Here is a 248,452-nt window from a genome sequence, read left to right as displayed (position 1 = left end):
TTCTTTTGAAAAACCAAACCCACTGTTTTTTTTAAATTTGATAAAATGGTCAATAGCAATCTAAAACAAAATATATGATAAAATACACAAATGTGTATGAAAAATATACTGACAGCACAAATGAGGCAAACATTTATTATGGATTGATTATAGATATGTCTATACATAGTTTTTCCCAACAGTTTCCAAATTAGAGCTGCAGCATTAAGTGATTAATAAACTGATTGGTTTGAGATATTTTTTAATAATAATGTTAAAATTAATGACTTCAGCCTCTAAAATGTAAACTATGTCAGTTATTTTTTTAGATTTCTTTCGTGTTTTTTTTAAAATTTGTCCTGCATTTGTGTTTTATTTGATTTTATGTGTAAAGCACTTCATAACGTTGATTTTGATAAGTGCTATCAAGAATAAATCTTAAATTTATACATTTTATAAATTAATTAATTATAAGAAATCATTAGTTGTAGCCCTCGGCCAAATACACACAGATCTGTGTGTCCACGTGTGCAGGTGCATGCTGGGTCATCTCTCAAAATGAGCTGGCCACGTCTCCCTTTTTTCTTTATGAATATACCAGTCTTTACCTGATAGGATCAAACAAGAAATATTGTCATCCAAACACTGATAGATCATCCATCTCCATCTTAGATATCCTAAACATCATCCATCCATCAACCCTGTCATAGTACCAGCACAAAGAGTAACACAACCCATTTCAGCAGAAATCAATACATCTCAAAACAATCATTAAAATCCCCTTTTCATATTTCATTCTCTTTGTCAATTTAGCATACATAAGTGCTCTGTCCATAGACTATAGCCTCCAGACCTGCTACACCAGGTACAATATGCTGGATATAATCCACATAGCTCAAAGCTTTGGACATCAGTTCATATGATTGTAAAGCAAAATGTCTGCAGGTAATGACATTTTTTATTTATTTATTTTAGCATAAACACATCTTGGACTAGACACCATTCTTCAGCAATTCATCCACTTTGCATACATTGTCTAGACACTCCCTCTTGGGACTGACTAAATGGTTGTTGCTGCTGGTTGCATTTTAGTTTATAGAATACCTGATGGAGATGTGCGTAATAGGAAGTGAACACCCACGGGCACAGAGCACCTATTTAGACTGTGTAACCTGTCTCTTCTTCCTGTGCTGGCCTTCTTATCCTGGCATTCCTCCCACAAGAGTTTTTCTACAAAGCAGATGTGATGTGAAGAGACAATCTGGGCAATCTTATCCTGTGCCGCTGTCAGTGATAAAAAACTTGCTGGCTTTTTTATCTTCTCCTTCCAGCTTAAGGCCAGACGAATAGACACGCTGAGACTTCTGTCCAACCGTGAACTGACAAACATTACACTGTAAAATCTGACAAGTCAGTCTTACTTTAAGTAATCTTGGAAAACTGATTGTCTTGAAAAAGGAAAGTAAATATAACTACAAATCTTAATTTATGTTTACTTTACTGCTAATTTTTAAGTTGACATAAAATTTCGCTGTATTTACTTTATTTTGTGAAGTTGTTGCAACTTAAAAATGACAAGTGGAATTAACTTTTTTTTAGATTGTTAGCAACCAAGTTAGTCTGACTCAACTTGATCATCACAGAGAGAATTTTGCCAATGATGAAGTTAGGAGACCTGTGACTTCTGTTTTCTTAACATGTTAGAAAATACAAACATGACTGACTAGTTTACAACCAGCAGAATACAGATACAGTATACTTGTTTTACTGGTTGCTAAAACTTAAAAAGATTGTCATTTTTAAGTTGCAACAACTTCACAATATTAAGTAATTAAAACTAAATTTTAAGTAAACATATAAAGTAAACATAAATTAAGACTAATAGTTATATTTATTTACCTCTTTCAAGACAATCAGTTTGCTAGATTAAAAAAAAAGTAAAATCAACGTCTCAGATTTTTTGGCTGTTCTGTTTTAAAAATCCCCAATGAAAAGCAAAATAGCAGGGAATTAAAATAAAGCATTTAATCACTACACTTCCTGTGAATTGGTTTGCAGAATACAATCTGGAGATTTAGAAAACTTGATTAAAAAGCAAGAAGAGGATGCATCACAAAAACTGGAAAAAAAATCTCACCTACAGATCACCCTTCTGCTTTAAAAATATAATTTACCATCAATGGTTACTTATCAGTGACGGAAAGGACATATCTACAATTCCTTAATGGACACATGCCTCCCCCACGCCCCTCAAAGACACATGCAAATCTACACACGACATACAGTAGATGAATCTCTATTCAGTAAGTGGTGAGCGTGAGTGTGGGAAGGATGGAGAGCAAGTGGTGTGTGGGCGTGTGGAAGAGTTACGTCATGCATGATGTGTGAGCTGCATGAATCGCTATGGTCTCTCTTTGGAAAGCGCCAGATTTGGCTTCATCGCAGACTCTCACACACACACAAACACACACACACACACACACACACACACACCACACACACACGAAACATTCATCAGCACAATCTCCATCTGGGGATATAGGCTGTAGCTTTGCAGTGGGCTTGTACACGGTCCGGAAATCCTTTCAGTAATCTTAGAATACTTATATCAACCTCATCCTCTCAATCTGGTACCTGGAAATGTTTTTTTGGTGGACATATTACATGATGATCCTTTTTTGTGATGTACAAATAAAGAACAAATGTCAATGCAGGATGAATTCCCTTACAGTAGATGCCACTATTTATTATCTGATGGAAGATATAACTTAACGTTTTCTCTAACTCGAAGGACAAGAAGAATGTGCTGCCTGTTATTTTAAAACACATGGCAGCAAACAAACAGCTGTCCAAAAATCTGAGTTTGTCATTAATGTATTTGGTGTTGTTAAACTGCTTTCATCCTGCTCCACAAGTGAGTCGTGTTTGTCAGTCAACAATATTATGTAAGACTGAAAGACAGCAGGCAATCACCAGATGCGGCACCATCATGTTCTTCTCTTTTGATCTCCCCCCCCCCGCTTGTCAGTTTAAATGCAATAACTACAATCTCCTCTGTCACCATCCTTTTTTTTTTTCTCCCACGCACACTCTGATAACACCAGGACAGACTTAAATCCCGCGCTCACACAGCTGAAGCATCATCGACTTTAACAGCATCGCTCGTTTGTAGAGGCAGACCCCAACATAAATTGTATGATCTCGCGTGTACTGAGGGGTGAAAAGAATTCAGCCTGCCCGTGGGGAGCGATTTGAAAAGCTTGAATATTAAAATATGTTTCACCTGCGGGTCCCTTTTGTCTGGCTTTACCACGTATGAGTAAATTCACACGAGGGATTGAGATTAAATTCCCATCAAAGGCCTTTTAAATATCTTTTTTTTTTCAAGTCTTTTCCAAGCTGATTCCCCGTGGAAACACAGAATTTCCTGCAGGAATTTTCAGAGATGATTAGCATCAGTCACTCTGCTTCCTTCCCTGTGGTGTGATTTAGTTGTCCAAAAAGAGACACAAAGCCTACATTCATTTACCAGAAGCTTGTAGTTTTTATATATATATATATACACACATATATATTTAACCCTTTAAGTAATCCCATTTCTTCGGTTAAGGTACACAGTCACATATCTAGCATCCACATGTAGACATGTAGGTCTAGCAGTCGATATAAAAAAATGAATATTGATGATGAGAGGCATTACGAAAGAATTCAAACATGTTCATTGACATGCCTATAAGGGATACTTCGCCTGTTTTCAACCAGCTTTGTTTTATAACAATGTGTGTAGTATGTGTAAATAACTGACTCTGTGGCTGCTTCTCCAACAACAGATTCGACTTCTGCATTTTCGTGAGCCCGCCACTTTCGACACAAAGAATAGAATAGAAGCAGAGCAAGAGAGATACCTGCTTCTCTCTGTCTCTCTCTCTCTCAAAAGCAGACCAAACTAAGGTCAAAATGTGAAAGTAGGCACTGTTGATCACATATACACAGATTCTGTTGCTGTATTGCCTGTTTCTTGCAGAAATTGTATTCAGAAACATATTTTAGTGCATTTTTTGCCATGATTTGTACGCAGGAAGTCATGCCATACCGTTTCCTGTACTATAAAAACAGAGACTGAAAAAGATAAAAATCAAACTGTGAGCAATATGACTCAAATATGGCTAAAATGTTTTTAATCTGTGTCGAACACAGCCCACCAGAAACTGCACTGGGCTCTGAAGCTATGTAACAACCAAACAGTGTAATTACACCATCACATTATGATAAATGAGGAATGCCTTTACAACGCTACTCACAGACTGCAGCTGTGGTCGTCCCTGAGGTGAGAAACAGACCAGTGGTTCACCAGAATATACTCGTTTGATTTCCACAGTGCACTTAGTGTGTACAAGCTAACATTACGCAGTGACAGAAGGTATGTTAGTGACTGCAGCACACACATAGCATAAAGCTTATCTTCGAAGGTCATTTTCTTTAAACAGTTTGAATCAATTTTTTCTACTTTTTTGGCCATGTCTTTTTAAGTTGCTGATTGCCCACTCCCAGTGTTTTTGAGAGAAATCGATTTGCACAGCTTTCAAAGGGTCAAACATTGTATGCTTCCAGTTTACATTTAAATGAAGCACAAACTCCAGTAGCCTGTTTACTGCACAGCTGAAACTGAAAGCTGATCTCCATGAGAAGAAACCTATCCTGTTTAAGGTTCAGGTGTCTAAATCCTCAGGAGAGAGGTGGGCTACATCCCACAGGTCACCGGTCCATCACAGGTCCCATGCAGACAGAGATATATAGATTAGATTTACACCTACAGGCCTTTTAGTGGCTGAGTTTTTACTGCACCTAACCTGGAAGTCTTGACTGTGGGAGGAAACCCACACGGGTTTGAATCCAGGACCTGCTTGCTAAGCACACACCATCAAAAGCCACCTGGGGCTAGCTCAGAGTCCATTAATGCTAACTATTAATGTACTTATTCACTGAATTCCATTTTCCAAACATTAATACAGGCACGAGGGCATGTCCCAACTGACAGTTGACCAGGTGCCTCTGTGCTTTTCCTCTCTGCAGCATTGCCTTTCTGCTCACTCAGGCGTACACCATTAGAAAGACATCACATTTAGAGAGCATTTGTATTCTTCTCTGCACGGTCAAGCCAGTTCCCACACACTCGTCTTTCTCTCTCTCTCCCTCTCTTTCTCTGTGTGGCTCTCCTATACACAAACACACTCAAACAAACAGAGCTCTGAAGCAGTACTTATCTCTCTCTCATTTTAATTAAGCCGACACACTGGAGCATAATGCTGCCTAGCCGGTTCCAACTCCCTCAGCCGTAATTCTCATGCATGAGACTGCAACTTCCACAACAACCACACACTCACTTACAGATGCCTTTTTTAAAAAAAAAAAAAAAAAACAAGTATTTTGGTAAAGAAATGAGTTTGCAAAAAAAACCCTGTAAAAAGCACACACCTCTGACGTTGACCCTTGAGGAAGGCAAAGCAGTTTTTCCCCGGCATGGTTTTCTTTGGAGCGGAGCCGGAGCGGTGTGGAGCAGTTACCTGCATGGAGGTAAATTACTGTCCTCTGTAGGTCTCTAGGTCTCTGTGCCTGTGTGTTTTGCAGGGTCACCATGTAATCTATACAGTAACCTGATCACACGCACTTTGCCAGTGTCATTAAATTTACATATCTGCCCCGAGGAGGGGAAAATATGCACTCACGATACTACGCTCTAGATGGAACCAAAAGACTGGTGGAATGCACCAAAACGACAAAAAGAAAATTAAAGTTGACAAAAGCTGATAAACTGAGTGCGGCATGTAAAACTAGATATAATTTGTCTCTCTATAAGCTAGCATTTTGTTTGTATCAAATTAATTGTCCAATATATGAAGGAAAAAAAATTGGCTTCATAATAGGGCCGTCGGTGTTAACGCATTAATTGCAATGCGATTAAGGTCTGTAATTAACGCATTAATCTTTTTTAAAATCATGTTAATCCCCGGCCGACATTTCGGTCTTTAAGAGGCTGCAGCGGGCTGATTTCTAAAGCTAGAGTAACGATTCGCACATCATATGAAACTAGAAGAAATAAGGAATCCAGTGAATTACAGAGTGTCAGATCCTTTGTGCTCTTGTATGAAATGTTCATTTACCTTGTATTTGGTATTTCCTACAAGACAATCCCAAGATTGTGTGTGTGTGTTTCTGCATACAGCTTTTAAAGTAAGGCTCTCCTCTCTCTTAACTCCCCCTAACCTTAACCATTAGGGTTCCTCATTAGGGCTTTTCATGGACAAAATTTTAAAACTTTTGCATGACTTTTCAAGGACCCAAAATTATTATTTTTTTCTTTCCCTACTTTCCCAGCATTTTTTTTTTTTTTTAAATAACATAAACTCTTTTCAAACATAAGAGTCTGGACATGGCGAGAAAAAAAAAGGCACGTATGTGATTATCCAAAGAACAACTCCGGTAACAATTTCATTACACACAACAAAATTCTAAAACTTTGTTGGTTTTTACTACGACTGTCAGCATTAAAGTGTTAATTCCTATGAGATTAATTTTTTTATTGCATTAATCACCAGCCAACATTGCCATCTTTAAGAGGCTTAAGTGGGGTGAGTTTTGGTGATACTGGTATCATATGAATAGTGCCACCAACCACGTCATGCTAACTTCTCAGTAAGGGGTCGGAATAATACTCTGTTATGTTAGGCTAAATTTTGGCGATGGAAAAACGGCATGGTTATTTCCTAGGGGTCCCTTGACCTCTGACCTCAAGATATCTGAATAAAAATGGGTTTTATGGATACCAATGAGACTCCCCTTTATAGCAATTCCCACTTTATACTAGTCCAATGCAGTTTTTTTGCTGCCATTTGACTCCTAATCAATTGCTTTCCCTTGTCAACAAGGACTTCAAAACTATTTTGTCATGCAAAATAACGGAATAGAAAACGTGAATGTGATTAAAAAATTTATTAATCACAATTAACTATAGATATTCTGCAATTAATCACACCTTAAAGAAATGACTGTTTGACAGCCCTACTTTATAATAATTATATATATCGTAATAATATAATTCATAGTAGTAAAGTGCTTCAAAGGTCTCTTTGTCTCCCAAACACCTGATTATTCACAGACGTATTCAAGCCAGGACTGTCACACATTATAAACGTTCCAACAATGTAATTGACTGACTGATATCTTGATTGTGTTCGAATGCTCATGATACGCAGGTAGGGTTACCACGCCTTGGCAGTCTGCTGTGTGTCACGAGGGAGCACGGCTTGTGCTCTGCCTCCTCCCTCCCTCCCTCCGCATCATGCCAGAACGCTGCACAAGTCTCTAAAGCCACCCAGTCTTTTTTTCCTGACGAGTGACCACTGCCATCCGCCATACTAAAAATACTCTTAAAGGAACAGCGTCCACAAGGCATCACTACACCCTTTCTGTCGCCACTTCCCCTATTCTTATCTCGCTTTTCCCACCAGCCCCTCCCTCGGCTGCCATGTCATGGGAGAATTCTCAGGATAACACAGTTCACGCCCCCAAATCCTACAAATCAGTGAGCAGGAAATCACTGCTGATCAGATTCAGACTGGCAAAGGAGAGAGGGGTGGGAGAGAATGAAAATGTGAGTGGAAAAGACCAGGCAGGATAAAAATACATCTGATAATGGAAATGAGGACGCTAAATTGATAAATACCATAAAGATAAGAAGAAAAAGTCACTGGCAGATGTGAGGACAGCTATGGAGAGGATGCTCTAAATAGAAAAAGGAAGGAAGATGTGACAGAGCTGCAGATGCTTCATTGCTAATGTAAGCCTTTATTGGAAGTGGCAAATGACTTGAGTAAGAAGTCTTTCTCGCATCAGACATATCTTGTAGCCATTAGTAATCTCTAATCTTACAAGGCGATGGAAAGTGCACACATCTGCATTGTGCTCTCAGATATGATCTTGCATTATAATGGCAAGGCAGACAAGCCTCTGAAATACAGATTTTAACAATGTGACAGTAAATTCACCACTGAAAAGACAAAACTGTAACGCTTGTCGGCTTGTAGCCTGAGATATATTGCATTTTAGTGAACAGTGATGTTTGCCGTTCGGCAGATGGACTTCAGAATATTTGTAGAGGTGCTGTGTTAAGGTCTAGACAGCAGGCTGTATATAATTGAAGAGGTGTAAAAGAAGATGGGGTTTTAGACTACCTGAGGACTCAGGCCTCCAGTGTACAGTGTCAGATCCAAACCTTGCTCAGTTAACAGGCAGGTACCACAGTGCATATTTCACTTTCGAAGAAATCCGAAATGACTCAATAGCATTGTTACTAAGAGTTTACAGGGGTGCGCTTTTTAAATATTCAAATTTGCATTTCTGTCTCATCATAGATATGATTCATGAACAAATGTTTTACCTCTCAAGTCCTTTAAAAGCCCCTTTTCCACTGAACCAAAAATCACTAACAACTCAGGTCGTTCTCACTCCTTTGCTTTCACGATGTGGGCCACCAGAAAATACTGTCTGTCTTGCCAAAGCAGCGCTTGAACATCGTTCCTCATCAGTCTGCACCGAGTTTGAAAAAGAGGAAAAGTCAGAAATACTAAAAAAGAAGTAACCACTGTCACTTTTTCACTGGCCTCCATGCTGTTTTCTGTAGTTTGCTAGCTAGTTTTCTGGCCCATCCATGATGTCAAACCAGACAGATTAGTTAACAAAACATGCATACATGAAGGCATCTACTATAGTTGATACACTTGAGTACCACAGTATTATGTTTTGTGCTGCTGTATTGATTATTAAAAGCACTATAGTTTTTTTTTTTTTTTTATTAATAGATTTGTGGGACTGGTTGATTTTGTGTTGTTTTTAGTTTTGTTATCTATCTTCAGCCATTTGACTCTTCCACTTCAATATGACAACATATTGCTATTCACTAGCAGAAACACAAAGAAAACACAGAGTCATAAAGGGAACCCAGCTAGCACTGACAGCTTTCCTGAAGTTCAACTTTAAAGAAAATTCACAATATATCACCTTGCTTACAGTATCGCAATATATTGCAATATACCAAATCATAACCCCTGTAATGTATCGTATCACCAGACTCTTGCCAATACTAAGTCCTAATTTAACAACTACTGACTTGTAGTATTTCAGGTTGGTTTTCATTCATAGCACAACAGAGTGAAAAACAGCTCACAGAGGCTTGTTACTTGCTTGTTTAGTCCACCCAAATGAACACCGTGTTGAATTGTTTTGTTGTCAGAGATGCATTAACCTCTCTATGCTAAACTATGCTAATGCAGTTATAAGTGCACATCTATTTGAAAAGTCCGCACTGCAGTGCCAAAAAGAAAATAAAAAAACAATCACGCCTCTAAAAAGGGTTGTAATGCACAGACTAAAACATTCAGAAATGCTGGCCTGATCCTCTAAAGTGTACAAATAATGCAAACGTTGAATAAGAATCAATGAACAAGTGCACTTGTAATTGCTCAGTTCTAGGCATCCTTGCATTTGACTTGCTCTTAGTATTCCTCTCTTGCTACTTGAAAGCTACTGTTGAAAAAGTGAAGATGACCTTGCATGTGTGCGTGAGCGTGTGTCCCAATGATTTCTAATATGGAGACCATGGAGAATAAGAGGCATCACTTTCTGGTGTGCTTTTCATCAGCAGTTATGCAGTGTACTCTAATATCACCTTCACTGGCACCTGCTTGGCGTAAGACTATGGAACAGCAGCGAAACCGCACCACCCGATGTGGGTTCACATATGTGCGCTTGTGTGTGTGTGTGTGTGTGTGTGTGCAATTGAGTATGCACACTGTACTCAACCTGCCCAGGGAGAGGATCCATTCTCTCATCAAATATTCACCAGCAACCACAGGCTCCCAGATGCCTGCTGCTGTAATGCACACACATTGCTCTGTTATTGGTTCCTGATGTACTCACTAGAAAAAAGTGCCCCATAAAATGTTTCAGCAGTCCATTTTGAAGATCATTTTTCAAGTTTATGCGGCTAAGCTTCAAATGTAACTGCCACACACCTACACCTGGATGCAGCAAATCTCCTACTTGAATGCAAGCTGGCTGCTTCGCTAGATTGTGAGTAAAAAGTCCCACTCAAATACATGTGCTCACGCGCTTCAGGAGTAGCTTGCGGCTGTTTGTATAACACCTCACCCTAATGCAGTGCCATGTTTGTCTAATGGTATTGCTTAACATGTTATGAAAGCCAAATATGTATAGAGTTTGATACACAAAACTATAAAAATAAATACATGTTTGCATATACTCCTCTGCCTATACTGTTGTATTTATTTGCAGTGCTGGTATGTATTCAGCACTGTGACATGATCTACTTGCTTTTAATTCATGCATTTATAAATGATAGTGCCTTTGAAAGGGGAAAAAAATGTATGTGACTGGAAACTGATATGACTCAAATGTGGACCTATGAATTATAAATGTCTAGGACCTCATAACCAAAACTGGAGACTTGTGCTGCAGTGCAATGATGGAACAGATACACAGGTAACCTCCTTGGAGCTTTACAGTGAAAAGCAGATATCTGAATAACATTAATAATGTTGCATAATCTTGTACATAGGTGTGGATTTCAGAGGAGGATGCTGGGAAAACAATATTTAGAATAAGGGCTGTCAGCGTTAATTGAAATGCGATCCATACATAACATGCTTTTTTTTGTTGTTGTTTTTTTTCGCGTTTATCACCGTCTGACGTTTCTGTCTTAAGAGGCTGTAGCGGGCTGAGTTTAAAAGCTACAGCGATGACCTGAGGAATCCAGGTTTTGGTGATGGAGAAACTGCACGGTCATTTCACAGGGGTCCTTTGACCTCTGACCTCAAGATATCCGAATAGAAATGGGTTCTATGGGTACCCATGAGTCTCCCCTTTACAGATACTTTCTAATAGTCCCATGCAGTTTTTTTCTGTCATTTGATTCCTAATCAAGACAGTCTGGTAAGAACTGCTTTATCTTGTCAATATGGACTTCATACCTTTTTAGTAATACAGAATAATTGAAAATGTGATTAAAATGCAATTTATCACAATTAACTATTGGAGTTCTGCAATAAGACATTTATACCATAATTTGATGCAGAAAAGGCACCAATCAGTGCATAAAAATTCACCAAAATGCAGGAAATTCAGTGTTTGATGCTCCAATTTAGCTTCTTCTCTTTTATGTCTGTCCCCTCAATGTTAAAGAGGAACCTACTCCCTATTTAAGATTGGTCAAAATATTCCCTCAAAGAAAGGACCACAGTATTATAACACTGACAGAACACAGAAAGCATCCTTTACATGTACAGATACTGAGCCATAATTCATAATTCACTTCTGATATGGAAAAGCAGGCAGCCCCACTGAAAGTCTGTTTATTGTCAATGTCAAAGCATTTTGTAATAGGCTACAGATAAAGATACACAGTATAGTACTTCTGTAATAGTAATATTCTTTTGGGGGAATTAATTTCATAGCTGACTTGTTTCACGTAATCGTGAAATGCTGTCAGCTCAGACTGGAGCTGCAAATACAACTGCTTTAGTTGAGGGACAGTGCGAGAAACTAATTCAAGCAAATCTCCAACACACGCTAATACATACAACTATAACCAATTTGCAGGGATATTACATACAAATATGGATATTTTTATGGATTGTTGAGGCAAACTTGCAAAATGACAATCTTTTTATGAGTCTATGTCTGTGGCAATAGTAAGGTAAAGCTGAGAGTTAATCAGTGATGTACTACATTTGAGACTAATCTCATTTAATCACGTACAAAGTAGAAGTGAACTACACGTGGCTTTGCAGAATGTTTCTGAAAATGTCAGAAGAGGTGAACAATCTGCTTAACACCTTTAATTAGATCACTCATATAAATCCTTACTTTTTCTGCTGAAGCAACATCTGTTGGTACCTTACAGCCTTCTCTAAATGCAGCTTGGAGTTAGGAGGGTCTGACGGATTCAGCATCGGGTAAAATATTCTCTTCTCCCGTCTCCTTGCTTCATTTGGGGGACAGCTACACATTTCATCTTCATCAAAATATCACAGTTGCTTTCCTATGACTAAGCTATCTGTCATTTAGAAAGAATGATTCAGGGATTATATCAGCAAAAAGTGATGAGTTTCTGTCGTGCGGCAGACTTATGCCATTCTTACTTTAAAATCGATTTGGATTTTCTGGGTTTTATTTCATAAAGAATGACCTTTTTGAGGAGAGACGGATACACTATATAAGCTAAACATCTTTCTCATGGTTAGTAATGTTTATTGACTTTGAAAAAATAGACAGACAAAGAGAAAGGGATCAGTTTAGGCATATTGATTATAGAGCAGCTCAGTCAACTCCCAACTCACTCCAGTGAAAGGTTGCCTGCAATATAATGTATGCTCACTTAATCACATACACGGCCTTGAATATTCAATACATGCATTTCTTCAGCCATGCAAATCTTTAGGGACCTCCAGCATAGAGAAATTCCCAGCTACTACACTGTATGCATGAGTGTACCGCTTCCAGCAATCACATTTCACATCTCTGTATTTAAAGTCGAGCCTTTGTAATTGATCCTCGAGTAAAACCACAGTATCCTGCTGTATGCACACAGTGGTATTTGTGTTTAATGCTATACTTTATGATTTCTGCAGAGTCAATATGGTTGTGTTGATTGACTGTTTATTGTTTAACAGCCTCGGCCAGCTGTTGGGGCTGCCACAGTGCAGAGGTCAGAGTGATGTAATGAGAAAGATGCAGGGGATAAAGAGATGGATTAGAGGAGAAAGCAGCCCCCACAGGGACACAGATGTAGTGATTACACCCAGATTAATGACACAGCACTCACTGCGTCACTCACATGCACACACATCCGTGGCATGTGTCGTAATTTCACTGAACATAATGTACTCCAGAGCGTGCAGACATGCGCCCAAACAAAGTTGCACAGATGGGTTTGTATTTCCGACATTCTGCTGGAAATGCAATCCAAAAATAAAAAAAACACATGACAAAGACTTGTTGTTATTTTTTAGCTGTGCCAAATAGCATTACTAATTTATACCTGTCAGACAAGTTTCAGCGTGTTCTGGGTCGTCAGTTTTTCTCACTTGCATCAGGTCCCAGCTCTCTTGGCAGCCTTAAAGTTCAGATAGCCAGATCAGGCAGCAATATAACTCAAAGACTTTTTTGGTCTCATGGGAGGCAAAACCCCAAGGTGTGGAGAGCACAGAGCTCCACATCACACACCTCCTTTCTTTTCTCTTTTCTTTTTCCTCTCCTATTCCTTCTCACCGCTTCGCTCGCTTCACACTTTCTCTCTCACTGATTCACTCTCCCTTCTCTGCTTTCCCTTGGCTATCAGCAGTAGGAAAAAGCCAGATGATCTCTGCCTCCCATCTTTCTTACTCCTTCGGCCGGCCTCTCTGGGGTATGTGAGTTGTGGGAAACATCACAGGTTTATGGGTGGTATAGGCATCTTTTATACAAACTCTCTCTGCGCTTCATGGAAAGACACACCTCAGCCTAGTGAATCATGTTGAATAAATGGATTCAGTTTTTATTAAGCTGTGTGTTGCTTTTGGAGGCAATATGTGGGGGGAAAAAAAAGATCATGGACACAGATTTTTAAATACAACATTAAATTCTGCAGGGATCAGTCCGACCTCTCCCGGCGCTGGTTATTTAACTGCTGAGGGGGAATACTGTTCCCCCAGACAGCTGTGTCAGCGAGATAACACACAGTACATGTTGACACGCTGCTTGTGTGTACAGTGTGTTCATGTCTATATTATTTCAGATTCAGTTTATGTATTTTGTGCCGTCATCATATCTAGTGGTGACAAATATACACCTAACTTCAAAACTGAAGTATCTTTTGTCCTAACCTGATATGCAGGGCAAGTTACTGCCTGCAAATCTACTGATAGTGGTTCGTCTTTGCTTATCGATGTGGAGAGGATTGTATCTGGTGTTTAACCTTCACTTTTTGCACCAATGTGCCGAGAACATCTAGAGATAAAAACGAAGGCTTGCTCTGTCTGGACACATAAACAAATACTAAACTAGAATTACCGCCACACAGCTGTTTGCCTCCGTGCATCAGTCAAGTCTCACTTACAGTTCACATTGGTGTCTGTTAAAACATGGATGCTTCACACACATCTAACCCCCCACCAGCGGCACAGGAGATCCATACAATCAGCACAGTTTCAAGGTGGGCACCCAAAGTTTTTTGAGTTATGGCTAAAAAATGTTTTATGAGGTCACTGTGACCTTGACCTTCAACCACGAGATTATAATCAGTTCATTCTTGTGTCCAAGTGGATGTTTGTGCCAAATTTAAGGAAACTCCTTCAAGGCCATCTTCAGATGAAAAATGAAAATGAGATGTACGACAGCTCACAGTGACCTTGACCTTTGCACACAATATTATAATCAGCTCAATGTTGAGTCCAAGTGAATGTTTATGCAAAATTTGAAGAAATTCCCTTGAGGCATTCATGAGATATTGCATTCACATCGGCTGGACAACCAGAAAACATAATGTCATCGGTCTTGCCTATCGCCAGCACGGAGGCATAAAAAAATTATAATAAAATGGCCATAAATCAGAGCAAATCCAAAAGGGTATTTTTTGGAAGTATCAAAAGTGCTGCAGTGCGGCACGATGCTGTATTTAGAACCTAAATGAACACTGAAGAACTAAGTCCAGAATATAAACAATTTATTTCTGAAAGCCTTTAATCTGAAGCTCATAGGTCAGGATCAAAGAGAGTTTATCAAGTGAATGCTATGAAAGTGAGAGATGTTTTTTTGTGGTGTGTGCATAAGATGTGTATATGAGGTTAGCCTTGCATACTACTGATAACACTAAATCAAAGAAAGGAGAAAGACGGAGACATCTATCTGTTCACATCTGCTGGGCTTTCATTCTCTAACAGACATTAAGGCTTGTAAATGCAAAAACAGCTGCAAAAACATACAAGACACTGCACACACTGACAGCATGTGGAGTGATACTGGCTACAGAGGCTCATTTACTGTTTGTCCTCCAATCTTCATTTCCCTCTGCCTCATAACCTCTCCTTCCCTCTCTGACATTTTCACTTGTAATAAAGTGTTCTGGTGCATTGGCTTCTGATAGAAAACAGCTCTACATGGGGACAACAAAGATGTAGAGAAGAAACGGAGAGGGATGCCAGCCGAGGAGGAAAAGGATAACTGTCATCTTCACACACTGATAGACACATACAGCAGCCTGATTATTGTACTGCCCTTTGACCTTTTGATCCCTCTGTAGATCAATGAATGGATTTATGCTGCAGCATTTCATTCCATTAAATTAGCCCCTTTAACCTTGAAATTTATGACGAAACTATGTGCAGCTCCAGTTTTAAGACCTATTTTTGCATTTGTTCCCACTGGCGTCTATCTGTGGGGTCAGAAGCTCCATCCAGCAGGCAAATGCCAGCTCCAGTCCCCAAAGAAAAAAAAGGCACTTTTAAGTTTAACTAAGGAGACCAGCAATCTCATACATTAGAGTCTGATCTATAAGTGGCTACGGGGAAGGGAGCATTGGCTAGAGGGTGCCCAGGGGCCACAGTAACAGTGTTCAAACTTGACAGCGAGAGAGCAGAGAGCTTTGATGAGGAGGGGAGCTGAACTGGTTCAGAGCCTGTTGCTATGGTAGCCATGTGGAATAAATCAGCAGCATGAATTCCATTCTCAAATGCCTTCAGCACCCCACCGACTCAGGTACTGTAGACCCAGGCAGAATTTGAATGAGTATGGTGTCCTAGTGTGCAGCTCACTGTGAGAAAAAAATGTCAGAACCAGTCCTTGCTGTTAATACTAGATTTTGAATTTCCCCATCTTAAATATCTTGTTTACAGCACTTGCAAGATCAAATAAAAATGTAACATTACATAATTATGAAATTGCGTGTTTTAATTCAGAGGTACAGTGAGTAAGATGCAAAAATATAAAATAACTAGGGCGGTCAGGCAACTGTGTTTTTTAATTGCGATTAATTGCATAATTTCAGTATTAATCGCTTGTTTTTAATTCCATTATTTGCATTAAAATTCAAATTTTCAAGTCCATATTGACAAGGTGTAGCAATTCTTACCAGGTTGTTTATTAGGAACTACATGACAGCAAAAAACTGCCTGAGACTAGCATAGAGTGGGCTTGTCTGTAAAGAGTAGACTCGTGGGTACCCATAGAACCCGTTTTCATTTAGATATCTCGAGGTCAGAGGTCAAGGGAAATGGCCATGCTGTTTTTCCATTGCCAAATTATTGGAAATTATTGTTATGCTCTTACTGAGAAGCTAGCACGGCATGGTTGGTACCACTGATTTCCTTAGTTCTTCTAGTTTCATATGATACTATTATCATCACAAATCAGCCAGCTGACACCTCTTAAAGATGGTAATTATGGCTGGTGATTAATAAATGATGATGATTAAAAAATATTAAATATAGTAAGATAATAATAATATATACACTTTTTTTATTGTAAAAAAATCTTAAGATGGGCATCTTCCCCCATCATCCCCTACTTTTTACTAAACAATGAAAAACTTGTGTTAGTCCTTTTTTCTTAATAGCCCATTTGATGCAAAAAGCTGCTGGCCCCCTGGTATATTTCACATTATCTAATCTGGCCCAAATTCAAAAAGCTCGCTTTAAGCAGTGTTGCGTATAACGCTTTACAAACCCTGCTGAAAAATAAACAGCTTGATCATCTTAAAATGGTTAAGCTGGTTGACCAGCTGTTTGAAAAGCTTAATGTATGTTTTTGCACAACTTTTGATGGTTTAGCTGGTCATTCCAGCTTGTGATGGTCACTCTAGCTGGTTTATCCATGGAAGTTCCTGTAAAACTGAAACCAAATCAATGCAACTGAGTATGGAGAAATAACAATGTCATGAGGGGGAAGCATGAAAAGCTAAGGCCATAAATCAGTTAAGTCTTCTCACATGTGTTATGCTTATAAGCATAACACATGTGTTATGTTGTCATGTCAACATGTCTGTTGTCACACATTTCCTGCTCACTTGCTTGGACAGTTGCACCACCTGACATTTTAAGATTGTGAGAAGCCAAAACATAAAATAATATAATTATTTGAATTAACTAAAAAATGTATGAAAATAAATAGGTTTTATAGAATGAAGTGACAGATGTCCTGAATAAATTATTATTATCATTATTTTTTTTGAAGACTCGGACACAAAAATATGCATGTCATGTCATTGACTCTTATAGATATGTGTGACCCAGATGGATAGATTGGGCAAACCATTAAAGGCCAGAAAGAACTGGGTCAGAACCATCTACGACCATCTTCAACCAACTTAAACCAGCTAAAACCAACTAAAACCAACTAAAACCAGCTATCAGCATAAGCTTTTTCCAGCAGGCAAGAAAGGCCTTATCTCATTACTTTGTGAAGCAGTATTGTAAAGTGCTACTGTTCTGAAGTTTGTTATCACATTACAGTTTCTAATCACAAAACATCGTCGTTATTTCCACATTATTCCGCAATTATCTGCAGAAAAAACAAACAAACATGCTGCCAACAACAACAACAACAACAACAATGGCGTCTAGTGAAGAGTCTCTTCAGCCTGGACAGTCTGAGCAGAAACCGGGGTGAAACCAGTTTATCTGAGTCTCCTCCTCATGAGCTTTAACGCTGCTTCAGTCATAAACATCTCAAATAAGCTGAAGGAGTCCGCTACAGAGCTAAACTTAGCTAGCTGCTTAGATTTCATATACACATACAAATGTTAACACGTCTGTCAGCACGCTACACGTCGTCAGCTCGGTTAGATTCACATTTCAATCCTTCAATTCACTTACTGAAACCATAAACATCAAAATATTATTCATTTACCATGATACACCGAACAATAGACACAAAAAAGCGGTGAATCCCTACCTCTGAGGCCGTCATAAAGTCCAAACGTGTGTCCATCTCTTCATTATATTTTCCCTCAGTCCTTAAGGGTCCACGGATCACATTAGCAAAACATTTTTTAATTAAAAAAGTAATCCAAGTTGTGGACATTGTTGTAACAGGAAGTGTTGTGGTGTTTAGCAAGTGCCGTAAACCGACCGCCATAACGCTCTCTTTCGACCGCGCGCTCTCTCTCGCGTGCTCTCTCGCGCGCTCTCGCCTATACAGGCAGGGCCGGCTCTACCCAATTGGTGCCCTAGGCGCCCTAACCTTAACGACACATCACGTGCTCACACCTAATTTAGGAACATGTCACTGTTTATTTATTTGTAATGTTAATATATATTTTTTTCTAGACAGAAAACACTAAGTGAGGGCGCCAGTGGGCATAGACAATTATTATTTTATTATTATTTTCCCTCGAGGCCAAGGGGGACTGGTGGCGTGGCGGCGCCCCTCCAGCAGATAGCGCCCTAGGCAACCGCCTATATCGCCTATGCCAAGAGCCGGCCCTGTATAAAAGTGATATTCAGACTTGTTTAAATACACAATTTATAAATGGCCTATATGCCATTTTGTAACACATGACTGCGTCTCAGGCAATGATGCAAAAATGCAAGTGTTTTAACAGGTTGTGTAACAAATTACTTACAATAGGGATTAATTAAATGAAGTAATGCATTTTTTTTTAAGTATTGTGTAATTCATTATCTGCTCATACTTTTTGAGTAACTACACCAACACTGCCTTTGACCCTTTGAAACTTGAGCAAATTTGTAAGATTTAATTCAAAAACATGGAGAAGGCAACAAGCCATTTAACAAGACAAAAAATATATTTGAATAATTAACATTTTTTTAAAAAAGCAAACAAATGTAAAAAAAAAAGTTCCAAAAAAATTACCTGAAACTAAACAGAAAAGTCTTTATAGACTTGCCTACTTATGATAGTCCCATGCAATTCTTGCTGTCATTGATTCCTTATCAAGACAATCTGATAAGAATTGCTTTACTTTGCCAAAACGAACTTCATAACTCTTGTAATGCAAAATAATGGAACTGAACATGTGATTAAAAAATGTGAGTAATCGAGATTAACTATTGAAATTCTGCGATTATTCAGGATTTTATTTGTTTAATTTGTCTGACAGCCCTAGTATTTATTTATACATTATATTGTTTCTGTAACATAATTTTGAATGTATAATTGTTATAATTAAAAACTGAGACATTTTCTATTTATATTACCCTCTTTTTTAAAACAACTTTTTTTGGGGTATTTCCCTTTTACTAATTTCTTGCAATTTGTGAGACATTTCTTATTAAGTTGGTCATCGCCTTTTTCCCATGCTTTCAAAAGAAATCGTACCAATTTGCTCAAGTGTCAAAGGCTCAAATGCTTGTGAAAGACATCTGAATGCAGAGCAAGAAAAGTGATGTCGATCCAGGTTTCTAAGGGTTAATTGACTACTGCACATCTCTCTCTCTCTCTACCTCTTTCTTTCCGCTTCATTGACTGCAGACTCTGAATATGACTGTGTGTGTGTGTGTGTGTGTGTGTGGACTCAGTATACTTTGTCATTATTGATGGCTAAACCACAGAGGTGACACCAAGGGAAGGATGGTCCATCTTTTTTTAATGGCAGGTATTTATAAGGTTTATAGCAGACACATCATTTTCAATCTACGTCAAACTCTTAGTTGAGGAATATTCAAGGAGAGCAATGAGTGACGATATAAGGCCTTGACAGAGACCCCGTTATAAATACGGGGAAATACAGCTAGGTCGAAACTTTAAAGTGACAAAATTAACAGATAAATAAGGCACAACATGAAAAAAGAGGTGATCCTCCACACTCTATTGCACTACAATGCATTTCACTGTAACATCAGATTGTTTGATGTTTTTTTGTCATTTTAGGATTAACTGAATATTCATGAGGCTGATTCATCAGTTTTGCTAATGGCATGCTTGGATGGTCACCCTAACATTTATTTGTCCTTTTTTTCCTTCTGAGGGAAATGTGGTGTTCTACATCGCTGTTTTGTGGTGGTAATTATGAATCCCATCTGCAACATCGTTACAGATGAACAAATGTGGGGGGAAATGAAGGGGTGATAGAGGGAGAAGAAGAGAGAGAGAGAGAGAGAGAGGAGGGAGCAGCCTGCAGAGAGGGATGACTTTTCGGATACACAATTAGTTACCAGATGTGCACACAAAGACCACCCTGAATGTTAGATAAATACAATATACAACACACACAATACTGTTGATACATTTGATCACAACCGGTGTAAATGTAGACACTTACAACAACAATAACATCAACTGATAGGACCACTTTTTAGCTACTGTAACAGTTTCAACAAGTGCTTAAATAGGAATTATTTTCATTGAGGGCATAATTATAACCAAAACATGCCTCAAATATCCATAATAGTGGCATTGCAACATCATACTGTATGCATCTTGACCATAATAACCACACACACCACAGCCATGACCACATTATAATCAAATAATCATAAAGCTCAAGGCATTTTTCACTGTACAAAAACAACAACACTACATATTTTCCAGTTTATGACATCTAAAAACTACTACAGAACTCAAAGTAAAGAAATAAGTTATCGTAGTACAAAAAAAAGATTAGAAGGCCATTACCTTTTACGTAGTTTTCTCTCATAATAGATACAGTCTAAGTTTGTCATATGGGGTTACTGAATGAGAGGTGGGGCGGAGGTGCAGCCGTCTCTGTGTGCGTTTGGGTTGACAGCTGGGTTGGGCTGGGTCAGTCCACAGGAGCTGATATATTATGTTCTGTCTCTTCAGATCAGAGGCAACGCCTCTAAATCAGTCGCCCCTCTCCTCCAAGGGGCCTCCGCTCTGACACTGACGTTGAAAGTATTTACCCAGGGTCTGCACCACATAATCAGTTTACACAACACACACAAAAAAAGGCAAAATGTTGCTTTTTAAAATAAACGTCACAGTCAAACTACTGAGTGATAAATGTAGCTACAACAGCTCAACAGCCTGCTGCTGTTGTTCTTCTGGTAATGCTCGCGTTAAAAGCAAAGTGAAAACCTTTTACATGGTGCAAACACTGAGTGAGTCCGACCTTTAGACTATGTGAGTGTGTGTGTGTGTGTGTGTGTGTGTATGTGTGTGTAGTCAGTCTCAGTTCTCCTCAGGTGTCCAAGGTGTGCCTGGGCGCTCGGTGGGAGTTCTCCTCCCCTCTCCCCTTCCCTCTCTTCTCGCCACCCATAGGAACATACTTCCTTTTGGTCTTTTTACGTTTTTTATCAGAGCACCACACTCTCTCACAGTACTCCTCTACTCTCTGGGCATCCCCGTAGCCAATCAGCTGGAGAAACTCCTTGTACCACAGCCTGGAGTGGGGGCCTGGGACTGAGGAAGGCAGCAGAGCCCTGGGGCTGACACTGGGGCCTGGTGGGGGGCCGATGGAGGAGTGGCACTGAGGAGCAGCTTTCTCTCCGTTCCCATCATTAGCCCTGTGGATGGCTGACTCCACCCTCTCCCCTCTGAGCACGTGTAGTGAGATACGTAATAATGTGTGCACGTATCCGTGTTCCACAGTCTGGCACACGTACACGCCAGCATCAGAGCTTCTCACTCGGAGAAACAGCAGCCCGTGTGAGGTTATAACAACTCGCTCATCGCCTCGAACCTGTAAGGAGGAGAAAAAAAATCTTTTCTCAAGTCGTTGATGTAGCCATTTTTCAAGTCTAGCAATACAGACATTTGCAGCATCACTGCTGCTCCATTTGTTCTTCTCCTGAGAGGAATTTTAATTAAAGAAACCTGCAGAACTAAAGGATAAATTAAGGAATGGTGGAACTTCAATAGTGAACTCAATAGAGTGACTTCTGTACTTAAGGTTTTGTGAGATATATATAACCATGCCACATTTCTGTTTAATGTTTAAAACTGCATGTTTAAATATAATGTTTTTATCAAAATGTTCAAGATATAAACATTTTAATCTATTGCAATTTATTCAAATGAATTTCCCAGGGTTCTGAGATATATGGTGCCAGCCTGTTATCATTTATTTACTCATTTATTTGTTTTTTGTTTTTTTTTACACTTACATTGATATTGATTTTTTAGGTGGCTTAAATATGTTGTAAAATGGTCTTAAAACAACACTGACAATTATAAAGTTTGCCATGATATATTCTTTCATTTTATTTTTCCTCCAACAAAATGTATTATTGTGACAGTCCGACTGAAACGTCTGTTTAAATTATGTCGATTTTACTGACAGAGATTTTCCTAATGTGTGTTGGTGCTTTTTTATTTATTTTTTTATTGTGTATTCACTCAAATTTCAACTGTTTTTATCAGCACAGTTGGTCAATTGGAGCGCCTCAGTTTCACTGTAGTGCCTGCTGCACGCGACAATCAATCCGCCTTCAATCATGTGATCTAAATTGTGTTTTTGGACGTGATGTACACAGTTGGAACAGGTGGGAAATCATTTAAATTACCTGACTCTTATACATCATCTCCACTGCGCTTCTTTTTTAGTGTATTGTCTATAATCTACTTTTCATATCTCTGTTTGTAGTGTAATCTATGTTTAGTCTCTTTACGTGTGTGTTTTTGTCATGTATAGGTCAAACATCCACCTCACCTCGTGTTTCTCTCCATCTTTCTGCAGGAACCAAAGGACCTTGGCCTGAAGTGACCGAGGGACGCACTCCAGTAAAGTGCTGTTGCTCTCCACACCGTACACCAGCCTCTCCTCAGCTCTGTGCCACTGCTCATCTGCACGCAAACACGCAGACATCACACAAGACAGTGAGGCCAGAGAGACTGCGATGAACTGACGTGACCTTTCATTATCTGACAAACACAGAGCGGATTGTTCTTCCCCAATCTGTCGCCTCTGTGGAAGCATTAACCTCTTACCTCCAACTGCGACGAAACATGAAGAGTTCATATTTTGTCATGTTCAGTCTAGTGCTTCTAAAGAACTGCATCATTTCCTTGCTTGTATACACTATTTGTGTGACAATTTTTTTGACGCACACACGCACGCACGCACACACACACACACACACACACACACACACACACACACACACACACAGAGTCACTTATACACTAACCATCAATTTGCAGCCCATTGCACAGCTGGACGGCGTTGCCATGGCGAACATCCTGCCGCCTGAATCGTCTGCTGATATGGGAGCGAGGGAAGTACAGAGAGAAAGTAAATTAGTACATGATGAAGACGGGTGAAAGCAAAGAGGCAGAAATCAAAGATGGAGAAATAGAGAGAAAAGATAAAAAGAGAGGAGGGGTGATCCAGTGCATACTGAGAGGCATTACACAGCACCTGGCTGTCAGACTCTGTGATAATGACTTGGCAAAGCAGCCTCAGAGCTTTGTGTCATTCAGAGCGAGATGCCATGATGGAACAGAGCTACTGGTAAAGGTGTGAACAGCTGGTATCTCACTGACACGTCTGCGGGGACAAAAGATGGGAGCTGTCTCTGAGTGTTTGTTGTTACCTTTTGGTGTAGACTCCAGCGGGGTAGTATCTGGAGCAGGTCAGACCATCCCAGGCGCAGTAAGGGTCTCTGGCCAGGCAGCAATCAGCACATTCTGAGCCATAGAGGTCACACTGATGCAGCCTGACCTGGGCCACACCCACCTCTGACCCCACATACAGCTGTTGCTGTGGACCCGACAGTATGAAGCATTAGCATGAAGACAGTTTCGTTGGAATCAAATTTTATATATGCACTTATCAGCCAAAACATTAATAAATTCATCTTGTTTAAAAACGTTAGTGTACCATGCTGCACTGCAATTTGTCACTGATTAACGTTCCCACACATCATGGCAGTCTTGGTGAGGAAACTGGTTTGTCGTCTCTATACAAACGTAGAATGGGGCTCTGATACGCTTTTTTTTAATAAGGCCATTTTACATGAACTGCCTCCTTATTTATGTGCTCTACTGCCTCCTGAAACTGTCAGAAACCTTCGGTCATGTAGACAACTTCATTATATCGTTCCTCGAGCCCGCACTGTCTTTAGTGAAAGTGCTTTAAAAGCCTTTGCTCCGTCATCTCGCTGTCAGCTGCAGTCACCTTAAACTAGCCTCTGTAATAAGCCTGAGCGATTTTAAAATCAGGATTAAGGACTCTTTGAAAACTGAATGCACATGTCAATGCTGCTAATTGGCTGTTTGTTTGAAGTTTGCTGCTTGCGTGTGAAGTTTTATGCTGCTTGTTTTAACTTTTGCTGTTGTGCTTTCGGTCTGTTTGTTCTGTTATGTGAAATTCTTCATGCCTTCTTGGCCAGGATTTTAAATGTCGATGGGATTGTTAAAATAAATAATTAGTTAAAATAAAAATACAAACCAACTTTTGGCTGTGAAACCCTCGGTCTGGGCATTCATGTGGATGTCACCTTACACGCTCCACCCTCCCAAACGCTGTTACAGACCAAGCAGCCCCCCTTAAGGTAATGACACTCCCTGATGTGCCCCCAGCAGGATAATGTGCTACACCACACTGTAAAAACTGCTCGGGAATGGCCCGAGGAACATGGCCTGGCCTCCAAATTCTCACAAAATCCCAATCCCATTAAGCTTCTATGGGATGTGCTGGTAACTTACCTCATGACATACAGGACTCAGAGGATCCACTGCCAACGCCCTGGAGCCAGACACCACAGGACACCCCTAAGGGTTCTCTGTTCATGCCAACTCCAAGAGGTCAGAGCCAAGTCTGATTAAGGAGCCCCCACTGCATACCTCTGGGATACAGGCATATCCCACATATGCATGATCAGTTTGGGATCTGGTGAATTTGGAGGGCAGGTCGGTGCCTTGAGGCCCTCTGGCCATTTCCAAGAAGTTTTTGAGGTGTGGTTTGGTGCATAAGGGTAGTGTACTTAGACTGAAACATTGTTTAGGTGGGTTGTGAATGTCAGTTGGCATCCACATGAATGCCAGACCCAAAGTTTCCCTGCAGAACATTGAACTGAAATAAAATGTTCAATGTAATTCACTTCACCTGCCAGTGGTTTCATTGTTTTGGCTGATCAGTGTATATGCTGTCTGTCTTTACATCATCCAACTGAGTTAGTTTGCCACAAGAGAGAAACATATGAATTATGTCAATGCAAAGTAATGAAATGTGTTGCAATGTTAACATCTTGTGGCTAAACAACAGAACTGCATGAACGAGCAACAGTATGGAGATTCAGATGATCCTCTTACCCTTTTAGGAGATATTATGATTTCTCTTATTGGTGCAGGAACCTGCAAACAGGAAACATTTGACTCTCATTCAAAAATTCAGCTGAATCAGTGGTTCATTATATCATAAGAATTAAGTAACAAGCGCTGACTTTAAGTTCTTTGTCACTGGAGGCGTCCCGTCATGCTTCTATCCTCCCCAAATCATTTCTTAATTAAAATGGCAGCAGCCATGGCTTGGAGACTAGTTTTCAGACGTAACTGATATAAGCTAAAATGATATATTCAAATCAGTCTGAAGATCTCTCCCAGCAAGCGGGCTGCACAATCACACTTGTACCCCTCTGATGATGGAAAGTGAGCAAATCAGCAATCAGTGTTTTCAAACTGTCTCCTCTTAACTGCTGCAGTAATGGGCTGTGATGTGTATGCAGTAAAATGCAGAAAGCTTGGTTACTAAAGTCTACTTTGCTTTCACATTTTGCAGCTAAAAATAGAGTACCTTGAATACTTGAAGCTCCTCCAGCAGCACCTCCTCCATAGTGTCTGTGTCTTTGTTGTAGATGGTGATAACTTTCAACACCACTGAGTCGTCTAATAAAAGAAGACAGGCAACGGCATAACATTCCTCTTCACAATTGCAGTAGTGAATGCAGTATTCAGATCCTTTAGTGAAGTGAAAGTCCTAATACCACATGGAAATACTAATTTCAAAATAAAAGCCATGCATTGAAAATGTTACTTAAGTAAAAGTAAGTATAATCAAGAAAATAAAGCTTAAGTATTAAAAGTACCCAATGAAGAAAAAAAAACAACAAACAAAACAAGCCAAAACCTTATAATCAGAAAAAATGAATACATTAATCAAAAAACTACTAAATAATGTATTTAAAAAAATCCAATGTAAAACTCAAAAAAAAAAAAAAATAGAAAACACCCCAAAACCAAATAGAGAAAAAAACAAAGCAAAAAATTAAAATGATTTAAAAAATATAGAATTAAATAAAAAATAAATATATAATAAATATAAAATTATCAAAAAAAATCCCTAGGAAATTATTTAAAAAAAAAGAATAAAAAACTAAAATGTTTATCAAGAAATTTGGAAATCAATTAATTAATTAAAATGTCACTTTTGATGGCAAAACATTTTGGTTTGCTCCCAAATGTTCACAGTACCTCCTGCTTGTCCTTGATTTAGCCAATCAAGCATGTGGTATTCAAGATTAAGCATAAAAGGTATTCATTTTTCACAGTGTGAGTACCAGTGCCGATGTAGAGAACATGGTAGTGTCCATCCTGGGCTTGGACTCTGTCCACAGCGATCTGGGTCAGCTTTCTTCTGCCTGGCTCAGTCTGCAGCAGGACAGGTCTGCGGTGCTGGGGAAGGACTGGACGATACATCACAGGATGAGAACGCACAAACCGCAAAACCTCGTCAGGAAACTCCTTTGAGCTGGAGAAGCCGCCGCCGTTCACTTTACTGGCACACTGTCAAAGAGATGGTAGGACAGAAATAGAGGGAGTCAATGAAGAAGCAGGGACAGAGGAGAGACATTAAATGCATTGACCCTTCTCACAGTGTAAGAAAAAAAAAGCTGACATGTTTTTGTGTGGCTCAGGCTGTCCCCGTATGACCTGCTGAGGTAGCTACAACAGTGCTGACATTCACCAGAGCTGTCCTACATGCTCTCAACACTGTCCCTCCCAGAGGACAGCTGTCATGGACACAGACTAACAGAGAGTGCTGTGAATGCATAATGTTGGTGCATCAGGGGATTAAAACCCATAAACATAACTTTATGCAAACTTTAAAGACTCACAGATCCAGGTCGAGGGTAGGGGACTCTGTCCTCGTAAGGTGTCCAGTGATGCTCGGGTCTTTCTCGGTAGGCAAACGGACCGTTAAAGGCTGCTCTGATATCGTCCATGTGATAGACACACACTGCGTAGCCTTTGAACACCGCACTGCAAAGGCAGGTTTTATTTGTGATTTGATGGATGGTTAAGCTGTGACCGAATCATCACACGCTGATGTCGACCTCCACTCACCTCGTTGTGCTAAACAGGCCAAAGATTTCTGGGTTTTTTCCATCCTTGTTCTTGAGCACGAACACGTCCTCTGAAACACAATATTCAGAAATTAGCTGTTGTTTGTTAGCCACACTAGGCTGATATTTTTTGTGTTTGTGACATGATAAAGACATAAAGCCCAGACATATGTAAGCATTTTAGTTCTCCTGGTTCCCTCGTCTCAAAGTCAATGTTTTTTTTTAATGGATTTTTGTTTAGATACCTGAAATAAGGTCAGTGTTTAAGAGACTTTCATGTTTTGCTCTAAAACATAAAATACGTCAGTAAACACCCCACTCATGGATTTTGAAGCTGTGCTAACCAGTGGCTAAATAAGACTACAGAGGGTCATCAGGCTGGACCAGGCTTTACGTCCTCATTGTGGTGGTGACGGTCATGTGACCATCGTGTAGTTTGTTTATAGCCTAGTGTTAGCTTTTTACTTCTGTCGTTTGCATTTATGCTTCAAAAAATCCTTAAAGTTGTTTCATTTGTGAAACTTAAAACAAAAACTTATGGGGTTTTTTTAATGCAATAATCCAAAAAAAAACATTGCTCTATTGTCTGGGGAATCATAATGATGTTAACTTCCTGGCTGGCCTGCAAAAAGACATTATCCTTGCCCTTCACCATACCTGCTAAGCATCAGCATGTTAGCACTGTCGTGGTGAGCATGTTAACATGCTGACATTAGCATTTAGCTCAGAGCACTGCAGGGCTGCAGTGTTACAGAGCTGCATATGGTTGAGACAGTTTGTTGAAGACAGTCTTTGGGAAGTTTGTAAAAAGTCTCAGGTTACTATTCGCTAGTTGCGAAAAAGATTGAAATCTTTCTAATTTGCTTAGCAGACAGAAAAATGTTTTTCATGTTTTTTTATCCAGGTGCGTCCAAGAGTTTTTGTGGATTTTGAAAATACCTTCAGGAGAGCAGTAAGCCTTGTTAAATGAGTTTCTGGGATTTTCAAAGATCACTGCTTCTTTATTTTTCCATAAATTGAATGCTTAGCTCTGTGACTGGAATGTAATGGTGGGTGCGTCTGTAAATCCAATCTGATGCTCCACACTACAATGAGGAAGCTCTTGTTCAAAGAACCGCAGCGTTCTTGTTTCTACATGAATTAACGAACCGTTTAGTTAATCACACATTCACTCTGTTCGGTGCTCTGCTGCTCCGTCTCCCCAGAGGGAGCGCCCAGAGTGCACTCTGCCACTCCCAGAGTGCCGTGCTCTGGATAACTGAACGGTACATTACAAACAGTGCTCCGAATGTACGCACAGTCCAGTGTGTGCCAGAGGGAGCTGCGGCACTCAGAGTGAGGGTTTCTGAATGCACCTGGCACTTCACGAGAAGCGATCACTGCGGCTTCGGTATCTCTACACTTGCGCTGCTTAAATGTTGAAATGCGTTGTTTTAACATGATTCTAAATTTGGTCACCACAACTGCAGATACAATTTAACAAAAACCCTTCATACCATACTGAGGTTTCAAATCTCAGTGTATAGATAGATGTGTACATCACTGTGAAGCTTAGAGACCTCAAAGTTTAACAACAAATAAATAAGATGGCAAGCAAACAGTCTCCATGTATCCCCACCGAGTTCATCAAAGTGTGTATCGATGCCGTTGGGTCCAGCCACAGAGCAGATGAGACGAGTTTTCAGGAAGGAGCTCCACCTATTCACCAGCATCCTCTGCCCTCCTTGGTCATTCTGAGGGATGAAGGCGGATATAGAATGTGAGTGCAGTACTTTGCTTTCGGCTGGAGAAAAGCCAGAAATCTTTCTACGGCATTTGCATTCTCACCGCACAGACTCGCCCCACACGAGTATACACAGCCTTGTTCACTCCCTCGGCATCCATTTCTCGCTCAGTGAAGAAGAAGTAAACTTTATCATCGTCCCTGTCATCGTTGTCAGGAATAACTGTTGACCCGACAAATTTGGGTTCTGTGGGAAGAGGAGTTTGTCACAAAAGGCTTGGAAAGTAAAAACAATGAGGTACTGGAGGAAGTCGTTTTGCAACCAGTATGGCCGCTATTAGCTGTTCATTTTAAATTCATGCTGATGTGGCGGTAGACATGTTTTTTGTTTTAACTTATCATTATGAAGTAAATGTTGATTGCACAATGAAATGGCTAGTGACAGGCTGTAAGCCTCAAGTTCACTGCAACTCTGTGTGTGAAAATGAAAGCTTGTTTTATAGCAAAAATGATGTTTGTCAACCGTCAACAAAAACAGGTAGAGGATAGCACTTTTTTACCACCCGTTATCTATCAGTAGCCATCCCCAGTTACCAATGTATCAATGAAAGTTCTCTGCAGTTACTATCCCTAATAAGAGACAGTAAAACATGGATGCTTCACACACAGAAGATCTAAACAATCAGCACAGTTTCAAGGTGGCTGTTGAAGATTCTTGAGTTATGGTTTTTGTGCATGAAATTTGTTAGCGCACACACACTATATGTCACTGCACTCTGGTATTTTGCTGTAATGTTCACGAACCGTTGAGTTGCTGCCTGTCGTCTCTTTCGGTGCGTGTGTAGGTCTGGTTGTTAAGTCGACAGAAAGCACCATCATTCTCCCAGTAGTCAGTGTACAGGCCGATATACAGCTCTCCTCCTAACACACACACACACACACACACACACACACACACAAAAAAAAAACAATCCTCAGTTATCTGAATGTATATTTTTAAATGTGAAACCCCCTGTCCTGTGAAATAAAGACGTGAAAAAAGACCACAAGATGGCAGAATCGACTGGTTAGAGGTCAATAAAGAGGAAGTTCATGGTATAAATGTAAGCACACATCGAGGTCTCACTAAGGTGCCGTACGCTCAGCTGATGGTGACGCGATGAGCGTGACAGAGTGAGTAGTGTCTTACTGGAGAGCGTAGACGTGCAGGGACTGTTGGGGTCGTAAGGACAGCGTCCTCTGCCACTCATGATGCTGTCTTCCTCAAGAGCAAACATTCTGTCCTAAGAACAACACACACACACAGATTAGGGAAAGACAGTTCATTGATAGTTTATTGATAGCGTGATATGAAATATTGTACCTGATGCAAGAAACTATATATAAAAACTAATTTTTGTTCACAACCAAGATTTATTCTCATTTCGTTCATATCCACTGATTTTAAGGATCTGACAATGTTTTCTTATTTTTACTACTCTCTTGGGTAAGAGAGCATTTTATGACTGGTTGAGAGCACTCTGACCAAGATAAGAGAAAAACAGCTGGTTTTCAAAGGCCACAAATTGCTGCCCAGCACAAGGGAAAAATAAGTTTTACATTTGAATAACATTTTAATCAAATTTAGATAATGTTTCAGAGTGATTTTAATGATTGGATTATTAAATTTCCACTTACTTGATGCACTGACCCCAATTACTGCAATTTCAGTTACTGTGCTTCCCTCTGCTGGCCAGTGCTGGAATGGAACTAAGTACATTTACACAAGTAATGTACAAGTACAAATCTGAGGAACTTTTACATCAGTTGAGTATTTTTATCTCATGCCATTTTCCACTTCTCCTCCACTACACTACAGACGAAAATATTTCACTTTTTACTCCACTGCTATTATTAGATAACTACTTTACAAATTAAGATTTTTGCACACAAAACAAAAATATGTAAATATACATGTACAGCTAAAACAATTAGTCAATACATAAGAAAATCATTTGCAACTATTTTTACGATCATTTAAGTCATTTTCCCAGCTTCCTCTATATACTGTATATATGAGGAAAAGCTGCTTTTCCTTTTAAGTACTCCTACTACTTTGATTTATGATATATATTTAAACCTTTTTGCATGCATACTTTTACTTTTAATGCTTCAATACATTTCCGTGAAATTATATTTATGTCTAAATTCATTTAACTATACATCAGTTTCACTTTTGCTGAAGTTCTTCTTTTTCTACAACCTTTTTTGGTGTCATTTCTCTTCTTTGCACACGGCACAAAACCTGCCCTTACATCGTTTTTACAGGGCGGAACTTATGCTAATAGCTGACTTATGATCGAGTGGGATTCATCATTGTGCATGCCCTGTAAGAGCAGATTTGAATGGTTAAGAACATTTGATGTGTCTGGAGTTGACCTCCCTTTTAAATTTTTCTGCCAGAAAATTAAGAAAAAATATAAAAGAAATTTAAAAGAATGTGAAGATTATTTATCAGAAATCTTTTTGTGCAAATATTTGTTTGAGAGCACCAGTCAATCATATAATACTGTGGCAATATCGATATTGAGGTATTTGATTGAAAATATTGTGATATTTGATTTTCTACGTATCGCCCGGCACTAACAGGCATAGTTACTCATACACAAAGATGCATGAATATGAATACTGCAAGCACACGCTGAAAATCTGTACCCTTGTGAAGGCTGTAACAGCATCCAAACAAACCCCAGCAGGAGGCGGTGCGTGGAGAGAAAGATAGAGGTGAATTAGAGAGAGGAGGCATCAGAAAGTGATGGATGGGACTGAGGACGAAAGATAGATGAGATGAGGAGTGATGGATGACCGAACGAAGGATTTCTGTCTGCATGCGTCAAACAAACAATGTTCTGCTCTTATATCACGGTGAGTTCACCACTTCTGCTCTTCTGATCTTACTGCTCTGCACAGCAGGTGGCAGAAACACACATGCACACGCACACACGCACACACACACACACACCAGTAGACCTGAACTCCCTACAGCCCCACAGCTCATATCTTGTGGGACACCACCGTGTTTATGGCTGTCACTGGCAGATCAGAGAGGATGTCATATATTGATTTATGAGTAGCCACGAAACCCTACTGTGCTGTGACCACCGCCTGACGTATAACTGTAAAAGAAGTCCGTTTCTGGGTTAAACTCATCCATCATATCATAACAGAATGGAAAATAGTTAGGACGATACAATATTACTCTATATGCAGTACTCTAAAAATGTTTTTTTTTAATGTCAGGGCCAGTGCTGCCTTATTATTTGATTTGTTACTCAGTGGCTGGCTTGATGAATGGCAATAGTGTTTTCTATCACAGTTTATCGCCATATAAATATTATTCAATTCAGGCTTTATGGTAATCTAGATGTAATCTCATACACCAAGTACGAAATTTATGAGGAAACCTCATAGAGAGATTAGGTTGCTTATATGGACCCAGTTTTGCTCAGTCTACAAGCATTCCAATGATATGAGTGATGGTGGTTCCTGTGTGGATGGTGTGACTGGCCTGCTCAGCCTACTGGACCAGCGCTGGAATGCAGGGCGGAAACCTTCTCCCCTCCTCGCTCTCTAAATACACACCAGGCGCACACACTGCTCCGTGTTTGACTTCTGGGAGATATGTGTCATACTGTAGACAAACACACTCGCACAGATGGATGCAGGCCATTTTGCATGGACAGCAGCATGCAGGCGAGCCCCTCCTGTGCAGCCGACACACACACATCTGAACTGACCCCCTGAGCGACAGGACATTTGTCTTCCCTAACCATGCTCGTACAGAGAGCAGCACGTGGCCTGTTGTCCGTTTACCTGGACGGTGGTGGTGTCAGCTTTTTTCCATATAAATGAAAATCTTGTGTAAAAGTTTTCTGCCTCTGAGGAAAACAAAAAAAAAACTCCACCCTCTCACTGTCTTTTCCAACTCCACCTCACATCACTCCTTGTTGCTAGGAGGGTAAACTCAATACAGTAGTAAGAGTTCAATAACTCCTGGTTAAAACATCAAAACTGTGTGAAGGAGGTTTTAGCTACTTCAACTAAACACAAAAGAGTATAGAGGCACAATGGGAAATTTGGCTGACTGTATAATGAAGAAATTAGCAACATTTTCATGGCATTAATCATCTGTTTTGCTGCCCTTTTTAGCCCTTTGAAACAAATTGGCTTTTTTTTTTTTTTTCAAAAAAATGGAAAGAAGGCAATGAGCAACTTGACAAGATTAGAAAAAAAGTATAAAATTGCAAGAAAATTACATTACCTAAAACTAAATGAAAGGAAATGAAAGAAAAATAAAAGAACAAAAACAGGAAATAACCTGAAAAACTGCTCAAATAAAATCAATATATATATTTAAATAATGATATTAAATATTTTTCCTGTAACCTTTATTATATAATTATAATAATTATAAAGGTATTTTTATATATTTTTCCCTAGTTATTCTGGTGATTTTCTCTATCTAACTTCTTTACCTGTTAAAAAAAAATTCAAACCAGTTTTTTCATGTTTCAGAGGTTTAAATGTTTGTTAAAGGCATCCAAACACGTCTTTGGGACTCACCTGGCCTGTGTGGCCGACTCTGACCAGGACACAGAGGGGGCTAAAGGCTCCTGTTCCACACACCAGCAGATGGGTCTGGTTGTACTGTTGCAGGACCTTGATGTAGTTAGCACACTCCGCCTGTTGGATGAGACGCAGAAATGAAGCAGTGGTGCAGAGGAGGTTGGGAGGTTGAGGGGTCATGAGGGCGGATTGAGGCCACGCAGGACAAAATGGTGTACTGGAAAAATGCCAGATCTTTTACTGCCTCATCAATAACATCAATACCTCGGGTTAGACAAAGGTTAATGAGCACAGTGAGATATGTAAATCAATTCATACATGCTGACAGTATCTATCTCTATAATATCTACCTACATAATATATCAGTCCTGTTGTACATATAAATGCCAAGTTAATGCACATGATAAACTGGGCATTTGTGCTTTTCACCTGATCATCAATCTCAGGCATACCGACAACGACCAGAAGAGAATTTATTTGCATGCAGTCACGTAGAGGGTGTCTCATACCTTTTCCCTCCCCTTCATCAGACACTCCTCTATCTGAGATTCTGTACTGGCCCACTGGATCTGCAGGAAAACACAGTTCCACTCATATTTACAATATGGTTGTTTCACCCTAAATAAACACAAAATGAACTTGTTGAATATAGCGCATATTTAATAGGGGATGCATGATAATACTGGCCAACATCAGTAGCAGCAGATATTGGCTTTAAAATGAAATATTCAAATTGGCCAACATGCTGATTTCTGCCAATATCACAAACCAATACTTTTATATTTTTAATTGACAAAGTTGAATGTGTGCAAAACATCAACCTTAAGTCGAAGTATTTTTTAATTTAGTTTAGTTTAATTCCACTACAGAAGAGATTTGATGATCGCAAAAGTAAGGTGGGGGAAAAAAGTGGATATATTAATAATAGTTATCAGCCAAATAAGTTATTATACTGTATATCAGCATATCAAAAAAATCCTATATCATACATCCCTAAAATTTTAACTTAACTTTCAGAAAATCAGAAAAAGAAAATATGACTTTATGTCCTTGAATACTGAATATTTGACTCATTGAGATAAACAGTAGGGGGTGCTAATTATCCAGTCAGTTTTCACTGTAGAAGAAGAGGGTGCAACAAGATGATGTAATTTAAAAAGTCCCAGTCGAACATCAAACAAATCCAAAATTATTGGCGTTTCTATTCAGGTTTTTAATGCGCAAATCAAAAATGTGCATTAAGGAGGAGAGGGAAACACGCAGATTGTGAAGTATTTTGTACATAAATAGGTGTTAAATTAAAATTTTGACCATTATAATTATAACAACCATTATCTTCAATCCATAACAGGCTCACAGGGTTATTGTGCCACCTTTTCGGTGCCTAATTATAAAACATACTAGTTTCTACTGAGCAAAGACCGTTAAGGCTGCACACACGCACACTCAGTTTGGCTAACCTATTACCCTATAGATGTTAGAGTTCAATACGTCTCACTTACTAACAGGCGTGTGTGTGTGTGTGTGTGTGTGTGTGTGTGTGTGTGTGCGCGCGAAAACAGGCGCACCTCTCTGTGGTGTGTGTTAACCCGGTCCAGGCTAAGGGAGAACAGAGTATTCTTGGCCCCAACGTAAAGCCTCTCATGGCCCTCATCCAGCAGCATGGTCTGGGGCTGAAGAGACGATCCATGTCCCTGAAACACCCAGGTCCTGTTCAGCTGCCAAAGCTCTGCACACAACACACACAAAAAGAGATTAAAAACATAAAAATCTAGCAACGCAAAAGTACACTGTAGAATCTGACGAGTTGATCTTACTGAAAAAAAGTCTGAGAAATCAATTGCCTTGACAAAGGAAACTAAATAAAACTAGTATTCTAACTAATTTACATTTTGTTGCAACTTGAAAATGACAAGTGAAATGACCTAATTCTTTCTAAGTTTAAGAAACTTCAGTAAACCAAGTTAGTCTGACTGAACTTGATCATCACAAAGAAGATTTAGCCAGTGATGAAGTTAGCAGATCTGTTTTCTTAAAATGTTTAAGAACATTTTTAAGAACATACAAATATGATTAACTACTTTGCAACCAGCAGAATACAGATATACAGCACAGTATACTTGGTTTACTTAAGTTACAAAAACTCAGACAGATTGATTTAATTCAACTTGTCATTTTTAAGTTGCTAAAACTTCACAAAATAAAGTAAACGTAACAGTTAGATATAAAGTGAACACAAGTTGGGATTTATAGGTCTTTTTGGGCAAATTACACAAAGCACACTTTTCCTCTGACGCGTCGATTTTCAGCCAAAGCACTCTGATAAATGTTTCATATTTTGATTTCTGCTTGCACTCTCTGAACCCCACACAATTCGGGATTGGACAGATATCGTAAATGACATTTATGTTATGGAAAAGATTACTTTCTCTCTTCACGTGTGTGTAAGTGTGTTCATTGGATTTTGGATCGAGTGAGTGAAATATGTAAGACCTTTATGGCCAGGGTCTGTAGGTATTTGATAAATGACCTTATTATGTTGCTCTATTCTGACGGCTATTCTATTTTCTTTTCTCAAATATCCACCTGAAAAGTTTTACAGAATTTTTACATGCACACTTTGTCTAAATGGTTCTCAAATTTTGGAAAAATCTGAGCAATAGGGGAATATATATATTTTTTTTTTAAAAGTAAAATCAACTTGGCAGATTTTACAGTGAAGTCTGCAACTTCGGCAGGGAGAGCTCTCTGGAGTTTTCATTTCATTTCAAACCTGAATCCTCCTCTTGCTCCTTGCCTCTACTAACCAGCAAGATCAAATTTGACCAAACCCCATCCTCAGGGGATTTCTAACTGATCCAGTATCCTGCGTCTGAGTCCCAACTGCTCCCATGGCCGAGGGCACATTGCAACATGTGTTTCTGATTCATAGCTTCCCCTAAGAGAATGTCAAAGAGCAAAAGCAGGGTTATCTTTCCATCTCATCTCTCCATCTCATGTGGCACCTATGCCTCCTTTCACTCAGTTTAGCCACGCTTCTTTTTGTCACTGACTCACAGAACTACAAAGCATCTTTTTTTTTATCATCAGCAAAAGTTCACACCGCTCACAGGCATCAGAAGGTAGCAATAAATTGCTTCAAGGACTTCTGAGAGGAGTTCTGAGAGGACATTTTGGCAATCCTAAAGGCGCTTTGCAGAAGCAGCGGTGGAAGAATGAATCTCGGGAAAGATGTTGTGATTATTTGGAGGGACATTTGATGTTCTCTGGTCTCTTCTACCGGAGGAAGCAGTTTTATCAGACAGGAAACGGAACCTCTTTATCAGCCATTAGTTTGAGATCAGCTGCCACTCCCAGTCAGTCTCGCTTTAGGTGATTTGAAATCCTACTTTAAAAAGGAAGCAGTGGACCATCACAGATACGTCATTACATATAAACACGAAGACATCGGAATAATCACAGACCGTGCAGACGCAGATAGTTTGCATGCACACATGTGACACACCCAGTTCTAGCAGCATGTACCTGATTGGACCTGACAGGCTGCTCCTCTGTACCTGCTCGCTGTGAGCTTCTGGAGAGTTTGGGGCTGAAGGGTTTCAACAAAGTACTGAAGCCCCAGAGGTGTGCATGTCCTCTGGGTTGCATTGGCCTTTGATTAACACATGGTCGGGTTGGTGTCCTTGCAAAAGATGAAATGGGGATCTGGTGTGTGTTTGCACAGCTTTTGAAACGTTAGACAGATTTAAACTGACAAGCCAGATTTATTGCTTCACACAGTCTGTATTCTCTCCATTTGTTTTACTTTCATACACAAAGTAGGCCCTCCACGCACTAATCTTCAGAAAACTCTCTTTAAAGGAACAGTGGATTTAAGATTTAAGGGGATTTAGTGGCATCTACTGGTGAGGATTACAGATTGCAACCAGCTGAAACTTCTCCTGGTTATAATTCCTTCAGTGTTTATTGTTCAGGAGTTTTTTTTTACCAGGAGTTGGATTATCTGCAGAGGTCTGTTTCTCTCCAAAACAAACAAACCAGGTGATTAGGACAGAGGGATGTTGTATACTACGAAATCCTGAATACACTGAATAAAGCACTTTACGTTAAGAAATCTAAGTTCTTCTGACATTATTGTTGCAGAGGGACTTACAACTATGATGGCTGATGCCAAAAATGCAAAAGACCCCATCTAGAGTCAGTGTTTGGTTTGTCCCTTCTGGGCCACTGTAGAAACATGGCAATGCAACATGTCCATATCTCTGGACGAGGATATGCTCCTCATAAAGATATAAACGTATCATTCTAAATTAACGCAAACACAATGACTCTAATTTTAGTGTATTACATGATAAAGAAAACATGCTTGTTATACAGTATTATATTCAAATGCTGCCAATATATACTCCTGAAATGTACACAATGGACCTTTAAATGAAAAGAGGGGAAGAAAAGGCGACCACCCATTATTCACGCATAACTGTAATACTATGCCAACCTTTCAACCACCACAAATTATGCTGAGATGTCTCTGCATGCTTGGGGTTCGGGGGGTAATTGTTTGATTTGTTTTCCTAGCAGCTGTGTATTTTCAGTGATACTTGATCTCCAAGATAGAAGGAGAAAGAGTGTTTATCCCATTTTTGAACATTACTCATAGCAACAGCACTCCGTAGAAGGTTTTATTTGTTTAACATGGGATTAGGTATCCACAGAGGAGTGGGTGACTGTGTATATTTTGTTGCTATTAAGATTTCTATGATGGAGACAAGCGAGTGTTTGTTTGAGTAGCATTAGATCTCGGGTGGTTAGGTGGCAGAGACTGAAGGGATGTGGCAGTGGTGTTCTGCCAGGGCGCATACATGCTTCCTGTAATTATCTAATCCACACACACTTGGAGCTCGCTCTTTCTCTAAAACACGCATGCACGCACACGTACGCACACGTGTGCACACACACACACACACAGCCTCTATCTCCTCACAGTCCCCTCTGAGTTAAGCCGTACTTGGATCAAGGACAGTCCTCCCACATTCCACTCTAACTTTTCTGCAAGTGTTAGGCCGCGCTCTCAAACAATCAGCTCCTTCTTTATGTGAAGGCAAAGCTGCTACCACTTATTTAGATGACAGACACAGACGGCTATTTAAAGTGATGGAGTAAACAGTCCATAAGCCAAAAGCTTTTTTTCCGTCTAGTTTTCACTTGTCTTTGTTAATAATCACCAGTGGCAACTGATTTATATGGACACGCAGACAGATGCTGACATGCACGAGCTGTCTCGCTGTCTCTCACACAAATAAACACACACACACACACACACACACACACACACACACACACACACACATACATTTCATTCTAGAATTTTGTTTACATGTGCAGAATTGTAAATTACAGATGTATAGTGTTCAACTCCAAACTGGAATATTTCCATGTCTCATAAAAGGAGGAAGTCTAACAAAGACCAGTGTGAAATTTCAAACTGAAAGAAAGAAAGAAAGAAAGAAAGTGAGGAAGAGAGAAACATAGAAAGGAAGGACGGACAGACGGACAGACGGAAGGGAGAAGGAATGAAAGAAGGAAGGAGGAAAGACAGAAAGAAAGCTGAGCAAATGGATGAACCGATGGATGGACGGAGGAAATGAAAGACAGAAAGACAGAAAGAACAAAAGAAAGAAAGAAAGAAAAAAGAAAAAACTAAGTTCGAAAGAAACAATGATAGGAAGGAAGGAAGAAAGAAAGAAAAAGAAAGTGAGGAAGGAGGGATGGACAGAAGGGAGAAGGGAGGAAAGGAAGGAAAGAAGGAAGGAGGAAAGAAAGAGGAAGAAAGGAAGGAGGGTGGATGGATGGATGGATGGATGGACGGACAGAGAAAATGAAAGAAAGAAAGAAACAGAGAAAAAGTTTAGTTCGAAAGAAATAAAGATAGGAAGGAAGAAAGGAATAAATAAAGGAAGGAAGGAGGGAAAAACATCCACCCCCATCAGTGTACAAATACAAGTGATAAGAAACTATAATCATACTCACAATAAAGAAGAGGCTGATTAATCAGCTTAATTACACGTGATTACAGAGTTACTATGAAGCACAGTTGGTAGATGTGATTACACGCTGACACACGGAGTGACACTTCAGAGCCCACAATGCTGTTTAAAAGCTTTCTGCTCTGTCATTACGTGCACCAGTTACAGACGCTCGCAGCCACTGCTCAGACTGAGGAGGGGAAGAGGGGGATTTCCGCAATTCCCTTTTCCTCTCTCGCTCTCTTTTCCAAGTTTTTCTCGCCATCTGCAGCCAGTGAGGGCTCCTTAGCTGTCAGCTGAGGAGCTGTGAGGAGGAGGTGGAGGAGGAGGGGGTTCTCCATTTGCAACCAAGCCAGGGAGACACATGGCCCTGGTGTGATCCCACTTCAAATGGAAAACACAGGGAAAAAGAAAGGACTCCCTCAAGACAGACACTTTCATCGGCTGTCTGAGGAGTGCTGAGAGATGCCCGAGAAGATTTGCTGAGGTGAAATGAAAATAAACTTTGTGATCTCCTCTTTATGGAAACACTGTTTTGCTGCACCAGGGGACAACAATGTGTGTGTGTGTGTGTGTGTGTGTGTGTGTGTGTGTGTGTGTGTGTGTGTGTGTGTGTGTGTGTGTGTGTGTGTGTGTGTGTGTGTGAGCAGTAGCAACCTACTTCTGATTCTCTTAACAGCAGGAGCTTAATATTCATGTTTCGTCAAAGATAAATACACACGGGAGTTCACATAAAACATTCCTCAGGAAACTTAAAAACGCAAATTAAATTTGAAGTCATAATTTAATCTGTTGCCAATACTAGGCACACATTTCATGTCAGAAATAAAACTTGGGCAGTCTCGTATTTCCAGTTAAAAAAGTCTATGTAGGTTTGCTTATTGAGTTATGGGACTCGTGCTGGAACAGAAACAGAGAGAATGAGAGGAGTGGGCTGGAGTTAAAGGGGACAGGCATAAGGAGAGAGTCTGTTCTCCTCGTGCCGTCCGGGCCTGAGACTGCGGAGCCCCTGGGGGTGGGGTCAGGAGCTGGAAAGCTGGGGTGTTATGCCATTATCGGTATACAGCCTTGTGTTCCCATATACCTCCTGTGTGTGTGTGTGAGGGGGTGATGTCACAGGGCAAAATGAAAGCCACATGGAGTGTGTGAGCCGGACGCGAACGAGAGAGAGAGAGAGCAACGTATGTTTGTCTGCAATAAGACTGAGTGTAAGCCTGACTGATGTCATAAATCAGCGGCACACATTGACAACTGGCAGTTCATGTTGTTATTGGCCCGAACAGATGTATATACTTCTATAATTAAACCATGCAGGTATTCACATACAGTACCTGTGTCACAAGTGAGCTAAATTTGACTGACATTTAATCAAACTATACTGCCTCAACTGTTCATACATATATGACCGTGGAGCCCAAATGGATGTGTTATTGATGTGGGTTACTGTGTGTCAATGTATATGTGTAATACTGCAACTATGTCAAAAGCCCGATGAAGTGCAGCATCTAATGCCTTGTTTCTGCAGCGTTTCGTTTTGTATGTGTATTACTGAATAGTATACAGACTCGCCCCTAGTCTTCAATGCCAGGTAATGCATCTCTTTACTGATGGATAAATACAAAAAAGTTGATACAGAGTGTTTTTTCGTAAGGCTGCCCCTTGAATGTTGAAGGCTAAAATTAGTTGACTGAGATTGCTTCAAGTTGAATTTTTTTCCATGCAGTGTACTTTTGGGGACATTTTGGTACGATTTTGCAACAGAGCGAGTGCTCTTGACTTAGGCGCTACTCTGCAGCTGCAGATGTGCAGGCAGCGGCGCAGAGGGAGAAAGAGGCCGCACTGTAAGGTGAATAAGTGGTGAATTTACAGCTCACAGCAAGTTAGTACGATAGTGTCAGGCTTTTATTTGATATCTAGTGTCGGCAAAAAATCGGCATTTGGGATCCATCGTTTGCGCAGTTTGTTGTTAGCTATATAAAGTGATGCCACTGTCACACTGTAAAGTGGCAGTCCTTCAATCTTTAAAACATTCTATGAAAAACAAAATGAATCCTCAAATACGCATATTGAACAGCCAAATCCCATTCGACTGGCAATTCTAAGTAAGGTGCAGCCCGAAGATTGGCTCAGCATTTGTTAATCAGTTTATTCCCCTTTTAATGTCATCAGCCTCTACATTTAACCAAAAACTTGCCATATTTTAGATCAACACTTTATGTTTCTTCTCTGTCTCCCACAGGTTGGCAGAGCAAAATAACAAGCTTTGCTTTTAAGTGCCAGCCTATAATAAGCAATATCAACATGGCATTTCTTGAAGCGCTCACCTCAGTAATCATCCATCATCCTCTTCTTTTCCCCCTCTCTTATATCATTTTAAAATACTCTCTGAAGACTAAAACAATCTTTGTGCCTTTGCAGCTTTTCCCATGTCACAAACTTAACTCATCTCGTGTCCCTGATCCCTTCACCGGGAAAAGGTCAGAAAGGATATTAGAGTTTCACCAGCTGCTTTCCCCTCCGGACAGCTCATTAATGAACTGCAGAGCACACACATAACACAATGGGAGAGAAAAGGACGCTGAGATGTACACAGACAAAATGAGAAAGCGATAGAGGGGGAGAGGCGAGTGTGCAGGGGAGGGCTCAGAGCTCAGAAAACATCCTTTTTTCCCTCTGCTGACCTAAAAGGTGTGATTTATCTAATCACTATAACCTCCATTTTCCAGTGTTAGATGTTAGGTCTGTAACTGCCCTATGGCCATGATCCAGTGTGGTAAATGTTAATTGTAGGGTGTGCATGGAGGCGGAAGAGAGTTAATGGGACTCCTCACTCTGCACATTAGTTTTACATACAGAACATAAAAATAAAAATCCCCCATTCACTTTATCTCGAGCAAACACAACTTTAGGCCATACTGGTATTTCCCATCTCCCCCTCAGAAGACAGACACCTACAGCCACATCATTTCAAGGCTGTAAAATATAGAGGGAGCGTTTTCTTGTCTGGAGAGGAAGGTTTAAAATTACAGCTCAAAGGGGGGTTTCATACATACAGTAATTGCTACCTGAGTAATCCCTTTGTTCACACACGCACGTACCTCAGCTCCTTCTGTTTAAATCTCACAATTTAATTGTAAGTGCTGCAGAAAATAAATGGGTTTAGCATTTGTTGACCAACGTATTTGCACAAGCTGCATGCGCTCTCCTTTATTCTCATTCATTAAGTTTTAGAGGAGTATAAACACATGCATGTATGAGTGAATCCAGCTGCTTTGGCCAACTTTTGTTTAAATTTTCTATGAAGTAAATGCTGGGTTGAAATAGGGAAAGCACATGCGTTTATTTACATAAGCGAACATATACAGTATGATGTTAACCCTGTCAGAACAGCTTAGCATCACTGGATAACTTTATTCACCTTCACAGGCCCGTGGAGGAAAAATATTTATATTTTACTGAACGCTTATGACTTTAAAGTAAACACATGTTTGGCAGACATGCTGAAGGTAGGCCTGCTCAGTTTAATTGTTGTGAAATGTTCCAGTTTTATTTTGTGTGTTTCTTGCCCTCATGAACACTTTAACTTAACTCAGACGTGTTTTTAGGAGAGACAAGCTTGACTGCAATAATAACTTGTCAATGTTATTTTTCAGGACTGTCCGAATGTGACAATTTTGGGACTTTCTGAAGATTTTTTTTTCTGCAATTGCAGCAAGAGTTCATAGACTCCCTCAGTTATGAAGTGTTTAGTTTGAACACACCAAGCAGACGGTCAGCTGTGGGTCAACGTTTGGTCGTCGGAAAGCGTCTGTCGTTCCAGTCGCTGTGTTGTATCCAGCAACATTATACCTCCTCGACCTTTATCGGCCCTTGACACCTTTTTTAGCATATTCAGCATGCTGACAAAAGGGTACAGAAATATAACTACAGCAAACTAGTTTGTTAGCACTGTTTAATCTAATGCATACTGCACATTTAAAAATGTAGCACTGTGTGGGGTGTCCAGTGGTTCAACTGGTCCCGGCACCCCATGTACAAACGCTGTGTCCTTGATGCAGAGGTCACAGGTTTGATTCCAGCCTTGGCCCTTTGCTGCATGTCATCCCCTCTCTCTTCCCCTTTCAAAACTTGTCTGTCCTGTCCATTAAAGGCCAAAAAAGCCCCAAAAAATAATCAAAAAAATCCCGTTGGGATCTTATGCCGAAATCATTGCAAAAGCAGTGGGATTTGACGATTTCAGAGTGAGAACAGGCATTTAATCTTAATCCAGATTAAATTGTTTTATTTATCCTAAACACTGCTGAATTGAAACCACATGACTGAATCAGCAGGAACTGAACGTCCAGCACAAACCTCACCTTCGAACGTAAAAGCAATGTGAGCCAACAAATCAAAGTATGCAGAAGTGAAGAGTTTTTGGAAGTGACTTTGATCTAAATAGGTCATCACTATCATGAAAAAACTGCTGCATCACACTCTCTGCAGCTCAGTCCAGGCATGATGACAGTGTTGTAGAGGCAGCAAAATAAGTCAAAGCCTGGCCTCCTACCTGCCGCCTGTCGAAATTCTGACACATACTAGCTGCGCAACTGCTTCATTAGCAGAATTGATGGTTGTCCTAAAAGAAGTCCTGGAGATCTGAAGCTGCTGCCAAGAGCCTTGGACAGTGTACATCCAAATCTCATGGATTTGCATCCAAATGCACAAAATAAAGTGCAAAACAAACTTTCTGGTCTATAGTGAGCGCATCTCCCTGCGGGGCAAATCTATGTGTAATATGCCAGGATTTGGAGAGTCTGATTGGCCAAAGACCTCGCAATTGAGGTCTTTAGGTTGTGTTTAAGGACTTTGGTAGCTGTGCAGTCTAAGATTAGGGTGAAATCTCCCTTAACACAGCATAGAGTGTGTGAATGTAACTCAATACTGCATGTGATTTAGATAACAACCATTTGGAATTGCAGTTAATTCGGGGTGTAAGCAAATGAAAGGATGACCGGGATGAAAGTGAATTGAATGCATTTGGTAAAGATCTTCACTGGTCCAGAAGTCAAGACAAGAAGAAGGGAAACAGATGAAAGAGAGGGTGAATAATATAACCACACCATGTGTGAGGTGTGTCTAACATCAAAGCCTGCGGAGATCCATACCCGATGGTGGTAAGGTCGTCCTCAAAACACATGATAATGTGCCCGAAGGAATTCATTCCCAGAAACCAGGAGAAAGTTGATCCCATATTCTACTGAGATTTCTATTGATCCAACACTTGTTATCTGCCCCCGTGACCAGCAGCGGGATAAAAATATTTCTGTGCCACATTTTCTTCTCATTATCAATCTTTATGTCAAAAAGGAGAATCTGGTTTTTGATACCAGATGTTGCCGTTATATTTTCTTAGTCCTAAAGGCAAACAGTTCATGCCACATCCCTCTCCATCTCCCTGAACCCAATCCAAGTCATTGACGTGTGAGGAATTCACACTATTCTGCCTGTGTGTTTCTGTGTGTGTACATGCATGTGAGTTTGTGTGATTGTAAGTGTGTGTGCAAAAATCACTGGGAGAGCCCATGAGGCATATATTAGGGCTTAGATGTTTTTCATTCCATAATGAAAGGATCCAAGTGCAGCCCTTCATGGCGCTGTGTGCTAGCCAGAACACGTATCAAAGGAGAGAGGCAGAGGTGGGATGTCAATCACTGCAGCAGCGTTTCCCTCAGGCGGTTAATGAATTGGGTGATATTCATCAGCTACGAAGTCACGATCATGTCACATTTTGACATGATATTTCTGACTAAGAACATCAGCACCGAGCTGCTCACTTTTATTTATGTATAAGCTTTGCATCACTGTTGCCAGTCAGACTTGGTTCTTGTCTTTTTCTCAGATTATCTTTCAAATTAAGTCTAATTCTACTTCAGTTTCCTTTACTTCTCAATACTTTACTTTATCTATTTATCTTGTCTCAATGCTGACAAATTGTACAGAGAAAATCAGAATATGCAGTTCATATAATACACCAAACCCTCCTCGCAGAAGTAACTGACAAACCAGACTTGTCAACTCTCATAACGGACTAACAGCTCCATACTTATGTATGAGTTATTGACCATCCAAATTCCACACCTATATTCAACCATGACTAACAGGCTCATGTGGAATCATCACCTTCTGTTGGTGTAGAGATCAAACAAGCTGTGAGAAAGAGCCCGTGTTTATTCTGGAGTTTTATCTACAAAGATAAAACCCCCATTATTGTCAAAGAGATACACAACCATCGGTCCGCATACCAGTGCATGCCACATCCATGTCACACACTCCCACGCACACGTAAACAGACGCACACACACACAAGCATGTTTCTCTCTACGCAGCCTCATCCATTCCCATGGCCAAAAAAACACCTCCATGGCTCTGCCGCTGTGGCATGAGAGAAAGCCACATTGTGGATTCTCAGCCCGCATGGCTGAGGAATCAAAACAAACTACACGGAGGCTCCTCGATCCCCAACAGTGAGTAAAAAAAAAAAAACACACTTCACAAAGTCAGAGCACAAGTCAGATCCAACCCTGACTGTTTCTCTCAGGCTAAAACATAAATCTTCAATGACCATCTCATTACATGGTAATGATAACCTGCGGCTTCTTTTACTCACTCACAGAGGATGCTGCCTCTCCTGACTTTTTTATTTATACGACATCTTCTACATTTACGGTTGTGCTTTTGAATATTTTCTATTTATATTTTAAATATATCCTGAAGACAAAGATGCCATAAATATTCCATGTTAACAGCTTATTCTTTGAATTGCATTTACTCTTATTGGTGTGGGTTGTTATTGTTATTTTTGTTTTGTAATTGTTTCTGTGTCTATTTCTCATTATCGTCTGTCTTCATTCTAATATGTTTATGCCTAAATCTCTTGTTTAATTCTACTTTAAATTTTGTCTGGCCCAAGTTCGGCTTATTGTTCTGCTCCTATAGTTATGTTGCCTCTGCAGGAAAACCCTTCTTGTTTCTGCTTTGCCTTGTTTGTCAAAGCACTTTGTAAACTCTGTTTTAAAAGGTGCCAAAAAAATAAAGTTATTTATTATAAGTATAAACTTGTTAAATAAGGGCAGATAGGCAAAACATTTTTTTAACATTTACTGAGCTAATTTTAGTTATGCCAACAATAATTATGCAATGAAAACTGCTATAATGTGAGAGCAGAGACGTATTAAAGAGTGAAACATTCTGCTCAGTTACACCTGTCTTATTCTCAACCTGCACTAAAGGCGCTGAACAGAGAATGAGAGTTTCAGTTGAGGCAGCAACAGACTGCATCACCTAAACACTGTCTTTCCTGTTATATCTGTGCAACACAGGAGAGCATTTGAATTTGTTGCCAAAGTAGACTTAATGTAATAAAAGAAACACACACTGAGTGTTTCTTACCTTTGTGTGAGAGCCGAATTCTTGGGTAGATGCTGTGGGCTGTGTGAGCCGTGCCCAGCAGAACGAGATACAGCAGCATCAGTGTCAGATACACAGTCCTTATGAGCTCTGCCATCCTCAATGAGACGCTCACTCCACGTTCATCTACTCGGAAATCCTGCAAGTCCGCTCAACATGGGCAGCAAAGTCCATGAAAAGAAAGTCTTTGCCCTCCAAGTTCCTGCAAACAATGTTAAATAAGAGATCCAACAGAAGTCCACTTAGAGGTAACAGTCCATTTTCTGATGATCACCCCAATGTGGATCGACTAGATGTATCTCTGCAGCCTCTATACAGTCTCTGCTTTCCCTATAGCAGTGCGATGAAAGCTGCATCCACCCACTACCTCGGAGGACAGGATAGTGCTCTGGCTATTATCCTTGTTTAGTCTTAGTAACCAGGGAGAAGAGAAGTCCAGTTGCTACATTCACGCCGCAGTGCCCACTGCTCTCTGTCCATATGTCAGTCCGTCTGTTTGTTTGTCTGTCTGTACGCCCAGTTTAGATCCAGTCTTTCTGATCTGATGACAGAAAAAAAAAATAAAAAAATAAGTGAATCCCACAAAGGTGTTGGAGCTGATTTGCAAAACCTCAATGCATTTGTGTGTCCCAGCAGGCAGGCAGGCAGGCGGGAGCTGCTGTACTGTATCCTCAGGCTGCGTTCCTCCTCTTGGGTCCACTGGAGCCAGTCATTCTCTGGACGGGAGCCCAGGAAAAGGCAGAGTGGGAGAGGGGAGGAGTGGGGAGCCTCGTGCCTGGCGTGCGGTCTCTCTGCACTGGGAAAGAAAGTGAAGCTCCACTCTAACTCTGCTCACGCTCGAATGGTCAGGGAGGATCCAACGCTCAGCTCCAAACCTCAGCGTAAGATGGCTTCGACCACAGCTACCGATCTGGGCAGAGGCCACCTGCCACGGTGTGGTCTGACTGAGGAAAATCCTCTGTGTGTGTGTGTGTAATGAGGGGAGAGTGTATCAGCTTGAAGGGCTGGAAATTGCCTGCTCCTTCTTCTAGATTGTCTTGGGATCTCTCTCTCTTTCTCTCTCTCTCTCAGGCAGCTGGATTAAGTGTGCCGTGTCTCCCCGGCTCTCCTCTAAGAAATACTGCCTCTCATGTCACTCTACAGACCACCCCTTGCTTCTCGTCTCCCCTTGCCCTCCTCCTTCACCACCTTCTTTTTGCCCCTACTTCCACTGCATTAACAAGGACCCGAGCCAAGGTTTTCAGCCTCTCTACTCTTTCATTTTTCAATTATTGCTCCCTTTTGTGTTTGTTTCCACGTGGATAGTCATTATCACTGTTACCATGGATTTTCATGTGCAAGGTTTCTTTCATGCCCTACCTATTAAATCTCTCCCTCTGTTTATCCATCCACCCATCTCTCACACTTTTGTAGAACCTAGTTATTACTTTGTCCTCCCATAATGTAGCTTGGCTTTTCACTTTCTCTCTGCTACTGTATTCTGTCTAAATGAATTACCTCCGTTTGTGTACCTGCCTGAGTAAAATATTAATGTTGAAACTCATTGAAATGCAGCCTTATGTTTTGTCCTTGTGGTTTTTTGTTTTCTCTCAAGGTCCACAGCTTTCTGAATCTGATTAGCAGCCACACAAACTCAAAAAGAAGGGAAAAAAAATCATGTACATGATGTGACTCGAGTCATTATTGAATTTGCACATATCCCACAGGAAAGTCCCACAGGCTTCCTGTTACTGGAGCAGAGCTGTGTCTGTCTCCCGTAAAGCCCCTCTGCAATGCATCTGTTTCTCTCTGTCTCTGTCTCATGGCTGTGTGGTGACACTAACATGAAGTCATGCTGCCTGACATGGAGGCATTCCCCCAGTTTGTGCATGGTTCATTTTGTGGTGTTTTTTATTTTCCAAAACAGGGATTTAATGAGAACACTTCCCAGTGGTAATCCTCACTTATAATTTGGATCTGCATTCATTAAGTTAACCCTTTGAAATCTACAGGGCAAAACTTTTCGTGTTTTGCTTTCAGATGCCTTTCGCAAGTATTTAAACCTTCGAACAATGAGCAAATTGGTGCCATTTCTTTCAAAAACATGGGGGAAAAGGCAATGAGCAACTTGGTAAGAAATGTTCCACTAATTCCAAGAAATTGGTAGATTTTGTAAATTATTTTTAAAAAGCTTGGAAAGAATGTCTATGACAAAAAGGAAAAAATAAATAATAAAAATACTACATTTTAATGATCACAAGGTTATTTTCTTGTTTTTTTTTAATGTTCTCTTTCTTTTTATTTATTTTATAAATATTTTATTCTTAGTATCATTATTATTATTATTTTATAAAAACAAATTTTCAAGAAATGTTGTGTACTTCACTTTTTTTTTTGCTAAACTTTGGGCCATTTCTTCTTTTGTTGCTCACTGCCTTCCTCCAATGTTTTTTGATAGAAATCAAACCAATTTGCTCACGTTTTAAAGGGTTAAATTAAAACTGCACCGAACTCACGCACAGACAAAGCAGGCATTTTTCTGAATAAACAGGCTGAATAGCTGAACAGGGTGACAGAGAAAGTGGAAGCTCGATATATGCACAGTGTGAATGCAAGTGTGAATACCCATCAACAAATGGCATGCTTATATATTAAGACACATGCAGTAATACAGAATTTGACATGATTCCATTAGGCTGCAGCAGCTGCAACCCCACCCCCTTTGCACCACCCTGAGATCTGATGACTCCAACTCCCACGTTGCACCTGTTCCCTGCCAGAACAGAAGGACTTTGTGTTTGAGGAGGTCTCGTAACGTACACTATCTCTGTTATTCCATTGCCTGGTGCAATTATAGACTCTCATCTGTTGTTGAGAGTGAGACAACTGTTCAATGTTAGCTTCCCACAGAGATGACACTATCTGACCCAATGTGACACACAATTTCATCAAGTTGAACCTAAGAGCATATTTTAGACTCGCATCCTGATGAAAGGTGCGCCGGAAGATCTTCATTTCCGATCTCCTAAGCCGCTATCGCAGATTGATAGCCATTTAAGGAGGCTAATGCACACAGGCTAGCGGGCACAGCATCCACTTATTCACATCGGCCCCTCGGTGACTGAATGGGTCTCTCCTGCCTTCGCCCAGTCTAATAGCAGTAATCAGTCAGAAATCTGCCTGAGACCAGAAACAGCAACAGCTCAATCCCCCAATTCCCAAACCTTTATAACTGTCCCTGCTTCCCTTCGCTGTTCTTGATTTGTGTTGCACTTTCAGCCCTTGATGTTTCCATTAGTATGACTCCAACTGTGCTAGTAGCGTCTACCAAGCGCCCTGACATGCAGCACTCCCACACAGCAGCCAAACACCCACTTTCTTTCCACCTCCATTGAAATTCTGTCCTCTTACGTGCGTCCCTGGGATTCCAACAATACCTAGAATATTTATTCAGCGTGTACTGCACTGCAGAGGTTTGCTCTACACTATCTGAGTCCTGTGCATGCGTCAGATCTCAATGATTTCATGGTCGGACCTGCAGTCTGTCACATCACTGAGTGCCACCTTCCTTTAGCTGCTGTTTTAGGAAGCAGCCATGTGTGAAAAGACTGCTTGATTGAGTGCTGATGTCTGGCGTTTGTTTGAATAGGCCATGTACAAACGTCTGGCGGCCTTCCTTTCATGCTCTCTGAACACAGAAAATATTTTCATTCATGTTAATGCTGTGTCAATATCCGCCCCTGTTCAACAGAAGCCCTCCTCACCTCCTGTGTTGACCCGCAGAGACAGACACTCCTCCTGCCCCCCAACATACACACTGTTAATGCCCATGCAAGTGTCTAACAGCTATGCACACTGAACTGCACAGCTGCAGTGTGAGACTAAAAGGAAATAGAGAGATTAAAAGCAAGATATACTTAACTGTGTGATTATGTGTGCATGAATTTATGCATGAAACTGTATGTATGTTGGTGCATGTCTACCATTGACCGCCTGCTGGGCTCAGCTCGCTAAAGAGAGGTCAGGCTCCTTGTCTCCCGCGGCAACAGAAGCTGCGCTCTGAGGATCCTGTGTTTCAGAGCCACTGGATACTCCGGCCGTTTACACAGGTGGCTATCATATGGCCGGTGAGGCTTGTCCCCGCGGCACACGCTGACTACGGACACATCAGTCAGAATTTGACAGCAGGTAGCAGCCTTTCCTTGCTGTACATCAGCGATCACAGTACAGGAAAAGTGGTTCCTATTCCTTAAGGGGACTCTTTTTTATCAGTATACTGACAACCCCTGACTAAGTGATGCATTTTATGGATATATTACCTTCAGTGCATAACAATAACTGTGCAGAACAGCTGATAAACTGTGTAATAAGCCCAAATAGTGAATGCAATAACTGCAGGAAGTTTGTGAAAAATGAGCTGAAAATGAGATACTGAACCCCAAATTGGAGTGTGAGTGTGTGTGAATGGTTACTGAGCACTTTGTACAGTAGTCTTGGCCACCAGTGTGTGTGAATGTGACATGTTGTGTGAAAGCGCTTTGAGTGGTCAAAAGACTAGAAAAGTGCTATAAAGGTGCAGTCAATTTATCTTATCTTGTGAGTTTCAAGTTAATAACTTAAATAATTATCTAAACTGTGAAATAGGGCTGTCAAAGAGTTTGGGTTTTTTTTAATCGCAGAATTTCAATAGTTAATTGCAATTACAAGCATTTTTTATTGGCAAGTTTTCAATTTTAATTTTTTCATTAATAACGCTTTTGAAATCCAGTGTAGTATACCAGTATCATAACTGCAGCAATAAAACTCAGCCCTGTACAGCCTCGTAAAGACAGCAATGTTGGCCGCTGATGGCCGCAGTGGACTATGACATAGTGGTGAGTGGCCCGGCAGCAAAACCTCACACACAAATGTTCGTCCTGTTTGCGCGATGGTTTAGAGATTCTTTCAGGGAGCTCGAGTTGCATTGTGTATGATACCACGCAGCGAGAAGGAGTCACTGTTAGCCACAAATGAACGAACCGGGAGAGGAAGCGGAGAAGAAGTGTGGGCCGACTCTGACTGAGAAGCCAGGTGTGTTATGGTTGGCTTGGCTGCGTCTGCTGAGTGCGAACATCATGGTATAAAACCCACTGTGCACACCTTCACGCATATGAAATCATACATAACCACTTTTAACATATGTTTGTAGAGAAGTGGAAAGAGGTCTGCATATATTCCGTTACACTCCATTATTTCCTAACATGACTCCCACTGAGCGCTGCTAATCCTCAGGTGAGACGCTAAGTAGGTGCATGCTTCGCATGAGCCGCCGTGGCACCAAAGCGTGGTGAATGCATTTTCTCTTTGCCAAATAAAACGCCAGAAAACTCAAAGGATCATCCAAGCTCAGGTGGTTACAAACCGCTATCAAAGACGCTATGTGGCCACCATTTTGGCTTCCTTCGCTTCCTGTGATTCAGCGCTCAGGGCATATTTCTTAGTTATAGTGTAAGTAATGGGAAACACAGGCCAGGCCAGTGCTCTGCAGTCACAGATGGTGAAGAGGAGGAATGGGTTACGCCTCTGGAGTGATATGTGGAAGTGACCATCTGGCCTCATGTGTATTCTCATCTATCATCATGGTAACCGTCACATAGGCTACAGGTGTTTTTCGTGGGTGTGTGCTTGTGAATGTGCATTGTGTGCCCTCAGGTGAATTTTGTCATGTTTTTGCACATGTGCAAAAGATGAAAAAAAAAGCTCACAGACATGTGAAAGCAGCCATTTATCCTCCTGTGCATTGTTATCCGTCATGCTTGACATCATGACATGAGTGGATTTATGTTTAAAAGTTAAAAATTGAAAAACCAGACTTGACAAGCTTTTTTTTTTTGATGCTGTCCATCAAAATCTCTCTTAGGTCTGATCACAGTTAGCAGACAAAATGGAGATAAATATAATAATAATGGTGATGAGTACAGACTAAACATCTGTCTTAATGTGTACTTTTGGCTGTTTCTTTAAGCCCACTGGTTTGTGATTTATTCCCACACAGAAATGTCCAACACTTTTCATTCAGAGCAAAACAGAATGGAAAAACAGCGGAGTTTGGATCACCGTGGGGAAAACAGTGTTGAACATTGAATCAATTCAGAGTTGGAAAACCTCACCGCATAAAATCAACCAAACTGGAAAAACAACTTTTTGACTGCGGGTATAAATGTGCAAGTTGCCTGTCGCTGTGTGTGAGTGCATGACATCCGTGTGTGTGATACGCTTATATGTGTTTATGCGTACCCCTCGGTGTTTTGAAATATGAATAAGGACACATTAATTGAATCAGAGCGCTCCCATCCTGCTTCGCGGCAGGACCACCGTGCGCTGCTGCAGCAGGGGGAAACGCTGTGGCACTTTGTCCCTGCCTCAATTTTACGACAGTTTGCTTTGAAGTGGCTCAGAAGCAGTAAGAGTTCCTTAAAATCATGTATGGATTGATTGCCTGTGACCAATAAGGGCAGATCTTGTTTTTAAACCATGACATTAATTGCTAGACCAATCTGAGAAATAAGCATTCAACAGAATGAAAAAAAGAAACTCCCTGTCTGCTGTAAAAAAAAAAAACAAAATTAGTTTAATTGGGACCAAATGCTTGAAAAAGTAGTACATACAGTACCCACATCCGAGTGTGAGTCACACTTTTGGGTGTATTTGTTGATCTGTATGTGTGTAAATTATGGGCTTGCGTCTGTTGTTTCCTGCATTTTGCCCTCCTACAAATGTTTGACATGCTTCACATCAACACCTTGTCCTTGTCTGAACTCCCTGATTATCAAGATCACAGAGGTGACATGATCTTAAATACTGAGTTTTACTGTGCTCCAGTTGCACCCAATGCTTACACACGGACATGCCGCGTGTCTTTGTCATTGTCAAGCATGAGTAAGAATGTGAGTGGGACGATGAGAACTGGGTGGAGGGTATCTGGGCTAATGTTTGTTACAGATGTGCAGCTCTGTCTGGCAGAACTATCAGTTAACCTGTTAACCTACACTACATCACTCTGACTGCTCCAAATGGCACTATCAGTGACTTTTGTCAAAAGCTCCTGTTAATCCATCTGCGGATGTCACAAAGTTTACATGTCTCTCGAACTGTGATTAATATCCTTTAGCAGTTGTTTAGATCACAATGAGAGATACTCCAGAGAAATGCATGCAAGCAGATTCAGGCCGACTGTACGTGTAGATTTGTAGATGCACACATACAGAAGAATGAGGCGGGCAGTATCAACCTTGGAAAAACAAAGATAGCCTTTGCATTTTCTCCAGCTGAGCCAAATACACTATACTTTTAAGTTTGACATTTGGGTAAGCTTTCATGTCTGTACAATAAAGATGGAGGTTCAGACAGTATATTGTTAATTCAGCTTAGAACGAAGACTGGAAACAGGCTGAGAAAGCTAGCCTGGCTCCAACCAAATTCAAGAGTCCACTTTTTGAGATCCCTAATATCTCGACAAAACATTAACTGTAAAAAGGACACATCCGGAAGCTAGTTTTATATTTACTGTACAAAAACAAGAGTGGTATCAATCACTCAGCCCACTCTCACCAGCCACATAAGTTGACTGAGCAAGAACCTCATTATGACTTATATCAAGTTTACTGTATGGCAGTGCTGTCTAGTGGCCATGGTAATTATTACAGGAGGAGGAAGTGATGTGACGAAGCATAAAAATCGACAAAGTCTGCAAATTTCCAAAGAAGCCCCACAGGGAGGACATGAAGGGTAGTGACTTGGTCAAACAAACACAGAACTTTCACCCAGGACACCGGCGTTCATGTTCTGAAACCAGCGTAAACTTCTTTTGATAAGAAAAAAGCCTAATATGCTGGTATTAGTAGAAAGCTATGCTGGTGACGTATGCGACATGTCACATGTAATGTAAGTCACATGACAGAGGTCACATTATGTTAGTGAAGTTAGTACCTACTGAATGTCAAACCCTGATCAAAATCGTTTCATGACGTTATGGACATATTTAAAACTGAGACCAACAGAACAGTAATATCAGTAAAAATCAACCTATTCTGTTGGTTAGTTTTGAGAGACCATTGCAATTTTTTCATGTAACTCTCTTCAAAAAAGGCATTAAAGAGTATATCGCACAATGTCATACTATTCCTTTTACTTCAACATGTTTCTCTCTACAACTAAAACTACCCCTGAAGTTCCAAACTAATGAATTCTTCCAAATAAAACAAATGTCCCGTAAGTTATAAACCCGTTTATAAGTTACAGTTTCAGACTGAAGACGGTGTGTCACCAATCAAAGCGATGCCAGTAAGGCTGGTATCCGACTGTCTGACTGTTTCGTGCTCCTTTAACCTCCAACGCCTTTTGTTTGTCACTTCATGTGTCCGTAATTACTGGACGAACAATTCCACAAAAAACAAGGCAAGATCCGCTTTGACTGTGTGAGAGGAGCTCGTGGTAAACACCGGGGTTTCCAAGTCAATAAAATCTTCACTTTATGTCAACTGACAAACACTTTTCCTGGAACAAAACACACTTGTTTTGGGTCAAGTATTTTGAGCCACCAGTGCATACTCATCAACAGTCTCAAACAGGCAGCGTGAGCTGTGAAGACTAGATTATGCGGTGGCTGAGAAATTTTCTTCCCCCGACCACTAATTGGATAATGGGGCTATAGTGCAAAACAGATGTGCTATTTTCATGTGTTTACCACATGAAAAGGTTACCTAATGCTTACATTTAGACAAAAACACCTTGAAGGTAACACCTGCTATCAAAGATCCTGTTTAACAGCAATTTCGCTGTAAAAATGTTGTGCACATACTGACAGTCGAGACTGAGGAAATATAGCTTTGTAAACCATTTGAGACGTTCACAGCAGCTGCTTTTTAACTACCTGTCAAATCTGTGTGAGATGGAATGTCTAATTTACTTTTTTCACTGTACTTTGTGCCTTGAGCATCTCTTGTTTGTCTTGTTTCTGTTTTGTGATTGACGTGTCTTGGCTACTGTAACAAGGCAGGGTCCCACTGGGTGCAATTAAGTACTCTGTCAATCTATTAACCTGTCAATAACATTATGTACAAGCCCTCCTGGTCCTGTGATGCAAACTGCAGAGAGAAAACAGTTATGTTCAAAGAGCTGGCAGGATAATTTATTTTCAATGTAAAACAAGAAAAGGCACTAACTCTTTGTAACTTTGCTATAGAAAATCAGCAACAGCTAAACTGGGCAAGCATAAGGACCTTTCGCATAAAATGTACCAAATTGGTTGATGAAAAGGAAGTGTAACTTGATCACTAAGTAGACCTGCATACTCCTGTATGCTGTTTTTCCTTTTCCATCTTGAAAAATAATTGACAGGAAATAAATTGCAAATGTGCATTTCATATTCTAAGTGCATTTGTGCTGCTTTGTAAGCACATAAACTTTTGTGTGCAGTAGATTCAGAAATGCAAATATATGCTGACAAATATTTGTTTTGCTGCCAAAGGATTTAATTACATCTAGACTGAGACAGAAACACTATAGCAGTGATTAAAGGGTAAGGAGGGTTTTTTTGTGCACACTCTGTCCTGCATATGGCTGCAAAGGCTAATCTATGCTGACAAAGATGAATTTCGGTGCTGAATGTTTAAGTTTCCATGTTTCTAATTTATCAAAAAATACATCAACACATTTTTCACATGCAGCGAGGGAGGGAGCACAGATGGAGATGGGGGATTTATTTGTGTATACTTGCAAAGTCTTGCAAAGTTTTGGCAATTTTAAAAATTTTGTTAAGTTTAAGGAAAGTCTCACTCTTGGTTATATTAACATACATAACTCAAAACAGACCTTTAGCATTTTATTAGGCTCGGTTGCTTTCAAAATGTGGAGTCATGATTCTTTATCCTCCTAATATTCTGAAAGCCGGGCTGAGCCCGAGTGACACAGAGCTAAGCCTTCCTCTGGGTGATGTGTTCCAGGAGCTGCAGCCAAACCTCGCTTAAGCGGACCTCAATCAGTTACAGATTAGACATGTGGAGGGGAGCAGCCAGGCAACAGTCAGATGCACGGCAGGCTACCTAGACACATTTCTCTGCTCTTTGGTGTCAGGACCCTTGACCCATCTCAGGGTCAGCTAAGGTCAGGTCAGAGGCCTCAGTCATCCACTGTCTTATCATGTCTCATCAGCTCCTTTCTGCAGCTTTTAGGCTTTTTGGAGTTTTTTTTTTTTTTACATTGCTCACTCTCGTGCCTTTAAGAAAACATTTTACTAAAAACATAGTGCTATGTGTTTTTTGGCATTTTCTTTAAAGGTCTGGTAGGATTTGTTCAAAAAAAAAATCACAAAAGCACACACATCCAGACGACAAAAAGACTAGGTGCTGGACAAGTGATGATACAAGAGAGGAAGAAACAAAAACCTGTCTGATGCAGAGCGTGCAGCTTGAAACGTCATCTCAGTGGTAATTATATTAAATATTTATGGGAGCATCATCTAGTGTGCTGACTTAGTTTTTTCCTCTCCAGTATGATTTGTTGGCATCTACTGGTGAGGTTAAGAAGAACAGAAAACTTCTCCCAGGTGCCAAATGCATGGGATGATACGAAAGTTTCACGTCACGATTTTTCTGGTCTTATAATTGCAATTTAATTTAATTAATTTAATTTTTTTAATCAGCGTTGGAAATTAGAACCAGCCGCCAGCCAAATGCTGTTAAAATGTGCAAGTGGCTGCTAGATTTATTTGACTTATATACCAATCCATTGAGTGGCTGGTAGATTTTAGTCCATAAGCCACAGTGGCAGGTGGAAAAAATAATTTCCAACCCTGGTCAGCGTGCTGTGCAAGCCCCAAGGAAGTGCGCCAGGCTGTGATGCAAATTTTACAAAAAGTCCAAAAGTGGAATGCATGCTCTATGGGCCAGTAGGTCCGGATATTTTACACAATTCGAAACTCGGAAAGAAAGAGCTTTTTCTGCTTCATGTGCCAATGAACAGCTCTCATAGGAATGAACGGGGCCCCGAACACTCTTGACTTCCCTGCTACTCTTTGGAGCTGCGGACTTGCAGACACAGAGGAGGAGACAGGAAAGACCTTTGGCTTAAAAGAAGTACATTTGCTGCTCACGCCAACTTAACACAAGTTGGTCTGGCTTTTGTTTGATATCTAGTGTCGGCAAAAAATGGGTTGCGCATGTACGCCCCATCGTTAGCACAGTTAGTTTGTTAACTGACGTCTATAACCCTGTCACACTGAACATCCTGTAGAGTCCATTAAACTTCTAAAACAAAAGGATTTATTGAACATTTGTATTTACCAGACGAATCTGATTTGACTGACATAATTACCTGAGAGCCAGTGTCTTAATTGTCCCTTATGGGCTACTGTAAAATAACATGGTGAAATCTGGACTCATTTTATGCGAAAGGAGGAGAACCTGCTCCGTATGTCGATACAAAGGACTCTTTCTAAAACACCAAGAGTCTTAGTTTCAGTTGATTTTAAACTAATGAAAACATAGTAATTATATTACATTCAATTCCTGCCAATATATCCCCCTTAATCCTACACACTGGACCTTTAATATAAACTCACACACGCATTGTCCACCGTCTACGCGACTATTATGTGGGATATAAACACCGGGACTCACATTCCCGCCAATGCTAATATTGGACTGTCTAGACAATTACATTACACAGTGCTGTACACATGAACTGATTTACTGGGCTTGTACATCACTGCCACTGGATAAACAATTCAAGAAGCTTACAAACAGACTTAGAATGATTGACCATTTATGGTGAAGTTTACTCCAGTGTAATTGCATGTTTATTCGTGCGCTCCATCGGCCAAGTGGGAGCCACTAAAGGTGAAAGAGGAAAGACTTCCCTCCTCTTTTGTTTACTCTGTCTGAAGATGTTCCAAAACTGCCTCGAGTCATCAAACGTCTGGTGGGATGAACAACTGACAAATCATTTGATTAAAAAAACAAGTTTTATTCTTGTGAACTGTCAAAATTGCGATAGAAACACTTACAGATGACAGCCCACAAATTACAGAGTAATTTTGTACTCAAGGGAAACCAATAAATTACTCATCATATTTTCAGTCATATGGCGTTTGACGTGGAAATAGTTTTTTTATCTCATCACGTCTGACTTTGCTGCTGCAATTCATAAAAAGTTTGCTTGTGTGTTTGTGTGTGCGCTCAGCTTGTGTGTCCTTTTCATGAATTCTAAAGACAAATCCCTGCATATTTCCCGAAGATGTAGCAGGATCGAGGACAAAAGTAATTTTGTTTTTTGAACTTGGTATAAAAAAATGACCACTTAAAACTACCTTCTACCTTCTTCTTCTGTTATAGGTTTATTAAGATAGTAAGTTACTGTTTGTAAATCTGCTCGCCAGCGAATATAACAACACGTTCTTACTCTCAACCCAGCCAATACCACAGCTTAGTCTGTGGCCCTACACGTCCAAATATGACGTGCTACTTACCCCTCTTGCATCAGATTTTAGTTTTAAGGGACAGCGTGTCAGTTTCCGCTTGTTACATGCATTGTCTCTTTTCAAAATAAACTTCAGTTTTTGCAGGAAATGTACAGTTTCTGTGCATTTAATGCATACAGTCCTTTGTAGAGTGAACTAAGAATGCATAGTTATAAACTTTTGTTTTTAGGTTTACTTCTTTAGGTTTAGGCAACAAAAGTATGTGTCACATGACATACATCACTAGCATAGTACTCTACACATACCAGCACACTACGTCATTATTAAAAATAACATCTCACATGGCAGACGAGCAGTGGTTTCCTGAGTGAAAGTCTGGAGTTTGTTTGACCAATCTACCTCCACTCCCACTCACCCTATGCAGACTTTCTTGCTCTTTCTACTACAGTAGTTTCCCCGAGAGTCAAAAATGCTGCCACCCGAAGTGTCCCATACTGTCCCTAAAGCTGCCTCTGTACATCCGTGTCTGACGCTGAGGGACGCTGACAAGGCCCAATATTCGACAAGTTGGGAGTTAGATAGGGTTGAATGTAACTGAAAAAAAATCCCAGATTTTGACACATCAGGAGCCTCACTATATTTGCGTTTTAGTCTTTCAGCACTAGGTCTCCTGCTGGCACCTTGTCTCCAACTTTTATTGAGTGCTGTGTGAGTACACGCCCATGAATAACCCAAATATGGGAAATAAGAATAAAATACGAAAATACAGACAGAGGGCACAGTCTCTGTCGAAAAATACATTGCCACACACTTCTAGTGGTTCCTAAATGAAGATTAAGAGATTATTTCTGTCTATACATGACAGTTTGTTTTTAGGAAAATTCTGCATAGTAAATCTTTAATGTGAAATATCTGCATACAAGAAAAAAGGTCCTTATGTATTTGTGTTTTGTTATATAAGTTACTGTATGAAACATTGGCATGCATATATATAGATATAGATATAGATATAGATAGATAAATTCAATTCATGTTTGTTCCATAAGCATAAGTAGACTATTAGTAACTGACAGCCATAAAAAAACATCAGAGCAGGTCTTTTCCACAAAGGAAATGAGCTAAAGGTCTTGTCATATCTCCAGTCTAAACCTCTTGTGCCATGCAGTCACTCACAGCAGAGAGGCACTCGAGGTTCCTGCCAACTGTACAGCACACCACCAGCACTGACGCTGCCAAGCTGCCACGGATAAATACTCTGTCCTCTGTGTTACCCCAGGCGAGGGATGTGCCCCTGCATGCAAACAGGCTAACACGCTACCAAGGTCTGATGGAGAGCAGCTCTCACAGAAACAAAAAAAAAAAACTGATCATGCTTCAAAGTGTTATCCTTCGATGATCTACTAACCCCCCACCCACCCGCCAATCTGTAAAATTAAGTTTTCCAGAAAATAACTTTATAACCCCCCCCCACCCAATCACATACACACACTTCCACCACCAGTACTGCCTCAGTGATGCAGACAGAGACACCGCCAGAAATCTACACGCCTCTGATAAGTGACAGCTGGAGGGAAAATAATAGATCATTACCTCACTCTGAGAGCGCTGTAATATACCACACTCTGCTTTAAGGTGGCAGTACAGAGGTATGACATACGAATGTTATTTCTCGCCTTGTTAATGGGCTACATGCTGTCAGGGGTCATTCTTTAGTCAAGCAAATGTCAGACATGCTGTCGCTAAGAGAGTCGTGTTCGGCTGCACTGGGTCTCTGAGGGAGATGCAGCTCTCTCTGCAGCTCTCTCTGCAGCTCGCAGCTGTGTGGCGTGTCCTCCTTCAGGAAAATAGTTAAAATGTTGGGAGTTTCCATGTCTGTTGCTTGCATTAGGATCCAAACAAATATGTGGATGAACATGCTAAAACTTGGGGCCGAATCTTCTGCTTTTTGGAATTTTCCATCAATCTTGCAGATCAACCAGCGTGCTGTCTCTCAAGGTGCTTCAGAACAGACCAGCTGGAACGCACCGGTGATATGTGCATGTGTGAACATGTCTCCAGCAGAACCCTACTGGGCCTAGTGAAGCATCAGCCCGCCGTATTGTCACTAGTGTAAAATAAATGACTCCATCTCTGCTCCATTTCACTTTTTCCAAGCCTCATGATGGAAGGGAATACACCGATGCCTCTTCCCCACAGCGGCAGTTAAAGGATGCAGCAGCAGTAAAAGATGATGAGTGTCTGAGGGAAAGAGTCGAATGCATTGTGTGCATCTGCATGCAAACATGCGTTCTTGTATATTCCCGCAGCTGCCTGCCAGATGACTCCTAATCGACACCTTTCTCTTGAAGAGAGATCTTGGGAAAGATGAGTTTTCTCATGGAACAGACAAGGTGAGTAACCACACTCAGGTTTCAGTGAAACTCCCTCCAGTCACTGCATCTCGAGCAGGTCTGTCAAACAGTTCATTGTTTTAATTGTGATTAGCCACAGCTTTTTTATCACCCGTTTTCAATTCCATTATTTTGCATTACTAAACAGTTTTGAAGTCCATATTGACAAGGTGAAGCAATTCTTACCAGATTGTCTTGATTAGGAATCAAATGACAGCAAAACACTGCATGGGACTAACATAAAGCGGGCGTGTCTTCAAAGGGGGACTGATGGGTACCACAGAACCCCATTTTCATTCAGATACCTTGAGGTCAGAGGTCAAGGGACCCCTGTGAAATGGCCATGCTGAAAAACTAGCACTGGATTCCTCTGGTCTTCTTGTTTTAGATGACACCAATATCATCCCTCTAGCTTTAAATTTCAGTCCAATACAACCTCTTTAATATGGAAAATTTGGCAGGCGATTAAAAAAAACATTACACATTATGCACAGACCTTAATCGCATCGCGATTAACATGTTAATGGCGACAGCCCTTATTTCTACATTACATGCAATCTTGTCAGATTTTCTTTCAGATACCCACAGAGTGTAGCTCCACAAAAGCTAATCAGAGTTCTTCAAGCTGAACTGAATACACCTAAATGAGATTAAACAGTAAGAACTAAAAGTATAAGGTGTGTACATGTTTGTGATAAATGTGACTCTGACCAAAACTTCTGATTAAAATATATATATATATTACTCTACACAAATAAGCCACCCTAAAAAGTAATGGAGCAGTTTCAGTGCAATAAAAACAGCAGCAAAGTTGTGAACTTCTCCCTTGTTTCTGTATTCTTGCTCTCCCGCTCTGTCACTCGCGTCAGTTTTTCCAGTGAGTGTGGTGGTCTTTTGTGTGAGTGTCAAGGCGGTGCTTCTCACTCACCCATGGCCTTGGCTCGGAGACAACGGGGGGAGCTGCTATTTTCCATCACACAGGGCGGGATGCCGGAGCTGAACCGTATCGAAAGAGGTCCCTTCAGCCACCGGAGGGCAGTCATGCTCCGTGTTACAGGTATGACTGCAATGCCACAGAAAAATCCTGTCACAGTCTGTAGGGCTAAATGTTACAGCCAAACTCTAATATAACATGATGATAATCCTTAAATGTTACTGTAGCATAAGGTACAGTGCACACACACCGGTGTCTGCCCTGTGATATCAAACTTTGACCTGGCCTGACATCACAATCATTATGTGTAACAGGGTGTTTTAAGGATGCATTACTGTCAAACATTATGCCAAACTATGCCTATGTTTTATATTTATTATGTCTCAAATTACTGACAGATACATGCTGGTAGTGTATCTGTTATTTTTATTATATAACACATTATTGTAAATCTGCATTTATTCAGTTATTTTAACTGTGAGCACAATTATTAATAAACTCAATTCATTTAGCAATGTAAGGCCATGGTCAAGGGCAGGGCCACAAAGATTTTATTTGTGTGGGTGACTTAAGCTACCTCATGGACACATTTCAGACTGAAAACCCGTTAATCGGGGGCAGCTTGTCCAACTGGAGCCAAAAGCTTTGTTCTCAGTTCATAAAAAGCTGAGTTTTTGGGTCAGTGGTTAGGGTTAGGCAAGCAGTTTTTAGGGTTAGGTTAAGTCTCCAGGAAATTAATGTAGCTTAAGTCTATGTCATTTCCTCTAAAATAACCTAATGTGTGTGTGTGTGTGTGTGTGTGTGTGTGTGTGTGTGTGTGTGTGCGTGTGTGCGCACACGCGTGTTTGAGTGTGTGCTCTCTGAGCCGATGCTACCATCACTAGAACCTCTCAATAATGTTCCCTGTGAAGCGTCTGAGGAAGTTAGGACGGAAACTCATGAGCTCCCACAGCAGCAGCTGAATTGACTCCAGAGGTCAAGGTCAAGGCCCAGGTGAGACATATGCTCAGTGACCTATGACCTCAGATCAAAGGTGACCAAATGTGTCAACAGAAGCTGTATTGTGATAAAGCACGTCTGCTGTGTTTTTTCACTGCAGCTTCGGGACCACCATATCGATACCAAGCTCCTATAGCAGGCATGTCCAAAGCCTGGCCCGGGGGCCAACTGTGGCCCTTGAAACAATTTTAAACAGCCCTCGGGTGACTTAAGTATACTTTTGTAGCCATCACACAATATTGGTTCATCAAGCACTATTAATTTGTATTATTTTCCTCACAATAGCAGGACTTTCATACAGTTTGTAGACATGCATTAAGAAGGAACTTTGCAGGCTGAACTGGTGTGTTTTTATAAACAGGCAGTAAACAAGAAAATGAAGCTGTTATCTACCAGCAGACAGTTCCTGCTAGGTGTAGCAGACATAGCCACAGCAAAGAGGCATACAGTTGACAATGAAGCAGTTTAAAGTTCAATACTTTTGACTGAACAATTAAAAAGTTGCATTTGTGTTCTTTGAATAGGATCTGTTTTATTGACTGATGCAAACATTTTTTTTTCCTTTATTTTACCAGGTGAGTCAATTGAGAACCTATTCTCATTTACAATGACGACCTGGCCGAAGGGGAAGCATAAAGCAAAGAAAAACAAACAAGACACATTCATACAAATCAATACAAAAACAAAGAATACAATAAGGGTCATAAAGATAAAATAGACTAAAAGCGTGTACAACAGTCAGCAACTGTTGCCTTCACCAAACTCAGAAATCAGCTGGCCCCGGGTATACTTCACATGATTCAATCTGGTCCCCATTCAAAGAAGTTTGGACACTCCTGTCCTAAAGCAATTAATAAGATGATGTTTACATGTAGACCAACCCAGAAGCTAATGTCGGCCAATTCCCTGTCAAAAAGCCTATGGGATTTTTCCATTGAATTTTGGATTATTGCAGAAAGTACACTCTATGGTGAACATACGTTTATAATACTGACATGCTGAGTTCAGCAAGATAATCTTTACCAATGAACCCCACTTTCAGGATTTTTGAAGCCTTATTGTAAAAAGCTATTGCCAGGCTAAAATGGACTACACAAAGGTCGTGACTTGTGCCTACCAGGCTGTAAAGTCCTATTTGGCGATGCGCCGTGTGATGACGTTCTGTAGTTTCATTTAATCACTTGTTAGCAACTCTCTTTTATGAAACTTAAAAACTTCAAAGAGTGTGAGTGCTGTATTTAATGAAAGTCTCTTACGCTTGTGTTAACCACAGACCTTTTTTTAGGCTTCTAACAATAACAAAAAACATTCAAAAATCCCACAGACTTTGAGATGAGGGAACCGGAAGTGCTGAAATGCTGATGGATTCTCGATTATCAAGCAAGTTCTCATTAGCAATGACACAGGATTCACATACTGTACAAAAGTGGCTACAAAATAAGTAGTAATGAAATGTAACTAATGGTATAAGAACCAGTAGCCGATGTTCAGTATCGGAATGCGAACATATCCTCAGGCCACAGCGACCGACTATGTTTTTATCGTACGTTTAGTTAGCAACAATAAAACACACAGGTCAATTGAATATGAAGCCAAAAATAAATGTACACCGACTCACCAATCTGTAGATGTATGCTACTTTTAGATATCACCCATCCGTCGATCTTTCCCGGTGAAAACATCATTTCGCCGTTGCAAAACTTAAGTTAGCGGAACAGTAGCACAACTACGCACAATACAGCCAATCTTTTCCGTCGGACTACTCCTTGTAAAATCACTTTTCTGTCCGTTTTGTTGATGTAGGTCGGTTAAGGTTGCGGTCGTCTTCCGTATCGCCATAATTTCGTTTTTGCTTTGAAAATCCAATTTAGCAAAATCGCCCGATTCTCAGATGTCCTCGGCGGCTGCCATGATAGCATCGACACACGTTAGCTACTCTGACGTAATGACGTTCAAATCCAACTGCGCACCTTTTCAGTGAGGAATCTCGATTATACGTATAATACGTGACAAGATATTTCTGGCATATTTACGAAAAACGGCAGAGAAGAGTTTTGTTTTTTGATTTTGATGCTGCAGTATTCGTAAAATCTATTGTTGGATTAATCAATACATCCATGCGATTAATGCACAACTGAAAGATAGAAATCACAAGAACTAACTGTAACATTACAAATATAATTTTATTGATGAAATATTATTTGGTTTGTATGTGATTTAAAATCTTAAGACATTCTACTATGATATTTTTATGATATATTTTTCGACATACGATGTCATGATGTTTTGGGGGGGTTCTCTTTAAAAAAAACCATTTTATTCAACATACTATACTATGATATTTTCGTGACTTTTTGTTACATACTATACCAGGTTTTATGATTGTTTTCGACATACTATATTATTATGTTTGTATGATTTTTGTGTTGACATGGTATAGTATGGTGTTTTAATCACTTTTTTGTGAAACTAAACTATGTTTTTATTGATTTTTCAGCTTTCTTCTGATTTTTTAAAAAACTAATCGTTGTTTTATATTGTCTAAGTCTGCAGTTTCAACTGATTTCTGTTGTATTTTATGTATCGTTTTTAATCATCAGTTCCTACCCTTTTTATAGTCTATGGTTTTTGCCATCTATCACAAATGTTTTATATTATTTTATGTTCAGCTGTCGCATTTTATGCATACATTTTGCTATATAAATGAAAGTATTATTATTATCATCATCATCATCATTATTATTACATGGGAGACAGGATAGGCAAATAACTAAATAACTTTTTTCCATGTCAGGGATATATACTGTATGTGCTTTTCTATAATAACCGCCAGAGGGCAGTAGTTAAACACATTTCCTCTTCTGTCGAGGGACCTATTGAAATGAAGTTAAACCCAAGAGAACAGATATTTAATTGCAAGATGTTGGTTTTCTGATTCTTCTTCAGTTGTAGACACCGGAGGCTAAAGTTGTGATATGTCTTATGTCTTTAACCACCAGCTCTTTTCAGTATGCAAATACAACAGTTGGGTTTCAGTGAGAGACTGTAGGGGACCTCATGTATTATTCACATCAGATCACACATCAAGCTCTTAATAATAACTTACAGTAATTCCTCTTCTGCCTGAGGCGTGCCATCACACACAGCTTCACTTTTCAATACACATTATTACACAAGAGGCTGCTGAGTGATAGTCTTTCTTAAGCACTTAGATTTTTAATATATTATCAGTTATGCTAATGAATTCAGCCATTCGATCATTAATTAGCCCGTTCTTCGATGTCAGTGTACTTTATTTGTCCTGATGTAGCATAATTAAATAAATGTCAATATTAAGGATAAGTTTTTCTCATTAATATGGAAATCTATGCAGCAAGGTGCTCCTCAATCTAATCCGATCATCTCCGCTACATGAAATTTTCTTTCCACTCACCACATACCATGATAGCAGCAGGACACAGCACATTAAAAATAGATTTAATGAAACCAACACTTCATGAAGAGACATTTATTAGATCAGTAGAATACATCACCACCATCATCATGCCAAAAAGCAGCAGCAGCAACAGCACTTCATCTCCTCATGTTCACTGTATGTCTGAGACAGTGAGGCACCCTCTATTTTATCTCTGTAATGATGATGTTATCATATGCCCATCTCTACTGAAAGTTCCACAACTCTGGTGTCCCGTTAGCCTTAAATCGCTTTCTCAAGGGCGGCTCCAGCTGTTTCTCATCTTCCTCCATCATGGCTTCCAAAAAGCAGATGAGGTTCGCAAACACTCACTAGACACAAGGTCGTCTGACATACTGATGTTGCAATGCTCAACCGGCATTGTTCAATGTTGTTGTTCACTGTTGTTAACGGGTCTGCGGACGTGAAAATCCACAGTGAGATCTTGTTTATAACTTTTTTTTTCATGAATACCTACCTCAGGAATGATCAATTATACAGCTTAGAGTCCTAACAGAAATAGTATGTACATCTTTGAAATAGTTAATATCGTGTACTGCATAAGCAAACAACAGAATAACGGTGACAACACCAGACTAGTATATCATTGCTATAGCAAAACGGGAACACTACAATAGTATTCACATGCACTAGTACACAGTGTCATACTTTTCAAACATAGACCATAGTATTTATATTTACATAATGTTCACAGCTACATTCCAGGTTTGTGTTTGTGCATTGTATAATAAAGGATTGTTATAATCAGAAAATGTTACATGCAGTGAAATGAAGTTGTTACACTGCGCTGCCTGTGAAGAATATGAATATGAGGCAATTAATGTGGGATAAAAATACAGTATAGATACTGGGTTATTGCTCAGTGCATTTGATATGCAGGTAATGCATGTGATATTGACCAATATTGATAAACAACTTCCAGTCTTACTACAGTATTTGTGATAATACAGTTATTTTAAAGGAATGCTTCGCCCACATATTGACCAGTTAATTGTATATTGATTAGTCTTGCTATGCTACCCTGAATTTGTGAAGAAAAAGTCCTCCCTTTAAACTCAGGAACATCTTCATTTAATGACTGACTGGGGACCAAGTTTAACAAAGGTAAACTCTCATAAAACATGAATTTTCACCCAATAAAAACAGTATTGGAGTCTGGCTTTGAAGAGAGCATAGATAAGTTACACTTTCAGTGTTTGGGAAGTACTGAGCATTCACCTGGATAAATGAGACTTTAATTTTACTGCATGAACTATGTGAGAGTTGGTAAACAGATGTTTTGATCGAGTTTTGCCTATTAGATTTTGTAGTTTAAACATGGTCCCCAATTAATCAATAATTAAAACGATCACCGTTTTCCTTGGAGGCGTGCAGGGAAAGTTTCCCTCACAAATTCAGGTAACACCGCCTGACTTATTGAAACACCAATGATCATTTTGTGAGTGGCATATTCCTTTAAGAGATTGGTCCTGTAAATCAGATTTATCAAACCGAGGAGAGGAAAAGAAAAAAAGCCTGCACATGGAAACATTTTCACAATGTACATAACTGTATATCAATAAATACACATATAGTGGAAACAAAGTGAATACAAATCAAATGAACATGGAAGAACTCAGTATGACATTCGGTGCACTGAGATGATGCAGTTGGCAGACATCCCCATGAAGTGACAGTCAAATTAACGACTGTTGACACTGGAAGGAATCTGATGACAAAAAAAAAATAAAGATGAACAAAACAGAATAATAAAACCTGACTTTGTTTGGGAAGCTTATCTAGGGCGTAGACACACAGACTCGTACAAAATCTCCCTGTTTACAACTGCTTTCCAAAGACTTTTTCTTAAATAAATGTCTATCTGGGGGAAACAACATAAAGCAACAAGACAACTGCAAGCCATTCCCTTTAGTATGAGGAGACGTCATAGAATACAGTATTTACACATCTTAGCTACATAGTTGTGTTTGTTGACAAATGGTGCTCCCGGTTTCTTGCAGCGCTTGGGCATTTTTCTTTCTCGTGTTGATTGATTTAACCATCTATAATGCCAAAAATGACCAAATATCCCATTTGTGCTTTTCACGAGCTTCACTTATTTTGTGCTTGTAATTCCACTGCAAGCCCATTTACTGTTTTAATACAATCCCACCTCCTCTTCTGTCATATTTGTGAAGTAAAAAAAGAAATGGTCAGGTTTTTTTTTTCTTTTTAGGTATCTACTTAGTTTCACACTGATAAAGACACCTAACTAGCATGCCATGAGACAATGCCGTTGACATCTGGACGTGGAGTCAGTCATGTCTGTCGGGCGGGTACATGTATCCAGTTCTTGTGCTGGTTGACACTGTCCCTCTGCAGTGTTCAGGCCACAGAGGCCAGCTGAGATAATATGCTCAAATGGTCTGGTGTGATACAACATCCCTGCAGTCCTCTATGCTGTGTAAACATGGCTGCCCACGCACAGAACACACCAGCCGGCAGATCAGGATAGCTTTTCCAGTTTAACTTTTCTACCCAGTCTTCAGGGGAAGATGTCTGTATCTCGGTATGAAGGAGAAAAGTGGTTAATCGAGGTTACAGAATGAGGGTGTGGTTTCAGGTTTAAAAGTCAGGTATTGTGGGTCAGACACTGCGGGGAGCCCTCTCCAGTTCATGGGTCCTGCGGTTGCGTCCCTTCTGCCTCTCCTGCAGGTGTTTCCACTTCACTGCCAGCCCCTGAGCGTGCACGTGGGTGCGAGGGCTCACAACCTTCTGCTGCTGCTGCTGCTGCTGCTGGTGCAAGTGTGCTTGCTGTACCAGGTGAGCTTTCTGCTTCCTGTGCTTTCGCTCTCTTTTCCAAACCTGCTCGCAGAACTCGTCCACACTGTTCAGAGTCGGGTGATTGACCAAAGACAGGAAGTCTCTGTACCACAGCTTTTGATTGGGAGTTTCTTGAGGCGGGGAAGGATCCTGGGCGGGGACGCTGGCTGTGGCCTCTTCGTCGCGATGTAGCAGATCCTCCAGGCGCTCGGTGTCAATGACCTCCAGGGTCACCTTCAGGAGCGTCTGCATGAAGCCGTGCTCCACCGCCTGGCACAGATATATCCCAGAATCCTTCTTGTTCAGTGTGCGGATCAGCAGGCCCTGGTCTGTGCGGATGAAACGTTCCTCTGATTTGATCTACAGAACAAGAAAATTGAAAGCAATAGAGAAAGAGCGAAGGAAATGGAGTTAAAGATGAAAAAGATGAGATTCAACATCTCAAATTTTAATCAGCAATGCCTCATATGGCTGTTTGGATTACACAACATTTATTTCATTTCAATCAGCTGTGGCATCAGATATTAACCCGTTCAAAACACAATTAAGTTCCAAGGACACAAAAATACAGCAATGATGGATTTCTGCACTCAGAAATTATAAGCAAAAAGAGATTTTGATTAAGATACTTTATTATGTGTTTTTTTTTCTGTCCATTCCAATGGATGAAGAATCTTAACGCAGAAATTGCCTTTTAATAAGAATGACAATAAATGGTCTTGACAGACTTTTTAAAAAAAAAAGACATTTATTTTTCATGGATAACTTATTCATATCTATGAACAACGTGATGTTTAAAACACATCACATACATATTTTTTTTTTTTATCATTTTTGCAATCATGACTTAAAATATCCTCAACTTCTGAAATTTGTCCTTAAAATAGTACATAGATAAGTCCACTGGAATGGACGGGGGATCTGAATGGGTTAATAAAATACCATACTGTCTGTTTTCCATAATAATCTTACGTGTGAAATGCCATCTATCATTACTTATCTGCTCTGCAGACAGACCGTATCCGAGTCTTTTTCAACAAAAAAACATGATGCTTGCTGAGGTGGCGCTAACCTCTTGTTTGCGGTCATCAGTGGCGCGCTGATACTGCCAATACGTCAGAGCCCTCTGGGACTTGGGACTGCACTCAAGGAAAGTGCTGCTGTTCTCCACACCGTACACAGTTTTGTCCAGGAGAGTCGTCTGCCCACTGAGTTCATCTAAATTTCAAAAACAAAACAAATAAACAGAAACAGAACATTAGTAAAGGATGTAGGTTTCATTCTGCATTCTGGTGAATTTTTATGCAACAATTTGTGCCTTTTCTGCATCAGTTTATGGTGCAAATGTCTTAACTTTGCTCAAAATAAAAGTCCTCTGCTATTTTTCTTGTTTTTATTGGGAGGGGAAAATGCATGCTCTAAATGTTGAAAGGAGCGTGTCCCTGTGGCAAAGGCCACATTTGATAATGTTTTACACAGCTTTTGGGATTATTAGTGATTTTCTGTACAAAACTAACTTCTTTTCTGCTTTTCTCTAAATGAAAAAAAAAAAAAACAACTTTGCTCTACTGCCTGACATAGGGGGTTGGGTTTAGTTTTTTTCAATGCCTGTGTTTTACATTATTTTGTCACTTCATCCTGTCTCTTTTCTTATCACACTCAATCATGTGCAGAATAGACAGCTCCCACCACAGAGGCAGTCTAAAATCTGGGCTTTATTCAGTGAAGTGGGTGCAATGCTATTCAGTCAAAGAGGTTTTACTCTCTAAAGTCTTCTGATTGATCTCCTAAAACCTGTTGTAAATGTAACAACTCAGACTCCAGTGTAGCTACACTATATTGTTATTCCCTCCTCATTTTCTCAAAACATTTTTCTTTTATCCTTTTTTATAGAGTGCTGGGGCTGTTTAAAATGTATAACAAAAAAGTGTTGCTGCTTTCTGAGTGGGTAGCAACAGGTAACAGTATTTTTTATGTGTCTGAATTCCTCCTCAATGCTTTCGATAACTCTTTTTTTCTTTGTTTCTCTCAGCTGAATGAAAGAAATGTATAATCACAGTGTTTGACACCAGTATGAGTCCTGCTTTTGGACTAAGACCACTAACAGGGCAGTAGTGGAGGGCTTGGCGACAGAGAGGAGGCTTGGAGGAATCCTGACCATGTTAATTATAAGCTTCACATGGGCCGACTCTAATCTTCACACCACCAGAGACACATAAAAAAACACACATTTTCTACTGTTTTGATCACTTCAGGAAAGGCCAGCAGCAGCTTTGGTAACCATTTTTATGTTCAAAGACGAAATAAATCCTTAAAACAAAGGCTCTTCTTAATAAATCATTTGGAAGTTATTCGTCAGAGTAACAATGTCTCTGCTAAAACCAACATAGAAATGTTTTATGCCTTGATTAGACCATATTTAAATACATTTTCTTTTCACTGATGTACCGTGATGTTGCAGATCTGAGCACTGTGTGAGTGGGTCTCCGTTCCTGATATCTTGCCTCCTTGTTCTCCTGCAGAAACACAAATATAAACACCTTCATGAGTCAGCAGACACACTGGCTTCTTTGTGTGTGAGAGCATGTGTGTGAACATGCAGTTTGTGTGTGTAGGTGTGTGTTTGATTGAGGAGCGATAGTGGAGGCCAACACAATTAAATAAACTAACAGCAGGCGGCCCACAGCGTCGCAGAAAACCTTTAATTATAGGGTGTGTGTGACAGAGGAATTCAACCCTAATCAATCATTTCAGTCGCTCTGAGTCGCAGATGCAAAAGAGACGGAGCTTCTAGCAAAGTGAGACATAACCCCAAGGATATTTTCTGTAAACAATAACTGTGGACGCTATGGAGACGCCAAACTGGTATCTTGGCCTCCTCTGATTCCCATTGTTCTCGCCCAGTGTTGTTGTGTTTGTAATTGGAGGTAAGAGCTCACTCTGGCTATCTTATGTTTGAATGTAAGACTCTGGAGTCCAACTAACAGCGAGAACAGGATACTGTGCGCAGCTAGCATTCAAATCAATAAGCCCCATGGAGCTGTGAGTGGGAGGCTGCACACAGAGCACACACACAAGCACACATGAACACACACAGATCAGTCCACTACTACAACCGCACCACCACCGAACCTCTAACACCTGCCTCACCCCTGGTTCACCCAGACAGCCTCCAGACATCACTGACACTGGGTCTCATTTACAGTAAACACATGAGGCAGGTTATATTTCGAGCTCTCTGCTAGAAACACGACCCCTCTACCTTTAGGGGGTTTTGGCAAGTATACAAAGCCCGCACTATAAGAGTGCCCCAGCTCCAGCCCTCAATCGCGGTTGGACTGCACATGTCCTCAATCACGGCGTGAAAAGCCTTCTATATGATCTGGTTTTACCTCTTTAAGATACAATCGATATGTTCTTAAACAAGTGTGATTCAAACATGTGTTGTACATTTGGCCTGTTTAAATCTAAAGCAGGTTGCTCTCATGCAAAACACAAATTTCTGATAATGTTCTTTTCATGTGAAACCCACGTGTCGATTTATCCAAAGTATGCATCAATTCCAATAGACCAAATTACAGTGACATCGCGCTAACACTTCCAGGTAGACAACTGGCAACTGATTTGAATTGTAGAGATATGTGAAATCATTTTCAGCTGTAAGTGTAACATTTAAAGATATATTGTTAAAGACGGTGGTCCGACCTATCTGCTGTTTTTTTTTTTACTTTATAATACTTTATAATATTCAAAAATGCAGCGTAAACTTAAACTGATATTGACTTTTTTAGGTAGGCCTATTATTTGGTGACTAATAATTAACCAATCAGAGCAGTATTTTCTGTACATGATGTCAGGGTGTTTTATGTGGAAGTTATTGTAAACCAACATTGTGATTCAGTCTATATCAAGCCAGATATGTTACACCTGGAACACACTGCATGCGTGAGCAGCGAGTGAGCATCGCGTGAGCAGCTGCTGCTCAGATGCGTCTCAGCTGCTTCTCAGGCACAGCACATCAAGAGAAACGGTGGTTCGGCAAGTTTTCTAGGTGACGTGCGTGGTTGTCATAAAAAACAGAGAGTGAAAATTGTGTTTTGATAATTATATCAACTCCATACCATCTTTTACTACAGTTTCAATGTATTTATCTGTAACTGAGAAGAAGAAATACAAATATATGTTTTATTCAAACGTTCCTGTTTCCTTTTCAAACTAAAAGCCCTATGACAATGTCTCTCTCTCTCTCTCTCTCCCATCAGTTGTTGACACAAGGCATTGTATTGTAAAATATTTGCAGGACCTTGTTGGTGACAATGCTGGAGCTTGCACAACTTCATGAATGAGTGGAATATGTGCTTATAATTATAGAACTAAAGTTTTCATAGCAGCAGGCAGCCCTGCAGAAGCGTCGCAGCAACAACGCACTGCTCTCATGCACTGCTCACGCATGCAGTGTATTACAGGCATTAAAGCATTTGCTGTTGTGCCGGGTTGTAAGACCACATTGCATTTGAGGGAAACTTCAAAAATAGCTGAACGGTGTTTTGAAACGCTGCTACGTCACTGTGCGCAAGGTGTCAAACAGCTTGTAAAACACAATGGCAGAGTGGTGACATGACATGAGTACGGAAGTATGCGTTCTGTACCTCTTAGCCATGGGAAAATATCTGGAGCACTCGGTGCCATCCCATGCACAGTAAGGGTCCCTTGCCAGGCAGCACTCAGCACAGGCCTTCCCGTAAACTTCACACCGATGCAAAGGCATCTGGGACACCCCAATGTCTGAGCCAAGGTACAGTTGTTGCTGTGAAGGTAAAAGAGAGAGACTTCATTTCCGATATCACATATTGGCTTGCCTGTTCTTTCTGTGAGGCGGGATCAGCATTTATTTTTTATTTATTTGGAAAGCTCTTTTACAAAAGCTCTCCTCCTACCTGTCAACCATGCTATCATGGACTCACTTACACAATGCTGGACCTCTTTAAAATGTGGAATTTTCTTTAATTTAATGCATTTTATAAACCACTATTTTAGCTTTATTTTTATTAACATTATCTCAATGGGTTTTATGCATTATGCATTCTTTGCATTCTATTTTTATCCTTATTTTTATCCTTCTTTTACTAATATTATCAAGTGGGTTTCATCCATGTGAAGATGCACTCTACATATTCTATTGTGATCTTGTGTTATTGGTTTTATGATGTCTTTCTGTCTTTTCATATGAAGCACTTGGTTCATGCAATTTCTTTGTTGCAAAGCACATTGGGCTGCATTTCTTGTATAAAAGGTGCTATACAAAAAAGTTTAATATCATTATTATTATAATGATTTTTATCATCACTTTTGGCAGACACTGTACTCTTTTTCAGACATGGCTCACCCTGCAGATGCCAAAAACATCACAGAGATAAGAAGATCAGCCTGATAACAAAGACAATTCTAAAGTTTAATTTGTGATCTAATTGATTGTGACAGTCATTGTTTTTAGGCTTGTTTGTTTATTTGATTTTTTATTGTATAAGCCTTGTCTTCATCCTCATTGCTATATATTTTTAGTTAAATGTTAAATGTACCTCAGGTCCACTAATAATGAGGGTTTATCCTCAATGTGTTTTCCGGGGCTTTAAACAAAAGAAGAAAAGATGAAATGATGATTTTAAGTCTTTGAAGCTACCATTTAGGTTTTATGTCTGGATGAGATGTGTGCTTTGAGTAATACACTTATGTTTGTCTCAGCTTGTGTGTGTCAGTGAAGCGAAACTGAGTCAGGAATGTGGATGGACCGTTTTACTACAGGTGCTCAGCACCCTCCTACCTGTCAATTAGCTGTCTCTTTTCGTCTCTCCCTGCCATTTAAGTTGATGAGCTAACTGCTGCCTGAAAGCCAACAATTGAGATCTTTGTGCGATAAAAGTGTTTCATCTCAAACTGTTTAAACAAGCACGTCTTTGTTCTGTATTTCAGCCAAGCAGCAAGGTGTGTCACCTGTGAGGTTAAGCTCTCACTCTCTAAGAGACAGGTTTTTCAGCCACATGCTAAAAAAGTGCTCACTCGTAACATTTTTCATTATGCATCATATCTCCACAGGTTTGTCCCCAATGCAAACCACGAGGCTGATCTCTCGCCTTCACTGCACTCATTTACCGAGGTAATATTCTCTTTCAGAGTTATCTTGATATAAGCTTGAGATCTCCTCGTTGGCTACAGTCCTCTGTTTTGCTATGCGCGTTGCTATAGTTTCATTTTACATGCAATAATATCTATTATAAATACCTGTTTTGTTGAAAGTTCCATTGCTGTAATGGCTGTTGGCTCCTGTAAGAAATAACAATGACAATAGAACAAAATGATCAGACAAACTCCCTTTTTTCTCTACACTTCCTACAGCTGTATTATGCTCATTTTCGGGATCATATTTGAAACCTGAGCAAATTGGTCGATTTAATTTAAAAAAAAGAATTACTAAAAAAATCTTAAAATTAGTAAAAAGGTTTTAAGAAAATTACCTGAAAATAAGCACAAAAAAGAGTACAAAAGTGCTGAAAGAAGAGAAAATGTATTTATTTAATTTTATTCTTCTACAACATAACTGAAATACAAAAATGCTATACTTATAAATATCATTTTCTGAACATTTTCCAATTTTTCAAATAATTCTCTTATATCCTCCACTATTTTTGAAAAATAATTTGTAGGCAATTTTCCTGTCACCTTTTGCTAATTTCTCTCATTTTTTTTGGGACACTTCTTCATCAAACCAGTTTACTCCGGTTTAAAAGGGTCAAAAAGCTTGTGAAAGGCGTCTGAACGCAGCACAAGAAAACCGATGTTGATTCAGTTTTGAAATTTTAACATGGAGAAATTATACAGGCGATAAGAGAATAACCTACCCTGAAGACAGTCATTTCTTCCAGTAGGACTTCCTCCAGATCATGCCAGGAGCCTCTGGGGATGGACACCACTTTCAGTATCGTCCCCATGTCTGGCACACAAAGGAAGCACATTTGAGTCCACTCTGTAGAATATCTGCATTCATCTATCAGTCAATACATTATCTTGTGTTTACAGTTCACAGTATGTATGCAGGTGTATTTAAGCAGATACCTGTGCCTATGAACATGACGTCATACTGCCCATCTTCTGCTTCCACTTTGTCCACCACTATCTGAGTAAACTGGTAGTCCACATCTGTTTTGACAATGATTGGTCGATTGTTAATGGGGTAGACAGGGTTGAACATGGCCGGGTGGCTTCTGGCAAAGGTTACCACTTCATCAGGAAGATCCTTGGTTGTATCAAATCCTCCAAACGTCTTGCTTGGGCACTGCGGACAATAAAAGTTTTTAAATTACAACACAGGACATAAAGGAGAATAAACTTTCAAGCTCAGTTCATAACACACACATCCCAGTTAAGAGTGTGCTGTACTCACTGTGCCGGGCCGTGGGTAGGGAACACGTCCCTGGAAAGGCACCCACTGATAGTTTGGTCCATCTCTATGAGCATACGGACCCAGGAACACTCTCCTGATGTCTGTCATGCTGTACATACACACCGCTGAACCTTTGAAGATGTTGCTAATGGACAGAAAGACTGAGTTAGTTAAGGAAAGGTCAGGTTCTTGTTAAAAACAGGGGTCATGCATTCAGTGATTATGGCTTAAACTATGTCCATGTCAGCCACTGTACCTGGAAGTGGTGAATACTGCATAGATGATCGGGCTCTTAGGATCCTTTGTGCTCATGAGAAAAACATCCTCTGAAAGCCAAAGAGAAGAGACCGAATATTTCAGATCTATTCTCCACTGAGAAGACAGCATTTCAAGGAAAGAATCTCTACTCACGTAGTTCATCGAAATGTGTGTCTATTCCGTTACTGCCAGGCACGGAGCAAATAAGTCGAGCTTTCAAGAAGGTGGTCCACTTATTTACCAGACTCCTGTGACCTCCCAGGTCATTCTGTTTGACAGAGCACATGCAGACGGTCAGCAGGGAACACCGTCAAATCTGACAAGTTGATCTTACTTAAAATAATATGGAAACTGATTGCCTTGAAAAAGGAAAGTAAATCTAACTATTTTATTTTATTTTATTTTATCTAAGTGTTATGCTTACTCAGTATTTAGCTAATTTTGTATTTACCTAATTTTGTGAAGTAACTTAAAAATGACAAATTGATTTTTTTTGTAAGTGTGAGCAACTTCTTGCTCTTTTTGCTCTATTTATCTTGTATATACCATGTTTTGATATCCCTGCAGTGTGAATTGTTTTTGCACTGAACAGTGTGAATGTAACAGTTTTGTTTTCACAGTGTATTTTAGACTTATTGTAGGAGCTGAGCTGGAAATGTGAAGATAAATACAGTCTTGCCAAAATGTATGCCATATGTATGAACACAGCCAATATTATCGAAAAATGAAGAATGAAAAGCATGTAAAATGTCCCGAAGGGTTCAACAAGCCTGTCAATGAACCAAACATCCACTTTAAAACACATTTTCCATGAGGAAATGTGGATTTCTAGATGCTGCAAAGAAGAGGGCTGTCTCTAAAGTTCTGTAGGTTCTACTACAAACCCTAATAATATGTGTCTGCATGCTTCACAGTATAGTGTTTGTTTTGCAGTACATAGCACACAAACACAAAGACACAAAGTGCTGGCTCATAAAAACGTATCCAACTTGGTGTTGATTTATGACAGTAAATTAGAATGTGTCCAAATATGCACAGGCCCAAATTAATACCACAGCCTCCAGAATGGATGGCTTGTCTTTCGTTGAGCATAGCAGATTCCTGACATACTGGGCAATCAGGCTGTTATGACAGTCGCACGATATGCAGCTAAATGGGAGGCTGAGGCTGGACATTACTCGCTGATCTGCAGTCAGCCTGGTGGATTCCTGCTTAATGAATAAGAATAGGATTTGGAACGTGAAAGCTGATACAAGGCCAGTGATTTAACATAAGCATCCCCTGGAGCTAGGGGGTGTTGCGGACCCAACGAGTGCCAAAGCCGGGCATTAGGATAACAGTGCAGCCATTGACAGCGTCTTTGCCTCTCAGGTTCTGGTGACATTTAACATTTCTCTCAGGTTTCTGTCTTCGGGGGCTGATGGTACCACACACAACAAAGCCCACTCTTCTCCAGGCTAAAAATACGCACAGATAACAGCCCCTGAAACCTGCCATCATAAAAGCCACTCAGACACCCGTCAAGTGTTTTTCCAGATTACAGAAGCTATTTCACATAATGTCCTTGTGATTGTGTGTGTGTGTCTATCTCCCATTGTGTGCGTCTGAATTTTCCTTTGTGAAAGCCAGCTTGTGTGAGCAGAACGGACATGTCGCTGTGTGTTAATGTGCGTACTTTGCAGAGCTGTCCGATGCGAGCGTGCGTGGCCTTCCCAGCATGCTCTCCATCCATAGCGTTCTCCTTGAAGAATAGATAGATTTTGTCATCTTCTGGGTTGTCGCTCTCTGGAATTAGATGAACACCGACAAATCTGGGATCTGCAACACATACAGAGACACACATCTTAGATACAGCATATCAAGCTAAATTAAGTAATTATGCTTTATCTCCATACACTTTTTTTCCCGTAAAAGTTACCAATGTGCTTCACAGCAAAAGCATTTAAACAGGCAGCATAGTCAACACAAGAGCAATAATCTCAGCAAACAATGGGCATCCCTTCATTTTCACAGAGATGATTATGGGCTTCCCTGTGTTCAGCCTGATAAGTAATAACAAAAGTTTTATATTGGATTCTAAACTTTGCAAGCAGCAACCAGAGAGAGGCCAACACTAGAGTAACGTGCCCCTCACTCTTTGTTAGAAGACAGACTGCAATATTTAGAGCCACACAGAAAAGCAACAGCTCCCAGGCTGAAGAAGCAGTATGATGAATTACAAAAACATAGTTGTGAAGACACAAAAGCACAGATTAGTTACACACAATTCGAAAGATAGAATATGCCAACACATTCTCACTCCCAACTCACTCATATGGGCATGCTCATTACATACATTGTGTCTTTCCAAAATAAATGTACAGTCCCTGCTTGGTAAATGCTATTTTTGAAATAAACATAGAATGTAGAATCATTGTTTGTCTTAAAATAAGTTTGTTATTAATGTAACGTCAAAGGACAAAGCTCCCATACAAAGTATACCAGAAAAACTAGCAAGTTACATTGTTATTTAAATAACTTCATTGACTTTTGGTTTCACATGGGACACAAATAGCAGGTGAAAGTCCGGAGTTTGTTTGATCCATCCACCTCCCCTCTCTCACCCTCCCTGTTTGAACTTTCTCACTGTTTATACTACAGTATTTGCTCGGAGCATCAAAAAATGATGCCGCCCAGTGTGTCTCGTACAGCTGCTACTGGGTGCCAGAGAGATCGTCATGTTTGACGCACAAGTTGAGTGTCATCCGCATAAACATGAAAAGCTGTATCTAAACGTTTTTTTTTCAAGGCATGACTGCAGTAAATAAATAGAAAATAAAAAGGCTCTCCACAGGTCAGAGCAGCAGCATCAGCAAACTCCACTGAAAATGTTTAATTAATGTGTTAAATATAAAAACTAACTAAGAGTTGCTTTTACAGTCATAAGCCCAAAAGTACTGCATATTTAAAACTTCTCAAAAAGCCAATTAAAGAGTTGACCGCCGATTTCTCACCATTTAGCCAGCGGGAGTCATGCTGTTCTGTCCTGATTGGGTGATGCTTTCCGAGAGTGCGAAAGATGGCAAAATCCCGCCCCATGAAGTCAGCTGATGTCCCAGCATACAGTTCTCCATCTGAGTGTCAGAGGAATGAAGGGTGTTAGTTTAGTAACACAGGATGAGAAAACAGTCTGAGGTGATTTCTCCCCTGTGACGCAGGTGTAGAAGTCTGAGGAATTGTCCAGGGGCTTAGCAGTACAGGTAGACACGGAGTCCTACGAGAACACAGACAGTGACGGACGTGATGAACATCAGGAGTGTGAAATTGACATTAACACTGGAGTCAGGGCTGTGGAGGAAGGCATGGGTAGGCTGAACGAATGCAGGGACACATGAGGAGGGACAGGACAGAGGTGTGAGACAGGGGGAGTACATAATAATGCTGGTGAGTGGGGAGAGAGAAAGGGGAGAGGAGATGAGGGGTGATGGGCTGGAAAATAGCCATCTGCTGGGTTAAACGCTGTGATATAACACAATGTGACTGGCAATAATTGGGGGTAGAGAGAAAAGGCATGCTCACATAATCCTGCTTTATTTGCCAAAAATTAAGATTGAGCACAAAGAGAACTCAATAAAGTGTCATCTGCCATGCACGCCCAGCACTTAAGAGAGGCATATTCAGATTGAAATAGAGTTAACAGTCCTGCCAATGAGGGGTTCCCAGTGTGTAAATACAAACTACAGAGCAGACCCACTTGTAATGAATGACAGGAGTGCGCTGTTCTGTTATTCACATTTACTTTACACCCTCTATATCGTCCGAAATGACAGAGCGAGGCAGAGGGTGTTTTCAGGACTCCCACGTTTTTATTTGACCTTGCTCTAACACACAGAAGAACAGCAAAGCACATCCGGTCTTAAACTCACCAATTAGCATGGAGGCAGTGAGTAACTTGGGATCATAGGGACTCTTCCCACGGCCATTTTCTATAAGAGGCTCCAGTCTGAAGACACTGTCCTGGACATGAAGAGACAGAACGTCACAGGAGTTGTAATGAACTTTCAAATATAGGGCTGTGTATTTTCGGGCCTGTGCAAAAGGCACAGGGAAAAAATAGTTGAAATTCTCTCAGAGGAACCAATTCTGCTGTGACATCAAGGTTGGGGGAACATTGTAGTGTTATACTTGAAATAATCTTGGAAACACATTACTGATTTGTACAGTAAATAAAATTATAAATCTTAATTTATTATTGCGTCAAGAGTTAAGTTTACTTAAAATTTAGCTAGATTTACTTAACTTTGGTAAGTTGTTGCAATTCAAAAATGACAAGTGAAATTATTTTGTTCTTTGTAAGTGTTAGCAACTTCAGTCTGACGTCTGACTTAAATCAATAATGACAAAGAGGATTTATCCAGTGATGAAGTTAATCTGCAAATTCTATTTTGTTAACACGTTTAAAAAAATACAAATATGACTGACTAGTTTGCAACCAGCAGAATATAGATATACAGCGCAGTAAACTTGGTGTACTGAAGTTGATAAATTTAACGAAACTTGTCACTTTTAAGATGCCACAACCTCACAAAATTGAGTAAATGAAGCAAAATCAAAGTAAAGTTAACAATTAGAAATAAAGTTAACATACATTAAGATTAATAGTCATGTTTAATTCAAGGCAATCGTTTTTCTTTTAAAAGTAAAATCAACTTGTCAGACTTTACAGTGGATAGTTACGACCCACAAGGTAACTTAATTTTTAGTTCAAACTGTTGCCAAATGTTTAAAAGCGAATCACATAACATGTAATGCATGAGTGCAGCTATCAACAAATTACATTTTGGGGTTTGCTTTGAATGTTTTTTGCTTGAAAAAGTTTGAAAAACATATTTAAAAATGAGAAAAGTGCGCCCAGTAGAGTGCAAATCTCTAGCAGGCGAACAAGCGGCTGCCGGGAATGACTACAGCCGCTCTGAACAATTCTTGTCGTTCCAGAAGTTGTGCTGCAGCGTGTTTCAGAAACATCCTAGATGCGAACAAAAATACATGCCTTGTCTATTTATGACAGAGTCACAGCAAGTTGCACAGAGCAAATCCTGCTAACAAGTACTGTTTTTAAAACAAAGATAGAATATAACAAAGAGAATTAATGTAATCAGTATTGTCCCTCTCGTTTCTCTTATAGTCACTATAGTGCTGAAGCTAACAAAAACAAAACAAAACTGGGACTAAATCATTACGTATTGCGCCAAACTTCAGTGGATCAGAACATAGCAGGTATAGAATTAATCTGCAGATGCTCTGGTTTAAAATGAGATCAAACTTTTCAATGGATGCCGGTGTTTGAGCCATGACAAAAAAACCAAAATGTGGCCTGCAAAAGACAGTAAGGCTTGTTTTAGTAGAGCATATTTCTGGAAAACTTGCAGCCTCAGGAGTCAGAAGTCAATGTCAGCGTAAAACAAGACCATTGCAACCAAGACGTGTCCTTGAGCATACATTTATATATGTACAGACTAAATATTAGGCTGATTGGTCCAGTAGTTTGGGAGATTAGCTGCAGACTTTCTCCCATTGTAGTCTTACATGAGGGGATTGCGAATGAAAACGATGAATCTCATCACACTCTGACTGGGTGACCTCGACACAGATGAACTTCATTTCTAGGTTATGATCTATATACAGTAGACGGCTTTTGTCAGAGATATTTACTGCCTCTAATTGTCTGTAAATAGCCATCTAATGAATAGGAAAGGCACATTCATAAGTCTGATTCAGTGACATTTGGAGGAGAAGAGAGCCATTTCCTTCGCTAAATGAACACACACACACATAGAGCTGGTTCCATATTAGAGTGATGAATTGAAAATCCCGCAGACTATGAAACTCTGTGTGCAATTTTCCACCTCATTTTGCTGAATGAACCCATTTTTATGCACTTAGCAAATCATCAGAGAATGCACTCACACCCGACCACACACACTCCTTCACAACTTTAAATACTTAAACTTTACTATGAGATGAAACTCAGTGTAGATCTTATATCTTAATGCTTACATGCATCAATGTGTTGGACAGCAAGCTGAGGCAGTAAAGAAAATGTAATGTGTGACTGTACCTCGGGTTTCTTGCCCACCTCCAGGTAGGAACACACAGGGTGGAAGGCTCCTGTCCCACACACATAGAGATGGGTCTGGTTAAATGGCTGCAGCACCTTGATGAAATTTGAACACTCCCTCTGAAAGAACAGAGACGAAAAACAGATTAAAAAGATTGAATAATCTAGCTGGCAATTTACCACATTGGACTGCTTATTTGCTTTGGACTGTACACTGTGCTTCCATCTTCCAGGATACCTTCCAGGAGTCTCTACTAGACCTTTTCCTGACCACACATTGTACTCATAGTGCAAGCTGGCTTATACCATAATTGAACCAGTGTGCTACCTTTTATTATTTTATTTTATTTAATTTTCAAATATTTTTTTCTTTGTCATTGTCGTTTTTTGCTTTCTGTCCTGTATCCCTTATTGTCTGTTTTTTTGTACTGTTAAAATGTAAAAAAAAAAAAAAATCTATTTAAAAAAAGGATGAATAATCGACCTTTGACACAAAACTATTTAAAAATCACAGTTTTTCACAGCTTGTTGTGATAGCAGCTGACATTGGGGTCAGTAAAAAAGTGGTGAAACATCTGCAAAAATAAACAGATCAGACCTCACTAAGAGTTCAGGTCAAAGAGGAAAATCCAAAACTTAAACAGAGAGAGATCTGTAATGATAACAGAGAGTAAAGCTTACTGTAATCTGCTGTAATTCCCCAGAGAACGGCCTCCAGACTCTAGCGCTGTGCTGAGTAATGATTCTGAAAATAATTTTATGACCAGACTAAGCTTTATCATCCGTGACTCTGTACTTTTTATCATATACCACCCCCGCTCCATCTACACTCTGAGACACACACACACACACACACACACACACACACACACACACACACACACACACACACACACACACACACACACACACACACACACACACACACACAGTCCCTCTGAACTCAGTGACATCTTCCCCTGTTGGCATCAGAGACCTAATGCACATGAGCTGTGTAATTTCCCATGAAATAATTGTGAAATCCATACAGAAGGGAATTAGACCGTAGGATAACAAAAGGCCATAAGTAATCAGAAACTCAGCCATAATAATCCTGCTGTATACCAATCACAATACTGCAGAACATTACTGACTTACTGTCGTTCTGTCAGGAGAGAGTACAACTTATGTTCTTAATTCTGCACTGTATGGGACTCATATGTTTTTGTTTTAGGATTATTGTAGGAAAATAAAAATATTTCTTTTGCTGTCTATGCATTAGAAAGGCACAGATAATTGTTTAAATGGTGCTATATGATCAGAGTGAACAGAATAAAAGGGCTGTGGCTTTTTGCTCAAGAGGTTAAAAAAAACCACAAAAAAAAAAACCCTACAACTACCAGAATGCACTGCACCGCACCAGACCAATAAACGCTCCTACTGGTGGGTGACATAATGTGAGCTTAGCTGTTTTACCACAGGAAAAAATATGGCAGCCAGCTGGTAATAAACAATTTCAAATTAAAGTTAAACAGTAAAGTAAAATATGTTTCTGAAAACATTTAAGGAAGGTATGGCGACTGCTTCTTATTCACAAATTCTCCTATTACACCCAAACAGTGCACTAAAATGTATTACTGAAGAAATATTAGATGAGAAATAGGTAATACAGTAACAAAATTTTGCTTTATATTTGATCCGCACTGCTTGGTTTTCGATTGATCTGAGTTTGGTCTGTATTTGAGAGAAACAGAGGTGTCGGTCTCTCTCGATCCGTGTCTATGCTCTTTGTGTCTGTGCCGAGTACAGTCAGTAGTTAGAGCAACGCCAGTGGAGCCAGCAAACTTTGAGCTGAGAGCTGAGCAGGGAGATCTAGGCCCTGGTTAGATGGAGAGAAGTTTCCCACAGTTCATTTACAAATGCTACCTACACTGTCTTCCTACACACTGGTTGAAAATTAGCAAAGTATTCCTTTAATGAATCATTTCTTTCCCAAAAGTCCAAAAGAGCCCACACTATTGCCCCATGGCACACAACAAAGCCTTGTCAAAATTGAAGTAAGTGTGTGTGTGTGTGTGTGTGTGTGTGCGTGTGTGGCACAACAGGCATCTGTATGTGCTGTATGCATTGCTCCGTGCTGTCGCAGCACGTGGCTGAGCAGACCTGACCTCAAATAAAACTGAAAGTGTCATCACATATTCAAAGAGAGAGTGAAAAAAAGAGAAAAAGCGCCACGAATTATGCATGACTAAGTTCATCTGGCTTTACTGGGTCATCAGCAGACAGCAGCTTCTGTTTGTGTAAGCTTTTGTCATTTAAGCAGCTGTCTTTGCTTGGATTTATACGGCCTGTGTGGGTGGATTTATCTGAGTGATGAACATTATTGTTAGACACAACAACACATTCCTGTAAATATCTGCATAATCTCTTTGGACTGTGGTACCTCTGAATATTTTGCATGATGATGTAGACAAGATGACTCAAACCAAACAGTATCTAACGTGTCAGATACTACAGTGGGTTTGTAATAAACAATAAAAAAGCTGATTAATTTAAACCCTTTAAAGTCCCCACTAAGAAATAAGCAGTGGAATTTTTTGTCTTTGCATTTGTTTTGTTCCTTGGTGCAATAAAAAAAATCAATGCTAATTTTTTAAAGACCTAATATTTTTTTAAATACAGGCCTCAACCGAATGGTCAAAATTGCAAACCATTTACTGTTATAATGCTGTAATATGTTAGCTTGCGAACATATACCAATATATTTGTGACCACAGAAGTCCTAGTATTACGAGCACTAATATTATTTCCAGTCTTGTATTCTAGATATTTACCACTACACCACTTTGAAAACATCTCATAAATGGTAAAAAAAACATACAGATATATTTTTTTTAATCAAATGCATAATGGAATAAGATTAAATACAAACGGTTAACAACAGTTTATATTCATCTTTTTTCTAATTTAATAAAAAAAAGTTAATTTATGATCTCAGAGTTAGAAAGTAAAAAAAAAAATCATACTTGTGAAATCATTTCATCATAGACTGTATATTATGAATAGAATTAAAATGTATCATTTCACAACAATGACTGATCAAAAAATGTATTTCTTAGCAAATAGTCAGTTTTTATTTAATTAACTTAGCTTTACTACCTTTACCATAAAAGGCCAAATCCACCATTTGTTAGAGCATTATTTGACTCTTAAAATATTTCTGTTTTTTGTATAAAGTTACATGAATACATGAATATGTTCATTTAGACCCCTGAATCTATATCATGTCAAATAGCTATGTAAAAATCGCCCCACACAGAGCTCTCATGTCTTGAGTCACTTTTTTTGTTTTTTACTAAACTCTTGTAGGAAGCGAACTAAAAATGCAGGCTGTTTGAAGACACAGCGACACCTGGTGGATATTTTTATTAGCATAACGTAGCTAAACCGAATGGTAGAAATCGCTCAATCTGGTTGAGCTGATTTCAATACATTTTTCATCAGAATACAATGACTCAAAATGTGCCCTACCAAACAGCTGAGCAGGAAGTTAAAGCGTTTAAATAACAATCACACTTACAATCCGATCACCTGTTACCATCAGTGTTGCTACCAAATATCTAGTATTTTATTTAAGACTTTGTTGTAATTGAGAAAAAGGGACCGTGTGCTTTGGACATGTTGAACTAAAACGGCAGATCCTTTTTCCTTTATACTTCTTTTTTTAAACTAGGGATTTTCATGTTTCAGTGCATAGACTTAGCGCATTTTTTTAGCTATAGGCGAGCTGCAGCTTTCCCTTCTCTCTTGTGGGTGTACGGCCACACATTTCACACCCATCTATCTCTTTCTTTCCTCTCTGCTTTATCTCCAGAAGTGTTTGCTTACAGTGCATCAGGGGGCATCAGCAGACTCACTCTCCATCTCCCTTTAATTCTCACTCTCCTCCGACTCTATAACAGAAAGACCACCCCTCAGGGCACCTTATTCATCCACGCCATAATGTTGACAGAAAACACACAAAGGGCTTCATGAAGCTTCAGATCAGCCACACAGAAGGGCAGGAGGGCTTGGACAATGTCTAAGCAGCGTACTGAGGCACAAACAGCATTGCCATGATTTTACATTCTAGCATATTGCTTTGGGCTCTATTGAAGATAGAATTCATAAGACAGCTTGAAGGGAGCAGAGACAACCTCTCAGCGTGTTTACACAGAGTTTCACCACACCACACAAGATGCTCTAAAACTCGGCACTCGGCCACAAATGGAGAGATGTGATGCTTGGCTTGTCATGCGAAGGTTGAGTGAGGTAAGAAGAAAAAGCTCTGGATCTTAAGGCCGCAACAACTCTTTTTTTGTTTCAGATCCTCGACCCACACTACACTGTACAACTTTAGAAATCCCAGATGATTAAGTGTGTGTTTTGTTGTCAAATATATTACTGTTGGGTACAAAGTAAGAATAATATGCCTGATTTAGGGAAAGGTTTTACTTTATTAGATAAAGGCCCAGTGTGTTGGATTTAGGGAGATATAGTGGCAGAAATTAAATATTATACAACAAGTATATTTTCTTCAGTGTAAAATCACCTAAAACTAAGATTCATTGTGTTTCGTTACTTCGGAATGAGCCGTTTATAGCTACATACGGAGCAGGTCTTTGTCTATGGAGATTGCAATGTTTCACCAACATGTTTCTTTAGCAGACCAAAACAGACAAACCAAACACTGGTTCTAGACAGGGCTATCTGCATTTTAGTATCGGCCACAGCAGTAAGAAGAGAATGATGTAAAAAAAGCAAGGTGAACCTGCTTTAATCAATGTTTTTACCAGTATTACCTAGTCTGTTTGTTTTGAAGAGGAGTCGACCTCTGCAGATAATTTGACTCCCAGCAAAAAACTCCTAACAATAAATACAAATACTAATCAGGAGAAGTTTCAGCTGGTTGCAATTTGCAATCCTCACTGCTAGACGCCACTAAATCCAACAAGTCTTGCACACTGTTCCCTTAAACTGACTAAGTTTAAAGACTGAAGTCCTATTAGACATGCCAGTCACACCAATCTTAACACTTAAGATAATGCAAACTATTCTGCCTGCAAGCCAAGCCATCAAGACCAAGTCAAATTTTTTATGAGGTTCGTCAAAAAACACCTGAAAGAAAGGAATGTATGAACACAGAAATTTAAGAGCACAAAGGGAAAAACATGGAAACACTTCCGTCTAATAACATGGGAACAATAATTCCCATGACGATCCCTGAATATATGACAGTACTGTTTTACTCATGCAGTAATGCTATACCAGTCGTTCTGGCAGAAAGCACAGCAATTTCCCAGGCCTCAGTCTATTAAATGGAGTGCCTAGAGGCTTGATGAGTGATTAAGGTCAAATGATGGTCTCAAGCTTGGCGCTGAGATTATGATCAGACCTATGGTGAGCTGGGCGGCGTGTTGTCCATGTGACAGATTGGATATGTCAACAAAAAGGAATAAACAGGCTGAAAGATAAAGAAAATCTCATGTTGTTTATGATTAAAATGCCAAATATATATAGAGCACACATCCCACATAATCCCAGTGCAACTACAAGTGACTCTGAGACCTGCAGAGTTGCACTTTTTTCATAGCACAAAAGAACAAAGACATTTTCAAAACATCTGAGGGAGTGCAGGGGCAAAATGCTGACACCCACTTGCAAGATGGATGGTTTTAGCTCTTACCGAGAGATCTTTTCCTGCCCACTTGCATTCATCTCTTCTGGTGGGTGAAGCCGGCCAGGGGATCTGCAACACAAACACAGTTCCGGTGCATGTTAGAGAAGAATCACCCCCCTCCTCGAATCAATTTAACAGAGTGAGTCGATACAGCTAACGCTTGTGTGCATGAAAGTGGGTATATATGGGGGTTGAAGGGGTCACAATGCGATTTGTTATCCACTTTGTTTCAGTTTACTCCATTATTCATCCAGGTGTGCAGAGAGCAGCTAACATGCCTGGCACAGCGTGTGATCGTGTGCGACAGCCCTGGTCTGAAATATTCATGAGGCTCTTTTCTGTAGAAACAGGAAAGAGAGTCTCGAGATACCTGAGCCCCTGACTGGCACTCTGGATGGAGACACTCGCTCAGCAAATGGTGACCAGGATTCAGACTCTATAAAAATACATAATACGCCACAAAATGTTTTCATACTGCTCATCCAAAGTAATCCAAGTGCCCTGAAGCCCCGACATGCCAAGTTGTTTTGAAAACATCACCGGTGCCATGTTTTTAGACTTGTTGTAGTCTAAAAACATGGCACATATGTGCGCTCACACCAGACCAACCAGAGCTCGTAGTATCTTCACACCAGTGACATGCTGCCCGGAGGCATGCGTGTAGGAGGCTTCCTGGAGCAGTATAGAGACATGTTGTGGTTTTATCATGTAATTTTTAACATTTGAATCCTGGTTACAATTTACTTCAATAGTTCTGGTGATGAATGCAACTCCTTTTCCCCGTGAAACTCTGGCAGTGTTTTGTAGACTATAAAACTTCCCCCGACTTTCCATTGGCATGAGGGTGAGTAGATAATGACCGAATTTATCCCTTTAAGTCCGTCAGAAACACAAACAAGTCATAATAGACAGATAAATGGATGAAAGCACCAGCCAGACTGACAGAAAATCAAACATTGGCTGCACCTGTGCGTAGTCTCTGCTGATATTGAGCAGGTTAAAGGAGAAGATGTGGTCCTTGGCTCCCACCACCAGTCTTCCTTTCTCCTCGTCCAGCAGGAAGGTGTGGTAAGCCGAGCTGTTGGCCAGGCCTTCAAACGTCACAAGGTTGTTTGACTCCAGCATGTCTGCAGAGAAAAATGGAAAGAAAAGTGAGGATCAGCAAAATATGATAATCACTGTGTGAAAATCACAGTAACTGTGGGCAGCATGGACATGAAGAAAATCCATCAGGTCAACATTTATTTCAATTATTTTATTAAGTTTCCAGGGGTGTTTGAAAGAGACATCCTGGGTTTTAGAGCGCTTTCAACATTTCCAACCACTTAGAATTTCTGTGACCACAGATTCACCTCTCCATTCACTCGTCTGCCTGCTCAGTTGGATGTGCACTGAGGATCACTGCTCTGTGCTGTGAGGGTTGTTTTGGCTATATCCCAATAGACTGGTCCTCTTCTTCCTTTCCTCAAAGACCCCCTCAGAGCTTGTTTATGTGTTTTTTTAATTTATTTTTGTGTCAATGTTGTAGCTTCCATTCCCTTTATAAGGTGATCTCAGGACTAGAAATTGTACAGCTTGGCCAAGCAAGGCAACTGACAGAACCGATGCCAAGCCAAATTGGACTGGGCAGGTAATGCCAGCTCTGAGAGCCAATGATCAAACTGTCTGCATGGGGAAGTGACCTTGACCAGAGCAGCCAAGCAGAACTTGGTACACTCACAGTGGAAAACTGGGAGGAATATGTAATGTCATATGACTCTGCTAATATTTCATAGTTCAAGCTGCAGGATTACTCTAAACCGCATCAGCTATCCGGGCACGTTACTATGGGCTACAGCTCACGTTTTGCAGTGTAATGCGATGGTCTGCCAAGTCTGGCAAAGAAGCGCCATTTGCTTTCACAGCAGAAAGCCGAACTTGTCACAAACAGACATTGAGGATCTCATTACCGTAACGACCTCTAAAGGTGGCATTATGACTATGGCATTATCGCACCTTTTGTGTAAGATGTGCATAAACAAACACACATTCATGCTCTGTCCTTCTCACATTTTGTTCTCACCCGCAAAGTCTAACCACACCATGGCGCCCTCCCATTGACCACCCACACAAAAGGCTGGAGAGTTATGGAACAGGGGAGAACTGGTTCCTTTGGTACACTCTTTCTCTCTCTCTTTCTCTTTCTCGGGGAGTAAATAACAAAAATGTTCATGAATGTTTTAGCAGGGAGAATGCCCCCTCTCTGAAGTGTGTCAGAACCCGAGAGAGTGAGAAGACACAAGCTGGCGCATGAGATGGTGTAAAAGAAAAGCAAACTGGAGAAGAGGGGGCATCACACTGCTTTTACTCATTCATAAACTTCATTTTAACAAGAATTTAAAACATGAACATGAAAGTTATCCAACAAAACTTTGACAGATGTAATCTGAGAATGCTGATTTTTATAATTTGTTTTTAACTAAAAAAATAGTAAATGGGTTTTTAAAAATTTGATATTTAGCCACAGACCACTACAAACCCCTTTCGTACTGCTTATTGAGGGCAGGAATGTCCTGTCATTATTCTTCCTTGTCATTCTTTATGAAAGGTACTGTCGTGCCGTGACACACCAAGCCAATGACCTTGTTGGCTTTTTTTCGACTGATTCAGCATGGTGAATTGATGGAGGCAGGCATGGAGCCCATCCTTGAATGAAATCACTCTGATTAGCCATTGAACTCAGCACAGAAGAAGAAAAATGTAAATGAAAAATGTAAACAAACAGCTAAAGTTAAGTTCAACTAATTGGCTGAAACACAGCGACGTGAGACAACACAGCAGGGCGCTTTTGTCACTAGTATTTTTTGGATGTTGTCTTGGTGTGTCATGGCCTTAAGTTGGCAGAGGAGGTAGTAACAGCACAGAATTGATGTCTGTGTAAAAGGGACAGCCAGCAGGACAGGACCATAGATGAGACGGAATGAAACCCGTTTTATGTGCGACCCATTGCGGGAGATTTACTAAGCAGCTAGCCACAGTTAGCAGCTAACTCAAAAAGAAGAAAAGCATTTGAAAATGTTAACAAATTTGCGTGACTAGTAGGTCTGGGAGCTCCAAGCAGAGTGCAAGATCATCTGCCAAAAAAGGGACAGTGAATGATTGTTATGCCATATTATGCCAGAGTTATTGTTAAGAAAGCTCTACCTAAGCAATATGTTACTTATCACACTAGAGGTCAGCACTGTTGTGTTGTGCCTGTTATGCATCTTTTGCTTCCAGAATGCCAGCATGCTATCTAAAATCAAACACTGGGTTGGCATTGTGCTGCTGTTGTTTGGTTTTGTGTAAGAATGCAAAGTCATTCTAATGAAAGGACTCGTAATGGCCCTATGGTGCAATGTCTATGTAATAAAGGCTGCAGTCAAAAACCATGAATGAGCCGATAAAAAGCTAGATGAGAAGCAGTAAAAGTCAACTACAAAGACAACTATTAAAAAAGCATCATGGGTGAATAGTATAAAAGAATACTTATAGTGGAAATGATTCTTTCATAGGTTTTATGTTTTATGATTATTGCCTCAATGAAAATCAAATAAATATTTTATGTTATAATGTGGTTCAGTTGTTTTTGAATTAAGAGGCATAAGAGATTTGAGTATAATCTTTATGGTGCCAGTATGCTGGTTGAAAAAATGGCCTTAACAGGAAGTGTATCATAAAAAGGGCGATGAGACAAATGGAAAGAAAATAAGCTGGGCTTGAAAAGGAAATATATTAAAAGTTTAGGAAACACAGCTTTGGAAAGCAAAAGAAAAAATAAGAACATTCCTTCATGTAACATTTAGGCTCTGGCACTCTGACAAATACAAACCTTTTTTTCACTGACTTAAATGCATGTGAATGCTGCATTTACACATGCACACTGCTGTACACACAGGATGGCAGTAAACAATGGGTTGACATTGAGCCTCCATTTGCATTGTTTTGGTGATTTAGTTGGTTTCCTGTCCTTCAGCTCTGATGGGGACAGATTTAGTCTCCTAAGTATAAACTCACAGTGTTGTGTGACCCAGCCAGAGAAGTTGAAATCGAAACCTAATTTAATATGTCCATGAGGATTTAAAGTATTTTTAATGTCATAAAAAAACAACTCTGTAGCCACTCTGATACATAATGGGACTCGTTCCAAACCCGAAGGCTGGTTAAGACCTACAGTAGCATTGCAAGCCAAAGCAGTTGTAACAGTTTAAATTATGATTCAATAAATGCTTCCAGACATTCACACTATCAACTTTTATTCATATTTATGTGTCTGTAAATCACAGACAGAGGTACAGTAGATCACTCTATTTGTATTTTATTGGTAAAATGTTCTCGGAATATTACTAATTTAATTTTCAAAAGTGATTACTGGGTTGCAAAAAATACTGCCGCTGCCTTAAAGAATGGAAAGATGTGTAAGGTCATGAAAAAGTTGCAGAAAAAGTATTGCTTATCCCAGTCCAAAGCTGTGTCCCAGATTTATGCTCCTCTGTAACCTTGGTGATCAATCATTAGTGGATCCACTGTAAGCCCTTCACTGACAGCACAATAACACCCGCCTGCTACCTCTGACCCTCTTCCACCTGCACCAGCGCAGCGTCTGTGTGTGGGCGAGAAAGACGAAGACAGAGAGAAGACATCCTCCACATGTAATATTTTTTTACTTTTGCTCCACAGAAACAGGGACGGACTTTGCTTTGCAGATTGTAGCAAACTCTTTCCAACTACCTGACATCCAGCAAGGTTATTACACACACATGCACATTGATGAGTCACATGGAAAAGCAAAAAGGAAATTTCTGCACATTAAAATAAACTGACAACAATAAAAGTAGTGTGTCTGTGTAATTTGTATGTCATTTGTTTATCTGAAGGAAATCAGTAATTGCCCACAGAGTGATACACTTGTTTTATAAACAGCAAGGTGTCAAGGAGCTGCAGGGAAACTGCACAGACGTGATGACTGCACTTCACTTCTCCTCAAACCACATCGTTGTGAGAGAATGGAGAACAGCATCACCACATCCACCCACCACACACACACACACACACACACACACACACACACACGTCTCTGGTTTGTGGAAATTGTCTATGGGAGTAGTGTCCATGGCAACAGACCATTCAACAGAGACTACCACTAACTTATTAAAAGCTATTCATCCAGAGACAGATACTCTATGGGTATTGTACGTGGATCAGTGTGTGTGTGTTTTATGGAGCATGCTCTGATGTGTGTTATTGGAAAAAAACAGGATGTTTCCAAGCCATGCCACAGGTAGTAACCTATACATGTTTGAACTGGTGTGCCCTCTGGGTAAATAGACACCCTACTCATGCATAAAGCAACACTGTTTTTTCTTCTGTTTATCCTGCAGCAAAAACTAAACATTTTTCTGCAAATCAGTTTTGATACACTGCAAGACCTCTGACAGAGTTTCACAGTAATATTTAGAGGTGTGGACTTGGGTCACATGGTTTGGAGTCAAGGCAGATTTGACAACTTTAGACTGGATAAAATCAAGATAGATTTGCAGCCCTACTTGGAATTAAACACCAATGACTTGAGACTTCACTTGGACTTGAGCCTTTTGACCAGAAAATACTTGATAACATTACATCTCGTGAAGAGTGCAATATGGCTTGTGTTAAGACCTAGGACTTTGGATTTGTCAGTCTTGATTCAAGACTTCATTGGAAAGTCATGAGAGTTACTTGTTAGTTAAAAAACAATACCTTGATCCCAACGTTGGTAAAAATACTACTTAAAACTTGTCTGTTAAGTCGTGCTACATAGAACATGCTTAGATGTAATAAAAAACAAACAAACAGAGAGAAAGAGAGAGACGTAAAGACAGGTGGATCAGCAAATGTGTGGCCTGTAACAGGTGTCAGCTGCTGCCCTGCCATATTTAACAATTCTTTCTCTTTTACTCTGTAACTGTTGAGGCCTTTTAAGAATCCTGCAAATGTCACTTTTGTTACCAGCTGTTTGTTGCCCGCTTTCACTTTCACATCTTTTTCCTCTCTACACTTATTTTAGTTAAATTTTGCCCACTTTGCTCCCTTTCTTTCCGTTTCACTCCCTCACTCTCACCACCGCTATATTCTGTTGCGATGAATTTGAGAGTGAAGGACTGAGAGAGCCGAAGAGCGAGAGGGAAAAATGGAAAGCGAGAGAGAAAGAGAGAGATAAGGGGGCAGATGGAATGGATGCAAAGAATCAACAGTCCCATGTGAGACTGATAAAAATAAACTCTTTTACCCTACATTCTCTCCGTCTCCCTCTCTCTTTCTCTTTCTCGACTGGAGGGCACAGAGAGTGTTATCTAAGTGCTTCCTAAGAAAAAGCAGAAACACGTCTTAACAATAAACCATGTGTGGCCGCACTGTGTACGGGAGCGCTGATGTTTGGCCGCGGTTCAGCAGCTGCACTGACGTTCATCCTTCACATGGCTGATTGTATGATTGCACACTGACAAAACACGACGTATGACTGTGTTACTTTAAGTGTATACAGTCACTGATTCATCCATGCCTGAGGGAAAACACGACAAAGCTTCATCAGTCAAGTAATTTGTTCAGTGTCAAGCAGAAATGCAGGCAAACGCCTCCTCAAACCCTCTCACATATTACAGGCTGCTCTGCAAATTTGCCTGGTTTGAAGTTTAAGGTGATTGCTTTAGTTATGAACGAAATAATATTGACGAGATTGTTTTAAAGATTGCAATAAAGTCAGTTTTATTAAAGTTATGGCTGGGCAATCAGGGGCGTAGGTTTCTTTTAACACTGGGAGACACAAATATGAACTGGGGGTTTGCTTATATTATATACTGATAATAAATACTGAGGAGGACGTGTCACCTGCATCCCCTCTTAAATCTATGCCAATGATTGCCATGTATCATATGTCATATTGTGATGACATGGTCCTGCTCTGTTATTGTTATACCAAATCTTTTGTGAAATAAGAATAAGTAAATGGAGTTAAAACTTAACGATCAAGTTTGTAGGATATAGTGGCAAGACTGCATAACTGATATTTCTCCCGCATGCCAAGCACAAAAACACGTTGGAATGGTCCTATCTAGAGAAAGTGTTTGGTTTGTCCATTTTGGGCTACTGTAGAAAAACATGGTGGACTCCTCAGGAAAGGATCCACATCATACGGGGATATAAATGGTCCATTCTAAGGTAATAAAAACACAACCGTTCTTTTATGGAGCAGCACAGGAGACCACTCCTGCCCAGTGCAAAGAGACTAATTCATCTGCCTTTGACAGAACGGACTAAATTATTACACCGACTGACATGCATATGGATTAATTATTTACCTGTTTAATAAGTTAGTTAGTTACCTGCCTTTAGTTATGATTGCCTTCTGTGTTTGCATGTGTTTTTACTGGGTTTGGAACCATCACTGTTGTTTTACGTATTCATCGATGAGTACCAATGACAATGCAGTTTCCATTCAGGGAAGTTTTCTATCCATCTCTCCATCTACCTACTTATCTACTTATCCATTCATCCATCCATCTACTAGCGAACAGCTTTGTGTGATGTGATAGTTCAAGTTCGCTGCAGATTGTGGGACCATTTTAAATGTGATTTTTTGCCATATTGTAATTTGTAATGATATTGGAAAATGTTCTTATTGATGATTTATTACTGATTTCAACCACACTGCTCAGCCCTACATCGTACTATGCCTGTCAGTCAGCCGATAGCCAGGGGCACTGAAGATGATGTAAGCGGTCATATTTCAACAAAGTGAATTTATTCTTCAGTGTGTCATACTTTGCAGCTGGTACAGATGATGACTAAGTCAAATGACTACAAAGATTCCTCTCAGAGCCCCTGGTGAAAGAAGTCAAACAAAAACTGAACAGTGCCAAACAAATCCTGAGTACGCCTCCATTTGGAGGGGAACAGTCTATTCAGAACCCGAGAAAGCCTCCAAACATCCAGCTCCCTGAGTGTACAGGATACCTTCCCATGGCTGTTCAGGGCCATTCAGAGTTTATACTGTACACACCCCGAGAAACCCAACTCCACTCCGAAGATTCTTAACGTGCTTATGGATTAAAGGTCTTTAAGGGAACTTCTCCGTTCTCCAAGTCTGATTAAAAGTCAGTTTGCACCATAACAAAAACACAAGACAAACACGAAGACAAAAACAGCTGAACAGGACAACTGGAGAAAGAACTTTGTGAACAGTAAGGCCGAGCAGTTACTAATGTAGTTTCAATTTTCTTGGCTCTTTTCCTCCTTGGTATGCAAGAATAAGAATTTTGTTGTGCTGCTCTGAATATATCTGCCTGTGTGTGTGTGTGTGTGTGTGTGTGCGTGTGTGTGTGTAAGCCATTGGCTCTGCTGTGGAAATGGGTGGACAGGTCGAAGAGAAGGAGAAGAGAAGAGAGCGAGTACTTTTGGCAGTACACACACATCCTATAAAACTAAAGTGCCCCCTCTTCCTTCCCCTGGACAGCAAACAACATGTGCTCTACTTCTTGTCGCCCATAAACTTGCAAAACCATATGGATCTGTGTTTACTCCCCAGAGGATGCACTCACCTCGGGGGTGTGAATCAGTCTCAGATGAATTTATTAGGGCTGTCAGCATTAATGTGTTAATTGCGTTTAAGGTCCATACGTGATGCCTTTAAATTTGTTTTTTAAAAATTTCAAATTGCGTTAATCGCTGGCCAGAATTCCTGTATTCAAGAGGCTGTACTGGGCTGAGTTTTGAAGCTAAAGTGGTGATAGTGGTATCATATGAAACTAGAAGACTTGGGAAATCCAGTGGTATGTCATGTTAACTTCTCAGTAACAGAATAACGCTCCAAAGTTTGGCTAAATTTTGGCGATGTAAAAACAGCATGGACATTTCACAGGGGTCCCATGACCTCTGACCTCAAGATATCTGAGTGAAAATGGGTTTTGTTGGTACCCATGTTATGCTAGTCCCATGCAGTTTTTTGGTGTCATTTGAAGACTTGAATCATTAAGGACTCTTGATAATGCATCAATATCAATAAAATTAACGATACCCATCCTTAATGAAAATGTGATTAAAAAATGTGATAAATCGTGACTAACTTTTAAAATTCTGCGATTAATCACAATTTAAAAATGAATCGCTGACGACCCTACAATTTATGAAAAAGTGTCGATGGCCTCACACTATCTCATCATCACCCAGTCGCAGTTGTTGATACAGTTGGACCTTAGCTCGTGTTTAGGTAGCCATGGGGTACCATTGTAATGTTTCCCCCACTCCACTGCCCTTCTGCCCCTCAACTGTCGCTTTCAAAGATTTTTTGGAATCTCCTGGGGTTCAGCGGGGAGTCTGTGTGTGTGTGTGTGTTTGTGTGTGGGTGTTTTTGGTGGTCAGTCATGGAAGTATGTAGAGATTAACAGCGTTCACTGAGGGGCTCATACTGCGGGGGAGCAGGCTGCTGCTCAAGTTCACGCTTTCGAGATAAACACCTCCCTGCTGTGTTCATAAGAGTTAAATCTTCAGTAGAGTCAAAAAACATGTGCAAGTGTGCAGAAGCCTGCACCCACACAGACACATTTGAACACACGTTGCTTTTCCCAGTATTCCCAGTGACCTGTAGGGGTCAGAGTTCCTTCACCTCACAGCAAAACTACCGGACAACTTCTCAGGCTGTCTGAGCAGGTACTGCTCTGTAATCCACCACAGTGAATCATCTGATTTCCTCCTCTCCATGAGTAAAGCTGCTTCACCTATCACAGGGGTAATAAATAATTTATATGATGATATAAATGATTCATAATGCAATAATCCCATGTCACTTGCCTAATGGGACCTACAGTGGATAATGTTTGATGAAATTCTACAGTATTACATGAATAATATTTCCACCACGTTCCAGGCATGAAAATGATACCTGCATGCTTTCCTCTGGCTCCTCAGCCAGATATGGTGCCAAATATTGTCCCCAGCAGCCAAAATGAGAATGAGGTCTAATGGAAATATTGAGCCAAATAACCAAGCTGGCCAGGCTGCTACCTGAGGGCCTGACTCCTAACAGAGATATCACTGCATGGGCGTGTTTCACCAAACTGACAGCATGTTGTTTTAAATGACTGATGCACTCACAGGTATCATTAGCTAACTACAGATGGCCATGTATTTATGTGTGTTTGTGTGTGAGCGCATGCTCGTGTGTATAATTATGGATCTCCCAGTGCTGAGCGAGAAATTTTTCTCTTTGGGAAAGCCATCTGCTGAAACAGACCTGCGCCATTCATCCTGAGCATAATTACCATGCAGGAAAGAGCGGAGCGGAAAAATGACATCCAGGAAAAAAAGAAAGGGAGAGAGAGAGAGAGAGGGATAAATGACGCTCAACTGCCAGGGAGTCCGTGTCTGGCACCACTTTTCATTGCAAAACTGACAACAGCAGTTGATCAAAACAGAGAGAGAAAGACAGGAAGACACATCAGAGACAGACTTCTATCATAAACAATTCAGTTGTGTCATTAAGACACATGAGGCAGTTAAAGTTACTTTCCTGAACAAGACTTAACTGCTCTCCTCTTGGCATAATCATACAATTATTCCCATTAATTCCTATTTATTTTTCCTAGCTGATTGGTTTACTGAACCAATTTAGTATTATTTTTATGACACTGCCAAGAGGTTTCCATGAGAACAACACATTTGCTTTTTTACAGCTTAACTGGATGTAATGGATCATAAATACTATATTTGGAAGAGTTATCTGCATGACTCAGTGGATATTAAATGGGAAATTGCTGTAGAGACATGCAGATGATTTAAAACCACATATAAAACAGCTTTTGGACTAAAGTCACAACAAACAGATATGCATTATTTCATCTATACACATCTGATAAGCCATAAAACCTGACAAAGATGTACTTGTTTAACTCAGTTTGCTTTGCTGTGTTTTTACATGTAATCAGAGCAAAGCATCTCTCTGCCTCACAGTAGGATCTCATAGTTACAACTTCTTTAGACAAGCCTTCACTTCAGCGGCACACCACATGTGGTTTGGAGATTTATGTCTAAACAATCAAGAGGCAAAGCATCTAACTCAGACAAAACAGTAAAGAACTGAAACATTTAGAGATGTGCATTTGTGACAGGTTGCACAAATGCAAGTAACTCACCTTTATAGGAGAGTTTTAGCCGGGGGACGTTGTTCTTGGTCTGTTGGGCTCCGCTGCCCTCCGTCCTGAGCAGAACCACCCCACACAGCAGCAAAACGCTGCCCCAGAGAGCACCCATGGTCCTGGGGCAATAGAGGCCAGAGAGGTCCTTTTAAATACACGCCTCCAGCGCGGTCTCAGTCTCAGCGCCGGTGTAGTAAAAGAAATGTTCCTGCTGTCCAGCGATTATGAATAAATGCTCGTGCTTCAAGTCCAGACTGATTCTCAGCAGGTCTCGTCCCCTGCCAAATCAAAAACCCTTTCCTGTTCCAGGGGTCAAAAGCCAAAAATTAAGAGTCCAACTCCAGGGGAGACAGAACCTGCAAAGTAGAGTCGGGGGTCAATGTTGCTGCAAGTGAGCCTCCCACACCAGCAAGTCCAAGGCAAACTTAACCCAACTAAAGAAGAGATCTTCACCATACTAACAGCGAGGAAGAGTGAGATGGTCTGTGTGCGACTGCCATGGTACTTAACCAGCATGCTGCTCTGTCTAACCAGCCATCCACGTTGTCGCTGAGCCTCTACCTTCAACTAAAGAGAGAAAAACAGGTCCAGTTTGTTTCAGCTGTTAATCCAGTCTGCTTTGTAGAACACAATCTGCACTGGCTCTCTCTCCTTTTTTCACTTTTTTTTAGCTACCTCTCTCTCGACTTAGTACTGCTCTGGACTAGTTCAGCCCTACTCAGCGCAGCTCTGCCCTGTCCCCACAGCGCAAGGCACACAGTGCAACTGAGAACAGCTGAGGCAGACGGCATAGTCAGAGTGAGAGAGAGGAAGAGCGAGAGAGAGGAGAGAGAGAGGGAGAGGAGAGTGAGTGCAGTGTAGGTGGGAGAAAGGGTGAGAGAGAGCAGAGAAAGCATGAGAGAAAAGAAAACACTGAAAGCAAAAGTGGTAGGAGAGGAGAGGTTAGGGCAAGGCAGGAGGTTAGAAAGAGTATGGAAACAGGAAAACAGCAGAGCATGAAAGCATCGAAGCTCAGTATTAGTAAAAAATAGATGCAGCTTTTCAGTAAAGATGAAACTCTAAAATGTAGTACTTTTAGTAGATGCTGCAACGCTTATCTACAAAATAAATGAACATGCAAAAGTCCTTTTTACCTAATTTAACTTCTTCGCCTCCCAGTTTCCTTGCCCTCTAACCTTCATTTTGCACAACATCCCGTTCCCATTTTTTAATGCATTTCAACAGTTTTTAATGCATTATGCAGGTATTGGGATTAGCCGCTGGAAATCATTTAACTCAGCTGAATCCCCTCTGTTAATTCTGTGTTGCAATATCTGCCTCTCCTTTTTTTATTCTGAGGACTTGCATAATATTGAAAGGTATCCATTTCACAATGATATATTTCCCAGGAGACCGACTGCATCATAAATTAAACTATACATAATTTATCATCTCAGTTATGCTAAAATGTAGTATGCTTTTAGATTCAAACGAGTCGGCGTGCTGTGTGGTTAAATGTCCATTACTTTTTGTTAAGTGTTATTTAATTTAACAAGAAAACATACCAGAGATTACATCAAAGATTAGATAAATTTTTTTTTTCTGCTGCCTAAAAATGCCAGACAGTGAGACATCATAGAGGCCAACTGCATGCTATTTAACTGGCTGCTTTGCAATGTAAAACATCAGCAACCTACTTTGCCTGAGTCAAATGGATTAGTGGTGAGGCTGACATCACAGTGTTGTGACGCATGGTTTACATGTAATTATCTGACAACAATCTCGTCAGGCCCATCTGTCTGGTGATGGCGCCACTTGTGTTTCAACAATCACATGGGCGAACGCAGACGTTCCTGGAAAGACCTAATTTTCAAGCTTAACTTAATTTATGAGATTTTTTGCGTCAAAGTATAACAAATCTGATTCGGTGGAAAAACAAGAAATGTTCTTGTACTGAGAAATCATTCCCAGAATGAGATAGAGAACATTTACCAAATTTGGGCATGGACCTGAACAAGTGTAATAACTCTTACATCATGCACTATTAACAACAAAAAATCTCTCCACTGACAGATAAAGCTGGTCTGCATGTGTCCAACAAAAATAATCCACGTTTAAGATGAATACAGTGTTCCAAAAAAACATTACAAGACCCAATTAACATTCTTTAATAGTCACTTAAGTATAAAGGCAGATTGATTGGGTATTTATTGGCTACTCCATCATAGTCCGAAGGGGAGTCTTTTCTCTTAAACCGTCCCAAATGAGATGTCAATCTCCCTCTAAACAGCAGACCCTCAGTGAGCTGATTTCTTCCCGTGGTGAATGATAATGACTTTAGTGCCAATGGTGTGGTTAAGACCTCTAACAGGCTGTATCCATCTGGATAAAGAGCCATCAGACAGTGGGAGGAGAGCTGAACTAATCCTGTAGTGAGTGGATGGGCCTCACGGTTATGCTAATGTAAGCTGGCGCTTGGAGGTTTCAGGGAGAACACTGGAGACTACGGGGAACAAGTGTCACGCCACAGTCTCTGCTTCCCAAACAGACTGGATTAGGGGCTGGAACAGACAGATCCTTTTCTCTGCTATGTGGGATTGGCAGTGTTGACGTACCAGTTCATTATTCCAAGGATCGTGTAACACAATCTGCCATAACTAAGGCCAGACGGAGCGATTGTTTGAGGGGAATTAGGAGTGAATGGCCCACTTGAGAATGTTACTCCACACTTCTACCGGCCGTTCTCCTCGCATGTTGATAACTGCAAAGTGTCTCATGAATTTGATGTTCAAGTGGATAACGGTAACTAAAGCTACTTGTACTACACTGCTAACTCACAAACTGATTTACTTTTTTACATCTAGGAAACCGATTGCCTCGATAAAGGTACGGAAATACAGCTATTAGTTTTAATTCATGTTTATTTCTTACTTCATTGTTAAGTTAAAATGAGAAGTAAAATAACATAAGAAACTTAAGAAATTAAGTAAACCAAGTTAGTTGGACTTATCTGAACAGTTTTATGTATTTTGCAAGTTTGCTGCCTGAAACACTATCTGTCATTCTGATTTTATTTTGGTGGATTTTTATGTATGTCAAGTTTCTGTTGGTTTTCAGCCTCAATTCCTGCCTGAACTTGACCCGGCATCGATAACAACCGAGGATGAAGCACAACTCCACTCATTTCAACTCAGTTTATTGAAATGATGATTGTTAAAATACAACTGTTACGCTGAAAACCTCAGAGAAAAAAAAAATCATGTTAGTTAATTCAGCCGATAAATTCGTTTTTTTGAATAACATAAATCCTGTCAGGTACGTCAAGCGAAATCTATGTCTTTAATAAAATCACTTGATTTTAATCGTTGAAACATTGTTTTATCATGTTGCACACCAAATTTCATTTAATCAACATCATGTTGTGCCACATATGTATTAAACACATTCATTGCAATTTTTAATTATTTATGCTTTGTTTTTTGCTCTTTTTAAAATAATATTCGCAATAAGTGTTAAATCATTTTTAATTTACCTTTTAATTCTAATGGCTTAACAATGTTGTTTCATGTAGTGAAATGTTAATATTTATGGACTTTTACATATTGCCCTGATTTAGGTAGTGTAGGCTTTTTACAGTTTGTTTGTTTTTGTTGGTTTGTTTGTTTTGTTTACCTGCCCAGGGACAACAGATGCAAATTACTTTTAAATGTGTGCCGTCCCTGTAAAAATATACAATGAATTACATCGTAAATTAGAAGTAAATTAAATATTTTTGATAAAATAGCATGACATGGAGTCCTGTCAGACTCTTAAGTAAAGTCAAAGAGAAAGATTTAGTCTGAATATTTCCATTAAAAAAGGTAGATTTTTTAATTTATTTTTATTTATTTATTTATTTTTTAACAAACACTGATCTCGTCTCAAGATGCTCCAATGAAAATAATCCTGCAAACTAATCTTTTCTTTTTTGTGCTTACTTTTTTCATCAAATGCAATCAAATACTTCTGAGTAGAAACAACTGTTCGGTTAAATCAGACTAACTTGGTTTGATTAAGATGCACTTAGAAAGAACAACTTAAATCACTTTTAATTTTTAAGTTGACCTCACAAAATGAAGTAAATACCAAAAAAATTTAAGTGAACCTTACAAAAAGATATAAAGTCAACATAGTGCAAGAATAGTTATATTTACTTACCCTTTTCAAGGCAATCAGGTTCCTAGATTTTTTTTTAATTAAGATCAACTTGTCAGATTTTACAGTGTACATGTCACATCAATAATGCCATCTAAGATCTTAGTTGAGGAACTGCCACTCGTGATTCTGTTTGATTCTGATTAAAAATGCATATGCAGACTTGACAATTGGCAGTTAAATCCTCCCGGCCCCGTCCTCAAAGAGGAAAAAAGACGGTGGTGAGAATGTCCCAGTTCCTGACATAGGGGAGGTATTCAGAGCTTCCAGCTCAAGAGTTCTCCACTGAACCCCACTGAAGCCTCTCAGTTCCCATTTTAGTCTAACTCTTCCGTGCACTCTCCCTAACTTTTCTCTAAGCTCTTTATTAACCCTCAAAATTTCTGAATTGCCGGGGAAACAAGTTTTCTGTGTTGCAGATTCAACATTTCCTTCAGCGTTACAGTCTTGTAAAATGTTTGCCTCTCACCTCTCAGCCTGGCTATGGTTCAAAAATATACTGAATTACGTTGGTCCAATAAAAAAAGAGGGACACGTCCTTGACTATGTGTGGGTTTTTACAGAGCCCAAAGGGAGTTGTGGGTTTCAAGGAGAATGGCCCTCTCTGAAGCACCAATTCAGCTTCATGGTCTAAACTCTCCTTTTCACTAAGACAGAGGGCCCAAAGTGCTCTGTCCATCTCAGAGTTCATCAGATCCTATGTGCAAGTGCAGGGAGGGAGGAGGGGGGGGGGGCTTCTTTAACTTCAGGAGAGGCACGGTATGTTTGGAAGTGGGGCCGATCGGGCCCGTGGAGTAGGAATGGCAATGGATCTGTCAATACTCATTGAAAGCTGGAGCCCCCCATCAGAGTTCACTCAGCCCTCCTTAAACAATACTCTCCCCACCTCATCACGCCTCCTGCCCACACAAGTGCACCCCCCAGCCCTCAGATCTCTCCACACACAAGCTGCTTTCCTCCTCTGCCTCCCTCTGAGCATCACCTCCCCCAACTCCACACCGCTACATACATTAACCCCCATCTGCTGCCATGTCTCCACATCCCTCAGCTTGCTCTGCTCGAAGGCCACTATTGCAGAATGACAGGAGGCCGGGGGCCCGTCGCAGCGGCACCATACATGTTTCTAGAATTTTAGGACTTTTCAAGGATTTTACGACATTTCTTGGACCTTTGGATGCTGCTGAAGACATTTCTAGGATTTAAGATTTTAGGAAGTTTCTCTGACTTTGGGATGTTTCTAGGTTTTTAAGTTGTTTCTAGGATTTTAGTACGTTTCTTGAATTTTAGGACGTTTCTAGATTTTTAGGACATTTCTTGGATTTTAGGACATTTCTAGGATTTTACAATGTTTCTAGGATGTCAGGACATTTCTAGAATGTTAGGATGTTTCTAGGATTTGAGGACAGTTTTAGGATTTTAGGACATTTCTAGGATTTTAGGACATTCCTAAAAATTTAGGACGTTTCTAGACTTTAGGATGTTTCTAGGATTTTAGGACATTTGGGACTTAGCCAGGAGCTGTATTGAGGGATGCGAGGGATCATCAAATGGCGCTTCTTTTGATAAAGAATCTCCGATTGATGCTTTTGTAATGCGCTCTGACACTTTATTTAGACTAAAAGTACACAAACAATTTGCAGTGTGAGTGACTTCATTTTTATTGTGAATTAAAAAATGGTTGGGGGGGGGACCCTGAACCCTATCAGGGGACAGATTTGGCCTGTGGGCTGTAAGTTGAGTATCACTTCTCTACACCTATACCACACACCGAAAGCTCTTTCTATCACTTTCCTCATCGCTCTGTCCATTCCTCCTTTGCTCTGTTTCATCCTCTCTGACCTCCACCTACTCCCACAAGCCTGGAAACATAATCCTCTAAATGAGAGGATTTGGCTCAGCAAAATTAACCACGAGCCCAAAGACAAGCAAATGAACCACATGTGCCGCCCACCTACCCCTTTACAATACCAGCCAGCATAGTTCACCCCTGCATCCACCCACCCAGCTGTAGTTAAGATTAGCTTCACAACAGGCAGCAGTGAGTGATTGGAACAGGCAGCATGCAAGACAGAGAGAGAAAAAAAGAGGAAATGCATGAATAAAAACTATCAAGAGTAATATTACAGGTTCGAGGATGGAATAGCCTTTTAGGAACGGTTTTAGAAAATGATTCGTCAAGGCATTCATGTTCCATCAGCCTTCAGTTCCTCTGAGTGGAATAAATTACCATAAGAGACTTTAAATACCATTGTATGACATTTTATTCTCATTCCCCAGACGAGACGAGATATATGACGCAGTGACGCAGTTTGCTACACTACCATGGATATTGGGTTGCTGCCTATGACAGGACTGATGTATTGGCATTGTGGTTATTATGGGCATAAAACACACACAAACATGGAGTGATGGAAGCCAGCTGTGTGAGTCTGCGAGTCTTGGTATGGAGGAAAAAGGGAAGGCCTTTTCTTCACCTTGGGAGCTACTGGGATCAAGTCCTCACCAACTTACCCCAGGGGCAGCTGGGAGACAATATACAAGAAAAACGCATAATGTCTGACCACATCAACACTTATAGTACAATTTAGATCATCAGTTGGGACAGAGTAAAATCATATTTGAGCGTATCTGTCATCACTGTCATCAGACAAAGTGTGGAAAAACTCTTTTCCACTTCAGTTCTTCCATGTAAGGAGACTCCTAAGAGTATGGCATATATAGACAGGGTATGTCGTGCACTATTCATGACTGAATAAACCACATGCTGTTGGTGATTTACTCTTTCTTAATGAAAAATGGATGAAAATACAGCAAAAAACCTCAGAGCTATGAATAAATTACTGGGAACAGTGCATCGTCTTCAACACCGAAGCAACCACACCCTCATTGTGGCGTCCACTATGGCAAAACTGAGAGGGGGCGTTTTGCCAGTTCATATTAGAGAAAACGTACATTCTGTAAGCGCATTAAAATCTGATTACAGCGCGCTCAAATATCACAATATATTAACAAAAACAAACTCAAATTCATTCACAACATCGCCTCCTCTAGAGGACAATAGCAGTTTGCCACAGACAGGCATTAACACTGAGATAAGAGGACACGGCTTCACTCTTTCACCAGCCACATGAATTTATTATCATCCATCAATATTTCAACCTTCAGGCTACCTGCTTCTCACCTCCACAGGGAACAACAAAAACACACACAGCGTCTCTCTGACTCACATGTAGCCACCCAGAGATTACATGAACGAGGAAGGGGGCTGAAACAGCACCTTTCTCGGTCATATACTCTTACAAATAAAGTTGCACAGTGTGGAAAACCGTCAGCAGAAATCTCTTTGAGTCATTTGAGACATATGGTGTGTAAAATAAGACATCTTTTTACCATGTGGAAAAGGTGGGAAAAAGTAATTGTTTTGCAAGTCACAAGTGAGTCTCAAGTTTTGAACTCAAGTCCCAATTCAGGTCCTGAGTCCAGAAAAAGCAAGTCCTAAGTCAAGTCCTAAAGTCTAAAGTTAAAGTCTAAAGTAAGTCTGAAAGTTTTGAGTCCTAAACAAGTCATAATGTATTCTTTACTGAAGGAAATGCTATTTTAGCAACACAGTACCAATACATTTGGTAAATTTTTTTGTAAGCAAATAAAATTAACTTGGTATCATTTTTGTCCTTCTCAATTCATGTTTCTCTCCTGCAACTTAACTGGATGCTGTCCGACTGGTTCAAACAAACTGGATCTGGTGAATTACGTGTTGACTTGCTGGTGATTCATGAAATTAATTAATTTGTGGCACACTTTTTAAATGACATACTTTTCTAAGTTTTGCGGAAGGTATCAAGTCAAAATGCTCAAGTCTAAGTGCAGTCACAAATCATGGTGTTAAAGTCCAGGTCGAGTTGAAAGTCTTTTTTTATTTTGTCGGGTCTAAAGTCAAATTTTGTACTCAAGTCTGACTCGAGCCCAAGTTGTGCGACTTGAGTCCACACGCATGCCATGTGAAAAACAGTACTACTAGCAGAGAGTAGTATGATATATAAACACAGTGCTATGCTAAAAGCCACAGTGTGTTAATGTAATGTGATACTTCTTGTTTGCCTCCTGTCTTTGAGGTTAGAGTGCAGGGTCAGCTGCAGCACACTGCCCCCAGAGCTGGAGTTTTACTTTATATTTCTGCAGTGTGGACTCGTGCAGGATATTCTCTCGGTGCACGTTATGCAAAGTTCCAACCTTTCTCAGATAATGGTATTTGGAGATAGGCAGAGGTGCTCTGCACCAAAAACCTTTCCATTCGTCATTCCAAATTCCTTGGTGAAGTTATGCAGCACCACTTGGCAGACACATTTAATCTCCTTGACAATGTTTTCCGTGCTTAGGCTTCTGGAGATGTTCCCTCTAACTGTTATCATGGTGAATCAGCTGTTCTTCTAAACTTTGTCCCATCTGAGCTTTTATGGTTGGGAGATACAAGCCAGACGAACAGTGCGGCTTAAGCCAAGCACCATTTGTGCCTTAGCGATCTATTAATGTATCAACTGAAGAATAATATTCGTGCTGTTGCTTCTTTAGAAAGAAACCATCACACTTGCTCTATGATCCTGGGGGACTTTTCCAAATATCTTTCCATAAACTGAGTTTGGAAACTGTAAACTATTCCGCTAACTGGATGGCTGGTTGATGATTATCTGCACCGGTAATGACGGCACACATAAATCCTTCCTTTCTACAAGAAATGCAGGCACAGTTTAGACAAATCAGTAGGCAGGTTTCCATTAACCTCAAATTGAGCAAATTGAAATTGAATATAATATAATATAAAATACGCCTAATGAAAACACTTAAATAAAAAAAAAATCCTCCCATTTAACTCAAAAGAGTTTTTACATTCACATGAGGTGGTATTTCAGGTGATTCGAAAGAGCCATGATTCACAAAACTGCAATGGAAACACTTTTTTTCGTTTTTATAGGTCACATGATGCTGTGGCTATGCGCTTGTCAGTAGGAACTTGTTCCCTTGGGCATAATGTAGCAGGTGCTACAAGAGGTGTTAATGCATAATATAACTCTTCATAAGTTGAGCAGATCATACAGAAGTTTATGAATTCATTTGTGAAATCACCTCCCAGAAATCCCTCATATATGGCCGCTCCCACGTATAAGAGGCTTGCCTTCCCATTGTTGCTCACATATCACGCCTGCATCGCCTTCGTTTGGAAGTAATGTGGGCTAGTGCTGTGGCTGCAATCGAAATAAAGCTGCTATTGTTTTGAACATCCAAGAGACAAGTCGCTTAATGTCACTCAATGGAAATGCAGTCATCTCGCAATTGTGTTTTATCGACATCTCGAAAATATTGCGCAAATCTATACTGAAATAATCTAAAATTCAGGCTTATCATAAGCTCTGGGTTTTACTACAAATAGAAAGTTTACAAGAATTATACATATGACAAAAACGAGACCTGCACAACCGAAGTGCACTCTCTGGAAACTGTTATCATAACTTATGTTAGGTTGTTGTGGCTACTTTACGCCATCATTAAATCCAGCATCTGTCACATAAATTGTATGTTTTACAGGGTTTGTAAAACTGCTGCAGTTTTGCAAATTTACTGTACAGAAGTAATAAATAACTTGACAATAAAATACCTATGTTTGCAAAGCTCGTGTCAGAGCAGAGACTCACTTTCCAGGAAGGGAGGGGGGGGGGTAACTGAGAGAGAAAGACCAGTTTGTTTCTGTTAACATTGCGTGTGTGCGTGTGTGTATGTGTGTGCATGCGCGTGCGTGCATGAGCGAGTGAGTGTTTAGTGGAGACAGACAAGCTGAAACTCATCACTGATGCTGTTTATTGACTCAGTTCAGCAGAGTGACAGCAGTCCAGACATCACACAGCTCACTTCCTTCATGCTATAACAAACTGAACCGACACGACCATTCGCTTCACTTTCTGTCTCTCCGTCACACTCCTGGTGGTTACCACAGTAAGTCCCATATAGCTTAAGGTGTGAGTAGGAGAAGGTGGGAAAGAGAGAGGGAGAACCATAAAGCACTAAACCCAGCATGTAATGGTATACCTTCTGGAAGTAGACATAACAATAACTTCTTCTGGGTAAACGTGACCGACTCAAAGCTCTTTTTCCTCCTCATTGCGGGCAGTGATATAGTGATAATAGCAAAGTAGTTTGTAAGACACACAGGAGCGACTGTTTCTCCAGTTTCAGAGTTCCAACCTACTGACGCACTATTCTTAGTATCCTGCTTACCTGTCTGTGCCAACTCATACAGAGTCAAGAAATAATAATTAACATTCAATACTTTCTAATGCTTTTACTCCACAACTGTTTAAAGGGATACGCTTTCACTCTCCGACTATGATTTTCCACAAGAGCCAGTTCGACAGTCAAACTCAGTGACGACTGTCAAGGTATGCTCGGGATTATTGAAGGTTAAAGGTTAGACTTCATTAAAAACAAATACTGAAGACTTGGGATTACATCCCTGCTGAGTCTTTGATCAAGAAAAAGGGAGGTCAGCTGAGAGCCTGTGTCACTCGGGGTTAAGCCTAACCTCTAAGCCTGTAACTCCAGTAGCCTGAAAACAATATCTCTCACCAGTCAGTGCGTTTACGTGATGTTAGAAAATGTTGAATTATTGTGTTTGTCCAACTAAAACTGGACTTTTAAAATACATATAAATGTGTTGAAGTCAGACTAACACACCCAGATAATTGAAAGTCGATTTTTTTCCCGTCATGTGCACACCTTAGTTGGACTGTATTCTGTGGATGCCCCTAATCATCGTGCCAGACTTGTTCGGTAGTTAGGGACGAGGACTGCTTGTTATTCATGTGAGGTAAAGGGGTGCTGCAAAAAAGGTCAGGCATTTTAAAAAAAAATTAAGCACTGAGAAGGAACTTGTGTTTTTAATTTGGCTCAGGTGAGGGACATACAAATTTAAAAGGTAGCATTTTATTCTAAATAAAAAAGTCACATCCCAGCCCACCGCACACCTCTGACAAACAGAATATAGTCCAACCCCACCAGCATGGAAACTAAGCAATTAACTTTTTTAGCCCCCTAAAAAAACATCTATGTCGATTTAAGTGTTATATTATTTCTATATTTGAACATATGCTCCGCTTCACCTTAAACAACAGCTGATTGAGGCAGAGGTAAATCCGCAACTCAGCCATTCAGTAAAATGAATGGAGTCTGGTGTTTTTAATTAGCGGCTTTCAATCCTGGTTGGTAAGTGCTTTTATGTCAAGGTAAAGTGGTGAAAATGTTCTAATTGTAACGTACACCTAAACTGATATTGACTTTTTTAGGTGGTTTAAAAGTAGTTAATTAAGGCAGAGTTTGCTCAGCGCTGGTTTTTTTTTGTAGCCTACATGAATCAGAGGTTTTCTACCCTGAAGTTATTATAAATAAACAGTTATGATTGTGATACTGTGTATATCATAGGCTGTATAAAGAATACAGCATATAGCTGAAAGGGAGCATATCAACACCACCCGTAGTGGAGTTGGACATACTTCTGTCAATAAATCGATTCTATCCTGGTGCTTGTGTGTTGGGACAAGGACAGTAGTCAAATTAAATGGCCTTATTGAGCAGCTCCACTAAAATGTACATGTAAATATACTGAGAGAAGTAAAAGAAAGAAAAAACAGAAATGAAGTTGTGAAAATCATCCTGCTAGATCTTTAAAAACAATTCTGACAGTTCCTCCCAATCAGCATTGTTTGTCCCTTCAAAACGATCCATGCGACCATTACAAATATGATTCATATGAATGCTTATGATATGTCATCTCTGTGATTAACTGCTTGATCATGGTAAACTGAAACCAGCGTTGACTTTTAGTAGGAGACGGGCCACTAACCGCAGTCTCCTGTGTCAAAGTCAGATACTTTTTTTGGACAATAATTGCCTAAACGAAAACCACGTATGCTTTGATGAAAAGAACATTAGTGCATTGATTACTGTTCTTCCCAAAGACTACACATGTTGAATGTCCTTGTAACTCTCCCTCGTGCATTTTAATCAAATCGCCTCGCTCGCCGCAGCTGACCCCTGAATGTGCACATCAGCAGTGTCGGTTGAGCCCATAAACATTCTGTGTTCTGACATTTACCGATGGATTAACTGACCTTGTCAATAGCAGGGGAGTCTGGAGGGGAGAAGGAGAGGGGCTTGATCGATCGATCTGGGGCGTCTCTTTTAATGGGGCTTCTGGTGTTAAGCTGAGGTCAAACAGGAGGGATCCATGAGCCGCCATCCTTCCCTCTAGATTTATACCTTCAATTAGAACCTTGACTCTGACATAAACCCAATAATCCCCATTCAGCCTTGGACTGTTCGGTCCTGACTGAATACAATCTACCTACTCTAAATCACTGAGGGACACAAAAGATGAAGGAAGAGAGGGGCGGGAAGGGATGGCAAAACATGGACAGCAACAAAACTGAAGAAAAAGAATAAGCAAAGGTGTAAAAAAGGAGGGAAAAGTCAGCCTGCTCCAAAGTCGTCAAACACCGCTACTTTTGCAATGATTTCGGCATAAGATCCTAACGTCAAAAGCCACCTTTTGCTTCTGCAAGAAATGCCGCTGGATGGCGTTAGCTGAAAATGCGGCTGGACATGACAGCTTGCGGCAGCATGATGCACGGATAGACGGCCCTAGTTGAAATTGAGGCTGGATTGAACCTGTTGCGTCTGCATGATACACTGCTGGATGGCGTAAGGTTGAGACACTGCCGGTAACAGTTTAATATAAGGAGTAGGGGTGGACAGATTATCGGCCTGGACAGTTATCGGGACTGATATTTGACTTTTTGCTGTATCTGTGTTTTATTTCAATGATCACAAATACAATTAATTAATGAAAGAGTGTAGTGAAGGCAGTCTGCAATACATGCAAAGAAAGTGTCAGCATGGAGGAATTTTTACTTTGTAAAACCTCAGGGAGCTATTTTTATTTATTCATTTTTTATTTAAATTTTCACTGAACTTTTTAAAAAAGTTGCTGGGAACTGGCTGTGTAGGATGCTGAAAGTTTCAGTTTTGATTAAACATTTGCTAAAGGCATTTTAACAAAATTTGTGTTGGAGTTTGTTATATTCCAAATACCACATCAACAGAAATATTTTCAATTTTATCATAAATGCATATTAGTTCCACATTATCACTCTCATTAAGTACTACTACTACTACTACTAATAATAATAAGTACTAATAATTGGTATCGGTCCTAAAAAACTAATATCTTTTGACTCCTAATAAGGAGCATGAAGGTCCCTATAGGATGGGCAGGAAGGGGTGGGTGAATCCAACAAACCCCAGAGAGATGTTTCTTTCTACACAACCTAAACTTAACAACGTCCAACTTAATCCCACCATGTTCTGAACAGCAGATGCACAAGGATACCTAGAGCGTAATATGTGGACACTGAAGTCCACTGCAACTCGGCAATATGTGACGACTTGGGATAAGAACATGTTAGAACATCGATAAGAAAGAGCCAGAGGACAGGATCATTCATTACTTCATGTTTTTGAGGAAAGAAAACAATTTCCAAGTGAACATCAATCCAGTGTTCACTCCGTCACTGAGCAAAAGCACCTAAGAGAGGGGTCATTACTGGCCGGCTGCAGGGCTTCAAGGCGCCACTGGTGCTCTTAACATTACCTAAAGTCAGAGGCATCTTTCTCAGGTCATTATGAGTTGAGCTTTGACAGCCATGAGACAAAAGAAAAGGCTTGAGTTTCAGCCCACATTGCCCCGTATAAAACCAACAGAAAACAACTTCTGGCTGATGTCTTCCATCGCTCCTTTCTTTCTTGTTCACACCTCTCTGCGTCTTGTCTGTGTCTGTCTATACTCATCCAGACAACTTCCAGCGTTCTCTAGCTCCAGCTAGAAGTCCACTTTGCCGAGGCCCCGGGGAGGTTGATAAAACAGCACCAATTCCACACTAATTAGTCAAGAGGAAATTGCACCTCATTTTGGCTTATTGCTGGACACGTAGCAGAAATGTGACACAACATGTCTTTCATCCTACCCAGTCTGCCCAGGTGTTGACTCTAAATTTACCATGGTACATTCCAATCTACATTTTTTAAAAATAAATAAAAATATGCACTTTTCACTGCATATTTCTGTTAAAGTGCAACAACTCTACCCTTCAATCCACCTCTGTCCTCCCTTTTCCACAGGTATGTCTTCAGACACACTTGCTCGGACTTCTCTCGCAGTCTTCCAGGTGCAGCAATATAAATTTAACAAGATTTTTAACATCCGGCTCATAAATTATCTTGTGGCAAGTAGCATTTAAGATTAATGTTCCATTTGTATAATGCCTCACTACAATCAGAGCCCTGCAATATTTCATTGATCTAAACACCTCTTGCAAACATGTTTTTAACAGATCAAATTTCATGTCGCATAAAAAGCATTTATCAAAATGAGTGCCCCGCAGACAAAAACAAGTCATCATGAAAGGACAGTGTGTTTAGTTTCACTTCTAAAGCCTGCATTCCTGTAAGGTAATACAAGGCACTCACTGACTATGAAGACTTTCTGCTCTAAATTAGGTAGGGAGAACCTCTGCAACCGGCAGAAAGAGAAGGGGGTATTATTGTATGACCCCCTTAGCTAAAGTATCAATAACTGCCGGGCTTGTCATGGTTGAGTGAGAAAGGCTGTTACCTCGAGGGAGACGAGAAACAACACATATACATCTCCAGATCTCTGATTACAGCACTGATAGCAAGCACTCTGCACTGAAGTAATGCCAATATTGGGCAAGCAAACCTCGGGAAGAGCAAAGAGGAGTGCAGAAATCATTAGAGAGGAGAGGAGAAGCTTACAGCATCCTCTTTTGTGAAAATATGAGGGGAAAATGGTCCAGCTGTCCAATTAAGCAGACGCTCCAACCCAGAAACTCATGCCCAGGAAGGAACCCTTGGCCCTGCTTTCAGTACCCAGTGTATCACGCCACATTAGTCAGGCACCAGTCTCTGCCAAGGCATCAAACACAACACAGCCACTACTCTCCGAGTCTAAAATCTCATTTATCCGCCCTTCCTTTCCCTAATCCCCTTTATCTCATCCTCATCCAAGCCTCATGTTCTTCCGCTTGGGTGCCACATCACGGCGCCCATAGATGTTCAGTCTTAAGTGACCCAACGGGTGAACGAAGATGAAGGCAACCACTGTTACAGTGAGTGGACACATCCTGGTAATGCCGCTGATTGCATACAAACAAACAAAAGAACTCAGAAAACCATCCCAACATGCACTGTCAGTGTATTTTCCGCCTGTGCCCCTTTGGCCTCCATGTTTGATGCTCTGCCCCGCTGACCGTGATCAAACAGGGTTGCAGTGCCCAACCTGCCATCTCCAATCATACCACAGCATTCTGCATCTTTCATGTGTCCGTCAAATTGGAAAACACTGTGTAAATGCATCATTTTGTTTTCATCATTACGGTGGATCCATTGAATCTGACCACTCTGAGTGTTGTAAACATGGGTTTAAATGACTGTTAATGAGGGCTTAGTTTTCTCATCTACTTACATAGACTGTTTCAAGTTTATGGAAAAAACTGTAAAGTCATCTATGTGAGAATGACAACTCCATATAAAATTCAGCAGTCTCTCCATTATCAAAGGGATGGTTTAAACAAAAATAGAAATTCAGTTGTTACCTTCTCACCCTCATGCCAATGGAAAGTTGGGTGAAGTTTCATAGTCCACAAAACACTGCCGGAGTTTCACAGGGAAAAGGCCTTAAGAAAACCAAAAACCAAAATTTCTCCATAATGCTCGTCCAAAGTAATCCAAGTGTCCTGAGGCCCCAGTGTGTCAAGTTGTTTTGAAAAACATCACTGATGCCATGTTTTTAGCTTTGGTGTTGCCTGTAGCCTGTAGTTCCTAGTATGGGAGCCGCGCTCACATCTGCATGCTCACTTGAGACCAACGAGAGCTCGTGGTATCTGCAAAACAGTGTTTACTCGCTACTCTGGAGCCTTACACACACACACACACACACACACACACACACACACACACACACACACACACACACACATACATACACACAAGAAAGCGACAAGTTGTTTTGTCTGATTTAAAACTACTGTGTGTAGTAAGCTACAGGCTACAACAAGGCTAAAAACATGGCACCAGTGACGTTTTTCAGAACAGCATGGCAAACTGAGGCTTCAGGACACTTGGATTATTTAGACGAGCAGTATGGAGACATTTTGTGGTTTTATTATGTATTTTTGTGACGTCTGAATCCTGGTCACGATTTGCTTCCATTGTTTGAGAGATGACTGCAACACATTTTCCCCATGAACCTCCAGCAGTGTTTTGTAGACAATAAAACTTCCCCCAACTTTCCATGGGCATGAGGGTGAGTGAATAATGACTGAATTTTCATTTTTGGTTGAACTATCCCTTTGATGATATGCCTTCTTTTGGATATGCATTACAAACTAGCCCAGTGCCAAACCTGCTACAACTGCTACTGAATATTTTGCCTTGTTTGTTTAAAACAATCAAATTGAGTGGAAAAAAGGACCCACTGAGCATCATCACTCTGAATATGCAACAAAGCATAATTGAGAACACAGTGTAAGCTACATTGTTAAATTGAGTAATTAACCAAAACCCGCAGCAGTGTATTACCATGCTTGGCTCCCTCTCTCTCTCTCTGGTATGCGGTCCACCATGCTGCTGCATAATATATTGTGTTGTGTTGGAGTTAGCAGTAAATGAGAAGAAGCGGCTCCAACTCAATAATATCTCAAAAAAGTGCAGCTCATGGGATACATAACACCATATTACACCACAGAACAATAATAATGTTATGAACAAACACAAACACTCAAGATTATTTATGATGTATACCTATGATGTGTAATAATTCTTCATGCCACAGCCTTCACATTAGGTTTCTATTTTTCTTTACTTTTTCTTGTGCTGACAACAGCGGTTCCAGGCATTCACTGGCAAGTCTTTTTTAGCTACCTGGTGTACCTAAAGCAACAAGCTGCACACTGCTTTTTCCGCCCGCCTGTAGGAGACATTGTCACAAAATCAAAATAGTGTTGATGATCTGTAAAAGTACTGAGGTAAGCTAAAGAAAACTAACTTCCCTCGATGTCCCTGCTAATGACAATCTCTAAGATAAACCAGTTGGATGACACTTTAATGTCTAATTTCCAGGCGCCATTCTGCAGTAAATGCAGATAAGAGTGATAACAGAGAGGCAGTAGATAATGTGTTAATGAGTGCAACAGACATGTCGATTCATCACGTCTTAATTAGTCTTACCTTCATTAACTTTATCTTAATAACGCTCCGCCAAAATTAATGACTCATTTAGCTAATTAGGATATCTGTGTGTGTGTATGATTCTGTGCCTTGGAGCGACTTTAGCAAATGCCAAATAATCGCTTAAGTTAATTTAATAAGGCTTTGTCCTTCAATGACATAGGCTGACTTTAATTCAGAACAGCAGTCGAACCACAGAGGGCTTTCACTCACCCCGTTCTCCGGGAATGAATGTCTGGTGTGTGTCTGTGTGTGTGGGAGCGCGCGCAGGCACGTCTGCATGTGTCAGTGAATGTGTGCACCAAAGGGTGCTATGGGGGGGTGATGTGGAGGAACATGCCCAGATCCCCTGTTCCTCCACGCTGCCTGCACCTACAGAAAAGGGTAAATCTGATACTTTGTCACAGTTTGCAAACAGAAGCGTCCGGTGGGGCAGAGGGGTTCACCTTATGGGTCAGCTAGCATGAACTAGCAGAGCACCCATCTGTGTCAGCACCGGGAGGACGTTGGTTAGGGAGGATGGTGTGTGGCTGAGACAGTGGTGGACGAAGTATTCCGATCCTTTACCTAAGTGAAAGTACTAGTACCGCCCTGTGAAAAGACTTTGTTACAAGTAAAAATCCTGCACTGAAGTTGTTACTTAAGTGAAAGAAAGTAAGTACAACCAGGAAAACACACTTAAAGTATTAAAAGTACCCATTGCAAAAACACCCAAAAATTCAAAATTATTTTTAATAAAAAGAAAACACCCAATAAAACTAAAAAAAAAAAAACCAAACAGTCTGAATTATAGACATGGTGGGTGGGGGGATTATTTTAAAAATAGGGAATAAAACAGCCCCCCTAAAACCTAAATATTATTTTAAAAAAATAGGAAGAAAACACCCCCAAAACTCAATATTAGAAAAAATAGAAATAAACACCCCCAAATTTTAAATGATCAAAAAAGAAAATTATGAATAATAGGGAAAAAATACCCCCAAAGAACTCTTATTTTAAAAATGGAGAAAAAAAACAATTGGCGAATAATTTTCTATCAATTGTCTGATTAATTGACAAACTGTTGCAGCTTTACTCACATAAACTGTTTAGTAATTGAATTTAAAAACTCTTCTTATGTTTTTAATGCAATCTTAATTTTTAAAGTAACAAAAGCGTTCAGATAAATGTAGTGAAGTATTTTCCTCTAAAATGCAGTGGGATAAAATATAAAGTGGCATGAAAATAAAATACTCAAGAAAAGTACAAGTACATCAAATGTTCACTTAACTACAATACTTGAGTAATTTTACTTAACTACACTCCACCACTGGGCTGAGACGAAAAGAGTTGAGCGCTGGGAGAGTGGAGTGGATGAGGGAATTTTAGAAAGAGCATCCAGATTGAAACAGGGAGGAACTAGTCCTAAAAAATGAGAGATGAGGTGGAGGAAGTGAAGGAGGAGCAGATGTCAAAATGCGCAGCAGGAGCTCTGTGCAAACTTTAGCAAATACAGTAAACACATACCTTACTGCAAACTACACAAGCACATGTTTGCACTAAATCAGACTTCTGTTATTTTCAAGATGAAAGGCTGCAGTAAAAGACAGCTATGTGTTGCTCACAGTTTGAGGGCACATCCATTAGTTGGGGACTTGAAAGAAATCTGAGCCGGTGTGAAGGGGGTCGTTTTTTTAAGATAACCTTGGAGATAGTAACTGACAGTGGGTCAGAGATTAAGACAGTTAAGATACAACATCACCTTGATGTGAGCTTAAAGGCGGATTGTGTTTCAACACTTTCTAACAAATCAGTACAATATTACAGGAAAAACACCTGTGTTGTATTAAGATTGCAAAAGTAGCCAATAACTTGACATTTATGTCTGATTTCTGCACTTACTTTTGGGCAGACTGATACTTAAGCATAAGGCTAATGACACTGACGCTGCAATGTTTTACAAAGAGGCTTCAACCATATGGTAGGATGCTTATGACTTTTTAAATACTGTATGAGCAATGCTGACTCCTTCGTTTGTGTTAAACGAACAAAACAGAATATTTTCTTTTTTCCGTTTAATTTCTGCAATACAACAGTGTTATTTTCACATATTGTCAAGAAATAAGCCGTCATAGAGCCACATGTTTTACCAGTTTCATTCACAATGAATCACCCAGAGGTAGTCTAAGCCTTTCGTCAGAGGCACACTGAAAGCACTATCTAGATAAACTAAAATGTCCCCTCAATGAATTGATGAATTGATGCAATGATAATCTAGGGCTGTACTCAGAATTATGTCAGTCGAATCAGATTAAATATGAATAATCAACAATTCATATTGAACGGGGCTCAACGTAGCGTTCCGGGACAGTGGCTTACAACAGATCGCAATTGTGCAACAACACTTTTGCTGACACTAAATGTCAAACAAAAGCAGAACCTGAGTCATATTAAGTTGATGTGAGCTGTAAATTCACCACTTCTAAGCAGAAGAGAGAAAATAATGTTATCTCAGAGCCTTAAAGTGCAGAGTCTCTTGTCCTCTGTGCCGTTGCATCGTGTCTGCTGCAGCCTCTACTAAAGAGTAGCATGACAGTCAAGAGCACTCACTCCGCAGCAAAATCTGGGGACCAAAATGTCCCCAAAAGGACACTGCACAGCACACTGACAAGCAAAACAAAAAATTAAAAAAGGACTGCTCGACTTGAAGCTATGTCAGTTGACTAAGGGGTCTGTGGCCGATGATTTGAATGGGGGAGCCCTAACGCTGTCATAAATAAACAATAAATTTCCATTATTTTAACTTTATGCTATAGTATTACAGTGTACAGTAGCTCTGTGTGTTGTCCGTGCAACTGGTGTTGCCGTAAACCAGCAGAAGTTTTTGCTAAACTGCTGTGGGAGGATAACAATCAATGTCAAACTGTACTGTTTCTCTGATTCATTACTTTGTATTAAAAAATAGAAAACTAGAATGTAATATGAGTGCTATGGAGGCCATATCACTATCAACTGTTTGGGTAGTTTTTGTAAAGTGTTAGTATATCATAAAACTTTCATAAAAGTGTCGTCGTAAAGTTTGTCATAAAAGTCATTGTGTCCACATTTTTCTTGTGCAGCCCTCAGTCATATGCTGGATCCTTAAAACGGCACTCACTCATCAAAACTATAAGAGACCCTGATCTAAGATTTATGTTTCGAAATGCTCCAAAATGGTCAGTTTGGTTGTTAAGTCTCAAAAAATGTCCTACCCTAACCCCCCAGTCCCCTCTGGAAGTTTGGATCGCAGAAGGTGTTGATTGAAAATGGTCCCGTGTTAAATGAGTGATTACGGACATGTGTAATATATTCAGGGAGGCTGTCTACTGCAGTATTATTTTCATACACAGTCCACTGTGTTAGACTTCATCAGAAGTGATAAAGATATTAAATAGGGATAAACGTTATTGGATTTTATGCTGATATCCAAAACGCTGATATATAACAACTCATTTGGCCGATAAACAATGCAATATTTGTTGCCCAACATAATTTTAGTGATCATCAAGCCGCTTCTGTAGTGAAATTTACATCATATTATGATTGTCTTATTGTGATGCAGACATAAATTACAATGCTTTTTAATGTAAGTTATATTCAGTTCAAAATAAGAAAAATACTTCAACTTAGAGTTGATGTTTTGTACATGTTCACTTTATCAATCAATGAAAAAAATATTAAAGCTGTTGTGTTATTTACCTACAAGCGTCCATCAATATGTCACCTTTATATGTGTTTTGCCATATTTCTGTTGATACTTCTTTTGGGGAGGGGTTCTGTTAAATAAGAGCAAATTGTAACCACATGCCATAATCAACAGTAACAAAATTCACCATTTAATTGCCCTGACATAAATTAATTATATCAGGGTCATTTTCCAATCTCTGGAAATTATTAAAGGCAGGACTGCTCATGTTAAAACCTTCATATAAAGTACAGTAGGTACAGTTTAACAAAACCCCAAAGCTTTCTTTGGGAATTCCTCTGTCTACCTCTTTTAGAAACTACCCAGCAGACTCTTGACAGATGACTGTTTCTGTCTGGATTCTTAACAAAGAGTCTCTGGTGAGAGAAATATTCATCTGCCAGCAAACATTCAAAAGGAATGTCTGTTTCACAATGAAACCACAACAGCCACTCAGGATGTGCTGCTCATGCCAGTGACAGACTGTGGTGGGAGTAAACTAGTAGCACATTTCTTCTGAACTATCTTAAGGTTCAATTAGCCCTCTGCTCACTGACCCTAGCGCTGCGTGTGAAGAGGGTGTAATGAGAGGAAATGGCATAAGTGACTCCATGCTTTCCACCACCCTGCTTAAAGACAATAGACACTGGGGGAGAATACATTTCCAGTTGGACAAAAAAAAGAGACGTTTTACTGCCGAAGAAGCAGTTTATTAATATATACACTTGAGTTATTATTAGGGCTGTGAGTGTTGACGTGGTAATTGCGATGCGACTAAGGTCCGTCATTTACGCAGTTTTAAAAAAAAAAAAATCGTTTCAATTGCTGGCCAACTTTGTAGTCTTTAACAGGTTTTACTGGGCTGACTTTTAAAGCTAGAGTGATGATACTGGTATCTCATAAAATTAGAAGACAGTGGTAGTGACCATCCAATGCTAGCTTATCAGCCAGGGGGCTAGAAAATGCTCCAATGTTTGGTTACATTTTTGATGATGGAAAAATGGCATGGTCATTTCACAGAGGTCCCCTGACCTTTGACCTCAAAGTATCTGAATGAAGTAGTGGGTTCTCCTTTAAAGATGTGCCCACTTTATGCTCGTAACATGCAGCTTTTTGGTTTCATTTGACTCCTGATTAAGACAATCTTGTAAAAATTTCTTTACCTTGTCAATATGGACTTCAAAACTGTTTTGAAATGCAAAATGATGGAATCGAAAATATGTGATTAAAAAATGCAGTTACCAGTAAACACAATCAGCTACTGAAATTTTGTGATTGATGTGATTTAAAAAAGGGTATTACCTGTGCCAGGGATATTATGTTTTTAGTTGGTTTGTTTGTCAGCATTACATAAAAACTGCGGGCCTGTTTTTCATGAAAAAGTGTTTAGCACGGGCCAAAAAATTAGTTTTCCCTTTTCCTGACACTGTGCGATAGGGCGCTCACTCTCCCTTTCAACTTTTTATAGTTATTTCACAATGTGAAGAGAGTAATTCCAAAGAACAACAAAACTTCCCTGACCGAACTAATTTCTCTCCGTCCCTTCCAAGCCTGTAAAAGCAGAAGCTGTTTTGTCTTGCAACATTCGTGTTTTTGAATATTTCCTATTCAAACATTCAGCTCCCTTTTTCCTAGAAGCCATTCACATTTTACAGGATCTGGTTGAGCAGTAGCAGAAAAGTTATGCCAACCCCTCTTAACCTCGCCTCCATGTGGTAATGGTCAGCTACCCTTAATGAGACCTATTCTGCTGCATTGTGCCCACAGAAATAAAAACCATGTGCAGCCTGGTTCTAGCTTTGCAACAGCTGACCATGCGAGGGGAAAATTTAGACTAATAGTCAGGAGACAATGCATTTTCAGTTCAAGCTGGTCCACATGTAATGCCTCGATAGAGATTCAGCACTTTTTGTATCCCAGAAAGCAGGCTGCAACTTTTCAGGAGCTGGGACACCACTAATGACATTTGCTCTGTATGTTCAATTTTGCATCAAACATGTGACTTTATTTTAATAATGTAACAGTGAATCTGAAAATCTGTCACTCCCTTTTTTTTTTTTTCATTTTTGCTGTTAGTTTGTAATTATGTGTAAGGTAGGGAGTGGTCTTGTTGAGGAAAGTAGTCTGTTCTCCTACGCTCTCCTGAGACAGGGCACCTGTGCACTATCTATCTCTATCCGTGTGTGTGTGTGTGTGTGTTACAGTATTTGGAGCAGTATGAACCACTGTCAGCGCCTCTAACTAGTCCCCACAGTGCGGCATGGCAGTAAATAAGCTTTCATGCCTTTCAGCCTCTCACTTAAGAGAACACATCCCTGTACATAGCTCTTAATTAGGGGCTTAAAAGATCAGTGTAAACACATACAGACGTGAGGAATAACATCCCTTAGAGCACCACATCATTTACACAAGTTATTTGCAGCACTCTGTGGTATACTTAATTTCACTGACCAACTTTTGATAGCATACATCATCACAATGCAACCCAATTTGAATCATTTGTCAATACAAGCTATGCATGTTGTGTTTAACTGATGCAGACATTTAGGAGTTTAGAAAACCTATCCCCTGAAGGAAAAAGATACACTGCACTGAGTCATATTAGGGGTAATTTAATGCATCAGGGTATCTGATCAAAGATCCTCAGTCACTTATGGTTTACAGTAAAAGGTGGTGGAGACCTGCATGCTTGGGTGTGTGTGTGTAAGTGTGTGTGGTGTGCTTACTAACTTGCTCAACAAAAGCTAAAGTATGCAGTTATTTAATCACCACACATCACTTGTACCCTCTGTAGTTAAAGAAGTAGTGTTTATCTGCTGGAGATGGTCTTTTTATAAACTATGCTGTCTGCTGTCTAAAGAGGAACATACTTTTTTTAAAATTGTAGCTACATGAGAGAAACCAGAGAAAAAGGGCTGAGGCATTTGCTTTTGTTCAAGAGGTGGAAAGCCTACAACTAACAGAGTGCACTGCGCTTCTGCGGACCAAAAATACTCAAAGCAGTTTGACCTTTTGACACAGGAAACGATGTCGTCTGGTACCAAACACTCTCAAACTACAGCTTAACAGTACATGAAAATATATTTCTGAAAACATTTGAGGGGAAAAATAGGCAACACTAACAGAATCTCGGTTCATATTTGATCAGCACTGCTCAGTCCTACCATTTGATCTCCGAATTTTCAGCCTCTGTTTTTACAATACAGGAAACAATATTGTGCAGGTTTCTTGTTCACAACTTATTGTATTACAGCCAAGCAGTGCACTAAAATATGGCTACAAAGCAACATAATGTTGGTTTATATTCAATCAGCACTACCTAGTTTTAGAGTCTATCTGAGTTTGAGGGAGAGACAGAGGCGGCTCTCTTGATTCACCAGGTGATGTGATGGTTTTGACTAGGGCTGTCAAATGATTATTGTTTTTATTATTTTGCATTTCAAAATAGTTTTGAAGTCCAAATCAACAAGATGAAGCAATCCTTACCAAATTGTCTTCATTAGGAATCAAATGATGGCAAAAAACTGCATGGGACTAGCATAAAGTGGGCATTTCTGTAAAGGGGAGACTCATGGGTGTCAACATAACCTGTTTTCATTCAGATATCTTGAGGTCAGAGGTCAAAGGACCCCTGTTAAATGGCCATGCCATTTTTCCATTGCAAAGATTTAGCCTAACTTTGGAGTGTTTTTCTATACTGGAGACCTCAGGTCTTCTAGTTTCATATACCAGTATCATAACTCTTAACTTACCACATTAATTTATTGCATCATGATTAACACGTTTACACTGACAGCCTTAGTTTTGAGTTAACAGATGAGCAGGGAGAGATGGAGGGAAGTTTACCACAATTCATTGAGACATACTATCTCTATTCTTATGATACAAAGCTGGTTGAACATTGGAAAAGTATACCTCTAATTGTGTAATATCAGACAGAATAGCGAAGTTCTTTAATAAATACTGCTATTGTGAAATATGGCCCAGAAACTGGAAAAGAAATGGCCTGTGAAATGTAAAACCAAAGTCACATTGGAGAGATATCCCCTAGCTTAACACCTAAATGCAACACAAGAGCTGTGAGTGTTTTCCTCTGCTGAAAATCCCTGTTTAACTCCAGACCAATATGTTAATTATGAGACTCTACAGACTCCATAAAAGCTTTGACTTTATTACTGAACACTTCATAATTCCATAAACTGAGCTGCCATCATAAATCACACACACAAGCATGCACACCTACACACACACACACTGTCTCTGTCCTGGTTACTACACTGATGTGATGTACACACAGAGAAAAACATCAGCTTGTGTTATTGGATCATATGGCATGCCCCCTCAGGTTCTGTCTCCATATCTTTTTACTCAGCCCAACAACATCAACAAACTGTAAATGAGACTCATTTTATTGCCATGACAAGAGGTGCGATCACTGAACTCCTTTCCCGGACTGTATGATATCAGCGATGACAAGACAATAGACCTCTCTATGGGTAACCAACAACAACTGTCCTGTCTCTTACCTAAGATAGACATATCAAATCTCCTGTAATAATACAAGATTGCTGCTGAAACAAACAAAAGGGTGTACACTTACAATGATTAATCCAGATTGATGTTTGTATAGAGCTCCGTGTGTCAGAAAGAGTGTGTCTGAGAGCCTCTGGATGCGTGTGAGGGACAGCCTGTGGATGAGTCCAGCCTCGTAGTAGTGATGGGGGTTGGAGTAACAGCAGATGAGTTTAAGTGGGCAGTAATATCAGTCCTCGCTACATCACTATACCATCTGCCAACCACCGATCATTAGCATCTTGCTCTCTCCCTATGTCTTTCAAACATAAACACAGTTGTGCTTGTGTGTGCGCGCACACACAGTTCCTTGGTTACTGGTGCGATGTGAAAAATCATACTGGTGTGTGAAAGTGTTGATGCATCTCACAGAATCACCTGGGACAATAGCGGTGACGTCAACCACTCTCAGAGGAGGACAGTGGTTGGCAGTGGGCATGCCCGCCTTCTGCCTGCCTCTGTGGGGAACCTGGGAGTGTGCAGTATTTGGCAGAGAGAGGGAGCAGGATAGGGAGAGACAGGTAGGCAGAGTGAATGAAGAGTGTGGGTGGGGGATCACAGATGCAAATGTGTCCCTGCGGAGATAGGATGTGCCGGGATACAAACATCATACCGCAGGATCCAGCCAACGAATAACGCTCACCCGTGACTCATTCGTGGAGACTGTGTGACTGAGTGTGTGTTCCAGATGCCACACATAAAAAAAGGCTACAGTATCTACAGCCTATGGTTCCCAAATGACAAAGATTTACAACTCTCAAAAGTGCTGTACACAGTAGAACAGCCTGCCTGGTAACCATTCAGAATATTCCAGCAGAGCAGCAAATGTTTCCTTCACAGCAGTCCAACACATGACTTCATATGATCCGTTTTCTGTATGTTCTCATTCACAAAACTCACACACACACACACAAACACATCAGCGTGTATTAATTTGGAGACACGTGTCATCACGGGACATTAATGCAGCTCACTGTCAGAGCCTATTAACAACATGTCCACTGAGTCCAGACCACAATCCACTTAGCTTGAGCCTCCATAAAACACACACAGTAACATGGAGACCTGGCAGTGCATGTGGTTTTCATCAACACATACTGTCACCACCATGCGGCAATGGAACAGCCACATATCCTGCACCTAAAGCACTTTCAAGGCCGCCTCTGAGGCAATATGTCCCTCGATTCGCATTTTCACATCTACGTTCAGAATCATAAAGCAAAACATGTGGACCACACCATACGCTGTTTCCTTCTGCATGTTCACATTCTTTTAAGTGTACATTCATGTGTGTTTGTATCTGTCTGTAAATGAAATCAATGCTTAGATATGTCATAGTATCATGGAGCAGATGCACAGCTTCCAGTACATGCTAAACCCAAAATCTCACTCAAGATATTCCTATTGGATTGTACCACATTCAGGCCAAAAACAAGAGTGCACTAAAACGAATTATGGTGAGGGTGTGTTGCGACAGGTTAAAAGCACAGTTAATCAAATGAAAACTACTGCACAGTGTATGTTATAATATTACTATGACAAAGGGTTTTAGAGCTCTGGAAAGCTATTACAGAAGCAGTTATTTTCTTCTTTGTCTCTACAGTTAATAAGTGAGCAAAATTACTCTGGTTATAAAATACAGTATATCAGGGATACTCAACTTGCTTTGCTCTGGGATCACATTTATAAAATAACAGGAGGCCTGGGGACAGTTACTAAACAAACATTAATAAGATAAAATGAATAAACAAGGAAAATCCAGTCGGACCAGCCTCGCACAGCTCAGGTGTACACTGGGGCATTTCTATGCATCGCTAAAGTGTGGTGCAATGTAAAACAATAGTATATATACAGTATTTATTCCAACAGTGCTCCTAATTATTGGTCCAGCTCCAACATCCATATGGGGCTTCAGACACCATCATACCTTCCTGAAATTTCACTTAAGTATACTGTATATGATGGTATACGTGTGCGGCATTTCATTCAGACATTTCACTTCAAACTGTTCCAACAATTGCCATCTCTGGTTTGGTGGAAAAAAATCCTGAATTCACCATGTTAGATGCTGTTGCTGGCCGCCGGCTGTTTATAGTCCTGTAAGTTATCCCTCTACTACTGGGTGTCGCGGTATCTTTTAGCTCAACTGCCTGTGCCACCAGTAGAGACTGGAGACTGAGCTCTCTTGGTACGTGTTGTGCACTACCTAGAATGAGTTTTATCAACAGAGGAGCACCTGTATTTGTGACCGTATGGAGGAAAGCACCTTCGGGATTTCCCAGTTGGCACCATATCATGGGCCAGATTTGGCCAGCAGGCTGTAAAGGTGACTATCACTGCAATATATTTTACCTGAAATGTGTACTTACACATCTGATTATAATGTATGAACTTTTTAGGGGGTAACAAACCAACATGATAGTCTTATTGAAATCAAGAAAGAAGCCACGTTTTTCGATTTATTAGTAATGTTGGTCTGAACACAGTTTTACCCCTTGCAGCACAATGGTGTTAAGCTTACACACTCCACCAAGGTCATACTGAGCACAGCCAAATGGCAGTGAGACACTTGACAGCATGTCAATATTGTCAGCTCAGGACAGTGTTTAGCAAATCAATAGTTAAGACAAGCTTTTGTTTAAGCTTTTACTGAGCAAAGACACAGAGTCAGATCTGTTTTCATCACTTAACAGCTCGTAATGGAACTATGGTAATCTGATACAAGAGATGCTTTAACTATAAATTCTTCACATACGTGTCTGCCTTTCACTCAGAGGATTTGACGTAGAGCACCCATTTCAAATTTTATGCAGTCAGCACTACTTAACTGGCAGTCAGCACAACAGTGTCGTCGAATGTGTTGCACACACACAATTCACTTGTGTGTGGTTTCTATTGATATTGTCAAGGAAAGTGGGTATCTGGTTCTTAAACAGGCAATTACGAAGACCACAGCAACCGATACAGACTTGGCATACTGTGCATGAGTAACTGTTTAAATTTTTATTTTTGACAATATTATTATTATTTCACCACAGAAATGTTTTCACTACATGATCAATAGCTCCATTATGTCCCCCTAATGAGTGTTTGAAATGATTGATCAAATGGTGAACATCTGCGGTAGTAATTCAGTTTTCCCAGATTCAATTTTCGATGAAGTGTGTGTGTGTGTGTGTGTGTGTGTGTGTGTGTGTGTGTGTGTCTGTGTGTGTGTGTCGGGGCTGAAGCTGAAGTGGGTGTCTGTCCTGGTCCTTGTCCCAGGCTGTGCTCACCAGGGTCGTAAAGTTATCCAGTGTCACCGCAGGAGTATTGGATGGCTGTCAGCACGCTAAATTAAAAACCACAAGCACGCAGCGTTTAATTTCTGTGTTTTTACCCCTAACGGAGTGGGACTGCCTGCCGCCGCGGTGCTGTTAAGTGTGTGTGCGTGCGTGCACATGGATGCATACATGGGTGTGTGTGTTACCTTAACAAAGCCCCTCTGTGCTAAGTGTTCTACTGTCTCTCCTGCCTGTCTTCCTACGGAGAGCGAGCCAGACAGACTGGCCCAGTGTAATAGCATTACATAAAACAACATGGATGAATAATTTGTCTGTTATGAAAGTTTTTTTTATTATAATAGAATAAAGTACATGATGAATGGTTGAACTGAGGCATGACCCGTTCCATCAGCAAAATCTCATTTAAATCAAATTAGTCCAAATGACAAGACAATTAAGCCTGACCAAAAAGTTTGGTCTGAGGAAATTCAAGGAACAGAGGAGCCAAGAGATAGCGAGAAGTCTTAAGAGATAATTATGTGTCTGTACAGATTAGCGTACTGCTGGTGAACTTGGTAAACAACAGTTATTCAAGGCTCCAGTGTGATTAGTGGCTTAACAACACAAGAGCAGCAGACCAAGTTATACTGTTTACAAGCTTGAAATTAAACTTAATAGCCTAAATTGGACACTGTTGAGCAATCAAAGTTATAAGTACAGTTTTTCATTAAAAGTCAGCGAAGCCCGACTGAAGAACTCAAACTTTTGTGAGTTCAGCAGATTTGATCGAATGAATGGAGCGTTCTGTTTAATGGAAGAAGTTGGGATGTAACTGTTTTATGCACTCTGTGGTATCCACATTCATGGACCAAAACAGACCTTTAACCATATAATCAAGCATATTAGCGTTCAGCCATTTCAAATACGTGACACTTCTCTGACCTCCATTGTAAAGAGCACCGTGCATCGGAGACGCTGCAGATGCCCTTTAACTGCCTGCACTATAATGCAGAAGTGAGGAGAGAAACGGATGTGACCAGACAGTTATTAAAAAAGAGGGGGGAAAGAACTCTGATGACAAAACTTCTAACCTTGTCCCAGATTTAAAGAATGTGTGAAGGTGTTTATAATCTCAGGTCATCCTGTTTAAACAGAAGAAAAACAGTGACAAAGAGCTTTAAATGGTACTGCAGTGCGATCTGAAATCTGTCGTCTAAAAAGTCAAAAATTTTACAAGGAAAATCCCATAAATGGATATTATACATTATTATGACTCCATACAAAAGAACTAAAGTATGAATTAAGGTATAGATTTTAGTTTGTATTAGTCAGATGCCTGCATGTGCATACTAATGCAAGTAAAGTGAACTGAAGGGGCATAAAAATCCAATATTCAGATGAAGATAATATAAGGCTTCAATGTGAGTGAGATGAATCATGAAGTATTCTCCAAAATTAGTTTTTACAGAAAATTGTCTCGTTGAGTTACCATCCCTCCATGACAGATCAGCGAAGAAGCTATGTGGAGAAACAAAAAGTGGAAATTTGGTTCTGAAAAGACAGTAACTTCAGAAGATTTCTTCTTGATTTGATTAACTCAGACTGCTGAAGCCTTATATACATTTTGAGCAAACTTCTGTATACATTCTCGCAAGTTACGAGGATTATTTTGTCCCCCGTCTCCGATTCGACTGGCGTAATTCTGAGATGAGTACAGCCCGAGATTTCTTACAGGCCAGTATTACAAGGAGACATGATTAAAGCAAAAAAAGGCTGTTTGACTGTACGTATGTGCCCCTATTGTTTTAAGACAGGCTTGAAAGATGTGAATCTGTCCCTTAAGTGAGGTAACTACAATAAAAACTGTTAAATCTACAATTTGTTTGATTTTAAGAAAAGCATCAAGGTTAACATTTAGAATGGGACAAAAATGTTATATACCTATCCACCACCATAACTGCAGCGATCTATTATATTATAAATTAAATGTGAATGCCACACTCCATCATGTGTTTCCTTTAAACATTTGGTTCCTGACCTGTGAGTTTCAATGGGACATCAAATAATTTTTGGGGGTCACAAAATGGTTAATGTGTGAATACATTTTTTTTCTACTGCCTCTCTTGATAATTTCACTTTTTCTTGTTATTGTTTTAAACCAGCAACTGAACTCAAAAAGCCTGTTGCGTCATCATTCAGTCATTAACATGGCTGTGTGTTATGCACAGGCATTAGATATACAGTATATGCCACTACATGCCAAAAGAAGCTGCTTTTTAAAAACATTATTTAAATGTTTAAGAGTGGATTTTTTTCCTTTAAGTTGGCCTACAGAAGCAAGGTGGGTGGCAATAAAATCAACCTTTCAACAATTTTCCCAAATGCTTGACCTCTCTTGTGTGCACAATGTAGACTATGACAGGCAGATTATTATCTAACACAGTAAATCCCTGACGAATTGCTGTATAAAGTAGCTCTTCCAAGAATCCCTACAAAGACATTATCAGAGGTCTGGTCAGGATTCAGCATTTCAGATGGATGGAGAATGAGGTATATAATCCATGGTCATCTTGTTTAAACAGAAAACCAGCACCATTAAAGGCTGGGCTTTGAACAATACAGTCTGATATCATTGTAGGCATATATATCATCATTTAGTTATTTTATATGTATGTATCTATATCTTCTGTTTGCTTGTTAATACTTTTACTGTATTTAACCTATGATTTTAAACATTAACATTAAACATTATCAAAAATGTTGAGGACAGGCCTGGGGAAAAAAAAAAAAAACGAGAAAAAAACCCCCAAAACTGCCCGGACTTGTTGCAGCTGTTGCTTTTACAGAAGCAGGAGAACACAAGTCATAATCATGGAAAGAGAGGATGTTTATTCTGGCAGGATTTCTGTTTCTGTGACTGTTAAATGTCAACAGTCAGCCTGGAAAGAAAATTAATTTTCTTGTGACATTACCCTGAAAAGATTGTTTTCTCCTGACTTTTGTTGACTGGAAATATCTTAAGACTAGTTCTTTTTATATAAACAGTGTTTGCTTTACTCTGAACGTTTCCAGAAAGAGTTATGCTTAATAATTTCTGTATTTTTATCTGAATCAGTGAGAAACATTGATTGCACGCTGTAGACTATGACATGCAGATTATTATCTGATGTGGCAAAACCCTGACGAATTCTTGTATAGACTCTATCCTTCCACAAAGTCTACGCAGGCATAACGGAGGTCTGGTCGGGCTTCAGCATATCATATAGCCAGGATGGAGAGAGGCTAAGTCCTGTAGTTGACTAAAGTGAGTGGAACCATCTGTAGGGCATTAGAGCTTTAGCATGCAACCCTTGTCTTCAGCTGTATGAAAATACACACCAGTCTCTTTAATCTGACCTGCCCAGCCTTGCTATTTATTATTTCTACCTGAGACGGAAATGTTTGGTAACTGAACCTGCACTGGACGGGCGACTGCACGGACTGTAGGTGACTGTAGAAGATGAGGAGCTTTAGATAGGTGTGCCCAGGAGCACTGCTAGCAATTACTGACCAATTGAGAACATTTTGGGCCTGAGCAGGCGTTCAGATGGAAAACTGCAAAAAAAAAAAAAAGCAAGGGGCATGTTGCTTCTGATGAGACATGAAATACAATCCAGGAAATCCAGGTTGAGACACAGATCCATGAGTCTGAGGACTTACTGGATGTCAAAACACTGAACAGAGGTTTATAATACTCACAGACTGGATTTTACAACCCTCTAGAGTGGAAATAATTTTACCTTTCGTCACAACAATTAAAAGAAAGATAGAATCAATAAGAATTCATCCCCCAATGAAAACCACAATAAAAAACATAAAAGATATACACGTCAAAAATATTATGCAACAATGACAAGTACTAACCAATTCATTTAACCATGTACTTATGAAAGCTCTAAAATCAGGCAGATGTGTTTTCAAGCGGTATGTCCATCCATCCGTCCGTACAACCTGAAAACATTAAGCTTCTGCCCATGGCTGTCGCCGGCGCCAAGGCATGAAAATACATTCCTCCTTATAATCATACTACTGTATCTGTATTTCACACACGGTGCCTGTTAGCAGGACAACTCAAACTGCTCTGTGCAATGCGAAGCGGCTCCGTAACAAATAGATGAGGCATGTATTTTTCTGGGACGTCTCTGGAACCTGCTGCACTCCAATTTCAATGCTTGTGCTCTCAGTTTCAGTACTTTACATTTTATGGTGGTAAATGCTCATACTGCAAAATGACACCTTCACTGCGACAGTTTGGACAGTGCAATTAATATTACACAGTGTGTGTGAGGGTCACACGGGTGAGCATGTGTGTTTGTGTGCCCTAAGAGTCCCACTCGAGACGGTTCCAGCAGACGCAGCGTCTGCTGGAACCGTCTCGAGTGCAATGAGCTCAGGCAGCCGCCCGGCAGAGATCTGCACGCTACTGAGTGCACTTTTTTCATTAAGACATTGTGTTGTGACAATAGCTAATGTGTGACGTTTCTGATCCTCACTGAGTGAGTGTGATTGATCAGGTGAGTGTGTGTCTGTGGCTGCGGGGACATGATGGGAAAAGCAGCTGGACCACAGACAGAGCGTGAGAGAGTCTTTGATTTGTCACAGTGCTACTGAGGACACACTACTTAGGACACAAAATGACTTTTAAAAGTCTGTACTGTTTTAGCTTTCCATCCAAATCCACATAAACTGGTATTTTCAGCATACAGCTTTTCAAAAACACTGGTCTCCCATTGTTCCCACACTTGAGTTTCTCTCAACCTCAAACACCTTTTTGTGTCAGGGCTGGTGGGGCAGCAGCTGTTAGTGACACGAGTGTGTTTGTCACCATGTCTCAGGGATATGGAAAGTGTGTGAGTGGAAAGTGTCTTCTGGCTCTGTTATTGTTTTTCAGTCACAGATGAGTCACATGACGAATGAACAGCATAACCAAAAGGAAGATCAGGCGACGGATCTCTCTCTCTCACACACACTTGAATAAATTTATTTTACTCGACCAGTTACATTTCTCTCGGCTTTTTTGTCACAGGTGGCTAAAAGCTGGTGTGTGTGACAAGGTGTTGATTTACACACACAACAGGAGCTCTGCGTGGTGACCAGGACCAACCAAGAAAGAGTAATAAAAACAACACCTTGTGAGTTAACTGTAGAGAGAAGGGGAGGGGCGTGAACTCAATAAAGATTGAAATAAGGTAAACATCAGGACTTGGGGGGTGATTGGCACTCAGTGGGACTCTTAGGGCACACAAACACACATGCTCACCCGTGTGACCCTCACACACACTGTGTAATATTAATTGCACTGTCCAAACTGTCGCAGTGAAGGTGTCATTTTGCAGTATGAGCATTTACCACCATAAAATGTAAAGTACTGAAACTGAGAGCACAAGCATTGAAATTGGAGTGCTTCAACATTTCATCTGTGTGGAGCTTTAGCAGTAATACTATCAGACCTTGAGCCATTATTAGTATATCATTTCTGCTGTTATTAACACCTGACACATTAACAGTAAAATATTTATCAATGGTAGGAGCAGCATGTTCAAAATAATGCTTGCACACACACACACACACACACACGCACACAAACACACACACACACACAGACACACACAAACCCAGACTCCTTGCAGGTCATCTGTCTGGCCTTAACACCTGGTCAGTGAGAGGAAATGAGTGGTGAGCCATCTCAGGACAATGGCCACAGTGTCCGTGCAGCTCTGACCTCTCACACACTCACAGCCAGTTCACAGAAAACACTCACGGCGCCATGGGAGGCCTCGACCAACTGCACACTGCGCTGGCCTCTGTGACACTGTCCATGTATCCTGTTGCTGTCAGCGTCTTTTCTCTCTCTCTCTGTCTTATTCCTCCTTTTTCATTCACCTCCTGTCTTTCCGTTGTTTTATCTTACTCTCTCACACTTTCTCTCTCCTTGAACTTCAGCTGTTTGACACAGATGTTAAATGCAAAGAGATGCAAAGATAAGTTGCAGCAACTTATACTATATTATACTTAACTATGTTGTCGTGGCACTGCCTGGATAATATTCAGTTTTGTTTCTGTCAGTTGACAAAACACTACATTCATGAACATCATCAGCTTTTCAAGGAGGATAGCAGGTGAACAAAGTGCAGACCTTTGACACCAGACTCCTGTCTTAAGGCCCAGACACACCAAACCGACATCAGACAACACAACCCCTGCTGCATCAACTCATGTCACTGTGTCTCGGCCCGAAAGCTGCACACGAGCACACCAAACTGACGGCCAACCTGCCTGTGAGAGAAGAAATACCCCTCCATGCCAGCAGACGTCTGTAATCATCATTCATAATGGGAAACGAGAAGACTGTCATAACGTCAGTTAGCCAGGTAGCACATCACAACACAGTCCAGAATGAACGAAGCATATCAACGCTGCACCAGTGAACAACAACACAAACCTTACCTTATATAACAAGTTTTTTCTCTGCTTGTTTCCTCGCTTCCATTTCTCTTCTCGTGCGCTGAGCTGAACAGCCATTTAGCAGTAAAAAAGCCAACAACCACCAACAAGGGCCACAGACACTTATCCAACGACAGCCGACCACCTGCTTGGTGTGTCAGGGCTTTTAGCTTTAGGCAGAAAAACACTTCGATTAAGGTAAAGACAGATTGAGATTTCTCTAACATTTTAATAAAAATCATAATAACATAGACTACTGTCTTAGGTTTAGGTAAAAAATGCATTTTAGTTAAGGTTCGTTAAAGATTGTGGTTTTCATTAAATGTTACTAAAAAAGCATAAGAAAAAAATAATGCTGTAGTCACTTCGACTGGATACTGTATCATAAGATTGCCTGTTTTTGAAGAAACAAAATACACTGCCAGTGAAAACTTTGCTCATGTTTTAAAGCATATGTTAGAATATTTACTGAATATCAACATTTTTTGTGACTTACTTAATGTTTAAAATTTGTTGTATAATAGCAAAAACTCTTGTCTTGGGTTTAGGGAACAAATGCACTTAAGTTTAGGTTTGGTAAAGATTGTGATTTTGATTAAATGTTACTAAAAAGAGGGTTATAAAAACTAATGCTTTAGTCTCTACCACTAGATACTGTAACGCAAGATTGCCTGTTTTTGCAGAAAACAAAATACTTCATAAGGGAACCTTTTGCTGATATGTTATAGCTTATATTGTGAATAATGACCTTTTTGTGACATGCCTGATACATTAATTGGCAATCTTTTTCATTATTTTAATAGAAAAGGAAACTGCTCTGCATTATGTTTCCCTCAAAATGGTTCTTGCTGTTTCAGATTTGTTGTAGATAAATCTAATTTGTAGCAGAAAGGGCTCATCACCAAGAAATGCAGACTGTCAGCCCTTGGATGGCATTTGACTCTGAGTCTGAACTGTTATCCCAGTCCAACCGCATACAGTCAAATCCTCGTAGATGTCAGGCAACAATTTTGGTTGCAGCATGGGTGTGCATTTGGAAGTTTCTGCTAAGACAGTAAATCAAAATTGCAGAGGGAAACAGTATACTAATGCATATATAAATATAAATTGAGGCAACAATCATGACAGAGGGTGAACCGATATGTTACGCTAATAGCTATCCCACTAGACTGCTTTGTGCTTTTTATTTTCTCTCGAACCACATGCTGGACTGCTCTGCCAAACCACAAACTAAAAACAAGGGATGTAAGAGATGTGAGAATGGGAAGAGGAAAGAAAAGCAGAGCGAAGGAGGTAGGTGTGAAAACAGGTCATGTAAGCTGTAGAATGTTTCTGCTCGCAGCCCATTCACCTCCATCGCAGGGCGGGGGTGAACAGACTCTATATATAACTGCAGTGAGGCTGCTTTGGTGTGGCTGCTCATCTCTCTGCCCTATAACTGACTCCAACTCTATAGACTACAAATGCACTAAAGTGCAACCACAGTTTCCTGTTAGCTTTCATTAAAGCCCAAGCTAAACAGAGACGGAAAGCTTTGCTCTCTTTTTGGTCTCATTAAAAATCACTTTATCCTTAATATCCCTTTTTTCCTCATATATGGTCAAATAAACTAAATTCTCTCTATGTTTAAAGGTATGACATATGGTATATTCTGCTCCTCTTGTTCCAGCACTTCATTTAAAGTTCATACTTGACTGAAATATATCCGAGGTATTATATTTCAGAGTTGCTCCAATACATGAAATGGAAATTCTTGTTTTTTTGTGGATTATTTTATACTGATATGTTTACCAAAAAAGTTTGAAACCTTGGAGCATAGTTTGTCTGCAGGCACCTAATTTATGACAATGGATTTGTAAAATGGTCCACATGGCTGAAAAGGCAAGACAGATTAACCCTTTGAAACCTGGATCATCATCACTTTTCTTATTCTGCATGTATACTCCTTTCTTTTACTTTTTTAAATTCAATTTCATTTTTTTTTTTTATTATTATTTGTTGCTAATTTTCAGATAATCTACTTATACTTTTTACTAATTTCCTGCAAATTTCTGGGTTTTTTTTCTTCAGTTGCTAGTTACCTTCCTTTCATGTTTTTAAAGAAATCAAGCCAGTTTGCCCAAGCTTCAAAGGGTTAAAAGTAGATATTAGACCTTCAAGGGGGAACCACATCCTAAGCTCACATGAAGGGGACAGAATGGCAGAGGAGCTGAGGCAGTGCTTCACTCTGGTGCCTCGTCTGTGATTAATGGGTGCGTATGTGACCCTGAACTTGATGGTGCACCTTTGTGCACTGGAGGTCGCGTACAGAAACCAGTAAAACACACACACATACAGGAACCGTGTGAAATAAATAGCTCATGTGTCAGGGTGGTGACTGTTTACAGCCATAGTTGCATTTGGTCTTCCGTTTGTGCATGTGGCAGCATTTTAAAAGAACTTTAGTCCACATTGCTAAAAATGTACTCATCACATATTTATTTTCGGTCTGTTGTTTTAGGCTACTTCGCTCTGCAGAATTACTAAACAAAGATGCTGTGTGGATAAATGTCAAGCGTTTAGCTCCAGTAGTCAGACATCTCCCTTTGAACAGCCCATCCATCAGCAGGAGTCAGGCTGGCTGCAGGGTTCTGGGTCACCTTACACCGTGTCTCACACCACAATCCCTGTCCCCCTCTGCATTTTTACCCTTGTCAACTTCTTCCTTCCTCCCCATCTCAGTGCATCATCCCTCCCTCCTTTCATCCTGAAAACTTTCTCTCAATCCTTCCTTCTGTTTTTTCTCTCTCTCTGGGCTTCTGTACTTCTTTTCCCCCAGGCGCCATCACTCTTTCCCTTCCTCCCTCCCACAGGCTGGGCAGTAAAACAGGAGCGGACTCATGGGAGGCCATTAACCACCAGAAACGCGGCATTAGAGCTCTGCTGCAGAGCAAACGACTGCAGACTATTTTACACAACCGCTGAACCCAGTTTGGTAGACCAGCACTATGCAACAAATGGGACTTCTGCCCCTGCAGCAATACACTCGAGACAGTGATCAGCAATAGATCAGCTGCATATTGTTGTATCCAACACACTGATGACAGCCGAGATGATTATTCATTTATTTTATGTGTCTCAGAATATCACAAGGCCTCCTGGTTTGCTAGTCAACATTCATATGAACTCACAGTGTTGAGAAGGTTATTTTTGAAATGTAACAGGTTACAGATTACAACTTAACCTATTAAAAATGTAATAATTTATGTAACTATTTTAATTACATCATCAAAATAATGTAACTCATTACAAGGGGTCAACAGATTATCGGCCTGGCTGATTATCGGGGCTGATATTTGGTATTTTGACAATTATTTGTGTTTTATTTTAATGATTAATTAATTAAAAAGTGTCAGCATGGGAGGAACTTTCACTTTGTAAAACTTATCCACTGATTTTTCACTTGACTTTATAAAAAAGATGCTGATGTCTCAGTTTTGATTAAACATTTGCTAAATGCATTTAAACAAACTTTTGTGCTGGAGTTTGTTTTATTCAAAATTCCAAATATTGACAGAAAGCATTACATTTTTATTAAATGCATATTGGTTTCAAATATCATTTATCGATCTCATTAACGACTAATAATCAGTATCGGCATCAGCTCTGAAAAAACATTATCGGTTGACCCAGACTTATTACATTTGATTACTTTTCTAAGAAATGTTTTAAACAGGGCAAAAGATCTAAAAACACAAGTTCATAAATGTTGCACTAAAGTTTATCTCAATGGTTTCGCTGACCCGCGTTGACCAAATATATGCCAAAAGAAGACATTGCTGCATGGCAAAAAGATATGAATAAACTACTGTGACTGTAACTAGTTAGTCCCCAACACACTGTACTGGTTACAGGATATTACACACTGACTTCTTTATTTTCAAGTAATGTCTTTTTATAAAGTATCAAGTATAAAATTTAATGATCTCAACATCTCTCAGACAAAAGAAATCACACACGAACAAAAGTTAACATTAATAATTGCAGTCGTGCTGTAGCACTTCAGAGCGCAGCACCAATGAGCCTTTGAATCTGGGAAGTTATGGGATGTAATTTTGTTCGTGGGGTTTGATGAAGGAGTTGGTCACTCTTCAGACAATCGCAGCCCCTGATGCTGCGACATTAGTTATCAGCCAGGGAACTAAACGAAGCATGGCCTTTTTTGGCACCCTGACTTAAGCTTTTAATTAAGGACTTTAAAATATCTTTGGATAACTGCACATTTGAGTCTGTTGCACAGAAAGTTTGCCAGAAGCTTTGGTAATTTACATATTCCCCATGGCCAGAGAAGGTCATTTGATTTACCACCAGGCGTTTAAAATCATCAGTGAGAGGTCATTACCTTTGGCAAATCTAATTTGGCAACAAGGCCAAACTGCTCCCTCTGCGCTTCTGTTGACAACTAGAGGCAAACACATCAATTATGAGAAATTACAATTTTATGATTTAATTTTGGAAGATCATTTTAAAATTGTTGAGAGCTTTAGTTTAAATATTTAATTTAAACATCAACCAAATAAAATGAAGAATAAAATAAATCAAAGCATGAGAAAAAACACCAGATTGCCCACTGGACATATTCAGTAAACATTCAGTAACATTTCATGTCCGAAAAGGAGTAGGAGGAAGTAAATACTTATCAAATCCTCCCCCCTTTGTTCAATTTTATCAATCAAAACAACAACAGTGTTTTTATTTTAAATATAAATATTCCCACTTTCTGCCCCAATATTCACAAACACCCCTCCATCAAATGAAACAAGAATTAAAACAAAACAAGAACAGATCAGACACACACACACACACACACACACACACACACACACACACACACACACACACACACACACACACACACATTACTAACTAACTTTTGCTCTGCTCTTACTGTTCAATACACACTACAACATCATCCAACATCCTCAGTCAAGGCAGGTCTCACTAATGTCTGCAGTGCACTTATCTAACTGAAACTATTCAAAATAATCTATAATTAGGACCTGTCGCTCTGACAGTGCAGTGTTTGTGTGCGAGTGTTCATGTGTGTAATGTGTGAGTGAAGAGCTGCTCGGCCCTCACCCAGGTCAGGACAGCTGCGTTGAGGACTAAACCAGACCTTCGTCCTCATGTCTCTTCCTCTGCCACACACAGACACACACATTGACAGGATTTTCTCCCCTCTGCGAGGCTTTAGCTGGGTGCCGATCTTGCGTGTGGTCTGTAAGGCAATGCCCTTGTTATGAAGTGCTACGTGCTCGAGACGCTTACCTCAGGATTTACATGAGAGGAAAGTCTCTACCGCACACACACACACACACACACACACACACACACACACACACACACACACACACACACACACACACACACACACACACACACACACACACACACACACACACACACACACACACACACGCCACCAAAAGCCAGGTGGTATTGTCTCACTTTAATGAACAAAGGTAGGTTTATTCTCACGTAATGTATGATGGGAGAAAGACATTTGTCATAGAAAGGAGATTAAAACCACACACATCCTGTCTGAAAGGAGGATTGAGTTACTTCTACCAAGCTATGAAGGAGAGACTAGAGTTACCAGGGTTGAAAAAGGGTCAGTAGCATCAGATTTTGTGTTGATGTGTCACACGCAGTCAGAGTCACACAGGGCCAGCTTTCTGTGTCGAGCTATGGACTAACTTTACCTTTTCTCTGCGACAGCACTGAGCAGTTTGCAGGAAGAGCAAAGCACATTTACACAACTATATGTTTATCTTTTAACATCCAACACATTTTATTCACTCTCTAGCCTCCCTAATCTTAAACTTTACCATCAGCACTACCATCCTGCCTTACAAATATGACCCTATAAGGATATGAAGACAAGCTTTTTTTTTTCCGGACAGAAAAAGAAACACTCTCATGCAATTTACTTTACCTACGTTTAAAAAAAAATTGAAACAGCTGAGAAATCTGTTTTTCTGCGCCAGATATTGGGTCTACGTTCCCACCTCAAATGGAAACCACATGCTATGCAATCCTTTTTAATAAAATCAAATTGCACACTGTAACATTTTTACTACTTACATAAAATATATTGCTGTAGCTAATTTATGCAAATAAAACTCATTTAACTAATAAATCCGATTTTTTTTTCCATGAGAAATCCTACATAGTATGACTTACAACCCCGATTTAAAAAAGTTAAGATGCTGTGTAAAACGTCAACAAAAACAGAATGTACTGTTTTGTACATCACCTTTTCTTTTGACACTCAGTAAAAATTTGGGAACTTAAGACAGTAAAAGTAAAATTTCTTTCTCAAGATTCATAAGTCGGCCCTCTAAAATCTCTCCACATATTAAAAACATTTCAGTTAGTGTGTTCAGTACTTTTTTCCTGTTACAGTCCACTTCACTGACCATAATTTTTATGGACTGAAATGTTCATTTCTTAATCAGTTTTGTAGTTTTTATTAGTTATTGTCTCATGTGAATAGTTGCATTGGAAATATAGTATATTAAATGAAAAAACTGATGCACTGAATTCTTATTTGTTAAAACAATTGTTGATCTGTTTTGCACACACATCTGTTGCGCGTCTGTCCGTCCTGGAAGGGGAATCCCTCCTCAGTTGCTCTTCCTGCAGGTTTCTACCATTTTTTTCCCATTAAAGGATTTTTATTTTAAAGGGTTTTTTTTTTCTCATCTGCTTTAAGGTCCAAGGACAAAGGGATGGCGTATGTTGTACAACCCTCCGAGGCTAATTGTGATTTGTGATATTGGACTTAATATATCAAATTAAAATTGAATTGAAATCACTATGTCTAAAGACCTTTGGGACATGCCTTGTGGTTGACCTACAGTGACCTTTGACTTGACTCATCTTTAAAGCACCTTGTGTATGAAATGGACTATATAAACAAATTTGCCACGTCAGGATTTGCAAATCATGGCATTCTGTTCTTATGTACGTTTTACACAGAACTTTTTGGGAATCTGGGTCGAAAAATCAGTAATTAATAACTGCGATCCACTGAAATGATATCAGGGATGAGCCCGTCACTAGTGTCAACTGTAGGCAGCCTGCTGAAACAACCCAATCTGCATGCCACTCAATTAACTGAGTTTTCAATTGTGGTGGAACATGATCTTGTACTTAGGGGGGCTGTTCTTCAAATTGGTTTCAGAGTCACACTGCTTAATAAAGATCAAATAGAGATGTCTCAAGACACCTGTGTGCATGTGTGTGTGTGTAATGTAACAGAGACCCCTCGACTGCTCCCCAGAGACAGGCTTGACACAGAAGCTAAGAATAGCTCCGGCTGTATTACCACCAGTCAGGGGGGAGAGAGGGGGTGATAGGGAGGAGGCAAGGAAGGGGGCAAATGACACCATGCCTCATGGGAGATGACTGCTAGACACAGGAGCCTCCGTCCTTCATGGGACATCTCTTTTACCTGGCGTATACATACACACGACCCAACCGACGACCCCTCCACACCCTCAAAGAGAAACACACACACACACTAACGCAAGCTGCTGCTGTATCTTATACGCCAAGCATGCACGGGTTACGGCCTTTGGAGCCTAACCTCTTATTTTTAGACTGAGTAAACAGTGGTCTGTGCTTGAGATGTCCATCATCACTGGGTGTGATGCCATGAATTGTAGGAGGCGGGTAGAGAAGATGAAGGGGAGGAGGAGGGGAAAGGGAAGAGCAGGCGTCAGGAGGAGGGAACGGGAGGAGGAGATGGATAATCATCAGGAAGTAGGATTGCCGGGGCGCGCAAGACACATCCTTGACTTTAGATTCATGAAGACCTAAGGCTATCATCACTGATTAAAGGAGAGAGATGCAATCTGTATCACCGTTTGGTTACTGCTGACATTTCAAAAGATTTTTTTTTCACCCTAACAGAGCGATGAACAGAGATCTGTTGGTTTTTGTCGCTGCCAGAGTTTGAGGACAGATGGATAAACAGGGGAGAAGCAGACGAGCTACAAAAACATATCACTGGATGTTGAACAGTTAGCCCTGTGTCGGTCAAATGTTGCACACACACCCACACAGTCTTCTCACATGTCAGGTGAAAGGTCGTGACCCTGCACTAACAGCTCCGTTTCCTTTGCTATCGAATACGAGAGCTTCACCCAGCATCCCTGAATGATTCAGAAAAGGAAACACGGCACTGAATGACCCGTCAAAAAACGGCGTATGACAGCAGGCCAAGGACTAACTATCGTGTGTGTGTGTATGTGTATGAGTATGTGTGTGTGTCTGTGTTGACATTAAGTAAATGGAGACATGAATAGCTATATTCAGGCCGGCAAAACAGCGACTCTAGAGGTGGTGCTACAGCAGTATTGGTGATGATGTCTGATAATCACCCGTCATTTTAGATAATTGGGTAAATGGGGTAATGGGTTTCACTACGGTCCTCTGAGCTCATCGTTACAAACAGGTTCGGACTGCTATTTTTACGCCATCTACACTTTCAGTCCAGTGGCATAATAGGATGATCCTGAGGTAATTGGCTGTATTTTTATTTTGGGTTTGAATACAAGACAGAGAGCACACTGAGGCAGACAGACACAAAACCAGGATGTGAGGGAAAGACAATAAAAAAAGAGGCTCTGCCAGGTGCTTAATGGTGGTTCAGGGTTGTTCAGTGTACAACAGGGGGAAAAACGGAGCGCATAACAATAGCAGCCTAACATTAAGGTCCCACTGCCATTTTAGATTTAATGACATGCTGGGTGGCGTCCAACTACATTTAATGCGCTCATCTGCATAATAGCGCCGCCCTTACAGCACTCGCAAGGGTGTAATACCTCTCAGTGATCAATCTCCCTCTCTTTATCTCTACCTTGCACTCTTTCTTACACACACACACACACACACACACACACACACACACAATCGCACACAAGAACAAATCAGTATTCACTCTGCATAAACGAAGCCAGAGGAAAAGGGTACAGCGGACCATTTGTGTTTGTGAAATATGATCAAGCTAAATTAGCAGTTGTTAAAAATGATCCCTCTGCCATTAAATTGTGTGGATTTTATTTTGCACATTAATATTATGGGCATTTTCTTGTAATATTTTTTCCTTTACGCTAATGATTTTGTTGTTGAAAGTTTGAGCGATGACAGTACAAACAGTAGTAAATGATATGCCATTAATGAGGCAACAGCTGAATGGAGTTCAAGTCTTTTACGCCGTCTCGATATCAGACGCCATCGACAGGAACAGTTGAGCCTTGAATCCAGCGAGCAGACCTGAACAGCCGGAAGGACCGGGACTCATGAATCTTATGAAATGACACTTTCCACTGAGAACGTTATAACATTCATCAAGTTGATTGTGACTTTTATTTCATCTCTCGCTCTCCAGGTAACACACACACACACACACGCACACACACATATATATCTAGGGCACAGGAATCTGAACCACCATAAAATTCAGAGCAGGTTGGATGTGACCTCCATGTCCAGCGTGAAATATATTCTCTGCTCATTCTTTCACATATTTCAACTTTAAGCATGGCTGAAGGAGCCATAAAATGGCAGTGAGAGCAGTCATCTGTCACTTGCACAAGGCTACCGAACATCCTCTGCCCCGACGATAGTGATGCCCTTCGTGCTTGCCAAAAATGGTGCCTCAGTACCTCCCACTGTGCAAGCAATTTGAATGCAATGTTGCATTTCTTTGAGTACGGTTGTGAAAAGGAGTTAAGGGTAAGGGTTAAGGTGGGCATCTGCTGTTCATGAGATGTTGGATTCCTAATGCCCGTGGCTGGAAATACACTGAACAAAAATTTAAATGCAACACTTTTGTTTTTTCTTACATTTTCTACAAACTTAGGGCACATTTTTATGTTTCTGAGCACTTCTTCTTTTCCAAGATGATCAATCTACCTGTCAGGCGCAGCTGCTCTGAAACATGCAGTTTGATCACAAAACAAAATGCCACAGGCACTGCAAGTTTTGAGGTTGTGTAACATTGATATGCTGACTGCAGGAATGTCCACTAGAGCTGCTGCCCATGAACTGGATGTTCATTTCACTACTGTAAGCCGTCTCCAATGTGGTTTTCCTGAATTTGGCAGTAAATCCAACCGGTCTGACAACCAGCCTACCGTTCAGTATAGTTGGAACTATCATTCAGAGGGATTTGACATTTTTGCACATCATCACGCATCTTAAATGGAAATTATATTGTACCAGCATTTACATGAGACATATGGAAAGGAATATTTCTCTTTTGATTTGACGGAGACATTGAGCATGTGTGCAAGTGTTTGTGTGCTGGGAGGCCCTCATGCTGGAAGACAGGAATGTGCCTGCCATGAAGCAACATGACGACCAACATGCACGTGGATTTGGGAAAGACATCAAAGGCTGAGCCATATGGGTAAGGTTATCAAAACCACAGGAAGGAAGAAGAGAGGTAGGAAGCAAGAAAGAGAGAGAGAAAGAAATATTGAAATGCAGAAATGCAGAAAGGAAGAAATGCAGTAAGACATAAAGAAAGACATAAAGAAAGAAAGAAAGAAAGAAAGAAAGAAAGAAAGAAAGAAAGAAAGAAAGAAAGAAAGAAAGAAAGACAAAGAAAGAAACTACATAAATATTAAAAATACAGTCCATTTCACAGCCTACTATAAATAATAATCATAATAGACTACCATGTGTCTGGTGACGATTAAGGAAAGTAATTAGCTAGCAATGACTGTAGAATGAGCTCATTAAGACGAACGCTGGAGGACGGGGGCTTATCACACTCAAAGAAGCACACAGGCAGCTTCTCCTTCATGAAAGCACTGAATCATCCGTCATACAAATCAGTTTGCAGTACAGGGAAGACCTGCTGTGATCACCGGGCCATGGCATCGGTTTTATGAATGATGAAGCATTGTATGGGATGCATCGCCACTGATGTCATTTTTCATTTCCAGCTGCACACAATAGACCTCACAAACTGGACTGTTTCCCCTCTGATGACTGGCATTCATTACCGGGACATCTGAATGGCCCTGAGTCTGAAAAGGAATTTCAGTCAATAGGAGCACGGCCCTATCATTTATTCTTTAAACTGCAACCTGATTAATGCTGAGAATATCAACACACACTGCCTTAGCACTGCTGTGCTCCTCGCTGCTGTGCCAGAACCAAATGTCGTTAGCAATCGTAAATAGAAATGTGACAGGTCAAATGCCCGTCTATATATACATCTTAGTCTGGTGATGATATTGCACTCTGCTTGCAGTGGGGTTAGTAGCACTTAAGGTCATAACAAATCTGCCTGCTGAGTTTCACTTAAAGCAAGATTTCTGTTTTTATTCACTCTTTTCCTCCTTTTATTGCTTCTTCTTGAAGTAAACTTTGTCCAGATTTTCTGTTATGTAATGTTGTGAATTTGGCGAGGCACCTGGGGACTTAAATCAAATACCCCTTGGTCTTAATGAAAACCGTTCTGTTTGGAACTTCTCCACAGTAAAACACAGAGGAACATTGTGTGTGTTATTGCAAAAGAACAACAAACTGTTTCAAAACAACTGATGAGAATCTTGTAAAAATAGAAGTGACGAATCGGGTTAAACATGCAAAAAAGTTCTTCTGCAAGTGTTTTGAGTTAAAGGAAACAAACTCTTACTCAAATGCTTATTCAATCACCAGAGACATAAGAATAGAGGTGTCTGCAGTCTTGACTGTGCTTAACAGTATCAAGTGGAAATCCACAGTGCTGCAGCTGTTACAGTGACAAACATTTCATCTGAGCTTTTGATCTCCCAACGCTGGCAACTCATTACCATTCACACCTCTGGAAAATACTTAGAGCGTAGCGAGTGTGCACACACACAGCTACACACTGACAGTCTTAAAAACACTCATGAGCTTCCACGCCACCTTGTTTGTTAATGTGTTAAACGGGGCAATGATACTTTTCCTGGGTTACACGGCTAAAGTCCCTGTTCTCTGGGCCAGCCAAGAGCATCTGAGGTCAGTCTGTTTATCTCATTACCACCGTCTTTAATGTAGCTGATCATCGGAAATGGTTAAACGAAACAGATTTAATCGAAGCTGTTAAAAGGGGAAATAGTTGCAACAAGTACAAAGCCAATCCAGACTCACAGCACATGTGCATGTTTAAGACCAGGACTGTCTTTTTTTAGTATGGATAGGTATTCACGTATTTTCTCACTAGGACTAGAAATTCAGAGTGCAGGTTTCATTTTGACATTGGGGTCCACTTATGAAATGGGGAGTTTGACGGTCCTCTGACAGAAAATTTTGACTTTCAAACACAATTTCTGCATTCTGGTGAATTTTTATGCACCAATTTTTTTGCATCAATTTAGGAGGTCAAATTGGGGGGAACAAACGCACATGTTCTGAGTATTGAGGGGAATGTGTCCCCTGGAACCCCCCTAAAATCAACATTTATGCCAGAGATTTGCTTAGAAAATCAGCTGCTGACTTACTGGCACTGCAAAGTACCAAAAAAGTTGAGGATGATCCACAGTTAAATTCATCATACCATGTCAAACATTTGTCGTAACAAACACTGTTATGCATTTGGGTATTATAGTATTTTAGTGAACAAGCTAACTGTGCTTGTGAAAGGTCTGAAATGTGCAACTTTTTTTTGCTGACGCTTGACATTAAACAAAAGCTTGAGACTGTATCATTTTAAGTTGCTGTGAGCTGTAAATTCACCACTATTAAGCAGAAGAAAGCAGATAATATTTTCAAAAATATTTTCTCAGTGCCTTACAGTGCAGAGTCTCTCTTCCTCTGTGCCGCTGTCTGCGTGTCCACAACCTCCTGTACCAAAGAGCTGCGTGAGAGTGTTCGATCCGCAGCAGACTCTGGGGACTAAAATCTCCCAAAGTACATTGCACAGCATACTGACTAACAAGAAAAAAAAATAAACGACTGCTCGACTTGAAGTCCACTGAGGGGTCTCAGACTGATGAGCCAAATCTCTGACTTTAAGGGGTCGGCCCTACATTATTCCTTGCACATTATCTCATTCTTAAACAATGTAAAACCCAGTACTGCTGCTTCATACCACAACGTGGTATCTAACCACCTAACAAGGTGCAAATAGTGAAAGAATCCCAATCAATCAATGCCAAGAAAAATACAAGAAATGCACCTAATCAACTAAAATTAGGCAAAAACACAGGAAAAAGCTGCACTGACAGAGTAAAGTCCCCCTGAAACTGTATGACACACGCTGCCCTACACGACGCTCTCACACACCGTCCCTCAGCTCAGTGCCCCGCAATGGCCAAGAGAATTAGTGACCCCAAGAGGCAAGTATCTGACCATGACAGGAAAAATGCAACTCATATTGTTACTGCTTATAACGCATAACTAATCGGCTTTCAAAATGAGAAGGAATTTCTCTCACCTTGGAGTCAAGCAGAGGGAGACGAAGTCTAAGGGCAGCATTGGGGAGGTGTTTGGTTTCAAATCCTCAGTGGTATGATGTGATGTGGTATGACTGAAGAAGGAGGAGATGCCATTGCATGCCATCGGGCTGTAGAGGGATACTAATCTCATTCAAGTATGCACTTTTCTCTCTCACCTCTCTCTCCCTCTCCCTCTCTCTCTCTCTCTGTGTCTCTCCTGCTTTTCTGCCTCCTTCCTCTCCCTCACATCTGACAGCCCTGACCACTTGCCAAGTATCCTACTCTGAGATCAATATGATGAAAACCTCTCACTCTTTATCTCTGTATCCTTTTCTGTCTCCCTATTCTTGGCGTCCTACTGTTTAGTTATTGCACCTTGCATCTGTCAGACAGGGGCCTAAAAGAATTACTTAATCACCATAAATCACTATAAATTTGATTTGGGGGTGACTGAGAAGTTGGGGAACAGATGGACGCTCTGGTGGTTTAATCTCTCTCCAGTAGCTGGACGGCTTCCGGGCTCCCAACAGTGTCAAACATTGTCACACTGCTACAGAATTAAAATGAAAAATGAGCTACAATAGTGACGATATGACGGCACTCATTCCAAACATGAATATGTATAAATAGATTGACATGATATGACTCGAGAGTCAGCCTGAGCTATCTGCTTTCCTCACGGATATCTGCCACATGAATCTGGGAGAATATTTTCCAAATGAGATTAGTGCAGTCCGTGTGGCTGCAGAGCAACACGAGGATAAAGCAAAGATATGTGACCAATTGGAAAAACCGATTGAAAGGCTAAAGGTCAATGAGGTGTGGCATCAAACTGTACTGAAAGCCGTATCCATTTCATGGATATGCACGCTGCGTTCGCCCCCGGGATCTGTGGATGCCAGCAGCAATATGAGACACACAAACATGCAAACGCACACGTACAGAAACATATACAGTTTGGAATTTGGTCCGTTCTGGTGCTGCGCGTGTGCGTACACACACACACACACACACACACACTGTAATCCCTAATGCAATAAGACCCATGCTGATACAGACATTCAACTTGATATGCCAATTCATTAAGTTCATTAAACGAACTGTATAATACGAGCATGTTGTCTGCAGATCTACGAATCAATCGGCGTATCTGGGATCTAAAATCTGAAACAACAATGAAGTATACCCTTCAGCAGAAGTCTCCAAATTAAGTTCTCCCATAATTCAACATGACTTGACATGATTATACTGAAATTTAATAATTGTGGAGTATTAACTAATATAAGATAGAAATGTCAACTCCAATGCCAAACTTTCACAGTGTGAGGAAGCTTTCATTACTGTTAATTTTACTTTAATACTGTAATTAAAGTGTGTCACTATTGTGGGAGAAAATTATATGATGCAGGGGAAGTGATATAAGCAACATGAGACAAGCCCAATGACACCTTCTAACCGTGCAGACTCTTAATTAGTAATGTACTCTTTTTTTCCTTATTTGTTATCACTCTGAGAGAGTTTTTATGTTTGTTTTAATCACATATGTCTTGTGCCGATCATCACCTATAATACTGCAGAATCTGGTCCGCCATTGACAAAAAAAGTTGTTTTGCAGGTATTCTTGATGGTATTTTAGAGTTTATCATATCCTGGAGAGCAACACCAAAAAAACTCAAAATTGTTTAAAAAATAGAAAAAATACCACAAAACTCAATAAGATTTTTTAAACCTTCAAAACTATAAGAAAAAAACCCTCAAAATTGCTTGAAGAAACATCCATAATAAAAAAAAAAGCCCTAAAAATACCAGAAAAAAAGAAAATAACCTTACCCAAAACTCATAATTATTAGAAAAGAAATAAAATATTTATCAAAATAGTTGGCAATACATTTTCTGTGAATCAGATGATTGATAAATAAACTAAACATTGCAGCTGTGCTTGTGTTTAGTAATTTCATTTATAACAAAACACCATACTTTATAAACTCTTATGTTTTTTTCAGCAAAAATCTTCATTTGTAAAATAACTAAAGCTGTCAGATAAATGTAGTGAAGTAAAATTGCAATTTTTCCCTCTGAAATGTGGTGGAGTAAAAGTATAAAGTTGAAATTTACTTTAGTTATATTCCACTACTGTATGTCTAAGAATAAGACGCACATTTCAGAGACCATTCCTCTGCGATGTGAACGGGGTTTCACAAGTTTCACAAACCATGCATTGGAATTACTTTGGAATAATTGCCGGAATAACAGGATGTTAAATGGCTCGGCTGTCAAATATTTGTTATAATTTAACAGGATTTGCGTGACTTAGCTATACCAACATTTCTTCAATCAAGTTAAACATGTCCCCTTTCTGACAGAATGTAAAAACAATTAAAAACAGCAAAAACAAACAAAGCGCCCATTTCGAAAAATGATTCCTCCTTATCCAGGGAGGGATTCAGATTCACTTGGATCACCTAAAATCCAGTATTGACTAAACACAATCTTTTAGATTTTTTTTCGGCTGGTGAATGATTCAATCATTCTGTTTATTTAATCCTCTGTGTTTTCACGCCCAGCTGTTTACCTTGTGGGTCAAAGTTGGGTCAACGCAGCACTGAAGCATGAACATAATTTAGGAATGTCTGAAAGTGTATCGAGTGAAACAGAACATGTATGTATGACATATTTTCTCTATTTTGAGAGAACCGAATTTATCACAATTACAACCTGGCTGTATCAAGCTTACCTGAAGCGTTTCGAAAAGGTTATTTCAACCCTTAGGGCACGCTTTAATATTTCATACACTTATATTACTCTGCACACAAAATGTGCTTTTCAGAATTTAGCTTTAAAAATAATATAAATAAATTAATATTATTTTCTAATTTCATTGAGTTAATTTTTTAACCAACATCAGTCCTAATCATAAATATCAAATATTAATTTACTTTAGAATTTTGACCCTTTAAATGCCAGATTTTTGTCTTGATGCCACTATGTTTTTAGAAGGGAAAAAAACAAAACCAAAAAAATATTACTTTCGCTATAATAAATGAAAAGTAGGTTTTTTTTTGTTTCTGATTATCAGTGATTTGCAGCAACACTGACTGTAACAGTGCACCTAGTGGAAATAGCATGAATGAGACCCAGACATAATACAATGCATGTTTTTATGCTTTGATGGCTGTGGGATTAAAAATTGCAGTTTAAATGGATTTCAATGGTGCATTTTTTTGCACTTAACAGTATAAATGTAACTACTTTGTTTACACAGAGTATTTTAGACTTATTGTTGGAGCTGTGCTGGAAATTACAAGACCAAACCAAAATACAAAATCTTGCCAAAGTTTATGCCATATGCATGAACACAGCCAAAATGATAAAAAAAATTGAAGAATAAAAAGCGCCTAAAATGCACCAAACAGTCCCTGGGGGTTAAGAAAATAAGGGAATCATTTCTGTGCTGATCTACAAAAGCAAGCCTGAAATTTGAGTGATTTCTTTCTTCACACCCAGGCATGGAAAATAGCTGAAAATCCTCCCAGGCCCACAATGTTCTGGAAGATTTCCATGTTTACTGAGCTCATTAACCTTCATGGCTGAGGGTATTCTCCTGTGGGGTTTGGGTTTCCACAATGCACGGCCGACACAGGAACGGCCTCATAGGTTGTCGTTAATCGTGCACAGCACTTTGTCCAGTCTCTCTCTCTACCCTAATTTACTATTTTATTGTCTCTCTCATTGGGCCTTGCCCTTTAATATGCTGATGTTTTTCCAACTCTAGAATAGAAGTAGTTCTGCTTCTGCTCAATACTGATAGAAAGGACTAAAAATCGTTAATCTGAACCAAAAGCCTTCATTGGTATTAAAATGTCTTAAACAGTGTGTCAATGGGTATCAGACACTTAAATTTAATCATTTTTAAGTTGATTTTTTACCAAATTTAAGACTGACTTTTGGAGAAATCATCATTTTCCTATTACCTTAGTATAAAAGGTAAGTAGTCTCTATGTAGCCTCACGCAGAGGTAGGTTTCGTGTAGTAAAATGCATTTTGCAAATACAAGTTAGTGGTACTATAAAGTAAAGTATTAGGTTTTTGCAGTAGGTTTAATGATTTGTAACATCAGATATTTAGAATTTCACTCCAAAGAACTTGACTCATTCTTATAAAAATAAATAAAAATATGGATAAAAAAAAAATTAAATTTGATAAAAGGTTTGTGGTAATTAAGACCTCACAAAAACTCACTTTTAGCTGAACCAACAACACTCGTATTTTGTTTCTGGCTGCGATGTTTTGGGCAAAGGAGCCAAAACACAAAATCACAGAGAGGTCTCGCCAACAAACGCCAAGTATTTTCCAGTGCTGTTCTACTCTCGTCTTCCCCTCCAAACAAGCCATGTGTTATGTTGCAATAAACATTTGGGCAAAATTGTCCTTTATCCAAAGTAAATGATGTCAGCTCATTGATTTTTCCTTCATTTCTGTTGATTGTAAAATTGGTCTTGAATTTCATTCAAAGTGAAGAGAAAAAAGAACAAGAAGCAAGAAATTCTGGAAAGTCTAAAATCAGTTTAAGCTGTAGGAACACTAATAATAATTACTAACAATTACTAATATTTTAACATAATTCACAATTCACTCTTACTCTGGAAATTAAATGGCATTTTTTGAGAGACACTTTTTTTTTCTAAAGATGTGTTCTTTGAATGTCAATAAGATGCCAGAGTGCATAAAAAGCATTCAAATATAGTTTGTTATCACCAAAAAAAGAAATAGAAAATGAGTGGAGAAGAGGCTAAAAATTGATAAAAAATGTTCTTCAGTTGTTAATAAGTTAAGTACAAAGTTTATATGTGGGACTCTGGTGAACAGCAGATATAATAGAAATCTGACCACCTGTGCTCATTTCTTTGAGCATTTGATTAACTGTACTTTCAGTCTCTTGTATATATTTCCTCCCATCTGAGTGAAAAGTTGACAATAAACAGAATGTAGAAAGGCAACCATATTCCCAGATACTATAACATCATACTGATTTCTATATTGGAGCCCATTTTAATTAACTTCTTCTTTGAAGAGGGTAAAGCAAGCCTGATATTTATTTAATCTCTGAACTCATACAGCACCACAAACACTGGATTTTCACACTATAATTGCGATTCTGTTAAGATTAATTGGCCTCACTGGAAACGTGATCACACACGTGGTCTGCTCCTCTTGTATCCTTTTCACATGCGTGTAGCGTGAGAGTTCAGTAGGTGAACACCTCCACAAATAAACACGATGATAAAGACTTTATTGAAAAAATGTTTTCGTTCAAAATGATCATTATCATATGCTTTGGATGTAACCTAAATCTTTCTGTTTTTGCAGTACATAAAATATCAGAAAAAAAACTCATTTTACACATTTTCTATAGCTGTTTTAAGTGAAAGATTTTTTGGAGTGAAAATGATAATCAAACTGATTCCATCTAAAATAATAAAATTATTAAGTAAACGATCTGAGTGAATTTCTTCTTCTCTCACGGCTGTCACCAACATACTTGCAGCAGATGTGGTATCACAATGAATTCATTTACCAACCACAATCAGTGGTTACATAATCAGGAAATTTTCTCATGTTTGAAAATGTCTCACAGGGCTTGTGTGAATGACATTTTGATGCCACATCGAGAAACGTTCCCATGTCCCACTCCCAGTAGAGGAAGACTACAACCACAGGCCATTAAAACTACAAAAAGTGTCTTAGATGCTAGATTTATCCATTTGAATTCATTTACATGTGTTTTATATTTAATCAGACACATTACTATAATCACTTTGGCTGCTACTTGTATTTTTTGACTTGCCAGTGCTTTAAATTAAATTAAATCAAATTTAATTTAATTTATTAGCACACAAGATTTGATAAAAACAAGTAGATCATAACAAACATAAATATTCTGCAGGAGAGGTTAAGAAACTTGAAGGGGCTTATAATAAAAACCTCCCGTCCAAAAACACTATCTATTCAAATTCAAACGGTAATTCTCTCCTTAACATGACAATATGACAAAATAACAAGTACTAATAAACATACATGGAGCAGATGCTTACACAATACACATCAACACAGTTAATGCATTAACTACAGCACAGGTGTTTTTTCATGTTAGACCTAAAAGACGGACAAGTTTTAATAAAGTGAGGACTGGTGGTCCACAGTAATGGAAAACCTGTATTCCTTAAACTCTGGTACTTCGATACCAGAGACCCTGAGCCCATGCAGCAGCCTCATTAGTGACCCCTGACCTCTAATGAGAAGAACATGGGCCTGATCCAAACCTCTAGGAAAGCAGATGTCGGTGGACGTCAACTGACACAAGATATCCAAGCACGGATTAGGATGCAGAGACCTCTGGGCCACGAAACCACGGAGGCCCCTCTGCTCCTCTTCAAATTTTTGTTTTTGTAGTCTAAAGTTTGCCAACTGTTAGAGATTTTTAGCGTAGGCTATTATCTGTTGGGAACACCTGTAGCTTCTACAGGATTTACACTTAGCATCTATATGATCACGGCCTGAAGGACATTGACACCTGTAGATATCTTTTTATCAAACTGGATTTACACCACATGATTGCAACAACACTTTCTTGACCTGACAGCAACAAAATCAACACATCGGCCTACAGTGTGTCGCTCAATGGAAACGTATACAGCCCGACCACACACAGCGTGATTATTATGAGAGAAACTTACAACCACTTGTCTCTTCTGTACTCTTAAACAGACAAGCAGACCTTTTGTTAACTATGGTCCAAAATTATGGAATACCCTCCTAAAAGACATATGAGAAGCGGGCTCCGTGAACATTTTTAAACAACAGCTGAAAACCTGGCTTTTAATTAATATAATTATGATTTTATTAATATTTATTATTATTATAAATATATATAAATATATTATATATTATATATTATTTATTAATTAAAATAATTATTATTTTTATGTCTTTCTGAGAGTATCTGGTTAGCTGCCTTGCTTGTGAAAGCACTTTCTAAACTCCGTTTTGAAGGCGTTATATAAATAAAGTCATTATTTTTAATATTAAACTCTTATTCTTATGCGTTTTATACTATTATTATTATTAATGTTTGGCCTTTCTGAGAGTTTTTTGGTAAAATCAATTAATTTAAAACTGAATCGATTTTTTTTTTTGAAAGGATAACAACTGTTGATGAACCATCTCATTTTCAAGGGGGTCCTAGACTCAAACAAAAAAAACAACATACAGATAAAACTGACTAAATAACACATACACTAAAAATACAGATATCTCGCTCACCATCTGATCTGAAGTTGGCTCCAAAGTTGGATGTAAACATGGATAAAAGCTGATAGATAAATAGTGGCGTTGTTAAACTGGTAGCCTACCCGCCGGTGCCACTTGGTCTCTGCCGCCCGCTGCGGGTCACCGTGGAGCCGCTGGCCGGCCGCCTCCTGTCGGTGTCCGGCTGGAGCTCAGACGGCGATGGCGGAGCAGCTGAACCGGTGCCGGGCGGTGGTCCTCTGTCTCACGCTGTTTCTCAGGTCCTCTTGGAGGCTGCTGATGTGGGACAGGTTAAGGTGGGACAGCTGAGCTAGCAGTGTCCAGGCTAATGTCCTGTCTTTGCTGTCAGTGTTAGCATCGTCCTCGCCAGCCTCACCGTGGTGCGGACTTTCGACAAAAGTCGAGCTAGTCAGCATGGTTTTCGTTAGTACCATGTCCCCGCTGTTATTCATTTTCTTTTGGTCTTTCGCTCAGCTTTCACGCCGTTTCCGCAATCCTGATTCCCACGGTCACATGACTCACCGTCATCCTCGTGATACGGACGCAGCCAGCAAACCAATCATGTTTTTTTCTTAATTGAAAATAAAGTAATTTTGCATTAATTGTTTCGCATTTCAAAACACACACACGAATACAAAATTAATTAATTTATTCCTTTCAAAAAAACAAAAAAGAAAACAAAGACTGGATGACGTCACAGTTTTGGAGGCCACGTGTGGACGGAGGACCCCCAAAGTACCGGTCCAATCGGCCTGGTGAATATTTTGTGCTTGCCAAGTTAGTAATTATAATACTATGGGGGAACATGTTGATAAAAAGTATGAATCATTCATAGTCACGAACAAACTTAAGAAATTAACATTATTAATATTATTACTGCTGGTTCTAGTATTACGGTGTACTGCTCTTCTGTGAATTAAACATGCGTTACTTTAACATACACCTTGGACCATTATTTTTGCACACTGCATATTTGCAATATTTTGAACTTTTGCACATTCACTGCTAAACATTTTTGCACATCTTTGCACAAAACTGTACAGCTTTCATATTCTGAAACAGCTACATATTTGTTATGTCATTGTAATTTTTAACTATAAATTTTTTTACTGTACATTTTTCTATTTTATATGTAATTTCTTGAATGTCGCAGTACTTCACTTTTATAATTATTTACTGGTTGCACCAAAAAACAAAGCAAATTTTTTGAAAGTGAAAAACTACTTGGCAATAAATCCTAATGCCGAACGCTGTGCTGTCTCTCTTTCACGGTTCATTACTTTTAAATGTCTTAAAAAGTGGAAAAGAATATAATATGAGTGTTAGTGTGAATCACTAATTTTGTGCTGTACTGTATGTGTTATTTATGGAGACAGTCATAACTTTCATTTATTGCAAGTTGTGTAGCTGTACTTGCTTATGATAAATAATATTAAATTAAGTTAGTTTTCAGATTGTGACCTGCTGGCAGATTTGGCCCAAATGTTTACTCCGTATGTGACCTTCATGCTTGCCGATATCCGATCAGCAGTGAGGACTAAATGGCCGATCCCACATCTACAAAGTATTATTTACCACAAAAAAAAAAAGAGTACAACAGGGCAAGCTTTCAAAGAGCAACATCTCTTTTACGTGGACTTTTCCAAGCAGCTCTTCACACAGCGAATGAAAACATCTATCACAGGGTGTGCTCAGGGTGTGTTCAGGACATGCACAGCATCCTGCCTGTCCTGCAACAAGTCCAGGAGTGAGGAGAGATTGTGTACGTCCGTAAATCAGGCAGAGGGAACACAGGTAGTCATTACTTCCAAGGGAACAACTGTTTGTAGCTCATACACGCATACCTCTCGCCTTCCAATACCCTCAGGCGGCCATCAATACCGCCCAGCCCGACAGCTCCCACACAACACTTGGCTGTCTTCACAAGTTCACTGTCAACACCTGATAAACACACACATCTGCACAGCTGTAAATACCCTGTAATATAAAGGCAGAAACACCTCTGTGGTCTGACATCTCAATTCCGCTTGCTTCTCCCTCTACTCTTCCTGTCACGGTGTTTGATATCTTGGCCCTGGCGTGGGCCCGTAGAGGTTTGCAGTGGGGACAGAGTTTATTGGAAAACACCTTTGCTTTAAATTCTTGCACCTGGGCACACATGCATAAGCTGACACAGATATTTTCTCACTGGTGTCAGGATAATGGAAGCAGACAGAGTGACAGATTTGGGTCAACAGATATTGCAATAATCATTTGTATGTGGCAGTTAACACCAGGTGCTGACACTCTGGATAATTGTTTTCTGAGACACATTTTTGAAATTTAAGCCTCTTTTTAACCCAGTTAAATCAAAAGAGACACTAAATTGTGTTACTCAATCACACCTCAGTTTTCTTTGATTGAAAACATAAAAATCTTCGCCATGCATTGCTAGAAAATGCATCCAAAATAATAGAAAGGTTTTGACCAGGTTCTCCAAAGGGGGCAGGTATATTGTAGCACACAGCTCTCACAAACATAATAGTTTTAAAGAAATATGACAGATGCCTCATGCACAGAGGAGAACACCAAAAAATAGTGGTTCCAAACTGGCGCAGCCACTGGAAAGAGATTTCTCCTCATTCATTCATTACTTCAAGATCTGCACATCAGAGAAATTACCACAAATTCAGTTTAATTGGCAAAAATGTAAATAGCACATGGGCTTAAAACGCAATGGAATTAAACATATTGCAAGAATAAGGTGTAATTAGCAAAACTCAGGGCGTTTCTAGGATTTGAGGACATCGGAAGCTTAATCTTGACCTCTGTAGGAAAAAAAATCCTTTAATATTTTGGGTAATCTTTACTTTTTTGTGATGATTTAAAAAAATTACTGGTGATTTTCTTTTTCCCAAAAATATTGTGACTTTTTTTTCTTTAAATTTTTTAATGAAAACATGCCTTCAAAACCTCAGGTCAGCCAAAATACAAACCCGCAAAAAATAACACCATTTATCACAGCCAGAAACTTTAAAAATAGAAATTATCATTGGATTTTAAACATTTCCAACTGTCCTTGCACACATAATGTGGGACGAACACTTCATACATTTTCTGGGGATAAAGGAATATATATATATATATATATATATATATATATATATATATATATATATATATATATATATATATATTTGTAACTTTGGGGTGGATCAAAAACAAAACAAAAAAAACAATCGACTGTCAGTTTGACATGGTTGTGAGTCACTTGCAGTCCATTCAGAGTGGACCTGTGACCCACTTTTGGACTGCAACCCACCAGTTGGGAACCGCTGCGATAAACCACTTTTTAATCAGTTAATTAGAGAACCTCCAGTCCGACCTGTGCCACCTCGATGTGTCCATGTGGGTCACTGGACACATGTAAACCACAAAAATGGAGACAGTTAAAAAAAACCAAAAAGAGTATAGTATGTGCATGTCTTTGTCTGTGTATCCTGTAAGACCACTACAGGGGTCCTTAGCAGACCTGCTTGCTCATTACACCGATCACATCAAATTAAGCACTTCCTTCTGCAAAATCTGGTTTCTTTCCCTGAATTCTCTCTCCTTGTTCGACCCCCCTCTGCCTCTGTCTGCCTGTCTATCGCAGCGAGTCATCTTTACTCATTGATTCGTCTCCAGCCAAATGTGAAGGTCAAGTTCACTTACTGGGAACTGCCTGACGCACAGCCGCATGTTGGGAAGAGCTCCTTATGAATAAGCACAACATCTGACCACAGATGCCTTTTCTAGGAAAGGGCAATTATGTCTTAAAGCATTAATGCAAATATGAGATTAATGGAAAAACAACCTGCAAATAGAATCATTTGTAATAATCTTGTTAAATCATTGATCTGTTATTGAAAATCTTAAACAAAGAGTCCTTTCTTTTGACTGCTGCCACCTTCAGCTTGGTATGTAGCCTCACGCAGTCTGAAAAATTGATAAATTGTGCTATTAACAGGGTGTAGCAATTCCATACATGTGCAGTATGTGGGATCTCTGCTGGACACACAGCATATCAGTGTTTTCTCAGACATTTTACCCAAACTCTCACACCTTTTTCTCCTGCCTGGGAGCCAGATGAATCTGCAAGCTCATTATTTATTTGCTCCGGCAGATAATTTCCATTTGGTTTAATCAGGTGATATAGTTGACCTTTTCACCATCTTTCAAAAATGTTATGACCTCTCAAACATCTCACTTTTGATTTTTTTTGGAATGTTTTGTTTCCCTATCTGTTCCCATTTTCCTCCCTCTCCTCTGACATCAGTGAACTAATTAGTTCCCAGTATTTTAGAGCCATTAAAGTGAGGGGCGGGGGAGGAATTATCTAGGAGTGGTATGAGTGGAAAATTTGACATTCACAAATATTTAAGAAACAGCGCTGAGTTTGCCTAATAATAAATCAAAAGGAAATATTTGCAGCTGTGCTTCTCCAACAAACTACACTATGGTTTTTAATTTGAAGGGGGTTTTAACAATTGTTTTATATTTCTAGAGTAATGTTGTGTTTAAATCAGTTCTCGTCCTTTCCTTGCTATTTCCCTTTTTGGGGAGATTTATTAATAATAATAACAATTATAATAAAGATTATTCTTACAGCACTTATCAAACCAATTTTACCAAGTTCTTTACAAATAATATCCCAATAAAACACACACACAAAAGAAAAAATAACAAAAAACCAAAAGCAAAAAACAGAAAAGAGAAATATAAAAACAATGGTTGAATTTAAAATCGAACAGAGCAGTGTAAAGTACAGTGTAACTCAGTGAGTAAACTATACACTAAGAATTAAAAAAGACTTCAAAAGAATCAAAAAAGAAATTGAAGGAATGCCTTTTGATAAAAATAAGTCCTTAAAAGATGGTGATGTAGCAAGCAGGAGTTCCTCCGTCAGGTCATTTCACAATCCAGGAGCCCTAACTGTTTGTTCTTTGCAGCTGACTGATAAATAAACTATAGACATGGAGGAAGAGCTTGAAATATTTATAGTCTTTGTTACACAAAACATGGAGAAATCACTGTGGAGAAACACAAAATGGGAGACTTGACTGTTGTTCATATGTACATACATATATATACCTAGAGGGGAAAATATGCACAATTAAATGGGCAGCATAATGGTTTCTGTAAGAGGTCAAGCTATAAAATGCCTCAGTGATAAAAAAAAACATTTGTGTAATGGGGGAGGCCTATATATATGGGACCAGTAAAAGAATGGAAAGGCTATTGAGGGATATGTTTTTCAATATCTTTATATTAGAATGGGACGCATGCGTTATGTGCCCGGTGATACCTGCAGGTTTTCAGCAGCTCCACCAAAATCTAATTTAAGAGGTTTCCACTAACAGCGGATTCCCGTGGCTCACGTCTTTCACTGAGAGATCCATACAATATTGTTGTCAGCATTATATCCAAGCTCTGTGTATGATATTATCTACGTTATTATGGAAGTCTAATAATGCTATTCACGTCACATTGGGTTGCATAATGCTTTGCTTTTCACGCCCATAAAACGGATGTTGACGCTTTTACAGATTTATCGCTTTATTCTAGGAAACCTGCAAAATGCTTGATCACAAACTTTATGGTTTCTCTCTCTCACACACACACACACACACTGAACAAGACACCAGCTGGTCCTGAATCATTCTGACATCTGTATACAGTGTGCAGGAGCTTGTGCTGCTATATCAGGACAGGCTCAGCTGAACTAACTCTAACCCGTTCTCAATCCGCTTGCTTGACTGTAACAGCACTTTTGCAGTAAAAGATTTTCCATAATTGTATTGAATTTATCTCTCTGCAAACTGTACGTAATTCAGGGAACAGTGGCTCCAAGACACATTTATTTAAATAATTTTCCAAAAACAGCAATAAAGAAAACATCTATGAACCTACAGTATATAAGAATGAAATGTTTGTACAAAAATAGGTCATTTTGTTGACCCAAACATAATACATGATTATCATTATAGCAATACAAATCAGTAATGAGACTAAATTGAGCATGCTGTATCTCCTGTACAGGTTATAAAAATATTTACAGTCATTCAACATGAATGCATTGTCACCACATCAATTTTCTCAGTCTCATCTATTTAACTATATGTTTCAACATCATGAGATTTCCACTTCTATCCTGTCCGTCTGTGCTGTTGTGAAACTATTTTTGTAGGAAAGACAAGTCTTGTTGCAAACCGTCACCTGGTCAGCTTATCTCAGGCAGAGCTGTTGAAATATAAATCTATGGATGACTATGCAAAAGTAACAGTTTTATACGTTGCAATAATCAGTTTTTCAGTCTGTTTATTTTTTTAAACACGTCATCTGCAAACAAGACAAAGGAATAATTTCAGTTTTATCCAAGGCAATTTGCTTTCCTCTAAATCAAGCGAAATTTGTATTCATACTGTGGCTGCGAGATTAATGAAATTACATTTTAGGATCCAGTACTAATTGAAGTTGCTTGTAGAATTCAATCATTTTATTTTAAACTCTCGAACTGTATATTTCAGGGTTAGTCTTTCACACCCCAGTAAAGGAGCAGTGTGTAAGATTATGAGGATTTAGTGGCATCTAGTGGAGAGGATTGAAGATTGCAACCAGCTGAAACTTCTCCCGGTTAAAATGCCTTCAATGTTCATCGTTTGGGGAATTTTTACTGGGAGTGGAATTATCTGCAGAGGTCTCTTACTCTCCGAAACAAACAGACCAGGTAATTTAAACTGGTAAAAGCACTTAATAAAGCAGTTTTAGGTTACAAATAAGTGTTTCTCAACCATCTCGTTCTAAAGCCAGTGTTTGCTTTGTCTGTTCTGGGCCACGGTAGAAACATGGCGATGTAGCATGGCGACCTCTATCGACGAGGTTTATTCCAAGGATACAAAAACATTGTTCTTATATTGAGGTGATTACACACAAAAGAAAACATACTTATTTTGAGGACTGCCCTTTAAAGTCGGAGATTCAAATCATCAATCAGAGAGCACTCAGCTGACTGAGATTGCTTAAAGTTGAGCAGTTTTGGGGGTTTTTTTGGGCAGTACGTGACATGGAGGAGATACCTGGCACAGAGGGACAGAGACTGCTCTTCTCCTTTTAAGTGTTGAGATAAATGAACTCAACCATTGTGAGAAAAGATTACGTATAATGTAAAAGATACACCGCAGAGATTTTTTAAAAACATGGCAAGCCTGGAGTGACTTCCTGGAAATATGGACAAACCCGTACTGTGCCACCACCATTTAAAAAAAAAAAAAAAAAAAGTGTTTACTTATTTATTCTTCTATTTTAACTTTTTTGTCTGTTTGTTCATTTATTTTTTAAAAATGTATAATGATTTCATCAATCCCATTTTGATTCCCCTTTATTTTACTTTTGATTATTGTATTGTTTGTGGATCCTGAAAAGTTCAATAAAAACAATGTCCCAAAAAAACAAAACAAAACGAGGCAAGATTACAGCTCACAGCAAGTTAATAAACTGCAGTCTCTAGATTTTGTTTGATATCTAGTGTCAACAAAAACTATTGTTGGATATTTCGACCCATTGTCAGCGCTGTTAGCTTGTTAACTATATTACCTGAATGCTGATGTCACACTGTTCAAATTTTAAAACTTTATATGGAAAAAATAGACTTATAGAGCAGCCAAATACCATTTGACAGGCATAACTGGGTACAGCCCTACTTATGATATTATGTTCCATTTCTGCCCATATATCAATGTCTAAATCCTACAAACTGCACTGTAAAATCTTGGTAACCGATTGCCTTAAAAAAAGGAAAGTAAATACAACTATGAATTTTAATTTATGTTTACTTTATATCTAAGTGTCAAGATTACTTGAAATTTAGTTGAATTTATTTAATTTTGTAAATTTATTGCAACTTAAAAATGTTAATTAACTTGTTCTTTCTAAGAGTTAACAACTTAAGTAAACCAAGTTAGTCTGACTTAATTTGATTATCACAAAGAGGTTTTAGACAATGATAGGATAGACAACTTAGGAGATCTGTGAGTTCTGTTTTCTTAACATGTTTCAGAAAATACAAATATGACTAACTAGTTTGCAACCAGCAGAATTACAGAAGTATAGCTCAGTAAACGGTTTACTGAAGTTGCAAAAACTTAGAAAGATTGATTTAGTTGAACTTGTCATTTTTAAGTTGCAACAACTTCAGAAAATTAAGTAGATACAACTAAATTTTAAGTAAACCTGAAAATTAGATATTGTGTTAACATAACTTAATACTGATAGTTATATTTACATTTTTCAAGGGAATCCATTTCCGACATTTTTTAAAGTAAAATTAACTTTTCACAGTGTGAACCGTTAACTCTGAGTTAGATTTTGCTTCCTCGTGGATCGATCTGTCGTTGCAGTTTTGCAGTTCTGCATCTCGTTCTGCTACATAATCCAACCTAGAATACAGACGGCTAACTCTGGATGTTTTTTTTTCTTACCACATTCCTCACTGCTGTGCTGTCCTCACCACCCTCCCTCGCTTCTGTTTATCCCACTCTTCCTCCCTCTCTCTGTGTTGTCTTCTGTTCCTGCTCTTCCTCATTTCCTGTATATGCTTCCATTTGCCACCGCCCAAGCCTCGTCCTCGCACCCTCGACGGCCTCTTCTCCAGCCACAGTGAATCGCAGTACTCCTCCAGAGAGCCAAAGGGAGAGCTCATCACTCTCAGGTAGTCTTTGTAACGCTGGCGGGACTCCACCACGGGGTCTTCACTGGGCTTGGGCTTCCCATCCAGTTGTCCATGTGAGACAAGCTGCAGCGTGAGACGGAGGAGAGTGTGGGTGAAGTGCGTGTGCTCTTGAGCTACGCAGACATACACACCAGCATCAGAGGCGTGAAGGGAGCGAATCAGGAGACCTCGGTCTGTGTGCACAACACGATCGTCCAGCCTGACCTGGGAGACACAAAGAAACATGTGAGTGCTTCATCACAAAGAGCAAGCTCAGGCTGACCAGACAGAACACAGTGAGGGCTGTCAGCGTTAACGTGTAATCGCGATGCGATTAAGGTCCGTAATAAACGCATTCGTTTATTTAATCCATAAATAGCTGGTTGCTAACAAGTGGCTAAATGAGACTACAGACAAACTGCGCCAAACACGGCTGTGCAGCCTAACAGCAATACGATGATAGCATAGTTTGTTTATAGCCTAGCATTAGCTGTTTACTTCTGGCAACTGCAGAATAATGCTCCAAAGTTAGGCTAAGATTTGACGATGGAAAACAGCATGGCCATTTCATAGGGGTCCCTTGACCTCTGACCTCCAGATATCTGAATAAAAATGGGTTCTGTAGGTACTCATGAGTCTCCCCTTTACAGACATGCCCACTTTATGCTGTCATGTCATCTGATTTTAACTGTTTTGAAATGCAAAAAATGGAATAGAAAATGTTATTAAAAATGTGATTAATCGCAATTATGGAAATTCTGCAATTAATTGCCATTGTAAATAATTAATCGTTTGACAGCCCTATACACAATTCAACACAAAATTCTGTGAAATGTTTCTTTGATCAACTGCCTTTGCAATTTTTGTTTTCCTGAATCAAGTTCCAAAGCTCTGCTGCAAGAAGTCAAGAAATTCAGTGTCTCTCAACCCCAAAACAATCAATCAGAGCGAGTGCTCACTGCAAAACACCGTCTTGATACTTGCCACCCTGTCTACACACATACATTTTCACGCCTGATTTGTATCCAATGTGCGTTAAACATGGTAATGACCCCTGAAACAGGAAACATATTGAATTGGGTGTGGTGAGTGTCACCAACACGCTAATGCAGCGTGGGGGAGCCAGGGGTCATTATGTGGTGTGGAGAGATCTTTAGATGCATGATGAGTGCAAGCAATAAGCAAGGGTCAAAGAAGGTATTTGACAAAATGTTGGTGAGAGTGTGTGTGTGTGTGTGTGTGTGTGCGCGAGCATGTGCTTGTCGTTAAGGGTAAGTAGTGCACTAATGTTTATGGTCCACTCTTTTCATTTAGCATCCACCATGATTCATCAGGTGGCACGGCTGCTGTCAGGGCCTAAAACAACACAGCTGTGTGTGAGGACAGACAAAGAGCAAGAAAATGTGTGTGTGTCCTGCATGTGCAGATGCTTCAAAAGAATGCCTCCCACAGCTCCGCTCCGACCCCCCAGAGGTGTAAGTGATAAGAAAGCTACAGAAGGAGGCCCAGGCTGAAACTACATAAAGAAAAACAGCAATATTTGCCTGTTTATCCTTCTCTATGAACCTGTGTGTGTGTGTGTGTGTGTGTGTGTGTGGTGGTTTCCAGGTCTGACACTGATGATGTGTTGTCCAGCCAGAGGCAGACCCCCGGGCCTTTGGATCTTGACCCTAACTCACATTAGATTTACTGGTGTGCCTCCCATCACATTCTCGTTTCCCGACACACTCGACTGACTTGACAAAACACATGGGATATATATTAAAAACAGAAAATCTCATTTATGCAATGCCTTTGCAGAGATATTATGCAATTTTTAAAATCGGGGGGTCTTCACTGTTTTTTAGACTAAGGACCCCTTAGCTGAGCTAGAGTAACAGAACAGGGACCCCCTGCTACATATATGGTCTGAAAAACTGATTTGCATAACCACCTGTGGAAAACCAAGGTTATAAATCATTCAATCAGTATTTATGCGTTTATTTGTGTGGCTTTGAAGCCGCCCCCCTCTGCCATCCAAAAACAAAGCATCTGTCACTAAATGGCAATGCCAGACATTAAATTCACCCAGATGGTCTGTCTTTATTTGTGTACCTGTGTGTGTCTGTGTGTCTGTGTGTATCTGGGCTTTGTGTTTGAGCCTTGAAACTCCTGAAAGGAAAAGCAATGCAGCTTTTAAGAGTACTGCATTTTGTGTTTGTGGAGCCAGTTGCATGCATATTTGTATATGTGTCGAGCGATCCAATGGAACGCAGCTTTTAACAGTTAAATGAAGCACAAATGTGGGTGAGGGTTTAAAAGTTTAAGTGTCAGGTTAAAACTTCCCAAACTTTCAGAGGGGCTGTGTTTTGTTCTAATAAACACTACAGATGAAATTTAACATCTGGGCCTTTTTCTATCGCAAATATTGTAATGGGCCCACATTCCACACTCCAGGAGGTGAATACACACACACACACACACACACACACACACACACACACACACACACACACACACACACACACACACACACACACAGGCGCAGGCGCAAACAGATGCATACACACAAACATGCTGTGAGTAAGTCAGACGAATCTCTTCCAGCTCACATCTTAAATGGCTGACTTTTACGAGGGGACACGCAGAGGGAGTGTTTGTGTGAGTGTATGATGAGAATAAGTCTTGGCTGCAGGTGCTGTGAGCAGCTGGTCCAGGATGCCTTTATCAAAACCCATCAGGAGGCACAAAGTGTGGAGAGAAACGCAGAAGGGAAGAGACTGTGGGAAACTACAGAGACGACAGGAAGAGTAAGAGGAAACAAAGTAGACGGAGTAAGCAGCGTGAAGGCAGGGATAAAGTGAGGAGAGATTAAGGTGGGACTGATGAGGGGGGCTGAGGGACAGAAGAGGACAAGGGATGACAGACAGAAGGAAACAGAATAGGGAGGAAAACACAGGGAGTGAGAGGCTGAAATGAGCCAGACACCTCAGAGATCACCTGCTCCAAAACCACGTGTCCAGCTTTAAGAGCTGGAAGACAACCAAGTCCTGCAGAAAGACATCATTATGTGTGCTATAAGGGCCACTATTGTTGGGCTGTGTGATGAATTCATATTGAAACTAGAATATTTTTTTAAAAACAATGATAAACTTATTTTGGTGTTATTCTAGCAAATCAAGTTGAAGTTTGTAAAATGCAGGTAATCAGGCTGCCAGTGAACCCGAGTCTGGTAATAAGAAAGAGACAACTGATAAGAAAAACAGAATTTCCACCTCAAGTAAAAGTCCTGCATTAAAAATTGTACGTACAGTAAAGTAAGTATTATCAGGCAAATGTACTGAAATTATGAAAACTAAAAGCATCCAGTGCAGAAAAATCTTAAAAAAAAAACACACATTAAAAATCTAAATTATAAAAAAGATGAAACACCCAGAACTTCAAAATGAAAAAAACACTCAAAAAATAGCTAAAAAGAAGAAATAAATATCAAAATTGAAAATAACCCCCCAAAATCAAAAATATTTAAAAAATTGAAAAAGACATTTACCAAAGTAGTAAGCGATTAATTTTCTGCGAAGAGACTGATTGATTAATCAACTGATTGTTAAAGCAGTGCTTGTATAAACTGTCTGGTAATTTCATTTCTGATAAAACATCACATTGTATAAAACCTTATGTTTTTATTAAAAAATCTTTATTTGTAAAGTAACAAAAGCTGTCATATAAATGTAGTGAAGTTATGTGCTGGACGAAGTATCAAATAGCTTCAACCGCAAGAAAGCTATTTGAATATCTTCAAAGTAACAAGGCCAACAAAACGACACTGCGTGCGTGTTTCTTGGCCGTAAATCCCTGCTTGAGTCGAAATTATCAACCACTAACAGCCTAATTAAATTATCATTATCAGAAAACGTTTTACTGGGCTTCCAGTAAGACCAGGTGGTGGCTCTCTCTACCTTTTTCTTTGGCAGAGGACAGTTAGGAAAAAATTCTAAATTAATTTAAGGTGCATATTTTAACACAGCCAACAACATCCTGCCATTATAAACACAGGTGAACTTGCTGTTGAACCATCATATCAGACACATTTTGCTGTATTTTTTTAGCTTCTGTGTCTATCACATGACAGTCCTGAGGGAGGAAGAACTCCTGCATTCAGTCCCTCATCACTTTGTCTTGAGTACAATAGGTCACATATCATTTCATGCCTATACACACAAACACAGAAAACACCCCATTGTGTTCATTACCCCAAAACACATGGCTGTCCCCAGGGAGCGCTCTGTTTTGATTTCTGCTGTGGGGGATCATAAAGAAACACACACACACACACACACACACACACACACACACGGCTTTGTGCTGTGCAGGCCGTTAAAGGAACACATGGGTCTTTAGTGGCCTCTGCACCTGTCAGTGTGTTTACATTCACCCCTGAGAGAGAGGACAGGGGACCAGTCGTGGGAGTAAATAAGTGTAGCGGGAAGTGGGGAGAGAGAGGAAGAGTGAGTGGGTTGAGTGGTAAGCGGGCCACTCGCAGTGGGTGGAGGAAGGTTTATATGTTTGGATAGGGGAGGGGAGGTCACAGAGGTGCTGAGTAAGCAGGTCTCCGTTGTCTCATTCAGGAGACGAGTGTCATCATCAACAACTTCCTTTCCACACCTCAAATACAAACACATTTAACTCTGTGTCCACCATCCTGTCTCCCAGAACCTGAGTGTTTAAGTGACTGGTCCTATGCAATGACAGTTATTAAAAATCAAAGTGTACATTATCAATGGTTTTGTAAATAAATTTAAAAAATGCAGCAGCTTTGCAGATTCACCCTCCAAAATGACTTCAAAAATGGCCATTTCCTGCACACTATCACTTGCTGAGTTTTCAAGTAATGCTTTTGCTGCATTCATGTGGATCGAGCTATTTTATGAATCGGGAAGTAATTCTTCTGACTTCTTCTACAGGAATGGAATAGACATCCGGACGGACAAATTGAAAATATAAAGCCTGTGATGTTGCACAGACACACCAACGAAACAACCCGCACACACAAACTGTCGGAAAGCCAACTTGTCTGTTGCAGCGCGGTGTTCACAGGTCTGCTATTGGCAGTGGGAATGCAGTCTATTGCATATATTTAGCGAGTCTACCCGTGTTAAAAAAATCCCACATGCAGGCTAATTTTGGTAGTAAAGGGGTATAACAGGTTTGTTGGATGATGGATTTAAAAGAGGCATAAGACAAAAAATGGACTCAGTTTGCAAAGATTTCAAGTGAGCTGAATTTGTTTTCTGACCCACCACTCAGTCTCTCTGTTCAGAGCATAATTGAAAGAAACTAGTTTCCCTTTAATAACCTAGTGTAGCCCTCAGGGAAAGCATTGCATTCCAGCATGATTACCTCATAAAAAATGACAAAAAAAAAGGTTAAATGCAGTTCTTATGTTCCTTTCCTCTCTATTTTTCATATGAGATAAATATGTCTCATCCCATCTCTTCATGTGGGCCTGGTTTAAGTCATTTCTCACCTTCCAGAGGAGCTGCAGAACATTTCAGAACACCCTGGACACTCATAAACAACAATACGAACCTTACACAAGGAACTAGTGAGACCTTGGATTGCTCCCTGATTACCTATAATTCCACAACGGATGCGACTTTTGGGTATTTAACTTTGTATATAAGCTGTGAATAATATCTTCTGCGTCAAAGCGCTGTTTTTTATCCTCCCCAAGATAAGCAGGACCTGCAGCAGCGTGATTTGTGGTACAAACAGTTGCTGATGGGTTCAAGGCTCAGACCTCACAGCCGGTGAGGTTGAAGTCAAGTGTGTTTCTGGATGTTTTGAAGTTCTTATGTAAGACTCTTACGGTGACAAACGTCTGTGTTTGGCCCTTTAACTTCCTTGTTTTGTGACCTGGCATGAAGAGAATGTGACCCCTCAGGTACTGTAAAGTCAAAGACAGCAAAAAGGCCCACCTTCAGACTTCAGAGAGAGTGGAGAAGGAAAACAGAGGGAAGGATGGACAGGAATGAGTAAGAGAGGTAATTTATGTTTGGGTGGCGTGTGTGTCGATGAGTGCACTCTCTGACCTCCTCCCTGCGCTCAGCTCCAGGTCTCTGTATGTACCACCGGATCTGGGCCTGCTGAGATTTGGGAATACATTCGAGGAAGGTGGAGTTGCTTTGCACCCCATACAGGACTCTCTCCTCCACACGTCCCCCAGCAAGACCTAAAGAAAACAAGACTTATTGATCCAAGAGTCTTTTCTCTGCTTTTAAAGAAAGGTATCTGATGCAGGTATTCTCCAGTGACTTGTTAAGTGACTCATTTATCTGTTCGCTGGATGTGTGTTTACAACTCGCAGAGAAAAAAGGAAACTTGCTCAAGAAGTGAGTGAAGTTCTTACGAGAACAAAGTTTACATACTGTCCTCTGTGTCCCAGCACTGACTGGCAGGGTCTCCATGTTTGATGTCTTGTCTTCTGGCTCGCCTGGAGAACAAACACACCAAAGTTATTAAGATAACAAGTTAATGCCAATTTTGAGATGCCAAGATATCTTTTACTGTCTAGTAGATTTGATTGTTTTATACAGGAGTTGACATTTTAGCTTCTGTAATACCATCATCAAGCACACAAAAATAGCCAAACTTATGTAACACTGATAGGAATGCTGTTGTGAACATATGAGGAGGTTGCCTAAACATTACCTCCAGGGGCAATTTTTCAAAGTATCTTAAAACGTGATTTAAGGTGACCTCTGATTACTGGTAACCCTCAGCGTCTTTCTTTGGTTGACACATGTAAGGGCCCTGACACACCAGGTCAATGGTCAACCATCGGTCAATGCCAGGCCGTCAGTTACAGACTGTATTTAAAGATGGGTGACGTGTCCCCACTTACCCCCACTATACTTAAGTGATGCTAAAATATCTCGAATATGGTCGCTGCCATCTTGCTCTGGTCACATCAGTCAGAGCCGGAGTTTGCACAGTAGTGATCTCCATGGTGGGGGAGTTCCTGCCAAAAACCCATCTGACCAATTACGAGCAGCCCAATTGAAGACAAGTGCACGGATTGGCACACACAGCTGTCAATCACGGCGGAAAATCCCTGTTTTGTCGAATTAAAGAACTAGTTTAAACCCAACTCATTAGGAAAACGATGACTTGAACAAACATCGGGGTGACGAGAACTACTTTCAGTGACAGACACCATCTTTGGGAAGAATTTATTTGATGTGTACTTTGAGTTTTTAGTTCGGCCCATATCCCCTTCACTAGCATGGAGGCGAGGATTTTATGACCTAAACTGCAGCCAAACACAAAGAGGCAATCAAGATTGAAAGGGTTCACTTTGGGGGAGCTGTCATGTTGTCCATCTGTATATACAGTCTATGATTCTGCACCGTTGCCTCGTTGGCCTTTGACGGGATTTTTTCGGATGATTCAGTATCATGAATCATCGTCGAAGTTGGCAGAGCTCATTGCTGAATGAAATCACTCTAATTTGCAGTTCAGCTCAGCAAGCAAGCAAATTTGATTTAATAGCACTGTTCACAGTCACAAGTCACAAAGTGCTTCACAATCAAAATAAAATAAAATAGAAACAGATAAATCAAATAAACCCCGGATAAATTAAAAAGTGAGAGCAGATAAAAACACAGCATTAAAACATAAAAACACTATATGTTACCCAAATATCTGAGCAGGAAGGTTTTTAACTGCTTTTTAAAAGACTCCACAGAGTCCAGAGATCTCAAGCTTGCTGGGAGACTATTACAAAGTTTAAGGGCTGCCAATTGGAAAGAGCGATTTCCCAGAGTCTTGAAATTAATCCGAGGAACACTTAAAAAACCCAGAAAGGAGGATCTTTTTCAGCAACACGAGAAGAAAAATGGAAGTGTGTAAAGTAAACAAAGTGCTTTACACAAGAGGGTCAAGGTAACATTTTCTATTGTTATGCCATTGAGCTCTTAAGCAGAAAAGGTTGATAATTAATTGCGTTATTGTTAGATAGCGCACGGTTATTAACATTGGTCCTTTAACATTGGGCTGTGTTGTTAATGTGCCAATTGACCATCTAGATTCTTAAATCTTGACAGTCTTTCGGTTTTTGAATGGTGTATACCAACCAGCATTGCTTGCTGGTATGGAGAGTTATTTCCTCTCACGCAGGTGTCTGTTGGTCTGTTGTCTGTACTTTTTGCAGTGTTTCCAGAACTTTTTGGCCAAGATCAAGGTAATGTGAGGTGATGCAACAGTCGGCTTTTGTCACCTAGTTCCTTAATGTTGGTTTGGTTTGTCTGGGCCTCACTGCCTACAGTGAGTGCACTACTGTACTTTTCATTCTGTCTATTACTGTTAGAAAAATCTGTTTATTTGAGGAAATTCACAGATTCACAGATCATTTATAAATTGATTGTTTTCCACACAAATGCGGAAGTAGAAAATGTATTAAAAAAAATCAAGTTTCTTTGGCCTCTAGCTCGGTGTCGCTCTCTTGGGCTCCTTCACTTTGTATTGATTTCACCTCCTCCACCTCCTGTCAGTCCTGTGTGATGGGACATCTGTAGCCTACACTCACTGACACTGTGGAGATCAGCTTTCAAAGAGCCCTGGAGACCAAAAGCAGGGCCTCCACTGTTCCACAAACCATAACAGCATCCCCACTGGCCAATAATCTGGCAGTGTGACCTCTAACTGTAGGGTATAGATTCTGTAGAGCCTCGATTCGTGCAAGCAAGCACACAAAACAAACAACGCAGACACACATGCAGCATGCACACACACACACTTTTGCACCTGAAGGACTACACTCCAGAGGGGTGGAGTGACAGTCGCATTAATCAGCTGAGGAACAGCATCTCTAATCAATGCTTCAAATGGACTAATACCCTCTGGCAAGAAAAAAATGCTGAAGAGGTGAAGAGAACCAAAATAGAAAACATATTTTAGCAAGAACTATGAACTGCGGCTGACAGTCCCAGAATAAAGAACCAGCCCTGGGAACAAACACACCACTGAGAAGTAGGGCAAGAAAGGGTCAGTTTAAAGCAGTTTATGGATAGGCTAAACTTTCTTTTCTTTTTGCATCATGCATAGTTTTAAGATTATTGCTGTAGCTCATGCTATGCCACATTAAAGTAATTAAAAAATGAATATGCCTCTGGAAAAATTAGCAAAGACTTTATTTCTTTGATGTAAGTTTATGTTAAATATTAGCCCAAGCACTAATTCTACACGTGACACATGTGAGTACGCCACTTCTTTTTGGAAAGCTGGTTATCATGCGTGTGTTTAATGTTGGATAACCTGAGCCAAGCAAAACATTTTGTCAGTTTTTTAGACATTTATCTGATGTTTAACACAAGAATGATAAATGACTTTTTTGCTTGTAAAATTAAGCCTTTTTTCTTGTAAAATTCAACTTTATTCTCATAATATTACAAGTTTATTCTAATAAAATTACGAGTTTATTCTCATAATATTACTACTTTTTACCATCAAAATATTATGACTTTTTTTCATAATATTATGACTTTATTCTTGTAATATTATTACTTTTTCTCAAAATCTAACTTTTGTTTTACTTTAACATGGCCCTTATCCACCATCGTAAGATTACAAATGTTTACAAGTCTGATTTTGTAATTTCCCTTGTATCTTCTGATATGCACCTCAAATTTTTATTTTAACTAACAGTGTTTACTTTGCATGTTTCTAAGTGACGGTATAGTGAGTGATATGAAGCAGTGAACAACTAAATGACTAAGTAAAGGCCATGAACGTGAACATTTGAGCAGAAGTTACCTGGCCTGTCAGATTTTTTTTCACTACACAGAAATTAAAAAGTTTCAAAAATCACAAAACACCCTCCCATCATCTTTCATGTATTCTGAATGTGTAAAAATTTGAGCTTTACCAGTCCTATTTTTTTACAGTGCATGTATGCACCTATAGGCTTTAACAAAACAATAATTAAAGAGAAACATTCTCTTGCTTTGGGTAATGTTACATACTCTGCAAAGTCAATTCTCAAGAGTTTAGCATACCTCTTGGATGCAGGGATGTATCGCGAGCACGTGTGTCCGTCCCAGGCGCAGTAGGGGTCTCGTGCCAGGCAGCATTCAGCACAGGCTTGGCCATACAGGTGACACCTACTGACTGACACCTGGGCTAACCCTTCACTTGAACCCACGTAGAGCTGTTGCTGCAGTGAAACACACACCACACTTTGCTTCAGGGAACATACAGATCAATTTCAAGTTCAAGTTCAAGTCCCTTATCCATAAAGGACGTTTCAGGGTTCTCACAGTATTGGAACCTGGAAAAGTCATGGAATTCTGTGGTGTATGATGAAATTGTTACAGTAATCTTCCATGAATGACCTTTAATGTAATGTAATGCACAGCAAATTTATTTTTTGTGGTTGTCGACGCAACATGGTTCTAATAATGTGATGTTTTATTTACCATCATGTCAGTTTCTTCATTTTCTCCCTGTGTTCCCTCTCTCTCTTCATGTATGCCAGCTAGCTGAAGTTATGTTTGAAGAGTGTTTGAATCTGATATGTTTGAAAAAAACGCTGGGCAAGTGGGTCCAGAAAAAGTGTCATGGGTCCTTGAAAAGCTTGGGAAAAGTTTTGAAATTTTGTCCATGAAACTGTCTGAATCCTACATTTCCTTTAATGGTGCAAAAATATTTACATAGAGAAAGTGCAGCAACTGAAGCAGTCTAAAACTGTTTTGTATAGTTTTTGCTAAAAAGAAAATTAAGATTTTTTTTGTGTTATTTTTTCCTTATACTCCACATATATCAAAATTCCCCTGGAGAACTGTGACAAGGCTCAGGAATATTGCATTATTACAATAAGACTAATAGTTTAAAAGGCCAAAACCTCAAACAGGTACTTAAAAAAAGGTTATTTAAATATTTAGGGATTTCTCAGTGTGAGGATTTCTTTTTTTTTTTTTACAAATGTGAGTCTACAGATTTGCTGTGATTTATCTGAAGTTAAAGAGAATCCTGATCAGAACTTCCAAACCACCTCTGAAAAACACTAGCAAGCATGCGTAGACAGACACACGCACAGGTCAAACACTGCTGGAGATTAATGGAAGCAGTGATTGGGGTTGAAGTGTCTCCTGACACCCCTGACCTTAAGATAATGAGGCAGAAAGGGGAGAGTGAAATTGAATAGATGAATGCACTGGGGATAAAAAACAGTATATCTCATGCCACATCAGGCATATACACACAACTGACTGCATTTGGCATGAATGAAGGCTGAGAAATATTGTCATCAGATTTGTGGAAATAAAATCTATGAGAGTGAGGCCGAACCTGTTTAGAAGACATCTCCATGCTGAGGATGGGAGTGGGAACCTGCAAAAAATTAAAACAAACATCACCAGCTTTAACACCTCAATAAACATACACTGCTGGAGCAAAAACAACAGATGATTTTGTGAATTAATAGCTCCAAAAAAATCCATCACGTTGCATATTCTGTAACAGAGGCATGATGAATATTTCACTGTTTGATGAGTCAACTGTACCACCGAGGACAGCTAGAGAACAGTTGGCATCGTCGATCAAAAAGCTTGAGGTGAATGAAAGTGTGTGTGCTTCTGTTTCTGTTTGTGTGTGTGTGTGTGTGTGTGTGTGTGTGTGTGTGTGTGTGTGTCGCTGTGCTGTGCACAAAACCTGGAAAACTTGAAGCTCCTCAAGCACCACTTCCTCTGTTGACCAATTCTCTTGAGTGATGCTCACCACCTTCAGAACGGAGCCGACATCTACGGCGCAGAGTGAGACAAAGAAGCAGGAGGGCTGATTGGGATCAATCAAGCAAACCACACAGCATGAATTTTTCATTCTGATGTGAATAATATAAACCAGACAGGTAGGAGGACTGTTTTGTTTTATAACCAATGAAAATGAGCACTTGTGGTCCGGACACTCACACTCTTCTCTGTGGCACCAAAATGTCAACATTGGACCGTTGTCAGACTTAGGTTTGATGACTTTACTTTGTCATTAATGTTGACCTAAGACATGATACTGGATCCATGTGCAACCTAACATTTATTAATTTTTCCAACTGCAAGACCAGCATCAGATAAGTAAGTATAAAGCTGAGGACAACTCACAGTTATCTAGTGCCCTCTGCTGGACAAATCTGGAGTTTCAAAAGTCAACAGAGAAAGGAGGTGTGTGTCTCACCTGCAGTGGTGGACAAAGTACACAACTTTTCTACTTGAGTCAAAGTATGCTGTAGATACTCCTGGACAAATATTACTCCAATACAAGTAAAAGTTGCTGAGTCAAATTATTACTTGAGTTAAAGTACTGCGGTACTTGCTTTTAAAAATACTTAAGTTTTCAAAGTACAAAAACTTTTAACTTTGGACTTGAGGTGGGTCCATGAGTGATTTGGTGGGGAATCTTCATTTCAATCTGTTGCTAAAGCCATTACCAACACCACATACCCAAATTCAACCTCCTGCTCATGACCTGTCCTCTTTAACTGCCTCCACATGATGAGCTGCTCTATCTGAGCCGCACATGCCCGAGGTAGAGGTACAGGGACAACACTTTGACTAACAAACCACAAGCAGAACTGCACGATCACAGTTCTTTTGCATTTTAGTAAAGTTATCCGCTGACTTCAATGCAAATGTTACAAGTATGAAGAGCTTTCATATAACTGTAGTGGAGTCAAAAGTACAAGTTTTGTTTTTCAAATGTAGTGGAGTCAAAGTAAAACGTTTCCAAAAAAAGAACAGATAAAAACTGAGCTTAAGTACAGAACTTAGGTAAATGTATTTCATTACTGTCCATCACTGCTCACCTGTTCCCAAAAACATGACCTCATATTGTCCGTCCTCCGCCAAAACTCTGTCCACCACAATCTGAGTTAGGGTGTAGTCCACTCGGACGCGTGTGAACACGGGTCGGCCAGTCAGAGGGTAGACAGAGCGAAACATAACAGGGTGGAACCGAATGAAACTGACCACCTCATCTGGGAAGTCTTTGGTGGTCTTGATCCTGGGATCATAAGTCTTGCTGGGGCACTAAAGGATAAAAATTAAAAATGTTACTTTAATACAAAATCTGACAAAAACAAGACAATCTCACTCCCTGAATGGGACTAATCTTCCCATATTTCCTCTCAGCTTACTGACTGATGGTCTCTGTCTGACAAAGTAATGGTGCATGTCTCCATCTAGTGGTCAAATGAAGAACAACAGGAGCCAAAACACATCTGGAACATCTGTCACTCCAGCTCCCCTGTTTGTGTGTATGCTATAGTTCAAACAGCGGTGCACCTAAAGCATATACCGAAGTCTCCATATGTCCCTTTCCTTCCCTTGATTACGTTTTGTAAACAAAATGAATCTGATTAACCTCATCAGATGAACCTCATTAGAGCCAAGGTTATGTCATACATCATGTGTGCATGTGAGCATGCATACCCTACAGCATCTTGAACATTTAACCCTTAAATCATGCTCATTTAAATTAGGCCATGTTTATTATTCTGTAATTATGAAGTTGTATTCATTTAATTGTGAGACGAAAACCATATTTAGTTGGGAGCGATCAATATGAGCTGCCCATCATTGGGAAACGCACCGTTCCAGGGCGGGGATACGGTATCCTCCCCTCGTATTCCACCCATCTGTGGTCGGGCCCCTCCTTGTGGGCGTAAGGTCCGTTAAACACGGCCCTTATGTCAGCCATGCTGTACACACACACTGCTGAGCCCCGGAAAATGGAGCTGAGAGGAAAGAGGAAACAAAAAAAAAGTCAGGGAAGAAAATAATGACACCACATGTGGTGTTGATGATGGTAAGATAAATGCTGAACTTACCTGGAGGTGGTGAACACTGCGTACACTTTGGGGTTTTTGTCATCTCTGGTAGGGAGCATAAAGACATCCTCTATAAAAAAAAAAGAGAAAAAGCAACATAAAGTTTTTTTTAACTTAATCTACACAGATGAGATTTTTCTATCACTCTGCCACAGCTTTCTGTCCATATCTAAAGTGCACCCAGAAGGTCGATTCTGGAAGATAAACCCCAGTATAACAGCCTGGATTTTCAGTTTTCTTTTTTTTGTTGTTGTTGACATTTTGGTTATTTGGTTTCACTATTTAGCAGCCATCGTACACTCATCTTCATCTAAGTATGTTTACAGGGTGAATACTTTTTCCAGGTTTTTTTACACTCTACAACAAAAACAAACAAAAAATAGGACATGGGGTGTTCAGAATTTAAGGTAAATGAATAGCAATAAAAATGCAGAATGGATCATATTTAAGCAAAATTACACAATTTCCAAATTTCTTCAAATATAGTTTTCTAAAGCCTAATTGAAACAGTGATTCCTTCCATTACAATATTTTCCTAAATTATACCATACCACTTCTCTACAGATGGGGCATTTGGCTGCAGCCATTTCTTTGTAACTGCTTGTCTAGCACCTAAACTCAGTACTGGATTTTCAGTTTTCATTCTAACAGTTACTTACGGAGCTCATCAAAGTGTGTGTCAACTCCGTCTGGTCCAGGGATGGAGCACACAAGTCTGGTTTTGAGAAAGGTGGTCCATTTATTGGTCAGACTCCTCAGCCCACCCACGTCATTCTGAAACACAACCACACACACTGTAACAAAACCACAGTCAGCACAGCGCAGCTGTCCAACATGACCAAAAGGTGACCACAATTAATAATACACATTTTGTGCTTAACCACAATCCCACTGTCATCTATCTAATGGGCTTACACATAGAGATAACACACAGCATCGCAGCCTGACTCTGGTTTCCTGCATTAATTGGGAAAATAAACAGGTGAACCGCATGCCTCGAGGATGGATCTGCTTATTTAACCAGCACAAAGGAGGCCTTCTTGTTAGTTTAATGACGGCCGGGAGTAATTGAAAAGGGAGAGGGAAGAGAAAGAGAGAAAAATGTTGAAGGAGAAGAGACACAAACGAAAGTGAAGCACGCTTGAGAAGAGCACTAAAATCAAGTGAGGCTGCAGACTGATAATGCAGGTTTCATCTTAACATATGAATTGCTGTTTTAAGTAGCAACCTTTGATTGAGCTATGGTAAGAGCATTGAAGTGCACCTCTTTGTAATGCAACGGAAACTTAAGAGCTCCTCCGTTTTAAAGTTGGCCTGGGCACTAAACTAAGTGGTATCGAAAAACAAAACATTATGGTTTGACACACAGGAGATGACAATTGTGTTTGAGAGACAAAAAATATAAGCACTTAACGAGGATGTTTCACAATGGTGATAATCTTCAAAGAGGATTGAAGCAAAGTGCCCCACTCCTTTTACATGCAGGGAAAAACACACTTGCAGATTTTGAGTGAGGGGAAAATACAAAGACTGTAAGAGAGAGATAGCTGTAAGAGAAGGAGAGAGAGAGGGCTGTAATCCAGAGGAATCTCCTCTCAGTCTGCCTTACAGCTTACTCCCAAGTCATAAAGACACTGAAAGCTTTTCTCTAAGAATGTGGCAATAGGCCTCTGAATGCTAATAGCAAACTGCTGTGTGGGATAGTCCCATTTGGAATGAGTAATGGCACACTGTATGGTATACAAAAGGTCCCCAACCATGAATCTATTTGGTCCTCGGTGGGCTGTGCAGTGCCATCCAAGCTTACAGTTGTTTTGACATGCTGTCAAACAGAACTTAATGGGCACTGAAACATGATATGCCTCTTGAACGTCTTGCAGCATCTAACAACTGAGCAGAGAGAATGTTTGTATCCTCAAAATGATTTAGTTTAGATATGAATTTAAAGTTAGTATTGTGCTTCTTGCAACAGACCAGTTCCAGCAGAGGCTGAATGCTCAAACTATAAACTGCATTGGACAAAAGCATCTGCCAAATTGACACATTCTTTTATAATGTAATGGTAACACACAACGTTTTCTTTGTCTGAGTGACTCAGGGAAAATACACAAAGTGTTCATGCCCCCTGTTGTGTTCAAGGACTGTTGGAAATTTGAAAATCCAGTGATAATTTCTGCTTTTAAAGTTTCTGGCTGCGGTAAATGGTGTCATATTTTTATTTTGGCAGGCCTGCAGTTTGGAAGGCATGTTTTCTTTAAAAATTGGGGGAAGAAAAATTGCCTAGAAATTTTAAAGATAAAGAAATTTGCTAAAAAATTTAAAAATCACTAAAAAAAATTTTGAAGAAAAAAAAAAAATCAACAACAATATTTATACAAAAAAAAATTCATTTTCAAATTTTTCAAAAATTACCAAATCACCAAAAATGTTTTAAGAAAACATGGCCTGCAAATTATTTGGAAGGCATGTTTTCTTTTTTTTTTTTTAAAAAGCGATTTTTTTCATATAAAGGTCCAGGCTAAGCCCCCAATGTCCTCACATGCTAGAAACGCCCCTGCTTTTAACTAACTGCACTTTAGTATTGCAATCTATTTTATTTCCTTGTGTTTTAAGCCCATGTCTTATTTACTTTTTTTTTTTTTTTTAATAAAACTGTGGTAATTTCTCTTATGTGTGAACCTTAAACTAATGACTAAGGGGAAATCTTGACCCACTGGCCAGACCAGTTTGGAATCATTGTATTAGAGAACATGTGCAAATCCTTTGGGAAAATAATGATGACATGGTGCAAAGATCTACATCGATCTCAGTGATAATCAAGGCAGCAGCTCTAAGCATGTCCTGTCAGCAGAGCACAAAGGTGCTAAAACCATGATGTACTGCCCCTGACAGACTCTTTCAGATGACTACAAAAGAAGAATGTATCAGGATTGCCTCCTCCTGGGGGACATAAAACACTTCTGTAGTGGCCAACACAAAGCTCCTTATCCGATCAGATCACTGTAGGAGTTATTCCACTATTATTCTGAATCTGATACGGGTCATGTAAACCGCATATGCCATCTGGACATTCAAAATTAAGCCTTATTCTGAATTTAGCATTTTCCAATTAAGACTTGTGGGGTATGCCAGTATTATTTTGGTTTTAAAATAATTATTTTTAACATGTATACAGCACATTTGTGCATCCCTATTGGAGTTTTTACTGCAGTTTATGACAAATAGCCTCGTGCCTGTATTTGCTTAGCTCTGTGTTGCACAGAAGACAACTCGCCAACAGTTTGCATGGCTGTGATGGAGATGCCCAAAAAAAGCCCACATTTTTAGTCAGAAGGAGAGACACAGACTTTTTTTTACATATTATAAAAAAATTGATATCAGAAGCTTTTTTTATGTGTGGATAATCCAACACCGACCTTTGCAAGAAGACAGAAAAAGAGGGAGGCTGCCTTTAGTCCGCCACTTTGAAACTTTGAAAAAGTCAGAATTTTACACCAAGAAGCAAAATGGAAGCAGCATCACCAACCGTCTCAGCTGATACTCAGGCACGACACAGCTAGAAAAACATTGGCTTGCCGCTTTTTTCGCGTGACAAGCATGGTTGTTGGCAAAAACACACAGTGAAAATGATGTTTTGATGACTATATTGACTCTATACCACCTTTTACTAAAGTTTCAATGTCTTTATCAACGCTGCCAATGTGAACACCACAAGCGTGTAAGACGTAGCGGTTCGGCGAAGGTTGCCATCACGTGCTGGTCACGTGCTCCAGACGTCAGACAAGGACAGAGTGTTGTGGTGCCATGGTGTGTGTGTTTTTGAGTGTGACAGAAAGAGAGACATAGAGAGAGAAAAAGAATGTGGGTGGCAGACTATCGCAATGTTTCTGTAAGTTTTTAATAACTCACCAGAACGCATCTTTGTCACTTTTTCACCCGTCTGCCAAAACGAGTGATATATTCTAGTAAGCTTACTAAAACCCCAACCCGTGCACCACTATTAGTACGGGGAGTTGTGGCTCCCCCACACTCTGTAAGAGGTCCCACACACTTACTGTCTTTCTCTATAGTTCCAGTATGTTGCACCTACTTTATCTTCCAAGCACCACTTCTCTCATCACCAACTTCTTTCTCCACTACCTGTCCACCCATCTGTTATATCCTCCCCTCCCCTCAATGCCACACAACTTTCTACACCTCTCTTGTGAAATATCTCACCTTGCACACACGAGCCACTCGAGACAGGATGCTCTTGTCATTGCCTTCCCAAGAAACTTCCCGGAAGAAAAAGTATATCTTATCATCATCTGGATTGTAGGTGTCTGCAATGGGATGAGCAGATATAAACCTGGCCTCTGAAGACACAGAGAGGAAAAGAGAGAGAAGGGAGAGTGTTAAAATAAGACAAGTAATGGATTTGCCATGCGCTGCAGCCTCGAGGTGGCATTAACACCACACTTAGCACAAGTTTATTTACAGTCTCGTTCTATTTCTACAGAGACATCTGATTTATTACCATTTTTCATTTTGCTGAGCTAAAGCTTGGGCTGCACATAAATCTTCAACTTGTCGTGGAGTTTGATACATGAGCTAAAACAGTGATTTCAAGGATATTTAGGTTACTTTAAAAGCAGTTTTGTTTACTTTTCTGTGATTTTCTGCCTGTCTGGCAGTATCTGTTAGGAGGCAGTGTGGCAGAGAGCTCATCCTTTAGCTGGAACACCAAGGCTAAAATATTGACTGTAATAATGTCTCCATAGTGTCTGAAACAGTATTCAGTACCACAATGTAAATACTTCATTACAAGTAGAGAAGTCTTGCATTTAAAACCCTACTTAAAGCAGGATTAATTGATTCTTTTAGCCACTTGAGGGCAGCTATAAATGCAATGTATTACAAATCACCACCTAATAAAGCTGGACATGTTGGCAAACAGCTGCACATTTACACATTCAGCAGACAGAGAGCAACATTAGTATTCAACTGGAGAGTTGTTTCTGGGCATCCAATGAAAGTTAGACAAAAATTAATTCTCCGTCTTGCTCTGATTTGGTCTTCACCAGAAGTTAGGTGAAAATTTGGCTCTTTAGATAAATGTTCCATTATGTTCACCAGCTAGTTGCTAACTGCTCTTTTGTGCTGGACAGGCAGCATACAATGGGTTTATCAGAGCTTTTTGGTGGTTCACTGTGAGAAAAACATGAAAGTTGTCTTTAAACCACAACAAGGAGCCAAAACACTCAGTGGAGATGAGGGGAACTGCAGATCAGGGTAATGAATTCTCTGTGGGTCACTATAAATGACAGACTTCACACTACACATATTGATTATTGCAGCTTTAACACTTAAAAAAGTAATTAAAAGCAATAAAACTCAAATAATTGAGGTCTTATAGTACATAAAAAATGTATCATATTCTATAATACGATCCTGTTTGTATTCAATATCTCCAAAGCATTAGCATCTATAGCTGTCAAACAAATAAAAGTAGATGTGGAGTAAATAGTAAAGGGGTATTTATTATTTAATTAAGTAATATATTTTTTTTTGACCAATGGCAATATCATCAGTGTTCTTTGAATAAAGACATTAAACCAATAATGATTACTGCTTGCTATTTATGATGTTGCACAGCGTAACAAGAAGACGGTAAGTACTAAACATGAGGTAAGAAATGGCAGCAAGTTAAAGAGACAATCAGCAGCATGATGCCATCATTGTCCTGATTCAGGCGGGAACTACTAAAGTGTTGCAGTGACATTACATCAACATTAGCTCAACCCCTAGAAGCCGAGCCAACCACCAGAGGGTGATTCCCCAACTGCAACAGCTTAATGTGTGACTGCACACACTCTTAACAGAAGGTCATTGTTAGTCCTGCAGCACTAAAAAGATGTTCCACAGGCTTACAGGAACAGAAACACTGCAAGAAGTGATGTGCTCTTTCTCTCTGCCAGCCCTGCGCTAACACATGCTGTATACACACACTTAGAGACAGAGAGGGAGACATAATTACTCCAAACATCCCTGACTGTGTGGTTGTGAAATGTGGAGACCATGTGTAAGGATTTGGATCCTGATGACAACTGTTGATACATGACAACCCATCAGTGGCTGTAAAACACTTGAGACTGGAGATGTATACAGAGAGAAAAGACTCCCTCCTCTGTGATGGCTTTGTATGCCTCTGTGTGTGTGTAAAAGTGTGTGTGTGTGACTGTGCGGTTGTGTGACTGAGGCTGTGAATTTTGTGGCACACTGTAAATTCCCTTGTAGGTGTGGTCCCTGTGCAACTATGGCATTCATATAAAAGTTCCAGCTAAATGAATAAGTGGGCTGTTTCCTCCACGCTGGAATGTCAATAACCATCCTGAGGGCACAGAGAGGCTCTTTGTATTGGTAAAGAGGGCCTGGAAGTTTGGTAAAAAAGAAATAACAAGTTTTGAGAGCACTCAGCGTGGTAATGTGGATATGCACGAGCATGTGTGTACCATTGATCCAGTATTCTTCAGACATGTCTGTGCGTATGTAGTGCTGGTCAGGTGGAGGGCCAAGGGAGCGTGTGAATGTCGTGTCTTTGCCCAGAAAGTCGGATGATGTACCTGCATACAGGTAATGATCTGAAAACAATTACAGACACAGGTCAATCAATCATAACATCAAAATATGCAAAAAAATAAATCAGTACAAATGTAACATTATTGGACATAAAAAGTCAAATAGAAGTAGTATTCAACATAGACCAATGTAACCAGGGTTCCATCTGCTTAGAGTAAATGGGACTAAGGATTTTTAAAGACTATTTTAATACCACTTGGAATAAAATTTAAGACCAATTTTACAGTAGCCATTTTTTAAAGGAAAAAAAACAATAAATAAATATTGAAACATAAAATTTGACTTTTCGGCATTGTAAATGCAAGAGACATATGGTACAACTTTACTATTATTATTTCTTCAAAGTAACCTATGATTTTGAGCTTTTGCAATGCAATGACTGATTCAGAATAATGAATCCTATGTGAAATGAATTCCTATGTCTGAGCATTTTTAAGTCTTCTGAAAGAATAAGAATTTAGACATTTTAATGGTAATGAAATGGTATATTTAGATTAGTTGATTTAATGCATTTTAAAACATTTTAAGAAGATCTGCGGGAACCCTGAGCGTAACGTCAAACAACAGATTGTGTGATATCAAATAAATTAGGACCCCACAAATTACACTAGTTACATGTCAAGGTAAGTTTGCGTTTTTCAGGTTTAGGAAAACAAATGTGGTGATGATGTACCTTAAAATAACTAAATTCAATTTCTTTCACACTGGACACAAACACCAGTTTCCTGGGGGAAAGTCCTGTGTATGTTTGACCCATACATCAACCCAATGTGCCTTGCAATAGGACTTTTTTTACTACTCTTTTCTTTACTCTCATCAGCGCATTGGTCACATGATTGCAGCCTTTCTGATTATATGGCTTATACACAAATTACTGGCTTATGATTATGTAGGTTATATATGAATTATGGCGCATTTCTTTCGTAGGTCTATGTACGAACAGTGCTTGAGAACAGTTTGCACGTACACCATAAAAACAAACAACTGATTTTACAGTTCACATTATTGTTTATCTTTTACCATTTCATGGGTTTACTATAGTGAACCCACAAACAAAAACACAGACAGAGAAATATTTCAAGAAACAAACATATGAAAGAGAGATAAGGCTTAAAAGTGCTTGTTGTTTACAAGTGTCTGCCAAATAAATGTGTTGCTGCCTGAGAAATGTCTGCTTGCCTCCTCCTTGAGTACAATAATTTGTAGCAAAGTGCTGGGAAAACAAGACACATGAATACAAATTTACTCTAACAACTGAGCAGAGACTTGAGGAGAAACATTATTTATTCCTGAGTAAATGGTGCTGTGCAGCAATACAATTCTGCTGCATTACAGATAAGGCAGAGCTGCCAGAGTGTTGTGTGATGGCTCACATTACCTGTGAGGACTGAGGTGAACGGCTGCAAGGGATCAAAAGGACATTTCAATCTGCCAGACTCCAGCGTATTAGACAGCAGTCGGAATACGCCATCCTGAGAGACGAAGGGAGATAATGTTGCACTTTAAAATTTAAATCCAACTCCTGAACTTGTGTAAAACTTATTCCGGCTGAGATTCACTCGCTCGTGGTTACTTTACCTCTCTGCGGCCGGTGATTTCAATGAAAGCACAAATGGGATGGAAGGCTCCTGTCCCACAGGCATAGACATGTGTTCGATTGTAGTTGTGAAGGACTCTGACAAAGTTAGCACACTCCAACTAGAACAAGCAGGGACAGAGTGAGGATGAACTATTGTAAGAGGTCTGACTGAATATGCATACTAAATATAAGAACACACAGTTAGACAGATAGTGTGCAGATAGACTTAAGGACCAGACACACCAAACTAACATCAGAGGACTAGGGGCAAAGAAGTGCAACTGTTGCATCGCCTCATGTATCCTCTGGTTCAGCCATAATGTTGCACATGGACATAGTGCAAAAGCTACAGCCGGGGCTTGGTGTCTCAGGGTCTGTAGAATCCACTTAATTTTTGTCCTCAATTCGAGTACTTACATTTGCATTTTTGCCTGCTAGTCTGCACATATCGACTCTGTCCCGGGGAGCAGGCCACTGAATCTAAGGAGAGATAAATACAGGAGAAACATTTCACATCTCAAAATGTAGTACGTGAGCCTTTAACTTCAAATACTAAATCATTCAGTCAAAGAGCTTGGTCACTATCATTTATACTTTCATTAAATCTCTGCTAGACTATAATGTGCTTTATAACTCTTTAAGCCAAAAAAATAATAATATAATGTGTTCAAGCTCCAGGTGGTACAGAATGCAGCAGCCTGACTTCCCACATCTGAGAGGAGAGGGCTCCGTACTCTTGTTTTAGCATCTCTTCACAGGCTACTTGTGCACTTTTGAGTAGAATATAAGATTTTATGGGTAACTTTAAAGGGCACTTCTGAGTAAGCTCCTTACCTCCTAACCTGATATGAGCCTCACTGCAGCCCAGGATCCTCCAGAATGTCACTTTTAGTGGCTCTTTACATCTAAAAACAAACTTGAGCAGACGGTACTTGCCATCAGAGCCCCTCAACTCTGAAGAAATCTGCCAGAGAAATTCTGGCAAGCCAGTTCGTTATTCTGTGTCGAATCCCTTTTATTCTACATTTCCGTCTTTTACAGTTTGCGTTCAGTTATTTTACATTTTGTATTTCACTTTCCTTTGGTCTGTACATTTCCCAGTGTTGTGTTGAAAAGTGCTACATTGAATGAGTGTGGCAAGATTTGCCACTTTCTGTGATATTTTGGGGATTAAAAAACATCTGATCTCAGCTCTACAATGATTAACACCTCCAGGTGCTGGTACGAGAGCGCAATGGATGCAAAACATCCAGTGTCCCCTCAATGCACCGGACAATGTTCACACATGTGTTATAACAGGCTTATGTGCTTAGCGTGTTACCCCCCTCTAAATACCTACCATGGAGAGCTATCGCCAAACTTATTCATGGGTCTACAGAGCCCAAATACGCATGCAAACACACCAGCACAAGTGTTAAAACATCTCATGATTCAGAATCATTGCATGCCGCCGAGGAATTCAAACAGAAAACCAGTGCTACAGTGTGATGTGATTAAGGTGTGGGACCTGTGAAGGGCTTAAACTGGGTTTGAAAACCAGAATTTGAAGTGATCAGTGGCCTAGTTTTAAAGCATATGGGGATATTTGAAGCCTGTGGCAAAAATAAAAGTATGACATAGCAGCTTTTGCCTGAAAATCAATGTAAAAACAACTGAAGTGCTTGCCAGCAGAGTATTTGGTGTTTTATTGCCCGAGGGTCCCTTCTTGAGGTATGCCTCTTCATTAACTGATAAACACCAAGACTGCTTTTCTAGATCAAATTCACTGTCAAGGGCTGATCCCAGAGGGCAGAGAGAATTAGGCTTTTGGTGCATATCTCCCTGGAATCAGTATCAATAACTAGAGAGGCAACACTTTGAGAGCAGGACTAAGAGTTAAAACAACCAGATAAAAATCAAATAAACACACTGTGGATCAACCTCAGCTGCATAAACACACACTCACATCAACAAACCTAAACATGTGGCATCCATCCAAATGCACTGGCGTGTTTGTGTGTGCATGTGTGTGTGTGTGTGTAAGCGTGAGTACTCGATAAATGTGTATATACTTGTGTGCATGCCCTCTGACATGATGACCCTGACCTCTTCAGACAGACAGTTTCAGTCTGCTTTTTACTGAAAGGTGAGCTTCTCTCTGAAACTATACACGGCTGAGTGCATTTCAGTTTAGGGACACAGTAATGGACAAAAAAACCTTACATCACCCACTTAATGGTAAGACAGGTATAAGTGTCATGAGCTGAAGCGAAAGGACTGTCTCTATAATAATCAACTGAAAGTAAAAGGGGTTATTTCTAAAGTGACTCTGAACATGAGTCTGCATGTCTGGGGATTGGGTCACTTAATGTGTGGTGTTCAGATTTTCCATCTCCTGTTCAAACTTGAATTTCTTACAGGAATATTTTCCTGTCAGAGGGTGTAGTGATTCTTAAAACTGCTGTAAACACGTCAAAGTCTACCTAAACAACCACTCAAGTATAACAAATGGCCTGAACGACTACAAAACCAAAAGCTCCTTATTTCTTTCACTTTATTCATTCTTGGCCTCATTTTTCTGTCTGAGTTTAGATTAATCGACATCCTTTATATAGGGGTGTGCCATGTCACATTGCCCATGATAATACTGGCATAATTTTTGATATGATTCAAATTGTGAATCACATGCCCTAAAATTCACATTGTGATAATGGCGATATTTGGACTTGCTAACATAATGGCATCACACCATTACATATGGCAACAACAAGCCTGGCTGAAAGTGAAATTGCTGTCAGCCAGGAGCGACCTCAGTAGTGTGGAATCAGTGTTCTGGGCATCCTGGATGTTTTATAAACCTTTCAGATTCTTTTTGTGATTTACTGCTCAGAGTAAACTCTCAGTGGCTCCGAGCAGCACAGCGGCAGCAGCACGGCGTCTCTCTCTTTTCTCTCTCGCCATGTGCACACAGGAATGGTGTCATCAAGTAATTTTGTCATACCCTGTCATAATGTAAACCTATGTGACGCTCACAGCACAACAAATGAACACTTTATACATATGAATGTGCGATAGTCAAAATATATGCAGATTTATTTAATTATTAGCAGTAGTAGTAATAGTATTATTAATCATCATAATCATCATTAATAACAATTTTAAGTTAAACTTGTTACAGTTGCCAGAGACGATATTATTGTTGTTTGTGTTATGTTGATTTGTTTTTTACATGTACAATTGTAAAGTCTCTTGTAAATGTTAAATCAAAAAATGGAAAACAAAGCTCTATAAAAAAATAAAAAATAAATAAATACAGGTCTGTGTGTGTGGGGTGTCTGATTGTCAGTGTTACAACAAGAAGAGAGGAGGAGATATTGTGGCACATACACATCCAGGTGGAAAAAACAGATCAGTCATGTATATAGAGCTACTATTTTTAGATTGAAGACAATGTTTTTTGTATTTGGCAACTGTTGATTTCTTTTTTTTTTTTGTTATATTTTGTTTTCATTCAGAAACGGATTATCAGTTACTGCTGAAGAACTGAGAGATAAATTTTGTTCAGTTTTTACTAAATATTTGAAGGCAAACTACATTTATGTTGACATATACAACTTAACACCTGTTTTGCATTCGAATCCTCTTAAGACGTTCACGAATTTATTCACGACATTTTGTTATTAAAAATATTGTTATTGCAAAAATACACTAAAATACTGTGCTATTATTTTACGGCCATATTGCACACCAGTACTTCCATATATATATATATATATATGGCACATTCCTATTCTGTGCTCTTCACAGTAAAGTGTACCTTCCTGGGGGCCCTTGCCAGATTGTCAGGGTCAAGCAGGTAGATGTGATCCCTGGCTCCCAACAGAAGACGACCTCTCTCCTCATCCAGCAGCAGCGTGTGGGAGTGGAGACCATCAGAGGGGCCCAAAAACAGAGAGACACTGCCAGCATGCAGCAGTTCTGGCCCAGAGAGAGGAAGACAGACACAGTGACAAACAAAGAGATTAACAAATCCCTGCTGCACAGTGTATGCACAGGGCTTACATTTCAAAATGCACTATCTAGCATTGAATTACAGTACGTTGAAAAATTATTTCAAAAGGATTATGCTGTCAAGCTCATTCTCTTCAGTTCACTCATACCGAAATCCCAAAAACAAGCACTGGGTTTCCTCTTCTAGAGAGAAAACGTGTCTTGGCTTGACTTGAAACTTGCCTAATCCTCTGTGGTTCAACACCTTAGCTACACATGTTGATAGAGAAGAGATACAGTAGCAGCAGGTTTCAGTAGCTTCAGAGCAGATATCTTTATCAGGGTATTTTTATATCTATTTCATTAACCATGAAGATATCTCTTGGTTTAAAAGCAGCTGTCTATAAGGAGATGGAGGGTTTATTTTTTTCTAAGACTACCTGTCTCTATATCAGTACTGTCCTCACTAGACCTCATTTGCAGATGACTGAAAATCTTTATAAACATGAACTGTGCACGTACCATATGCCTGTCATCTGCAATGTGAGATTAGATCACGACGAGAGCAGGTGGAGTACCTGTTGCTCACCCATTAGATGGTGGTTTAGCCCAGTTGCACCCCCAGAAATTTCTCATGGGGGCGGCAAGATGGGGGCAGTGAAAATGTTTGGGGTGGCTATGGGTGGGCAATTCGGCCTTCAAATAATATCACGATATTGCAGTGTATTTTTCTGATAACAATAGTCTTGATGATATGACAAAAATACTAAAAATGTTTTATTGGTATTTTCAAGAACATAAAAATGCAACAAAATTAAGTTAGTTAGTTGGTTAGTTGAGTTGTGTGTTGTCAGCGTTCCTACAGCTTAAGGCAAATTACATTTTTAAGACCTTTTTTATTGCCTCTTGGAATGAAATTTAAGACCAATTTCACAAAAACCTAAACTGCAGGATCATTTTTTGTGCTGTGAAAACGTTGGATTATCTATACCAAGTGTTGAAAAGAAAAACCTTTTTAGAGTGGAACACATGGAAGACAATGAACATATTATCATATAACAATCTATTGGTTTACCAACTGAAGTAGGAATATATTTTAGGAATATATTTTTCTGACTGGTTTTCGAGGCAATTTTGTGTTTTTCACTCTGCATGTGAGATCCCACTGCCTGGATTCCTATCATGACCACTTTAAGAGGAGAAATCTGGGAAATTATTTGACCAAAAGGAGATATTTCCACTTACTTTGAGAGTTTCTAAAAAAGTTTCTAAAATCCTACTTCTCAAGTCCCAAAAATGTTGCCAGAAACCTGGTTGTATATGTCAACATAAATGTAGTTTGCCTTCAAATATTCAGTAAAAACTGGGCAAAAATAATCTCTCAGTTCTTTAGTATGTGAACAACAGCAGAAGCCTAATTCAGAGCGAGATTAAAATTCTGTATGAAATATAAATATCTTGACAGGCTGTTTTGTTATGATGACTATCGCACATTCATATTTGACGTTTTTTCTGTCATGCTACAAGCATCGCATAGGTTTATGCTAGGACAGGCTTTTGACAAATTACCTGATGACAAAGACTCCTTGTGTGCGTAAGGTCAGAGAGGAGAGAGAGACACTGTGCAGCTTGGAGCCGCTGACATTTACTCTGAGTGGTAAGTCGCAAATAAAGTCTGCGGCTGTTCATAAAACACTCAGGATGGCCAGACCACTGACTCCACACTACTGAGGTCCCACCAGTAGCAAATTTACTCTCAGGCACCTTTGTTGTTGCTGTATGTAGCAGTATGATGCCATTATATAAAAAGTATAAAAGTATAAAAAAAATCTAAATACTGCCATTATCACAATATGAATTCTTCTTGTCATATTAAAAATTATATCGGTATTATCTTGCATGATATGATATGGCACACCCCTATTTTGGAGCATTGTTTCACCCCCATTCCTGACAACTTATATATTCTGTATGATGAATGAATGCCTTGGGTAGTGTAACTTTAAAAGACACCCATACCTTTGCACTAGCTGAAAAAATGGGAGTGCCAAAGTCTCTTAAAGACAGCAATATTGGCCTTCAATTATTTAAAGACTTTAAATTCCATACAAAGAGTTAAAAATACACCACATATAAGGCTGTGTTTCCTTTAGTATCTGTTGGACCTCCAGCTTCCAAGGCCCTTTTCTGGGAGCTGAACATTGACTACATTCTCAGCTCTGTACTGCGTCCTTGATCTCCTTGATCTGAGGAAAATCTCTTCTATCACCAGGCTCTTTTCAGAGCGCCAGTATAGCAACATGCCTTGAATAAACACTGGCCCAATGCGGGGGAGTCCTGTGGGAGTCACTCTGAAAGGATTGACATTGTGATTACCCTCTTGGTGCGAAGGATTGGAGAGGTTACCAACCCTCAATATTTGAACTTGTGGGACCCCTCCACACCACGCAATCTTGCCTAATGCCTCCTCCCATACACGAGCTCACACACACAGCACCCCCACATGTTCATATCTTTCACTCCTACTCACACATCGTGCCCCCGGCGGGCCAAACCTCACAGAGAGATTAGGCCTGCTAGTCTAACGCTAATCTGTTCTGTAAACACGTAACACTGTGAGCCCATTGAAACAGTCCGCTTAGCTGTTGCTACTTAGCATAGTTCTCTACACCTTTCTCCAGAGGAGTGAGCCCTCATTCCCCTAAACAACTCTGTATTAGCCCCTCTGCTGGAGCTCTGCTGCACTCTCATCCACACATTTATTTGAGTAAGACATCACCATGTTGGCTTGCTGCCAACAGTTTAAGGCTCTGCCGATGAACTAGATTTAAGCTCTATAATACTTTAATGTCGGCTGTTGTAAAAGTGTAGACCACCTAACATAGGATGAGTGATGTTTTATCAGCAGCATCATTGCCTTTCGTCTGAAGGCTGAAGCTGATAGGAGTGCATGAAGTGGATAAGATACATTGCTCTAATGATGCTGGATATGAATCTGCCATATGTGATGGCAGAAGATTCACATTATTTCGTATTTTACTGCTTGAACGATGGTCTTCTCATAAAACTGCTCTGTCAGTGCAGAAATAGGACAAATACTTTTGAAACTGGTGTTAAGTAACCAGAGAAAACAGAGAAAAAGGGGTATAACATTTACTTTTGCTCAAAAAGTAGAAGCCCTACAACTACCAGAAGGCACTGCGCCAAACTGGACCAAGAAATGCTCCCACTGGTGGGTGACGTAAAGCAAGCCTGACTGTTTTTCCACAGGAAACGAGTTGGTGGCCGATCTTGAATTACAGCTTGAACTGTACGCTAAAAAATGTTTCTGAAAACTAAGGCTGTTAGCGTTAACACATTAATCGTGATGCATTAAAGGTCTGTACATGACATGTTAATTTTTTCTTTAATCGTGTTAATCGCCAACCAACATTTCTGATTTTAAGTGGCTATACTCGGCTAAAATTTAAAGCTAGAGTGATGATGTTGTATCATTTAAACTCCAGCAGTACCAACCATGCCATGCTGGCTTGTCAAGAAGGGGGCTAAATAATGGTCCAGCCTTAGGTTAAAGTTTGGCGATAAAAAAACAGGTTGACCATTTCACAGGGGTCCCTTGACTTCTGACCTTAAGATATTCAACTAAAAATGGATTCTATGGGTACCCATGAGTCTCTACTTTACAGAGAAGCCCACTTTATGCTAGTCTCACGCATTTTGTTTTTTACTGTCATTTGATTCCTAATCCAGATAATTTGGTAAGAATTGTTTTATCTTGTCAGTCAGGGCTTTATAATTGATTTGTAATGCAAAATTGTAAACATGCAATTAAAAAATGTAATCAATTGCGATTATCTTTCGAAATTCAGTTTTTTCAGCCTCAGTGTTTACAATACAGGAAAGAGTATGGCCCTAATTTCCTGTTCACAAATTCTCATATTACAGCCAAACAGTATGTGAAGGCAACACAGTAACAGAGTCTTGGTGAATATTTTATCACCACTGCTTACTTAGACTTACAGTTTGGTCAGAGTTTGAGAGAGAGAGAGGCGGGTCTCTCTCTAAATACTTCTATACTCCTTGTGTCCATGGTGGCGGGCATACAAAAATGTGGAAGTGCAGTCTGCAGTTTAAGCCCTTAAACCAACAAATATCTGGCTGAATGACGCATCGCAGCTGAAAGATGAGCACAGAGATCTGAAGGCTAGTAATACATAAGGAACCACATTTACACATACTTCTCACACTGTTATGATACAAATCTGACTGAACATCTGCAAAGTATCCATTTAAGAATGAATTAGAACAATATTCATCAGAAGTACCTACTTGTACTCTACATTAAGCCAGCTGAGATAAGGCGGCTGTTTTCTTGATCACAGGCTTGGTTTGTCATCATCAATATGCAGTGCGGGATGTTCTGTAACGTTACAACTGGTAATGTTCATAAGAGCTAATAAATAAGAAAACTAATACAGATGATCTCAAGAAGAGCCAGATTTATCACTGAAATGTGTTTTTTGTGGTTACTAAGCAAATGAATCCACTAAAATGAGTTTAGGTATTGAGCAACTGTTTACAAGTAGACGGAAAATGTCCTATAAATTGTCTTTCGACTGTATGACTCATAATCTGTATCTTGCAGGCACTCGCCTAAGGACAGAATGCATGTGGTGTAACTTAATTCTTTTGGTTGCACATTAAGAACAAAGGCAAAACAACAATCTGAATGTGCAGCTTATTAAAAATATTTAAAACAGATGATTTCATTTCCCATTTGGCACAAGGCCATAATGTCTATGTTGTGACTCTGGATGAAACTTGAACCAGTGCCTGGAGATGTTTTCCTCAGAGGAACGTTTATACATTTGGAGTAAAAAGGCAGTTGTTTTGGAGGTGTCCACTCAAACAGCAATGATTTCACTTTGATCATTTCACCCTTCACTCACTGGAGCCGTGCTTTCACGGGAGAGCGATGCAATGTTTGACGAGTGATCGCTGCTGGGTGGTGTTGCTTTTTAAGAGTGTGCACTGACGATATGATGACACAATGTGTGCATGATGTGCGCACTGGGTCGGAGGTGATTTTGCTTTTGATGGATTCTTCTTTGCTTCAGTCATTCTAACTGGGCGAGCCAAAAATGGGCATTGTTCTACTGTTGTTAGTCTGAAGTCCAAAGGAAACCACTGCTTAGTCAGATGGCCCTTAGAGTGAACAGCAAAGTTTAGTCAGCCGTGCTAATACTCAAAGCCAAAAAACACACCCTGGTACAGTATCAAAAAGTTGTCTCAGATATATGGCCCTATTAAAATTATGTGATCGTTTTTGCTTTATTTTATCATCTGGTTGGTTTGGAACAAACATAAAATGAGACCATCTCTAAAGCTAAATACTAGCCTAACTGCTGAATAAACACTGTCCCTACCAATCATTATTCCTTCAGCTACTAACATATATATTTATGTTGGACACTGAGGACATAAATGTGTATCTATTTCTAGCCATGGGCTTTGGGGCCTTTGACAAGAAGAGAGCTTTTCAGGGTTGAAGTCAGAGTGAGTTTACTTTTAGGTCACAGTGGGGATTCAGTTTTATGGAGCAAGAATGAAGTTCATTTATGTGGTTTCTTGTAGCTGATACATTGCATGAGGGATGGAGACTTTGAAGTAAAGTTTGCGCTGGAGTTAAGAATGGGTTTTAAGGGGAGCAGTAATTCAGCTTTCCCTCCGGTGGCACAAAGCAAACAGTTGACGCAAAACTAAACACATGAGCGCAACGCACATTGCGGGGACCAGCTAACAGAGGTGGGACCGAGTCATTGTTTTGCAAGTCACAAGTAAGTTTCAACTCTTTGTACTTAAGTCCCAGGTCAGCACTGATTATTCCCAAGTCAAGTCCCAAGTCCTAAATTTTGAGTCCTAAACAAGTCACAATGCTTTCTATACCCAATTTAACACTATTTTAACAACAGAGAAATTCTATATTTTATTTACAGAAAAAAAATACATCTGTATATTCGTTAAAACTAGGACTGTCAAATGATTTATTTTTTTATTTTTATTTTTTACATGTATTAATCACGATTAATCACAGGATTTTAATAGTTGGATTGATAGCATTTTTAAACACATTTTTTATAATTATTATTTTGTATTTCAAAACAGTTCTGAAGTCCATATTGACAAGGTGAAGCGATTCTGACCAGAATTTCTTGGTAAGGAGTCAAATGAAAGTAAAATGAACTGCATGGGACGAGCATAAAGTGGGCATGTCTGTAAACAGGAGACTCATGGGTGCCCACAGAACCCATTTTCATTCAGATATCTTAAGGTCAGAAGTCAAGCGACCTTTGTAAAATCACCACGCCGCTTTCGCCAAAATTTAGCCTAACTTTGGAGTTAATTCAGCCTAACTTTCAAATAAGAGAAAGTTCAGGTGCTTTCATGTCAAAAGGCTCAAGTGAAGTCATGAATTATTGGTATTAAAGTCAAAGTGGATTTAAAAGTCTACTTAGATTTTGTCAAGTCGAGTCTTAAGTCCTCAAATTTGTGACTCCAGTCTGACTTGAGTCTAAGTCATGTAACTCAAGTCGAGTCCTCTACCAGCTAATATAGAAACAACAGATTGATTGACAGTCTGCAGTGGACCAACATGAAATATAAGACTGGACTGGGAAAACATTGTATTTTATTAATTCACTTTACTTTTGTGTAATAAGGATTAATGAGAGGACTAACAGGTTGTGTTTACTTTTCACAAAAAGTGACCAGGGAAAATTTTTGTGCCCATCAAACTTGACAAAATGAAGTTGGCTAATGGTTCAGTAAGTGAGTCTCACATCTCTCACTCAACTTTACAGTCTTGTTTCAAAGACCATTTACTTTTACAGCGCAACTGAGCGTACTAATCTCTCTTTTCACTTTTCCTCCTGGCTGTGTGCACAAAGCCACAAGAGAGACAGAGACAAGTGGAGACAAAATGTTACAAAGAAATAGAAAGACATAGCCGGAGAGGCCTCTGAAGATGCACACTGAATAGCTTAAGCTCGGTATACACTGTGTGATTTTGGGCTGTCCCAGTTGAAAGATGACCAACATGAAAGAAATGTGGTAATATCTTTGGTCGTGGCTCTGAAACTGAGGTCCTACATCACACAGTGAGAGAGGTTCAAGGATGGCCGTTGTCATGGTCGTGCGATCAAAGACAGCCTGGGACAAAATTCTGACAGTGTCAGAAATGTGGGATAACCATCTCACTGCATGACTGCTGTTACAGCCTACGTCTACTAATCAACCAATAGAAATGCAGCATGAAATTATGCACTGTCCAGCGCGACTCTGCTAAATCCTAGAAGATGCTAATAAATACTTTGAGCTCTCGTTGCTAAATTGTCATGCCAATTTGGCCTCTTTTCCCCAGCTACAACCACATCCTAATTCTCCTCTTCCTTCTCTTCTTCAGACTTTTTGACACACATAAATGCCACTATAGCAAGGACTCGATTCATGTTTGTTTACATTTTTCTCTTACCACTACGTCAATGGATGAACATTGTAGCCTGCGATTCAGATGTCATCGTACAGTCTGCGTAAAGAAACCTGATGTCATACCCAAGTTTAATAGACCCATGCAGCACAGTGTAGCTGCACCAAATTTATGAGATTGCTAAAATCTCACAGTCTGGAGGAGGCTTTGAATGTTTTTAGCACGAGCGGTTGAAAAGAGAAGAAAAATAATCATCAGTGTGAGTCAATATAAACACTGATCTCATGTAACTTTCACAATAACTCCAGCTCTGTGCAAGTGCAAAGACGACAAAAGTTGTTGGCATGAGATAAAACACCTCTGATGACCTCAAATCAAAGTAAATTAAAGTTTATGTAAATATGTAACAGAGATTAAATTAACAGATAAACCAACAATATGTCTTACCTCTGTGGCTGAGTTTGACCCTGGGGACAGTTTGTTTGATGCTTGATCCAAAAGGGAGGGTGGCCAACAACATCAATCCCACTAATGGGACCCCTGGATGGGATACCTTAATCCTCTTCCCTTTGCTGCCATAATTACTGCCAGACATGGAGTGCAGAGCCGCAGCTTCATTCAGACTGTGATTGCCAGAGTCCCCTCTCTTCATGGTGTGTGGAGCCGTCTTGTTCAGTTTTCACTCTGTCCTTTTCTGCAACCCTGGAGGGAGACCAGAGTAAAGAGTCAAGCTAGGGAGGAGCAATAGAAAGTGTGTGTGTGTGTGTGTGTGTGTGTGTGTGTGTGTGTGTGTGTGTGTGTGTGTGTGTGTGTGTGTGGAGTCTCATCTAACTTTGTGCAGGATATGTACACAAGTTTCTGTTGGGACCATTAAGCTGCTTCACCATGGAGCCCTGCAGGCATGTCCCCTCTCTTTACCCGTCCTACATCAGCTGTTGCCTGTCACTGGCTTCTCTTTTGTGTTGCCTTTAAATCTGTTTGCTCAAAACAAAGGTCAGGCTAACAAAACAGTCCTATTCTACAATCTTTCACCCCGCCATGCCTCTTTCTGTTTCCCTCTCTCCTCTATCTTCCTTTGACTTGGATAACTCATTTAATTTGTGAGCTAAATGATACTTGCCAATAGTTTTAGCATTGGCTGACGACCCTGTCAGCTTCTCCTTTATGTCCTGTAAAAAAATGGCCCACGTTGTGTCTGGGACTTCACTGTGCGTTAAGGAGGCCTGTAACACAGAAATTAGTTCACACTCAATGCAAAGTGAGACGTATGAGTGAACAGTCATGGGAACGCTCACTGGCTTTTCTGGCACTAATAAGCACGGAGAACTTGAGCAATGTGTACTAATTGAACACGGGACAAAGTGAAATCATTGTGGCAGAAACTGGACATTTTTTTTAGACCATGTTCGGTGGGGGATTTTAACTTTTAAAGTTCCAGTGTGAAGGATTTAGGGGAATATATTTGCAGAATATAATTATGAAAGTATAAGTGGAATTTCTTTAATATATTTTCACCTAAAAATAACGATTGTTGTGTTTTCGTTATCTTAGAATGAGCTATTTATATCCTCACAGGGAGCGGGTCCTTGTCCATAAAGATCACCATGTTGCACCGCTATGTTTCTACCGTAGCCCAGAGCGGACAAACCAAACACAGGCTCTAGATAGGGCCATTCATGTTTTTTTTTTTTTTTTTTTTGTCAGCTGCTGTAGTTAGCAGCCCCTCAGTGAAAAGCAATGTCGGAAAAACACAATTCTATTTTATTTTTTTACCTGAAACTGCTACGTATATTCTATTTTTTTTTTTACCAGTTTAAATCACCAAGTGTTTGTTTTTGATTGAAAGAGACCTCTGCTGATAATTCTAAGCTAAAAATCTCCTTAATGTCTGTATCTTAAGTAATCATAGAAAAAAAAGGGCATACATTAAGAGGTGCTAGGCTAACAGCCCGTCTCCAAAATACAGAGCCTAAAACTGCTGAATTCAATGCCTTTACTGGTTTAAATCACTGGGTGTTCGTCCTGGAGAGGAAGAAAACTCTGTGGATAATTCAGCTCCTGGTAGCAACCTCCGAAACATCTGAATCCTAAGTTATCAAAGAAAAAAGGTGAGCACACATTAGCAGGTGCTGGGCCAGTAGCCCATCTTTGACATGCCAAACAGCGTCCAAGAAGATTTGTAATATTTCACTGTTTTTTGCAGTGTTTTTACTGCTTTATAGCACCTGGTCTATTGTTTTGGAGAGGGCGAGACCTCTGCAGATAATTCGGCTTCAGGTAAAAACCTCCTTAACAATGAACACTAAAAGAATTCTAACCTCTAAGTTTCAGCTGGTTGCAATCTTCAATCTTCAACACTACCTGCCAAGAAATCTTCATGAATCTTACACACTGCTCCTTTCAAAATGAGAAACATGCAAATGTGGCAACGTATTAATCCCTGTCATTTTGAATCAACAAAGATTAAACGTGCAAATGATTATTACAAGACCTAAGATGTTTTGGAGGGCATACAACTGACAATGTAAGCCTGCAAAGAGGATGTTTTTGCTTTTGTAATACTGTATTAAGAGATAGGTGATAAAAAATCAGGAACTAAGTTCTAAATTAGTAAACAAGTTGTGCCTGAAAATATAAACTATTGCAAGGGACAAGTATGCATCTAATTATTTACAGCTATCTATGTATCCTCATTGTGAGTACATAAATTATTCTTAATTAATTGTTCCAGATTTACTCTAAATCAGGTGCTAATACGCACAATTACACATATGGGCCTATTGGCAGTGTGTCTGTGCAAAGAAAAGTGGTGCATCCCACCACATCGGAATGCATCGTTACCCCATGATAACCTTGCCCTTGATTAGGATTTCTGTGTATGTAATGCATCACCGTGCTCCAAATACCAACTGAGTATTCAGTGTATTCAGTGAGTAAACCTGCATTCCTGCACATTCCACAGCCGTCTAGCTACTGATTAACAAAGCAATCAATGAAGGAATTAATGAATGCATTAAAAGAATTCCTCCCCCAAGACCTTATTGTTACATCTCCCTCATTACTTTCCTTCCACACCCATCTCAGATAACACACATCAACCTGTCCTGTGACAACACAAACAATGTCAACTTAAATTAATAGATCCGATGTGGCAAACACATATCTCAAATGCCGAAACCAAGCGTGTTGTTTCTGGTTGGAAAAACTGGACATGTTGACAAGAGGAGATTACCAAACATTGTCTACGGAGCACCTAGGAAATTATAGAAGTTGACATTCTGAGAACATACATTCATTCACGCCTACGCACACTGATCTGCATGGCATGTTGGCAGACAGATACAAGCTGTTAAAGTACAACTCATTTCACTTCATTAATTTTCCCTGTCCGGTTTTGGCATCTGGTGTTTGAAACTTGGGAGAATCAGGGCAGAGTGGCACCCATCCAAGCGCCCCGTAGCTTCAAACCGGAGAGGATTAGACGCTGATAAACAGACTGCTGTTTACTTAAGATGACAAATCGAGGCACCTTCACACCTTCGGGGTTAGAAATACAGATATAGAGCTGTGTGTGATGGATGGGCCATCGGCAAAGAGAGTGAGAAAGTGAGCGTGTTTAAATCTCTGCGGTCTGTGCACACTTTGTGAGCGACAGTGATGGTGCTGGTGGTGAGGCTCATCCACCCTGCAGTATCTTAGGGGGTGCAGTGACACGGTTTCATCCATGTGAAACGAGTTCGAGTAATGTATCTCTCTTTACTGCTTGAGTGCCCACATCTATCAGCAGCAGAAGAATACACCCCAAACAAAGGAGAAAGCTCAAGTGTTAGAGGAGCATTAAAAACTCTTCATCTGCTGAGAAAAGCATGACGACAGGAGATTGTCATACAATAAAGCAGGGAAAAAAAGCAGAAATATGTGTTGCCAGTCAGTCAATACTTTGGAGAAGGTGAATAATAGAGATTAAAAGACACAGAGAGAGAAAGAGAAAGAAAGAGAGAGAGAGAGAGGTGTGAGAGAGTAGGAAATGACAGCTTGTGCCATGTGGGTTAAGCTAACACCCGTGTTTCCTGGCGGCCAGAGTCCCTGTTGTCTTTGGCAGCATGGCCGGCACACGGTGCAGGGGGTGATGGGAAACAATCCTGATGGCGATGGTGACAGATTTAAAGCTAGCAGCCAATATGGTGCTGCTGACTTCTGATCTCAGCCCAATATATAGCATCTTATAGATGTCACCTCTCCAGATTTACTGGCTTATCTCGTTTGGTGCTCAAAACAAATCCAGTGTATGTGAGCAATAGAACAGCTATTCACTAGCAAACATTAATTAAAGCTAGGGCATGGCAACTTATTTAGGAGCATTTTTTTGTTATATTTGTCAACATTCTTATTTCATCCTAAAGGTGAGTTACTAATGAAATGAAAAAAAAGGAAAAAAAAAAATCCTGTATCTTTGGCTATCAAGGCCTGTTATACACCTATCTAATACTTTCATTTGGGGCCAATTAAATGATTGGATAGCGTACCTGTCTGTCAGCGATAGGCCGTTCCTATTCTACAAAAAGGAGGCCCACATATTTTCACAGACAAAATTTCAATTTTTTTCCCTGTTTTTCTCAATGGAGTCTGGTGTTTTTAATATAATGTCTTCAAATCCCTGTCAGTGAGGGCTGTCTTATGACAAGGTAAAGTGGTGAAAACATTCTTAATGTAGTGTATACTTAAACTGGTATTGGCTTTTTTAGGTAGGACTTTTTTTAGATGGCTTAAAACTAATCAGAGTTTTCTCAGCGCCATTGCATTTCAAGTATGTGATGCAGCAGTTTTCTACCCCAAAGTTATTGTAAATAAACATTTTGATTTGGACTTCAATCGATAAATCAATTCGCTGCCGGTGCTTGAATACTGGGACAAGGACATTAGTCCAATTAAATTACACGTTTGAGCTATAACTGTAGCTCGATTTATCTGTGCATGTGAACGTTCTGAATGCATGAAACACTGGCTTTTTGTATGAAGTGCGTGCATATGGCCACAGTTGTCCGGTGGGAGGGTTTTGGGTCAGAGAGGGGAGATGGTGAGGCTGCAGAAGGAGGGTGTATTTAAAATTCTGCAGGGTTTTTTCCAGATCTCTGCCTGCCCTGGCTTTAACAATGATCCAAAATCTATTATTAAGCTGCTATGTAAGAAATGCAAATTAGCTGAACTTTTCAAAGAAACTATATTCACAGTGGAAGTTGTCAGCAGACACAAGGAAGGAGCAGATGGTGAAGAAGTGCTCTGGCCACGGGCATTCTCACACACAGACCACCCCTAATGAGGCATTTAGAAATACCCAGGTGCCCTGTGGAGTACTCTATTATCAAACCTCTCCATCTCCACAGGACAGAGTGCATTAGCACGGCTATTTGTCTTTATTCCCCGACCACAGGCACTGACCTGGCAGAACAACATAGGTAATTGTTTCTAGCTCTCAAGACATTGGTTGTTTTTCTTGGCAACAGTCAATCATCTTTTTTTAACCTCACATTTAAGCAAGCATGTAACTCCCCTGTGAGTCTGGGTGAGTTCACGTCTCACAGGGGAAATACAGGACAGCCAGCAGGCCACACTGTTTGTGTTTTCACTAAACACAAACTATAAAGCATGTACAACAAGCATTAAAGTTGTTCTCCTGGCTGTAACTGCAGTTATAGATGGCTGTAAAGAAGGAAACACAACACTGCTCAAAAAGAGACAAGCACAGCTCTTTTTCTTTATGTCTTGGCACTGTTATACACTGTATATGTTAGAGAAAAGGCAGTTTATTTCACTTTCTATGACAAGCTTATGGAAAAAAAGTTAAGCAGCGCCATCAGCTCTTTGTCCTAATAATAATACTAGTGATATTGATCTGAAGGATCCAAAATTGACATCTTCTAACTCCTGTCTAAACTGATTTTCCTTGATAATGTTAACACAACACACATTCTCACTCTTTTCAACTGCTGCCAGAGAACAAGTAAATGTGAAATGTGATCCTTGTAGCAATGTAAGATTATTCTGGACTCAGATCAAAAACCTCAACCTACATACTGTTACACTAAAGCTTTCTGGCAACTTTTATTGTATCACTTACTTTTCTGTAATTTGTTTACTTGAGTCATTAAATAAACGATCAAGGCAGCAAGCTGTGATTCATTTTCGATTTTAACCACAAACATTATCCCACCTTATCTTAGTGAAACACCGCATCTATCAGCACGGCGTGTGTATCTCTCGGGAAATTGCATATCACTCCAAAAAATGATTGCAAAATAAATTGCCAAAATCTCCCCTTACGCACAAAATGTAATCATCCAAACAGACAGAGATGGGCTTTGAAGTTGAAAACGCGACAGTAAATTAGCCCTAAATAATTAATGGATGCACAGTACATGTTAGGTAAGGATATCTAATACCTCTCCATGGACTATAACATGGATCATTTGATCCCTTGCCATTAGGAAAGTGTATTTCCTGCAGCCATTTACCTGCTAATAAATCCAAAAAATCAGAAGTCTGCAGGCTGTCTGATTACAGAGTGCGCCTCGCACAACTAAACACCTCTGACAGTTAACTCCACTGCCCTAGTAAAAGAGTTTAAGCAAGGATTTCTCAGAGCAGATCATTCTGGCCTTGTTCTGCATGATGTAAACACATTCACAACACCACATTAAAAGTAACAGACATCCCATGACAGTCAAACCCTCTATGCATGAAATGACTGAGTGGTAATGCCCAGACGAGACGGCATTCCAGTGAAATTCCTTCCGTTTTGGAGCTGAAGAGAATGTCTGTGGAGAAAAACCTAAAGAGATGGATAAAATTCCAACCCTGAGGTCCTGTCTGTCCACATTTGTCCCTCCCTAGTTATCTGAAAACAACGGCTAAGAGACTACTCCGGGCAACTGCTGGTATGGTAATCAAATCCACCAAAGACACATAATAATGCTTGTGCTGCCTTTGTTAGAGACTCGTTTAATGTTTAAAGTTGCCGTTTAATCCTCCAAGATATGTTGGTGGCAGACGGGAGTCCACAGCTCAGAGGCAAGGCTGGCTCAGGTCTGCTGTCACAACGAGGGTGAATGGAAAGGTGGGAGAGTGGAGGTGGGAAGTGATACTGGATCTGCGGTTTAACTCCCTTCAATAGAGAGGATAGAAACAGAAAAACATTAAGTGGAAACAAAGTTGAAGGCTATTCAAAACAGAGAAGCAACCATGTAACTGAGACAACGGCATATGGATAAACATGCCGATAGGTTTGTTGATAACCGACAACAAAACAAGTAACTCTACACATGCTGACTGGGGCATGACCCGGGCGTGTACCTCTGAATGTGAATCAGTGTCCACATGCATGAACATATGTGCGCGTGTAAGCTAATACCATCCTGAGGCAGGCAGATGGGAGCAACAGGGCATGAAAACAGTGACTGACAGTTGGAAGTGCTCACGCTCGGCTCCTCATGGCCTGAGGACATGAGGGTACACCCATGTATGCTATGCAACAACTCCCCTCAAGAGCATTACTGTCTTCTACAAATGTGGGAAGCAACTCTATTGTTCTCGCTCGGTCTTAGGAGGACTTTTGTTATGTGGTTATCTCCACACCAGCTCTTGCTCAGACAGAGGAAACACACAAGCCACAGAGCTGCAGGGCAGGCAGCCGGGTTGTCTGTCTGCAAGTCATTGGCACGTAGCTGCTGTAGACTCTCCAAACATACTAACATGAGCGCTGCAGTAAAGGTGCCCTCGCTGCTTTGTCTGTGTGCACTGAAGGATTCTGAAAACACGACCATATAAGGCTGGGCTAGTGCGCAGCATGGCTACAAGAGTGTTTTAATAACACTTTGCACCGAAAAACGTGTTGAGTTTTAAGAAAGAACTCTTTCAGTTTTTAGTTTTCATCACCGGCCAGGAAAAGCCTCCACATGAACGGCATGACGTTGTCACAGAGCGCAGGAATGGTGCTGTAGGCCATTCAAAACACAGCTGAATATTGTTGCTGTGATTTTGGGCAATGTTGGATCAGTCCTGACACGCAATACAGAAGGCGAGAGAAGTGAAGCACACGGGAGGCTCAGGTTAAGCACAGCACAGGTTTGAAGTGATTGATAGCGAAGGAAGGCTACCAAAACCCTTTAACAGCTTATTAGACCTATTAAATTCATTTTGCATACCAAGCTCACAGAAATGAGAGAAGAATACAGTTTCAACATATGCTGCCACTCTTCAAAGTCCCTTTAAAGTCCTCATAAATCACAAGCGTACATTTCCAGCTTGTGATTCAGCAGCAGTCCTTTGCCCGCCCCATCCCCTGATGCTGTGTATACAGAAGTCTGCATTAAATATGCCTGGCAGACGCCACTTCACAGTGACGTTATGATTGGACAGTGTATAAAGGAGAAAAATCAGACAAGATTTTCTGAGTTGTCTTTCAGTGGCCCCAAGCAGAAATCATTTATTTACCCCAGTCATGCTGATCGAAAGCTCTGAAACACTGCCAGAGAAATCAATATCGACACAACTCCCATCTCTCTTTCTCTCTGCCTCCCTTCTACAGTTTCTTTGCCTCGCTCACACAAACACCCCCTCAGCCTAAAGCGCCTTGTAAGGAGTTAGATAAACCTTTAGAAGCGCACTAAGTGGAGAGTGGGTCCTTGAGACTGCTAGATATACAGACACGGGAAGGATGGTTAAATAGCTGCCGCACCACTGAACCCACATGACTGTTTTTTTTATTCATATGCTGCACAGTGAACCGCAGAAATACACACAGCGAAGTGAGCTCCATAAGTAAAGCAAACTATGTTCACTGCAGCATGTTTAATGTGCTATAGATCTGCAATGAGAATATTCTGGGTCAATGAAATCACTGTTTAAGTAACCTTATAGTTGCATTCAATTTGAAGGTATTTGGAGCTCCAACATTTGATTTTTATGTGAAATCTCAAGACGCATCTTTTAAGCCTGGCTTTTACTTAGTGGCGCCTCGTCATCTGTTGCCTCTGTTTTTGAGTCTTATCTTTGGTCTTTTGTACCATTTTATCTCATTTTTATTGGTTCTTTAAATTTTACTTATTTTAAAGATCTCATTTTTTATTGTTATAAAGAGTAGTCTTTTTTGCCTGTTTCTCTTTTGCTGTTTAAATCTTGCTCTGTGAAGCACTTTAGGCTTTATGATTGCATGAAAGCTGCTCCATTAATAACTTTGATTTGATTGGTGTTTACACATAAACATGTCTGATGAAAAGCATGTATTACAAGGATTTGCGATTTTTACATTTCATGTGATTTAAACATATTATATGTTGCAGTTCATAAAATTCTTCATAGGAAAACAATAAAATGTTCACAAAATCCATTGTATTATGTGAAAAAATCATCATGCTTGAAAGAAAGCTGTTCAGAAGTTCTTAAAAGATGACACTTTGAAGACACATGCTTAAAAATGTTGCTGATATGATAAACACATCACAGGTAAAGGGCTTAAAGTCAAACCTCCAAATCAACTGTTTTGTGTCAAAAAATATAAAAAAGTTCAGCAAAACTTGAAATGATACAAAGACATTCAGAAATTCTTAAAAGTTAACAATTTGGTAAGACAAGCTTAAAAATGTTGCTTTTTGACAATATCATAAACACAGTAAAAGGACTGTGTGTAAATTTAGAGGAAAAGTGTTTTGAAGTCAAAATTTGAAGTCACATGTTCAAATCTGCTGTTTAGTGTAAAAAAAGTCAAGCACATGAGGTTAGGTGTAGAAAAACTTGTAATGATGGTTGCCCTTTAATCGGCTATTAACTCACTTTATGATAATTAATATCGTCCGGACAACGTCAATGAACCTCGCAAGTTAATTACTTAAATGCAACAGATGGGAGAGGCGATAGCTGACTAAATAACATAACCTACAGAAACAGCGTATTCACAGAGACCAGACTCGAAATTCTAACTTTTCCATTAACTGCACGTGATTTACATCATCGTAATTGCGTGTTTCACCTTACCTGCGCGTGCAACTCCTGTTCCTCTCACATGCAACACATGCCCACGCGGAGGACAGCAGCGTCACTCTCCTTTAATTGCCTGACGCTCAGAGTAAAGTAACTAAAAGCAGACACACAACCTTGTTCCGAGCCAGAGAAAAGTGGATAGATAAACTGAATACTTCCCCCAAATATTTCCACTCCCCTTAATTGTAGTCAACCGCACACTCGCGCTCTTGAACTCTGGGCGCACTCTGTGTGTGTTGGATGGCAGTCCGTCCCGGGAAAGACAGACGGTAAACTCCCAATTATACTGCAGGAGGGAGGGGCCCTTAGCATCTGCACCGCTGCCAGGCAGGACCCTATAGTGGTCACTACACTTCCTGAAATGTTCGAAATATGAGAAAAAGTAGAATTAGTCGGATATTCTTTAAGATATGAATATAGGGCATACCATGGATTAAAACAAATATTTTTGGCTTCTTACAAAAACCCAGCAAATCTGCAGTTGTAAATGTTTAAAAGTTGTTTACCAGTGGATTTTGTCCAGATGTTCTGCAGTATGTGGCTCAAACAAGCCCATTGGATGTGTCTTTCTGATGGATTTAAGAGCTACTTAAAACATGTTTACATGCTGGAGCCCATGACAGCTCAGCTACAACTAAAACTCCCCATTTTTATAAGGAGATGGGCATAAGGTATAAATTACCTTGGTTAGAAAACTTTTTGTGTTATTTTGAGGTTTATTTCGTCTTGGATTCATGATTATATAAGCATATGTACATGTATGTATGCATATGTTTAATATGTCATGCATGTGCAGAATACGTATGTATGGATGTGTATGCTTATGGAAGGTGTATACATGGGTAGCCGTGTGTCTTCTAAGGTTGTATGGTGAATCCTCATTCACATGTGCATATACTGTATGTCAGGTAAAAGCCACTGTCAAGGCAATTTTGTTCTGCAATGTTAATTGTCTGTTCATCATTGTTAGTGGCAATAAAGTTTAAAAAAAAATTGTTGATAAAGTAAAAAAAAAGGGGCAAAGTAGGATTTGTGCTGGGGGAGGATTTTCCACCTGTCAACACAGAGGTTGTTCTTATTAATAGCTTATAACCAATCTATAAAGCATTAACACATAATTGATTAAACATCTATAAAGTCAATAATTACAGCCATTTATAAAGGGGATCTTGTGAGAAAGTGGTACTGAATATCATTAAATACAATGAGCTGATTGTTTTGAGTAGCATGGATATGTAATAAGTATAAAAATATTACAAAGTTATGGGGTGGAAAGATAAAAAGCCTTTCATGACTCATTTTAAAAGTATCAAGTATGGGAGTGACTCAAAAGGATTTGATCATGAAAATGTGTGTCATGCTGCTGGGATAATCCGATAATTGTTAAATTTGAAATATGTGAGCATGTCCAGTGAAGGCCTATTGCTGATCATCTTGCTGAACCTGGTGTTTCTCCTCTGGGTCCCTGGGGGACTGGTGAGAGGAAAGAACAGCTGTATTTGGACATAGGCAGCAGATCCTGCTGGGTGGGAAGCCTAAGCCGCGTGTCTTTTAGACGGGAGCGTGCGGTCCCAATCCCCCGCTTGATTTTCAAGTAAACATTGATTTCTTTGGCACTCTCACAGATGTACACACAGACTTGAGTCTGTCCAAATCCACATCTTTTTTTTCCCTTTCTGCAGAAGTTGTGGAAGGGTCAGAGCCAAGTACTCACAGAGGTCACATTCATCTGAGATGAGAGATGTAATGTTGGACTCCAAAAAGAAAGCTGAAGAAAGTCTAACTTGTAAAGTGAGACGGGATAAGCTGGCTGCTGAGCTCTGGGTGTGTATCTTCAGCAGATGGGACCGGTCCGAGTTACCTAAGAGGACTAGGTCAAAGGTTAACAGGTTAAAACAGTGTCCTCCCTGTAGGGAGATTCACTGTCAGGGTGTGCACTTCCTCAGGACAACTCCCACACACACACACACACACACACACACACACACACACACACACACACACACACACACACAAAAACCATTAGTGATGAGCAGCTACAATCACATAAATTGTGTAGAACACTACATACTGTCCATCCCATCCCTGCCCATTCTCCTGAGAGCTGTGCTAAACCTTTTATGTGTGCACGTGTGTGTGTGTGTGTGTGTGTGTGTGTGTGTGTGTGTGTGTGTGTGTGTGTGTGTGTGTGTGTGTGTGTGTACTCCTGTATCATTGTGAGGACCAAATTTCCAAAATTTTGACAATTTTCATTCTGGGATCTGGGCCAAGGGGCATGTAGGACAAACTGCTCCAGACATGTTAACAAATATCAAAGTGCAGTACAAGTACGTACTATGTAATATTTTACGCTTAAGATCAGTGTTTCTATACCAGGGGCACAGGGACCCCGAGCGGTCCTTGAGGTATTGCCCAGAAAAATGGGAAATTACCTATTTTTACTGCATGAGTCCTACTGTATGTGACTAAGAGTCATATGAGTGACTATTCTGATGATAGGTTTCACTTCCTTCACAGTTCTCAACTGTTGTTGATAGATGTCAAAGCTTTTCTTCATCTTTGAATATATTCATATATAACACCAAAATCTTTCAAATGGAGGCCCCCGAAGCAAAATCTTATTTAACAGCGTTCATGATCTAATGTGTATCAGTTTAGGAGTCCCTGACACAAAAATGTTGAGAAGCACTGCCTTAGATAGTGGCAGAGACATGACAGGAAATGAGGGAGAGAGGTCACCAGGGTTGGATTCAAACTGGCAGTGTTGCAGTTCACGGTCTGGATTTTAACCAAAGCACCCCAAAATGCCCAAATGTTATTGAGAAACTGTTTGTAGTCTCTTTGTAAGATTTGAAAATTTTCTGAAAGAAAATCCTCGTCCTAAAGGAGAGAGTAATGCTGGTAGCAATTTATGTCTTCTTTTTGTTGCAAATCAATTGAGAAACAGTTTTCAGTGTGTAGGTAGGAGGATTTTGGCAATGTTCCCAGAACAGCTGCCACATTATTTGAAAATCAGGAGCAGAGACCAACGACAGCACAGCAAGCGGTCCATTCGTCCAATTAGGGACAGGAGCAATTAACTGACGTCTGAAAGAAGGGACAAAATCGTTGATCATCTATTGTCAGCCTCCTTCAAGAGGCATTTGTCCCAAGTAAATGTCTGCTGAACCTTGCCATAAAAAGTGAAAGAGTCTGACAGCAAAGTGAAAACTGTTGTTGAACTAATTCTGATTATGGCTTGGTTACATTTTAATGTTTGGTGTTACAATATTTAATTATAAATGAATTTTGTGTGAATGCATATAAATGTGTTAGTGCACACACACACACACACACACACACACACACACAAACAAAGATATGCACATGCATACTCACATATGAGGTAACTGTTTCTCCCCACTTCTTACACAATGAGAAGCTTGTTTTGTGTTTCTTTTATCCCGTCCCTTGATATATGGAGTGTTGGAGAAGTTAGGGGATTTGGCAATGGGAGACATTATAAGGCAAACTAAAGAATAGTCCCATAATCCCCAGTCATTTCTACAATGTTGTTATCCAGTTGATCCTCCATTAAGGAGGATCAACTGCTCATTCTGGATGAGGTGGGAAGCTGCAGAAATGTGAGATCAGCAGTTAGTGGTTATCCAAAGAATATACCATATTGGACAGTGCTGCACGATTGTGATGGTACTGTAAACAGGAGAAGATCATGGACACTGGAGGAGGAAGAATACGTTATCTAAAGCCAAAGAGAAGAAGCAGTTTCTCTTTAAGGATGTGAAATCTCTTGTTCGAAGGGATTAACGCTGAACATGCTGGAAACACTTTCACTCGTACATTATGTGTTTGGGATATGTAAGTGGCCAATACATCACTTTACAGTGTTTGGTCCATATACCCTGTCTCATCTTCTTTAAATTTTGTGTAAGCACTTGGCGATTGGGAAAACACTGAAGGTTAAGTTATCGTCCCTGAAATGAGGTGAGAGTGCAGAAATGATTATAAACTTGGGCATTAATGTTCCATTAGTAGGTTCCCAGTCCTCAGTTGTTTAGAGAAGGAAACAGTCTTTTTTACATACTTGTGGTATACATGGGGGAGAGGGCCTTGTGCACAACCACACAAACAGAGGATATTAGGGTACAGAATGCAGAGCAATCTGTGAGTAATTTCTTACGGTAATCGTGAAGATCTCCAGCGAGAGGGCAGTCAGCCAGGCCTGATCACCCAGGGAGCCTCCACTCTACTTGGGACACACACACGCACACATGCACACACACGCACGCTGTGCTTTAGTGCCAATAGACTTGAACTGATTAACTAATCTTGATTACATGAGCTGCCACCAGGCTCGTAGTGCTCTAACTACAACTGGAGCAGAGCTAATTATCAAAGATTGTTACTTATCAATGATTAGGGATAAGGATCATTAATTAGATCTCAACTAGACATGTCAACAAGCATGGGAAGACTTTTAGAAAACCCCAGGAAATTTAAACACACATACCTGCAGCAGATACATACACAAAGCATTAATGTTGATCAGTAAAAAATAGGTGTCTTTTACTTGCATATGACTGGTATAATAAAGTTCCTCACTGTTCAAGGACACCTTTGGCACACACACAGTCCACCTTAAGCCTCTCCTTCCTACATTCTTAGACAGGTAACCATAAAAAATCTTTAATGTACTGTGAATGTGATGAATGGCAGTGAGCACAATAAAACCAAATGGCCAGCATTCAAACAGTTGTCAGCATACATCCAGATTATGGCTGTGTTGGGATGACATCTCCAGTACTGTATACTGTATATCACATGAACACTAAGCTGTTTTTCACACCATGGATGTCAGTTTTGTAACTTATGGATTCAACTGCAACTGCCTCCCTGCTGCAGCCAGTAAAATGGAGAGATTTCTCTGTACAACATGAATTGACTGCATATATTCTCTGCTTGTAAATAACTATTGAATTCGCTGTAAAGAGACATTCACTAAAACTATAGCTGTAGAAGTTAAAAAGAAAGAAAGAAAAAAATGTTTAGAACATTTAGTGATGGTTTAATTTTATTGAACTATTTAACAGTAAGCTAGTAGACTTTGTGCCACCTGAACTATCTACAACATAGCTGAACCCTACTGTGCATACATTTTTGTAAAAAAAATTAATCATATTGCGATGTTTACTCAAGTAAAAATTTTAGTAGCCTATGTGTTTAATCCAGCTTCAACCCATTCTCATCTCCAGGTTTTCTTACCTTACCTTACATTTTGACTTTTGATTTCACACTGGCCACAATCAGTGCGCTACGCTTTGAAGGAAGGTTTTGTAGAGGCCAAACTGTGGAATTCCATCTATCATGTAATTCCAGCCCGTTCTCATCCTGAACTGATAAAATACTGCCGCTTTGACAGTGCTTTTGAAATAAGATCACAACGCCAAATGCTATCTTTAGCGTGTGCATGAAACGCCTCTAGACGGATAAGAACGCAGCCGAACAGAACCGTTTGTGGTGTTATTATACACCTGCAGCTGGTCATACAGAATCAGACATGTCTGCATGAAACTGAGCAAGACAAGGTCAGGTTGAGGCACTGAGGGTAACAACCTAATATAAGGAGTGTGAGGATGCTTATGGGGTGGTTGGGAGAGGCAGTGGATGGTTCCAACAAAGCTCGGACTTTCATGCGGGAGTGTGATGTTCACTTCCCATCTGAATTTGATGTTTTCTTTCTACACCTTAGTATGTGCCTCCCTCCCCTTAAACCAGGCATGTAAAACTGGTCCACAGGGGGGCCGGTGTGGCTGCAGGTTTTGTTTCCAACCAAGTAGCAGCACACCAGACTTGACTCATTTAATCAACTGATCTCCGTCTTCAGACAGTTGATTGGTCAAACTGTGTGCTCTTGGTTGGTTGGCACAAAAACCTGCAGCCACACCGGCCCCCCTGTGGACCGGTTTGACATGCCTGCCTTAAACTAACCATCAGTGCCAGCATGTGCATTTGTTGATGTTCATGCTGTCTCAACATAAGCACATGCTGCATTATTGCACCATGTGCATTTGTTGACATCATGGTAGCACCATCCCAGAACCTAAACAACAGACACAGAAGGATACCTAAAATGTAATATGTAGACATGGAATTCTACGGTAAAGCCACAACATGTAAATAAATATCTGCAAAGCAGAAACTGGTGACAACTCGGGATGAGAACATGTTGGAAATTAAATTTGGCACAAAAAATTATTTTTCCTGTAGACTTACATGACAAAACATCTGGAAATCAATGGATGATTTTTTTTCAGTGTCATAAACTCCATGAAAAGAGTATCTACTATCAGAATGTGAAAGTCTTTTCAAAAGTCTAGAAGAGCTGCACATAAAATCATTTCATCTTAATTCAAGTTAGCAGAGCATTAAAGCAAACGTAACCTGCTTGGCCAGCAGACGTTGCAAATCAGTGCCGATTATCTGGGTAATTTTGCATACAGTAGTTGAACTTTTTTGGATTCATGCTCTACTGAGCAACATTCGCAGTAATGAGCAAGGCCCCACCTTCAACGCATTATCCAGTTCTCTTAATATATCCATGGGTTTCTAAAGGGATGTAGGTACGTAAGTGATATAACGTTACATTAAATCGACGTGGACTTTCACTTTCACAAGGAACACAAACTGTGATCTTCTGGATCAAAGTCCAGTTTTGTTTGACCCATTGTCTCCTCGCAGACTTTCCCTCTCTAATACTATGTCAGTTGCTTTCAACATCAAGTATTACGCTGGAGTTAGAAGAAAGCCAGGTCTAATAACAACAGCAAACACTGCTTTTGACATTGATATCACACACCAAAGGGCTAATAAAACATCGGTAGTTGACGCCCTATAAATGAGAATGGTCTGTTCAGTCACTGCTAGGAAGGCACATGTGCTGCAATGGCCATTAACACATCAACCCTGTCTGCTTCTTTTCTTCCTGCAAATTCCCATAAAACCTTTCTTACACCTCAGTAGTTTTGTAACTTTTAAACAAACACAGATTCATCTCAGGCGTAAAAAATCATTTTCTTTGCAGCCACTCCGTTGAGTGTTCTCTCTTCCTCCAATACACACACAGTGACCCAAACAAAACACCAACAGACTGCGTTTCCCAGACTAAACGGGAGACAAACAATCACAGCTTCAAACACCACAGCCACGCAGTCTAAACAATAAACCCACAGCCCAATTATATGCATTTCCCAAATACACACACACTCTTCAACACACACATTTCAAAATCTACCAAGCCGTACAGCCAAAGGTAAACACTAAACACGTAAGCCCATTACACTGCAGCTGCAGCAACAACATACAGCCAGAGCCGTAGAAAGTGAGCACGCGTGTAGAAAATAACTTTTTGTCTCGGTCTCAGTTTGTTTACATCTGAGTTTGTTAGTGATTGTCAAGTGTCTGAGCGTGGGGTTATTTATTTATTTTTCAGCAGGAACTTGCAGCTTTGTGGCTTTGAGAGTTTTACAGTAGGAGTGAGGTGACCTTAAAGTGGAAACAGGTGGGATGTACGGCAGCTGGAAGAAGAAGGATGGAAAAAGTGCAAGACACCATGAGGTATGTTACTGTATGAGAAAAAATAAAAAAGAAGAATTTATACATTTAAGTACAAAAATGTAGTTACCCAAGAGTAAAATTAAGCGTAGAAAACGATAAGTTCCTGCTGACAGCAGCCAACAATAAATCTTGATTTTTAAGTTATTTTAGCTGTGATATTGTTGGAAAACATGCAAAGAAAGAAAAACACTTATGACCTGTACAGTGTTTTCTTTATTTCTCTAGTTGCTTCAATTCTTACTGATTATTTGCAGTCTCAGCCCATTGCTGGATACCAGCTGGCTAATAGGGTATTGCAATCTATAGTAGCTACAGAAAAACATTTGATTCGGTATCCAAAATGATTCTATGCAGGAAATAACCAAAGGAAAACCACAAATGTCTCACTCAGGTAGTCCCAAATGTTTCCAAGCAAAGAGCTGCCAATATCAGCATCATTTTTGTCTCGAGCATTTATCTTTTCTGCGCAGGAGAGAGGAGGAAAGTACCGATTATGAAGGAGGGAGTGTCTGTCCTAGGAAACGGATGGCTGTTATCTTGCCATAACTTGTAAAAATTAATGTTTTTCGAAGAAAATTCATGAGCTGAAACGGGTGTGCAGAAATTCAAACTCACAATCACTCAGCTCAGCTTGACCTTCATATTCTTTGGAATAGACAGTGGATCCTGTGGATTTTTTTAACCCTAACACTACGTCTACTATTTGTCCAACCTGTCAAAATACAGGTACTTTCCTTAAAGTCAAATCCAGACCATCTCTGTATAACTGTCCATTTTTTTTTTTTTGGCATGGTATCCAGACTAAATAATGAAGCTGACGTCTGTCTGACATCTTGATAGACCCTCACATTCCTCTGAAATGAACATCTGTGGATCTCATCGGATAAGCCAATAGCTCTTCTTAGGAGTCGAGGAAGACAGAAGGAGAGACTGATAGAAGGACAGAGTGTAAATTAGGCCTGCAGGGGAGGAGGCTGACACACGGCCTCAGATGGTCTGCGAGTCTTTGAACAAAACACATTTAATAACATCCTCCCTTGTGTAGTTTGCGAGTGTATGTGTGCGTCTGCGTGATGTGGCACAGCTGTGCTATGTGCCGTTTTATCAGGGAGACCTCTCCTCCCTCGATCAGCTGTTCCCACTGTGTAAAATAAATCCAAAATGTACGGTAATGGCTCAAACACGGGAGGTTTTCAGTTGCTGATTTCATTATCTTTCACTGCTAACTGTTGATGATAGCCAATATGTTTATACAGTATCTTGCAGCTTTTTCAACTTCTTCTGTGAGGTAGATATCGAAAAAGAATAACAAACACGTGTGTGCTGAATCAGACAAATTAGAACCAGATACGAAGAGACAACACAAAGGGAACACACGCAAAGCTCACAGTGAAAAGTCTTTGACACCATTATGTTATTCACCGGTCATGAAGGGATTCCAGTTTGTGTTGTCATCAGAGAGGGTCAGATGTTGGCAAAAGGGAGAGGAAATGGAGACAGGAGGCTTGTGCACTCAACTTCCTGTCAGAGGGCTTAATTGTTGTGTGCCAGTGGGGACGGTGCTCATTCTCTCTCTCTCACTCTCTCATATTCACCCTCCCTCTCTCTATCTCCACAAGTTTTTTTTTTCATGCTACATTGTTGACATGTGATTCATATCTACACCTCCAGCCCATCAAATAGTGGGGGTAGGAAAGATAGAGAAAGCTCAAGGGGAGAGAGAGGACTGCAGATAGAAACGTAGTGCTGCCTGTGGCCCGACTTGGCTGAATTTGCCGCAGCGTTCTCACAGCTTATCAAACATCACAGTTCACTCAGTCAGGGGTGGAAGAGGAGGAGGGGAGGCTCGTCCCCTGAGGTGGTCCCACATTCACAAACACTGAGACAGGTCGCCTTTAAAGATGGAGTCAAGATTTGACGTGCCAGAGTAAACACTGTCTGTAGGTCTGATTCCTGTGAGCCGATGCTGTATGCTTGTCTGTAGTAACCTTTGAGAAAAAGATATAAACCACATTTCATTGTTGCTAAGACCTAAAAGGGCAGCATTCTAACTTTGGAAAGGACGTGTGTATACTCAATCAATACCTGCTCTGGATATTTACAGTATTAGTGTAGCTCTCCATTAAGTCTTTTTTTGAGTGCATGTGTGTGGGATGCTGGGCTGCAGTGGGAGTATGTGTTTCAGTGTGTCAGCTCTCCGCATTCCCTAAATGAATCATTTTAAATCACTGCCGCATCCTGTGCTGGCTACAGCTTGTAATTGTGGTCACTCAAGCATAAAGAGCGAGAGGAGAGCAAGAGAGAGAGGGGCGGACAGAGGAGGGAAGAGAACAAAACAGAGAGGGAGATGGATTCTTTGATAACCTCGCTGCCCTTTCTGAAGTACTGTAAACGGTCAGGTTTGGAGACCATCAGCATGCCAATGACCTTTCTCAGTTTTGTGTAGAATTTCACTCTTTTTCTTTATTTGTTTCTGCTGTTTCTGTGGCTGAATCCAGTCAACAAATACCAGAAACTAAGTTGTTTATTTAACATAATCAAGAACAACAATAACAAGTTCCTCTTTTCTAGCAGCCATGGTCAGACACGGACACTTAAAGGCACCCTTTAGAGGCAGTATGAGACGCCCCGGGCGGTGGCATTTGTTGATGCTCTGAGCAGGTATCGTTGTATGAAGAGTACAAATTCGGTCTTCGAGTTATTTTTAATAACGATGTAGCGTGATAGTATTAGTAGCAAACTATGCTAGGGACAAATTACACTAATGTTATATTACATTAGTAACAAACGTGGTTATTTTAAGCCAAACCATTATGTTTTTTACTGAAGCTAACCATGTGCTTTTGTTGCCTAAACCCAAGAAAGCAAACCTAAAAACAAAGTTGATTACCTACATTTTTAGGGGCCAATCACCAAGATGCATCATGCCAGGCTCAACTGCTCCAAAATTGCTTTGGAAGTGCATCTGGAAAAACAGCTGGGAGCACCTGTGGAGTTGGGCTGCATGAGTGTTGCCAAAAGTGACACTGATGAGTGGTGTGACTGCGCCTTGAGCAGAAAATACCAAAATATTTTAACTTTTATGCAAGAAAAATGTGTCGCACAGCAGCAAGAGGGGAGTGCCTGACAGGCACGCTGTACAACTGGGAAACGATGGTTTTACTGGCAACATTTCTCTACTGACATATCTCTGTGTGATCGGCCCTTTAGTTTATTTTGAAAATGACTAAATACATTTGATAAGCAGCAACTGTACATTTTGTGCGAAAACCAAAGTGTATTATAAAAAGAGATGATGCATTTAACGAGTGCCATCCCTGAATGTCCAAAACTGATGCAGCAAGGGGCAATATTTTGACATGATGGGCCACTGACCATGTGTCAAGCGTATTTGACGAGTTGGGAGTGAAAATGTGTTGTACAGGAAGTTAGAAGAGACATAGTCAAAGTTGGTCCAGATGATAAAATTACAGATTCGGCATCAACTCTGCTGTTATTTCTAATCGTCTTTACTGCACCACACTGACTCCCCCATTCAGCCAGTTATGATTGGGCTTGTATTTCTGCACCTATTCATTACAACAATGGAATGCATTTACATGACTTTCATTAGGTCTCAGAGGAACGTATTGACGATAATGTGCATGCCAGTGGAGCGTGGCCGCCATATCCCAAAAGTCTACCTCAGGTGTGTTTTTAATCTGCTGCTTCACTTTGGGGAACACTCAGTGTTGACGTCTGGTGCTGGCTGACCTGTTGGAAGCCATAAATCACTCTATTACAGTATTTCCAACAATTGAGAACAATTAAGAGCAGTTAAGCACCCAATTACCAACACATTCTGGTCACTGTGGAACCTCAACATCGTTACAGAGAAGTTCAATGCTTATATGGTCACAATACGTACTGAGGTCACTCAGTAACTCTCTTACTTCCACTATAAAACTAGATTTAACTGACCAATTTAGACTAATTGGAAACAATTTGCAGCAGTTAGGAGTTTCAGTAAAAGTAAGACCACTTATGGAGTGGTTCGGTAGGGGACCATGATGAAGCCATGTAACAAAGTTCTGGGTGGAAGGGTGCAAAATCGGAAGGTCGCTGCAAAATGGGAGACATGAGTAATTTCAGGTATGTGTGTATCTCTAAGTATTTGTGTATGGACATTTGTAATAAGGCCCTCAGAGAGAGTCTTGTATGGCACCTGACTGGCTGAATGGGCCAGACTGAGCCATAAAAACACCTTCACCTCCATTAGGCCATAATGAGTGCTGTGTCAGGCTGCTGGGTACTGCACTCTGGCTGCTACCACACAGCTCCAGCCGTCAACGGAGAGGAAATGAGGGGTGATTGGTACAATGACTCACTGTGAAGTGAAAGTGGCACTGGGACAAGCCAGGGATATATGCTCGAAGTAGTGGCAGGGTTTCCATCCAAAGTGATGCTTATTAACCTGCAGGGTGTTGGTGCTGAAACAGGAAGCAACTTGTAGCCTGTGCGTCTGTGTGTGGCTGCGTATGGGACCGATAAATGAAGCAATGTGTTAAATATGGAATTTCACTCTCCGGCACCATTCGCTCCATACTCCGTGTTCGTGCACCTCCCTCCTCAACACTGTCACAGGCTGGTAACACCTAATTGTGTCATGCAACAATAATCTCAAATGGCTGATTGCATGAACACAGACGGAGTACTGTGTGAAAGCACATAAAAAATAGATGGTGTGAATAAACCTGAACACTAGAGCTTTAGCAGTGCCAACAAAAGTAGTACGAGATATGGAATTTGAGGCCCTTCAATACTTTGTTTTGTTACATGGTAAATCTTTGGAAGTTACTTGTTGCTAGTTTTGTGATGATGTTATTGTAATAAGTTGTTGTACTCTGAGTGAAGACTGGTTATGTGCTGGTAGCATTTAGGAGCCTGGGGCACTAAAGCTGCCTGATTTTGACACCCTTAACTAGAGAAATGGGCAATAAATAGAAAGGAAAGAGGAGGAGAGGAGAGAAAAGGGTAGAGCAGGGATAAAGTTTGGAAAATGAAACCCTTTATCTGCTTTTCATTTGCGGTAATGGTCATTAGCTCCGTTTGTGCTAGCTTGCAGTGAATTTTTAACCTTTCAAATCACGGGGTCATTCCTTAGAATCACTACAAGGAGCCGGTTATAAATCTAAAGGGTTTTCACTTTTTTTCTGCATGGGATCGCTCATTAGATTGCAGCAGTGCAACTGAAACCAATACCATATGGTTGTAAACGGAAGAAACTCAATTAGTAAGCCAGCAGGGTCATATGAGGGCATCGGGTTTCAAGAGAGAGATGGACAGACCGAAAAGAGGAAGCTACATGTTGTGGTGGACCATAACTTAGGACTGCAGGATGAACATATTAAGCCGGAAGTCATTTAATAAACAGATTTAATCACTTTTTTGCTGAGATCAATACCACAAGTCTTTATGGTAAATGTGAAGCTACAGCCATGAGGATGTTAGCTTAGCTTTGCATAAAGACTGGAAGCAGGGAAAAGTTCTTTGCTCACTAATTAAAATGTAACACTACGAGTTGCCATTTTCACATTTTAGCTTTTTAATGAATTTTACAAAGAAGATATAACAAGTTAATTTGTGAGCTTAAGGGGTGCTGACACCCAAAGGCTTTTGCACACTGAGTTGTTTCTTTCATCTTAAACTGCTGCACATCAATATATATACACACATATATATATACACACATATATATTACCTCATGTTGTGTCAAGTTTGCACACTGACTCAGAAACTTTTTTGTCATTAAAGTTTACCTGAACAGGTAAAATTTTCTGCGGTTTTCTTTAAAGCAGTGGTTCCCAACTGGTGGGTTGGGGTCGAAAAGTGGGTCGTGGGTCCTTTCTGAATGAAGTACAGTGAATTACCACCACAGAACTTTTATTTTGAAGAGCAGTTTATGTTTTTCCAAAGGATTAGTTTTTTGTTCTTTTCAGAGACCTGGATGCAGCGTTCAATGCTATAACCAGATCTCTCTATATAGTATGCCCCAGCGATGCCATTTTTCTGCCAAACCAACCTGAAAGTTAGCATCGCCCTGGTTTTCACATCAAAAAGCCAATGGGATTTCACCATTGGATTTTGGATCATTGCAAAAAATCAACTCTGTAGCAAACAAATGTTTATGATACTTAATTTTTTTGTTCAGCCAGATTATCTTCACAAATGAAGACCACTGTCAGGATTTTTAAGCCAAAATGCAGTCATCAGAAGTAAAAAAGCTATTGCTAGGCGATAACAAACTACATGGCTTTGCCAACGCTACGAGGCTGTAAAGCCATGTTTGGCACAGTTCTGTAGTCCATTTAGCCATTTGTTGGCAACTGCCTTTTGTAAGACACATAAAGGCTTCAAAGTTTGCGAGTGAGGTATTTATTGGCGAATCTTATGTTGTCAAACAAAATGTGAAAGTCTCTTAAGGCTGTGGTAACCACAGAACTTATTTGAGGTTTCTAACAAAAAAACCCATTTTTTTTAAAAGCCCATTGACCTTGAGGCGAGGGAACTGAAGGTGCTGAAATGCTAAAAGATTTCCAGGTTTTAGGAGTCATTACTGGGGTTCTCTATGGGCTATCCATGGTCTCCTGGCTGTAGCGTCATATTTAACATACACATTTGAGAGGGCTATTGATTTTTTAGGTCTCAGCAAGACAACAAATAAGCAGATTCCCATCAAACTGTTCCACTGTATTACTCTAGGATTTTCAAACTGTTTTACAATCTCTGGAGGTTAAATATGTTTACAAAATTGTGTCGTCTCATCTTTGATTTTACTAACTCTTTGCCCCTTTGAAGAAAAGATAACCCCCTCAAACCCACCCTACCATTTCACTGGCCTCGACCCAGACCTTAACCTTAAACCCCAACAAATAGCAGCCAGTGGCCTCCCTCCAACCCCTCTCCCTCTAAGCCAGACCACCTGGGAAACTGTCTCTAGTCTCTGATCTAACCTCTACAAGTTTGAAGATCCCAGCATGAATCATGACCTCATTCTGGTGAGTTAATCACATCACAAAAAGCAGTGATCCTCGCAGGAAGCAAGACTTAAAAACCAGGAAGTTCAGACAGGGGGATAGCCCGAGGCTGGTAATCAATCATGGAGTGTCGGGCGGGAGGTCACCTGCATGTACATGTGTATTTGTATGTGTGTTTAAAACATTCATTGTTTCCAACATAGTATATATCAAGGTCCAACATAATCTCTGACTTTAGGAATTGCCAAATTTTAAGATATAACCTTTGTAAAACAGAGACGAGATATTTATGATACCATGACAACCACTAGCTTAGCATTGGCATCACTGAAATTTAGACCCATCCTGACAGGAAACCTCCTTATGATTGACATGCAGTATCAGGAAAAATGCCTTTATGAGAAGCATGTTTTTCAGTGATCCTTAAAGCAGAGATTATGATTGTGAGATGTCCTTCACTGCTGGCATTTGTGAAGTCAGTGCGACCCTTTGTTTCCAAGGTTACAGCATGACACCATCCAATTACTGATAATGTGCACAGAGCGCTGATATTGTCCCAGCTTCACAACCTTTTCTCCCTCTGGCTGTTAAACAGATAAAATGCTTTCTATTTTATTTCAGTGTTGTTTTTCGGTGTCGTCTTTGACATTGTGCTATCTTTGTTTTGATTTTTTTATACTACTTAGCTCTGCTACTCCTAATCCCTTGAGAAAAAGAAGGAGAAAAGGAAGAAGAAGAAGAAAAGGAAGAAGAAGAAGTACTTTATGAATCCCAAAGGGGAAATTATTCTGTTCTTATTTACTCTGTTCTTAGTACATGTTACACACACACACACACAGGGCTGAAATACACACACATGCATAAACAAGTCCTATATACAGGCATTTAATAAAATGATATCAGAGGGAGGGGGCTGCCCGTGGTCAGGCATCCCAAGCAATTAGGGGTGAGGTGCCTTGCTCAAAGGCTCCTCAGCAGTGCCCAAAAAGTGAACTGGCACCTCTCCAGGTACCAGTCCACACTAAATACTTATATATATATATATATACTTGTATATATATATATATATACTTGTATATACGAGAACTTGAACCGGCGACCCTCCACTTCCTCATCCAAGTTCCACTGTACTGAGCTGGTGTGTAGGATTTAGGGAGATATATTGGCAGAAATTGAATATTATATAATTAGGGCTATCAAACAATTAATTTTTTAATCATGATTAATCACAGAACTTTAATAGTTGATTGCAATTAATGACACTTTTTTGATCACATTTTCCATCATTTTGCACTACAAAACAATTTTGAATTCCATATCAACAAAATTGAGAAATTATTACCCGATTGTCTTGATTGGGAATAAAATAACAGCAAAAAAGCTGCATGGGACTAGCATGGGCATGTCTGTAAAAGGGAGACTCATGGGTACCCAAAGAACCCATATTCCTTTGGATATCTTTAGGTCAGAGGTAGAGGACCCCCTGTGAAATGACCATGCCATTTTTCTATCACCAAAATTTATCGAACTTCAGAGCGTCTCAGGTCTCCTAGTTTCATATGATACCAGTATCATTGCGTTCGCTTTAAAAGTCAACCCAGTTTAGCGTCTTTATATCAGGAATGTTGTGGGTGATTTAAAAAAGTAACGCATTATGTACAGACCTTAACTACATCACAATTAATGCTAACAGCCATAAATATAATATTTTCATTAGTATGTAATCATGAAAATAGGGATCAGTGTGTTTTTGTTACCTAAGAATGGGCCGTTTATATTAACAGTACATATGGAGCTGGTCCTTTTCCACAGAATCCGCCATGTTGATTCAACAGTAGCCGAGAACGGCCAAACCAAACACTGGCTCTAGATACGGCCATTCATGCTTTCACATTGGCCATTGTAGATCTCCTACATGCTTGGCCCACAGAAGTTTTTGTTGGTTGCAATCTGCAAATTCACCACTAGATGCCACTAAATCCTATACACTAGACCTTTGAGTTTCAAATGTTTTGCTGTGCATACATTTCTGAGATGATCATTTATTTTTACTTTGTGATGATGTGCCTACTCTAAATGATGTCTGATTGATGCTTGGCTGTTTATGAAGACGCAAAGATTGTGTCGTCTAATACTGGCTTGATTTCTCACTTACCCATACATGTTTTATTCTAACGAGAGACTGTGTGTTCACGTTTATCATTCACAGTAAAACTAGAGCAGACTTCTTCAATCTCACAATCCCTCAGGGCATAACACAAGAACACAGGCTGTCAGCAAAGAGGAAAACAACACATCCTGGGGCCTGTGGCATGTGTCGTTAGTTAGAATTGAAATAGATTCATTCCCTCTGCTGACGGTCTGCAAGATCAGATTTTTTGGCTACACAGCAGTAATAAATCACATTAATATGGAATGTATTTCATTTGATTAGCTTCCTGCCTTCACACACGCACACACACACCACACAGATGCTCTCTACACACGCAGGAAAACATGGTCGCATTGTTTAGGGAATAGCTCTGGAAATTATTATAGTATTCATGTTAAGTCATATGCAGTTTGATACATCACACCTGTTCCACTGACACAGGCTGAATGGAAGAACAGGGCAGGTCTGTAAATGCACACTCTCCTGCTGTTTATAACTGTGCTCTCAAGTACCCCTAAACCCTCTGCCTGCCTCTCTGTCGCTCTCTGTAAGCCGTTTTTGTCAGACCCTTCTAATGGATATAGGTGGTGGGTATGGTTAATGTACCGTATCATCGTATGTGACACATCCTCCTTTCATCGTACCTCTTTACCGTGCTGCCAATGTGTGTACATTATGTGTTTTAGTGTGACTTAATCCAAGTCGTCGGGCAGATTGTTTTCATAGCGTCTCCATTACCGTCAGCTCTTGTACCGGCCTCAGGAAGTGGAGAACATGCTGTCAATTAAACAGTCCAAAATACAGTGATTGTATAAAACCTTACTAACTTAACCTTTATATACATGTGTTGTGTCCATGTCCTAAAAACCAGAGCAATAACGCTTCATTAAAGCACTTAAGTAAAGTACAGACACCCCCCCCCCCCAAAAAAAAACTTAAGTTTTTACAATTCTGTCAACTTTTACTGTTACTCCACTACATTTTCTAAATAAAATGTGTACTTTTTCTCAACTACATCACCTTCAGTATTTTAGTCATTTACTACAAAACAGGGAATGTACTGAGCAAGGCACGGACAGACGAACAAAGAAATGGGAGGGAAAGAAACACTGAACTTTGTCCTATAAATCCCTTAAGTTGTCAAAAAGTTTTTCTTCAAGTATAATGTATGCTCTATTTTTAAGGTGGTGTACATGTTAAATAAATAAAATAAAATTCTGACCGCTTGCTTTTTTATTGACAGCATTTACTTGTACTTTTTCTTTCATTACATAGTACATTTAATATCAGAAAATCACTTTTGATACTCAAGTACAGTAAATATTTGATACTTAAAGGTTTTTACTCATGTAATATTCTAATAGAAAAAAAATCTGTACTTTTTCTCAAGTATGGCTTTCAGGTACTTTATCCCCCATTGCTAAAAACCATCATGCCTGAACTCTGACCCCAATCTTTGCCCGTATATTTCTTCAAGTAGGCCCAAAAGTTTCAGTTTAAAGGAGCAGTGTGTAGGATTATTGAGTGGCATCTAGAGTGTTGCAGATTGCAGCGAGCTGAAACTTCTCCCATGTGCTAAGCATGACCTCCCAGTTTGGGATTCCTTCAGTGTTCATTGTTCAGGGCGACAATAAACACTGACTCACAATCCTGGTGATTTAAACCAGTAAAAAACACTGAATAAAACTGGAACACATTAAAAATCTGTGTTTTTCCAAATCTCTTGTCACGGAAGAGCTCACTATGATGCCAATGAAAAAGCGCAAATAAACCTTCCTAGAGCCAGCGTTTTGTTTGTCCATTCTGAGCTTCTGTAGAAACATGGTGGTGCAACATGATGGACTCAGTAGATGAGGACCTGCTCTCCATGTGAATCTACACAGCTCATTCTAAGGTAAAGAAAATACAAAAAAATGCTTATTTTCCAGTGATTATACACCAAATAAAACCATATGTATCATATAATATAATCCATTTCTACTAATAATATCCTCTAAAACATACACACCTGGACCTTTAACTAAAAGAATAAAATGGGGGAAACATCTAGCCTGCTCCTGTCCAAAGGTAGCATGATCTCCCTAGAAGCACCTCTAAAGCTTACTATTTAACATTTTATATATTGTTTGTTTAATCTGTGTAAAAACTATAGTATCAAAGCAACAAGTTGAGGTATTAGAGGGGATCTATATGCAGTACTATTTCTTGACTGGGTTTATTGACATGAGTGTTTGTATGGATTAAACAAATGAGATATAATGTGTCAAGTGAACTTTACAGGTGTCTGTATGATGAAATTTCAAATAGAGCAGGCAAGAGTGCATGTCCCAAAACGGAGAAGTAATAATTCAAATATTAAAAATATTAATTAAAAATATATATAAAAATATATAAAAATATTAAAACTGAGGATTTAATTATTGTGGCTGCGTCAAATGAAAACATCATTTATCCTTTTTCTTTTAAAGAAACGTGTATCATAACCATTTGACAAACTCATGCAGTTTGAATCCCAATTTAGAGTAATACTGAAGCTTTTCTACATGAAATTGAGATTGAGCAAAACAGGCTGAAACTCATTACTTACTTGTTTTTTGTATATTCATTTTAACTCCACCTTTGCAGCTGCAGCACAGTTTGTCCTGGTGCATTGCACTTTTGCACTGTTCTATTTGTCAAAGCTTAATGCACAGCAGAAACAGCTGTTTGCACTTTGCTATGGCTACCCTGATCCATCTGGCTATCCACATGGTCAGTGTCTGTTTACTACATCTGCTCTGCTTTATTCAGATTGAGTCATAAAAGTAAACTGTTGGTTTTGATAACACGATTATAATCTCCCTGTTAAAAGCTGGAAACAGCCATTGGGTAAAGCTCTTTTATGAGCCAATACTGGATGTACAGTACAAAAATATGTAGTTGTGGCTGATGCCTTCAGGGGTGCTGTTGAACGAGGAGCGCTTGAATGGTTCGGGGGCCCCGAGCTGGACATGCCAAGGATTATAGATTTCTCTTGTGTTAGCGCTGTCCTTGGGCTGTTGACAAAATCCCTAAGCTGCACCCCTGCTGACTGAAGCTGCAGCAATTTTGTAAACTCTCTCAACTAATGTCAATGTTGTAAACCCATTTTCATGGACTCATTCTCCTCTTAAGACCAGTGATTTTTATTAATACCTATAAAAGGAAATGGTCTGCTGACTGCCTATCCCAAAGAGCTGACACAGTCCCTCTGGGCCCGGGGAGTGACTGAAAGGAATGAAAGGACAGATGGAGCCAGAAAGAACTGAGACTTTTTGATGTGTGGTTAGTGATAGAGCTTCAGGTTGATGTGTTTGATGTCTGTGAGTTGGGCTGAACCTGTCAGGTCAAACAGTCAAATTCAGAGCACGCACCTGGAACGCTGTAAAATAGATATTTTATCAAGGGTTGCTCAACAAAGGCAGCATATTCAAATCTGAAAAAGTTTGTCTCCAGAAGTTGACGACATGATGCATTCTGTTTTGTTGTCCAAACTCAACCTTTTGTAACAACGCATATCAGGCATTTTAATACCCTCTCTCATCTCAAGATGAAAGAAAAGCTGAAGACACCTGACTCTTTGTAAACACTCAGAAAAGAGTCAAAGAAAACAGAAGCAGCAGCACTAAAGTCAACTATATCTCCCTTTGTTTTCTCTCCCTCTGGAAATCTAGACCTTCTTCCTTTGCACAATGTTTTTGCAGCAGAGTCTTATTAACAGTGTATCTATCATACAAATGTATTCTAAAGTGTAAATAATACTCTTTTACTATTGTATTTATGATATTTTATATCAATTTACTCATTATTTTCGATAACCCAGGACTCAAAACTGTGCAGAAACCACAGTTAAAGTCATGCTACTTTGTCGTTTTTACTTCCAGATGTTTACTTCATTATAGAGATTCTGTTTTTGATCCAGAAACTCAAAGGGAATGCATGCAGGGCATGCAAAGTGTGCTCACTATGGGTAAAGGACTGTAAAAAAATGCTTTTGTGGTACCTATAAAAGTGTCTTAGCAGAGCCTCTCTGACAGTAAAACAGTGGGACTCTGTATATAAAAAAACACACACATATACCTATATATGCATGCACACACCCACACACACACACACACACAGAGACATACAGATTCAAAGACTCCCCTGATGATGCCCCAATTAAGCTCTACCACATGGAAGCCATTGAGTGTGAAATTGAAAACAGGGACAGGGACGCCATTATAATGTCAGTGCTCTAACTTCATAATGGCAGTTCGGCACAAGATCAGATAGTTCTCATGCAGGCAGCCGGTCTTAAATCAAGATCTCTGACACTTGTGAAGATATGAATCAGTGGGTTTTTTTCCGGCTGTGAGTTTATGCTGAAAGTTATGACATGTAGAATTCCTCATCATCTGGTGTGAGATATACAGTAGAAATGTTAAGGACACTTCTGTAATGAAGCGTCTGCAGAACTCATTCCTGGCAATGCAATATGTGATGCTTGGACAAAGAGGCAATTGCCCTTAAAATGCTGCAAACAGTTGCAGCTTAAGTTCAAATGGTTGATATATTTAAGCAAAAAAAGGTGTCTCTGAGTTGCAAATAACCAGAACTATCACAGTTTGGAGTAAAATGGTCTGTGTGTGTGTGTGTGTTAAAACTGCAATAATCATGTTTAGAGCAATAAATAATCGAATAACTAAAAAGAGTCTATTTCAGGGAGTGGACTCATGGAATGGGTTGGGTGATGGGTTGAAACAAAGCACGAACATAAATCTCTTTAAAAAAAATATACAAAAAGATATTTTTGGAAGGTATATGGATGAGGAAAGGTTGTGTTGGGGTGTTTCTATTTATTTAGTAACACTGGGGGACACTTGGATTGTAAATAAACCTGGGATGGTTATTTATTTATTTAACTGGGTCTTAAGTAAACTGGGGGTGGTTGTTTGTACACTAGTTGTACATTTGGGAATTTGTTGAAATAATCTATGAATTAAAAAAAAGTGAAAAAGGGGTAGGGAAATGTAAGTTTTACTTCTACCTACTCCTTTTCGGACACTGTACTTTTGTTTTGTTTGTTCATAATATATTCATTCAAAAGGGTGGCTGAAATTAATTGAACAAATAATTAAGGTCAAGAAAAAGACTGAGGAGCATTTCCTAACGAGCTCTTTAACAAAATCAATGAAGTGTTATCGTCCCCAGCACAGAGGAGCAGAAACAAACAGAGTGAAGGAGTGTGTCTCGTGGGTTTTAACAAGGGTCATAATGTTGCAGAAGTTCAATACCCTGTGGACACACATAAAAAACTCCCTTTGCCCCAGTTTAATTTGGAAACAAATACAACGCATACAAGCGTATTGTCTGCAATGAAATAATAGCACTGTACTAATATTATGCCGTACCAAATCTACATAATAATCATATACAGTAGAGTAGACGATGCATTATGAATGAACTCTTTCATCCTTTATATTCCATTTTCCTACTACTGTTCTGTTGTTAATCTAAGGCTCTTGGCTTTTGTGATGTTATTCCTCTCTGCAGCCTCAAGGCTCCAAAAACAGAGCAGTGGCAGATTGCCATACTCTCCTCCACTCCCAAGGAGGTTCGGAGGGGTGGTTGCAGCTCAGGGGGGTCAGACTATCTCCTGGGCTCTGGTCTTCAAAGAATTCCCAGGAAAACCACAACTTTTTGAGTCTTTTAACGCTCCTTCCTCTCGTTTGTCACGGGTCCACTCTGCTGACAGCGGACCCGCTGCACTGCTGTCAGCTGTGTGATCCTCCACACAGAAGGTGCTGCGCTCTATGTTCACATATCTGCACCTCAAACTCACCATTTCCCAGGTACTATGTTTTTTTATCTGACCTAAGTTCACACTGTCATCACAAACTTACTCAGGCGCCAAAACTGGGACTTCTCCTTTTAGGATTAAACTGAAGGGAGGGACTGAGAGAGAGTCAGTGTTGTCTGCTGGGATTCATAAGACCTCTGAGGCTGAGGCATTGATATACCATTCTGTCATCTCTTTCTGTCTTCCTCTATTCCATCTGCAGGTCTGTTCCCTGTAGGGGTTGTGACGTGCCTCCTAATGCGTATTTAACATCTCGTCTGCCCTGTCACCACATAGTTAGGATGATGTCTGCCCTGCTGTCCTGCAGGACATGCCGTGGTTTTGATGACAGTCGAACCACTGCTGTAAGCTCCACTGGGGCCTGAGAAGCTCTGTATCTGTCTGCCTTTTTATCCCTCCATCCATCCTGTCCCTCCATCCCACCATCCCTCCTCTCCTGGGGTTTATGTCTCCTCTTCCTCCACCCCCCCACCTTTGTCACAGCTTGTCCTGTCATTACTCACACCGGCTAACCGATGACAGGAGAGCACAGAAGACAGAAAAATGTTTATGTGCAAGTGTGCGTGTGTGGATGTGTGTGTACACTCAGCATCTTTCTACATCGTAATCAGTAGAGTAGCAGCCAACAGCAGGGAGCAAATCACATTAAGATAATTGGGAAACACTTCATGTTGGACAGCTGGGGTTGTGCTGGATTGATTAAATAAATTTGATGTCACAGAGGAAAACCAGCCTTCCCAGAGCTAGTGATGCTGAGTGTGTGTGTGTGTGTGTGTGTGTGTGTGTGTGTGTGTGTGTGTGTGTGTGTGTGTGTGTGTGTGTGCGCAGTACATGCAGTGACAAAAGACACAAGCAAGAAAGATGTAGTAACACAAGACAAGGGTGTATTTGCTTCCCGGTGAAAAAACACAAAGTAGAATCAAATTGCTGAGGAGAAAATCTTTCATGCCCTCTGGGAACAAAACTGTTAAACTGAGAAACAAGCAGCAGTGCTATTGTTTGTCATCAGCACAGGTTGTCATCTTCATACTTAACACACCAGCCTTATAATTCTCCCTTATGACCACTAGGTGTCACTACTATCTGTGTGTTAAATCTAACTTCCACTGCCCTTGCTGACATGTTTGGCTCACACTGATAACAGTTACCTAATTTGCTTTACAGCATTACACTGTTGTTTTCCACATAGTTCCCTTAAGTAAAGTTTTGTCAAAATGATAAATTGTTTTAGTGGCTACAAAGTGGCTGATCATTTTGGCATGTATGAGAAGACCCCTCATAAAGTCAGGGAATTTGTTGGACGAATAAATGTGATAAATGTGCAACTTGTGCCTGTTTTGTTCATTTCTTTCAGAAGGTCACCTTAACTCTACTGGCATAAGGACATATTGGTTTGAACTAAGATTATGCAAATGAGCAGCAAGTAATCAAAGTTCAAGCTGAATTGTTTAAGAGTTCATTGAACTGGAATAAAAAGATGTGGAGGAAATTACTTCAGTTTGTCATCGCTGTGGCAAATTAGGCAAGGACTGAATAAATGGATTAGCAGAAATGTGTGTGCTTGGTGTGTGTGTGCTTGGTGTGTGTGTGTGCGTGTGTGTTTGAGGATGAACACGTGCATGTATCGTGCAGGTTGTGCATTTATGTGAGTGCACTTTATGTCATCCATACACAATTACACAAATGTATGTTTTTGTGCCCGTGTTGGAGTCGAGATACCAGGATACACAACATTGCTTCCATCTTTTTAATGGCGTTCATCCTACTCCTCCCTGTGTTGTCATGGTGATGTGTCCCTTCCCAACCTTTTTTTAGATAGGTATGCAGGGTTTGTTCCTCCTTTGCAATCTGACACACATACAGCACAGCTACCGTGAACATATACCGTGTTAACAGAATCATTGAAAAAGTCGTGCTGCAGTATTATGGACCAAAATTCTACTTATCCTCAGTTCATGAGGACAAGCTAAACTTATACCCAGGCTCGACCTAATCTAAAACCTAAACAAACCTTAAGGGGATTTGAATTTTAAAATGACATTTCCCCTTGAGTTATTTTGAGTAATGTAGGCTTTCATCACTCGAATTTATTTTAATTTGGACCGTTCTCTATTATAAATCCACCTTGCGCCACCCCCTGAGGTGCAACTCAACAGCGCAGAACTCTGATTGCCAGGCATCAGTAATCGATTAAAACGAAAGGACTTGGCGGCTGCCAAAACTTTAAACACCCAACTGATCTTATTTAGATTTAGTCAAGCAGAGAAGATGGGAGAACAGAGAGGTGTGGATAGACAGGCTTGACTGTCTTATCTGCAGCCTGTGGTCACATCCGCTTTTCACACCTTCTGTTCCATCTTCAGCCCACACAAACACATAAGCACACACAGGTACATGAACACACACACACACACACTTCCAAGACATGGTGGCAAATAGAAACATCACTGGATGATTAATTAGCACATGTATTGGAGATTATTTAGCCCGGTTAATATATTTACCGAAGCAATGGGCTGTCATCAACATCCTCCTGTAAAACTCGGCTTACGAGATTGTGACACTGATTTGTTCATTATTGGTGCACACAAAAGAAAACGGATAATACCCGTGTTAGTATGTGCAAAATTTAACACACCTGTAGTAACTCTATTATCCCCATCTGCAGCCCGTTTCCTATTTTCCAATTTCCCATTTTCTGCACCTAAACAAAGCCTTTGTTCCACACAGATACACACAGCCACGTTCAGCGGAAGCCCTTAGCACATTATTATCAAGGCAGACAAAACAAACCATTTTCCTGTATGAGTGGTTTTCTATTACATTTGAACAGGACGCAAATTAGGGTGAGGAGACTGTTGCTGATGAGAAGTGTGTGTCTGGATGCCAGGTGCGCTGGAGAGCTCGTTTTGCATATCAGAGAAGTGCTATTATGAGTAGAGCCATGCATACTCTGCATTAGTGGATGTAATGACCGAATGAGGGGCGACTAAATGAGGGGTTACCAAACACACACACACACACACACACACACACACACACACACACACACACACATACACACACAGGTACTCACAGAGATAGACATTGGCTCGCACACATTCACAACTAGCAACAATCTCAAACACACTCAGTCTACTGTATGTGCTGAGTGCAGGGTCATCATCCGTAATGGAGCAGACTACGGGAGTGAAAGCGACAGCGACGCACCCGCATCTCCATAAAACCTGTTCTCTCCTCGCAGCCTCCATACATATTCAGACAGGCCGACTGAAGCCGTGCCACGTCGTTAGCAAATGAAAAGTAGTTTAGCATGAGAATGAGCCCAGGGGTCACAGGAAGAGAGATACACCGACACAGAACAAATTCCAGCCGGCCTGTAATTGGCCCAAGAGGAGGAAGGAGGGCGAGGCAACCGGGGAACATTTATTTTATAAGCATCAGCGCTACAGTCCAGCCTGGATCTGTATCTCTATTTTTGTGAGGAACATCTGTTTGCATAATAGAAGTATTGTTATTAGACGGAGCCATCTGATATTGAAATCACAGTGGCATTGGTGAGCAAGGTTCCATATTCAGGTAGGGTGATACATTTGCATCAGCGAGGGTTATGAGCTCTGATTTGACACAATGCCACACGACGGCGGCACCTCGCGAATCAAAACATCAGATTTTTTTTTTTGTGAGGATTGCAAACTAGCTATACTTTGGAAACTTTAGAGGAAACAATCTGACAGTGGTAACTTTGAGAGCAGCTGGCAGCCTGCTGTTGGCAGAGATTCATTAAGGCCGGTTTGACATCTTCTGCTTTGCACTGAGTCCTCCACAACATGCGCATCCACAACATCTCCACATTACAATAAGACACTTGTTGACTGTGACCTGCCTCCTGTCAACAAACTTGTGGTGTAACCGAGCCTCCTGGGGTTTACAGGGTCTATGAATCACACTGGCTGAAAGGTGGAAAGATTCTTCAAGTTTGGTGAAGGTTAGGCAACTAAAACGCCTAAGATAAGGTCAGGAGAAGGTTCAGTGTCATTCTGAACTAGATGTACCACCACACAGTTGTATGCCACTGCGCACTAGTCAAGTTGCACTTGTTCAACTTAAGTTTTTCAAAGGCATCTGTGTGTTGTGAACATAACAGAGCACAACACAAATTTAAATTGTAATATCTTATAAAGACAGGCAATATTTTTGCATTCTTTAATTACAAAAGTGGTCAGAAACAGGTGTAGATTTGTTTGTTTTTATGCACAGATCAGAGGTACTGATGAATGCCAGAATACACGTAAATTTCCTTTTGCCAACACTTTACACACAAATTTGTTCTGCTCACATTGAATGAATGAGACCCACTGTCTGAGCGTTGTTACTACCTCCAATGCCGCTGTAAGGGTGAGACTGTTGCCTCATTCTGCGATTGTACCTTTTATATAGAACAGCGAGGTATCTTAACGCCATGTTTAAATTTTGCAGGTACAGGTTGGCTGCTGGCACTTTGGGGCCCTGGGCTTGTGCCCAGTAGGCCTGGTCTGCAAACAATCCATGACTGCAGCGGCTAGGGTTCGAGTCTGGCCAAAGGTCCTTTGTTGGAGGTCCTTTCCTTTTTCTCCTTCCTTTCATATTTCTCTCTCTCAATATCAATAAAAGCATGAAAAATGCCACAACAAAAAGAAAAAAAGGAAATGTGTCATTTCTGTTAAAGGAATCGTTTCAGGAAATACGCTTATTCGCTCTCTTGTCGACAGTTAGATATGAAGATCGATACCGCTCTCATGTGTGTCCATTAAATATAAATTGAATGGTTAGCTGAGGTTGGCAAAAAAAATGGAAACAGGGCAAAAAAAAAAAATCTGCCAACCAGCACCTTTAAAGCTCACTAATTAACACGTATCTTGTTTGTTTAATCCATACAGAAATCACCCTCAGGTCATCCCCTTTAATGCCACAACTGTTTTGTTGGTGCCTGGTTTTTTTCTGAACATTGAAGAGTAGACAAGGATGTGCACAAGCACTGCTCACTGGGACAGTTCTGTGAAATCTTTTGGGAAATGCCCCTGGAGACTCAGCCCTCCCATGTTTGAAAACTCACCCGAGCAAAATATTGATTTGCTGGCAAGATTAAGTTTAGCCCAGATGTTCAGTTTACTGTTGGCTGGATAGTGCAGGGCAGAGCAGGACCAGGAGCGATCAGTAATCAAGATCAACACCAGTCTGAACCAATTTACACCACCTAAGAGAACCTGGCATGCTTCACTGCTCAAACCCCCCACTCTCTCTCTCACACACTTTCTTTGTCTTTCTCTGTCCTCCTCTCTCGCTCACCCTTTTTTTTTTTTTTAATGTAATCTCTCTGGCCCAAGTTGTCCACGGAGCAGAAAGTCATTAAGTGCTGGAGAGGCGACAGCACAGTGATGGTTCAGCCTGAGAGAACACAGTCTACCTGAGCGGGCCTGACCACGGCTGCACACGGATTAGCTCATTACAGGTCGTACACTTACTCTCCTTGTGCAAAAGCGGAGAGGGAGTCCAAAGGGCAGCCAGACAATGTTCTCAATGGGACCTTTTTATTTGCAAATCAGTCTGATTCTTTTCTGTGCTTCTTTTCTTTTCTTTTACTCGTTGCTTGTACTTCTTTGTTGGGGCATCAATGGAGTGATTCATTTTATTACACAGAAGAGCGCCTCAAATTGTGTTACTCTATGTACCTATGTACCTACACTTACACACACACACACATACGAACACAAATTTTAACACTTATCACAATTCAAACCACGCAACCAGAGAACATACAAAATCAAGTCCCAAACCGCCTCAAACTCTGCCCTGTCAAGCTTTATTGATGATACAGAAAAATGCTTTTGCATACTGAAGGCCAAACAACCATCGCAGCCGACGTCTGAAATTTCATGTGATGTGTTTGTGTGTGTATACCTCATTAGGCCCACAGCAGAGGATAGTAGCCTGGCCAATTACACCAAATTCTTCTTCTCTTTCCTCTCCTTCCATCCCCTCTCCCTCTCTCTCTCTCTCTCGCTCTCTCTTTGCCTCCATCCTTCCCCAACCACCCCAAACAAACACGGCCATTTGCATATTGCTTAATGGATTGCAAATCATCCGACCCCCCAAAATGAGCTTAATTGAGGTAATGCATCATATTGTCGGCTGATTTAAGAAGGATAATCATTTTTGATGTCATTTTCAGACACTTTGCCTTTCCTTACCCATTTGTTTACACTGAGCAAAGGGTCTTTGAGGGACTGGAGTTAATGTTACAGTACAGTTTGAGCTACGTGCCACAAGAAATCTTATGTTTCAGTCCAGATTTTGCATATCTCCTATTTAGACTGTGTAATCATGTGCGTTGGTTTTAACATGTTATGACATCACTCTGCCACTTATGGACATAGATGTGGAAAGCCATGCATTATATACAACTAAGTAGCTCAAAGTCTGGGACCAGTGGCCCTCGAGGTCTTGAGCACAAGTTAAGGCAGGTATAGCTGTAAACCAGTTGGCAAAAACAAGTGGTGCTAATCTGCTCTAGAGGGGAGTGTTGATACTGGGAGACAGAGCAACTGGGAGAAGCACCATGTCACACTACAAACTCAGATGCTTGTGTGTGTGTGTGTGTGTGTGTGTGTGTGTTCGGTGGGGGTGTGCGATGAGATGGCCAATGGAGACCCTGAGAGAGCAGGTTCCCATGACCCCTATAGTCCAATAGGAGGTCTCTTCAACTTGTAGAGACACCACTCTGCCAATGAGCGCACACACATCATCACACAACCATTCACGCACATGTACATGCACATACACGCACACGCACACACACACACACACACACACACACACACACACACACACACACACACACACACACACACACACACACACGATGTGACCACACACAGACCAGTTTCAGTCAATCCAATCAGATCTCAGGCTAATTTGGCAAACAGCATCCTCTCTATCTCTGCTCCTTTTCATGCTGCTCCTGAAGATTTCATCTGTCCCAAGAGAATTCCCAGGCCTACTCATCTGCACTGCTAAAATTTAACACACACACGCACACACACACACACACAGTTCACACAAGCATTTATAAAGCACTGAACAACAAAAGGCAAACACCCACAGTTTGACTCAAATGCAAACAAGTGTCTGACATAATCATCCACCAAATCTTCGACGCTCAGCGAAATAAAGTTCAAAGAAACTTTTTAAGATACGTTACACGTCTGGACAGCAGAGTCTTTGACAGAGAAGCTGTCTAGTCTGAAATCTTCTGAGGTTATCATCTGAAATGATGTGAATATTTATGAGCTGAGAGGAATGAGACACAGTCATATCTAAAATATGAATTTCCTAATCAGAGCTAATAAATATTTGACTTGTGGAGTCTATCGTGCAGATTAATAGATATTCAGGGCTAAATTCTTAATGTGAAGCAGGCCATACAGTATAGTTCCCCATTAGGACCCAAGTCATCTCTGTCACTTACTTATGACGTCGCTGCCTGACCATATCATTTCAGACTTTTCCCATTTCAGTCAAAAAAAAAAAAAAATCCTGCACAGATCTTGTGTTTTACTCTATATCTATATGTAATGTAATGTCAAACAATATATATTGGGAAATTAGGCTTTTGATGATCTTGAAATGGCCTGTTAATATTATTGGGACATAATATTTATTTGTATTCTAGTCTGCAGTGATGCTTCCTTGTATGTGACCATCCCTCTCCTTTCTCTGTATATTCCTGTGAAGAATGATGCGACAGCCCCTCACCTTCATCTGACCATCTGTCACCTTGCTACTTCACCATGGTCAGAATTTTAAAAGTCCCATCGGCATCCTCTGGTCAGCAGAGGAATGGAGAGAAGAGATAACAGAAAACATGAGATAATCAAGATTTTATCCCTCTGTCATTTTAACTTGTGAATCCTTCACAGCGCTCGAATCAATATTTTGATATAATAGATCAAATGACTATGTGCAGTTTGAAAGATGTAACATTTCACCTGATTCTGCCGTTTCTCTAAAGGCCCAGACAAACCAAATCAACATAAAAGAACTTGTGGCTATGAAGGCTGACTGTTGCGTAACGTGTTTCTCTACCAAAAAGTTGTGCTGAACACACCACAAAGACTACAGCCAACAGCCAAATAGAACGTACGTTCTGCGCCTGCATGAGAGGAAATAACTCTCATTACCAGCAAGCAACAGGTAGTCTGTTTTCATCATTCAAAAAGGAAAAGTGGAACACCAGCAGGATGGATTCAAGACACTATATGTCAGTTAGCACATCAATAACACAACCTGATGTTGAGAAAAACAGTAGATAGTTACTGTTTGGTGGCGTACAATACACAAGCAATTATAGTTTCCGCTTGAGAGCACAACTGATTTCAAAAAAACAAGCAAACAAACAAAACCCCCAAATATTACTTTATATAACAACTTTGTTTCAGTTTCACCCCCTATTGACTTTAGCTCCTTCTAGTTTTCAGTCGGCCAGTCAGTGTCAGTGTCTTGTGCTAAATCCCCACGCTCAGTAACGCTCTCCAGCTTCTCCATGTTTGTTGTTTTTGGTGCCGTGCATTGTGTAGATGCCCCCTCGGCCAAGCAGAGAGACTAAAAGTGTTATCAGATGACATAAACGTAATGAACAATATAGCATAATATGAAACAAAGTATCATCAGACAACATTTTTTGTCATATCGTACAGCCCTATGCACAAGTATGGTAAAAGCAGAAATGCTCTTTCTTGGGTTACGGGAATGGTCAGTAGTACAACTTCCATGAACTGTATTGTTAAATCAAAACCAAATCTGCAACCTGCACAAAGAAAAAGACCATTCAGGACTGCAACTATGCAAAAGGACAGTGAGCAGTAGTAATGCATTTTAAATTCCTGTAAAAAAAAAAAAAATCATGCCGGTCTCTTGAATGTTCATATCTCTCAAATACTATCATTTTTTCATAAACACATTTGAGGCTGTTCTCTCAGCAAAACAAGTGCACTGCAGCTGCTTCATATTTTTATGCCGTATATTTTAACAGCCTTTTATGAGCAGAGAGGGAGGGAGAGTAGGAGAGGGGAAACTAAGAAAATGTAGTAAGGAGTATGAAGGAGGGAAAAGAAAGGTACCCAATCTCCTCAGGTCTAACAATAGAAACCCAGAGTCAGAGCCAGAGCCAGAGCGGAGTTGATTTGAATTCCCTCACTGGCTGCCTATAAACAGGACCACATGCTGAGAGCGATAAACCGGTGGATTTATTCATCCACCTCATCTTCACCAAAGTAGCCGTCCACATGTTAGCATCCACCCAAGTGAAGGAAACTACAAAAACCAGAGGAGAGAGAGGCTGATAGAGTAACTCAATTACTTTATAAAAACAGGCTTTTTATGGTGTGTGTGTGTGTGTGTGTGTGTGTGTGTGTGTGTGTGTGTGTGTGTCACCAGCAACACCAATCAGAGTACAAACTCAACTGGAGGTAACATAGACTAAAAATAGTGCACATACAGTACATGGTAATCACAGCAGGGGGCCACACACCTCATTTCAAAGTGTGTGCGTGCGTGCGTGCGTGCGTGCGTGCGTGCGTGCGTGCGTGCGTGCGTGCGTGCGTGCGTGCGTGCGTGTTTACTGCAGGTCATATTAGAACACTAGACAAGAATGAGACCAGTATGGATTGAAAACATGTTTTCCCTCTGCTGCCTGTTTAGTATTTAACACACTAACCTAACATTGGATATATAAAGATTATTAATGATCATATAAAACAAAGAAGAAAAGTTTAACGAAATTTAATTCAGCCATTCCCTCTTTGACCATGAGACACCACAGATGCAATCATTTTAATCAAACGTACAGTTTGACAATTTTGGAAATACTTTGCCTATTGCAGGGTTCGTACAGACAGCTTTGAGTAAAATTCATGGACTTTCAGGTAATTTTATTATGCACTCATTTTTATTTTCAAGGATATATTTATTTTCTCCACAACCACCTGTTGCAACAAAATTGTGCAAATTGCTGCTTATTTTTTTGCAGAATTTGTTCAGAACGGCGAGATGGCTCACATCGTCTAAGCAATATTCCCCCCAAAAAACCCTGTAACGGGGGAAAAAATGGTATTAAAGCAGCCTTTGTATAAACGGGCATTCACACGCCCTGGGGTCTGATTATGAGAGGCAAAGAAGGAAAAAACACGCAGAGTATTTATTCAGTTTCTTGAACAACATGTGGATAGGGGAAAGGTTATACAAAGGTTCGGGGAAACAAAGGATGCTTCCCATCTAATCAGTCTCCACCCTGATAACCAGCCACTTCACACCTTGACATAGATAGATAGATAGATAGATAGATAGATAGATAGATAGATATACTTTATTGATCTCACAACTGAGAAATTGGGGTGTAGCAGCGCCATACAGTAAGAACAAAGAGAATAAAGAGCAAACAATATTAATAGAATATAAAAGGAATACGCTTAAAAAACTAAAAACTAAGAGACTATACATATATACAAGTGTAAAGTGTGGAACAGTATCTGAATAAATAAAAATAAAGTCAGCAGTGTAGAGTGACATGGAGCTAAGACCAGAGTTTAAAGAGTTCTTACTCGCAGATCACATCTCTGTCCTACATGCTGTCAGACTTCCTTGTGTCCAAAGTGTCTGTGATGTATAAAAGTGGAAATGTACTAAATGCAAAGGGTATGTCTAGTAAGCAAAGTTCAAAAGGCTTGCCAATAAGACACATTTTCCATAACAGTTACATTACGTTGATGACAAAAAGAATTATTTTAAGCCAAACCATGACTTTTCTTCCAATGTTCTGTTGGGTTTTTTTAAAGAGTGTTATGCATCTTACGAGTAGAAACAGTACATTTCCTATTGAAAACGGACATTTATTTTGAAAAGACACAGGGCAATGTAACACAAATTTATAAGCGGTTCCTGAATGTCCAAAACTGACGCTCGATGCTTGCTTAGACCGCAAAAAATTGACAAGTTAGGAGTGAGATTGTGTTTATATTTCTAACTCTTTAAGCTTAAGTGGCTTTATAAACCCATGCAAGGGAGAGGAGAATATGTGATAAAATTAGATAAAGAAAGTGCTTGTGCAACACCTTTAGCTTTGACACAGTGGAGTGAAGTCACCCCTCAATCCTGGATCAAGGTTATGCTAAAAGAGCCCCACTGTGCATAAAAGTGCATGTCGCCGTAGGAAAGGTAAATCAGTTGAAGATAAGATCTCCCCCTCACCCAAACCTTTTTCATGAACTCCAACTATAAAGAGTGCATGACTCATGTTTCCGGAAGCACAAAATACTGTTGACATTCATATTCAGCTGGAAACAGTGATCTGTATTATTTTTATTCTTCTATCTGTTCATATTTTGACATTTCCTAATGTAGACAAAGAGCTATATGCAAAATATTCATGCTGATATGCAGATGAATTACTAAGTGCTGTTGTGCATTATCTGACCGGGTGTGTGAAAATAGTGACCTTTTTGTTCACTGGACCATCACACTGGAAAGTCTAACCACACTGTTAAAGGCTATTCTGTGGACGAAAAGGTATCCTACACACATGCATTTATCCATTCATGCGCACACAGAACTACTGACAGGGAGAGCAGCCTCTGTGAAAGAAAGATTATATACTGTTCTTATCATTCAGACACCACACTGTAACTGTGCAGAGCTCTATAAGCACAAGGTTTTTAGCTTGGCATACTGACAGCCTTGTTTATCTGGAACTGTAGAGTTAAAACACACAGAGAGTTGCTGCTACGTCTACCTTGACACAGCTCGAGTGTTCGGCAGAAATTCAGGCAGCGACAATCAGTAAAGTTAAACTCTAGGTATATTTTTGCTAAATGCAGAGCGTGAGACACTGTAAGAAGGTTACTTAAGTTCAACTCTATCTCTCTCTCTTGCTCTCCCTCCCTCTTTCTCTCTCATCTGGCAACAAAGCCATCCAACAGTATGCAACACTTGGCTTGGTGCTTCTGCACTTCAAACACACATCACCTATTCCCTGAACATGTGCACAGGCACAAACGCACAAATGCAAAAGGTACATACAGATGTGCAATAGACACACACGCGCACAAGCCCCCTGCAATACTCTGACTTCTGTCTAAAAGCTACACCTGTTTGGAAGTATGTCTTCCAGTGAGGCAGAGAACACACTGGTTATCTAATCTCTTCTCAAACTGTGTGGGTAGACAGCTCTAAGAAAAATGTTGTCATGTATTTGACAGGATGAAATAGTGAGTGGTGGTCAAACGGTCAGGTCACAGTCCCCTGGAAATATTTTTACAGCAGATCTTACGCTAGAGAGAGACACTGCAAACACACCGAACAGATACAAAAAATACACAAATGGATGTGCACACACACATTTCAGTGAAGCCTTGACATTTCTGCAGAGTATTCACAGGGAGGAGGGGGCTGAGAGCTATATATTGTGGACAGCAAAAAGATTTTTTTATTTTTTTTGAAAAGACGAAATCAAGGCCAAACACTAGCTTTGATTTATCACGTTATCCACAGAATAGAAAAGCACAGAAATGTTTGTAGGACGCTTGTATCATTTGATTTATTGAACTTTCCTGCTCATCAATAGAGGCGACACATGAAAGGTGTTTCAAGAGCAGTAGATTCTATAGTCACTGGCACCATCCAGTGAACTTCAAGTGACTATGAGAAAAAATGTAGTTCCCTGTAAATAAAATTGCAAGCTAATTTCCAAGTTTGCATTAATTTGTGGGACAAAAACCCCTCAATGGGTTTACTTGTGATGCAGCGAGGAGCAGGACTTACTTACTACAGCTATTATCCAAAAAAAATAAAATAAAATAAATAAAATTTACACCTGTAAAAAAGGAATTTGCTAGACTTTATTGTTTTTACCCTTTAACACCTGGCAAACTGGAAAAAAACTCCAAACCCCAAATAAATGAATAAATAAAAATAAAATTATGTATATATATTAAAAGATGACATGGACATAATAACATTGAGGAAAAAAAAGAAAACTATATTTAAAATTCTCTTAATTATTGTTTAAAATTATGGAAGTTAAGACAGAAAATAATAATTTGGGGCACATTTCCTTATATTCCAGAAAATTTCTTTTAATGTCTCATTAATTTCCTGCTGATATTTGGGCAATTAAATTGCTCGCTGCCCTCCAATGTTTTTGAAAGAAACCCAGCTAATTTACGTAGGTTTCAAAGGGTTAAGTGCAAACAAGCATCACTATCTATCTAGATTTTATGCCTTCTCCATTTGCAGTCTATAATTATCTCAGTAACAACAGCAGGGGCAGGTAGATGTCCATATATGTGTATATCATGAACGATGACATCCTACAGTACAAATATGACTCATGACTGTATTTTGTGAGAATCATGAAGGCAAATCCTTCGGTTCTGCAGATGAAACTGCAAACTATTCCTGTTACTTTACTTAGCAAAACTGAGCAACGTCAGGGCTCGGGCTTTTATCTTCCTTTGGAATATAACGCAGACACACATGTGGGTGCGCATGCACACTCACATGCACACACACACACACACACACACACACACACACACACACACACACACACACACACACACAACCACACATACACATATACAAATCCCCGAAGCACAGCAAGACATGCTATCTAGATTCCACTTTCTGAAGATCAAACTCCTCACGTCTCAAAGACGAGACAGTTCTGCTACCCTGCCCTGTACCCAGCGAGGAGGAGGAAGAAGGTGGGAGTGAAGAACGAGAGCTGGGGCAGAGGCAGGAAGAGGTGAAGGAGAGGTGGGGAAGAGAGGGAGGGAGAGACAAGGTGGTGCTTTTCTGTGAGCACACTAAATATATATATTTGAGGCCAAAGAATTCCAGTCAGCTTAAAAATTCAGCCTAAAACTACCTTCAGAGCGACACATAGCAAATGTATGTTAGAGTGTGTATTTTTGTGTTTACTGTATGTGCAATAAAAACACATGGAAGACGTCAGAGTAAAAGACGGAGCTTTATGTATTAATACACTTAGTCTCTGATTCCTGATATTTTAAGATTTATTGGCGCTTCATCCCTTACAAGCTGCATCTTTGCCTCTGGACTGACAAATATTGATGCTTCATGTGTATTATATCCAGCCTGCACTTGAGCATCAGTTCAGAAACACATGCACAAACACACACCCTTACATGAAGGGTGGCCTGACAGCACAATGAGAAACTCTGTGTGTAACACCATGATAGTGAACATTCTTCAGAGGGATTTACTACTGAATGTTACAAAAATAGATAACAGATCGCAGCTTCTTGCGACCTATTGATTAGCAATACATGCTCGGATACAAACAGAGGCACAAGCATGCACACACTTACAAAGACAGACATTTAAACACAACTGCAATGTAGCAAAAACAAATCGCTCTCTTCCACCTGCACAACACAATGAGTCAACCGACTCACACACATTGGTGCTTTGAGCTAAATGCTAACATTGTCATGCTAAAATGCTGATGTTTGCAGATCAATGCAGCTAAAAAAATGTATAAGGTTCACTATCTTTGTTTAGCATCCAAGTCATTAGGATTCATCATCATCATCAACAATTACTGTGTAAAATTGTAAACTAATCCATCCAAGAGTTGTCTAGACATTTTACTAAAGGTCAATAATATTGGTGCCATGTCATTGTTCTAATGGCCCTAAATTCTGAAGCCCCATTGGTCCATAAAATGTCCCATTCAACTGAAGACCCATTTCACTGATAGCCCGCTGTCCCAAAAACAAACAGCCATTGCTCAACAACCTCACAACTCACTACAACCACACTCCTTTTTGACATAGAGACAAGAGATTATAATAAATAAGAAGCAATAAAGCTGCAATATGTATCAACAAACAACACCATGTGCCGAAAACTGTCCAGCTACAGCAGCACACACAGTTTACCAACAAAAGTACACACACACAATGAAACAGGTGCTCGGTGGTGACCTGACTCCGAAATAATAACCTTTGAAATAGGGGCACGGCAACCCAACAGATACCCCAAATCCCCTTAAAAAGCACTTGTACTCACCTATTTGAATGGTTCAGACCGTTGCTGCAGTCATGTCATTTTGGAAGGTCGTAGTTTCCGAGCTGGGAAGTCATTCTTCAGACTTAAATGTGTTCATGGTCTTTGAGGTGGTAAAGTGGGAACAGCATGAAAGCTACAAAGAAGAAGAGTTGTATTTTAATGCTAAGAGAGTTTAAACAAGAGGCTGATGGCTGTTTTTCACATTTATTTATATTTTTATTTATTTTTCTTATTATTTATAAACTTTATATATTACATTTTTATATTTAATCTATGTCTTGCTCCATGGGCAGCAGCTAGCATTACAATATTACACTTTACATGTGATCCAAAATTGATATTTAACACTTGAATCAAAAAAGGTTCTTACCATTGACCAAATACTGACTTTTCCCCACCACCTTTATGCATTTATGAAGTCAAGTTGGCATGCTTTATTGTAGGTTTGCTTGCTTTCTTCAGCTAATAGATGCTATACTGAAATGTGCAACTACTTAAAGTAAATGTTAGCAACTAGGAACAAAATGACAAAATATAGGCCCTACATTTTATTTTATTTATTTTCTGTCAACTGTTGACAGCTATTTCTACTGCCCTCATCGGAAACTCATCCACATTTCCTAATTTTTCGACTCATAGTTACAACTTTGGATGGCCATACATGCGCTCATAACTCATAAATATATTAAATACCATGTTTCCGATGGGTGCGCATTAATTTACTGGTAGCCCACAACTTATTAACATGTACGCTTTGTCGTTAAATTATCATCTGACACAAGTCTTAGCCTAACGTTATGTACCTTGCTGCTATTGTTAGCTTAACTGCTACATGTTTGCTGACTCACCTCTGAGGGCAGCAGCAAGGAGGGTGTCCGCGAGCTGGAGACTGTCTGTAAAACATCCAAAATTAACCTTTTTAGGAAGCTCTGAAACCTCCGGTTGTTTTCTCTCCTTTCCTTGAAACCGCGTTTGTGTTTGAATGACTGCTTGCTCAGCTCGCCTAGGTGTGCTGGGTTGTGTCGTCTTGTCACGTGATCAAATAGAGACTTTCGATTGGACAACAACATACATACGTAACATTGTATCTGCATGTGTTATACATAGCAAAGAAAATAAGAAAATATTCAGTTCTTTGAATAGTTTTAGTAGTTTATTCATATTTGTTATAGTTTATTTAGAATAAGCCTATAATTTTAGTATAGTTTACTTGGCACTTCATTTTTCAACACCATAATAAAGATATATTATTTAAATTTGAGGATACATATACCACACACTTATCATGATCATCATAAA

The 248,452-nt window shown here is 40.0% G+C and overlaps 3 protein-coding genes across 12 annotated transcripts; all 3 read right to left on the bottom strand.

The window, feature by feature from the left end:
- Positions 1 to 19,616: 19,616 nt before the first annotated feature.
- On the bottom strand, positions 19,617 to 65,801 carry sema3e (sema domain, immunoglobulin domain (Ig), short basic domain, secreted, (semaphorin) 3E). 3 transcript variants are annotated; one of them, XM_088079862.1, is made up of 18 exons: positions 65,471 to 65,801; positions 62,848 to 62,982; positions 35,187 to 35,347; positions 34,128 to 34,187; positions 33,616 to 33,735; positions 30,203 to 30,296; positions 29,818 to 29,934; positions 29,118 to 29,260; positions 28,909 to 29,023; positions 27,292 to 27,361; positions 27,063 to 27,207; positions 26,505 to 26,730; positions 25,742 to 25,833; positions 25,261 to 25,302; positions 23,541 to 23,707; positions 23,136 to 23,203; positions 22,658 to 22,791; positions 19,617 to 21,688 (listed from the first exon to the last, which is right to left on the bottom strand). In XM_088079862.1, the coding sequence occupies exons 1-18, from the start codon at positions 65,535 to 65,537 to the stop codon at positions 21,188 to 21,190; spliced, it is 2,457 nt and encodes an 818-aa protein (XP_087935988.1). In that variant the 5' UTR covers positions 65,538 to 65,801; the 3' UTR covers positions 19,617 to 21,187. The 3 variants fall into 3 exon arrangements, with proteins under 3 accessions (XP_087935988.1, XP_087935987.1, XP_042352025.2); XM_088079861.1 differs by having other exon boundaries at positions 23,136 to 23,206; positions 65,471 to 65,798; XM_042496091.2 differs by lacking the exons at positions 62,848 to 62,982; positions 65,471 to 65,801 and adding an exon at positions 47,076 to 48,221 and having other exon boundaries at positions 23,136 to 23,206.
- A 1,544-nt stretch (positions 65,802 to 67,345) lies between these two features.
- sema3ab (sema domain, immunoglobulin domain (Ig), short basic domain, secreted, (semaphorin) 3Ab) lies at positions 67,346 to 157,521 on the bottom strand. 5 transcript variants are annotated; one of them, XM_088079859.1, is made up of 18 exons: positions 157,220 to 157,238; positions 100,804 to 101,162; positions 90,587 to 90,747; positions 89,627 to 89,689; positions 83,923 to 84,042; positions 81,731 to 81,821; positions 80,819 to 80,938; positions 79,501 to 79,643; positions 77,979 to 78,093; positions 77,824 to 77,893; positions 77,568 to 77,712; positions 77,240 to 77,459; positions 77,026 to 77,117; positions 76,409 to 76,450; positions 74,779 to 74,936; positions 72,578 to 72,645; positions 71,202 to 71,347; positions 67,346 to 70,489 (listed from the first exon to the last, which is right to left on the bottom strand). In XM_088079859.1, exons 2-18 carry the CDS (start codon positions 100,919 to 100,921, stop codon positions 69,953 to 69,955), a joined length of 2,409 nt encoding a protein of 802 aa, XP_087935985.1. In that variant the 5' UTR covers positions 100,922 to 101,162; positions 157,220 to 157,238; the 3' UTR covers positions 67,346 to 69,952. The 5 variants fall into 5 exon arrangements, with proteins under 5 accessions (XP_087935985.1, XP_087935984.1, XP_087935986.1 ...); XM_088079858.1 differs by lacking the exon at positions 157,220 to 157,238 and adding an exon at positions 149,810 to 149,946; XM_088079860.1 differs by lacking the exon at positions 100,804 to 101,162 and having other exon boundaries at positions 157,220 to 157,521.
- A 5,455-nt stretch (positions 157,522 to 162,976) lies between these two features.
- On the bottom strand, positions 162,977 to 248,158 carry sema3d (sema domain, immunoglobulin domain (Ig), short basic domain, secreted, (semaphorin) 3D). Of its 4 annotated transcripts, XM_088079856.1 has the most exons (20): positions 248,002 to 248,158; positions 247,154 to 247,286; positions 200,471 to 200,573; positions 199,798 to 200,052; positions 191,692 to 191,852; positions 188,313 to 188,375; positions 187,895 to 188,014; positions 187,695 to 187,788; positions 186,190 to 186,318; positions 183,917 to 184,053; positions 180,358 to 180,472; positions 179,699 to 179,768; positions 179,461 to 179,605; positions 178,676 to 178,898; positions 177,532 to 177,620; positions 177,169 to 177,210; positions 175,878 to 176,035; positions 172,251 to 172,315; positions 171,915 to 172,054; positions 162,977 to 166,068 (listed from the first exon to the last, which is right to left on the bottom strand). In XM_088079856.1, exons 4-20 carry the CDS (start codon positions 200,000 to 200,002, stop codon positions 165,622 to 165,624), a joined length of 2,403 nt encoding a protein of 800 aa, XP_087935982.1. In that variant the 5' UTR covers positions 200,003 to 200,052; positions 200,471 to 200,573; positions 247,154 to 247,286; positions 248,002 to 248,158; the 3' UTR covers positions 162,977 to 165,621. The 4 variants fall into 4 exon arrangements, with proteins under 4 accessions (XP_087935982.1, XP_087935983.1, XP_042351792.2 ...); XM_088079857.1 differs by lacking the exon at positions 200,471 to 200,573; XM_042495858.2 differs by lacking the exons at positions 247,154 to 247,286; positions 248,002 to 248,158 and adding an exon at positions 209,380 to 209,626.
- Between the last annotated feature and the right edge of the window lie 294 nt (positions 248,159 to 248,452).

The sequence above is a fragment of the Plectropomus leopardus genome, chromosome 7 (genome assembly GCF_026936395.1).
Source record: "Plectropomus leopardus strain MGB_pleo_1.0 chromosome 7, ASM2693639v1, whole genome shotgun sequence".
Lineage (NCBI taxonomy): Eukaryota > Metazoa > Chordata > Actinopteri > Perciformes > Serranidae > Plectropomus > Plectropomus leopardus.
Note: the sequence above shows the minus strand (reverse complement) of the source record. Positions and strands in the feature narration are given on the sequence as shown.

Bases quoted from the DNA above. Each gene is read 5' to 3' on its own strand.
- sema3d (XM_088079856.1), bottom strand. From the start codon at position 200,002: ATGAAGAGAGGGGACTCTGGCAATCACAGTCTGAATGAAGCTGCGGCT. The intron at 186,319-187,694 runs GTAATGTGAGCC...AATTGTTTTCAG, and splicing joins GTTCACCTCAGTCCTCACAG to ATCATTACCTGTATGCAGGT. The intron at 172,316-175,877 runs GTATGCTAAACT...TTTGTTCTCCAG, and splicing joins TACATCCCTGCATCCAAGAG to GCGAGCCAGAAGACAAGACA.
- sema3e (XM_088079861.1), bottom strand. From the start codon at position 65,537: ATGATGTTTTCACCGGGAAAGATCGACGGATGGGTGATATCTAAAAGT. The intron at 62,983-65,470 runs GTGAGTCGGTGT...GTGGCATTGCAG, and splicing joins TAGCATACATCTACAGATTG to TCATACCTGTAACACGGAGC. The intron at 29,935-30,202 runs GTAAGACACTAC...TGTGTGTGTTAG, and splicing joins CTGCACGTCTACGCTCTCCA to GAGGAGAGCTGTATATCGGC.
- sema3ab (XM_088079859.1), bottom strand. From the start codon at position 100,921: ATGGGTGCTCTCTGGGGCAGCGTTTTGCTGCTGTGTGGGGTGGTTCTG. The intron at 78,094-79,500 runs GTACGCACATTA...TCTGTCAAACAG, and splicing joins GCATCGGACAGCTCTGCAAA to AATGACCTGGGAGGTCACAG. The intron at 77,118-77,239 runs GTATCTGCTTAA...TTTGTGTGCCAG, and splicing joins CGTCATGTTCATAGGCACAG to ACATGGGGACGATACTGAAA.